Source organism: Jaculus jaculus, chromosome 10 (assembly GCF_020740685.1).
Source record: "Jaculus jaculus isolate mJacJac1 chromosome 10, mJacJac1.mat.Y.cur, whole genome shotgun sequence".
Taxonomy (NCBI): Eukaryota; Metazoa; Chordata; class Mammalia; order Rodentia; family Dipodidae; genus Jaculus; species Jaculus jaculus.
Window position 1 is genome coordinate 90,889,479 of NC_059111.1, and position 288,358 is coordinate 91,177,836.

At 43.7% G+C, this 288,358-nt stretch overlaps 4 protein-coding genes and 2 non-coding genes across 8 annotated transcripts; 3 read left to right on the top strand and 3 right to left on the bottom strand.

Moving 5' to 3' along the window:
- Positions 1 to 19,999: 19,999 nt before the first annotated feature.
- Zc3hc1 (zinc finger C3HC-type containing 1) lies at positions 20,000 to 47,256 on the bottom strand. Its single transcript, XM_045160361.1, has 10 exons — positions 47,078 to 47,256; positions 45,196 to 45,307; positions 40,751 to 40,901; positions 39,392 to 39,475; positions 31,383 to 31,510; positions 28,840 to 28,994; positions 27,212 to 27,452; positions 25,676 to 25,888; positions 24,935 to 25,141; positions 20,000 to 20,426 (listed from the first exon to the last, which is right to left on the bottom strand). The coding sequence occupies exons 1-10, from the start codon at positions 47,221 to 47,223 to the stop codon at positions 20,358 to 20,360; spliced, it is 1,506 nt and encodes a 501-aa protein (XP_045016296.1). The 5' UTR covers positions 47,224 to 47,256; the 3' UTR covers positions 20,000 to 20,357.
- LOC123464306 lies at positions 23,127 to 23,231 on the top strand. The gene has a single exon (XR_006639532.1). It is a non-coding gene; the product is annotated as a small nucleolar RNA U13 (small nucleolar RNA).
- Positions 47,257 to 54,826: 7,570 nt separating the features above from the next.
- On the top strand, positions 54,827 to 130,992 carry Klhdc10 (kelch domain containing 10). The gene is made up of 10 exons (XM_004661209.3): positions 54,827 to 55,081; positions 80,333 to 80,419; positions 100,692 to 100,913; positions 107,165 to 107,319; positions 111,130 to 111,278; positions 114,184 to 114,268; positions 117,038 to 117,104; positions 117,505 to 117,552; positions 124,054 to 124,193; positions 126,306 to 130,992. Exons 1-10 carry the CDS (start codon positions 54,916 to 54,918, stop codon positions 126,513 to 126,515), a joined length of 1,329 nt encoding a protein of 442 aa, XP_004661266.1. The 5' UTR covers positions 54,827 to 54,915; the 3' UTR covers positions 126,516 to 130,992.
- A 37,058-nt stretch (positions 130,993 to 168,050) lies between these two features.
- Positions 168,051 to 222,012, bottom strand: Tmem209 (transmembrane protein 209). Of its 3 annotated transcripts, none has more exons than XM_045160385.1 (15): positions 221,925 to 222,012; positions 220,942 to 221,078; positions 220,759 to 220,817; positions 217,647 to 217,778; positions 215,713 to 215,951; positions 206,552 to 206,753; positions 197,526 to 197,701; positions 195,278 to 195,349; positions 192,142 to 192,238; positions 187,376 to 187,501; positions 184,141 to 184,238; positions 176,788 to 176,902; positions 176,607 to 176,704; positions 170,876 to 170,949; positions 168,051 to 168,984 (listed from the first exon to the last, which is right to left on the bottom strand). In XM_045160385.1, exons 2-15 carry the CDS (start codon positions 221,076 to 221,078, stop codon positions 168,930 to 168,932), a joined length of 1,680 nt encoding a protein of 559 aa, XP_045016320.1. In that variant the 5' UTR covers positions 221,925 to 222,012; the 3' UTR covers positions 168,051 to 168,929. The 3 variants fall into 3 exon arrangements, with proteins under 3 accessions (XP_045016320.1, XP_045016319.1, XP_045016321.1); XM_045160384.1 differs by lacking the exon at positions 221,925 to 222,012 and adding an exon at positions 221,812 to 221,828; XM_045160386.1 differs by lacking the exon at positions 221,925 to 222,012 and adding an exon at positions 221,757 to 221,793.
- Positions 222,013 to 226,572: 4,560 nt separating this feature from the next.
- Positions 226,573 to 238,437, top strand: Ssmem1 (serine rich single-pass membrane protein 1). The gene is made up of 3 exons (XM_004661207.2): positions 226,573 to 226,755; positions 234,446 to 234,500; positions 237,849 to 238,437. The coding sequence occupies exons 1-3, from the start codon at positions 226,573 to 226,575 to the stop codon at positions 238,343 to 238,345; spliced, it is 735 nt and encodes a 244-aa protein (XP_004661264.2). The 3' UTR covers positions 238,346 to 238,437.
- A 1,753-nt stretch (positions 238,438 to 240,190) lies between these two features.
- Positions 240,191 to 240,289, bottom strand: LOC123464286. The gene has a single exon (XR_006639515.1). It is a non-coding gene; the product is annotated as a small nucleolar RNA SNORA38 (small nucleolar RNA).
- Between the last annotated feature and the right edge of the window lie 48,069 nt (positions 240,290 to 288,358).

Genomic DNA, 288,358 nt, shown 5'->3' on the forward strand with positions numbered 1-288,358 from the left:
GGCTCCCGCCTATAATCCCAATCCTAGGGAGGCTGAGGCTGGAGAAGCACTTTGAGTTCAAACTCAGCCTAGGATGCAGAATGGTACCTTATTTCAAAAACAAAAACAAGAGCTGGGAGTGGTGGCACATGCCTTTAATCCCAGCACTTGGGAGGCAGAGGTAGGAGGATCGCCATGAGTTCGAGGCCACCCTGACACTACAGAGTGAATTCCAGGTCAGCCTGGGCTACAGCGAGACCCTACCTAAAAAAAAAAAAAAATCATAATAATAATAATGAAACTAGCCCTTTCATGTTGTTTTCATGAACACAGTCCTACTTAGTCCTGTGATTCCCCTCCACCCCCACCTTTGGACTATGTCGTGATGAAAATCTTGAGTCACAGGCTCCAAGTTCTGTCCAGGAAGTGACATCGTGAGGCCCCACTTAGCTTAGTACTAAAGCTGGGGCCACCCCTGACTGACCTCTGCTACATGAAAGGTCAACTGCTACCTGCCAAGGAAGATTCAAATACCCCATGTGAGGCCATCCTGAAGGCCAGGATGGGGAGTCGGCACCCCAGGTTGGCAGGTTAAACAGAAAGCCAGTCATTATGACTGAGGTCATGTTTTAGTCAGCAAGGACAGAACTAGGTCTCTCTCCACCCTCCCCACAGGGGACAATCTGTGGTCTGGCTCACTTCATGACAAACTAGAAAGCGTGAGGGGCCAGCAGTGGCAACAGTGCTGAGACTTAGATGGCAGAGGGTGACACACTCTCAGATGATGTGAGAGCTGTAGGCAGAGAGAGGTAAGTGCTAAAGGAAGGCAGGCCTGAAGCAATTCCGCTCTCAGACCCTGGGATTTTGGGGTTCTTAGCGCTCCTCCTGGGAGGATCATAGAACTTCAGCCCCAGGTCTATGAGATTACTGGTTTCCAACGTTGCTTCTGCAGAGTACTGCCCCACACCTTTAATCCCAATATTTGGAAGGTAAAGGGAGGAGGACCAGAGGATCAAAGCCAGCCTGAGATACAGGAAACCCATCTTTAAAAAATAATAATAAAGCTGGGCGTGGTGGCGCACGCCTTTAATCCCAGCACTTGGGAGGCAGAGGTAGGAGGATCGCAGTGAGTTCAAGGCCGCCCTTAGGCTACAGAATGAATTCCAGGTCAGCCTGGGCTACAGTGAGACCCTATCTCAAAAAAAAAAAAAAAAATTAATAATAATAATTACAGTCAGGCATGGTGGTGCACTCCTTTAAGGCAAAGGTACGAGGATTGCTGTAAATTCAAGGACACCCTGAGACTACAGAGGGAATTCCCAGTCAGCCTGGGCTAGAGTGAGACCCTACCTCGAAAAACAAAACAAAAACAAGAAAGAAAAAAAAAAAAAAAACCTCACAATATTAGTTCTTCCTGTTTCCTGTCCAACCCACTGGTAGCTCTGGCTTTATTGTTTTGTTTTTGTTCTTGTTTTTTTTGAATCACTGTAGCCCAGACTGACTTGGAACTCACTACATAATCCAGGCTGGCCTCAAAGTCATGGTGATCCTCCTTCTCAGTCTGTCTCCCTGATGCTGGGATTATAGGTGTGAATCACCTCACTGGCTTTTTCTTTTTAATATATCTTTGCAAGTTTTAAAAAATATTTTTATTTATTTATTTACAAGCAGAGAGAGAAAGAGAGAAGAGACAGACAGACAGAATGGGCATGTCAGGGCCTCCAGCCATTGCAAACAAACTCCAGTTGCATGCTGCACTTTGTGCCTCTGGCTGTACATGGATACTGGAATTGAACCTGGGTCATTAGGTTTTTATTTTATTTATTTATTTTGTTTGTTTGTTTTTTTTTATTTTTTCAAGGTAGGGTCTCACTCTAACCCAGGCTGACCTGGAATTCACTCTGTATTCTCAGGGTGGCCTTGAACTCATGGCGATCCTCCTTCCTCTGCCTCCCGAGTGCTGAGATTAAAGAATCGCTGCCATGGCCGGCAGTCATTAGGTTTTGCAAGCAAGCATCTTAACCGCTAAGCCATGCCTCCAGCCCTGGAATTTTTGTTTGTTTGTTTGTTTTAATTTTTTTTTAAAAAGTGAGAGAGGTAGAAAGGGAGAGACAATTGGCATGCCAGGGCCTCAGCCACTGCAATCAAATTTCAGATGCTTGTGCCACCTAGTGGCATGTGCGACCTTGCGTTTGCCTCATCTTTGTGTGTCTGGCTTACATGGGATCTGGAGAGACAAACATGGGTCCTTAGGTTTCACAGACAAGTGCCTTAACTGCTAAGCCATCTCTCCAGCCCCTAACGAGGATTTAAAAGCTGTGACTGGAGAGATGGCTTAGCGGTTATTCTTGCCTGCAGGGTAAAAAGCAAGATTCAATTCCCTTGTACCCACATAAGCCAGATGCACAAAGTGACGTGCCCATTCTCTCCCTCTACGCAGACAAGCGATCTAACCACTAAGCAAGCAAGCCCTCTTTGCAAGCCTTTTGTTTTGTTTTGTTTTGGTTTGGTTTGGTTTAGTTTTTCTAGATAGGATTTTACTCTAGCTCAGGTTGACCTGAAATTCACTATGTAGTCTCAGGCTGACCTCAAACTCATCATGGTGATCCTCCTACCTTTACCTCCCAAGTACTGGGACTAAAGGCATGTGCCACCACACCTGGCTTCTTTGAAACTGTTTTTTTTTTTTAAGCTTTTAAAAAATATTTTTGAGTTTGAAAATGGCGTCCTCCTCGGTAAGAGCTCCTGTCCCAGCGGCTGGAAAAGGTGAATTTCCCAATGAGAAGTCTAAGCCGGAGAACCGAGGTTTGAAAAGTAGTCCTAGATACCATGAAGAATATTCATCCCATTTACAACATTAAACTTCTACTGAGAGTAAACTCGATGTGGCTGCCATCAAGGAGAAGGTCAAGAAAGCAAAGGGAAAGAAACTTATAGCTCTTACAACTGAAGAAGTGAAGCTGCAGATGGAAGCAGATGAGAAGAAAAAGAAGAGAAAAAAGTAACTCTGAGAAGCCTTCCTGAAGTGAAACTTATATTTCCTTTGGTAGAGGGCTGTGAGAAGGCTGGCCATGAGTTGCCTTATACGTGAGCAATGACAGTGGTCATCTCTTTTCCCGAGTGTCTTCGGTTCGTAGAGCAGCACTCATACTAGATGTATGTAGCTCACTCATTTTACAGACTTGGAAACTAAAGCATAGAGACAAGGTTACTTAGTGAAAGTCCAGCTATGGAAGCTTATGAACAATATTTGTTTGCAGAAATGTGGGAAATAAAGGGGGTCGGTGGTTAACTTACAGAGTTAGGAGGCCAAGCAGTTCTTTTGACTAAAGCTTTATTGCAACATGCTTTTTCTGAAATAAAATAGAAATTAAAAATATCCCCAGTTTCATTTATTAAAAAGCCACATATGTATAAGTTGTTCCTTTCCCTATTGTATTAGTCCAAAAGAACTAAATTAGGATATTTCTCCTTTACCAGCAGGGTAATAATAACAGACAGCAATAGAAGTACTGATTTAACAATGAGAATGAGTGATGTGTATCTGTGACGTGAATATATGGGCCATCCAGGATATACAACAGAGTAGTAACCTAGGGAATAAAAACATGGTGTCCTCTTAGACATTCTTTCTTAACATAAATGCAATAACAATTCATATAATGCTTAATGAAACGGATTAAGATTGTTGTACATACGTGTTACATTGTCTCGTCGTGGGTTAACTGTAAAGTCAGAATTTTAAAGAGTTATTTACAAGTAAAGCTCATTTTATAAAAATACATACATATTATAGCTATAAAAAATATTTTTATTTATTTGCAAGAAGAGAGAGAATAGGCATGCCAGGTCCTGTAGCTGCTGCAAACAAACTCCAGATGCAGATGCCCCTTTGTGCAGCTGGTTTTACTTGGGTACTGGGGAAGTTGGGCTCTGCAGGCAAGCACCTTAACCACTGGGCCATCTCTCCAGCCCTTTGCAAGTTTTTTCTTGTTTTGGTTTTGGCTTTTGGAGGTAGGGTCTCACTCCAGTCCAGGCTGACCTGGAATTCACTTTGTTATCTCAGGCTAGCCTAGAACTCACAGAGATCCTCTTGCCTCTGTCTCCCAAGAGTTGGGATTAAAGGCGTGCGCCACCACGCCTGGCCCTTTTGCATTTAGTTTCCCATGTGGGCCTTCTGTGGGTCTCTCCTGCCAACCATGTAACAGTTGAGCCCTCCCATGGAAAGTCCTTCAGAGTGCAAATGTTTTCCTCCCAGACAGATAGAGTGCTCACGTATTTCCTCCTCTGACACATCCTTTTTGCTTCCTTACTAGAGTAAGTCAGAAAGAAAGAGACTTTACGATTCTTAGTTTTTATATCTTTTGAAACAATATCTTCTAATTTTATTGTGATTTTAAAGTTGATTGTGGGGCTGGAGAGATGACTCAGTGGTTAAGGCACTTGCCTACAAAGCCTGATGGCCTGAGTTTGATTCCCCGGTACCCACATAAAGCCAGATACACAAAGTGCCACATGCATTTGGAATTCATTTGCAGTAACAAGAGGCCCCACTCATTCGCTCTCTCTCCCTCTCTTTACAAATGAATCAATAAGGATATTTTTAAAAATAAAAACAAGGGGCTGGAGAGATGGCTTAGCGGTTAAGCACTTGCCTGTGAAGCCTAAGGACCCCGGTTCAAGGCTCGGTTCCCCAGGTCCCACGTTAGCCAGATGCACAAGGGGGCGCACGTGTCTGGAGTTCGTTTGCAAAGGCTGGAAGCCCTGGCACGCCCATTCTCTCTCTCTCCCTCTATCTGTCTTTCTCTCTGTGTCTGTCGCTCTCAAATAAATAAATTTAAAAAAAAATAATAAATAAAAACAAGCCCAGCATGGTAGCAATCACCTTTAACCCCAGCACTCAGGAGGCAGAGGTAAAAGGCTCACTTGTGAATTCAAAGCCAGCCTGAGACTACATAGTGAATTCCAGGATGGCCTGGGCTAGTGTGAGACCCTACTCGAAAAACCAAAAGAAATAAGAAACAAAAATTTAAATTAAGAAAAATAAAGTTGATTGGGAATTAGAGCACATAGTTCTGACCTGCTTTTACTTTGGAAAGCCTCTGAGCTGAGCTTATGGGTGTTGAACCCAGGTCACAGCTGGCCAGCAGGGTGAACCTGGGTTAGAGTAAGGACTTGGCCAGAAAGTTCTGGCGCCCCTGAGGACCAGCTGGGGACAGGAGTTGACTGATGGTGTGGAAGCTGCTGTGAGGAGAGTACAAGGCTACCTCCATTGAGTCCTCGCTACCTTTTTCTTTCATCTGTGTTATGTGAGGGATTTTTCCAAAGACTCTCAGGTTTTCACTATGCTCATCTCAGAATGGGCCCTGGGCCTTTTGGCCTACGGTCAAGCCCCTGCGGTCTCTTTGCTCAGTTTGAGCTACATTTGTGCAGCTAATCTGCCTCAACTGTCATTCTGAGGGGAAAAGGGGGCAGAAGATGCTGGCACTGGTGAGGTTCAACCCACAGAAGGTCCTCTAGACTCCTGGAGGCCCGCCGGCCCAACTCCAGGCCCAGGTGGCCCCAGTCTCCAGGATGGATGACTCAGGTAAGCTATGCTGGACAAGCCAGCAGTACCCTCAACCAGCAGGATGCTTCTATAATTAGCCCTCCTGTTGACCTTGTACCACCATCTCCTAAGGGTAGCCTTGCCGGGCCCTGAGCCAGACTGGCAGGAATGTGGTTATCTTGGTTTGTGTTTTGTTGCCCAAGGTACTTCCCGATGCTTCTAAAGCTGAGGCTTTGTTCGAGCTGAAATGCCAGCCGCACCTGTGTGCCGTCTGATGTCGGGGGAGAAGCTCTGGGGCTAAAAAAGAAGCAGCAGCTCCAGCTAGAGCAGGGTGAGGAAGTTCTGGGGTGTCGTTGGTGACCTCAACATCCATGCATTCAGAAAGTGCAGACCAAAAAGCTGGGCGTGGTGGCGCATGCCTTTAATCCCAGCACTCGGGAGGCAGAGGTAGGAGGATTGCCATGAGTTCGAGGCCACCCTGAGAGTCCATAGTGAATTCCAGGTCAGTCTGGGCTAGAGTGAGACCTTACCTCGAAAAAACAAAACAAACAAACAAACAAAAAAAAACCCAGAAAGTCCAGACCGTAAACCAGCAGGGTTGCTAAGTGGTTAGGCGTGCTGCTAAGGAATGCTAAGCAAACAGCTAAGGCAGTTCCTTGAATTCTCAAACCCGCCTGTGATACAGCGACCAGCGTTGTTCTCATTTTGTTGTTGTTGTTGTTTATTTTTATTTATTTATTTGAGAGCAACAGGCAGAGAGAGAAAGAGGCAGATAGATAGAGAATGGGTGCACCAGGGCCTCCAGCCACTGCAAAGGAACTCCAAATTCATGCGCCCCTTGTGCATCTGGTTCACGTTCCTGGTTCCTTGGGAAATGAGCCTTGAACCAGGGTCCTTAGGCTTCACAGGCAAGCGCTTAACCACTGAGCCATCTCTCCAGCCCCTTAAAATTTTTTTTTGTTTATTTTTATTTATTTGTGTTTTCATTTAAAAAATATTTTATTTATTGGGCTGGAGAGATGGCTTCATAGCTAAGGCACTTGCCTGCAAAGCCAAAGGACCCAGGCTCAATTCCCCAGGACTCATGTAAGCCAGATGCACAAGGGGGTGCACGTGTCTGGCGTTTGTTTGCAGTGGCTGGAGGCCCTGAGACGCCCATTCTCTCTCTCTCTTTCTCTCTCTCTCTCTCCAATAAATAAATAAAATTTTATTTATTGGAGAGAGGGAGGCAAAAAGAGAGAGAGGGCACGCCACCAGGGCCTACAGCCACTGCAAAGGAACTCCAGATATATGTGCCACGTTGCGCAACTGGCTTACGTGGGTACTGGGGAATCGAACCTGGGTCCTTTGGCTTTGCAGGCAAGTGCCTTAACAGCTAAACCATCTCTCCAGCCCCATTGTCCTTTTTTTTTTTTTTTCGAGGTAGGGTCTCACTCTAGGTCAGGCTGACCTGGAATTCACTATGTAGTCTCAGGGTGGCCTGGAACTTACAGGAATCCTCCTACCTCTGCCTGCTGAGTGGTAGGATTAAAGGCGTGCGCCGCCACGCCCGGCTAATTGTCCTCATTTTATAGAGGAAGAAACCGAGGCTCGAGGAACTGCCCCAGAAGCACACACGGATGGTCTAGGAGTTATCTCGTTCTCCCTGGGAGGCTCTGCCTCGTCTCTTGGGCTGTCACTGTGGCTGTAGAGCAGGACCAGATCCAGCAGGCAGCCTCAGGACTCTAGGTTTGGCTTGGCCTATCTATGTGTGACACACCCACAGCGTGATTGTGGCTAGCATCTGTCACTCCCCACACTGGCCTTCACATTCCTCATTGTGGAATCCAGAAGAGTTAGGTCCCAGTCTTTGTGACTCTCTAGGCTTTATGTTGTTGTTATTGTTGATTTTTATTTTTTTTATTTATTTATTTTTTATTTTTTTTTTTTTGGTTTTACGAGGTAGGGTCTCACTCTGGTCCAGGCTGACCTGGAATTAACTCTGTCATCTCAGGGTGGCCTTGAACTCATGGCAATCCTCCTACCTCTGCCTCCCGAGTGCTGGGATTAAAGGCGTGCGCCACCATGCCCGACTAATTTTTTTTAAATATTTTTATTTATTTATTTGAAAGTGACAGACAGAGAGAAAGAGGCAGAGAGAGAGAGAATGGGCGCACCAGGGCCTCCAGCCACTGCAAACAAACTCCAGACGCGTGCACCCCCTTGTGCATCTGGCTAACGTGGGTCCTGGGGAACCGAGCCTTGAACTGGGGTCCTTAGGCTTCACAGGCAAGCGCTTAACCGCTAAGCCATCTTGTTTTTTATATTGTTTTTTACATTATTATTATTATTATCTGGGTTTTTTGAGGTAGGGGCTCACTTTAGCTCAGGCTGACCTATAATTCAATCTGTATTTTCAGGGTATCCTCAAACTCATGGCGATCCTCCTACCTCTGCCTCCTGAGGGCTGGGATTAAAGGCATGAGCCACTATGCCCTACTGTTTTTAAATATTTTTAGTTATTTATTAGGGAGAGAGAGAAAAAAAGGAGAGAATGAGCATGCAAAGACATCTTGCCACTGCAAATGAACTACAGATGAATGTGCCACTTTGTGTGTCTAGCTTTATGTGGATACGAAGCAATCAAACCTACGCCCACAGGATTTGCAAGCAAGTGCCTTAACCATTGAGCAATCTCCCCAGTCTCTTGATTTTTTAAAAATATTTTTTGGTTTATTTTTATTTACTTATTTATTTGAGAGTGATAGACAGACAGAGAGAGAAAGAGGCAGATAAAGAGAGAATGGGCACACCAGGGCCTCCAGCCACTGCAAACGAACTCCAGATGCACGCGCTACCTTGTGCATCTGGCTTACGTAGGTTCTGGCAAATGGAGCCTTGAACCAGGGTCCTTAGGCTTCACAGGCAAGCACCCTAACCACCAAGCTATTTCTCCAGCCTGTGTGGTGTGTGTGTGTGTGTGTGTGTGTGTGTGTGTGTGTGTGTGTGTTTAACTGGGTCTTATTCTAGTCCAGGCTGACCTAGAATTTACTCTGTAGGTCAGGTTGGCCTTGAACTCATGGCAATCTTCCTCCCTCTGCCTCCCAAATGCTGGGATTGAAGGTGTGTGCCACCATGCTTGGCCTCTCTCTCTCTCTCTCTCTCTCGTTCTATGGCTCTACTGGCTGGTTTGCATGGAGGCAAGGTCCCTTTTTTCTTCCCTGGACAGCTCTGTTTACTCTTGGTTGTCAAGGGCAGCTTTATGGGCTTTGGAACTGAGGTGGTGATGAGCTCATGACTTGTTGCCACTGGCTAATGGAGCAAAGCTGCTTCCCCACTCCATCCCTCAGTTTCCCCACTTGATCCAGTGGTGATAATAACCTCTTTATGTTCAGTGCTGCCAGTGAGTCACGGTTAATTGGCATGAGTCACAGCCCACAAGACGTTGGAATCGTCACAAGAGAAGGGTCACCTGCTGAGTGTCAGCAGCACTGTGCCATGATGACACACCGCCGTGGCTTGTGCCCCTGTGAGGATGTCCTCAGAGTTTCATTATTGGCTTGCTGAACTCTATGAGTTGGCCTTGGGGTGACCCAGCCCAAGTGTTGGTGACACCTTGGGAAGGGTGCCTCAGCATGTCCATATGTGTCAATATGGCTGCTGCCAATGGCTTGTTTTCCCCCTTGGGGTCTTTTTTCACCTGCTTTTTTAAAAAAATTTTTGTTTATTTATTTATGAGAGTGAAAGAAGCAGAGAGAGAGAAGAGAATGGGCGCGCCAGGGCTTCCAGCCGCTGCAAATGAACTCCAGACGCGTGCGCCCCCTTGTGCATCTGGCTAATGTGCGTCCTGGGAATTGAGCCTTGAACCGGGGTCCTTAGGCTTCATAGGCAAGCGCTTAACTGCTAAGCCATCTCTCCAGCCCTCACCTGCTTTTCTTTTTTCTTTTTCGAGGTAGGGTCTCACTCTAGCTTAGGCTGACCTGGAAATCATTCTGTAGTCTCAGGGTGGCCTCGAACTCATGGCGATCCTCCTACCTCTGCCTCCCAAGTGCTGGGATTAAAGGCATGTGCCACCATGCCCGGCTCCTCACCTGCTTTTCGAATAACCTGCCTCTTATCCTTTCTACTAGTGTCTTTACTACTGGATTCAGAGTCTTGACTCTAACCTTAAAGGAAGAAAGATCTTTCCTTCTTAGCTTTTATTTTTTTCCTTCCTTCCTTCCTTCCTTCCTTCCTTCCTTCCTTCCTTCCTCCCTCCCTCCCTCCCTCCCTCCCTCCCTCCCTCCCTCTCTCTCTCTCTCTCTCTCTTTCTTTCTTTCTTTTTTTGGTTGGTTTTTCCAGGTAGGGTCTCTCTCTAGCCCAAGCTGACCTGGAATTCACAATGTAGTCTCAGGCTGGCCTCAAACTCACAGTGATTTTCCTACCTCCTAAGTGCTGGAATTAAAGACATGCACCACCATGCCAGGCAATAAAGTGAGACTCTATCTTGGAAAAGAAATGAAAAAAACAAAACAAAACATAACAATAATGAAAGCTGGGTGTGGTGGTGCATGCCTTTAATTGCAGCACTCAGGAGGCAGAGGTAGGGAGGATCGCCAGGAGTTTGAAGCCATCCTGAGTCTACAGAATTCTAGGTTAGCCTGGGCTAGATTGAGACCCTACCTTAAAAAAAAAAAAAAAAAAAAGATGGAGGGGCTGGACAGATGGCTTAGCGGTCAAGGTGCTTGCCTTTGCAAAGCCAAAGGACTCAGGTTCAATTCCCCAAGTACCTATGTAAGCCAGATGCACAAGGTGGCACATGCATCTGGAGTTCGTTTGCAGTGGCTGGAGGCTCTGGTGCACCCATTCTCTCTCAAATAATAGTAAGTTTTTTGAAGTAGGGTCTTGCTCTAGCCCAGGCTGACCTGGAATTCACTATGTAGTCTCAGACTGGCCTTGAACTCACGGCGATCCTCCTACCTCTGCCTCTCTCAAATAAATAAAATATTTTTAAAAATAATGATGGAGCTGGGCATGGTGGCACATGATTTTAATCCCCGCACTCAGGATGCAGATGAGTTCGAGGCCACCCTGAGACTACATAGTGAATTCAGGTCAGCCTGGGTTAGAGTGAGACCCTACCTCGGAAAAAAAAAATTTTTTTTTAATTACAAAAATACAATATCTCGCTGGGGCCTGACATGGCACTTTGCCAGGTGTGGTGGTGCATGCCTTTAATCCCAGCACTCGGGAGGCAGAGGTAGGAGGATCGCCGTGAGTTCTAGGCCACCCTGAGACTCCATAGTGAATTCCAGGTCAGCCTGGGCTAGAGTGAGACCCTACCTCGAAAAATCAAAAAAAAAAAAACCAACAAACCAAAAAACAATAGTGATCTGTTCTTTCCATGTCTACCCCTCCCCTTTGACTGTCTCAATGATTGGTTTATTTTTCTGACTGCACTAGTCTGGTACAAACCACAAGCAGCTTCGATCTCTAGCAGTGTAAGCTGGGTTTGGACGGAAAGCCTGCAAGGACAAAGCAAGAATGATGTTGAAATAAGGGTAAGCGCTTTGAAAAAGGCCATGCTCGGCCATCCAGAGCTGTTGAGCTGGTGATTGGCAGAAAGTGGGGAGGCATGATTTGTTGTCTGCGATTCACGGTCTGGAAGTCAGGTGTGGGGCACTGGCGGCATCTAGTGGCTCTAGTGGGTACTGCTAGTATTACTGCTTAGAGCTGAAGCCACACACCTGACCTTGAATCAATCTCAAGTGTCTTACAGTACCATGTCCTGGCTCTTGGGAACTTGGAAGATGGCATGTCCCTCAAGGACAGGAGTTTTTCTAGTCACTTAAATCTGATAAGTAGCATTTCCCTTGACGCTTCATATCCTAGATCTACAGAAGAAAGATTTCACTCTGATTTTGCATCCATTTTCTTCCCATATTATTAAAAGGATAAATTTAAAAGGGAGTCCTTGCCGGGTGTGGTGGCACACGCCTTTAATCCCAGCACTTGGGAGGCAGAGGTAGGAGGATCACCATGAGTTCAAGGCCACCCTGAGACTACATAGTGAATTCCAGGTCAGCCTGGACTAGAGTGAAACCCTACCTTGAAAAAGTAAATAAATAAAAAATAAAAATGGAGCCAAGTGTGGCGGCACAAACTTTTAATCTCAGCACTCAGGAGGCAGAAGTAGGAGGATCACTGAGAGTTTGAGGCCAGCCTGAGACTACATAATGAATTCCAGGTCAGCCTGGGTCAGAGTGAGACCCTAGTTCGGAAAAAAATAAAATAAAAAAAAAATAAAAATAGGGCTGGAGAGATGGCTTAGCGGTTAAGCGCTGGCCTGTGAAGCCTAAGGACCCCGGTTCGAGGCTCGGTTCCCCAGGTCCCACGTTAGCCAGATGCACAAGGGGGCGCACGCTTCTGGAGTTCGTTTGCAGAGGCTGGAGGCCCTGGTGCGCCCATTCTCTCTCTCCCTCTATCTGTCTTTCTCTCTGAGTCTGTCGCTCTCAAATAAATAAATAAATAAATATTTAAAAAAATAAAAATAGAGACTTTAAGCTGGGCATGGTGGCACATGCCTTTAATCCCAGCACTTGGGAGGCAGAGATAGGAGTCACTGTGAGTTCAAGGCCAGCCTAGGACTACAGAGTGAGTTCCAGGTCAGCCTGAGTTAGTGTGAGACCTGCCTCAGAAAAGAAAAACAAAACACAAAAACAGAGACCTTGACACAGATCACAGAGCTATGATATATTCCAGACATGTCAATAAAAGGAAAGGGAGCATGATGAACAACTCTGCCCAACTTTCGACTAGAAGATTAAGGGGGCAGGATTCAAGTGGTGATATTGTATAGAAAAGGTTGGTGTTCGGATGGAGATATGGCTCAATGGTTAAGGCTCTTGCTTGCAACCCCTAATGAGCATGGTTCGATTCCCCAATGCCCACATAAAGCCAGATGCACAAAGTGGTGTATGCCTCTGGAGTTTATTTGCAGTGACTGGAGGTCTTAGCACACCCATCTCTCTGTCACTCTTCTCTGTTTGCAAATAAGTAAATATTTTTTGTTTCGTTTTTTTCAAGGTAGGGTCTCACTCTAGCCCAGGCTGACCTGGAATTCACTATGGAGTCTCAGGGTGGCCTCAAACTCATGGTGATCCTCCTACCTTTGCTTCCCAAGTGCTGGGATTAAAGGCATGAGCCACCACACCCAGCCAATAAAAATATCTTTTTATGACAGAGAGAGAATCGGCATGCCAGAGCCTCCAGCCACTGAAATCAAATTCCACACGTTTGTGCCATCTTGTGCATCCAGCTGATGTGGGTCCTGGGGAATCGAACGTGGGCCCTTTGGCTTTGCAGGCAAGCACTTTAACCACTAAGCCATCTCTACAGCCCTATTTTGCTTTTTTGAAATAGTGTCTCAGTCTAGCCCCAGCTGGCCTGGAATTCAGTATGTAGTGTCAGGCTACTCTCAAACTCAGAGCAATCCTCCTACCTCTGTCTCCTGAATGCTGGGATTAAAGGCATGTGCCATCACACTATGCCCAGCCTAATTTCTTTAGCTTATTTGTGTGTGTATCAGAGAGTGTCCATCCAGTTTTATGTGGGTGGCTGGGGGATTGCACCTGGCCCACAGACTTTGCAAGCAAGCACCTTTAACCAGTGAGCCATCTCTCCAGTGGTCTGGAGCTCACAGCAACCTTCACACCCCAGCCTCTGGAATGTTGGGAAGGAAGGTGTGTGCCACCACACAGAGCTGGCATATAGTTGAGTAGTAGATCTCTAGAACTTCTTCCTCTTCAAAACCAAAGCTTGGGCTGGAGGGATGGCTTAGCGGTTAAGGCACTTGCCTGCAAAGCCAAAGGACCTAGGTTTGATTCCCCAGGACCCACGTTAGCCAGATGCACAAGGTGGCATACGCATCTGGAGTTCATTTGCAGTGGCTGGAGGCCCTGGCAGGCCCATTCTCTCTCTCTTTCTCTGTCAAATAAATAAATAATAAAACAAAACCAAAGCTCCACACCCACAGGCCCTTTTCCCCAGTCCCTGAGAACCCCATTCTATTTGATGTGCCTATGACCCTGCATATATGTGGAATCATGCAGTACTTATGCTCTTATGACTGACTTATTTCACTTAACAGGATGTCCTCATCCACATGGTAATTATCACAGGATTTCCTTCTAAAACCAAATGATATTCCCTATGTGACTAGGCTACATGACAACGATCATTTCAGCTGGGCATGGTGGTACACCCTCTAAGCCCAGCACTCTGGAGGCAGAAGTAGGAGAATCACTGAGTTCAAGGCCAACCTGGAGCTGCAGAGTGAGTTCCAGGTCCGCCTGGACTACAGTGAGACTCTACCTTAAAACAAACAAAGCAAAAAACACTCAGGAGGCTAAGGTAGGCTGATCACTGTGAGTTTGAGGCCAGCCTGAGACTACATCATGAATTCCAGGTCAGTCTGCGCTAGAGCAAGACCCTATCTCAAAAAACAAAACAAAACAAAAAACCCTCAAAACAAAAGACAATGATTATTTCAATGTTTTCATTTATATTTCACTGTTATATTCTATATAGTCAATTGTTACATGTTTAGGCTATTTACTTTTTTAATATTTTATTTTACTTATTTAATTTATATGACAGAGAGAGAGGGAGGAAGAGACAGAGAATGGGCATGCTAGGGACTCCAGCCACTGCATACAAACTCCAGATGCATGTACCCCCTTGTGTATCTGGCTTACACAGGTCCTGGGAAATCAACCTGGGTCCTTTGGCTTTGCAGACAAATGCCTTAACTGCTAAGCCATCCCTCTAGCCCCATTTAGGCTATTTTCAACTTCTTCTAACAAGGAGTAGTATATTAAATATTATCATGAATGTCATGAATGTAGCTTTTCTTTTTTTATTTTTATTTATTTATTTGAGAGCGACAGATAGAAAGAGGCAGAGAGAGAATGGGTGCACCAGGGCCTCCAGCCACTGCAAATGAACTCCAGATGCATGCGCCCCCTTGTGCATCTGGCTAAAGTGGGTCCTGGAGAATCAAGCCTCGAACCATGGTCCTTAGGCTTCACAGGCAAGCGCTTAACCACTAAGCCATCTCTCCAGTCCGCAACTTTTCTTTTGAACCATATTCTTGGTTGGAAGCAAACAGAACAATGTTAGGGCCACAGGCTTTGGGAGCAGACGGCCTGAGTTTCAATCCTGGTCCTCACTTACTGGGTAGGTGACCTAGCAAAATAATTCATGGTTTCACGTCTTCATTTGTTAATCAGGGATGTAAATATACGCACCTCACAGGATTTCCATGAGGTAGCGTCTTGCTGTAGCCCAAGTGGACGTTGCCCTAGCAGACTCTAGCTGCAGTCTTTGCTTTACCACCTGTGATGGCTTCAATCAAATGTCCCCCATACGCTCATGTGTTCTGAATGCTTGGCCACAGCTAATGGCAATTTGGAAGGTGGGGCCTCGCCGGAAGAGGTGTGTTGTTGGGGCTAGGCTTGTGGGCAGTATAGCCAGGGCCCCCTTGCTAGCATCCAGCTTGCTCTGCTGTGGCTGGCTTCCACCTGGTGTCACAGGCGTCCTGCCCAGCCTGCACTCATGCCTGGTCTTCCCCTGCCTGCCATCATGAAGCCAAAATAAGAACCTTTCCTCGGGCTGGAGAGATGGCTTAGCGGTTAAGCGCTTGCCTGTGAAGCCTAAGGACCCCGGTTCGAGGCTCGGTTCCCCAGGTCCCACGTTAGCCAGATGCACGAGGGGGCGCACGCGTCTGGAGTTCGTTTGCAGAGGCTGGAAGCCCTGGTGCGCCCATTCTCAATCTCTCCCTCTACCTGTCTTTCTCTCTCTGTCTGTCGCTCTCAAATAAAAAAAAAAAAAAAAAGAACCTTTCCTCTCATCAGCTGCTTTTGGTCAGGTGCTTTGATTTCAACAAGGAGAAGGTAATTACAATTACAGCATAGCTTTGAAATGGTTTCACACCTGCCCCGCGCCCAGGGACTCTCATATTTCTTGCTCTGCATTAGCTCCAGGCTGGACAGGACTGGACTAAAAATAGACACAAAGGCTGAAAAGGATTGTCATATCTCTGCGGCTGTGGTTTGCTCTTGAGACAACGAGAGCCTTCCTTAGAGGTGAATCTTGGAGGCCCTTTCAGGCCTATTTTAGACTTCTGTTTCCATCCACTTGAGGGATGCTACCGATCTACTTTGGGCAACTATTTCTCTGAATATTCTCCCGCTGGAATATTGGTAGGTAGCTTCTAGAAATGAGCGCGGAATGGATCGCGATGTGCCAGAGTACTTTCTAGCATAGACAAAACCCTCGATTCTATTCCCAGTACACTATAACCTAGGTATGCTGGTGGACATGTGTAACCCCAGCAAGTAGGACAGGCAAACTAGAAGTCCAAGGTCAACCTCAGCTACATAGCAAGTTAGAGGCAAGCCTGGATTACACGAGAACATTAAAAAAAAAAAAAAAAGATAACACAGAAGCTGTACATGGTGGTGCACCCCTTTAATCCCAGCACTCAGGAGGCAAAGGTAGGAGGATCACTGAGTTCGAGGCCACTCTGAGACTACATAGTGAATTCCAAGTCAGCCTGGGCTAGAGACAGACCCTACCTCCAAAAAACAAACAAACAAACAAAAAGCCAGGCATGGTGGTACACACCTTTAATCCCAGCACTCAGGAGGCAGAAGTGGGAGGATCATATTGAGTTCAAGGCCACTCTGAGATTACATAGTGAATTCCAGGTTAGTCTGAGCTAGAGTGAGACTCTAACCTCGAAAAACCAAAAGAAAAAAAAATGAATATATCCTGAGCTAGAGCAAGACCCTACCTTGAGAAAAAAAAAAAGTGAATATAGAAAGCCAACAGGTATACTACTAGAACACTCTGCATCTTTGGACAAATGACCAATCCCCATGAATCACCCACCTGTCCCACCCAGAGGCCTGTGTATGTGGTTTTTCCCTCTGCTGGCTTCAGCACATGAACACACTCATTGGGAGAAGTGTGGAGCTGAGAAAAGAGAACACAGGTTAAGGACGGAAAGAACAGTGTCTCATTAAAGGGCTCAAGGACAGCATTCTCTTCTGAGGGCATGGGTCAGCCGACCCAGGTGGCAGTCATGTAAAAAGCCAAGAAAACCCAGAATAGGAAGAGAACTAAAAACAGGTAGGAAAAGTGAGGAGGAAGCAGTGCCTGCATGTTTGGTCTGGGTCAAGCTATATATGCAGCTGGTTTTTGTTCTTTTTTTTTTAAGGTTTTAATCTCACAGATTTTATTTGTACGTTAACATATTTCACAAAACAGTCTGGGCTGGTTGGACCTCAGTGGTAAAGAGTGCTTGTCTTCTGCCTGCATAAGACCATCATAAGAGGAGGAAAAGATCAAGACAGCAAAAGTAAAAGAGAGAGTGATTGAGATGGGGAGGGGGTATGATGGAGAGTGGAGTTTCAAAGGGTTAAGTGGGGGGAGGGAGGAGGGTATTACCATGTTTTTTTTTTTTTTTTTTTAATTTAAGCGACAGACACAGAGAGAAAGACAGATGGAGGGGGAGAGAGAGAATGGGCACCCCAGGGCTTCCAGCCTCTGCAAACGAACTCCAGACATGTGCGCCCCCTTGTGCATCTGGCTAACGTGGGACCTGGGGAACCGAGCCTCGAACCGGGGTCCTTAGGCTTCACAGGCAAGCGCTTAACCGCTAAGCCATCTCTCCACCCCTTTTTTTGTTTTTTTGAGGTAGGGTCTCTCTCTAGCCCAGGCTGACCTGGAATTCACTATGTAGTCTCAGGCTGGCCTTGAGCTCATGGCAAATCCTCCTACCTCTGCCTCCCCAGTGCTGGGATTAAAGGCGTGTGTCACCATGCCCAACTTCCATGGGTTATTTTTTGTAATCATGGAAGTTGTTAATAAAAAAAATTAAAAATTAAATTAAAAAAGAGTGTTTGTCTAGCATGCATGAGGCCCCTAGAGACATACCTCCCCAAACAGTAATAGCCCTTCATGATTCCTTTTCTTCCTTGGGATTCAAAGATAGTAAAGGACTTCTTTTATTAGGAATTATCAGAGGAACTCATTTGTGCCCACTTAGCTCTTTTTTTTTTTAATCAATTATTTACTTATTTGAGAGTGACAGACAGAGAGAGAAAGAGGCAGATAGAGGGAGAATGGATGCACCAGGGCCTCAAGCCACTGCAAACGAACTCCAGACGCGTGCGCCCCCTTGTTGATATCTGGCTAACGTGGGTCCTGGGGAATCCAGCCTCGAACTGGGGTCCTTAGGCTTCACAGGCAAGCGCTAAGCCATCTCTCCAGCCTCCACTTAGCTCTTAAATAAGGTGTTCCCTATGAAGACGACCTGAGAAGGTCAAAGTGAAGGGACAAGAGGAAGCCACCTTGTGCAGCTGGCTTATGTGGGTCCTGGGGAATCGAACATGGATTTTTAGGCTTCGCAGGCAAGCGCCTTAACCAACTAAGCCATCTCTCCAGCCCTATGCAGCTGTTTTCAATTGCTGGGACGAGGCAGACTGAGAGGCAATGAGTAAACATGAAAAGCCTCAACGAGAATGTTCCACTTGGTGAGTTGGCTAAAAATTAAAAAAAAAAAAAAAAAAAGCCAGGAAATTAGTATCCCACGAGCAATTGCAATAAGATCTTCCTTTCTACCGTGAGAGGCCAAACTCTGGCTTGTGCTTGGGAAAGGAAAATCACCCAAGTACAGGGTCTGAAAGACATTCCCAGCTGTACCACAGTGGAAAGAACAGAAGCTGGCAAAGATGGGGTCATGTGTCACTCGCCCTGTCTGTGACACAGCTAGTTAGAAAATGCCTTTGAGCTTTCGTCTTCCTTTCTATAAAAACAAACCCTACTTGGATGAGAAGTCCGAACTTTATTAAAACAAAACACAGAATTCTAGGGGCCCTGTTGGAGAAAAATAGTGAAAAGAGGGCTGGAGAGAGGGCTTAGCAGTTAAGCACTTGCCTGTGAAGCCTAAGGACCCTGGTTCGAGGTTCGATTCCCCAGGACCCATGATAGCCAGATGCACAAGGGGACACACGCGTCTGGAGTTTGTATGCAGTGGCTGGAAGCCCTGGCGTGCCCATTCTCTGTCTCTCTCTTCCTCCCTCCTTCTCTCTGTCCCTCTCAAATAAATAAATAAAAACAAACAAAAAATAGTGAAAAGAGAACCTAAAGCCTTGGAGGAATGTGCAAATAATAGGTCCTGAAAAAACTTTGAATATCAAGAGGTTTTCAAGATGCCATCTGTCCACATCACTAAAAATTATTTTATTTATTTGCAGAGAGAGAGAGAGAGCTCACCAGGGCCTCTAGCCACTGCAATGAACTCCAGACGTATGTGCCACCTCATGCATCTGGCTTTATGTGGGTACTGGGGAATCACGCCTGGGTCCTTTGGCTTTGCCAGCAAGCCCTTACCCGCTGAGCCATCTCTCCAGTCCCAGATCACTGAAATTTGTGAATTGGAAAAAGAAAGGTGTTGTCCTGGGGGACAAAAGGAAAGCAGCCTGGCTCAGTCCAAGAATTTTAAAATATTTTAGCCACTGAAAATGAATTCCAGATGCTTGTGCCACTTTGTGCATCTGGCTTTATATGAGTACTGGGGAATCGAACCCAGGTCATTGGGCTTTGTAGGTAAGCACCTTATAACCACTGGCCCATTTCTCCAGCCCCAAGAATTTTAGTAAAATAAACCATGAGCTGAAAGATTAAGAGCCTGGGATTGAAGGGATGCGTTATATGCAGCTGGTTTTTGTTCTTTTTTTTAAGGTTTTAATCTCACAGATTTTATTTGTACGTTAACATATTTCACAAAACAATCTGGGCTGGGGTTGGACCTCAGTGGTAAAGAGTGCTTGTCTCCTGCGTGCATAAGACCATCATAAGAGGAGCAAAAGATCAAGACATCAAAAGTAAAAGAGAGAGTGATTGAGAGGAGAGGGGTATGATGGAGAGTGGAGTTTAAAAGGGGAAAGTGTGGGGGGGAATTACCATGAGATACTGTTTACAATTATAGAAGTTGTCAATAAAAAGAAAAAACAGGCATGGTGGAATACTCCTTTAATCCCAGGCTGAGGTAGGAGGATCGCTGTGAGTCTGGGGCTTGCCTGAGACTACATAGTGAATTCCAGTTCGGCCTGGGCTGGAGAAAGACCCTATCTTGAAAAACTAAAGTAAGTAGACAGATGGTATTTATATGGGTCTGGTTCAAGGTCAATCTTCATACCACAGAGGCTGATGATCCCCACCAGCAGGGGAGAGGCTTGGGAATCCTTAGTCAGGGAAGCCTTAGAAGATAGGACAAAGCCAGTCACCATGTGACACCTGGTAATGTAGTGAAAGCCACCAGGCCCAAGGTTTAAGAAAGACTCCCCTCTTAGACCGAAATTACAAAGACATTTTCATTTTTGCAGCTACTCTGACAAGCCAGCTTGACCCTACTGACTATCCCATGAAAGCTTCGGCAGCAACAAGAACCTTGGCAAACATTTTATTAGCACTCGCTATCATATTCCCAGGCTGTACAAGTCCTCAGAACACTGTGCCCACACTAGAGCCACTGAATGGAGCACTCCAATCCTCGGTCTTCTATCTGGTTTCAAGACCCTGAGGCTCTGACAGACGCGGGCTTGCTGCAGCTCACCCTGCATGGACCTTGACGCTCGCTCCTCTTCGTCATGCAGGCAGCTGACACTCATTGTCACTTTGCACTTGACATTAAACCAGAACGGAGAAATACTTAACATCAGGTGACCAAAAGGGAAGTGAGACTTTTGTATTTCAAAGGTAGTCCATTCCAGTTCTCTCCAGACAGGGGCTAGACGGACTATCTTCAGGATGAGCATATAGACTCCCACTGTCGGAATATTCGAAACACTTTTCTTGATTTTTCTGAGAGACTCTATAGGGTAGAAAAGGTCATTATTAGGAACATATTCTTTTTTTTTAAAAAAAAAAGATTTTATTTATTTATTTACCAGAGACAGAGATAGGGAGAGAGAGAATGGGCACACCAAGGCCTCTAGCCATTGTAAACAAACTCTAGATGCAAGTGCCACCATGTGCATCTGGCTTATGTGGTACCTGGAGAATCAAACCTGGGTCCTTAGGTTTCACAGGTATGCACCTTAACCACTAAGCCATCTCTCCAGCCTGGAACATATTCTTTTTTAAAAACATTTTATTTGAGCTGGAGAGATGGCTTAGCAGTTAAGTGCTTGCCTGTGAAGCCTAAGGACCCCGGTTCGAGGCTTGATTCCCCAGGACCCATGTTAGCCAGATGCACAAGGGGGTGTACACGTCTGGAGTTCATCTGCAGTGGCTGGAGGCCCTGGCATGCCCATTCTCTCTCTCTCTCTCTCAAATAAATAAATAAAAATTAAAAAAGCCAAAAAACATTTTATTTATTTATTTGGGAAAGAGAATGGGTACACCAGGCCCACTAGCCACTGCAAACAAACTCCAGACACATTGCCCCCTTGTGCATCTGACTTATGTGGGTATAGGGGAGTTGAACCTGGGTCCTTAGGCTTTGCAGGCAAGTGTCTTAACCACTAAGCCATCTCTCCAGCCCAAGGAATATACTTTTATACAAACAAAAAAATCAAAGCCAGGTGTGGTACATGCCTTTAATCCCAGCACTTGGGATTAAAGGCACTTGAGGGGCAAAGTAGAAGGACCACCATGAGTTCGAGGCCACCCTGAGACTACATAGTGAATTCCAGGTCAGCCTGGGCTAGAGTGAGACCCTACCTCGAACCTCAACCCCCTCAAAAAAAAAAAAAAAAATTCAGTAATAGCTTTATGGCTGCCTTGGTCTATAACTTTCTCCCACAGTGATCTAGATGTGTCTGGGATTAACATCTCATTTTGTATTATGCTAGACCTAGTGATCAGTGAAAGCCAAAGTCAAGATGCGATGCCCGTGTTCTACTGTCAGCCTGCCGCTAACACACTGGGCTTCCAGAGCCTGCCTCGTGTCCTCCAAGTATTGTGTCTGCACTGATCCCTGTATGTGATGATGCAACTTCTGACATCGCTAGTGAAGCCTGGTTTGCACTGTTGTCATCCACGGTGCTTAAGTGGCCCTGGTTTATTGGTTCTTATGGACAAGGATTCATATTTACGTGGTATCTAGCCTAGGAAATAAAGTTGAATGACCCACAAGACCTTGGCTTCCTCAGCTTTGTGTTTTAGCCAGCACAACTAAAAATAGAAGGCTCTCAGTTCACTTGATCTCACCTACACAGTGCCTTGAGACTCTGAGACGGTATCACTGGGAGACAAAGCACCTCGTCAGACAGCAGAAGCCCTCACGAGAGGAACAGATACTCCACACAGCAAGGGTCTCAGAGGCTAGCTAGAAGATGACCCATGAAGTTGCTTTCAGTTTCTAATGTAAGACGGCATTTCCACTGCATTCTTAGGTTCTTTCTGGATTTGCAATAAAATAAAGTTCCAAGCTGGGCTTGGTGGTGCACGCCTTTAATCCCAGCACTCGGGAGGCAGAGGTAGGAGGATCAATGTGAGTTCAAGGCCAGCCTGAGACTACATAGTGAATTTCAGGTTAGCCTAGGCTACAGTGAGACCCTACCTCAAACAACCAAAATAAATAAAATTAAATTTCCAGGCTGAGCATGGTGGCACACGCCTTCAATCCCAATACTTAGTAGCCAAGGTAGGAGGATCTCTGTGAGTTTGAGGCCACTCTGAGACTACATAGTAAATTCCAGGTCAGCCTGGGCTAGAGTGAGACCCTACTTCAAAACACCTAAATGAAAGAATGCATAAAGTCCCAAGAAGGAAGTACTGTGCTTAGATGCAGAGAAGTGAGGGACATTTACTTGCTTTCCCAACAGAGCTGAAATTAAATTTAAACAAAAAGTATAAACTTAATGTCAAGCATGGTGGCAGAAGCCTTAATCCCAGGCAGAGTTAGGAGGATCACAATGAGTTCGAGACTACCCTGAGACTGCATAGGGAATTCCAGGTCAGCCTGGGCTACATTGAAACCCTACCTTGAAAAAGGATAAACTTTCAGCCAGGCGTGGTGGCACACATCTTTAATCTCAGAACTTGGGAGGCAGAGGTTGGAGGATCGCTGTGAGTTTGAAGCCACCCTGAGACTACATAGTGAGTTCCAGGTCAGGTTAGCCTGGACTGTAGTGAAACCCTACCTAAAAAAGAAGGAAAAAAAAGTATATAAACTGTTTTCTGAGCCAGGCATGGTGGCTCATGCCTATAAACCTACCATTTGGAAGGTTACAAAAGGATCACCATGAGTTCAAGGTCAGTAAGAGCTATGGACTGAATTGAATTCCAGCTTAGCCTGTGTCAGAGTGAGATCCTGCCTCAAACAAGGGCAAAAAATAAAAATAAAAACAGAAGAGGAACTAGTTGGAACGAAGAGGTTCAGTGGAATGGGAGAGAAGGGACAAAAGAAGGTAATGAGACTTGGGAGGCAGAGGTAAGAGGATCACTGTAAGTTCAAAGCCACCCTGAGACTACATAGTGAATTCCAGGTCAGCCTGGACTAGAGTGAGACCCTGCCTCAAAAAACAAAACAAACAAACAAAAGAAAAACTTAAGAAAATAAAAACTGATCCTTTTATTGGTTCATAAGCGTGATGATTGGGTGCTCACGCTCTTGCGTGACGTGTGCCTCCCACTGAACCTTGTTACGCTCTGGCACATAACCCGTCTGACGTGAAAAAAAAAAAAAAAAGAAAAGAACTGCTGACACATTATTTCTTGAGAAAATTTGTGTACGGCTTAATATTTTCAGTTTGAGTGATTGGTCAAATATTTTTCTTGATGCAGCTCTAGAGACTCCCAAATCTTTTTGTTTTGTGAGATAGCTTCCTTCATAGCCCAGGCTGGCCTCCAACTTGTCAACCTGCTTTAGCATTATGTGTTGGCATTAAGGGTATGCACCACCATGCCTAATGTAAATCTGATTTTTTTTTTCCAAGGTAGGATCTCATTGCCTCTGCTTCCTGAGTGCTGGGTATGTACCACCACACCCGGCTCTTTTTTTGAGACAGGGTCAAGCTGACCTGGAATCTACTTTACAGTCCAGACTGGCCTCAAGTTCATAGTGATCCTTCTACCTCACCTTCCTCAGTGCTGGGATTAAAGATGTGAGCCAATATGCCTAGCTTAAACATTTTTCAAAAGGAAAAAAAAAAAAAAAAAAAAGATTCTGCTTTGGAGGAGGAAGTGCCACACACCTTTGATCCCAGCACTTGGGAGGCTAGGGTAGGAGGATCACTGTGAGTTCAAGGCCAGCCTAAGACTAATTCCAGGTCACCCTGGGCTACAGCAAGACCTTACCCTGAAGAAAAAAAAAAGGGTGTGTGTGTACCTGGAGAGATGGCTTGGTGGTTAAGGAGCTTGCCAGAGAAGACTAAGGACCCAGATTTGATTCCCTAGGACCATATAAGCCAGATATGCAAGGTGGAGCATGTGTGGAGTTCGTTTGCAGTGGCTGGGGGCCCTGGTGTGCCCAATCTCTCTCTCTTTCAAATAAATAAATAAATGAATATATATATATACATATATATATGTAAAAAATGAATAAATAATAAATAATAAATATATATAAAATAGAACCTTTTCCTGCAATGTTGGAATTCCTTTACAGATTAAATATTTACTAAGGGCACTGATGTACACTGCTGTCTTCAGTATCGTATGGCGCCCTCTGGTGGAATTCTGTGACCTTAAACAGTATGGATGTGGAATGCTGGCTGGCGAGTACTATTTTTCTTTGGTCTTGGAGGGTGCAGAGGTCAGAAACTGTTATATTCATACCAGGCTAAAGGCAACTGCGGCATTGAGCCTGCTGAGGAGAGCACACTCCATTCTTGTGAGTCCTTTATGTTAAGCCCACCACGTTATCTTACTTTCTCAGTTGTTCCAGCTTTGTATTTATCCACATTTTCAAAACAGCAGTCATGACTGTGACGCTAATGGTGGTCCAGCACACATGCCTGGGTTGTGGAAAAGTAAAGTAACATGCCCAACATGGGAAATAAAATCGTTTGATATCAGTGTATGGAGCTCCAAACTGCTAAGTTAACTGGCCAGACTCCAGACACAAGGCCAGCAGCTGATGAAGGAAGTGACTGCTCTGCAACACAAAGCTCAGCAGCTGCCCATCTGTCTATTTCTGGATCTCTTTCCCACTTCGAGTCATTTTACTTGAGAGAACAAAGATCTATCAGAATATGATGGAGTGCCTATGTGAAACTCAACTGAACCACTCACATGCTTTTCTCTTGGAACCAGAAGAAGTCTAATGACTTAGGAAGCTAAAGGCAGGCAGGGTACAAACTACAGGACCAGCCCCTGCTGCTCACCCCAAAACCAGAGAGCGCTACACACATGCAGATGAAGGGTAAACCTCACCATGGAATCTGCCTCAGCGGGTGGGTTAGACTGCTTATGGGCCAACAGGATGGTCAGCACTGCCTTCCAGCCTGGCTCTGCTGGGGTGCTGGCATCGAGCTCAGTTCCTCCATTCTCCCTGATTTCTTTGCCGAGTGTGATATTCACCCAAGGGCACCAATCTCTATGCTGAGAAGTTGGATCAAAGAAGCTCCGGGAAGAGTTGTCCTAAAGGGAGGAGGAGGAGAGATTCTGTTAATGAGAGGTGTAGGTCTTTTTGGGGAGACAATGTACTTGGTCATCAAGCTTAGAGTCTCACAACTGCCTACACTTCCAGTTTTCATATTTTTATCTACATTTTTAGAGGCTTTAAAAAAATATTTTATTGGGCTGGAGAGATGGCTTAAGCAGCTAGGGCATTTGCCTGAGAAGCCTAAGGACCCAGGTTTGATTCTCCAGAACCCACATAAAGCAGATGCACATGGTGGACACACACATCTGGAGTTTTCTTGCAGTTGCTAGAGGCCCTGGCATGCCCATTCACCGCTCCCATCATAAATAAATAAGTGAAAAAAATTTAAATATTGTATTTAGCCAGGTGTGGTGGTGCACATCTTTACTCCTAGCACTCAGGAAGCAGAGGTAGGAAAGTCACCATGAGTTCAAGGTAACCCTGAGACTACATAGTGAATTCCTGATCACCTTGGGCTAGAGTGAGACCCTACCTCAAAAAAAAAAAAAAAAAAAAAAAAGTAGACTCACTGAGCTGCTGGAAGAGCAGAGGCGAGCTCGTTTGGCTTTCCGGAGAGGGCTCGAGGGTACATCTGGGCCAGCAGAATCTCCTGTTCCCATGCTGCGGGTTACTGGGCGGCTCCTGGTAGTGGGGCTGGCTGCTTCTGGGTCAGGCCGGTCAACAGGACTGGAAGAATCCCAGCTACGAGTTCGAGAGACAATGGGACCCGGGCTCTTTTCAGCCTGAAGGAAAGGGAAACAATGGATGTATATGAATAATATTAATGACTTTTAGTCTATGTGCTTCTGGAAGCATGTGAAGGCTAGTGTTTTAGTTTATTTTTATTTTTAAAAATATTTCAGCCAGGCATGGTGGCACACACCTTTAATCCCAGCACTTGGGAGGCAGAGATAGGAGAATTGTTGTGAGTTCAAGGTCACCGTGAGACTACATAGTGAATTCCAGGTCAGCCTGAACTAGAATGAGATACTACCTCAAAAAAAATTTAAAAAAAATATATATTTTTTTGTAAATCTATTTTTAGCTCTCTCAAGAACCTCCACGCTGATTTCCACAATGGCTGGACCAGATTGCATTCCCACCATCAGTGTAGAAGGGTTCCCCTTTTACCACATCCTCGCCAGCATTTATGGTCATTTGTTTCCATGATGGTAGCCAATCTGACAGGAGTGAGATGGAATATCAAAGTAGTTTTTTTTTAATTTTTATTAGCATTTTCCATGATTATAAAAAAAATCCCATGGTAATTCCCTCCCTCCCTCCCTCCTCCCACACTTTCCCCTTTGAAATTCCAAGTAAAGAGAGAAAGTGGGAATAGGCACCCAGGACCTCTTGTCATTGCAACAAATTCCAGATGCATGTACCATTTTACGCATCTGGCTTTATATGGGCACTGTGACTAGAACCTGGGCCTGTAGGTTTTGCAAGCAAGCACCTTTAACTGCTAAGCCAGCTCTCCAGCCCCATATTTTATAGTTTAAATTATATAGTTTTCTGAAGTGCTTATATAACTAAACTCTTCAAAAATATTGTATTTTAAGGCAAGTGTGGTGGTACAAGCCTTTAATTCCAGCATCAGGGAGGCCAACGTAGGATGATTGCTTTGAATTCAAGGCCAACCTAAGACCACATAGTGGATTCCAGGTCAGCCTGGGCTATAGTGAGAGGCTATTTTGAAAAAGTAAAAAAGGGCTGGAAAGATGGCTCAGTGGTTAAGACACTTGCCTGCAAATCTTAAGGACCTGAGTTCAATTCCTCAGTACCCACATAAAACCAGATGCACAAGTTGACACATGTGTCAGGAGTTTTTTGTAGTGGCTAGAGGCTTTGGACACCATTCTCTAGTTGTCTCTTTCTCTCACAAATAAATAATTTAAAAAACAAAACAAAAAAGGAATTGGGCCAATGAAGCAGGACACCTGAGGTTCTGCCAAAGGTTAAGCCCATGGGGTCCCTCAAGGACACATGCACACACACACAAGCACAAACCCACACACAAACACAGAGGGAAAAATGCTAACTTCAAACAAGTACTAATATAATACCTGCTCTGAGCCTGGGGAAAACGTGGCGTCCTGGCTCCTGGTCATCATCCTCCGCGGAGATTCAGGCACCAGAGGGAAGCGCTCAGGCCGGCCCTCAGCTCCTGGGATGGCGGAGCCAATCAGGCCAAAGGAAGTGTCCAAGTCAACCATGTTAGACTCCATCTGCTGGAAGCCCCACAGACCAACTTTCCTCATACACTGTGAACATGCTATCAGGGGAAGATGCATGGGTTCCAGAGAACTAGGAAGGAATGGAAAAGAGTGGGTGTTTCCAAAGGTGACTTTTCATGTGACTGAGTATAATGATTGATGTTTTATGTCTACAATGGTCCAGTGGATGGCTAACCACATCCTCTCAGAGCCTGACCCCACCATCGTAATCTCCCACATATTTCCTATGGAAAACTCTACAGACTTTGGTGTGCTCTTGATGGCAATAGTATCTGAAATATGTCTTACAAATTTCTTGTTTTTTTTCTTTTTCTTTGTCATAAACTTCTCTTATTGGTAAAACCCTTTCCTTAAACTACTAAAGACTATTCAGGCCGGGCGTGGTAGTGCACGCCTTTAGTCCCAGCACTTGGGAGGCAAAGGTAGGAGGATCACCATGACTACAGAGTGAATTCCAAGTCAGCCTGGGCTAGAGCGAGACCCTACCTCAGAAACACAAAAAACAAAATAGTAACAAAAAAAAGACTATTTATTCAGTTATTTAATTGGTTTGTTTTGAGATAGGATCTCACTCTGTAACCTTGAACTCATGGTAATCTTCCCAAATGCTCCCCCATACTCAACAATAAGAAAGCATTACTTTTTTAAAGATTTATTTTCATTCATTCATTTATTAGAGATGGAGAGAGGAAGAGAGAGAGAGATAGAGAGAGTGGGCATACCAGAGCCTCTAGTCAGTACAAACAAACTCCAGACATGTACCACCGTGTAGAGCTGGCTTACATGGGACCTGGAGAATCAAAACTAGGTCCTTAGGCTTTGCAGGCAAGCACCTTAACTAAGCATCTCTCCAGCCCAAAAAAGCATATTTAAAGTAAATCAGGGGGCTGGAAAGAAAGCTCAGGGACCCCACAAGTATTTTTTAAAATATCTTAGTTATTTATGAGAGAGAAAGAGACAGATATAGAGAGAATGGGCACACCAGGGCCTCTAGCCACTGCAAATGAACTCCAGACACATGTGCCACCTTGTGCATCTGGCTTGCGTGGGAATCAAACCTGGGTCCTTTGGCTTTGGAGGCAAGCACCTTAACTGCTAAGCCATCCCTCCAGCCCGAGACCTTCACTGTCTATGGAAACACAAGTTCCAGCTGGTAGTATAAAAAGCAAAGTTCAGGTACAGACTCCATGAACTGCCAAATACTTATTCTGGCTTTGGTACTAAATCTTATTGTTCTCTCCCCTAATTTTCTCTTTGTGTGTGGTTTTTTTTCTCTCTCTTTGAGGAAGGATCACCTCTGTAGCCCAGGCTGGCCTTGAACTCAGTGACCCTTCTACTTCAGCCTCCCAATTCTCTTTGTTTTCACACATGTGATTTCCAGATAGTATTAGCACCTGAAATATATGGGTATATGCTTTTGTCATAGCTGTGTCTCCAGGCAAAATGTGACAACTAACCTACATGCCCAGCCACACAGAGAAAGAACGCAGGCTGTGACGTGCACTTGGATGTCTGAGCCCAATTTGCTTGTAGTTTTTCTCTCATTACTTTGCTGATCAACTTCTTCTTCAAGCAGGTGTAGCAGAACACTGATCTTGTCTTCCGTCAAGCACTACAAAGGAACCAATGTAAAAACAAAACAAAACAAAAAAGCCTCAAGTATGAAAACTTATTCAAATGATAGACCTAGATGGTACAAGGTAAAAATCAGGAGAAACTGGCAAATATGAAGACGACATCTTCACAAAGAAGGCTTATTTTTACTCTAGGGCAGGGCTGGAGTGTCACCTATCAGCCTTCGGAATCGCCCTGACCAGCTGACTAAGAAAGGGAGCAGTTTTCCCAGTGAGGGAGAAATAAGAGAAAGACAGCCTTTTATCGGAAGGCAGCCAGGGACAAAGGATCAAGGTGCCACCTTGCCTGCCCACACAATTGGTATGAGCAAGAACCCTCAACGGGAGCTTCCTGCTTCTTCTTCAGCTCAGCATGCCTGGGAGAGCTGCTAGCCCTCCTGAGTGAGCCCTCGGAGTCCACAAATCAATCAGGTTTCGCCTTAAACAGCTGGGCCTGATAAAAAGGCTCACCCTAATTGGAGATCTGATCCATAAAGGAGCCTAACCACATGTGAAAACTCTCTTCTTCCTGTGGCTTCAGGTCAACACCAACGTGTGACTCCCACCCCCATTCCTGGCTTGGCTGGGAAAGGGGGAAAGTTCCTTCTGCCTGGGCATTCTACTTGCGTTCTCCACGTGTCTTATTTTGGGGTGCTTTCTCACATGTATGATATTTCTTTGATTTCACAGTCCTTCACTGTTTCTTTTCTTTCTCTTTTTAAATATTTATTTATTTGACAGAAAGAGCGAGGCTCCAGCCACTGCAAATGAACCCCAGACACGTGACCCCTTGTGCATCTAATGTGGGTTCTGGGAAATCGAACCTGGGTCCTTTGGATACATAGGCAAGTGCCTTAACCACTAAGCCATCCCTCCAGCCCTTCTTGTCTCCATACATGGGTGTATGTGCTTCCTCCAGAGCCCCAGAAATTTCTCTGTGATGGAGATTTTCTCTATCTCCTCTCTCCAGCCAAGTAAGGAGAATTCTCCTCTGGCTTGAGTCTGTTAGCTAGGCTCCATATTAGATCTTAATTCCCCCTACAATAACCTTATAATTTATAATTTACCCTGCTTGGAATCCACTTTTTTTTGTTGTTGTTTGGTTTGGTTTTTCGAGGTATGGTCACACTCTAGCCCAGGCTGACCTGGAATTCACTATGGAATCTCCTACCTCTGCCTCCCAAGTGCTGGGATTAAAGGCATGCACCACCATGCCCGATCATTTTTTTTTTTTAATTTCTCTTTCTTTTCTTTTCTTTTTTTTTTTTTAATTGACTTTTCAAGGTAGGGTCTCACTCTAGCCCAGGTTGACCTGGAATTCACTCTGCATTCTCAGGGTGGCCTCAAACTCACAGTGATTCTCCTACCTCTGCCTCCTGGGTAGTGGGATTAAAAGGCGTGTGCCACCACACCTGGCTTTTTTTTTTTTTTTTTCTTTTCTTAAGGTAGGATATCACTCTAGCCCAGGCTGGCCTGGAATTCATGGTGATTCTCCTACCTCTACCTCCTGAGTTCTGAGATTAAAGGTGCGTGCTACTACACTTGGCCACTTTCAACATTGCTGTTCAATAAGAGAAGAGATGGCTCAGCAGTTAAGGTGCTTGCCTGTAATGCCTAATGACTGGGGTTCAATTCCCCAGTACACAAGTAAAGCCAGATGCACTAAATGGTGTGTGCATCTGGAGTTTGCTTGCAGAGGCTAAAGGCCTGGCACATCCATTCTCTCTATCTTCTTGCAAGTAAATAAATATTTTTATAAGTTTCAAGTAATAAATCAAGATAAAAATTTGAAGATATCTACCTATCTAAAGATGAGATATAGCTTAATCTTCCAAAGAAAGCTTATTTATGTATGAAGACATTTCATTTATATGTTACTTATTTATTTTGTTTTTTTAAGGTAGAGTCTCACTCTAGCCCAGGCTGACCTGGAATTTACTGTGTAGTATCAGGGTGGCCTCGAACTTATTGGTGCTGCTCCTACCTCAGCCTCCCAAGTGCTGGGATTAAAGGCGTGTGCCACCACGCCCAGCCGGAAGATATTTCCTATCTAATCAGTTCAACAGAACTCATCAAAAGTTCCTTCCTGGTAGAAACTGCAAATGTTAGATGAGAGACAAGTAGTTCTCTTCATGTCTGCATCCACTGGTCATTCAAAGAAAAGCTTCTGGACATGAGGGCGATCTGGCTGCGACAACTGTCACCCCACTGATCGCCAGGGTTGATTCGGCTGATCTGGCTGGCTAGGCAAGGGTCCCCTTCCTCCCTCACCTCTCCATGTGTGTCCCTGCCAAAGCTGCGCTCCCCTGCTAGAACCTCCAGAAGAACTTCAGTACAAATTCTAGTGACAAATGGAGGCCACTATAACCAGGCCAAGAAAAACTCACCATAGTTTTCAAGTCTTCTGGCCTCAGGGAAGGAAGTTGCAGGTCCAAGTGACAAAGGCTTTGAAAGCGGTCTAGGAATTCACTAACAAGAACAGCAGGCTCATCCAATGGCAACATCCCAAATCGATCTGTGCAAAAGAGTAACTGGAAGATTATATTGGTATATTGCTGCTAATCCCAGCACTTAGGAGGTAGAGGTAGGAGGATCACCATGAACCAAGGCCAGCCTGAGACTACATAGTGAATTCCAGGCCAGCTTGGGTTAGAGTGAGACCCTCCCTCAAACAACCAAAAAATAAAATAGAGAAATGCGAAATGTATAATTGATGATATTGAGAAACTGCTGGTTTTGGTTTTTTTTTTTTCCCTCTCTTTTTTGGTTTTTAAGGGTAAGGTTTCACTCTACTCCAGGATGACCTGGAATTCACTACGTAGTCTCAGGGTGGCCTTGAATTCACAGTGATCCTCCTACCTCTGTCTCCTGAATGCTGGGATTAAAGGCATGTGCCACCACACCCAGCTGAGAAATTACTATTTTTAATAGGGCTATGATGATGCCATTGTGATCATGTGTTAAAAAAAACAAGGCAAGGGTTGGAGATATGGCTTAGCTATTAAGGTGTTTGCCTGCAAAGCCAAAGGACCCAGGTTTGGTTCCCCAGGACCCATGTAAGCCAGATACACAAGGTGGCACATGCATCTGGAGTTCGTTTGAAGTGGCTGGAGGCCCTGGCTCACCCATTCTCTCTATGCCCCTCTCTATCTCTCTCTCAAATAAATAAATAAATAAATAAATAAATAAATAAATAAATACAAAGCAAGCTCACCAAACTTTCCAGTAAGCACTTGTTTATTTATTTATTTATTTTTTGTTTTTTTTGAGGTAGGGTCTCAAGCCCAGGCTGACCTGGAATTCACTATGGAGTCTCAGGGTGGCCTCGAACTCACAGTGATTCTCCTACCTCTGCCTCCCAAGTGCTGGGATTAAAGGCGTGCGCCACCACGCCCAGCTCCAGTAAGCACTTGTAATGTTCACAACCATATATTAATGCTACCCTCTCTTTTGGTTAGAGAAGCTTCTCTTTGTTTGTAGTGGCAAGGGGCCCTAGTGTGTCCATACTCAATCTCAATATCTCTCTCCTCATCTTTCTCTAATAAATTTTAAAAAGGCTGAGATGGAGAGATGGCTTAGTGGTTAAGGCACTTCCTTGGGAAGTCAAAGGATCTAGGTTCGATTCTCTAGGACCCATGTAAGCCAGATGCACAAGGTGGCATATGCATCTGGAGTTTGTGTACAGTGGCTGAAGGTCCTGGCATGCCCATTCTCTCTGTCTCACTCACTATCTCCTATCTCTTTCTCTCAAATAAATGCCTTTTTTAAAAAAGACTTATTAAATAAATATTTTTTTAAAGTGCTGGAGAAATGGCTTAGTGGTTAAGGCCTTTGCCTGCAAAGTCAAAGGGCCCCAGTTCAATTCTTGAGGACCCACATAAGGCAGATGCACAAGGGGGGCGCCTGCATCTGTCATTTGCAGTGGCTAGAGGCCCTGGCGCGCCCGTTCTGTACCCACCCCGACTGCCTCTTTCTCTCTCTCTCTTTTTTTTTGGTCACTGCAAATTGTTTATTAAAACACAAAGCAATGGACAGTGAAAAACATCCTGATTTTTTACTTTTTGGTGGGAGTGGGGTGGGGCATGGGAGGGGTAGGGATAGATGGAGACCGCCTGGCAGTAAAGATGGCTCTATCCACCCCTACTGCTTCCCTGGCCAGCCAGGCACAAAGCCACTCAAGTCCATCTCACTGTGCTGCTGTAATGCATGTTGTGGCTACAGACAAGGTTGGTGTGGCCTCTACAGGGAGAGAATGAATGGGAGACCAGAGTAAGAGCTACAGGGCTACTAAGAACTTGACACTTTTCTCCAATACTTGATACCACACAAAGCAGCCAGGCTTAATTTGGAGGAGATCGGTTTCCTGACAAGCCCGATTGGACCAATAATGACTGAAGAGACTGCCCTGATCTCAGAATGGGCAGCTGGTTCTAGCCTAAGAATTTCATGGAAAGGTAATGGAACTAATCCAGGGTCAAATTTCTTTTCATTCCCTGGATCATGACACACCAGGGAATCTTTCTCTCTTAAATGAGCAAATGAAATATGTTTTTAAATTAAAAAGGCTTATAAAAATCTAGTAAGTGGGGCTAGAGAGATGGCTTAGCAGTTAAGCGCTTGCCTGTGAAGCCTAAGGACCCCGGTTCGAGGCTCGGTTCCCCAGGACCCACGTTAGCCAGATGCACAAGGAAGTGCACACGTCTGGAGTTCGTTTTCAGTGGCTGGAGGCCCTGGCGCCCCCATTCTCTCTGTCTCTCTATCTGCTCTCTCTCTCTCTCTCTCTCTGTGTCCGTAGCTTTCAAATAAATAAATAAAAATAAACAAAATTTTAAAAAAATCTAGCAAGTGTTTATATAAGATAAATGGGGATCTGGCTCAGCACTTAAAGACACTTGCTTGCAAAGCCTAATGGCCTGGGTTTGATTCCCCAGTACCCACATAAAAGCAGATACACAAAGTGGTGCATGCACATGGAGCTTATTTTAAAATTTTTTTTAAAATTTTTATTTGGGGGGGTTCTTTCTTTTCTTGGGGGATCTCGAAGTAGGGTCTCACTCTAGCCCAGGCTCACCAGGAATTCACTATGTAGCCTCAGGGTGGCCTCAAACTCACAGCTATCCTCCTACCTCTGCCTCCTGAGTACTGGGATTAAAGGCATATGCCACCACACCCAGCAAGAGTTTATTTATTCATTTATTTTTTTTTTGTTTTTGATTTTTCAAGGTAAGGTCTCCCTCTAGCTCAGACTGACCTGGAATTCACTATGTACTCTTAGGCTGGCCTCAACTCACAGCAATCCTCCTACCTCTGCCTCCCAGGTGCTAGGATTAAAGGTGTATGCCACCACACCTGGCAAGAGGTTTTGGTTTTTTTTTCATTTTTGGTTTTTTGAGGTAAGGTCTCACTCTAGCCCAGGCTGACCTGGAATTCACTCTGGATTCTCGGGGTGGCCTACAACTCACGGTGATCTTCCTACCTCTACCTCCTGAGTGTTGGGATTAAAGGTGTGTACCACCATGCCCAGCTTCATCTGGAGTTTATTTGCAGCAGCAAGAGGCCCTGGAGTGCCTGTTCTCCTTCCCTCACCCTCTCGAATAAATAAAAATATATTTATTTATTTATTTGAGAGTGACAGAGAAAGAGGCAGAGAGAGAGAGAAAATGGATGCACCAGGGCCTCCAACCACTGCAAATGAACTCCAGACATGTGCGCCCCCTTGTGCATCTGGCTAATGTGGGTCCTGGGGAATTGAGCCTTGAACCAGGATCCTTAGGCTTCACAGGCAAGCACTTAACTGCTAAGCCACCTCTCCAGTCCAATAAAAATATTTTTTTAAATTGGGGGCTGGAGAGGTTTAGCCAGTAAAGCACTTGCCCCACAAATGTGGGGACCACAGTTTGGATTCCTAGTTATACACAAAATGTGTGGCAGTGTGCCTGTAATCTCATCACTGACGAGGCAGAGACAGGTGGATTCCCCTGGACAGATAGACTAGCTGACTTGGTGAGCTCTGGATTCCATGAGAGGCCCTGTCTCAATAAATAAGGAAAAGGACAATTGAGGAAGACACCCAATGTCAACTTCTAGCTTCTATATGTATGTGCTTGTCATACTTACACACATGCAAAAAGAGCCGGGCATGGCGGCGCACGCCTTTAATCCCAGCACTTGGGAGGCAGAGGTAGGAGGATTGCCATGAATTCGAGGTCACCCTGAGACTACAGAGTGAATTCCAGGTCAGCCTGGGCTAGAGTGAGACCCATCTCGAAAACTGAACAAAAAAGGCACCACATGCTGGGCTGGAGAGATGGCTTAGTAGTTAAGCGCTTGCCTGTGAAGCCTAAGGGCCCCGGTTCGAGGCTCGACTCACCAGGATCCACGTTAGCCAGATGCACAAGGGGGCGCATGCATCTGGAGTTCGTTTGCAGTGGCTGGAGGCCCTGGCATGCCCATTCACTCTCCCTCTCTCTATCTGCCTCTTTCTGTCCCTCTCTGTCTCTCTCAGATAAATAAAACAAAAATAACAAAATAAAATTAAAAAAAAAAAGGCACCACATGCAAAAAAAAAAGAAGCAAAGAACAGAGTCTGCTACAATCTATGTTGGGCTTTAGGTATCTATAACATTAACTACAAATATTTGTATGGTTGTTGAAAATGAATCAAGCTCAAAAAGTCTGGATAGGAATGTATATAATATGCTTATCAAACTGCCCAGTAAGCACTTCTCTTAATATTCATACCCATATATTAATGCTAATCTCACTTTTGGTAGAGAATCTTCTCTTTTCAATGGCAGTGACCTTGGGATGACTCAGAAGGCATCATAGTGCTGGGAAGAAGTGACAGGAGTGCTCAGCACTGCAATATCTCTATCACACCTTCCAAGGCTCAGGGTCCATTGCAGAAGAGGTGGCAGAAAGAATGTAAGAGCCAAAGGAAGGGTAGGACTCCTTACAACGTGCTCCTCCAGACACAAAATGACCTGGATATCCATGACCTCACAGTGCCTGACACTACCTACACAAGACCATCACAATAGGAGGAAAAGATGATGACATCAAAATAAAAGACTGATTGAGAGGGGGAGGGGATATGATGGAAAATGGAGTTTCAAAGGGGAAAGTGGGGAGAGGGAGGGTATTACCATGGGATATTGTTTACAATCATGAAAGTTGTTAATAAAAATAAATACATTAATTTTTAAAGTCTGGATAGGAATTCAGGGTTCTCTGAGGAAGGTGAAGCAGTGAATGAGGTCTAGAAAGCAAAGCACGGAGTCGAACTGGAAGCAGACACCGACAGAACCTTGGGCAGACCTACAGTTGTGGACGGAATGCATTGACAGTGGTAGACTTAAATCCGCACAAGACTCAGATGTGTCATACCGAAAAGGGAAAAACTAGACCAAAGGTAGGACATTCCTGTTAAATGGTCACTTTCATTTTAATGATTTTTTTTTTCCCCAAGGTAGGATCTCACTCTAGCCCAGGCTGACCTGGAACTCTCTGTAGTCTCAGGGTGGCCTCAAACTCATAGTGATCCACCCAAATGCTGGGATTAAGGGCATGCATCACCACGCCCAGCCATTTTAATGGTTTTATCAGAGACAGACAGTGTTCCACGCTTGCTTCCAATTGTTTTGTTTGATCTAGTCATCAGTGACCCTGAAATCACCTTTAGTTTGCCTACCGAAATTACAAATTACTACACTGAGCCATAGTGGAGAAATAATATAAATGAACAGTGTTGCTATAAAACCAAGAGTCTCAAGAATTCTGTACCTGGACTTGGTGAGATTCCCCACCAGAGGGCTCTGCTGTTCAATCTATTTACTGAACAAAGTGCCTGTGTGACCAGTTGGCACTACATTTTGGGCTCTGTTATTTAGCAGGACCCTTATTTAGGGTTCTATGTAGACATCAGGAGTTCCGGATTAAGACTGTGTCCTGCCTCCCTCCCAGTCTCTTATAAAAATAAATAAAAGCATTTGTTCACAGGGCTAGAGACCCTGGTGTGCTCCTTTTCTAACTCTCATAAATAACAATTAAAAAAATTTGCCAGGCGTGGTGGCGCACGCCTTTAATCCCAGCACTCGGGAGGCAGAGGTAGGAGGATCACCGTGAGTTCAAGGCCACCCTGAGATGACAGAGTGAATTCCAGGTCAGCCTGGACCAGAGTGAGACCCTACCTCGAAAAACCAAAAAAAAAAAAAAAAAAAAAAAAAAATTTTAAGTGGTTTGGAGAAGCTGGGCATGGTGGCGCACTCAGGAGGCATAGGTAAGAGGATGAGGATCAATTGCTGTGAGCTCGAGGCCACCCCTCTGAGACTACAGAGTGAATTCCAGGTCAGTCTACTCTAGACTGAAACCCTATTAAAAAAATAAAAAAAATAAAAAAAAAAAACACGGCTGGAGAGATGGGTTAAGGCACTTGCCAGTGAAGCCTAATGACACAGGTTTGATTCCCCAGTACCCACATAAAGCAGGACGTACAAGGTGGTGTATGCGTCTGGAGTGTGTCTGCAGTGGTTAGAGCCCTGGCATGCTCTCTCTCTCCCTCCAACCCTTCCCGTCTCTCAAATAATTAATAAATATATATGTGTGTGTGTGTGTGCACACGCGTGCACACGTGCATGTGTGTTTTTGAGGTAGGGTTTTGCTCTAGCCCAGGCTGACCTGGAATTCACTATGTACTCTCAGGGTGGCCTCAAACTCACAGTGATTCTTCTACCTCTGCCTCACAAGTGCTGGGACTAAAGGTGTATGCCACCAAGCCCAGCACCCAAATTTTTTTTTTCTTTTCAAATTTTTTTATTAACAATTTCCATGATTGTAAACAATATCCCATGGTAATGCCCTTCCTCCCCCCACTTTCCCCTTTGAAACTCCATCCATTATATCTCCTCCCCATCTCAATCAGTCTCTCTTTTATTTTGATGTTATGATCTTTTCCTCCTATTATGATAGTCTTGTGTAGGTAGTGTCAGGCACTGTGAGGTCATGGATATCCAGGACATTTTGTGTCTAGGGGGAGCACGTTGTAAGGAGCCCTACCCTTCCTTTGGCTCTTACATTCTTTCCACCACCTCTTCCGCAATGGACCCTGAGCCTTGGAAGGTATGATGAGGATATTGCAGTGCTGAGCACTCCTCTGTCACTTCTTTCCAGCACCATTATCCTAAAAAAACATTTTTTTTTTCAAGGTAGGGTCTCACTCTAGCCCAGGCTGACCTGGAATTAACTCTATATTCTCAGAGTGGCCTCGAACTCACAGCAATCCTACTTCTGCCTCCCGAGTGCTGGGATTGAAGGCGTGTACCACCATGCCCAGCTTTTTCAAAATATGTATTTTTTAAATATTAAAGAAAAAAAGATTGTGTTTTACCATGGTCCATATTATAGAGTGGAAACAGGAGCTTGGAATTGGCCTCTCCTAACTCCTGGCTGAAGCAACATTAGGTTGTGAAGATGTGACAAAATTCTTACTTCAAGCTGGGCATGGTGGCACACACCTTTAATCACAGCACTCCCGGGGCAGAGGTAGGAGGACTACTGTGAGTTCAAGGCCACCCTTTCACCCTTTCACTGTGACCACACAGTGAAATCTAGGTCAGCCTGAGCTAGAGTGAGACCTTATCTCGAAAAACATAAATTAAAAAAAAAGAAATTTCAAAACCTATGCTTTCAGAAAGAAATGGCAATAGTATAGATGCAATGACCCTGGGCTAGAGGCAGCGCAAGCATGAAGCCCAGGCCTCAGGCTCCACCCCAGCTAAATGACAGGGGAGCTCAGCAGCCTAGTGGTGAGCCCAGCACTCAGGCGGTGGAGAAGGGGACCCCTGTGGCGAGCTGGCTAGCGAGATTAGTCGAATCTGCGGGTTCAAGTGAGAGACCCTGCCTCGGTAAATCAAGTGGAAAGCAACCAAGGAAGACACTTGATGTCACAGTCAGCTTTGCGCTGCTGCCAGAAATCACCTGACCAAGAGCAGCTTGTGGAGGAAAGGGTTTATTGTGGCTTACAGACTCCATGATGCCAGAGAAAACCGATGGCATGAGCAGAGTGTGGACATCACCTCCTGGTCCACATCAGGTAGACAACAGCAGCAACAGAGTGTGCCAAACACTGGCAGGAGGAGGCTGGCTGTAACACCTGCAGGCCCGCCCCAACAATACACTCCCTCCAGGAGGCTTTAATTCCCAAACTGCCACCAGCTAGGGACCTAGCATTCGGAACACATAAGTGTATGGGGAACACCTGAATCAACCCACCACATATGACATCAACATTTCACCTCTGTATTATGCATGCACACCCACACATAGGAGCACCTACACACGCACAAAAGAAACAGTGACCCAAGAGAAATAGTAAATGGTAACCCACAAAACCACATACCTGGAGACGGGCTGTCTGGCCAAAAGCAGAACTTCTCATGGGCAGTACACAAGGACTTCCTCAGCTCAGCACATCGTTCCTTATCTGCAATCCACAGAGGTGACAACGTCATATACACTACACAGATTTGAAATTCAAAAAGTTTGTAAGAAAACAAACACAACTGCATGTAAAAATAACTAAGACGGACTGCAGAGGTTGCTCAGTGGTTACAGGTGCTTGCTAACAAAGCCTGTGGCCAGGGTTCAATTCCCCAGCATCCACATAAAGACAAATGCATAAAGTGGTGCATTTGCAGTGGCAAGAAGCCCTGGTGGGCCCATTCGCTCTCTCCTTGCAAAAAATAAAATAAAATAATAAAAATTAAAAAGCACAATGAAAAATACCGAAAGCCAGGAATGGTGGTACACAACTTTAATCTGAGCACTTGGGAGGCCAAGGTAGGTGGATCGTGGTGAATATGAAGCCAGCCTGAGACTATATAGTGAACTTCAGTTCAGCCTGGGATATAGCAAGACCCTACTTTGGAAAAAAAAAAAAAAGATTAAAGATAACTTAAAAATATATAGCCAGGTATGGTGGTGCACGTCTTTAACCCCAGCATTTGGGAGCAGAGGTAGGAGGACCATAGTGATTTTGAGGCCAACTTGGGACTACAGAGTGCCAGGTTGGCCTGGGCTACAGTAAGACCTTACCTTTAAAAAACAACAGAGCCAGGCAAGGTGACACATTCCTTTAACCAGCACTCAGGAGGCAGAGGTGGGAGGATCACCGTGACTTCAAGGCCACCCTGAGACTACATAGTGAGTTCTAGGTCAGCCTGAACTACAGTAAGACCCTACCTCGAAAAAAACCAAAAATACATAAATAAAATGGTGTAGGAGATGGGGAGATGGCTCAGCAATTAAAGTCACTTGCTTGCAAAGCCTGCCCGCCAAGTTTCAATCCCTCAGTAACCACATAAAGCCATGCATCTGGAGTTCTTGCAGTGGTAAGAAGCCCTGGCATGTTCATACTCACTTTCTCTCTGCTCACAAATACATATATACATATATACATACATATATGTGTATGCATGTGTGTATAAAATTTTTTTTTCTTCAAAGTAGGGTCTTGGCTGAGTTTGAGGCCACCACTACATAGTGAATTCCAGGTCAGCCAGGGCTACAGTGAGACCCTACCTCAAAAAGAAAAGGAAAAGAATGACTGGAGCTAATAATGAGGGTGAAGACCTCCTTGCAGTTAACAATACAGCATGTTCTGCTTAAACAGAAGCACTGAATTCAGAGCCTTGTGCAGGCTAGGCGCGAGTGTGCCACCCTGAACGACATGCTCCAACACCACGTACTTCATACTTACACTTGTCGAAGTCGAAAGCTGGCTGCAGACTGGCACAGAGGAGAGCTTGGCAGCTGGAGCACTTGAGCATGTCACACTCAACCGTGACCCAGCCATACTGTGCACAGACAAGTGGAGACAGTTCAGGGGGCTTCCCTGCCCACTTCAAAGAGTATTCATGTTAAGAAAAACCATATTGTAAGGATATGAAAGAGGAACAAAATTAAAACTTGAATTTTAAAAAAAGTAAAAGTAGCCGGGCGTGGTGGCGCACGCCTTTAATCCCAGCATTCGGGAGGCAGAGGTAGGAGGATCCCCATGAGTTCGAGGCCACCCTGAGACTACATAGTTAATTCCAGGTCAGCCTGAGCAAGACTGAGACCCTACCTGGGGGGGGGGGGGGGACACACTTTAATTCATTCATTCTTATTTTTTTTTCTTTTTTTGGCTTTTCAAGGTAGGGGTGCGCCCTAGCCCATGCTGCCCTAGAATTCACTATGTAGCCTAAGGGTGGCCTGGAACTCTCCATCCTACTGTCTCCTTAGTGAGTGCTAGGACTAAAGGTGTGTACCACCATGCCGGCCTGCAGCTCATTCTGTCTATAACTTTTTGAATTTAAATTTACTCATTTATTTGCAAACAGAGACATAGAAAGGAAAGAGACAAGACAGAATGGGTGCACCAGGGCCTCTAGCTGCTGCAAAGCAACATCAGATTCATACGCCACCTTGTACATCTGACTTACGTGGGCACTGGGAAAGCAAAACTGGGTTCTGAGGCTTCACAGGCAGGTATCTTAACTGCAAAGCCATCAAAGCCATCTCTCCAGCCCAGTTTATCTTTCTTCCTTTTCTTTTCTTTTTTTTTTTTGGTTTTTCAAGGTAGGGTCTCACACCAGCTCAGGCTGACATGGAATTCACTATGGAGTCTCAGGGTGCCCTTGAACACATGGAACTCTACCTACCTACCTCCGCTTCCCAAGTGCTGGGATTAAAGGCATGCACCACCACGCCTGGCAAGCAAACACACACATACACACACACACACACACACACACACACACACACACACACACACACACACATTTTTAGAATGAGACAGGGAAAGAGAATTGTTTGGCCAGGGTCTCAGCCACTGCAATCAAACGGCAGACACTTGCGCCATCTAGTGGGCATGTGTGACCTTGTGCTTGCCTCGCCTTTGTGCTTCTGGTTTACATGGGATATGGAGAGTCAAACATGGGTCCATACACTTCACAGGCAAGTACCTTAACTGCTAAGCCATCTCTCCAGTTCTTAAATATATTACTTATTCTTTTATTTGAGAAAGTGGCAGGTAGAGAGAGAATGGGCAGGCCAGAGCCTCTAGCCACTGCAAATGAACTCCAGACTCATGGTCCACCTCATGTATCTGGCTTATATGGGTCCTGGGATCTGAACCTGGATCCTTTGGCTTTACAGACAAGCACCTTAACCACTAAGCCATCTCTCCAGCCCATCAAGACTATTTTTAAAGTGAGACATGTTTCCTAGGATGAAGATGCTCTCTGTATTTTAGGACTCAAACCTTTACAGGACTCCTGTTGTTCTAGCTCTTTAGGAAGCTGAGGCAGGAAGACTGCATGAACAGACACTACCCTTGATCTTAGCCACAAAGCCAAGAAATGACAGGAAGACTGAGCCAAGTGAGGACAGGACTACCCTGGACACCATAGCAAGAACCTATCTCCAAAAAACAGTATAGAAGCCACTCACTTGCATTTAATCTGAAAAATAGGAACTTGAAAGCACTAGAGAAAACTCTAGGATGTGCCTCAGCAATAAGAGACAAAGTTAAAAAGCTGCCGGGCGTGGTGGCACACAGCTTTAACCCCAGCACTTACAAGGCAGAGGTAGGAGGACTGCCTTGAGTTCAAGGCCACCCTGAGACTATGTAGTGAACTCCAGGTCAGCCTGGGCTACAGAGCAACACTGCCTCAAAAAGAAAAAATTAAAATTTTCTACCATTTACTTAGGCTTTTCATTACTTTTAAATATTTCATTTTTATTTATCTATGAGAGAAAGAATGGGTACACCAGGGCCTCCAGCCACTGCAAATGAACTCCAGATGCATGCATTGATTTGTGCATCTGGCTTATGTGGGTTCTAGGGAGTTGAACCTGGGTCCTTAGGTTTTGCAGGCAAGCATCTTAATCACTAAGCCATCTCTCCAGCACTGTCTAGGCTTTTCGGTTGTACTATATCTACCTTACTTTCCAAATAAAGGTGACAAAATTAATAATCCTTATTGTCAATTTTTTTTATAGGGACTGGAGTGATGGCTTAGTGGTTAAGGTGTTTGCCTGCAAAGCTTAAGGACCTAGGTTCAATTCTTCAGTACCCACATAAGCCAGATGCACAGGTAGTACATGAATCTGGACTTCATTTGCAATGCCTAGAAGTCTGGGTGCATCCTTTCTCTTTTCAAATAAATATTTTTTTTTAATTTTTTTTGTTTATTTTTATTTATTTATTTGACAGTGACAGACAGACAAAGAGGGAGAGAGAGAGAGAGAATGGGCGCACCAGGGCCTCCAGCCACTGCAAACGAACTCCAGATGTGTGCAGCCCCTTGTGCATCTGGCTAACGTGGGTCCTGGGGAATCAAGCTTCAAACCGGGGTCCTTAGACTTCACAGGCAAGCGCTTAACCTCTAAGCCATCTCTCCAGCCCATAAATAAGTATTTTAAAAAACCTTTTTTTAATATTTATTTATTTGAGAGGGGGTAAGGAGTGCTGCATAGCAAGTTCCAGGCCCTACCATAAAACAAAATAAGGAAAAGCTGGGCATGGTGGCACATGCCTTTAATCTCAGTACTCGAGAGGCTGGATTGCTGTGACTTCAAGGCCACCATGAAATTACATAGTGAATTCCAGGTCAGCCTGGGCTAAAGACAGACCCTACATTGAATAACCAGAAAAACAAAAAAGGTGGCTGGAGAGATGGCTTAACAGTTAAGGATTTGCCTGCAAAGCCAAAGGAAGCAAGTTCAATTCCCCAGAACCCATGTAAACCAGATGCACAAGGTGGTGCATGTGCCTGGAGTTCATGTGTAGTGGCTGGAGGTGCTGGTGTATCCATTCTCTCCCCCTCTTTCTATATGCCTTCCCCTCAAATAAATAAATAATAAATCAATTAAAAAATTTTAAAAGAAAATAAGGCCTGGAGAGATGTCTCAGTGGTTAAAGATGTTTGCTTATAAAGCCTGATTACCCAGATTAGATTCCCCAGTAGTCATGTGAAGCCATATGCACAAAGTGGCACATGTGTCCGGATTTTGTGTACAGCAACAAGAAGCCCTGCCATGCCCAACTCTGTCTCTTTCTCTCAAGGAAATTAATTGGAAACAAGATAAAACAAAGCCAAATGAATAAATAAATAAAATGACAGCCAGGTGTGGTGGCACATGCCTTAAATCCAGCATTCAGGAGGCAGGATCACCATGAGTGGAAGGCCACCCAGAGACCACAGAGTGAATTCCAAGTCAGCCTGGGCTAGAGTGAGACCCTACCTCAAAAAACCAAATAAATAAATGAAATGAAACAAATATAAATTAAAAACAAAAGAGAATAATTTCAAGTGACCTTTTGGAGGAAAGCATATTATGATCCTAGTTTTCATCTTAACATTCTTACCAGCCAGGCATGGTGACACAAGCCTTTAATCTCAGCACTCGGGAGGCAGAGGTAGGAGAATCGCCTTGAGTTCAAAGCCACCCTGAGACTCCATAGTGAATCCCAAGTCAGCTGGGATTAGAGTGAGACCCTATCTTGAAAAAGCAAAAAAAAATAAAATAAAAATTCTTACCATGGTTGAGGCTTTTTTTAAAAAGATCAGAGTGTCAGGCATGGTGGCACACAACTTTAATCCCAGCACTCAGGAGGCAGAGGTAGGAGTATCGCCATGAGCTGGGAGTCACCCTGAGACTACAGAGTGAGTTCCAGGTCAGCCTGGGCTACAGTGAGACCCTTCCTCAAAAACTCAAAAAACCATTTAAAAAAAAGATAGTGAGCCGGGTGTGGTGGCGCACACCTTTAATCCCAGCACCTGGGAGGCAGAAGTAGGAGGATTGCCATGAGAACAGAGTTAATTCCAGGTCAGCCTGAACAAGAGTGAGACCCTACTTCGAAAAAACAAAAAAAAAAGATAGTGAAGCGGGCATGGTGGCACGCCTTTAATCCCAGCACTAGGAAGGCAGAGGTAGGAGGATCACCATGAATTCGAAGCCACCCTGAGACTACATGGTGAATTCCAGGTCAGCTTGAGCTTGAGTGAGACCCTACCTCACTAAAAAAAGCAAAAAAAGAAAAGAAAGGAAGTGAAGAAAGAGAGTGAGAGAGAAATGATTAGAGTAAATGCATAATACCCCAAAGGAAGACAACCCTAGGAACAGGCAAAACTGCCGAAATGAATTGAAAAAGGATATGGAAAATGTTTCTACTCGGTTAAAAAAGGCTTCTTTGCTTGTAGACTCCAATGGAGGTTCTTCTGCTTGAGGTGACCCATTAGCTGACTGGAATGTGGAAGTTGTGTCCTTCCTGGAACACAGAGAACCTGTCAGTCACCTGTTCCTGACACCACTCTACTTCAACATCACATCATATCGCCAATTATACCACAACCGGATTTTTTAAGGTTCCTAAAGATTATTTCAGTCAAGTCATTCCTTTAATAGTTCCAATAGTTTTATAAATCTTACTAAGCCCCTAAATTCTTCACAATCTAGCAGTCACAATTATTTTACAGTTCAGCCAAACTAAGATTCAGGACTTCAAATATTCATTATACAGCCGGGCGTGGTAGTGCACGCCTTTAATCCCAGCACTCAGGAGGCAGAGGTAAGAGGACTGCTGTGAGTTTGAGGCCACCCTGAGACTACATGGTTAATTCCAGATCAGCCTGGACCAGACTGAGACCCTACCTCGAAAAACCAGAAGAAAAAATCATTATACAATTTAAACCACTTCAGAAATTTAATTTTTCTTTCTTCTTTTTCTTTTCTCCCTGCCCTACCCCCGCCCCCACCAAGATAGGGTCTTGCTCTGGCCCAGGCTGACCTGGAATTCACTCTGTAGTCTCAGCGTGGCCTCAAACTCATGAAGATCCTCCTACCTCTGCCTCCCCAATGCTAGGATTAAAGGTATGCACAACCACACCTGGTTTTCTTTTTCTTATCATTGTCTTCTATTTTGCCCCCACCCCACCCCAGGTAGGGTCTCACTCGGGCCCATGCTGATCTGACACTCACACTGTAGTCTCAGGAAGCCCTCAAACTCACAGGGATGCTCCTACCTGTGTCTCCTGAGTACAGGGATTAAAGGCACTATACGACCATGCCCAGCTAATTAATTTTTATTTGTATTTCTTAATTTTTTTTTTTTTGAGGCAAGCCCAACCGACTGGCCTTTTTGTTCGTTTGTTTGTTTATGAAAGTGAGAGAGAGAACTGGGGCGCCAGGGCCTCCAGCTGCTGCAACTGAACTCCATGCTTCACCTTGTGTGCATGTACAACCTGTGTGCTTGCATCACTTGTGTGTCTGGCTTATGTGGGACCTGGAGTGTGGAACATGGGTCCTTAGGCTTCACAGGCAAGCGCCTTATCAGCTAAGCCATCTCCACAGCCCTCAAGTTTTTTTTTTTTAATTTTTATTTATTTCTTTGAGAGAGAGAGAGAATGGGGCATCTGGCTTACATGGGTCCTGGAGAATCAAACCGGGATCCTTTGGCTTTTCAGGCAAATGCCTTAACCAGCCTGGAGCTAAAGAGTACCAGACCAGCCTGGGCTAGAGTGAGATCCTACCTCGAAAAAACAAACAAACAAACAAAAAATCAGTAACTTAGTCGAGCGTGGTGGCGCACGCCTTTAATCCCTGCACTCGGGAGGCAGAGGTAGGAGGACCACTATGAGTTCGAGGCCACCCTGAGACTACATAGTGAATTCCAGATCAGCATGAGCTAGAGTAAGACCTTATCTCGGGGGACAAAAAAAAAAAAAAAAAAAAAAAGCAAAGCAAAAACAACAAAAACCCCACAATTTAAAACCTATGACTTATGAACATTGCAAAAAAGATTGCTGTAAAGTAGGACAGTCAGAAGCCGAACATAGTAGCATGCCTTTAAGGGGAGCACCCTGCCAATCAGAGTAACTCCGTCCTTCAGGTCCCAGGAAGAATTCATCCCTACGGATCAAGTCGCTGACCACTGTGCACGCCCTGTGTCCCGCGCCGCCCGCCCTAGCTCCAGGCCAGTGTGGTCCAAAGCCCTCTCCAATCATCCACCGCCAGATCCAGAACTGACTGGAAAACTCACGCTTCTGCGCCTCCCTCCTCCGGGGCAATTCCCTCATCTATCAACTGCCGGACTTTCTGGGGGGTCCCCTCTGGGGAACGCATGACTGTACCCCAATTTTTTTCAACACCGGCGGAAAACGGTTGCTCTTCGCTGGGCGCCGCCATGTTGGTCCGTGGCGGAATTGCTTCCCCACAGGCTTGCAGGCTCCGGAACTTCCGTTCTGGCCGGCAGCCTCTTTCAGTACGCCTCAGGCCGGGGCGGGAAAAAAAATCGAACCGAAGGTTCCACCCATTCCTGACCATCTAATATTTTAGAACAAGGGTTTAAGAATGCCTATAGTAGCCCACTGAGTCCGCATCGCTATGGCCGCCCGTGATGGCCTGACCTCCTCCAGAGAGGGGCAACCCACGGCCAGACGCCGATGTCCATCTCGGACCGGCCGGAAGGTTGATAGCTGTAGGACTAGGTGTTGCAGCTTCAGCGTTTGCAGGTCGCTGTGCATTTCAGACCTGGAAACCTATAGAACAAGTAATACCAGAAGCAGCGAGAAAGATTTCATCTCCTAGCCTTTCATCCTACTATAAAGGAGGTTTCAAACAGAAAGTGAATAGGCGAGAAGCTAGTCTTACCTTAAGTGTAAGCCCACCTGCTGCCAAGGCCAAGATTCGAACAGCCCAAGGGAGAATTATGATTTTGAATCGTCCAGACAAAGGAGGCTTTCCTTACTTAGCAACCAAAATGAATGAAGCCAAAGACTTACTGGAGGCAACCACCAAGCATTAATGGATGCTCAAGGACCACATGGAAGGGGAAAACAAAAAGAAAGAAAGAAAGAAAAGATAAAAAGAAAAACCCACGATTTGAATCCTACAAATTAGTGTAACCCTTTTTTTTTCCCAATCATTAAGCAACAAAAGATGAATAGGGGCTGGAGAGATGGCTTAGCGGTTAAGGCATTTACCTGCAAAGCCAAAGGACCCAGGTTCTATTCCCCAGGACCCACGTAAGCCAGATGCACAAGGGGGCACATGCATCTGGAGTTCATTTGCAGTGGCTGGAGGCCCTGGCATGGCCATTCTCTCTCTCTCTCTTTCTCTCGTTGCCTCTTTCTCTCTCTGTCTGTCACTCTCAAATAAATAAATAAAAGTAAAATTAAAAAAAAAAGATGAATAGGCCAGGGATGGGGGCTCATATCTTTATAATTCCAGTATTTGTGGGTCAGAGGCAGGAGGATCGCCATGAGTTCAAGGTTACCCTGAAACTATATAGTGAATTTCAAGTCAGCCTGGGCTAGATGGAGACCTTACCTCGAAAGAAAATCAAGTAATAAATAAATGTTTGTTAAACAAAAGAAGGCTAGATAGTGTCAAAGATTCCCCCCTCCCCAGGTGAATCTCAGTTTAGTCCAGTCTGAAAGCTGGGCTGCAAGTCACTCCTGCAGTCCAGGCTATCCTTGAATTTTGTTTTGTTTTTGGGCTTTTGGAGGTGGGTCTCTAATTCTAGCCAAGGCTGACCTGGAACTCACTCCTTAGTCCCAGACTGGCCTCAAACTCACAGCAATTCTCCTACCTCTGCCTCCAGAGTTGCTGGGATTAAAGGCATGTGCCACCAAGCCCAGCCTTGAAGTCTCCTACTTTAGCCTCAGGAGTGCTGAGATTAAAGATGAGTAGATGGGCTAGAGAGATGGCTTAGCGGTTAAGCGCTTGCCTGTGAAGCCTAAGGACCCCAGTTCGAGGCTCGATTCCCCAGGACCCACGTTAGCCAGATGCACAAGGGGGCACAAGCATCTGGAGTTCGTTTGCAGTGGCTGGAAGCCCTGGCGCGCCCATTCCCTTTCTGTCTCTTTCTCTCCCTCTCTCTCTCTGTCACTCTCAAATAAAGAAACAAAAATGACAAAAAAAATTTTTTTAAAGATGAGTAGATGAGTGCTGTCCTTTTAGTGTTAGTTTTTGTTTTTGGAGGTAGGGGGTCTTGCTCTATCCCAGGCTGACCTGAAATTCACTATGTAGTCTCAGAGTGGCCTCAAACTCACAGCTGTCCTCCTACCTCAGCTTCCCATGTGCTGGGATTAAAGGCATGCCATTATGTCTGGCTTCTGGCTGTCCTATTTTACACCATTTTTTTAATTAAAAAAAATTGAAGATACAGCCTTGAACTATCTGGAGTTACACTAATTTTTTGCCCCAATTTCCAAAAGTCCTACTTGAAAATTTTTTGTTGTTTTGTTTTTTGAGGTAGGGTCTCACCCTAGCTCAGGCAGACCTAGATTTTACTTTGTACTCTCAGGGTGGCCTCAAACTCACAGTGATCCTCCTACCTCTGCCTTCCGAACACTACGATTAAAGACGTGTGCCATGACATCTGGCTCTACTTTTTAAACTGAATGACTATTTTTCTTTTTTTTAATTTTAGTGTTTTTTAAAGATTTTTATTTATTTATTTGAGAGTGACAGAGAGAGAAAGAGGCAGATAGAGAGCGAGAGAGAGAATGGGCATGCCAGGGCCTCCAGCCACTGCAAACAAACTCCAGACACATGCGCCCCCTTGTGCATCTGGCTAATGTGGGTCCTGGGGAATCAAGTCTGGAACCAGGGTCCTTAGGCTTCACAGGCAAGCGCTTAACCACTAAGCCATCTCTCCAGCCCAAGAATTGTTCTTTTAAGACTTATTTGTAAGCTGGCCATGGTGGCTCACGCCTTTAATCCCAGCACTGAGGAGGCAGAAGTAGGAGGATCACTGTGAGTGCCATGCTGCCCTGAGATTCCATACAGAATTCCAAGTCAGGCTGGGCTAGAGTGAAACCTTACCTTGAAAAACCAAAAGGAAGGGCACTGGAGGTTACGCCATTTGCCTGCAAGACCAAAAAACCCATGTTCAATTCCCCAGAACCCATGTAAGCCAGATGCACAAAGTGTTTGCAGCAGCTGGTCTCTCTCAAATAAATAAATATTTTTTTCTTTTAGATTTTTATTTGTTTATTTATTAGAGACAGAGAAAGGGAGAGAGAGAGAAAGAGAGAGAGATGGAGCTAGAGAGAATGGGCATGCCAGAGCCTCCAGCCACTGCCAACAAACACCAAATGCATGCATCACCATTTGCATCTGGCTTACATGGGACCTGGAGAATCAAACATGGGTCCTTAGGTTTTACAGGCATGTGCCTTAACTGCTAGTCCATCTCTCCAGCTCTAAATATTTTTTTTTTTTTTTTGAGCTAGGGTTTCATTCTAGCTCAGGCTGACCTGCAATTCACTATGTAGTCTCAGGGTGGCCTCACACTCATGGTGATCCTCCTACCTCTGCCTACTGAGTGCTGGGATTAAAGGCATACACCACCACACCCGGCCTTAAGTATTCTTTTAAAAAGAGCTATTTGTGGGCTGGAGAGATGGCTTAGTGGTTAAGTGCTTGCCTGTGAAGCCTAAGGACCCCGGTTTGAGGCTCAGTTCCCCAGGTCCCACATTAGCCAGATGCACAAGGGGGCGCACGCGTCTGGAGTTCGTTTGCAGAGGCTGGAAGCCCTGGCGCGCCCACTCTCTCTCTCTCTCCCTGTATCTGTCTTTCTCTCTGTGTCTGTCACTCTCAAATTAAAAAAAAAAAAAAAAGAGCTATTTGTAAAAATCCTTTCATTTATTTTGTTTATTTGCAAGCAGAGATAGAGATATATAGATACTCCAGATGCACGCACAACTCTGTGCATCTGGTTTATGAGGGTATGGCAGAATTGAACTCAGGCTGTTAGGTTTGGCAGACAAGCGCCTTAACCACTGAGACATCTCTCCAGCCTGTAAAAACATTTTGTTTTTTTGTTTTTCGAGGTAGGGTTTCACTCTAGCCCAGGCTGACCTGGAATTCACTCCGTAGTCTCAGGGTGGCCTCGAACTTATGGTGATTCTCCTACCTTGGCCTCCCAAGTGTTGAGATTAAAGGCGTGCGCCACCACACCTAACTGTAAAAACATTTTTATGAGAAAAATTCAAATATAGACAAAAGAAGATCCAGAGTACTAAATGAACTCAGAGTACCCAACACCCAGCTACATTAAACTCATGGCACTCCCCTTTACTCTGTTTTGTCACCAGTCTTTCCCCACCCTACTGCATTTTCACTCTCACCCTTATTTTGAAAGATACATTAGACATCATGCTATTGTAGGTATAAGTAGTTCAAAGTGGCTTTCTAAAAGATTATTCTAGGGCTGAATAAATGGCTTAGTGGTCAAGGCACTTGCCTGCAAAGCCAAAGGACCCAGTTTCAAATCTCTAGGACCCACATAAGCCAGATGCACAAGGTGGCGCATGCATCTGGAGTTTGTTTGTAGAGGCTGAAGGTCCTGGAGTGCCCATTCTCTCTCTCTCTCTCTGCCTCTTTTTCTCTCTCAAATAAGTAAATAAAATATGAAAAAATATTTAATTTTAGTTATTTAAGAAAGAGAGGAAGAGGGCTGGAGAGATGGTTTAGCGGTTAAGTGCTTGCCTGTGAAGCCTAAGGACCCTGGTTCAAGGCTCGATTCCCCAGGACCCACGTTAGCCAGATGCACAAGGGGGCGCACGCGTCTGGAGTTCGTTTGCAGTGTCTGGAGGCCCTGACGCGCCCATTCTCTCTCCCTCTCTCTATGTGCCTCTTTCTCTCTCTGTCGCTCTCAAATAAATAAAAGAAAAAAGAAAGAGAGCAAGAGCTGGGCGTGGTAGTACACGCCTTTAAAACCAGCACTCGGGAGGTAGAGTTAGGAGGATTGCTGTGAGTTCGAGGCCACCCTGAGACTCCATAGTGAATTCCAGGTCAGCCTGGGCTAGAGTGAAACCCTACCTTAAAAAAACTAAACTAAATTAAACAAAACAAACAAACAAACAAAATCCCAACAATGACAAAATGTAGTGGAGTGTGGTGGCACATGCCTTTAATCCTAGCACTCAGTAGGCAAAGGTAGGAGGATCGCTGTGAATGCCAAGTCAGCCTGGGTTAGAGTGAGAGACCCTATCTCAAAAACAAGAGGGGGCTGGAGAGATGGCTTAACAATTAAGGCATTTGCCTGAAAAGCTAAAGAACCCAGCTTCAATTCCCCTGGACCCATGTAAGCCAGAAGCACAAGGTGGCACATATGTCTGGAGTTCATTTGCAGCGGCTGAAGGCCCTGGCGTGTCCATTCTCTCTCTCTCTTTTTTTTTTTAATTAATTAATTTATTTATTTGCCTGAAAAGCTAAAGAACCCAGCTTCAATTCCCCTGGACCCATGTAAGCCAGAAGCACAAGGTGGCACATATGTCTGGAGTTCATTTGCAGCGGCTGAAGGCCCTGGCGTGTCCATTCTCTCTCTCTTTTTTTTTTTAATTAATTAATTTATTTATTTGAGAGTGACAGACACAGAGAGAAAGACAGATAGAGGGAGAGAGAGAGAAAGGGCGGTCCAGGGCTTCCAGCCTCTGCAAACGAACTCCAGATGCGTGCGCCCCCTTGTGCATCTGGCTAACGTGGGACCTGGGGAACCGAGCCTCGAACCGGGGTCCTTAGGCTTCACAAGCAAGCGCTTAACCGCTAAGCCATCTCTCCAGCCCCCATTCTCTCTCTCTCTCTCTTGCTGCCTCTTTCTCCCTCTCTCAAATACCAATAAATTAAAAACAAAACAAAAACTACAACAAGCTGGGCATGGTGGCACACACCTTTAATCCCAGCGCTCAGGAGGCAAGAGGTAGGAGGATCTCCGTGAGTTCAAGGCCACTCTGAGATTACAGAGTGAATTCCTGGTCAGCCTGAGCTAGAGTGAGAATGGGCATGCCAGGGCCTCCAGCCGCTGCAGAAGAACTCCAGATGCATGTGCCCCCTTGGGCATCTGGCTTACATGGTTCTTGGAGAGTCGAATCAGGATCCTTTGGCTTTGCAGGCAAATAAATGCCTTAACTGCTAAGCTATCTCTCCAGGCTCCTCCCCCGCGCCTTTTTATTTTTTTTTTTAAAGCAGGATTTCACTCTTACCCAAGCCGACCTGAAACTCACTATGTGGTTTGGCTTGGCCTTGAACGGTGTCAATCCTCCATCAGTGTTGTGGGATTATAGGCATGAGCCACTACGGGGACCCTCCCCACCCCCGTTTAATGGTTAAAATTCTTTTTTTTTTAATTAATTAATTAATTTATTTGAGAGCGACAGACACAGAGAGAAAGACAGATAGAGGGAGAGAGAGAGAATGGGCGCGCCAGGGCTTCCAGCCTCTGCAAACGAACTCCAGACGCGTGCGCCCCCTTGTGCATCTGGCTAACGTGGGACCTGGGGAACCGAGCCTCGAACCGGAGTCCTTAGGCTTCACAGGCCAGCGCTTAACCGCTACGCCAGCTCTCCAGCCCTTTTTTGGTTTTTGAGGTAGGGACTCACTCCGGCCCAGGCTGACCTGGAATTCACTATGGAGTCTCAGGGTGGCCTTGAACTCATGGCGATCCTCCTACCTCTGCCTCCCAAAGTGCTGGGATTAAAGGTGTGCACCACCACGCCCGGCTAAAATCCTTTTTCTACTGAAGTCGGATGTGAGACTACAGTGGGGTGAGGCAGTGGCAACCTAAAATTTGCACGCCAGGACCAAAGGATACTTGTCGTTTCAGCAGCTTCCGCAACATGTCAGGTTCTCTGGCGTGAAACAGCGCGGGGGCGGGGGGGGGTGTCTGTCAGATGTAAGACTCTTGAAAAGTTTTGCTTCCCTTGAGAACTGTTTAAGGTTTTTCCTTATTCAGAAACATTAGCTCCTAGTCTGCGGTTTCCCACTTTGCATTGCGCCCCCAAACTCAAAGCCAAATTTTTCTGTTTAATTTTGGAACAATAGGAATTTCTGATCTGGACACTGACATTTTCTCTCAATTTTACCGTCCGTCCTTGTTGTCATTTTTACACTTCCCTTTCATTGTCTACATTCTAAGATGATTTTAAAAAATTCAGCAAAAATATTTACCCAACCATGTATTCATTGTGGAGAATTTTTTTTTTCTAAGCACTGTACACATCGCCGGGTGTTATTAATAAATTTTTTTTTAGTGATGTATTGTAATAGGTCAGAAATGGTTTCTCTTCGAGATTTTTATGTTCATATTTCTATGATTACTGATAACATTTCCGGCATCTGCTAACCAGGTTTAAAACTGCTTGGGACGTGGCTTGTACCGGGATGACCGAGTTCCACAGAAAGACGAGACAAATGATGAAACCCAGGAATACCTCGTTCTCACACTTCAGCTTTGACTCCACCCCTGCCGCCTCCCACTTCCCCAGCGAGCCCTTTGTGTGTGTGTGTGTGTGCCAACAGACGGGAAATGGAATCTCACTCTGCAAAGCCGGCACAAAAAACTCTAGAGTCCCCAGATACATGCATAGACCCTGCTTCGGATGGCAGTGTCCACCGGGAAAGAGGCCGCCCCTGCGGCACCCGCCTGGGCAGCCGGAGCCTCTCGGGCAGGCGTGGCCTCTCTCACTCGGGCTTCGATTGATCCTCCTGAGTCCGCAAGTCGTCGCGGCGACGCAGTGTTGCTCAGCGTGCTCGATGCGATCGATGACTGGCTGCTTCTGCCTCCCTCTCCCTCCCCTCGCTTTCTTTTTTTTTTTAGCCATAGCTATGGTTACCACGTCTCTCCCCGCCTCCCTCAACCTACCAAGGAGACGGCTGCTCATTGGTTCTGTGTTACCAAAGCGTTTTGTGATTGGTCGTCGGTGAGCCCGGCGCTCCCTCTCTTTCTGCCCCCTCCCCCCCCCCCCCCCCCCCGCTCGCCTTCCCCTGTCTCCCCGGTCTCTTGAGGAGCCCAGGAAAGGAGGTTCGGCTCGTGCCTCCGGGTCAAGGGGAGGCTGCCGGCACCGGGCTGCGGCATTCGTTTAGCGGGTCATGTCGGCCGCGCAGGGCTGGGACCGGAACCGCCGGCGGGGAGGCGGCGCGGCCGCTGGTGGTGGTGCTGGCGGAGGAGGTAGTGGGGCCGGCGGGGGCAGCGGGGGTCGGGGCACTGGCCAGCTCAACCGCTTCGTGCAACTCTCCGGGCGGCCTCATCTGCCAGGTGAGTCGTGGGACAGGGTGGTGACAGGCGGCCGGAAGGCGACTGCCACCCTTGTCTTTTTCTTTCTTTCCTTTCTTTTTCTTCTTTTTTTTTTTTCTTTCCTCCCTGGCTTTCTTCTTTTCCTCGGGAGGAGGAAAAGGCAGGTCCCCTCGAGTTCCTCCCTCCTCCCCTCCCACAGCCAGGGACCCGGAATCAGAGCCAAGGGAAGGTGTCTTTGAGGTCAGGAAGGGAACCGGAGCACCCCGAAGAAAAGTGTGTGTGATCCTGCTGTGCACAGACGTGTGCGGGAGAGGACACTGGCTCTTTGACATTCCCAAATGTTTTGCTTACTCTGTTCCTAATTCCCCTTCCGCAGTTTGAGCTCGTGGAAGAAAAGACTTTGGTGCCTACTTGTGGGAAATGATCTGAAAAAAAAAAAAGTGTTAAGTTAAGGAGAGCTTTCCAAGGAATGATTGTATTAAATAATAATAAAAAAAAAGTCACCCAACTGTGTAAGTTAAGAAGCAGCCTGAAATGGAAGAAAGGTGTTCGTGTGTGTGGGTATTGTTTTTGGTGCTGGTGGAGGCGATGTTGGGTAGGAGTGTATGGGAAAGAGAAAATAGTTGAATTATTAATATATGGGGATATCCAGACACACAATGGGTGCCTACATTTTCATTGGGGATGGGAATGAATATCACGAATATACTTAGACAAAATTCTGTTGTGTCCTCGGTATAAAGACACTGAGTATGGGAAATATGTGTCAAGTGTAATCATTTCATGTCTGGCCTACAGTGCCCAATCTTTTGAGTTAGGATGCTTTAACAAACAAAACCAAATCAAATTGATTTGTGTGTAGACAGTATGAAAGGCATATAGTTTTAAGTGAATTTTCACGTTAGTAGAATAAAGGTAGAGAAACAGTGCACAGAATGTCAAATATTTTATTAGGCAAGCCTTTTTTTTTAATTACCATAAAGAGAACTGTCAGGAATGATGGGTTAGTCATTCATCATATTTTGTGTGTGTGTGTCTGAGTAGTATTGACGATTACATTATTGGTATATTTGTTTGGATAATGAGTTTTGAGAATATGTTGGGGTTTGAATTGTGTTTACTACTGTGTCCTGTACTTCTAAATATTTATTTGATTAATTTGAAGATAACCAAGGGGCTTTTGCACATTCAGTGAGGTAATGGCTAATGTTTGTGGTAAGGTCTTTGATATGTGCTATAAATTTACATTAACCCCATCAAATTAGAGTGAGGCATTTGTAAATAGTCTGATACACAATATATCATGAGTCGGATTTGAAGTGATAGATGAATGTATCAGACTCGGCGTCATAGAATTGCTAGATATGTAATCTTCATGTAAAAAGAAAAAAGATGGAGAAGTGTTTTATCCCAAATTAATAACAAAAACTTAGGAATTGTGTATTGATAGCCTAGAAGATAAATCTCATGGCAAGGACTATTAGCAGCTTGTTCTCTACCACTGCAGTCTTTAGTCTTTGGTCATGGATTAATTATTACACCCTGAACTTTATGTGGGCATGCTCAGGTTCCTATAACCTGCTTGGTGTACTTCCTCCCTGCTACCATCTGAGGGCAGTGAAGCCAAGATTTCAGATAAAGAAAGGCCTTATGTATGGAGCTATTTCTGCATTCTCTCAGCACACAAGGGCAAGAACAGCCATTTGTCCAGAGGTAAAGATAAAACGTGCCTGAACTATGAAAAGTCTAGCAGTGGAGTCATGAATCTTTTAGCTCTGCTTCCTTTTCCCCTGGCTGCCCTTTGATTCCTCCTCCCTCATGTAGGCATCCTCCATCTTTCCCTCATTCTCAACAATGTACTTTGAAATTCTTTCATACTAATTCTTTATTCTCCTAGGTGTTTCATTTATTTTTTCTTTTTCTTTTTCGAGGTAAGGTCTTGCTCTAGCCCAAGATGACCTGGAATTCACTATATAATCTCCGGGAGGCCTCAAACTCACGGCGATCCTCCTACCTCTGCCTCCCAAGTGCTGGGATTAAAGGCGTGCACCACCACGCCCAGCTAGGTGTTTCATCTTAATCATCACAAAAACCTTTATGTACCTATTATATTTTGAAATGTTTATTTACTTATTTATTTTGGTTTTTTGAGTTAGGGTCTTGCTTTAGTCAAGGCTGACCTGGAATTCACTATGTAGTTTCAGGGTGGCCTCGAAGTCATGGCAATCCTCCTACCTCTGCCTCCCCAGTGTGGGGATTAAAGGTGTGCACCACCATGCCTGGCTCTATTTTGAAAAAAATTAAAATTTTTTTTTCTATTTTTTTTTTTATTAGCAACTTCCATGATTGTAAACAATATCCCATGGTAATTCCCTCCCTCCCCCCACTTTCCCCTTTGAAACTCCATTCTCCATCATATCCCCTTCTCCTCTCAATCAGTCTCTCCTTTAAAAAATTTTAAAGTTTTTAAAATTTTATTTATTTATTTGCAAGCAGGAAGCGAGAAGAGAGGCAGAGAGAGAATGGGTATGCCAGGGCCTCCAGCCACTGCAAGTGAACTCCAGATACATATGCCTTGTTGCTGGCTTATGTGGGTCCTGAGGAATCGAACCTGGGTCCTTTGGCTTTGCAGGCAAACTACCTCTCCAGCCCTATTTTGTGGTATTTAAGGATTGTAGGTGTAGGGCAAAATAGGAATGTGTAGATCTGTTTATGGCTGACCCTGGAAGTATAAAACCCTTTTTATTTTTTGACTTTTCCAGGTAGGATCTCACTTTAGCCCAGGCTGACCTAGAATTCACTCTGTAGTCTCAGGGTGGCCCTTGAACTCACAGCAATCCTCCTCCCTCTGCCTCCCGAGTGCTGGGATTTAAAGCATGCACCACCATGCCCTTTTTTTTTTTTTTTTTTTTTGAGGTGGGGTCTCGCTCTAGCCCAGGCTGACCTGGAATTCCCTATGAAGTCTCAGGCTGGCCTGTAACTCATGACGATACTCCTACCTCTGCCTCTCGAGTACTGGGACTAAAGGTGTGCTCCACCACGCCCAGCTTTTTTTTTCTAAAGGTACCACCTTTATATCCCTTGGCCTCTAGTCATATTTCCATTTTAATCCTTGTATACCGAGGCTTCCATGTATTGAGAGAAGCTTCTCTTTGTTTTTGCACTACTACCTTGCATTCAGCTCCTTGTGGAACAAAACAAAAAAGCACTAGTTTTTTTGGAGTGTTATCGCTCGCTTACAGTGTTTATTTCTTTATTTGAAAAAGACAGAATGGGCATGAATGTGCCAGGGCTTTTTGCCACTGCAACCAAAAGAGTTACTTTGTGCATCTGGCTTTACATGGGTACAAGGGAATCAAACCCAGAGTGGCAGGCTTTGCAAACAAATGTCTTTAACCATGAGCCACCTCCCTAGCCCCAGGTGATAGGATCTCTTCTCATCCAATTATAGGAACCTGACACTTGCCATTATCCTCTAGATTTTGTTTTTGTTTTTGGTTGTTTTTAGTTTTGCGAGGAAGGCTCTCACTCTGGCCCAGGCTGACCTGGAATTCACTAGTAGTCTCAGGGTGGCCTTGAACTCATGGCTATCCTCCTACCTCAGCCTCCTGATTGCGGCATGTGCCACCACTCCCGGCTTATCCTCTAGATTTTCCTCTCCCTTACGCTTTACTTGGAATCAGTCACCAAGTCCTGTATTTTACGTCTGCTGTAACTTTGGTTCATGTTGCCATCATCCCTTACTTAGGCCTCCTACAGTAGCTTTCTAAGCAGTCTTCCTATTTCTACACTTGGCCTCCCATTCATAATAGCATTAATCTTTTATAGGCACAAATCTATCCTTATCCCTGCTTGCAGGTCCTTCCTGTTGTTTTTTTTTTCCTTTAAGACTGGGTCTCAATGTATCTCTCAGGTTGTCTTACACCTGTGGGATATAGGCATGCACCATCATGCCCAGCTGTGCCTGACCTTTCATTGCAATTTGCTTTTATTTCTTCCTTTCTTTCTCCCTCCCTCCCTCCCTCCCTTCCTCTCTTTCTTTCTTTTTTTTTTTTTTTTGCGGTAGGGTCTCACTCTAGTCCAGCCTGACCTGGGATTCACTATGGAGTCTAAGGGTGGCCTCAAACTCATGGTGATTTTCCTACCTCTGCTTCCCAGAGTGCTGGGATTAAAGGCGTGCATCACCACATCTGGTGGTGGCGGCTGCTGCTGCTGCTGCTTCTTCAATATTTTAAGCCAGCTCAATTTTTTTTTTTTTGAGGTAGATTTTCATTCTAGCCCAGGCTGACTTGGAATTTACTATGTAGTAACAGGTTGGCCTCAAAATTCACAGCAATCCTCCTACTTTGGCCTCCAGAGTGCTGGGATTAAAGGCACACGCCACCACGGCCAGCCATTTCATGACTCCTAAAAGCAAAAATCCTTATTCTATTCTAAAAGGCAAAACATAGTCTGTTTCTTCTTTCCTTTGAACTAATCCTCTATTGTATTCACTTGCTTTTTGCTTTTTTCTGTCTCTTTGGCTCCCACTGCGTATGTTCTTCCATCATCCGGGGCCCTCTTAACTCCTCATTCTCTTATTAACTTCTATTCCATTGAATCTCAATTGCAGGTTATCCCCCACCCCCATAGGAGCCTCCCTGACCTTTCTGATAATGGTCTCCTTTCCCTGTACACTCTCATAAGCATCCTGTGATTCTCCTTGGGCATACTTAGCATGTATGTATCAGTAGTCTTGATATATGTACATATACTTGTATATGTATATATTCCCCACATGTGTGTGTATGTATATATATAATTTAAAAGAATTAATGCATATTGGAGCTGGAGAGATGGCTTAGCAGTTAAGGCATTTGCCTGCAAAGCCAAAGGATCCCAGTTCGATTCTCCAGGACCCACGTAAGCCAGATGCACAAGGAGGCACATCTGGAGTTCATTTGCAGCAGTTGAAGTCCCTGGTGTGCCTATTCTGTCTCCCTCTTTCTCTTGCTCTCTACCTCTTTCTCTCTCAAATAAATAAAATAAATGTTTTTTAATTAATGTATAAATATGTGTAAGCAATTAATGTATGATGAATTTGATTAGTGTGTCTTATCCCTGTGTAGCTTCACTGGCTGTATTCAAATAGACAAGTGAGGTTATTATTTTATTTTATTTATTTGCAAGCAGATGGAGGGATGAGAAAGAAAAAGAGAGGGAGAGAAAGAAAGAGAATGAGAGAATGAGAATGGGCATACCAGGACTTATTGCCACTGCAAATGCACTCAAGATGCATGTATTACTTTGTGCATCTGGCTTTATGTGGGTACTGGGACATTGAACCCCAGGCTGTCAGACATTCAGGCTTGGCCAACAAGCAGGCACCTTTAACCACTGAGCTGTCTCTTCAGCGCCCCCCCCCCATTTTATTTTATTTTATTTTTAATTAATTTATTTTTAAAATATTTTATTTTTATTTGTTTATTTGAGAGAGAAAAAGTGTGTGAGAGAGAGAATTGGCACACCAGAGCCTTCAGCCACTGCAGACAATCTTCAGACACATATGTCCCGTTGCGCATCTGGCTAATGTGGGTCCTGGGGAATTGAACTTGGGTCCTTTCGCTTTGCAGGCAAACGCTTTAACTGCTAAGCCATCTCTCCAGCCCCTATTTTTTTTTTTTATTGACTTCCATAATTGTAGACAATAACCCATGGTATTTTTTCCCTCCTCCCACTTTCCCCTTTGAAACTCCACTCTATCTTATTCCCTTCCCCTCTTAGTATCTATTTTATTTTGATGTCATGATCTTTTCCTCCTATTATGATGATCTTGTGTAGGTAGTGTCAGGCACTGTGAGGTCATGGATAGCCAGGCTATTTTGTGTCTGGAGGAGGAGCTCATTGTAAGGAGTCCTACCCTTCCTTTGGTTCTTTCTGCTACCTCTTCTGCAATGGATCCTGAGCCTTGGAAGATGTGATAGAGATATTTCAGTACTGAGCACTCCTCTGTCACTTCTTTTCAGCACCATGTTGCCTTCTGAGTCATCCCAAGGGCACTGCCATCTGAAAAGAGAAGTTTCTCTAACCAGAAGTGAGAGTAGCATTAATATATAGGTATGAACATTAAGAGAAGTGCTTACTGGGCAGTTTGGTGAGCATAGAATATACATATACCCAGACACTAGCAGACATTACACCCCTAGGGCTCATGACTACCCCTGTTGTGGGTTTTCAGTATCAGGATATATCCCATGGAGCGGCCGCCCGTCCACTTAGAGAGCAGTTGGTTTTCCCCATAACAGACATGCCACTGTTACACCCATTGGCTCATTTGGCCTGGCTGCCCAAATTTAAGGCTTTCAGTGTCCATCCATTGTTGAGTATTTTCACTGGTGATTTCTCTCTCTCCCATGGAACTGCACGCAGCATTTTTCAAGTTTTCTGTTAGCTGGTCTACATGGAAGAGGTTTTCAGCTCAGCTCCAGCAGGATTTCTCAGTGACCTTGCAGCCTGAGTATGTGGAGTCTTCAGCAATAGGGTCTTACCATCTACTCCTGAGGGGAAACCAAGAGCATCAGCAATGACCTGTAATGTCTTAGGGGTATCAGTGACCTCCCTGGCCAACAACTCACTGGAAGACATCACATCCCTGGCACTGAAAATTTTCTAGTAACGATCTATGGCTTCTGAGTGTTCCATTGTCCAAAAAAGTAGATTTCCATATGATTTATTTATATCCTCTTAGATTAAAAAATATATATTTATTTAAAAGAGAGATGGGGGGGTTGAGAGAGAGGGAATGAATGGGCACACCAAAGCTTTTAGCTGCTGTAAACGAACTCTAGACACATTCACCACCTTGTGCCTCTGGCTTATGTGGGTACTGTGGAATTGAACCTGGGCCCTTTGGCTTTGCAGGCAAGCGCCTTAACTGCTAAGCAATCTCTCTAGCCCTCCTCTTAGATTGTGGGTTTTTTTTTTCGTTTGTTTGTTTTTCTAGGTAGGGTCTCTCTCTAGCCCAGGCTGACCTGGAATTCACTTTGTAGTCTCAAGGTGGCCTTGAACTCACAGTGATCCTCCTACCTCTGCCTCCCGAGTGCTGGGATTAAAGGTGTGCACCACCATGCCCAATTTTGATTAGCCCTCCCTCCACTTTTCCTTTACTCAGTCTCTTCCCCTGACCTCATTTAGGCCTTTTCACCCCCATTAATCTGTTTTTCTACTTACGTATATACAATACCATCCTATTAAGTTCCCCTCCCCTTTCTATTCCCTTTCTAGCTTACTGGTATCTGCTATTGAATTTATTCCTACTTGCATAAAAGTCTAATAATTTGTAGCTAGGATCCACATACGATAGAGAACATGTAACGTTTGCCTTTCTGGGCCTGAGTTACCTTACTAGATATAATCCCGTCCATTTTCCTGCAAACTTCATAATTTCATTTTTCTTTATTGCTGAGCAGAACTCCATTGTATAAATGTGCCACATCTTCATTATCCACTCATAAGTTGAGGGACATCTAGGCTGGTTCCATTTCCTAGCTATTGAGAGTAGAGTAACCCTAAACATGGTTTTGATATTTTGAGGCAGGGTCTCACTGTAGCTCAGGCTGACCTGAAATTCACTATGTGTTCTCAAAGTAGTCTTGAACTCACAGCCATTCTCTGACCTCTGCCTCCCAAGTGTTGGGATTAAAGGCATGTACCACCATGCCTGGCTGATTATTTTATTTTATTTTATTTTTTTGAGGTAGGGTCTCACTCTAGCTCAGGCTGACCTGTAATTCACTATGTAGTCTCAGAGTGGCCTCGAACTCATGGTGATCCTCCTACCTCTGCTTTCCGAGTGCTGGGATTAAAGGCGTGCGCCACCACACCTGGCCAGGCTGTTTATTTTTTGAGGCAACCCCAATAGTTTAGCCTTTTTTTTTTTTTAATGCCAGAGAGGATTGGGGCACCAGGGCCCCCAGCCACAGCAATTGAACTCCAGGCACCTGCGCCCCCTTGTGTGCGTGTGCGACCTTGCATACTTCTGTCACTGTATGTCTGGCTTATGTGGGACCTGGAGAGTCGAACATGAGTCCTTAGGCATTGCAGGCCAGCTCCTTAACTGCTAAGCCATTTCTGTAGGCTGCTCCCCCATTTTTTTTTCAATCATATCCCCTTTTAAAATTTTATTTTTCAGTTAATCTTCCTCATATATTTTTAAATCATTTTTTCAAAGCCTCCTCAAATGTCCTGGTATATATATTTTTAAATTTTTATTAACATTTTCCATGATTATAAAATATATCCCATGGTAATTCCCTCCTTCCCCACCCCCACACTTTCCCATTTGAAATTCCATTCTCCATCATATTACCTCCCCATTACAATCATTGTAATTACATATATACAATATCAACCTATTAAGTACCCTCCTCCCTTCCTTTCTCTACCCTTTATGTCTCCTTTTTAACTTACTGGCCTCTGCTACTAAGTATTTTCATTCTCACACAAAAGCCCAGTCATCTGTAGCTAGGATCCACATATGAGAGAGAACATGTGGCGCTTGGCTTTCTGGGCCTGGGTTACCTGACTTGCTCCCCCATTTTTTAAAATTCTTATTTATTTATTTATTTGCAAGAAAAGAGATGGCGAGAAGAGAGACAGAGAGAATGGATGTGCCAGGGCTTCCAGACACTACAAATAAGCATCAGATGCATGCACCACTTTGTGCATCTGGTTGTATATGGGTACTGGGAATCAAACCCAGGTTTTTATGATTTGCAGGCAAGCACCTTAAACACTGAGCCATCTCTCCAGCCCTCCCCCCCTTTTTTTTTACTTTTTATTGTCAGTTTCTGTAAGTATAGACAATAAAACCATATTAATTTCCTCCCTCCACTCGTATTTCCCCCTCTCAAATCCACCCTCTATTGAATCGCATCCCCTTTATAATTAGTCTCTCATTTATTTTCATGCCATCATCTTTTCCTCCTATTATGAAGGTCTTGTGTAGGTAGCTTCAGGCACTGTGAGGTCATGGATATCCAGACCATTTTGTGTATGGAAGATTGCATGGTAAGCAGTCCTACCCTTTCTTTGGCTCTTACATTCTTTCTGTCATCTCTTCTGCAATTGACCCTGAGCCTTTGAGGGTGTGATAGAGATATCTTAGTGCTGAACACTCCTATGGTGAATTTTTCGTCACTCCAGTGGTCACTGCCATCTGAAAACAGAAATGTCTCCAACCAAAAGTAAGAGTAGCAAGGTGTGATGTCACATGCTTTTAATCCCAGCACTTGGAATGTAGAGGTAGGAGTTCGAGGCTATCCTGAGACTACACAGTGAATTCCGGGTCATCCTGGGCAGGGGGAAAAATGTGCTTATAGTGTAGTTTGGTGAGCATAATGCATAATATATGCATTTAGCCAGACAACAGCAGGCGTTACTTCTCTAGGACTCATGACCTGACTTTTGACTAGGTTTTCAGTACCAAGCATGTATTCTCTGCCATGTAGCAGGCCTCCAGTCCATTTAGAGAACAAGTGGTTTCTCCCATAACAGACATGCCACTATTGCCCCAGTTGGTATATTTGGCCTGGCTGGTCAATCTTAGGGCTTGCAGGGTCTGCTGTTTATGACTTCTTTCTGCCAACAGGCTACATGCAAGATAGCTGTTTCCAGCTTTCTGACAGCTAATCAACACAGAGGAGGCTTCTAGCTCAGCCATAGCTTGATTTCTTGGTGACTTGCAGCCCAAGCATGTAGAATCGTCAGCAGTAGGGTCTTACCATCTAGTTCTTGGCAGTGGCCTGTAATGTTTAGGGGGCATCAGGGAACCTCCCTGGCCACCAACTCACAGGAGGGTATCTCATTCCTGGCACTGAAATTTTTCTAGTAACAATCTATGGTTCCTGGTTATACCATTATCCCAAGAAGTAGATTTCCATTTGGCCTATTCATACCATTTAAAATTTTGATTACCCCTATTTTACTCAATCCCTTCCCGTGACCTCACTTATGCGATTCCACCCCCAGTAATCTGTTCCTCTATTTCCATATCTATAATACGATTCCCTGAGTCCTCCACTTTCCTCCCTCCCTCATAGCCCCTTTCTAGCTTGCTGGCCTCTGCTACTGACTTTTACTCTGACTCATGCACAAATTTATAAACATTTGTTGCTAGGATCTACATATGAGAGAGAGCATGTGGTGTTTTGACTTTCTGGGCCTGGGTTACCTCACTTAATGTACAATCCTTTCCAGATCTATCCATTTACTTGCAAACTTTTATCATTTCATTTTTCCCCCCAGGGTTTTGCTCTAGCCCAGGCTAATCTGGAATTCACTATGTAGTCTCAGAGTGGCCTTGAACTCATGGCAATTCTACCCATGCCTCCCAAGTATTGGGATTAAAGGTGTGTACCACCACCCCAGCTCAGTTTCATTTTCCTTTTATTTTATTTTTTGTTTATTTTATTTATTTGAGAGTGACAGACAGAAAGAGAAAGAGGCAGATAGAGAGAGAGAGAGAATGGGCGCACCAAGGCCTTCAGCCACTGCAAATGAACTCCAGACATGTGCACTCCCTTGTGCATCTAGCTAACGAGGGTCCTGGGGAATTGAGCCTCAAACCGGGGTCCTTAGGCTTCACAGGCAAGCGCTTAACCGCTAAACCATCTCTCCAGCCCTTTTTTTTTTTTTTTTTTTTTTGAGGTAGGGTCTCACTCTAGCTCAGGCTGACCTGGAATTCACTATGTAATTTTAAGCTGACCTCAAACTCACAACAGTCCTCCTACTTTTGCCTCTCAAGTGCTGGGATTAAAGGTGTGAGCCTCCACACCTAGTTTCAAGTTAATTTTTCTTTACTGCTGACTAGAGCTCCATTGTATAAATGTACCACAATTTCATTATCTATTCATCAGTTGAAGGACATGTAGGCTGGTTCCATTTCCTAGCTATTGTGAAAAGAGCAGCAGTAAACATGGATGAGTGAGTAGAGTTCTTAGGATATATGCCAAGGTATGGAATAGCTGGGTCATATGGTAAATCTATTTTTAGCTGTCTTGGGAATTTCCATATTGATTTCCACAATGGCTGTTCCAATGGTTGATTAGTTTTATTTCTTAAGCAACTGGGGTTATATTCAGAAAGTCATTACCTACGTCAGTGTGTTGAAGTGTTTCTCCTACTTTTTCCTCTAGCAGTTTCAGGTCTAGTATTAACATCTTTGATCATTTAGACTTGATTCTCTTTTTTAAAAATTATTTATTTATTTATTTCATAGAGAAAGAGGGAGGGAGAGAGAATGAAGGGGCGAGCTAGGGCCTCCAGCCACTGCAAATGAACTCCAGACGCGTGTGTCCCCTTGTGCATCTGGCTAATGTGGGTCCTGGAGTCCTTTGGTTTTGCAGGCAAATGCCTTAATTGTTAAGCCATCCCTCCAGCCCTGGACTTGATTCTTATGTATAGTGAGATAAGGATCTACCTTCATCCTTCTTCATATAGATAATACAGTTTTCGTAGCACCATTTGTTCAAGAGGCTGTCTTTTCTCCAATGAATATTTTTGGCATTCTTGTTGAAAATCAGCCTCCACCTTTTTTATTTTATTTTTTTTTAACTTTTATTTATTTGCAAGCAAAGAGAGAGAAAGGGAGAGAGAATGAGAATGGACTTGCTAGGGCCTCTAACCAGTGCAAACAAACTCCAGTTGCATGTGCTACTTTGTGCATCTGGGTTTATGTGGGGAATTGAACTTTGACTTTGCAGGCAAGTGCCTTAACTTCTGAGTAATCTCTCCAGCCCCTTCTTTTTAAAATATATATTTCTATTTTACTTATTTGAAAGAACATGCATGTACATGGGTATGCCAGGGCCTCTTGCCACTGTAGACAAACTCCAGGTGCATATACCACTTTGTGCATCTGGCTCTATGTGGGCACTGGGGAATCAAACCAAGACCAGCAGGCTTTGCAAGCAGGCACCTTTAGCCACAGAGCCATCTCCCTATTCTACATGAGGTTCATAAGCATGTAAAGTAGTGCATTAAGCACTATGACAGCTCAAGTAATACTATGTCAAATTTTGGGCATAGTCTTACCTTTCTGCTACTGTGCAAGATAAAGCGCTGGTTCTGTTTGTTTCATAGGCCAAGAAATCCATAGCTTTTTAGTCCTCTTCACACCCAGTTTAAAAAGTAACAGGCCAGGCGTGGTGGCACATGCCTTTAATCCCAGCACTCGGGAGGCAGAGGTAGGAGGATCACCATGAGTTCGAGGCCACCCTGACACCACATAGTTAATTCCAGGTCAGCCTGGACCAGAGTGAGACCCTACCTTAAAAAAAAAAAAAACAAAAAAAAAAACAGGGAATATACTTTTTGGTAGAGTAAGCACTTAGAAATCGAGGATACATGATAAACCCTGTTTCCAAAAACCAAAAAAAGAAGAAAAAGAACATATGGAAAAAGGCAAGGTTCCTTACCTTTGACCACCCCAGCTAATTGACTTTTGTTGTAAAGGCAACAGTGACATTTGTTTTTTTCTAAAAGGCTTTCTTTTAGGTGGGCATTTAAAATGTTTTCAGTCTTGGGCTGGAGAGATGGCTTAGTGGTTAAGCTCTTGCCTGTGAAGCCTAAGGACCCCGGTTCGAGGCTCGGTTCCCCAGGTCCCACGTTAGCCAGATGCACAAGGGGGCGCACGCGTCTGGAGTTCCTTTGTAGAGGCTGGAAGCCCTGGCGCACCCATTCTCTCTCTCTCCCTCTGTCTTTTTCTCTGTGTCTGTTGCTCTCAAATAAATAAATTAAAAAAAAAATGTTTTCAGTCTTGCTATTCAGTGACGCAGTGAATGTCCTTGTAATTCAGAATTTTACTCATGAGAGTCAGTCTTTCAGATAAATCCCTAGAAATGCAGTTGCTGGGTCAAAGGAGATACTCTATTTAAACTTTGATAAACCATCAGTTTGCCCTCCAAAAAGGTTTGGCCAGTTCATGTTGTGCTGATTGTATTAGAATGCTGATGGTCTCTGTGTTCCTTGGTAATGGAATGTCCGTGTCCTTCAGTAATGGAGTGGAAGCCAGGCATGGTGGCGCACGCCTTTAATCCCAGCACTTGGGAGGCAGAGGTAGGAGGATCGCAGTGAGTTCGAGACCACGCTGAGACTACATAGTGAATTCCAGGTCAGCCTGAGCTAGAGTGAAACCCTACCTCAAAAAACCAAAAGAAAAAGAAAAAGTAATGGAGTGGTTTATTGCATTTTCTTCTTTTCTCTACCCCCCCCTTTTTTTTTTTTTTGAGGTAAGCCTGACAGATGGCTCCTTTGAAATTCTTTGTAAATCCTGAATTGTATAAATTAATAGGACCATACTATATGGCATAACTCTTCTCAACCAATAATTCTAATTATTAAAGTATTTATGTTTTAGATATATCATTATCAGTTTTAAAAATTCATTTTGGGTTTTATTTATATTTTATAATTTATACCTTGAGATAATACAAGCTCACTTGAAGTTTTAAGAAATAATATGGGACCCTGAGACTACATAGTGAATTGCAGGTCAGCCTGGGCTAGAGTAAGACCCTACCTCGGCCAAAAAAAAAAAAAAAGAAATAATATAGAAATTATTCAGGTAAAGTATATCCTTTACACATTTTACCAGAATAATAATGTCTTGTTAATGCTGTTTAGTAACACAGCCAGCAAATTGACACTGATACAATCCATTGCTGACCTTAGAGTTCATCAGTTTTATGTATTTGTGTGTGTGCACTAAAGTCTGCAAAATATTACATGTGTAACTTTTTTTTTTTTTGTTTTGTTTTGGTTTTTCAAGGTAGGATCTCACTGTAGCCCAGGTTGACCTGGAATTCACTATGTAGTCTCAAGGGTGGCCTTGAACTCACGTTGATCCTCCCACCTCTGCCTCCCAAATGCTGGGATTAAAGGCGTGTGCCACCATGCCCAGCTCATGTGTAACTTTTTAAAATTTAATTTTTTTGTTCTTTTTGAGGTAGGGTTTCACTGTAGCCGAGGCTGACCTGGAATTGACTATACAGTTTCATGGAGGCCTCCAGCTCACTGTGACTTCCTACCTCTGCCTCCCTAGTGCTGGGATTAAAGGCATATGCCATCATACCTAGCTTAAATATTTTTATTTATTTACTTATTTGCTAGCACGGGGGCGGGGGGGAGGGAGGGAGAGAGAATGCCCATCAGGGCCTCTAGTTGCTGTAAACAAACTTCAGATGCATGTTCCCTTTTGTGCATCTGGCTTTATGTGGGTACTGGGGAATTGAACCTGGATCATTTGGTTTTGTAGGCAAGTGCCTTAACCATTGAAGCCATCTCTCCAGCCCTTACGTGTATATCTTTTACCACTGTGGTCAAGACACAGAGCCACCTATTACAATACTTGTTCATGTTATGCTTTCAGAGCTACAGCCACCTTCCCTGGCTAGTAACTGTTCTCTCTATATATAATTTTGTTACAGCAAGAGCATTATATGAACAAAATCACACACCATATAACTATGTTCTATGTTAGTCATGCTTTCATCACTGTGACAAAATACCTGACCTAAGCGTTCATTTTTACTGATGGTTTCAATCCGAAATCCTTAGCTCCATTGCTTCTGGGCCTATGGTGGGGCAGAATGGCTGCAGGAGCATATGGCAGAGGCTGCTCACCTCATGTCAACCAGGAAGTGAGGAGAATGATTGTGTGGAGGCCTTTCTCCTTTATATCCTCTTATCTCATTAGGCTTCCAACCTATGAAATGGTGCTATCTACGTTCTGGGCAGGTCTGCCTCACGTAACTAATCCTTTCTGGTTATGCCCTCACAGATGTCTTCAGAGGTGTGCATTACTGGCCTCCTAGGTACTTCTCAATCCAGTCAAGTTGACAATCAAGATTAACCATCACGGAAGCCGGGTGTGGTGGTGCACGCCTTTAATCCCAGCACTCGGGAGGCAGAGGTAGGAGGATCTCTGTGAGTTCGAGGCCACCCCGAGACTAGTGAATTCCAGTTCAGCCTGGGATAGAGCAAGACCCAACCTCGAAAAACCAAAAAATAAAAAATAAAAATAAAAAATTAATAATAATAATAGTAAATAAATAAATAAAAGATTAACCATCACAAGCCAGGCATGGTGGTGCATGCCTTTAATCCTAGCACTTGGGAGGTAGAGGTAGGAGGATCGCTGTGAGTTTGAGGCCACTCTGAGACTACATATGAATTCCAGGTCAGCCTGAGCTGCAGTGAAACCCTACCTTGAAAAGCTAAAAATAAGTAAATAAATAAATAAATAAATAAATAAATAAACTAAAAAACAAAAACAAAAAAAAATTAGCCATCACAAACTCATCCTTTACCAACTTGATATCCAGACACTTCTTAAACTACAACATTCCACTCCTGGCCCCCAAGAGGTACTTGTCCGTTTCATAACTCAAAATGCATTTAGCCCATATCCAGGAACCCCCATAGTTGTAGTGGTTGCAGCATTGCTCATAAGTCTTAAGTCCATAAGTCCAAAGTCTCTTCTGAGACTCAAGGAAACTTTTAGCTGTGAGCCCCTATAGAATCAAAACCAGTTTACTTGTAAGATGTATGGCACAGAGAAAACACCCTCACTCCTAAAGGTAGTAATGGAGGCCTAGAAAGGCAGAATGGGATCAAAGCAAAACTGAGTCTCAGCAGAGTAAACCAGTGTCATGTGTATGGCCCCAAGTTCTGCCTCAGCTTGAGAAATCTGGTCCTTTTGTGCCTTTGCTGCAGTGGCCTCTGAGTGCCTGAGTAGCTAACCCCAGGAAATACTGTTCTCTTTTTTTCCCCCTTCTTTTTCAAGGTAGGGTCTTACTCTAGCCCAAGCTGACCTGGGACTCACTCTGTAGTCCCAGGATAGCCTCAAACAGCCATTTTCCTACCTTTCTCTCCCAAGTGCTGGTATTAAAGGTGGGTGCCACCATACCCGATCTTTAAAAAAAAAATTATTGCCAGGCATGGCAGCACACGCCTTTAATCTCAGCACTTCTGCCTGGGCTGGAATGAGACCCTATCTCAAAAACTAAAACAAGGGCAGGAGGGATAGCTTAACAGTTAAGACGCTTGCCTGCAAAGCCAAAGGACCCAGGTTTGATTCCCCAAGACCCACGTAAGCCAAATGCACAAGGTGGTGCATATGTCTGGAGTTCATTGGTAGTGGCTGGAGGCCCTGGTGTGCCCATTCTCTCCTCCCCCTTTCTCTCTGTCAAATAATAAATAAATAAGTAAAATAAATAATAATAATTTTTTAAAAAGCCAAGACAAGGGCTGGAGAGATGGCTTAGCAGCTAAGGTGCTTGCATTCCTTGTTGGAATTTCTAGGTCCCACCTAGCCAGATGCCTAGTGACGCAAGCATGCAATGTTGCACGTGCACACAATGGGGCACACACGGGTGGAGTTCCTTCACAGAGGCTGAAAAAAGGCCCTGGCATGCCTATTCTCTCACTTTGTCTCTCTCTCAAAAAATAAACAAATAGCTGGGCGTGGTGGCGTATGCCTTTAATCCCAGCACTCGGGAAGCAGAGGTAGGATTGCTGTGAGTTCGAGGCCACCCTGAGACTCCATAGTGAATTCCAGGTCAGCCTGGGCTACAGTGAGACCCTACCTCGAAAAACCAAAACCAAACAAACAAATAAATAAATAAGTCAGTTGAGCTGGCACACGCCTTTAATCCCAGCACTTTGGGAGGCAGAAGTAGGAGGATCCTGTGAGTTCAAGGCCTCCCTGAGACATAATGAATTTAAGCTAGAGTGGGATCCTACCTCGAAAAACCAAAAAATAAAATTAAACCAAGCTAAAACAAAATTTGTTTATTTCAGAGAGAGAGGGTACATCGGGGCCTCTTGCCCCTGAAAATGAACTCCAGATGTATGCCACTTTGTGCATCTGGCTTTACACGGGTACTGGGTAGTTAAACCTAGGCCATTAGCCTTTGAAGGCAAGTGCCTTACACTGCTGAGCCATCTCTCCAGCTCCCCACTATGCATACATACATACGTATGTATATTTGTGTGTACACGTACATGCCAGTGTGCTGCTGCGCATGTCAAAGTCAGAGGAGATCTTTGCCTGTCACTTTGAGGCAGGATCTCTGTTGTTCTGCTGTGTGTGCCAGGCTGGCTACTTGTGAGCTTCCAGGATTCACGGATCTCTGCCTTCCTTCTATCTCACCATAGCAGGCTAGGACTGCGGATGCTCACACTTCATGTCTGGCTTTAAGTGGGTTCTGGGGAGCTGAATTCAGGTGCTCATGTTTGTGCAGCAAGCCCTTCACTCATTGAGCTGTCTCCCTAGTCCTTCTAATCCTTAGTCCTTCCCTGCCCACTTTTCCTGCCTTCTATCTTGAATTTCCAGTATACTTTTGGAGCAAAGTGGAGATACTGAGTATCCTTCTCTAGTTTCTGATCTCCAGTGAAACATGCTTAATATTTTCCTTGAAGTATAATGTTAGTTATAGGTTTATTGGAGACATCCTGAAACACACTGAAGGAAGTTTTTTTTCTCTCTCTCTATTTCTTTCTTTCTTTTTTCTTTTTCTTCAAGGTAGGCTCTTGCTCTAGCCCAGGCTGATCTAGAATTCACTATGTATTCTCAGGGTGGACTTGAACTCATGGCAATCCTCCTATCTCTGCCTCCTGAGTGCTAGGATTAAAGGCATGTGCCACCATGCCCCTTTATTTGATTTTATATTTCATTTTGGATCTTTGTCTCTATGCTTATAAGGGACTTTAACATAATTAAAATTTTTCTTCATGGGCTGGAGAGGTAGCTTAGTGGTTAAGGCACTTGCCTGCAAAGCCAAAGGACCCCAGTTCAATTCCCCAGGACCCACGTAAGCTAGATGCTCCAGGTGGCACATGTGTCTGGAGTTGATCTGCAATGGCTGAAAGCCCTGGCATGCCCACTTTCTCTCTCTCTCTCTCTCTCTCTCTCTCTCTCTATTTCCCTATCACTCACTCAAATAAACAAAAATAAAATAGTTTTTAAAGCATTTTTTCATGTGTTGTTTATTTGTAAACAGAAAGAGAAAGAGAGAAGAGGAAAATAGGACATGTAGGGCCTCTAGCCACTGAAGATGAACTACAGATGCATGAGCCACTTTGTGCATCTAATTTTACATGAGTGCTGGGGAATTGAACTTGGGCCTACAGGTTTTGCAAGCACCTTCAACTGCTTTATAATTATTTTAAATATTCTTATCAAATATTGATACCAGGGCTTATACTACTCTCGATGGTGATTTTTTTTTTTTTTTTTTTTTACTCTCAGGAAGTATTTATATAGGACAGGTATTACATTTTTCTTTAAGTGCTTAGAAGAATTAACCATTGAAACCATCTAGTATTCATACTTTTTTTTTGTTCATTTTTTATTGATTTATTTGAGAGCGACCGACATAGAGAGAAAGACAGATAGAGGGAGAGAGAGAGAATGGGCGCGCCAGGGCTTCCAGCCTCTGCAAACGAACTCCAGACGCGTGCGCCCCCTTGTGCATCTGGCTAAAGTGGGACCTGGGGAACCGAGCCTCGAACCGGGGTCCTTAGGCTTCACAGGCAAGCGCTTAACCGCTAAGCCATCTCTCCAGCCCATACTTTTTTTTTTAAGGCAAGTGCAACAGACTGGCCTTTTTTCCCCCTAAAACATTTATTTATTTATTTTTAAATTTGTTGTTGTTGTTGTTTATTTATTTGAGAGCAACAGAGAGAGAAAGTGAGAGAGAGAGAGAGAGAGAGAACAGGCACACCAGGGCTTCCAGCCACTGCAAACGAACTCCAGACGCCTGTGCCCCCTTGTGCATCTGGCTAACATGGATTCTGGGGAATCAAGCCTTGAACCGGGGTCCTTAGGCTTCACAGGCAAGCGCTTAACCACTAAGCCATCTCTCCAGCCCTATTTATTTATTTGAGAGAGAAAGGGAGAGAGAGATTGAGAGAATGGGCATGCCAAGGCCTCTAGCCACTACAAACAAATACCAGATGCATGTGCCACATTGTGCATCTGACTTACGTGGGTCCTGGGGTATTGAACCTGGGTCCTTTGGCTTTGCAGGCAAGTTTCTTAACTGCTAATCCATCTATCCAGCCCCAGACTGGCCTTTCTTTAATTTTTTTGTAAATTTTTTTACTTTTATTTTTTAAAGCGAGACAGAGAGTGACACAGAGAGAGAGAGAAAATTGGTGCTCCAGGATCTCAGCAACTACAATCAGTCCAGATGCACCCCCTAGTGGGCATGTGTAACTTTGTGCTTGCCTTACAAAGGTGCATCTGGCTAACTTAGGATCTGTAGAGTCTAGCATGGGTCCTTCAGCTTTACAGGCAAGCACCTTAACCACTAAGCCGTCTCTCCAGCCCTGGCTTTTTTCAATGTGTGTGTGTGTGTGTGTGTGTGTGTGTGTGTGTGTGTGTGTGAGAGAGAGAGAGAGAGAGAGAGAGAGAGAGAGAGAGAACGAGAACAATAATGAATTGGTATGTTAGGGCCTCCAGCCACTGTAATTGAACTCCAGCTGTGTGCACCATCTTGTGCGCATATGTGATCTTGCAAATGCATCACCTTGTGTGTTGGCTTTCCTGGGTATCTGGGGAGTCAAACATAGGGCCTTAGGTTTCGCAGGCAAGCTTTTTAACTGCTAAGCCATCTCTCCAGCCCCATTATTATTTTTTAAATCAGTAAAGAATCACTCTGTACATCCTTTTTTTTTTTTATTTTTTTGAGTTAGGGTCTTGCTCTAGCCCAGGCTGACCTAGAATTCACTCTGTAGTCTCAGGCTGGCCATGAACTCACAGCAGTCCTCCTACCTCTGCCTCCCATGTGCTGGTACTAAAGGTATGCACCCCCATGCCTAGCCTCATTCATTTGTTTATTTATTTATTTTTTGGTTTTTCGAGGTAGGGTCTCACTCTGGTCCAGGCTGACCTGGAATTAACTCTGTAGTCTCAGGGTGGCCTCGAACTCATGGCGATCCTCCTACCTCTGCCTCCCAAGTGCTGGGATTAAAGGCGTGCGCCACCATGCCCGGCTTCATTTGTTTATTTATTTATTTATTTTGGTTTGTTGATACCTTCTTCTTACTATGTAGCCCTGGCTAGTCTGGAACTTTCCCTCTCTCTCTCTTTTTTATTTTTTTTTTTTGGCAGGGTCTTATTCTGCCTAGGCTGACTTGAAACTCATTCTATAGCCCTACAATGGCCTTGAACACTTGACACTCTTCTTACCTCAGCTTCCTTCATGCTGGGATTAAAGGCATACTCTAGCAAACTTTGTTGGCTTTGAACTTTTATGTAGATCATAGTGCCTTCAAACTCCTGGTGATCATCCTGCCTCTGCCTCCTGAATGCTGGGATTATAGGCATGTCTAACCCATATCCAGCCAGAATTTTCACTGTAATTCTGTTTACTTGTATGTTCTTCCTTATGCCAGTACCCCACTGCTTTGAATTCTGTATCTTTGCACTATGGTTTGGAGTTAGGAAGTATGAGTCTTCCACCAGGTTAGTTCCTTTTCAAGATAATTTTGGTGTCCTGGGTTCTTTCCATTTCCATATGAAGGTAAGATTTTGTTCATTTCTGTAAAGAAAAAAACAGCACTTTTGATTTTTGATTTTGGTTTCTTGAGGTAGGGTCTCACCCTGGCTCAGGCTGACCTGGAATTCACTCTGTAGTCTCAGGGTGCCCTCGACCTCATGGCGATCCTTCTACCTCTGCCTCTGAGTATTGGGATTAAAGGTGTGCACTGCCACACCTGGCTTTTTTTTTTTTTTTTTAATTTTTTAACTTTTTTGGTTTTTCAAGGTAGGGTTTCACTCTAGTCCAGGCTGACCTAGAATTCACTATGGAGCCTCAGGGTGGCCTCGAACTCATGGTATCCTCCTACCTGTGCCTCCCAAGTGCTGGGATTAAAGGCATGTGCCACCACGCTCGGCTTTTAAATACTCTTGACTTGTTTTCACAGTTGAGTCTTGTTTTTATGCTCCTTTATCCTGATTTGAGAGTCTTTGGTAGCATTCCTGTGAATGTTACATCTGTTTATTGTCAGGGATTCCCTTTGATTATGAGTAGGAATGAGATGAAGTGTTCTGTTGACCATTCTTTAGTATAGCTGTTTCTTATTTGGCCTGAGTAGTGAGTAGCCACACAGGCTCTGTTTTGTCTCTGACCCGAGTGCGTCTTTGTTTGATGCCACTGTTCCCATGTGGGAGCAAATTCAACACTTGACTCAGAGCAGGGCTGATTATAATGTAACTTCTGTGCTCTCCCCAGCCACCTAGGCTGCGTATTTTGTGAATTGCTTCATTTCTCCTGTTGTTAGTTTACCAACTAAATCACCACTTGCTGTAGTTACTCACTTTGTCCTCTAGTCTGATTATATCGACTCTTCTTTACATATTTCAGTGATTCCTTACAGTTTTAGTCTACTAGGATTTTTTTTGCCTGGTTTAGATTATGGATTTTTTTTTTCCCCCAAGGTGCGGTCCATTCTAGTTCAGGCTGACCTGGAATACACTATGTAATCTCAGGGTGGTCTCAAACTCATGGTGATCTTCCTATCTCCGCATCCCTAGTGCTGGGATTAAAGGCATGTGTGCTACCATACCTTTTGAGTTTTTTTTAAGTGACATATGTATGAGATTTGTGGGGAAGGTGAGCTTGCTTGCAATTGTGATCAACTGTTATTTTTATTTATTAGTGACTTTGTGATAAGGTAAATGTAAAAAAGAAAGAAACTTGAAACTGGACATGGTGGCACATGCCTTTAATCCCAGCGCTTGGGAGGCAGAGGTAAGAGGATATCTGCGAGTTCAAGGTCACCCTGAGACTACTGAGTGAATTCTACGTCAATCTGGGCTAGAGAGAGAGCCTACTTTGAAAAAACAAACAAAAATACTTAGTTTAGCAAAATAAATATGAGTGACTCATTGGAGAAATTACGTTTTTCATTCTGAAGATTACTTTGATCATTTCTCAGCCTTTTGGCTAAGATCAAGTGTGGTATCTGAAGATTACTTTGGAAGTGATCGCTAATGGAGACTGGCTTTTTATTTTACATATATACATAAATGATGAGCAGAAGTTTAGGTTAGGGATATATGTAGTGCAATTGGAAAGGCACATTTCTTTAAAAATACTCATTTGTTACACTACTTTGCTGCTGGCTCTCTTTCTTTTCCCCCTCTCCTTCCCCTTCCCCTCCCTCTCCCCTTATCTTCCTCCTCCCCCTCTCCTCCTATCTCCTCTTTTCTTTCTTTTTTTTCTGCTCTTTGGGTGAAGAGTACCACATGAGTCCTGAAGTCAGTGTCTGTCTTGTCTGAGAAACCTCAGTGGAATCAGCATTAGCTATTGCTTGTGATAGTTACATTAGTTGCTAAGGGAGAAACATGTCAAAGATGTTGACAGAAGGTCTGAGAAAATATAAAAGAGGATTTCTTGTTTGTTTATTTGAGTTTTTGCCTCAGGATGGACCGTGGGGCCTTGCACAGGCTGGTCAGGTGCTCTTCTGCTGAGTTGCACACCTAGCCCAAGGACCTTTGGTTACAGCAACTTCAGTTCACTGATTTTCATTGTTATCCTTCCAGTATTATTTTCAAGGTCATTTTAGATCAATGTGGCGTATAAAATAATACATGATAGTATATCAGTCAATGATATGTCAAGTTTTGGGTAACACAGAGGGAGTAATTATAACTACCTTCACCCCCAGTCATAGCCACTGTCAACAGTTTGGTATGTTTCTTTCTAGTATATTTTTGAAAATTGAAGTAATATGGTACTTTTTCTTCCAGTCCAAAAGTAATGCCTCTCAATGAGAAAGCTTAGAAAATAAAAGCAAGCACAAAGGGGGAAAAATCACTCAGAATAATCAACCAAAGATAACCACAATTAAAATTTGATGTATATCATTCCTGTATTTTTCATGAATATATTCATGTTTTCTTTACTAAACTTATATCATACTCTAATCCTACTTTGTAACGTGTTCATTTGTAGTATATCGTGGATGTTTTGTCATGTTAACCAATAGTCTTGTATATACCTATTTAAGTGGTGTGATGAACAGATTCAAGTATGCTTAGTTAGCATACTTAACCCTTCCCTATCTCTGGACAGTCAACGTGTTTCTAATTTTTTACCATTATAAATATTATCATAGTTAATATCTTTGTCCATACATCTTTCCATGCATCTATGATTGTTTCTTTAGGAATAGATTCCTAGAAGTGGATTAGCTGGGTGAAAGGGTATGTACATTTTAATGCTTTTGATACATAAAAATGTCAATTTTAAAGCTAATCACTTATTATATTCTGTCTTGTATTGCTATCCAGTTGTTTTATGTCTCTGTCTTGTCTTCCTAATTAGAGTGTAAGCTTGAGGGTAAGGGAAGTTTCTTAAATGTTACAAATTCTGTGACAGCATGGCTTCCCATGGTGGACTCAGGAGTCCTCAACATATATTTTATTGATTCAAGGCAATGGCTCTCCAGGGTCTTCGGATGTCATAAGCCTATACATTTAAAAAGTATATGTGTGTGTATGTTTTTTAGAGTAGACTTAGTCTTTAAAATTTGCAGATTTTCTATTCTCAAGAAGGTGTATTTAAAAACACCACCAAATGTTAATTTTCTGTCACTGTCATCTCATAATATAAAGAATATTTAACAATAAATAGGTTCTAATCTATGAAAAAAGGGCAGGCCTTTAAAGGGAATGTATTAGTTTTTTGAAAAATTTTCTGCCTTGTCCATAATTTTGTCATATTGTGTTGGGCTGAGAATACTCACCTTAATACAGTAGTGAACTATAGACCAACACTTTGAAGCTGCTAATTTAAAAGATTTAGAGTCACAGAACAAGTCCTGGGTCAGCCTGGGCTAGAGAGTCTGCCTCAAAAAAAAAAAAAAAGTAACTGAAGGATTTAGAACATTAAAAGATAAAGTCTTTTGAAAGATAAATAATTCTCCCCCTTACCCACAAGTCTTCTTTCTCCACAGTATTAAATGTGCATGTGCAGGTTGTATCATTTCATTAAACAGAATTTGTATATCTCCATGTAAAGGTTTTTTAGTAAGCAAACTAGACCTGCTGGCAAATATCTGAATATATATGCAGTTGTCCAAAACAGAACCCATTTTCTCAGGAGAATTTGAAATAGGAGGGTAAGTGTGATGTAGGAGAAAGAAGACAGTTTTAGACTCAGGAGGCCCAAGCTTGAATGTTGGCCCTGGCAGTCACCTTATTTTCCTTTAGGTTCCTTACATCTCAGTCCAGTGATGGTGGTGGTATCTTCTTTGAGCAGTTTTATAGCCCTTACTACAGTTGCTACTCCACTGTGATTTAATTATTTGTTTTGCAGCTTCCTTGCTCTCCAAAGCATGAGCTCTTAAGGATAGGAGTGAGTCATTTTCTTTTTTTGCAAATCTGGGTCCTAGCACAGGGATCCAGGCATAGCTGGTGCTTAATAAAATGTATGCTAAACCATTTGAGGACTGTTGAGAGAATTATATGAAGTGATACATGTGAAAGCTTTTTGTAAACTTCCAACGCTATGCAAACATTTTTTTTTAATCAAGAACTATTTTAGGGAGTATTAAAACTTTGTGAAGAGAATCACCTAGTTAATAATTATATAAATGCATTACATTTTTCTTCTATTTTGTAAGAAAATTTGAGGTTAATGTGGAGCTAATTTGCTTCCTGGGAAGGCTGATGAACTCTTCTCTTTTATACTCCATAAGGTGCCAAGATAGTAAGTTTTATTTGGTTACCATATAATTTTAATTATAATAGGATCATCTTATTTCATTTTTAAAAGCTGATGTCTGTTGCTTTATAACTAACACAAGAAGGGCATCAAGCCTTGAGAAGACTAGGAGCCTGTGTTATGCCTGATTATTTTTGGTAGAGATCCTTCTTTTATATTTGTTGGCTTAAAAATACCATAATTTCTAATTGTTTCTAAAACTCCTGGTGAAGTTTTGCCACAAGATGGCATTGGTGATTATTGAGTGCACATATTTTTGACCTAGAATCTTGAAAAGAGGTGCACATAACTGTATTGTTTTGAGCATAAGGGTTAAAAAGTCTTTATCGCTGCTTATATATTAATTTAATTTTAAATTCCAAAACAGTGAAATGCTACTTTCTTTCTGTATTCAAGTATTGTTTTGTTTCCTGTTTTTCTGTCTTTATAATACAATAATGTATTATTTGCCATGTGTTGTATGTGTCTGACTTACTGCTGATAATTGTGGTGACAGGTAAGAAGAAAATACGATGGGACCCAGTTAGGAGGCGCTTCATTCAGTCCTGTCCCATCATAAGGATCCCTAACAGGTTTTTGAGAGGTGGGTGATAACTAGCAAGAGATATGTGCTTCATAATGGGTTAAAGGAAATTTTGAATGAATTTTCTAAACTCAAAATTGTTTCTTTCTAAATTGTCTTAAGCATCAAAATTGAGAGTTAAAAAAAAAAAGTCTAGGGCCGGGCGTGGTGGTGCACGCCTTTAATCCCAGCACTTGGGAGGCAGAGGTAGGAGGATTGCTGTGAGTTCGAGGCCACCCTGAGACTCCATAGTGAATTCCAGGTCAGCCTGGGCTAGAGTGAGACCCTACCTCGAAAAAAAAAAAAAGTCTAGGATTTAGTTTTAAACTTAGAATTTATATTGATCACTATTAGAATTATAATGATAAGTTTTTGGGACATTATAATCTCTTAATGTAACTAGATGGTAGAAGTAAATCATCTCACTAATTACTACCAGTAGTATTCTAATTAGAAAGCACTTCAAATAATTTATAAAATATCAGTGTAGAAATTTTGTAGTATGGTTCTAAGAAAGAAATAATGGCTCATGCCTTTAATCCTGAGAGGCTGAGGTAAGAGGATCATCATGAGCTCAAGACCAGCCTGGACTTCATAGTGAGTTCCAGGTCAGCCTAAAACAAACAAAAACCCTGCTTTATACCAAATATTATAGGTAAAAAGACAAAAGGTAACACAATCTTTGTAACAAGTAGTTAATATGAACATATAATTTTTATAAATCAGTAGTTTAAAAGCAAATGCTTACTAGAGAAATAGGTAAAATAATATTAACCAATGTTTAAAGAACTACAAGTAAATATAAACACATTTATTTCACTATTGTATTAAACACAGCTATTAAAACAACAAATTATTTTCTCTTATTAGGTTGGGAAAAACGACCACATCCTCTCAAATATTGAAGTTTTAGGCAGACTTTCTGGATTTAACAAAATGTATCAAAACCCTTAAAACTGTTTATGTACCCTTTGACTTAGCAGTGTTTACTTTTAGAGATGTGACTTTTTTTTCCACTTCTCATTTTTTCCTATCAACATATATTTATTCTATGCTGAATAAAAAAACTGTCAGAAGAGGACTGAAAACTCTGGTTTATACTTTTTCTAGGTATAACAAGTGATCAAACAAGCATGTTTAATGTTGTAATGTAGGCTTTATTAAATTATTTATAAGTGGGCTGGAGAAATGGCTTAGCAGTTAAGGTGTTTGCCTGCGAAGCCTAAGGATTCTGGTTCGACTCTCCAGGACCCATGTAAGCCAGATGCACAAGGAGGCACATGCATCTGGAGTTCATTTGAAGTGGCTGGAGGCCCCAGAGCACCCATTCTCTCTCTCTCTGTCTGTACCTCTTTCTCTCAAATAAATAAATAAATTAAATTAAATATAAAAAATATGTATAAGCCATTGTGTCTAATTTTACCTGAAGAGATTCAAACAAAAACCTAGGGAAAAATTCTCCAGCTGCTGTATAACATCTTGTTAGCAGCCAAACTCTGGAAGCATGAAAACAATAAAACCAGGCCTGAATGTGTCAAGATAATAAACAGGGCAGTGTGTTGGTTTTTAGCATAAATAATGTTACTGTTAAAAATAAAAGGATGGGGGCTGGGAGTGGTGGCATACGCCCTTAATCCCAGTACTCCTGAGGCAGAGGTAGGAGGATTGCCTTGCGTTCAAGGCGAGTTTAAGGCCACTCTGAGAATACATAGTGAATTCTAGGTCAGCTTGGACTAGAGCAAGACACTACCTCAAAAACAAAATAAATTTAGCCGGGTGTGGTGGCGCACGCCTTTAATCCCAGCACTCGGGAGGCAGAGGTAGGAGGATCGCCATGAGTTCGAGGCCACCCTGAGACTACATAGTGAACTCTCTAGGTCAGCCTGAGCCAGAGTGAGACCCTGCCTCGAAAAACCAAAATAAATAAATAAATAAATAAGTTTTTAAAAACCAGAAATGTTAGTTTATTGATTTACTGTGAGAATTCTAACTTGGTCTGAAATGAACATAAATTAAGTTTTATCAATATTTGGGAGGCTGAGGTAGGAGGAGCAGAAGTTCAAGGCCATCCTCAGCTACATAGTGAGTTTAGGCTGGCCTGGGCTACAAGACCAACAAACAAACTAAAAGCAAAACAACAACAAAAATAAATAATTAGGATGTAGAAGGTAATATAAAAACAATGGTATAAAGATAACACAGAATGACAGGAACAGTGAAACAACTGGTTGTATGTGGATGATGGGATGTTTTCTTTTTCATAGTCTCCTTTTTAAAACTTTTTAGTCGTGGTGGAGAAAGGTCACACAGGTAAGTTTCATACCTTTGGATATGTGTAAGCTCAACATTAGCAAGGTGAAGCATACCACAGGCTGCCTCTAGTTCTGTGGTCGTGAGTTTCTTGGTTCTTTCTCACCTTTGAGGTATGTGCATGTGTGATGCTGTTGACTTTCCTAGATTTTCCTCTTCCTTTGGGTTGCAGCCTTGTGTGGTCCAAGCTCTTCCCCTGCTGCTTTGGTTGTTCATTCTGTTTCCTTCAGTAGCTGTTTTCTTGTACCATTCAGGACGGGCCTTCAGTGCTCTGTCTCTTTTCTCCATGACCTCCTTTGGCTGTCTCACCAACCTTCCCAGGGCTCCTGTCTGTGTTTGTTCATCATTCATTCTTTCAGCGTTTCCTTAGTGTTTCCTACATGCCGCTCACTGTGCTAGACTGATGATGCAGGCCACAGAGGGTCAGGTTAACAGCAAACCACAGAGTAACTTGAATGTAACACTTTGTGATGTGTCCTGACGAGGTAGTATGTCATGGGACACACAGAAGTTCCTCACTTAGTTTGTAGAGAGGAAGATGAGGGACTCGTGACGCTATGGGTAACTTCAGCAGGAGTGCTTAAAGGCTGAGTGGGTATTTACAAGAGTGGGGAAGAGCCCAAAACCACAGGTGCAGACAGCTTGAGTAAAGGTGTTTTTGCAGACTCGGAATGGAGCGTTCTGAAGTCTGTAGGAAGTTCAGCACAGGGGAAAGAGGCAGTTAGAAGTTGAAAAGGGCCCTGATCAAATGGTTACCACTAAAGTGGAGCTTTCAGAGTCAGATTTGGTTTTGTAGCTAGTGAAGACATTTAATCGAAAGAGTAGTTGCAATATTATTACAGTTATCGAGGTGAATAATAATGGAGCCTAAAATTTAGTTGTAGGAGAAATGATGAGTACGGAATTGATTTGAAATATGAAGATGTTGAATGAGACTTGGTCACTTACTGAAGAGGATGAGGGATGAGTACAAAATGATGTCTGACTTTCACTTTTTTCTTCTGTTTCATCTCCAGTCAAGAAATTATATAGGGAAAAAGTGGGGGGTGCGGGGCAGGCAGCTGGAGAGATGGCTGACAAGTTAAGACACTTGGCTACAAACCTAACAACACAGATTCAGTTCCCCAGAACCCACCTAAAGCTAGACGCACAATGTGGCACCTGCACCTGGAGATCATTCACAGTAGCTAGAGGCCCATGTATGCACTTTCTCTCTTTCTCTTCATCTCTCTCTGCTTCCAAATAAATAAAATATTTTTTTAAAAAAAGTGGGGGCTGGAGAGATGGCTTAGTAGTGAAGGTGCTTGCCTACAAAACCTAACCACCTGAGTTCAATTCCCCAGTACTCAAAAAAAGCAGATATACAAAAGGGCGCATGGATCTGGAATTCTTTTGCAATGGTGCACTCATTCCCTTTGTCTCTATTACCGCTCTCTCTCTGCTTGCAAATAAATAAATGAAATTTTTATTTTATTTTATTTTTAAAGTGGGAGCCAGGCGTGGTGGCACATGCCTTTAATCCCAGCACTCAGGAGGCAGAGGAAGGAGAATTACCATGAGTTTGAGGCCAGCCTGCGACTGCATAGTGAATTCCAGGTCAGCTTGGGCTAGAGCAAAACCCTACCTTGAAAAAAAAGGGGGGGCTGAAAGGATGGCCCAGTTAAGGCACTTGCCTTCCAAGCCTAATGACCTGGGTTTGATTCCCCAGTACCCTTGTAAAGCCAGATGTACATATTGGCTCATGCATCTGGAGTTGCGGTGGCTGGAGGCCCTGGTGCACCCATTCTCTCTGCTTGCATGCATATATGTATATGTGTGTGTGTATGTATGTATGTATATATATATATATATATATATACACACATATATATATGAATATTCATATATATATGAATGTATGTATGTATATGTATATATATACACACATACATATATATGCATACATATATGTATGTTGTATATGTATGTATATATGTACACATATATATATATATACGATATATATTTTACTCTATCCCAGGCTAACATGACTTCTGGCTTTCTATTTGGACCAGAGTGCTCTTTTCCATTTGTTTACATAGGTGGCCAGAGGAGTATGTTTTAGGGAATAGATGACAAACTCAATTTAATCTGCAAATCAGTAATAGCTTATCCCTTAGCAGTCTAACGATCATTGCCAGAAAAAACTCTTTGGTTCTTTAATTCTTAGTTTAACAATTATTTCTTGGAAAACTTGGTACAGCTGCCCCATCATATCTTTTTTTGTTTTGTCTTGTTTTTCGAGGTATGGTCTGGCTGCCCAAGCTGACCCAGAATTCACTATGTAGTCACAGGGTGGATCCAGACTCATGGCAATCCTCCTACTTCGGCCTCCCGAGTGCCGGGATTAAAGGCGTGCTTCACCATGCCTAGCCTCCATCCCGTCTTTGTTCTGATGGCATTCTCTGTGTACCTACTCGTATCAGCACTGCATGGAATTGTGTTTATTTCTTGTCCGTGCCTCCCATTAGACTGTAAGCTCTGCAAGGGCAGGGACAGTGAGATAGCCCCTCTGATTTCATTAGCTACAGTTGGTATCACAGTGCCTGTAGTACGTATATTATGTGTCTGACTTAAATAGAATCATTGAAAATCTATTGTAGAGGCTGGAGAGATGGCTTGCTTGGTAAAGTGCTTGCTTTGAAAACATGAGGGCTTACATTTGACCCCCAGTACACATGTAGAAGGCCTGGCATGGTGGCATGCACTTGTAATCTCAGCACTGGGAAACTGGAGATAAATGGATCCCTGGAGTTTACTGGTCAGCCAGTCTCGCCTAGTTGATGAACCAGGCCAATGAGAGACCGTGTCTCACAAAAAGGTGGATGGTGTACCATGAGGAATAACACTTGATGTTGTCCTGGACTCCATCTGCATGCACACATTTACACGAACATGCATGTGCACATGCACGCAGCACACACACACAGATACATGCACAGAAGCTGCTGTCAGGGATAGCATGGGCCTAAATTTCAGTGTGTTCTCAGCTTCTCTGTGGTGTTGATGGTGAACTAATGGATTGTTGAGAACATGAAAATGCTCTTAGACCTGCTGTGTTTGTGACCTTGGCTGGTTCACCCCTCCTTAGGCAGCCTGATAGTCCCCCATTCACATCAATGTGGACACCTGCTGGGCATAGCACACTACAGCCCAGGACTCCTGGACTCAAATGATCCTTCTCCCATGTAGCTGGGACTATGGGTGTGTGCTACTGCACCCTGTGAAAATGCTTTTTTAAAAATTTATTTGAAAGATCTCGGCAAGGTGGTGCACTCGGATCCCAGCACTTGGAAGGCAGAAGTAGGAGGATCGCTGTGAGTTCGAGGCCACCCTGAGACTCCATAGTGAATTCCAGGTCAGCCTGGGCTAGAGTGAGACCCTATCTCGAAGAAAAAAAAAATTATTTGAAAGAAACAGAATATGAGAGAGAGAGTATGGGTTCACCAGGGCCTGTTGTCACTGCAAAAAGCCCCCAAAAAACAACAACAAAAAGAAACCACCCAGATACATGAGCTATTTTGTGAGTCTGGCTATACATAGGTACTGGGAAATGAACCCAAATCAGCAGGCTTTATAAGCAAACACCCTTAACCACCAAGTGATCTCCTGAGCCAAAAATAGGGTTTTTTTTTTTTTTTTTTTCCAAGGTAGGTCTCTCTCTAGCCCAGGCTGACTTGGAATTAACTCAGTAGTCTCAGGGTGGCCTTGAAATAGTGATCCTCCTACCTCTGCCTCCCAAGTGCTGGGATTAAAGGTATGTGCTTTTTTCTCGGGAGGCAGAAGTGGGAGGATTGCCGTGAGTTCGAGGCCACCCTGAGACTCCATAGTGAATTCCAGGTCAGCCTGACCTACAGTGAGACCCTACCTCAGAAAAACAAAAAAAAAAAAGGTATGTGCTTTTTTTTTTTTTTTTTTTTTCTTTTTCCTTTTCCCTGAAGCAGGGTCTCACTGCAGCCTAAGTTTACTTGGAACTCACTCTGTATCCCCAGGCCGGCCTTGAACTCTTGGTGATCCTCCTACATCCTCAGTGCTGGGAGTAAAGTCATTTGCCACCACATCTGGCTGAAAATGCTGTTTTTAATGTTTCATTAGGGGTCTTGTTTTCTTACTTTTTTTTTTTTGTTTGTTTGTTTGTTTTTGTTTTGTGAGGTAGTCTCAGGCTGACCTGGAATTCACTATGTAATCTCAGGGTGGCCGCGAACACTTGGCGATCCTCCTACCTCTGTCTCCCAAGTGCTGGGATTAAAGGCATGCGCCACCATACCCAGCTCTTAATTTTTTTTTTTTAAACTCCTCTATACTTTTGAAATAGCCACTTTCAAGCTCTCACTTTGGGAATCCTTTACATTGATGACTACAGTTTCACAGGGCCTGTTTTCTGTTACCAAATCTTATATCTGCTGGGTGTGTGGTGTATGCTTTTGATCCCAGCACTTGGGAGGCAGAGGTAGGAAGATCACCAAGTGCTCGAGGCCAGCCTGAGACTACATGGTGAATTCCAGGTCAGCCTGGGTAAGAGTGAGACCCTACCTCAAAAAACAAAACAAAAAATTCTCCCGAGCTACAGTGAGACCTTACTTCGAAAAGGAAAAAAACAATTTTTTTTAAATGTCAGGTATAGTAGCTCATGCCTTTAAACCCAGCACTTGGGAGGTAGAGATAGGAGGATTGCCATGAGTTCAAGAGCACCCTGAAACTATAGTGAGTTCCAGGTCAGCCTGGGCTAGAGTGAGGCCCTACCTTGAAAAAAAAAATCTTTAAAAAAAATCCTACATCTTCTCAAAAGATACTTTTATCAATTAAATATGTGGTGTGGTAAATACAATTCTGGTGTAACAAAAACAGTGGGTTTCAGACCAGAGAGATGGTTCAGTGGTTAAGGTGCTTGCCTGCAAAGCTTACAGACTCTGATTTGATTCCCCACTACCCACACAAAGCAATATGCACAAGGTGGCATCTATGTCTGGAGTTTGTTTGCAGTGGCTCAAAGCCCTGGTGTACCCATTCTCTCTCTCATAAATAGATAATTTTTAAAAACTAGGTTTCCATCATGAAATCACAAGTATCTGTCTACCCTGTATGTCTCCAATATAATTAAAAATAACAAATCAGACATAAAACAATGAATCAATCATAATTACACTTAAACAACAGGAAAGGGCCAGGCATGGTGGTATATCCCCTTAATCCTAGCACTTGGAAGGCAGAGGTAGGAGGATCACTGTGAGTTTGAGGCTTCCCTGAGACTACATAGTAAATTCCAGGTCAGCCTGGGCTACAGTGAGACCCTACCTGGAAAAACCAAAAAAAAAAAAAAAAAAAAAAAAAAGGAGACTTGAAGCCAGATCACTTGCATCTGAATCTCAGCTCTGCCATTTGCTAATTGTATGACCTTAAGCAAGTTTCCTTCTTTTCTTCCCTCCCTCCTTCCTTTCTTCCCTTCCTTAGCAAGAGAGAGAATTGTCAGTGCCAGGGCCTCAGAAACTTCTGCCACCTAGTGGGCATGTGTGACCTTGCGCTTGCCTCACCTTTGTGCATCTGGCTTATGTGGGATCTGGAGACAGATGGAATATGGGTCCTTAGGCTTTGCAGGCAAGTGCCTTAACCTCTAAGTCATGTCTCCAGCCCACAAGTGGCTTTATTTTTGCCTCAGTTTCCATATGTGTAGTTAGGATGGTGAGAATCAGGCCTAGCTCATAGAGATACAGACCGAGAGACAATATTTACAAAGCTTTAAAGTCTCAGCACTTGGGAGACTTAGGTATGGGATTGCCTTCAGTTAGAGGCCAGCCTGGGGCTATAGAGTGAGTTCCAGGTCAGAATGGGCTAGAGTGAGACCTTGCCTTAAAAAATAACCCCCCAGAAAGTTGAATTAGTGTTAGCTGCTATCATTATTGTTTTTGTTATGCCAGGAATTTTGAAGAATTTCAGAGAAATGAAAAGCAATTGGAGATGTGTCCAAAATTTCTGAATAATAATAACTAGCAGCAATTGGAGGGTCCAGTGAGCCATGGAAAGTCAGTTGGAAGGCTCAGTGGTATAGAACACTTCAGTATGCATGAAGCCTAAAGTTCAATCCTCAGTATCACAAATGTGAGTGAAAGCCAGGTGTCTTGCATACCTGTGTTCCCAGTACTTAGATGGTGGAGGCAGGAGGAGCAAGGAGATCAAGGTCAGCCTAAGTTATACAGTGAATTCTGGACCAGTCTTCACTAAGCACAAAACAAAAGTCTTAAGCACAAAAACAAAAACAGCAATTGGAATTACATTGCTTGAGAAACCATCACTGAGTAAAATGTAGTCCAAAGCAGGTACTCCTGTTGATGCTCAAAGTCAGTGAATTTATTAGGGCTCTTTTTTCCTTGAAGGCAAATGTAATATTTTTTAAAAATTTTTGTGAGAGAGAATTAGCACACCAGGGCCTTATCCACTGCAAACGAACTCCAGACACATGTGCTACCTTGTGCACATATGCCACCTGTGTATATACATCACCTGTGCATCTAGCTTACATGGGTTTTGGAAACTCGAACCAGGGTCCTTAGGCTTTGCAAGCAAGTGCCTTAACCACTAAGTTATCTCTCTCCAGCCCTTATTAGGGCTTTCCTGACAGTCAGCAAGCATAGGAAACCATACCATCTTGGGTGAAGGAGGCCCATCAGAGGAACACTAAAGGACTGCCTATGTGCAGATGCCTCCCTTGCTCCTTCTCTCCCTCCTTGCCTGAAAAGGGCTCAGGCAGTGGTATTAGTTCCCAGGGTAAAGTCCTTGAAAACAGATATTCAAGCAAAGGAGGGATTTTATCTTGAAGGGTTGGGTTGAGCAAGCCTTGCTAGCATGGACTGGAATTAGAGAAAGGGTAAACAAATAAAAGGCTACGGATGATGGTACATGCCTACAGTTCAAGTACTGCAAGACTGAGGCAGGAGAATTGCTGAGTTTAAAACCAACCTGGGCTATATACTAACAAGATTCTGTATCAAAAACAAAACAAAGCCAGATGTGGTGGTGCACACCTTTAATCCCAGCATTCAGGAGGCAGAGGAAGGAGGATTGTTGTGAGTTCAAGGCCACCCTGAAACTACATAGTGAATTCCAAGTCAGCCTGGGCTAGAGTGAGACTGTCCCTCGAAGACTATAGAACAAACAAAAAAGGAAAACCCAATAGACAGGTGTAGAGGTGCACACCTTTAATCCCAGCACTTGGAAGGCAAAAGGTAGAAGGATCTTGTGAATTCGAGGCCACCTTGAGACAACATAGTGAATTCCAGATCAGCCTGAGCTATAGTGAGACACTACCATTAAAAACAACAACAACAAAACCTGTCAGGTGCTGGGTAAATGTCTTAGTGGTTAAGACACTTGCCTGCAAAGCCAAAGGTCCCAGGTTCAATTCTCCAGGACCCTCGTAAGCCAGATGCACAGGTGGTGCATGCATCTGGAGTTGTCTGCAGTAGCTGAAGGCCCTGGTGAGCCATTTTTTAAAAACCTGTCATATGGGCTGGAGGGATGGTTTAGCGGTTAAGGCGTTTGCCTGCAAAGCCGGAGGACCCAGGTTCAATTCCCCAGGACCCACGTGAGCCAGATACACAAGGTGGTGCACGTGTCTGAAGTTCGTTTGCAGTGGCTGGAGGCCCTGGTGTGCCTATTTTCTCTCTCTCACTCTCTTTTTCTACCTCTTTCTCTATCAAATAAATAAAAATATTTTTAAAAACTGTCATATAGCTGGGCGTGGTGGCGCACGCCTTTAATCCCAGCACTCGGGAGGCAGAGGTAGGAGGATCTCCGAGAGTTCGAGGCCACCCTGAGACTACATAGTGAATTCCAGGTCAGCCTGAGCCAGAGTGAGACCCTACCTCGAAAAACCAAAAAAAAAAAAAAAAAACAAAAAACAAACTGTCATATGATGTACAAAACTGTGTCATATAATACACAAAATATTGCTGTTTTTCTAATTTTTTTTGTTTGTTTTTTTCAAGGTAGGCTCTAACTCTAGCTCAGGCTGACCTGGAATTCACTACGTAGTCTCAGGGTGGCCTCGAACTCACAGCAATCCTCCTACCACTGCCTCCCAAGTGCTGGGATTAAAGGCGTGCACCACCACACCTGGCTTTTTTCTAAGTATTTTTATTTATATATTTGAGAGAGAGAGACAGAGACAGTGAGAAAGAGGCAGATAGAACACTTTACAACTGGCTTTACATAGGTACTAGGAATTTGAACCTGGGCCATTAGGCTTTGCAAGCAAATGCCTTTAACCACTGAGCCATCTCTCCAGCGCACAAAGTAAGTTCTTGATGTATTTAAGGTCCAATTATAGAAATTAAAACTAGCTGGGTGTGGTGGTAAAGGCTTTTACTTACAGCATTTGGGAGACTGAGGTAGGAGAACCACCTTAAGTTTGAGGCTAGCCTGGGCTATTGTGAGTACCAGTTGGGCTAGAATGAGATACTGCTTCAAAACAAATTAGGGGCTTGGAGAGATGGTCTAGCTGTTAAGGTGCTTGCCTGCAAAGCCAAAGGACCTAGGTTTGATTCCCCAGCACTCTCATAAGCCAGATACACAAGGTGGCACATGTGTCTAGAGTTCGTTTGCAGTGGCCTGGAGACCCTGGCATGCCCATTCTCTATCTGCCTGTCTCTATCTCAAATAAATAAAATTAGGTCTAGGGAGATGGCTCAGCTCGCCTGGTGTTCAATTCCCTAGTACCTCTGTAAATCCAGATGCACAAAGTGACACCTACATCTGGAGTTTGTTTGAAATGGCAAGGGTCCTTGGCATCCCCGTACTGACTGTCTCATCTCCTCTCTCTCCTTGTAAATAATGAAAAATAGTTAATATGGGGCTGTGGAGATGGCTTAGTGGTTAAGGTGCATGCCTGCAAAGCTCAAGGACGCAGATTCAATTCCCCAGTACCCATGTAAGCCAGATGTGCAAGGTGATGCATGCATCTGGAGTTTGTTTGCAGTGGCCAGAGGCCCTGGTGCACCCATTCTCTCTCTCAAATAAATAAATAAATGTTGTAAAATCAAAATTACCAGAAATAATGCACATATTTAATTGATAGTACAGAGATGAATAAAATGGAAAGGAACAGAGCTGGGCATGGTGGCACACACCTTTAATCCCAGGACTCTGGAGGCAGAGGTAGGAGAATCACCGCGAGTTCGAGGCCACCCTGAGACTGCATAGTGAATTCTGGATCAGCCTTTGCTAAAGTGAGACCCTACCTCGAAAAACACCAAAAAAAGAAAGAAACACAGGGCCTTGTGGTTAACGTACTTGCCTGCAAAGCCTAAGGACCCAAGTTCTATTCCCCAGTACCCATGTAAGCCAGATGTACAAGGTGGCGCCTGCATCTGGAGCTTTTTAGTGGCTAGAGTGTTCCCATCCTCCCTCTTTCTCTCTCAAAAATAAAAAAATAGAAATAAATAAATACTTTTTTAAAAGAGGACATGAAGAACTAGGTACCTTTGGTTGGCATGGTGATCTCGGTGAGGCCAGCCTGGGCTATAAAGAAGTTCTAGGCTAACAGAGTGAGTTCCAGGTCAGCCTGGACTAGAGTGAGACCTACGTTGGAAAAAAAAATAAAGGGAGAGACTGATTGGGCTGGAGAGATGGTTTAGTGGCTGAGGCGCTTGCCTGCAAAGCTTAATGACCCACGTTTGATTCCCCAGTACCAACAGAAAGCCAGATGCAGTGCTACACACATCTGGAGTTTGTTTGCAGCAGCTGGAGGCCCTGGAATGCCCATTCATTCTCCCTCTCTCTCTTTGCTTGCAAATGAATAAATGCTTTTTAAAAAGAACTTCTAAGGCTGGGGAAATGGCTTACTGGTTAAGGCATTTGCTTGCAAAGCCTAAGACCCAGAACTAGCTCCGTTCCCCAGGACCCACGTAAGTCAGATGCACAAGGTGGGGCATACATCTGGAGTTCAACTGCAGCAGCTGGAGGCCCTGATGTGCCCATTCTCTTTGTCTGCCTCCACTTCTCTTTTTCTCTCGAATAAATAATAATAATCATAAAAGTTCTAAACCAGTGTGGCTACACAGCAAGACCCAATGTCAGTAGCAACAACAAAAGATAATTAGGGGCTAGAGAGATGGCTTAGCAGTCAAGCCCTTGCCTGTGAAGCCTAATGACTCCGGATCGAGGCTCCATTCCCCAGGGCCCACGTTAGCCAGATGTACAAGGTGGCGCATGTGTCTGGAGTTCGTTTGCAGTGGCTGGAGGCCCTGGCGTGACAATTCTCTCTCTCTGTTGCTCTCAAATAAATAAAAATAACACAAAAGCCGGGTGTGGTGGCACACGCCTTTAATCCCATCACTCGGGAGGCAGAGGTAGGAGGATTGCCATGAGTTCGAGGCCCTCCTGTGACTCCACAGTGAATTCTGGGCTAGAGTGAGACCTTACCTTGAAAAACAAAACAAACAAAGAAAAAAACACAAAAAGAGATAATTGGGCTGGAGAGATGGCTTAGCGGTTAAGCGCTTGCCTTTGAAGCCTGAGGACCATTCAAGGCTTGATTCCCCAGGACCCATGTTAGCCAGATGCACAAGGGGGCGCATGCGTCTGGAGTTCGTTTGCAGTGGCTGGAGGCCCTGGTATTCCCATTCTTACTCTCCATCTGCCTCTTTCTCTGTCATTCTCAAATAAATAAAAATGAAAAATTTAAAAAGGAGAGGTAATTAATTAGCCAGGCGTGGTGGTGCATGCCTTGAATCCCAGCATTTGGGAAGCAGGGGTAGGAGGATTGCCGTGAGTTTGAGGCCACCCTGAGACTACAGAGTGAATTCCAGGTCAGTCTGAGCTAGAATGAGACCCTATCTCAGGGGGGAAAAAAGATAATTAATAAATTAAATAAATTTAGTCTGGGGATGTAGCTCTATTACAGAGCTTGTCTAGCATGCACAAAATCCTGGGTCTGTTCTTAGCGCCTCATAAGTGGGATGTGATGTTGCGTGCCTTCAGTCCCAGGCTGTAGCCCAGGCTGACCTGAAACTCACTGTATAGTCTCAGTGTGGTCTGGAACTCATTGCAGTCCTCCTACCTCTGTCTTCTGAGTGCTGGGATGACACCATGCCCAGCTGTGGCTCATGAATTTTTTTTTTTTTTTTTTTTTTTTTCCGAGATAGGGTTTCATTCTAGCCTAGGCTGACCTGGAATTCACCCTGTAGTCTCAGGGTGGCATCGAGCTCATGGTGATCTTCCTACCTCTGCCTCCCTAGTGCTGGGATTAAAGGTGTGCGCCACCATGCCCAGCATTGCTCATGAAATTATTAACAGAAACTGGCAATTGAGTTAAACCAACACTGTCTGATAGAAATATTAATTGTAAAGTTTTGTGGTATCCACATTAAAAAATATATATTATGCACACACAGGCATACAAATACTTTTCTTATTTTGTTTTGTTTTTTCAAGGTAGGGTCTCACTGTAGTTGAGGCTGACCTGGAATTCACTATATAGTCTCAGGAAGGCCTTGATTGAACTCATGGTGATATTCCTACCTCTGCCTCCCAAGTGCTGGGATTAAAAGCGTGCGCCACCACGCTCGCCCGGCACAAATACATATTTTAGCAGGCAAGCCAGTTTTGCCAGGAGCTGCTCTGTGCAATCTTACATAGGGTGTTAGGCATTTAGTTTTAGTTTTCTTTTGTCACCACAACCCCCAGCTAGTATGTATCTCTTTTTTTTTTTGTTCATTTTTATTTATTTATTTGAGAGTGACAGACAGGAAGAGGCAGAGAGAGAGAGAGAGAGAGAGAGAGAGAGAGAATGGGTGCGCCACGGTCTCCAGCCTCTGCAAATGAACGCCAAATGCATGTGGTCCCCTTGTGCACCTGGCTAACGTGGGTCCTGGGGAATCGAGCCTTGAACCGGGGTCTTTAGGCTTCACAGGCAAGCGCTTAACTGCTAAGCTATCTCTCCAGCCCAAGTATTTATCTTTTAATCCCAGCACTTGGATTGCTGTGAGTTCATAGCCAGCTGGAACTACAGAGTTAAAAAAAACAAAATTTCATGTTCATGCATGTGTGTTACAGAGCAGGCCAGGCTGTCTTGCTGCCATAAACAAACTCCACTTTATGTCTTTAAATAGGGCTTTAAATTAGTGATAGGGGAAATAAACCCAGGTAGCAGGCTTTACCAGCAAGCACCTTTAACCACTGAGCCATCTTCCCAGCCCTTGTTGACCGCAGTGCTACACAGCATTAACCATCTATTTCCTGCATCATGATGAGGGCCTAGGAAGATGGGGTGGTCAGAGATTACCTGTGATGACCTTTCAATGTTTTCATGACATGAGTATCTAGTTTCTCTGTCTCTCATCCTGTAACTCCCTTATTTGCATTCAAAAGAGTGGGATGATTGCCAGTGAGCCCAGATGTTTGTGGCTAGACATATCAAGTGTTTTAGGACCTTCTCGAAACTACCACAAACTGGGAATTTAGAAACAAAAACCCAAACCTCTATAATTAGCCCTTCTATTCTGTATGTGCACATGGTGTATCCTAAATTCATATTTTAATATGGAGTCATGCCCATAGCCTGATCTTATCCTCTTTAATACCTCATTTGACAGTTCATTAATTAAAGGAGGTTTATTCAGTTTCCATTTTATAATTGGGATTAAAGGAAGAGAGCAAAATGACAACAAAATAAAAATTAGGGCTGGGGAAATGGCTCAGTGGGAAAAGCCCCATGCAAGTCTGAGGACTCAAGTTCTAACCCCACACCTGTGTAGGAGTCAGTGGGGAGGAGGCTGCTGCCTGTCAGTAGTCTCAGCACTTGGGAGGCAGTACCAATGGGATCCCTGTGGCAGGTTGACTGAGAGCTCCAGTTTCAGCAGGAGAGACCCTACCTTAGGAAATAAAGGTAAAGCAATTGAGAAAGACGACCCAGTGTCAGCCTCTGGCCTCCACACCCACACATGCACACACATCTCACCTGCGTATGAATAGACATAGGAGTATGCATTCCCAAGCACACACCACAGGCATATATGTGGAAGAAGAAAGTAACCAAGCGGGTTGGGGAGAGAGATGGCTCAGTGGTTAAAAGTGTTTGTTCTACAAGCTTGCAGATCGGAGCTCAATCTCAGCACCCACATAAACTGAAGGCAAAGTGCCTCATGCTCTGTAATCCCAATGCCTCTGGCAGTGGGAGGTGGAGGCAGAAGAATCCCAAAGTTTGTAGGCAAGCTCCTATGACCTTCTCTGGGGCAAAAACAATAGGGGACTGGAGAGATGGCTTAATGGTTAAGGTGCTTGCCTGTGAAGCCTAAGACCCAGGTTCAATTCCCCAGGACCCACGTAAGCCAGATGCTCATAGTATCACATGTGTCTGGAATTTGCTTGCAGTGGCTACAGGTCCTGGCGCGCCCATTCTCTCCTCCCTCCACTCATAAATAAATAAAAGACAAGTGACGTGAATTTTTTTTTCTTTTGGGTTTTCGAGGTAGGGTCTCATTCTACCCCAGGCTAATCTGGAACTCACTTTATAGTCCCATGCTGGCCTCAAACTCACAGCAATCCTCCTACCTCTGCCTCCTGAGTGCTGGAATTAAAGGCTCTCTCACCACATCTGGCTCTCCAGTTTGGTATTGTATGTAACATACATCAATTTTTCAAAAATATTTTTCTTCATTTATTTGCAAGCAGAGAAGGAGAGGAGAGAGACACACGGAGAGAATGGGTACACCAGGGCCCCCAGCTACTGCAAACTCCACATGCATGTACCACTTTGTGTATTGGACTTTACATGGGTACTGAGGATTTGAACTCTAGTCATTAGGCTTTACAGGCAGGTGCCTTAACCGCTGAGCCATCTCTCTAGTCCATAACTCAGGCTTTTTTTTTTTTTTGAGGTAAGGCTTCACTCTAGTCCAGGCTGACCTGGAATTCACTATATAGTCTCAGGGTGGCCTCAAACTCACAGGGATCCTCCTACCTCTGCTTCCTGAGTGCTGGGATTAAAGGTGTGTGCCACTATACCTAACTCATTAATATTTTTCAGTTAGAGTGAGTGAGTGGACAAATTTTATATAAAAACATCTTTTTAGAAAGTATTTTTATTCATTTATTGACAAGCAGAGAGAGCGAAAGAAGACAAAGAGAAAGAATGGGTGTGCCAGGGCCTTCAGCCACTACAAATTCCAGATGCATGTGCCACTGTGCATCTGGCTTTACGTGGGTACTGGAGAATTGAACCCTGGTTGTTAGGTTTTTCAGGCTACCTCCTTGACCACAGAGCCATTTCTCCAAACTGAAAACATCTGTTCATTGCTTCCTCAACATTTAATGCATGTGTGTGTGTTTGTCACAAAAATAGTTGGCAGTAAACATGGAACACTTTCCCTGCTCTGCTTCCATTCAGAGAAAATCGTAGAATATGCTGTATTTTTTCTCATATTTGCTCAAAAGCAGCTTTAAAAATTATCTTTTAGGAAGCTGGGTGTGGTGGTGCACACCTTTAATCCCAGCATTTGGGAGGCAGAGGTAGGAGGACCAATATGAGTTCAAGGCCACCCAGAGATTACATAGTGAGTTCCAAGTCACCCTGGGCTAACGTGAGACCCTACCTCAAACACCTCCCCCAAAGCAAAAAAATTATCTTTTAAGGCTAGAGAGATGGTGGCTTATCAGTTAAAAGTGCTATTTGCAAGGCCCAACAGTCCAGGTTTGGTTCCCCAGTACCCATATAAAGCCAGTTCACAAAGTGGCACTTGTGTCTGGAGTTCATTCACAGTAGCAGGAGGTCTTGGTGTTCTCTTTCTCTCAAATAAATTTTTATTTTTGTATTTTTTCTATGAGAGAGACAACAAGAGAGAGAGAGAGGGAGAGAAAATTGGCGTGCCAGGGCCTCCGGCCGTTGCAGTTGAACCCCTTTGCTATCTTGTGTGCATATGCGAACTTGTGCGCTTGTGTCACCTTGTGTGTCTGCCTTACGTGGGATCTGGAGAGTTGGACATGAGTCCTTAGGCTTTGCAAGCAAGCACCTTAACCACTAAGCCATCTCTCCCAGCCCTCTAATAAATATTTTAAAAAATATATCAGGGGCAGGAGAGTTGGTTAAGCAGTTCAGACACTTGCCTGGAAAGCCTAATGACCCAGGTTCAATTCCCCAGTACCTCAGTACCTACATAAAGCCTTATGCACAAGTTGGCACATGTGTCTGGAGTTTGTCTATAGTGGATAGAGGCCATTCTCTCTTCTTTCTCTATCTTCCTCTCTCTCTCTCCCAAATATTTTTTTAAAATAAAGGTGTGGTGGTGCACACCTTTAATCCCAGCACTCAGGAGGCAGTGATAGGAGGATTGATGTGAGTTCGAGGCCACCCTGAGACTACATAGTTAATTCCAGGTCAGCCTGGACCAGAGTGAGACCCTACCTCAAAACAACAACAACAACAAAAAAATCATGTTAGCATCAGCTTATACAAAAAATAGCATTATGGAGTTTCTTAGAGTTATATCTGTTGAACTTAGCAACTTCTGTTTTCTTTCTTTCCCCCTCTTTTTCTTTCTTTCTTTCTTTCTTTCTCTCTCTCTCTCTCTCTTTCCTGTCTTAGCTACTTAAAAGCCTTTGTGCCTTGGAAAAGATTATTGTGCAGTATACCACCTGTCTCCTAGACCACTGTCTCCTTCCCTCTTCCTGCCTTTGGTGCTGGGGATTAAACCCAGAGCCTCAGACTCTGGGTGCACACTCTGCCATGGAGCTATGTCCCAGCTGTCTAGAGACATAGTAATACCAAAGTGCATAAAGACTGGACCCTGTTCTGATCATCACTCTGATCTAAAGTTCAACTCAGCAAAAACGTTTTTAGACTTGTTTTTCTAAATGTAGGATAATTGTTTTACATAATCTTTGCTTCTGAGGAATTTATAATTTATTTGGAAAAGAAGAACAAATTGATGAAATAAGTGGAGGCAAATGAAATATTGGTTTTCAACTTTGTTCAGTGTTCTGTGTGCCTGAGGCTTGATTATAGAAAGGTGAATATAAATATATTTCTCTTCCTTCACAGCCTCTGGGAAAGATCATACACAAGCCAACAAACATTTTAGCATAACAAATGTAATAATTTATTTATTTACTTTTTTTTTTTTGGTTTTTTGAGGTAGGCTTTCACTGCGGCTCACGCTGACCTGGAATTCACTATGTAGTCTCAGTGTAGCTTTGAACTCACAGCGATCCTCATACCTCTGCCTCCGAGTGCTGAGATTAAAGGCGTGCACCACCATGCCTGGCAAATGTAATAAATTAAGGTACAGTACCACTGTCCACATAGAGATGAGGAAATTGAGATTCAGTGAAGGCCACTGGCTTGCTCAAGTAGAACCTGGATTCTAGCCTAGACGTTATGAGTGCTCTTCCTACCTCTCCCACATCACACTCTCAGTGTTTACTGAGTGCTAGGAAGAGACAGCTGAGCTCTTCTTTTCAGGTTAAACATGGCACATTAGTAAACTACCAACTGATTATAGTTTGTCTAATGACACTCATTTATGTAGCAACTGTGTACTCACCTTGTTAATTGTACATATCTACCTTAATGTATGAGTGAGGTGCCACAGAACTGAAGGGGCCCTGCAAGAGCTGCAGGGGCCTAGCCAGGGTTGCTGTTTCTTCTTGCTGCTGGGGACCCTTGAAGCTGGTAGGATGGGCCAAGGAACAAAGGGAGGGTTCTGGGCCTGCCTAGCAGAGAGGCTAACTTAGCCATAGGGAGTGGGAGAGAGAAGGCTGTCTAGTGAAAAACGGGCTGTGAAATGCTTAGCCCAAGACTTGGTCCTTGAACAGAACAGTAAGGAACATAAAATACCCTCAAGCAAGGTCTGACTGATATGGGCAAGAGCGACTCATAGAGTCGTTGTTGTTTTGATTTTAGTTGCTCAGCAATATGAGTAAATTTTCAGTTCTTGTTTAAAAGTATACCCTAGAAAGTGGAATTTTGATTGAAAAGTCCATAAGGCCTTAATAGATAATTATTAATAGACATTACCAATGTCTATTGGTAGAGCATATTTATAAGGCATCTAGCATCATCTTAAATATTAATTAACATTATATTAGTAACTATTACTGACATGAACGTAGATCAGTCTTTAGGGTAACAGGCAACTATATAGCATTTTTAGTTTATGTATTTTGGCCTCTTTGGTTATGTAGCTACACAGGGGCTTGTGTAGACTAGTATAAGAAGTTGTAAAGATAATAGAAATACTATATAAAGTTTTGGATTTATTTTCCTCTAAAATAACCTGACCATTTTGAGATTTTAAAAAATATTTTCAGAAGCAATTTTTCTCCATTTTTTTAGAAGTAACTTTTCTTAGTAATGCTTTAAATAGAGTAAAAGATGTTCTTTGAGATAAATATAAGGATAGTCTTTGAAAATATTTAGAATAGTATTTAAATTCTCAATTTTGTTATGACACCTTGAGTCAGTTTTCCTTTTAACATAGTATAGAAAAATTCATAAGCTTTATATATGTGTGTTTTTTATTTATACATAACTCATTCACATTTGTTATTATATTTATGTAATTCTCTAATATTCACAGTTTAATTTAATTTGCTTGTGTTTTTTTCTTCTTTAAAGACAAAAAAATTTGCCCTGTTAGCTTCTGGATTATTCTTCCTCTTGTTCTTGAGAATTTTACATTGTCAGCTATTTTCTTGTTTATCATGCTGTGTCACTTCCTGAGAAAAATCTTCTTTAGTCTTTAAAAATCCATCATGTGAAATAAAAATGGACACTACCTCCCTAAAATTTTTAGTAGTATTGTGTGAATGTATAAAATAACCTAAGCAAATAAAACTTGCATCATTTTATGACTCCTTCCTGACTCCCTTCTAAACTTCAAATGGTTGTTGCCTAATTTTGTTGGTGCTTTTTACCTGTGGGCCACTTGTGGAAGACTGTCCTCTTCTTTCCTAGGCCACAGACCCCCCCCAGCACGCAGTGGACATCGTTGTGTGGCGGATAATACCAATCTCTATGTGTTTGGGGGTTATAACCCAGACTATGATGAATCAGGAGGGCCAGATAATGAAGATTATCCTCTCTTCAGAGAGCTTTGGAGGTATCATTTCGCAACAGGCGTATGGCATCAGATGGGCACAGATGGTTACATGCCCCGGGAATTAGCATCTATGTCACGTAAGTGCAAGAGGTTCTGAACTTTTGACTTTATGAACTGTCTGAAAGGTCAGGTTCAGTATCACAAGTTGCTTGTTAAAAATTTATAATATTGTAATGTGATTAAGCCTTGTTAATAGATAGGTGTTTTAGGCCAGGCATGGTGGCGCACGCCTTTAATCCCAGCACTCGGGAGGCAGAGGTAGGAGGATTGCCGTGAGTTCACCCTCAGACTCCATAGTGAATTCCAGGTCAGCCTGGGCTAGAGTGAGACCTTACCTCAAAAAAAAAAAAAAAAAAAAATAGGTTTTAGTGTAGAAATAACACAAACACTGGATGGTAACTTAGAATCTCTTATTCCTGAGTGTGAATTTAACTGAGTACCATTTCCATGGCAAAGCCAGGCATGGTGGCGCACACCTTTAATCCCAGCACTCTGGAGGCAGAGGTAGGAGAAATCGCTGTGAATTCAAGGCCACCCTGCAAATACAGAGTAAATTCCAGGTCAGCTTGGGCTAGAGTGAAACCCTATTTCGAAAAATAAAAAAAAGAAGGAAGGAAGGAAGAAAGAAGGAAAGATCGAGCCAACATTTCTATGCCAGATGAGTTTTTGTTGTTGTTTGTTTTTTGTTTTTTAAAATAGAGTTTCACTCTAGCCCAGGCAGACCTGGAATTCACTGTGTAGTCTCAGGGTGGTCTTCAGTTCTCAGAGATCCTCCTATTTCTGCCTCCTGAGTGCTGGGATTAAAGTCATGCACCACTATACCTGGTTCCAGATGAGTTTTTATTTATTTTTATTATTTATTTATTTATTTATTTGAGAGAGAGAGAATGAATATGAATGGGCAAGCCAAGGCCTCCAGCCACTGAAAACTCCAGACACATGTGCCACTTTGTTTATCTGGGTTACATGGGTACTGGGGATCGAACTTGAGTCCTTAGGCTTGCAGGCAGACACCTCAACCACTGAGCCAGCTCTCCAGCCCTATTATTATTTTTATTTTTATTTTTCGAGGTAGGGTCTCACTCTAGTCCAGGCTGACCTGGAACTCAGTATGCAGTCTCAGGGTGGCCTTGAACTCACAGAGTCCACCTACCTCTGCCTCCCGAGTGCTGGGATTAAAGGCGTGCGCCACCACAGCCAGCTCCCTATTATTTTTTTTCTAAATTTTTATTAACACCTTCCATGATTATAAAAAAGTACCCCGTAGTAATGCCCTCCCTCCCCCCATTATTATTTTTTATCTATTTATTTTTTAGTTTTTCGAGGTAGAGTTTTGCTCTAGCACAGGCTGACCTGGACTTTACTATGTAGTCTCAGGCTGATCTGGAACTCATAGCAATCTCCCTACCTCTGCCTCCTGAATGCTGGGATTAAAGGCATGTGCCACCACGCCTGGCTCTCCAGATGAGTTGTTTTAAAATATTTCTATTTATTAGAGGGGGTGGAGAGATGGCTCAGCAGTTAAGGTGCTTGCCTGCAAAACCTATCGACCTGAGTTTGATTCCCCAGTACCCATGTAAAGCCAGATACACAAAGTGGCACATGTATTTTGGGGTTCATTTGCAGTGGCAGGAGGCCCTAGAGCACCCACCTTCTCTCTCTGCTGGGCTTGGTGGTATACACCTTTAATCCTAGCACTAGGAGGAAGGGGTATGAGGATCGCTGTGAGTTCCAGGCCAGCCTGAGACTTCATAGTGAATTCCAGGTCAGGCTGGACTAGAGTGAAACCCTACCTCACAAAACCAAAAAAAAAAAAAAAAAAAATTATTAGGAGAAAAAGAGAATGGTCACACCAGGGCTTCTTGACGTTGCAAATGAATCCAAACATATGTGCTACTTTGTGCATCTGCCTTCATATTGATTATTGGGGAATTGAACCCTGGGTCATTAGGCCCTGCAAGCATGTGCCTTTATTTTTGAGGTAGGGTCTCTAGCCCAGGCTGACCTAGAATTCATAAAGTAGTCCCAAGATGGTCTTGACCTCATAATGATCCTTCTACCTCTGCTTCCTGAGTGCTGGGATAAAAGTCATGTGCCAAAATGCCTGGCTGTTGTTTTCTTTTTTTTAAATAGAATTTTTCTATTTGCATGTAGGTGTTATACATGTGTGTAGGCATGTATGTGTGCATGTATGTACAGGACAGGTCGTTGTTGGATGTCTTCTCCAAGCATTCTCCATCTTTTTTTTTTAATTATTTGCAAGCAGAGAGAGACAGAGAGATACATACAGTGGGAGAGAGAGTGAGAGAGAGTGAGTGAGAGAGTGAGAGAGGAAGAGACTGAGCATGCCAGGGCCTCTTGAATCTGCAAACGAACTCCAAATGCATGCACCACTTTGTGCATCTGGTTTTATGTGAGTGTTAGGATTTGCAGGCAAATGCCTTACCTGCTGAGCCATCTCTCCAGCCAAAAATATATTTTGTGGGGGAGGTTGGTTTTGTTTTTTGTTTTTTCAAGGTAGGGTCTTTCTAGCCCAGGCTGACCTGGAATTCATTATGTAGTCTCAGGCTGGCCTCGAACTCAGTAATCCTCCTTCCTCTTCCTCTGCCTTCTGAGTGCTAGGGTTAAAGGTATGTGTGCCACCATGCCCAGCTCTTATTTTGGAGATAGGGCCTCTCACTGAATCTGAAGCTCACCTATTCAGCTAGACTAGTGAGTCAACAAGTCTCAGGGATCCTCCTGTCTCCACCTCCCCAGTGTTGGGATTATAGGCACATTCAGCTTTTACACAGGAACTGGGCATCCAAACTCAGGTCCTCATGCAGCAAGCAGTTGACTCACTGAGTCCAGCTTCCATATGAGTTTTCTTTAGTTGTTTTATGTATGTGTGTGGTGTGTGTGTGTTTGTGTGTGTAACTTGCTGCTGCAAATGAATACAGCTGTTCAGTTTTACATGGGTGGATAGGGAATTGAACCTGGCCCAACGAGCTTTACAAACAAACACCTTTAACTGCTGAGCCCTCTCCCCAAGCCCCCAGATGAGTTTTAACTTTAATTTACTTCCTTGTAACATAGAATTAGTAATATCTCAGAAGGTTCAGTATAAAGGCAGAAATTAGTCAGAGATGGACAAATGGGGTTGTCCCTATTGTAACTAATTGCTCTTGAGGGATGCACCCTCCCTTGCTCACACCACCCCTGTGGTGCATGTAGTGCACCAATTGCCATTGTACCAATGAAGAGCCGAGACTTTCAGGAGGCCATGAGGCTAGTGGCTGAGTTCTGGCCGTGAAGCCAGATTTACTGGGATTGAATCATAGATTGACAAGGCTCTTTTGTTTGGAAACCCTCAGCAAGTTATTTTTAAACTGTCCTCATGGATGTGTTGGCACATGCTTGTATCCCAGCATTTGAGAGGTTGAGGCCTGAGGATTGCTATGAGTTCAAGGTCAGCCTGGGCTACGTAGTGAATTTGAGTCCAGGCTAGGCTACATAACAAGATCCTGTCTCATAAAATAAAGACAAGAAATAATGAAAGAAAAATCAAGCCGGGCGTGGTGGCACATGTCTTTAATCGAGCACTTGGGAGGCAGAGGTAGGAGGATTACTTTGAATAAAGGCCACTCTGAGACTGCATAGTGAATTCCAGGTCAGCCTAAGCTAGAATGAAACTACCTCAAAAAAACAACAAAAAAAGAAAAGAAAAAGAAAAATCTGGTGCTGGAGAGAGGACATACGTTAAGGCCATTACCTACTAAGCCTAAAGACCCAGGTTTGACTCCCCAGTGCCCCCGTAAGTGAGATGCACATTGTGGTACATGCTTCTGGAGTTTATTTGCAGTGGCTAGAGGATTTGGTGTGCCCATTCTCTCTCTCTCTTTCTCTTTCATAAGCAAATAAATAAAAATTAAAGTTTAAAAAATATATATTTAATTTCTTTATTTGAGAGAAAGAGGTAGAAAGAGAGAGAGAGAATGGGCATGCTAGGGCCTCCAGCCACTACAAATGAACTCCAGATGCATGCGCTCCCTTGTGCATCTGGCTTATGTGGGTCCTGGAGAGTCGAGCCAGGATCCTCTGGCTTTGCAGGCAAACGCCTTAACTGCTAAGCCATCTTTCCAGCCAAAAATATATTTTGTGGGGGAGGTTGGTTTTGTTTTTTGTTTTTTCAAGGTAGGGACTTTCTAGCCCGGGCTGACCTGGAATTCACTCTGTTGTCTCAGGGTGGTCCTGAACTCATGGTGATCCTCTTACCTCTGTCTCATGAGTGCTGGGAACCAGCTTAATAAAATATTTTTTAAAAAAATGGAAAAAAAAAAATCAAGGTAGCCAGGTGTGGTGGTGCATGCTTTTAATCGCAGCCTTGGGGAAGCTGAGGTAGAAGGATTGCTGTGAGTTAAAGGCTAGCAAGGAGACTACACAGTTTCAGGTCAACCTGTGCTACAGTGAGATCTTACCTTGAGAAAAGAAGGTTGGAGAGATGGCTCAGAGTTTCAGGTGCTTGCCTGCAAAGCCTGACAATCTGAGTTCGATTTCCTAGTACCTGTGTAGATCCAGTGCGTCTAGAGTCTGTTTGCAGCAAGTGGAGGTCTTGCAGTGCCCATTCTTTCTCTTTCCTGCCTCTATCTACTCACAAATAAATAAAAATAAAATTAAGAAAAAGAAATAAGAAAGGAAAAAGCAAGAGGCAGGGGATATGGTTCAGCAGTTAAAGGCACTTGCTTGCAAAGCTTGCCTGGGTTCAACTCCCAGAGTCAGATGCACAAAGTGACGCATGCATCTGGAGGTCATTTGCAGCAGCACAAGGCCCTAGCATGCTCATACTCTCTCTCTTTGCTTGCAGATACATAAATAAAATTGTACTTCAGATACTTTTATGTATTTGTAAGCAGAGAGAGCATGAGAGAGAGGGGAAAAAATGGGTGTATCGGGCCTCTTGTTTCTGTAAACAGATTTCAGATGCATGCACCATTTTGTGTGTCTGGTTTTATATGGGTACTGGGAAATTGAGCCCAGGCCTTCAAGCTTTGCAAGCAAGTGCCATTAACCACTGAACCATCTCTCCAGCCCCTGAAAAAAATGTTTTTCAAAAAGAAAAATCATTCTCTGTGTCTGTTTCATCACCTACAAAAATGGAGAAGGTTGGTTCTGTAGCTTAGTGTATAAGGGCTTGGCTGGCAACACCAAGCCCTGGATTTGCTCCTAGCATCAGAGACAGCTAGAGGGAGAGGTAGAAGGATAGCAAAAGCTCCTTCCTTGTAGAGTTGCTGTGAAAATTAAGTTAGGGAGGCTAACCAGCTTTCCTTAGGTCACATCGGAATTTAAATCCAACTCTTTAGCTCTAGAACTCAGACTAATACTGTATCAACTAAGGAATTGGGGGAGGGGCTACTGGAATGAGAGAGAAGAGAGGCAAGGGCGGAGAGGAGGGAGAAAGGTAAGAAGGATGTGTGTATTGTGGCAGGAACAGAAGAGATAAAGATAGAATACCAAAATTACCAGCAGGATATTGGTGTTTCTTTTTATCTGGTGGAGGAAATGTGGGAAACTGTAATTTAAAATGCAGAGATCACTGGGCATGGTGGCACACACCTTTAATCCCAGCACTCGGGAGGTAGAGTTTGAGGCCACCCTGAGATTACATAGTGAATTCCAGATCAGCCTGGACTAGAGTGAAATCCTACCTCGAAAACCCAAAAATAAATAAATAAATAAATTAATTAATTAAATTAAATGCAGAGAACATTCCCCTGACAAACACAAAATGATCTTTTGTTTTGTTTTTTTTTTTTTTGTTTTTCGAGGTAGGGTCTCACTCTAGCTCAGGCTGACCTGGAATTCACTATGTACTCTCAGGGTGGCCTCGAACTCACGTCAATCCGCCTGCCTTTGCCCCCCGGAGTGCTGGGATTAAAGGTGAGCACCACCACGCCCAGCTCAAAATGATCTCTTAATCCCCCACCCTTTGTCCTACAGTCTTGGCCAAGGTGAAGATGATTCATATTTTCCTCTGCTTTGCTGTGAAAGCAAACTGTCTTGAGCAGCAGTAGTATACTTTTGCTCATAGAACTTGGCATTGCTAAACACACTTTAGTGAGCTCTACAAATGCATTTTGACTAAGTGTGATGTATCTCACTGTGAACCATGTGATATAGTACATGTAGTGTAAATGACACCATTTTCTGCAGAATTTTGTACATAGGTGTGATTTGGCTGCGTAATGAGCTCATTCAGTAGCCGACTGAGCTTTCAGGTATTCCGTGTTCATGTGGGAGCCCCTTGCGGATAGCCGTTACCTAAGTGGAATTTGTGCTTCTTCCTCCCCAGTCGTGCTGCATGGAAACAACCTGCTAGTGTTTGGAGGTACAGGCATCCCATTTGGTGAGAGCAACGGCAATGATGTCCATGTCTGTAATGTGAAGTATAAGAGATGGGCTTTACTCAGCTGTCGGGGAAAGAAACCCAGTCGTATATATGGACAGGTACCAATCTGTGGCCAGTTATAGTGAATGTGTTTATATTTTTCTAGATTGTATGCAATATTATAATATACTGCTGCCCTTTTCTGTGGTTAGTATTTCATTTTTCAGTTTTCATGTGAAGTTATAAGTTGCAAGTCTTACCATTCTCCTTCCTATGTTTACCACTCAGTTATTTTATTCATTTATTTATATTTTTTTGAGGTAGGGTTTTACTTTAGCCCAGCCTAACTTGGCTTACCACTCACGTCTTAATTCAGTTTAGGGTCATGATCTAGACCTGCTTAGAAGTTTCTTTAAATGATAAACATCAGAAAAAGAAAATAAATGATAGACTGTACTTTTAGCCCCTCGTGAAAGACTGGGCTATAGTCTTGTTCAAATCTGGTCTGGTAATGGGGGTCTATGAAGAACTTTCTCTCCTAAGCAGGGCAGTTCATTAAGAAACACAAGTCAGGTGTGATGACTCACACCTTTAATTCCAGCACTGGGAGGCAGAGGTGGGAGGATCACCATGAGTTCAAGGCTATCCTGTGACTACATAGTGTGTTCCAGGTCAGCCTGGGCTAGAGTGAGACCCTACCTTGAAATAACAAAAACAAAGAGAGAGAGACACACACAAATCTGAATATAAATATTATGTATTGTATGTATTATGTGGAAATAGTTTAGGCTGCAGTGTTTCAACCTCAGGTTTGTAAAGTTATATCCAGAAAGATAAAAATCAGAGATACTTGCTAAGTATAGAACAGTCATACTTGGGCTTCTGTCTCAACTAGCTGGCATACATTTCTGAGCTTTAGGTTTCAAAGAGACACAGTCTAGACCACACCATATTTCACCACAGGAGCCTCTTAAGCTCTAAGACATGATGTGGCCATCCATGATAATAGTTGAACTTACCTTAAAGAAGAGTCTGATGGAAAATGTCATGGTATGGTCAGGTCTGGGCTTCCTGCAGGTTCTGGTGGCATAGTTTCCTATCTACTGCGGCTTCTGAGCTTAGAAAGAGAAGCAGCTTTCAATGGAAATGCTGCTATCCACAACCTCTAAGAACAGTGTAGCTACGGACTTTTCTCTCTCTCTTTTTTCTTTCATTTCTTTTGTTTTGTTTGTTTTGTATTGTTTTTGGTTTTTGAGTCTCTAGTCCAGGCTGACCTAGAATTCACTGTGTAGTTGCAGGGTGGCCTCAAAGTCACAAATTCACCACGATCTTCCTACCTCTGCCTCCCTAGTGCTAGGATTGAAGGTGGTGCCCTACTACCTTTCTCTCCCTCTTTCTTTCTTTCTTTCTTTCTTTCTTTCTTTCTTTCTTTCTTTCTTTCTTTCTTTCTTTCCTTTTCTTCCTTTTCTCTTCTTTTCTTTTTTCTTTTTAAATACAAGAGAGCAAGAGCAAGAAAGAATTGGCACACTAGGGCCTCAGCCACCATAATTGAACTCCAGACACATGCACCACCTTGTGCACATGTCCTTGTGTCTCCTTTGTGTGCTTCTGGCTTACATGGGACTTGGAGAGTCTAACATGGATCCTTAGGCTTTACAGGCAAGTACCTTAACCGCTAAGCCATCTCTGTACCCCTACCTACCTTTCTTGATAGAACATGCCAACCTTCCAAGCTTTCTTTTTCTAAGGGCAATCTGTAGGTCCTAAAAAATCAGCCTCTGGGTTCTCTGTGTTCCTTTAAGGGCTGATTTATCTGTTTTTCATTTCTTCATTTATTTATAGACAAGGTCTTACTAAGTTGCCCAGGCTGATCTCAGCCTTTTTGGGTAGTTGGGATTATGAGTTTGTGACAGCATACTCAATTTTAGAGGCTGATATTTTATTTATTTTTTTTATTCCTCAAGTCTTCAAGTGTTATTTTATTTTTTTCTTTTGTAGAATACACATTTTACTGGCAATCCAGATAACAAGTATATAAAGGAAATATTAAAACTTTCTTTTGGCCAAAGTCAAAATAACCTGTGCAGATTGGCCTCAGTTTGGCCCAAAGAAATGGTTTTGAATCATATAAATCTTTTAAGAAAAATAACTGTTCAAAGGGATTCTCCTAGCTTATAACCATTTTCAGAGTATATTTCAAAAAGTATCGAGTACATCACCTTAAAAATGTTCTTTTTTTAACTTTTTTTTTATTTTTAAATTTTTATTAAGATTTTCCATGATTATAAAATATATCCCATGGTAATTCCCTCCCTCCCCACCCCCACACTTTCCCATTTGAAATTCCATTCTCCATCATATTACCTCCCCATTATAAAAAATGTTAATACCATATGGCTTTATGAAATAACTTCTAAAATTTCTAATTTTTTATTTAAAAAGGATTGCAAGTTTTAAATAAACTGCTAGCAACATTTTTTTTTCACTTAAAAATGCTTATTTCTGGGAGGCTGATATTTAATTTTTTGGCCTTTTAGTAACTTTTTTTGTTTTTGTTTCTGAGGTAGGGTCTAGCTCTAGCCTAGGATGACCTGGCATTCACTATGTAGTTTCAGGTGACCTTGAACTCACAGTGATCCTCCTACCTCTGCCTCCCAAATACTGGGATTAAACTTGCACACCACCACACCTGGCAATTTTCTGGCTTTTTAAAAGATATATTTTTAAAATTATTTATTTGTTTGAGAGCGACAGAGAAAGAGGCAGAGAGAGAGAGAGAATGGGCGCGCGAGGGCCTCCAGCCACTGCATACGAACTCCAGACGTGTGCGCCCCCTTGTGCATCTGGCTAACGTGGGTCCTGGGGAATCGAGCCTCGAACCAGGGTCCTTAGGCTTCACAGGCAAGCGCTTAACCGCTAAGCCATCTCTCCAGCCCTTAAAAGATATTTTTATATATGAAAGATTATGACTATGGGCCTGCCAGGACCTCTTGCTACTGCAAACAAACTCCAGATGGATGTGCTACTTTATATTTGGCTTTATGTGGGTACTGGGGAGTTGAACTCAGGCCATCAGGCTTTTGCATTGCAAGCAAGTGCCTTTAACTGCTGAGTCATCTCTCAAGGCACCCCTGCCCCCTTTTTGAGACAGACTTTTTTAAAAAAATATATTTTTATTTATTTGAGAGAGAGGGAAAAAGAGACAAGAGACAGAATGGGCACACCAGGGCCTCTAGCCACTGCAGACAACCTCCAGATGCATGCACCCCCTTGTGCATCTTGCTTACATGGGTCCTGGGGAATCAAACCTGGGCCCTAAGTCATCCCTCCAGCCCAAGACAGTCTTTTTCTTTATTTTTATTTATTTATAGAGAGAGAGGGAGGATGGGCACAACAGGGCCTCCATCTGCTGCAAATGAAGTCCAGACGCATGTACCACCTTGTGCATCTATTAAGACAGTCTTATTATGTAGCCCAGGCTGACCTAGAACTTACTATGAGACCCTCAATCTGGTCTCAAACTGGTGATCTTCCTGCTTCACCCTCCTGAATGCTGGAATAACAGGCAAGCACCACTATGTACAGCTGAGTGTGATGTATATTTTTTAATATTTAAAAATTTTTTATTTATTTGGGAGAGAGAAAGAGAAAGAGAAAACGGGTGTGCCAGGGCCTTCAATCATTGCAAATGAACTTTAGACACATGTGTCACCTTGTGCATCTGGCCTACTTGGGTCCTGGGGAATTGAGCCTGGATCCTTTGGCTTTGCAGGCAAGCACTTTAACCACTAAGCCATCTCCCCAGCCCATCTGATATTTTAAAGAATGAAAAGAGCAAAAGAATTTGCTAAAAGCTGATTTGGGGCCATCTGCTAAGTTTTCATCTTACAATCAAGTACTAATGAGTCTGTCTTGTTCACCCTCTGCAGGCCATGGCCATCATCAATGGTTCTCTTTATGTCTTTGGGGGGACAACCGGCTACATTTACAGCACAGACCTGCACAAGTTAGATCTCAATACCAGAGAGTGGACGCAGCTGAAACCAAACAACCTGTCCTGTGACCTGCCGGAGGAGAGGTGAGGTGCTGGGATTAAAGCATGTTGAGTCTTTCTTGTTGACGTTTGACTTTTTTTTTTTTTTTGGGGGGGGAAACATCGGGAAAACCAAAGGACTTTTTAAAAAGAAAAAAAGCTAAGTAGGGGCTTGAGAGATTGCTTAGTAGTTAAGTCACTTGCGTGCAAAGCCTAACAATCCAGGTTCCATTCCCTAGGACCTATGTAAAGCCAGATGCACAAAATAGTACATGCATTTGGAGGTCTGTTGCAGTGGCTGGAGGCCCTAGCATACCCATTCTCTATACACACCTGCCTCTTTCTTTCTCTCTCAAATGCCAGGCATGGTGGCACACGCCTTTAATCCCAGCACTTGGGAGGCAGAGGTAGGAGGATTGCCATGCGTTCAAGGCCACCCTGAGATGACAGAGTTAATTCCAGGTCAGCCTGGCCCAGAGTGAGATCCTACCTCAAAAAACCAAAAAAAAAAAGATCTGGGCTCGGTGTGGTGACACATGCCTTTTTTGTTGTTGTTATTTTTATTTATTTATGTGAGAGTGACAGAGAAAGGGGCAGAAAGAGAGAGAGAGCAAGCGAGAATGGGTGTGCCAGGGCTTCCAGCCACTGCAAACGAACTCCAGACGCATGCGCCCCCTTGTGCATCTGGCTAACGTGGGTCCTAGGGAATCAAGCCTCAAACTGGGGTCCTTAGGCTTCACAGGCAATCGCTTAACCGCTAAGCCATCTCTCCAGCCAGACACATGCCTTTAATCCCAGTAGTTGGGAGGCAGAGGTAGGTGTATCACTGTGAGTTCAAGGCCACCCTGAGACTATCTAGTGAATTCCAGGTCAGCCTGGCCTAGAGAGCGAGACCCTACCTCAGAAAAAGAAAAAAAAAATTTAGAGCTGAGATTGCTGTGAGTTCGAGGCTACCTTAGACTACATAGTGAATTCCAGGTCAGCCTGAGCTAGAGTATGATCCTACCTTAAAATACAAAAAGTAAATTTAAAAAATTTTTATGTTTTATTCACATTTCTTTTTTTTTAAATTTATTTATTTATTTATTTGAGAGCTACAGACACAGAGAGAAAGACAGATAGAGGGAGAGAGAGAGAATGGGCGCACCAGGGCTTCCAGCCTCTGCAAACGAACTCCAGACGCGTGCGCCCCCTTGTGCATCTGGCTAATGTGGGACCTGGGGAACTGAGCCTCGAACCGGGGTCCTTAGGCTTCACAGGCAAGCGCTTAACCGCTAAGCCATCTCTCCAGCCCTTTATTCACATTTCTATGCATCATATTTTTTTGCAAAATAAGTATCTTAAATAATAAACTCCGGATGCATATGCCGCCATGTGCATCTGGCTTATGTGGGACCTGGAGAATTGAGCCTGGGTCCTTAGACTTCACAGGCAAGCACCTTGACTGCTCCAGTCCTTATTTGTATTTTCCACAGTTTTTGTGATAATTTTGTACAAGGGAGGAAATTATTACAGTCTTGTTTTGTTTTGTTTTGTTTTTGAGGTAGGGTCTCAGTCTAGCCCAGTCTGATCTGGAATTCACTATGTAGGCTCAGAGTGGCCTTGAACTCACAACAATCCTCCTACCTCTGCCCCCCAAATGCTGGGATTAAAGGTGTGCACCATCATATTTTACCCAGTAAAATAATTATCTTGATTTGAAAACTCATAGTGAAGAATCTCTGATTAAATACAGGTAGATCACTTATTAAGACTATAATAGCCAGGTGTGATGGCACACGTGTGATGGCTTAGCAGTCAAGGTGCTTGCCTGTGAAGTCTAAGGACCCAGGCTCAATTCTCCAGGTCCCACATAAGCCAGATGCACATGGTGGCATATGATTCTGGAGTTTATTTGTAGTGGCTAGAGGCCCTAGCATGCCCATTCTCTCTTTCTCTTTCCCTCTCCTTCTTTCTGTCTGTAATAAACAAATAATTAAAATGTACAAAAAAAGAAAAGAAAATACAAAAATAAAAATAATAAAATACCTAAACTCAGAAATAACCAAGGTTAACATTTTAGATTATATCCTTATAGCCCAGTTTCTGTGCATGTTTGTATTTGTAAGTTTTAAAGTTTTAAATGAGATTACAGCCCTCTGGTTAGTGCTTATGTAATTTATATCAGTTAATGACCTGAACAGAAGTTTGCAGTGTATTAACCATTCTCTATTATTATTATTACATTATTATTAATTGTATGCTGATCCATTTTGTGTATATTCTATAATCCATTTACTCCTTTTGTTTGTTTTTTTCCAAGGTAGGGTCTCACTCTAGTCCAGGCTAACCTGACTTTACTATGTAGTCTCAGGTTGGCCTGAAGCTCATAGCGAACCTCCTACCTCTGACTCTGAAGTGCTGGGATTAAAGGCATGCGCCACTACGCCCAGATTTTTTTTTTAATTTTTATTTATTTATTTATTTGAGAGCGACAGACACAGAGAGAAAAACAGAGGGAGAGAGAGAATGGGTGCGCCAGGGCTTCCAGCCTCTGCAAACAAACTCCAGATGCGTGCGCCCCCTTGTGCATCTGGCTAACATGGGACCTGGGGAACTGAGCCTCGAACCGGGGTCCTTAGGCTTCCCAGGCAAGCGCTTAACCGCTAAGCCATCTCTCCAGCCCTTTTTTTGTTTTTAAGAAATAAAAGCGGGGCATGGTGTCTCATGCCTTTTTAATCCCAGCATTTAGGAGGCTGAGGAGGAGGATGAGTGTGAGTTCAACGCCAGATTGAGCTATAGAGTGATTTCCAGGTGCACCACCACACCCAGCTCTCATTTACTTTTGACAAACACTTAGGTCATTTCTAATAATTTGTTTTGATAGACAATGATGCAATGAAAATCTCATAACTAAATAATATGTAGATTATTTTCACCTAATTATAAACATTTTATTATGTATTTTCAGATATAGACATGAAATTGCTCATGATGGGCAGAGAATTTACATCTTGGGAGGTGGTACTTCCTGGACAGCTTATTCCTTAAACAAGGTACTTTTTAATTTATTTTAATTTAATTTTAGAGCAAGAGAGACAGAGATAAAGGATAGGCACACCAGGGCCTCCAACTACTACAGACACACTCCAGATGCATGTGCCATTTTTTGCGCTTGGCATTGTATGCGTATTCGGGAATTGAACCCAGGCAGTCAGGCTTTGCAAGGAAGTGTATAAAGAGCAATTCCTTTAGCCCACCGTTTTGTTGTTGTTGTTTTTCGAGGTAGGGTCTTGCTCTAGCCCAGGCTGCCATGGAATTCACTATGTAGTCTCAGGCTGGCTTCAAACTCACTGCAGTCCTTCTACCTCTGCCTCTTGAGTGCTGGGATTAAAGGCGTGCACCACCACACCCAGCTTTTTTTTTTTTTAATAAAGAAATAAAAGCCTGGCCTGGTGTCTCATTCCTTTAATCCTAGCATTCTGGAGGCTGAAGAGGAGGATGAGTGTGAGTTCAAGGCCAGATTGGGCTACAGAGTGATTTCCGGGTCAGGCTGGCCTAGAATGAGACCTTGCCTCATATTAAAAAACAAATATGATGCAGGTGGCACACGCCTTTAATCCCAGCACTCAAGAGGCAGAGGTTGGAGGATCACCTTGAGTTCGAGGCCATTCTGAGACTCCATAGTGAATTCCAGGTCAGCCTGGGCTAGAGTGAAACCCTACCACAAAAAAAAAGGGGGGGATTGCTGGTGAAGATGGCTTAGTGGCTAAGGCATTTGCCTGCACAGCCTAAGGACCCAGGTTCACTCTCCAGGTCCCACATAAACCAGGTGGTGCAGGCCTCTAGAGTTCTTGCAGTGGCTGGAGGCCCTGGCATGCCCATTCTTTCTCTCTTGTCTATCTGTCTCTCTCTCTTAAATAAATAAATAAAAACAAAATATTTGCAAAAGAAAAACCCAATTTTAAAAAAAAATAAAGAAAGGAGAAGAGTAGAGGAGTTGTATAATATACTAAGCAAGCTAACTCTGTTACTTTTGCAGTCAGGTTCGCATTGTTGGCAGAAATCACCCAACCAAGAGCAGCTTGTGGGAAAAAAGGTTTATTTTGGCTTATAGTCTCAAGGGGAAGCTCCATGATGGCAGGGGGAAATGATGGCATGAGCAGAAGGTGTACATCATCCCTTGGCTAGCATAAAGTGGACGATAGCAGCAGGAGACTATGCCAAATACTGGCAAGGGGGAGCTGGCTATAATACCCATAAACCTACCCCCAACAATACACTGCCTCCAGTAGGCGTTAATTCCTAAATCTCCATCAGGTGGGAACCTAGCATTCAGAACACCCAAGTTTATGGGGGATACCTGAATCAAACCACCACAGTTATCTTAGGTATTCGAATTTTTTAATATTTTATTTTTTTAATTTAATTATGAGAGAAGGAGAGAGAATAAACATTGAACACGCCAGGGGCTCTAGCTATTGCAAATGAACTCCAGATGCATGCCTCACCACATACATCTGGCTTATGTGGGTTCTAGGGAATTGAACCTGGATCCTTATGCTTTGCAGGCAAGTGTTTTAACCATTAAGTCATCTCTCCAGCCCAGTATTTGAATTTTTTTATTAAATATTTTATTTTTATTTATTTGAGAGAGGCAGGTAGATAGATAGATGGGGAGATGGTTGTGCCAGGGCCTCCAGCCACTGCAAATAAACTCCAGACACATAAACCCCCTTGTGCATCTGGCTTACATAGGTCCAGGCGAATTGAACCTGGATCCTTTGGCTTCGTAAGCAAGTGCTTTAACTGCTAAGCCATCTCTCCAGTCCCAGTATTTGAATTTTTGAAAAATTTATTTTGGCTGCTCATGGTGGCATGTGCCTTTAATCCCAGGACTTGGGAGGCTGAGGTAGGAAGATTGCTATGAATGAGTTTGAGGCCAGCCTAGGCTAGAGTTAGATCCTACCTTGAAAAATTAAAAAACAAATTATTTTGGCTGGGTATGGTGGTTACATGCCTTTGATCCCAGCACTAGGGAGGCAGAGGTAGGAGGATCATTGTGAGTTCAAGGCCAGCCTGAGACTACATAGTGAATTCCAAGTCAGTCTGTGCTAGAGTGAGACCCTATCTCGAAAAACCAAAAAAAAAAAAAAAAAGATAGGTAAGTAGGTATATAGATATCTCATATATGTGCTTAATTTTCACCTGTCTCATGTGCCTTATCTTAGAGTTAGGAAAGGTCAGAGAAAAGCAAAGGAAAAGAAGGATTTTCAACTAAGAATATGTATTTACATGAGTGTTGTTAAAAGTCTTGTTTCCTGGGCTGGAGAGATGGCTTAGTGGTTAAGGCGCTTTCCTGCAAAGCCAAAGGACCCAGGTTCAACTCCCCAGGACCCACATAAGCCAGATGCACAAGGTGGTGCATGCATCTGGAGTTCGGTTGTAGTGGCTAGAGGTCCTGGAGTGCCCATGCATCCAATTCTCTCTCTTTCTACCTGCTTATTTCTGTATCTCTCTCTCTCTCTCTCAAAAAAAAAAAAAAAAAAAAAGGTCCTGTGTCCTAGGGGGAAATTACTATACTTTTTACTCAGTGTTTGTAACACTGCTGTAAAAAATGAAGTCTGAGCTGGGTGTGGTGGTGCACACTTCTAATCCCAGCACACAGTATACAGAAGTAGGAGGATCACTATGAGGTCTAGGCCACCTTGAGACTACATAATGAATTCCAAATCAGTCTGAAAAAAAAGTTTGTTTTTAAAAATCAGCTTTCTGGCTATCTAAACATAGTTATTTACTTGTGTATGTTCTCTTTTTCTTCTAAGATCCACGCGTACAATCTTGAAACAAATGCATGGGAGGAAATTGCAACAAAACCTCATGAAAAAATAGGTAAATTAAAAGTATTGAATCCTTTGTTTCTCTCAAATATATTTTTTGTTTGGGGGAAGGTGAGTGATTTTAAGTGATACAAGAAATAAAATATTTGCAAAATTTGTATTAAAACTTACTTGTTCTTGGACTGGAGAGATGGCTTAGTGGTTAAGGTGCTTGCCTGCAAAGCCAAAGGACCATGGTTCAAGCCAGGAGTGGTGGCACATACATTTAGTCCTAGCACTCAGGAGGCTGAGGTAGGAGGATTGCTGTGCGTTCAAGGCCAGCCTGGAGCTAGAGAGTGAGATCTTCCCACAAAGGAAGTAAGGGAGGGAGGGAGAGGGAAAGTAACAGGAATTTGAATCAACACCTACCTCTCTCCTGAATAATGGAATTTCTGTATTTATGTGTTTGGCAGGTTTTCCTGCAGCCCGAAGATGTCACAGCTGTGTTCAAATAAAAAATGGTATGGATTCTAAATAATGTTTTGATTCTTCTTAATGTTGTCTGCTAAGAATAACTGATTTTCTAATGGTTGCTCCTCAGAACTTTGGGAAGCATCTGTTTCTTGTAGCTTCCACTTAAAGGCAAACCTCCAGAGTTAGGCCCGTTGTCGCAGCTTTTACAGTGTAGACTGTTGGGTGTCTGGGTTCTCGCAGTTATGAGAGAATGCAAAGGTTGCTGACGAATAAGCTTCTATTGCACCACTTGCTCTTTCAGCACTAGCCTCCACAGATGTCCATGTTATGCTTTGTAATACCCGTCATGGTGAATGCTTATACAGTAGAGCTCTTGGGGACCACTGTATTAAAATTGTTGTAATTCTTGGACTGGAGAGATGGCTTAGCAGTTAACATGCTTGCTTGCCTGCAAAGCTTAAGGACCCATCCATGTTCCATTTCTCTCTAGACTCCACATAAGTCAGACTCACAAAGGTGAGGTAAATGCAAGGTCACACAAGTGTCTGGCATCTGATTGCAGTAGCTGAGGCTCTGGTGTGCTGGTTCTCTCTCTCTTTTTCAAAAAAAAAAAGAAAGAAAAATGTCATTGTCATATCATGAAGTTGATTCTGTTCTCTGATGTCAAGCAAAAGTTCAGGTTGGTACCGGGCATGGTGGCGCACGCCTTTAATCCCAGCACTCGGGAGGCAGAGGTAGGAGGATTGCCATGAGTTTGAGGCCACCCTGAGACTCCATAGTGAATTACAAGTTAAGTTAGCCTGGGCTAGAGTGAGACCCTACCTCAAAAAAAAAAAAAAAAGAAAAGAAAAAGGCAAATGGAGAATGAGCGTGCCAGGGCCTCTAGCCAGTGCAAACAAACTCCAGACACATGTGCATATGGTTTATGTGGGACCTAGAGGATCGAATCTGGTTCCTTAGGCTTTGCAGTCAAATGCCATAATTGCTAAGCCATCTTCTCCAGCCCTGCTTATTTGTTTTCAAGTAGAAATGAAGACAGCATATATCTTGCCTTTTGGGAAGGTTTTGTTCCTGACAAAGAGCTGTACAGATCAAATGTAGTCAGAATATTTTCTTTGGATTAAAGAAAGCCAGGAAGAACCTCTGTACCCAAATTGCACATTGCAGTGAGTGTTTCTCCTAGGGTTAAATGTCCATGTGGAAGACATTGGTCCCTGCAGTCACAAAAATGGGTGCTTTTTCCAAGATCTTATTATTTAAATTTATTTACTATTGACAATTTCTATAATTATAAACAATAAGCCATGATGATTCCATCCTCCCTCACTTTCTCCTTCACAGCCCCATTCTCCATCATATCCCCTCACCTTCTCAATCAATCTCACTTTTATCTTGATATCGTAATCTTTTCCTCCTATTATGATGTGTGTATGTAGTGCTAGGCACTGCAAGGCCATGGATATCCAGGCTGTTTGTGTCTGCTACCCTTCCTTTGGCTTTTACATTCTTCCCACCACCTCTTCTTTAATGGACCCTGAGCCTTGGAAAGTGTGATAGAGAGGTTGCAGTGCTGAGTAGTCCTCCCTCACTTCTCAGCACTGTGGTGACATTTGGGGTTATCCCAGAGGTCACTGTCATCTGAAAAGAGAAGCTTCTCTAACCAAAAGTAAGGGTAACATTAATATATGGGTATGAACATTAAGAGAGATTTTACCAGGCAGTTTGGTGAACATAATATATGCATTTAGTCAGACATTAGTAGGTGTTCCACCCTTAGGGCTCATGACTTCTCCCATCATAGGTTTTCAGTATCAGACATGTGTCCCTTCCTGTGGAGCAGGCCTCCAGTCTAATTAGAAAGTGGTTGGGCCGGGCGTGGTGGTGCACGCCTTTAATCCCAGCACTCGGGAGGCAGAGGTAGAAGGATCACTGTGAGTTCGAGGCCACCCTGAGACTTACATAGTGAATTCCAGGTCAGCCTGGGCTAGAGTGAGACCCTACTTCAAAAAGAAAGAAAGAAGGAAGGAAGGAAGGAAGGAAGGAAGGAAGGAGAGAGAGAAAGAGAGAGAGAGAGAAAGAGAGAGAGAGAGAGAAAGGAAGGAAGGAAGTGGTTGGAGGGCTGGAGAGATGGCTTAGCAGTTAAGCGCGTGCCTGTGAAGCCTAAGGACCCTGGTTCAAGGCTCAATTCCCCAGGACCCACGTTAGCCAGATGTACAAGGGGGCGCATGTGTCTGGAGTTCGTTTGCAGTGGCTGGAAGCCCTGGTGCACCCATTCTCTCTCTCTCCCTCTCCCTCTTTCTCTGTCTGTCGCTGTCAAATAAATAAATGAAAATAAAAAAAAAATTTTTTAAAGTGGTTAGAGCTGGGCGTGGTGGCGCATGCCTTTAATCCCAGCCTTGGGGGCAGAGGTAGGAGGATCACTGTGAGTTTGAGGCCACCCTGAGACTACGTAGTGAATTCCAGGTCAGCCTGAGCTAGAGTGAGACCCTACCTCGAAAAACCAAAAAAAAAAAAAAAGAGAGAGAGAGAGAGAGAAAGAAAGGGAAAAGGAAAAGAAAAAGAAAGTGGTTGGTTTCCCCATAACAGACATGCTACTATTGCACCCATTGTCTCATTTGGGCTGGCTGGCCAAACTTAAGGTTTGCCATGTCCACTGTTGTTTGTCTCTACTGATGACTCCTCTCTCTCTCATGGAGCTGCATGTAGCATAGCTTTTTCCAGCTTTCTGTTAGCTGGTCTGCATAGAAGAGCTTTTCAGCTCAGATCCAGTTTGATTTTGATTTCTCAGTGACCTTGCAGCCCAAGCATGTGAAATCTTCAGCAATAGGGTCTTAGTACTTATTCCTCGTGGGAAACCTAGAGCCTTGGCAATGGTCTGTAATTTTGGGGACATCAGGGCCAACAACTCCATGGAAGGTATCTCATCCCTAGCACTGAAAATTTTCTGGTAACAACTTATGGCTTATTGGTGTGCCATTGTCCAAAAAAGGAGGTTTCCATATGACTTGTGTTTTATTCATACCCTCCTAGATTTATTTTATTTTATTTTATTTTATTTTATTTTTTAAGTAGAGTCTTATTGTAGCCCAGGCTGACCTGGAATTCACTATATAGTCTGAGGGTGACCTTGAACTCAACAGTGATCCCACTACCTCTGCCTTCCAAGTGCTGGGATTAAATGCATGTGCCACCATGCCCAGCTCTATGAATTTTTAAATTTCCTTCTTGATTTCATCATCGACCCATTCATCATTTAGTAGTGTATTATTCAATTACCATGATTTTGTGTATGCTTTATAACTTTTCTTGCTGGTTTTTTTTTGTTTGTTTGTTTGTTTGTTTTTCGAGGTAGGGTCTCACTCTAGCCCAGGCTGACCTGGAATTCGCTATGGAGTCTCAGGGTGGCCTCAAACTCACAGCGATCCTCCTATCTCTGCCTCCCAAGTGCTCAGATTAAAGGCATGCACCACCATGCCTGGCTTTTCTTGCTGTTCATTCATAGTTTAATCCCATTGTGATCAGATAGAGTGGAAGGAATTATTTCAATTTTCCTGTATTTAAGGTTTGCTGTATGTCCTAATATATATGGTCTATTTTAGAGAATGTTCCATGTTCTGCTGAAAATAATGTATATTCTCCAGCATTTGGATGAAATGTTCTGTAGGTATCTGTTAGGTCCATCTGCTCTATGATCTCCTTCAATCCAGATGCTTCTCTGTTCATTTTTTTTGCCACTATGACCTGTCAATTGATAAGGAGAGTGGGGTGTTGAAGTCACCCAATACAACTGTTTGGTGTTAACTGTGACCTTAATTCTAAGTGTTTGATGCAATTGGGAGCCCCCATGTTAGGTGCATATATGTTTAGAATTGTAATGTCTTCCTGTTGTAGTGTTGCTTTGATCAATATAAAGTGACCTTCTTTATCTTTCCTAACTAATGTTCATTTGAAATCTATGCTATCAGATATTAGGATAGTGACCCCTGCTTGTTTTCTTGGCCCATTTGCTTGAAACACCATTTTCCATCCTTTCACCCTAAGATAGTGTCTGTCTTTTGTGGAAAGATGAGTTTCTTGGAGGCAACAAATGGAAGGATCCTGTTTTTTAACCTAGTCTGCAAACCTGTGTCTTTTGGTTGGGGCATTGAGGCTGTTGATATTAAGAGTTATTATTGAGCTGGGCATGGTGGTGCATGCCTTGGGAGGCAGAGGTAGGAGGATCACCATGAGTTCCAGGCCAGCCTGAGAATACAGAGTGAATTCCAAATCAGCCTGGGCTAGAGTGAGACCCTACCTCAAAAAAAAGGTGGGGGGGGGGTGGAGAGACAGCCTAGTGGTTAGATGCTTGCCTATGAAGTCTAAGGACCCTGGTTCGAGGCTTGATTCCCCAGAACCCATGTAAGCCAAATGCACAAAGGGGTGCATGCGTATGGAGTTCATTTGTAGTGGCTGGAGGCCCTGGCATGCCCATTCTTTCTTTCTTTCTCTCTCTCTTTCTCTCTGTCACTCTCAAATAAATAAATAAAAATAAAGAGTTATTATTGAAGGGTGTTTATTTATTCTTGCCATTCTTCTTGTTTTGTAGTTCCTCCAGTTTTTCCTTTACTTTTTTGTATTAAGTATCACTTGGGTATGGTTTATTTTTTCCTGTTTTCCTTAATGTGTGCTTTTCTTTCTCTTTAGCGTGGAGATACCTTAAAGTATTTTCTGTAGAGCTGATTTAGTCTTCATATATTCCTTTAGCCTGCTTTTGTTATGGAATGTTCTTATTTCTCTGTCTATTTGAATGGGTAGCTTTGCAGGATAAAGTAACCTTGGTTGATATTTGTTATCTTTCAGAACTTAGAATATATCATTCCAAGCCCTTCTGGCTTTTAAAGTTTGTGTTGAATAATCTGCTGTGATCCTGATGGGCTTGCCTTTGTATGTGACTTGATTTTTCTCTCTAACTGCTTTCAGTATATTTTATTTGGTTTGTGTGTTTTGTAGTTTAATTGTAATATGGTGAGGAGAGGTTCTTTACAGATTTTGTCTGTTTGGCATTCTATAGGTTTTTTGCATCTGTATTGGCATCACTTTTCCTGTTTGGGGGAAGTTTTCTTCTATGTTTTTGTTGAAAATATCTATTATGCCTTTAGAGTAGAATTCTTCTCCTTCTATTATGCCCTGAATTCTTGTTTGATCTCTTCATAGTGTCCTGAATGTCTTGAAATTCCCATTCATGCCTTTCTGTTAGTTTGTCTTTGTTTTTGTTGGACTGTATTAGATCTGCCACCTGGTCTTCTAGTTTAGATATTCTGTCCTCTCCTCGTTCCATTCTACTGGTGAGACTTTCTACAAAGGTTTTTGACTTACACTGTTTTTCATTTCTAGTATTTCTGATTGGTATTTTTTCAGTATTTCTATTTCCTTACTCATGTCTTATGTTGACCTCATTTAGTTAAGTTGGTTTCTCATGTTCTCCTTCAAGAGTTTTTCTTCTTTGATTCCTTTGAACATAGATGTAATCTTTTTTTGTTAAATCTTTGTCAGGCATTTCATCTAAAACAGTCTCACTGTAGATCACTTCTGATGGATTTATAATTTTTGCTGGGATTGTGTTGTCCTGATATTTTTGTGTTTCTTGTATTATAATGTAGTGATTTTTACATCTTGAGTCAATTTGATGTTTGGGTTTTCTAATTATCTGCAGTGTTCTTAGTCATGTAAATCCAACTGTACATATTGTCAGAGAAGGAGTTTAAGGTTCCCGTATAGCCCTTATACTCCAAGAGAAATAGAAGTGACCCTAGGAGTTGAATTTGCCTGCTATTCAAGTATTCTAGTGGACTGGTTGGAGCAATTTACTTGAAAATTCTAAAATTCAACTGAGCAATCTACACATTCAATCAAAACCAGTACAGAAGCCTGGAGAGATGACTTAGTGGTTGCAAAGGCAAAGGACCCAGGTTTGATTCCCCAGGACCCACATAAGCCAGATGCACAAGTGCACCCATGTATCTGGGGTTCGTTTGCAGTGACTAGAGGACTAGAGGCCCTGGCAGGCCCATTCTCTCTGTTTTCCTCTTTCTTTCTCTCTGTCTCTCAAAAGGCTTTGTGTTTTTTTTGTTTTGTTTTGTTTTGTTTTTTTACTTTCTTTTTTGGTTTTTCAAGGTAGGGTTCCACTCTAGTCCAGGCTGACCTGGACTTTACTACATAGTCTCCGGGTGGCCTCAGCTGCCTCCCAGAGTGCTGGGATTAAAGGCGTGCGCCACCATGCCCAGCCTTTTCTATTTTTTTCCAACACAGGCTCTCACTCTTGCCTAGGCTGGCCACAGACTTGTGGTGATCCTCCTACCTCAGCCTCTTGAGGGTTAGGAGTGTAGGTGTGAACTACCAGCCTAAGTGTTCCCAGTTCTATTGAGGGACAAGGCAGCAGCATGGGAGACCTCATAGCCTGAGTCCCTCTGATCCGGGGCGACGCTGCATCGCCAGCACATGACTTGTAGGACATGCTGTAGCTTTGCTTCCTGTCCTGGTGTGACCTCGGCTTTCTCCTTTCTTGACAGATGTATTTATTTGCGGTGGCTATAATGGAGAGGTGATCCTGGGAGATATCTGGAAGTTGAACCTGCAGACTTTTCAGTGGGTGAAACTCCCTGCGACTATGCCAGAACCAGTTTATTTTCACTGTGCAGCTGTCACACCAGTAAGTTTTTGTTATCATACCTTTTTTTTATGTAGTTGCAAAAGAGAAAAACGTCTTTATAGAGATGGTAGCAAGAAAAAAAAATGCTGACATTAGAAACTTTGGATTATGAATATTATTAAACCTCCTTTTGAAGCAAGCCTGTCCTCTAAGAAAAGGGGAGGAAAATACCATACTACCTAAATTTAAAGTAGCAACATAGGGCTGGAGAGATGGCTGAGTGGTTAAGGCACTTGCCTGCAGAGCCAAAGGACCCAGGTTCGACTCCCCAGTGCCCACATAAAGCCAGATGCATAAGGTGGCTAGAGGTCCTGACATGCCCATTCTCTCTCTTTCTGTCTCCCTCCTCCCCCTGCCTCTTTATCTCATAAATAAATAAATAGATAAAGTATTTTAAAAAGGAGAAATCATTCATATATATATATGCATATATATGTATGACAACATACCATATAGGAAATACTACATGTGGTGTATTCAAAGATGCTTACTGGGAGGATAGAACAGTGTTACTCTCAAATATCATATTATTGAAAACAATGGAGCCAGGCGCGGTGGTGCATGCCTTTAATCCCAGCACTCAGGAGGCAGAGGAAGGAGGATCGCCATGAGTTCGAGGATACCCTGAGACTACATAGTGAATTCCAGGTCAGCCTGAGCTCAAGCAAGACCCTGCCTTAAAAAACAAGAAACAAAAAACAAAAAACAAAAAAACACCTTTGCCGGGTGTGGTGGCGCACGCCTTTAATCCCAGCACTTGGGAGGCAGAGGTAGGAGGATCGCCGTGAGTTCAAGGACACCCTGAGACTACAGAGTTAATTCCAGGTCAGCCTGCACCAGAGTGAGACTGTACCTCGACCCCCCCCCCAAAAAAAAAAAAAAAAAAAACCTTTATTTTCATCTTTGTATTCCCAGCATTTGTTGCTTGGGATACCTCATGGTACTCTAAATTTAATGTTAGTTAATACAAAGCAAAGTTGTGTGAAGTTGAAGTGAAAAAAAAAAATAGGGCTAGAGAGGTGGCTTAGCAGTTAAAGGCACTTGCTTATAAAGCCTGAAAGCCTGGGTTTGATTCCTCAGTACCCAAGTAAAGCTAGGTACACAAAATAGCTCATGTATCTGGAATTCATTTGCAGGGCAGAAGGCTCTAGCATGCCCATACTCACTTTCTATCTGCCTCTTTCTCTCCCTCATGTTAATTAATAAATTAAAAATTAAAAATAATTCTAGAACCAAGGGTATTGTTGATACATGCCTGTAATGCTAGCCCTCAGGAGGAGGGCTAGAGAGAAGCAGTTAAGACCCTGAGTTTGATTCCCCAGTACCCATGTAAAGCCAGATACACAAGGTGGTGTATGTATCTAGAGTTCATTTGCAGTGGCTAGAGGTCCTGGTGCACCCATTCTGTCTCTGTCTTTCTCTCTGCTTCTTTGTCAAATAAATAAACACAATATTTTTTGTTTTATTTTTTGAGGTAGGGTTTCATTCTAATCTAGGCTGACCTAGAACTCACTATGTAGTCTCAGGATGGTTTTGAACTCTTGATGATCCTTGTACCTCTGCTTCCCAAGTGCTGGGATTAAAGGCATGTACCACTACACCTGGCACAAAAACAAAATTCTTTTTTAAGAGTTCAGTACTAGTCTGGGCAATGTGGTGAATCCCTGTCTCAAAAACAAACCCTTCAAAACTATGGTTAATATAAGCCTTCCCTTATTTTGGTTCTTCAAAGTAGGGTCTCACTCTAGTTCAGGCTGCCCTGGAATTCATTATGTAGTCTCAGGCTGGCCTCAAACTCACAGTGATCCTTCTATCTCTGCCTCCCAAGTTCTAGGATTAAAGGCGTGCACCACCATGCCCAGCAATAAACCCTTTTAATAACTACATATGTTAGAATCGGTGAGAAATTCTTTGTGTCTCTGGTGCTGGGGAATCAAACCTGGGTCCTTAAGCTTCCCAGGCTAGCACCTTAATGGCTAAGCCATCTCTCCAGCCCTGAAAAATGATTTTTGTTTTATCTCCTCTTGAGTCCATTACTGTCTACCCTGTCTTCTGTCTCAGTATCTATTATCTTCCATTTGAATTTGTCCTCTAACTGCTGTTTGTTCATAGGCTGGTTGCATGTACATTCATGGAGGAGTGGTAAACATCCACGAAAACAAACGGACTGGGTCACTGTTTAAGATCTGGCTGGTGGTACCTAGCCTGCTGGAACTGGCGTGGGAGAAGCTGCTCGCGGCCTTCCCCAATCTAGCCAACCTCTCCCGAACACAGCTTCTGCACCTTGGACTAACACAGGGACTCATCGAGCGCTTGAAATGAGGATTTCTGGACTGTTCATTGATACTGGAAATGTTAATTTAAAGAGACTCCTTTATTTATGGGCAGTGTAGAATGTGCTACAAAGAGGATTGGTTACCCTGATCAAGGCCTTATTCAGAAAATACATCAGATGCCTTTCTGTAAATTGGTTTTTAAGTTTATGGACATCTCACTTTCCATGTGCTTTCTTTGTTTCTCTCCCTCCTGCCCTTTCACAGCCCCACACTCATATATTCCCTCTTGATGGAGTTGAGGGAATGAATGCCTGAAAGTACCTTAATGTTAGAAATCAAGATAAGCTAAGGACATTTTTAAAAAAAGAATTTTGACCATTTTGACCATATAAACACTACAAACAAAAGCATCATAATTAACAAAAACCAACATAAAACTTAAAAATCCAGCAACGACAAGCAGTCTGGGGGATAGAATGAGAAGATAGCCTTGAGAATCTTGTGCATATGGAAGTTGGTGTTTCCAAGCTATGCTGAGTAGCCGGAGGAAATAGCAGCTGTGATTGAATCTCAGTACATCGTCCCTAGCCCTGTCCTCTGGCTTTGAAGGAAAGTTAGTCAGTTCAGCAACTCTTGATTAGTGATTTTTTTTCCCCCCTCAACCTTGTGGTGCCAGCCGTGGTTGAGTTGGTGTATCAAGATTTCATGTATGTCATGGTCGCCCTCTTTGTTATTGCTCTTTGAAATTATGGCACCAAGTGTTTCATAATGAGAAACTTAACGGTTGTCAAAGTTCTTGTTTCTGGGAAGATTCTCCTCTACTTACTAATGGTTTGTAATAACTCTCTGATTTGACTTTTGCTTGGAGTGAGGGGCTTTGACTGTCTAGCCAGCCATTTCCTTTTCTGAACTTGTTCTTTTTAAATCTCTGGACCATGTTCCTGCCATTTTCTTAGGCAATTGGATCTTGATTCCCTCCTTAACTTGTTGCTGCGTTTTCTATCTGCTTAAATGCACATGGTGCTGTAATTGTTTAGTAATTGGGTAAGAGGTCTTGAGGGAAGATCACAGGGCATCATCCTTCCTGAAGAACCCAGTGTATCGCTGGAAAACTAGTAGGAGGGAGGAGTGAAACTGAGGATCATTTGCTTTTTTTGTGGGAGATTTTTGTTCTCTTTGTTTTGTTTTGTTAATTCTAAGATGAAAAATTACCTGTTTTCACTTGCTTTGCCATCAGGCTGCTAGAGGAGTTGCGGGAGTCACTTGTGTGAGGCATCCAAGCGGGCACAGGGCTGACCCTCCTGTGGTCCTCACACAACAGGAGATGTATACAGATTTGGGACACATTTTTTCTTTAAGTGCCTCCTTTTCACCTAGCTTTTAAAGTTTTTCTTTTTGCCCTGAAGGGGTCTCTAACTTGCGTGGATTGAAAGTCACCCTTTCAGTTATGGCTAACAAGTTACCATCTGCTGTTCAGTTCCAGGGAGGAGCAGTCGTGGCCCCTCAGCTCGGACTCCTGGCTTTTCTAGGCCTTATTATACTATGTCTGCATTGGGTTAAGTTTCTGTCTGACGCGCTTACCTGCGAGTTTGAGCACTTCTGAGGCATGAAGAAAAGGAGCTGCTCTTCTAGCAGGTCCTGCCCCTCAAATCTTGCCATTCCCACCCTGAGTGCATTTAACCTCTTACCACCCCTTGCCAGGCTTGCTCCTCAAAGGAGCCCTCTCCAGAGAAGGTCAGTCTGAACAGCTCCCTGGGTGTCCGACAGCTTTGCTCTGAGACTCCAGCCCCAGCCAGGTCTCTGGACATGTGCTCGAAACTAAACAAGCCATGCTTTTAGGGTGGCAAAAGGATTTTTGTCGTTGACTTATATAGGGACCAAAGACTGAATGCTCAGTCTCTAAGCTTTAACTTCTGTGATCCTTGGAATATAAGCATGTCTCTGGTTCCATTACACCAGAAATCTGAAGAGAGGAGATTTGATTCAATCCACACTTGCTGGGCATCCCTTTTAAGCCTTCTGAGGGCAGTCTTCTTTGAGGTAGATGTCGGAGGCCTGATATCAAAGTCCTTATGTGTCTTAAAAGTACGTATCTTGGGTCTTGTGTCTTTTTTTTTTTTTTTTAATATGATTCTAGTAACAGTAATGTAGTAGGACGAGCTCTGAGTGCCGTAGAGCCATTCATATGCACATGTTCTGAATGCCAAATGAGACTGCGTGCATGAAGATGTACATGAGGGTGACTGGGTCGTGTTTAAAGGTCACCAGGCATTTCAGTTTATCTGTCACCAGCACTTTCACCTGATGTGGGAAAAGCAATGCCTGATGCTCCTCTGCCTCGATGAGGTACTCCCAGCCATCTTCTTACAGTCTTGGAAATTGAAGTGCAATATTTAGAAACATATGGATATATACAGATTATGTAGAGGGTATGACTATAAAGCAGTTACACTACTTTTGGTGTCTGTCTTGGAGAAGTCAGTCCATTGCTTTAGAGTAAAATTCTGCCAAGAATTTTCAATGTGATCATAAGCCAACTCTTGGTAAAGCTGGATTTTCAAGTCCATGTTTTTTTCCCAGTCCTGTTTGTACTAGCTCCTGTCTGCATGTCTTTCCCACAAACAAGGAGGTCCACCTGGAAACTATTTCCTTAGTGGAGAATTAAAACTTAATATTTAGTAATAACAGTTCTATGTATACACTAGTTTATCTGGGAATGTAATACCTTATTAAGTGATGAAAATGATGCTTTCCTCACTTAATAAGGTATTTCCCACATCCAGAAAAAACTGCAAACAAGTATAGAATAGAGTGGATTTTTATCTTTTTCAGGGGCCAAATGAAACCCTTTCCACTAGCAGAAATCTTCTGTCTTTAAGGCCCAGATAACTTGATGTAAAGATTTGCTCTATGTCATTCATGTCCATTACATAGCAAGGTTTAAAACAATACAATAATAAACCTATTAATATTTATAGGTAAAAGGTGTGTTGACAGTGACCTTTGGCCACTCACAGTAGCAAGAGTAAAGCACAGATAATTGAAATTCAGTGTTTCAACCTTTCTATCGTTCATTTACATTTCTTTTCTCTATCTGTCCTTTTCAAGGGCTGGGTAGTTAGACAAGGAAAAGAAGCATGCGGAGGTGCTAATGCCTGGCCACCACATCAGTGGCCTGGTCAGCTGCAGTGGTCATCTGACACATGTTGGACACTGAAATGAACAAGCACAGCTAGTAACCCTTGAGCATGGCCTCCTGGCCTGAGCTCTCTCTCGGCTGTCTCCTGAGCCCCCAGAAACGCCGCGCACGGTGCTGCCCCGAGACACGTAGACACACACAGGAAACCGCGTTCTCGGAGCGCAGTTCTTTGGCTCCTCACGGACCCTCTGCTTTCCATCTCTTCTTCTCCAGCCCCCTCACCTGGCATGTAGGACAGCTGGGCTATCCTCTCCAATTATGTTGGTCTTTTTCTCCCATAAAGTTAGTTTGTTTCTGTGTGGTCTCATAGGTTACTAAATTGTCTACCTGTCAGCATTCTGATGTAGCACAAAAGCCATTTTTCTTTCTTTTTTGGCATTGAGCTCCAGGGTAGATGAGGGTTTATGGTCTTATGACCATAAGTTCCAAGAATGGTCAACAGGGATGTAAATTGCTTTGGTTCCCCAAGTACCTTGGAATTCTGGAAGCATTGGCAGGGCCTGAGGGAGCATTCTGGAACCTCCACATGGCACCACCAGGTCTTGCCCAGCAATGAAGTTTGCTGTCTAAGGTCGTGATATTTGGCAAAAAGGAGAAAAAAAAGAAAAAAAGAAAAAAGAAAAAAAAAAAAAAAAGACCTCTTCCCTTGTCTGGTGTCATAAACAGAAGTTCCAAATTGTGCTTCAAAAGTGGCGCCGTCTTTTTGATGTAATTGTTATGTTGTTAATTTTTCAAAACTTTTGAGAAGTTTTTCAGAGGCCCTACATAGTCTGTACAGGGTGAGTCAGAGGCAGTTTTCAGAGAAAAGGCCAGTGTCACCAAGCATTAGTAGTTGCTATCTACCCAGCTACACATCAAGAATATGAAGAAACAGTCTCTGCGAAGCCACTTCCTTGTGGAGTCCGCACTGGGAGAGTGCAGGCATCTCCCTGTAGGGCTCCTACCAGGAAGGAGTCACCCAGAGAAGCAGCACTGGAGGGAGCCTCGCTCTGGAACACTGTTCTGCTCTGCGGGGTGGGCCTAGGCTTTGCTCTGCCTGCAGGGTATGCTGAGGCCACACACAATGCTTGCCTTACTTTAAAGCTATTTGCCACAGTCCTGTTAAATAGTGTGGAAGTCCTTTTGCAGTCTGGTGTGCATGCCATATGATCAGGACAGCTTTTCCACCCCCCACCCCCCACCCCCAGGTTTCCTACAAAGCAAGTAGGAAATAGTGAATTTACCCTGAAATGTCCAATCTGTATTTATGTACCTTGTCAGTGTTTTGCTGTTGGTTTTCTAAAATAATATGATCAATAAATCTTATCTACTTGGTTCAAGCTACCATAATTGCCTGACACTAATTTGTGTGTATGTGAGCTCACCTATTTGACATCAGTCTTATTTTCCTTCCCCACCCACTCTGTGGTCCCTGCAGGGTCAGCTTTACTCTGTAACATCTGTGAGCCACCTCTCACTCTGTCCCATGATGGGCTCTTGTGACTGCTTGCTATCCAGAGCTCCTGGATACATAGTAGCCCCCCCCCCCAAACCCTGTTCCCTCTGCAGGGACATTTGCAAGGGAGAAACTGTGGGATGGACTACACTCCCTCTTAATGTCCCAAACCACTGAAGACAGGTTTGTGTGAACAAGTCTAGACTTTTCTGAAGGATTGGAGGAAATACAGAGAAGTTGAAGGGAAAATATGATTTCACAATCCAAGGGACCGAGCTCCATGCACGATCCTTTGGGAATGAGCCACAGTTAATGCTAGCTTTGGTCTTCCAGATGCTTCCCTGTCTACAACCTCTGCTTCATCTGCTAGACTGTCTCAGCAGTATGCCTCCCCAACTCCATTAAGTCCAGAACAGGCAAGGACTTCTCCAAGTGGGGTCACTTTTAAGGTCTCCCTTCCAAAGTTGCAGTCTGCCTCTTACTGTTCTGTTTCCATTGGTGGTTTGTTCAGACACACTTTCCAAGGAGCAGTGCCTTCGACACTACAGTGTAAATCTGCAGAGAAGATCTGTCTCCTCTCCTCACCCCCCTCTAGTCAGTCCTTGAGGTGCTCTGTGCAGCGCAGTCTTCTGTCCTTTGGTTTATTTCTTCTTCTAAAGTCCGCTTCCTGACACCTACCTGGAATGAGAGTGGACCCCTGTAAATTTTAGGTTTCCAACCTGCCAGAGCTTTAAAATAGTCTTATTTTCTGGACTTGGTGGCACACGCCTTTAATCCCAGCGCTCAAGAGGCAGAGGTAGGAGGATCGCTGTTGAGTTTGAGGCCAGCCTGAGACTACATAGCGAATTTCAGGTCAACCTGGGCTAGACTGAGACCCTACCTTGAAAAACGGAAACATAAACAAAACAACAAAAACAATACTTGGGGCTGGAGAGAGCTTGGCAGTTAAGGTGCTTGCCCGCAAAGCCTAAGGACCCAAGTTCAATTGTCCAGGACCCTCGTAAGCCGGATGCACATGGTAGCACATACATCTGGAGTTCGTTTGCAGTGGCTAGAGGCCCTGGTGCACCCATCCTCACTCACTGTCTCTCTTTCCCTCTCTCTGACTTTAACAAATGAAGAAATAAATTTTTTAAAAGGGCTGGAGAGATGGCTTAGCAATTAAGACACTTGCCTGCAAAGCCTAAGGGCCTAGGCTCAACTCCCCAGATCCACATAAGCCAGGTAGATGCACAAGGTGGCACATGCATCTGGTGTTTGTTTGCATTGGCTAGAGGCCCTGCTGTGCACATTCAGACTCTCTCTGCCTCTTTCTCTCTGACTGTCTCTCTCTCTCTCTCAAATAAATAAATAAATAAATAAATAAATAAATATAAAATATTTTGTTAAAGTACTTACTTGCTTCTAGCTTCATCTTGGCCTAGGGGAAAGGGTTATAGCGGCTTAGTTGCTTTGGGTGGTCTTACATTGATGAGGTCCTTGTCAGAATGCTGTTTCAACTGAAGAGCATAGCCAAATTCACACTTGCAGTTAATCTGTACTCATGGCTTGAGGGGACAGGACACTGGTGAAACCATGCTGTTTACATGGCACCTTGGGCTGGCCACTACCAGACTGATTGACAGAGCTTTCAGCAACTATGGAAATGTTCTCTGCACTGTCCAGTAGAGTGGTAGCCAATAGTCACATGTGGCTACTGAGCATTTCAAAAGTGGCTAAAGGCCACAGAGGGACTGAGTTCTGTTTTATTTATTTAGTTATTTATTTTATTTCACAGAGAGAAAGAGGGAGACACAGAGAGAGAGAGAGAAAGGGCACACACACCAGGGCCTCCAGCCCACTGTAAACGAACTCCAGGCGCATGCGCCACCTTGTGCATCTGGCTAGCGTAGGTCCTGGGGAATCAAACCTGGGATCCTTTGGCATTGCAGGCAAACACCTTAATGGTTAAGCCATCCCTCCAGCCTGGAACTGAGTTTTAAAATTTTTATTTTGGGGGGTTGGAGAGACGGCTTGGCAGTTAAAGCACTTGCCTACAAAGCCAAAGGACCGAGGTTCGATTTCCCAGGACCCACATAAGCCAGATGCACAAGGGGCCACATGTATCTGGGGTTCATTTGCAGTGGCTGGAGGCCCTGGCGTGCCCATTCTCTCTCTCCTCTCTGTCCTCTCTAATAAATAAACATTAAAAAAGAATTTATTTTAGGGGCGGTAGAGATGGCTTAGTGGTTAAGGTGTTTGCATGCAAAGCCAAAGGATCCCAGTTCGATTCTCCAGGACCCATGTAAGCCAGATACACAAGGGGTCACATGTATCTGAAGCTTGCTTGCAGGGTCTGGAGGCCCTGGCATGCCTATTCTCTCTCTCTCCCCACCCCCTCAAATAATAAATAAAATATGTAACAATAACAACAAAAGCCAGGCATGGTGGCGCATGCCTTTAATCCCAGCACTCAGGAGGCAGAGGTAGGAGGATCACCATGAGTTCGAGGCCACCCTGAGAATACAGAGTGAATTCCAGGTCAGAATGAATTCCTGGACTAGAGTGAGACCCTACCTCGGAAAAACAAAACAAAACTTTTGTTTCGAAGCAGAATCTCACTTTAGTCCTGTAACTCACTCAAACCCATTTCCATCATCCTACCTCAGCCTCCTGAGTGCGCCACCAGTCACACATGACTAGTGCCTACCTAATGACAATTTTAGAAAAAAAACGGGGGAGTGGACAGGGTTCTCTTCTCCCAGCTGTGATACTAACAGTCCTTTTCTGTGTGCAACTCACATTTTCTTGGGCCATGGTTGACTCACCTGACAAAGGTGGGCCAGACAGTCACAACAAACCCTTTTTCTTCTCGTTTTTCAAGGTGATCCTTTTACCTCTGCCTCCTTTGTGCTGAGATTAAAGGCATGTGACACTACACCTGGCCACTGCAAACTAACTCCAGAGACATGCATCACCTTGTACATCTGGCTTACATGGGTCCTGGAGAATCAAACCTGGGTCCTTTGGCTCTGCAGGCCGGTGCACCCTTTTTATTTATTTATTTTATTTTTTGGTTTTTCGAGGTAGGGTTTCACTCTAGCTCAGGCTGACCTGGAATTCATTCTGTAGTCTCAGGGTAGCCTTGAACTCATGGGGATCCTCCTACCTCTGCCTCCCAAATGCTGGGATTAAAGGTGTGACCCACCATGCCCTTTTTAAATTTAGATTTCGTTTGTGTGAAATTCACTTCTCCCAAATGGAGGTCAGTAGAATTCTTTAGTTTGTTTTGTTTTTAGAAGTAGGGTCTCATACTAGCCCAGGCTGTCCTGGAATTCACTATATGATCTCAGGCTAGCCTCGAACTATATTTTTGGGAGAGGAGAGAGAGAATGGATGCAATAGGGTCTCATACTGCTGCAAAGGACCTCCAGATGCACCTGCCATCCTGTACATCTGGCTTAAATGGGTCCTGTGCAATCGAACCTGGGTCCTTTGGCTTTGCAGACAAGTGCCTTAACCTCTAAGCCTCTCTCCAGCCTGGAAATTCTTTTTTTTTTTTTTTTTTTTTTTTTTGGGTGGGGAGTGAGAGGGGTAGGGTAGGGTCTTACTCTGGTCCAGGCTGACCTGGAATTTACTCTGTAGTCTTAGGGTGGACTTGAACTTACAGCAATCCTCCTACCTCTGCCTCCCAAGTGCTGGGATTAAAGGTGTGCACCACCATGCCCAGCTGTTGGAAATTCTTTTTTAAAAATATATATATTTTTGGCCAGGTGTGGTGGTGCACGCCTTTAATCCCAGCACTTGGGAGACGTAGAAGGATTGCTGTGAGTTTGAGGCCACCCTGAGACTGCATAGTAAATTCCAGGTCAACTTGGACTAGAGCGACAACCTACATTATTCATTTCCAGTGGCTAGAGTCCCTGGCATGCCCATTCTCTCTCTCTCTCTCTCTCTCTCTATCTGCCTCTTTCTCTTTCAAATAAAAAATTTTAATAATATGCCAGGTGTGGTGGCTCACACCTTTAATCCCAGCACTCAGTAGGCAGAGGTACGAGTATCGCTATGAGTTTGAGGCCACCTTGAGACTACATACTAATTTCCAGGTCAGCCTGGGCTAGAGTGAGGCCCTACCTCAAAAGAAAAAAAAAAAATATATATATATATATAGATAGATAGATAGATAGATAGATAGATAGATATAGATATATATTTAAATTTAATAGAGGAAGCCAGGCATGGTGGCACATGCCTTTAATCCCAGCTCTCAGAAGGCAGAGGTAGGAGGATCACCGTGAGTTCGAGGCCACCTGAAACTACATAGTGTATTCCAGGTCAGCCTGGGCTAGAACAAGACCCTACCTTGAAAACTACCAAAAAAAAAAAAAAAAGGGGGGGGGAGAAAGGGAAAGATGGGCATGATGCCAGGACCTCTTGTCACTGCAGATAACTCCAGATACATGAACCACTTTCTGTATCTGGTTTGACTTGGGTACTGGGGAGTCACACCCAGGCTGGCAGACTGCCATCTCCTCAGCCCCCGAGGTCCCTTTTGGATCAGGCATTCTGTGAGCAGGATGCATAGCCCCAGGCCTAGAGTATACTACATCGACTACTGTAGGACTGGACTAAGGTGATCTCCGCATCTGCGTCTGTTGCTAAGACTGGGGATCCCAACTGATGGACAGCCAAATGCATAATCTGTGCAGTTCCTTACTTGCTGTAACAGGCTAGAAACTGACTCGCATGGGAGAGGCTTGGACAAGAAGGAGGTGCTGAATATGGAGTATAACACACCCACACGCCAGGCCCACCTGTGACCCACTGGTTCCAAACTATGGTGCATGCCTGTGAACAACACCAAACTGGAGCTGGTCGTGGTGGCACCTGCCTTTAACCCCCGCACTCGGAAGGCAGAGGTGGGAGGATCGCTGCGATTCCAAGGCCACCCTGAGACTCCATAGTGAATTCCAGGTCAGCCTGGGCTAGAGTAAGACCCTACCTTGAGGGGGGAAAAAAAAAAGGAATAAAACCCCCCACAAATCCTTGGGCCCAAATCTCAAAGATTCTTTTAGTATGTGTGTTATTTTAACAAAACTTCTCGGCTTTTTAAAAAATTATTTATTTATTTATTTGAGAGTGACAGACATAGAGAGAAAGACAGATAGAGGGAGAGAGAGAGAATGGGCGCGCCAGGGCTTCCAGCCTCTGCAAATGAACTCCAGACGCGTGCGCCCCCTTGTGCATCTGGCTAACGTGGGTCCTGGGGAACCGAGCCTCGAACCGGGGTCCTTAGGCTTCACAGGCAAGCGCTTAACCGCTAAGCCATCTCTCCAGCCCACTTCTCGGTTTTTGATGAGCTGGTTTAAGACAATTGGACAGGAGGGCCTGAGGCAGGCAGGAAGGGCCCAGGGCTTCTTAGTGGGTAGGGCCTTGGCCTAGTTTTAGCACTAGGAGAGAGGACAGAGGCAGCAGGGAGCTGTGGCTGTTTGCTATTTTGGGACCCCACACTGGGCCAGGAGTTTTAAAATGCTATTACAAATGGCATCTGTCAAGTAGAGAGAGCAGCTGTCATGCAGTCTCAGTCACCTATGTCATCTCAGAAGGGACAGACACTGATCAGTTCATCTTTTTTTTTTTTTTTTTTAGGTTTTTGGTTTTTCCTCACTCTGGCACAGGCTGACCTGGAACTCACTATGTAGTCTCTCAGGGTGGCCTTGAACTCACGATGATCCTCCTACCTCTGCTGGGATTAAAGTCGTGCACCATCAACCTGGCTTTTTTTTTTTTTTTTCCTTTGAGGTAGGGTCTCACTCTAGCCCAGGCTGACCTGAATTCACCATGTAGTCTTAGTGTGTCCTTGAACTCACGGCAGTCCTCCTACTGAGTGCTGGGACTAAAGGCATGTGCCAGCAAACCAGGTTTCTTTTTTTAAAAGAAATATTTTAGTGGGGGAGGGCTAATCAAAATTTAAGATATCATGAATAAGCTGAATAGAAACGTACTTTTTTAGACAATGGAACACCCAGAAGCCATAGATTGTTACTAGAAAAATTTCAGTGCCAGGGATGGGAGACTTCTAATAAGATCTTGGCCAGGGAGATCCCCAATACCCCCAAAACATTACAGGTTATTGCTAAGGCTCTTGGTTTCCCACCAGGAATAGATGGTAACACCATATGGCTGAAGGCTCAACATGCTTAGGCTACAAGGTCACTGAGAAATCAAAATCAACCTGGAGCTGAGCTGAAAACCTCCCCGTAGACCAGCTGACATCAAGCTGGAAAAAGCTATGCTGTATGCAGCTACATGGGAGACAGAGAAGTCACCAGTGGAGATAAACAACAATGAACACTGCAAGCCTTAAGTTTGGCCAGCCAAGCCAAATGTCCCAATGGGTGCAATTAGTGGCATGTCTGTTATGGGGGAAAACAACCGCTCTCTAATTGGACTGGAGGGAATACATGCCTGGTACTGAAAGCCATAGGAGTGTAATGCCTGCTCTTTTCTGACTAAATGCATACATTATGATCACCAACTTCCCTATAAGCACTTTTCTGTGTGTGTGTGGTTTTTTGAGGTGAGGTAGTCCCGGCTCACCAGGAACTCATTCTGTAGTCTCAGGATGGCCTTGAACTCATGGCAATCCTCCTACCTCTGCCTCCGAAAGTGCTGGGATTAAAGGTGTGGGCCACCACGCCCAGCCTGCTACTGTCACTTTTGGTTAGAGGAGCTTCTTTTTTCAGATGGCAGTGACCACTGGGTGACCCAAAAGACAACAGAGTGCTGAGAAGAAGTGGCAGAGGTCTGTTCAGCACTGACACATCTCTATCACACCTTCCAAGGCTCGAGCCCCATTGTGGAAGAGGTGGTGGAAAGGATGAAAGAGCCAAAGGAAGGGTAGGACTGCTTACAATGCAATCATTCAGTCACACATTGGCCTTGATATAAGACCCTCATAGTAGAAGGTAAAGATGATGACATCAACATAAAAGAGAGACAATTGAGAGAGGGAGGGGATATGATGCAGAGTGGATGTGTAAGGGGGAAGGGAGAGGTATGGTATATTGTCTACAATTATGGAAGCTGTCAAAGTTTAGAAAAATTTCTCCCTTCTTTAAAAAGTTTATTAGAGAGAAATGGGCAGAGAGAGAGAATGTACATGCCAGGGCCTTCATCCACTGCAGACGAACTCCAGACGCATGCGTCCCCTTGTGTGCATGTGTGACATTGTGTGCTTGCATCACTGTGTATCTGGCTTACGTTGGACCTAGAGATTCAAACATGCATTCTTAGTCTTCACAGGCAAGCCCCTTAACCACTGAGCCATCTCTCCATCCATATGTTTTTTTTTATTATTATTATTTATTTAGTTATTTGCAAGCAGAGAGAGAGAGAGAGGAGCCAGGCATGGTGGCTCACACCTTTAACCACAGCACTCAAGAGGCAGAGGTAGGAGAATTGGCATGAGTTTGAGACCATCCTGAGACTCCATAGTGAATTTCAGGTCAGCCTGGGCTAGAGCAAGACCCTAAAAAACAGAGAGAGAGAGAGAAAAAAAAAAAGTCATGCCAGGGCCTCTAGCCACTGCAGACAAACTCCAGGCACATGCTCCACCTTGTACAGCTGGCTTTACATGGGTACTGGGGAAATCAAAGTCCATGTCCTTAGATTTCACAGGAAAGTGCCTTCACCACTGAGCCATCTCTCCAGCCCTTGTTTATCTCTCTTAAACCTCCCATCTGAAACTGCCAAGCTTCTGACGTAGCTGTCACCATGAATACCAATTGTCAGCCCCAAATCTCCCCCACCCCCTAGGCAAGGAGCAAGCTTCCAACCCCAAAGAGGCAAACCATTGAATCCCTTATTCACTGCCTGACCCTGACCCTGAATGAAACAGTCGCTCTTGGATTGTGGATGAGGATTTCAACATCGGGTGCTCAGCTTTCACTGTCACACAGATAGCGAGTTCGGTAGACAGCAGTGAACAAGGAAGCTGGACAGAGCGGGTCAGGGTCCCACTCCTCCATAGCTGCCTGGCCAGCTCGCCATTCACACAGTGCACTTTGCCCCTGGGCAAACTTGCCCTGGAAAGTAAGCCTGGAGGTCTTAGCCCCTTTGCACAGGTGTGTAGGCCAAGGGAGTTCCCAGACCCTCCAAGCCTAGAGGCAGGGTGCCCAGCTTTCGATCCTGCTAGGTCCTGCTGATAAGAATTCTCACCCTCCCCAGGGTGGTGGCACACACCTTAAAATATATAGTTATTTATTTATTTTATTTATTTATTCGAGAGCGACAGACAGAAAGAGGCAGATAGAGAATGGGTGCGCTAGGGCCTCCAGCCATTGCAAATGAACTACAGATGCTTGCGCCCCCTTGTGCATCTGGCTTACCTGGGTCCTGGGGAGTCGAGCTTCGAATTGGGGTCCTTACGCTTCACAGGCAAGCACTTAACCGCTAAGCTATCTCTCCAGCCTTAATATTTTATTTTTATTTATTAGAGAAAGAGAGAGAGAGAGAATGGGCCCACCAGGGCCTCTAGCTACTGCAAACTAACTACAGATGCATGCACATGCATTTGGCTTACATGGGTTCTGGGGAATCAAACCTGAGTCCTTAGGCTTTGCAGGCAAGCAACTTAACCACTAAGCCTTTTCTCCAGCCCATGGCGCACACTTTTAATACCAGCTCCCAGAAAGCAGAGGTAGGACGGTCGCTGAGTTCAAGGCCAGCCTGAGACTACATAGTGAATTTCAGGTCAGCCCTGCCTCGAAAAACCAAAACGGAGAAAAATAAATAACAATTCTCACCCTCCCTGCGCTTTCCCCAGGCCCACCACGAGCAGATGAGCCCAGAGGTGAAAGTCACCTACAGGATCTTAAAAAATAAAAAGGTCCCTTTTTTTGGAGTGGGCGGGGTGGTACTGTGAAGCCTGAGGCTGGCCAGGGAGGCCGTGCCTGGAAGCGGGCTCCAGATCCCCACCGCGTCACCACCGTTAGCCCCTCGTCCCGGTGGGACCGCCCGCTGGGGACACACTGTTGCCACGCGGAGTTGGGATTTTTCTGGCCGCAGCAAGGTGGCCAGGTGCCCGCGGCGCGAAGAGCCACCCAGAAGCCGCCTGGGGTGGTTTCTCTGCCGCCCTCTGGTGGGCAGCGGGGCCCAAAACTCCGCATCGGGACCTGTCCGTCCTCTGCAGCTGGGAGGGAGTGGACAGCAGCTCTCGTGGGCTGGGCATCTCACATGTCCCCTTCCTGGGTTCGGGTACGGTTGGGGACCCGGCCCTGCCTCCAGAGAGATTCCCCAAGGAGCAGGCAGGAATCGTACCCAAAGAACCAGGCAAGAGGGAGGCTAACTAGGCACTGGGGATACAAACCTGGCCATGCCTCGGAGGACAAAAACTGGGGGTTTTTCAGGAGGCCTCCCTCTCCCACCTTGTGGAAGGGGAGCGAGCCAGCAGACAGGAGCCATGGGAAAAGGGTGGAGAGTGAGGGAGAACGGCCGAGGGAATGTTCGGGATGAATGGTTGGGTTTCTAGCTCAAGAGTAGGCTCTGGGCTGGAGAGATGGCTTAGCGGTTCAAGTTCAATTCCCCAGGACCCACATCAGCCAGATGCACAAGGTGGCCGTGGATGCATGTGAGGGGTCATTTGCAGCCGCTGGAGGCCCTGGCGCACCCATTCTCCCTCTATCATTCTATCTGCCTCTTTCTCTCTTCCTCTCTCAAAATTAAAATAAAAATAACTTAAAAATTTATTATTATTTTTTTAAAGAGTAGGCTCTAAAGCCGAGGTCACGCCAAAGGACTTTTGCAAGGAGGGTGACAGGTACGGCCACTACGCTGGACACCCGGGGCGCTCAGAGCAAGGAGGCCTGGCCACGGGCTCCACATCTGGAGTGAATGACCACCCGCGGAGGACAGCATCGCCACCCGCGGTCCCGACGCCTAACTGTGGCAGGGAAGGGACACCTGGGGGGGGGTGCGCAACTGGAGTTGGGGGGTCTCAAGGAAGTGTCTCTCAGACCCTTTCCGTGCCGCAGTGGGGTCCAGCGCAGGGCGCTGTGTCGGTGGGATGGGGAGGGAGAGGCCAGAGCCACTCGGAACCGGAATGATCTGGTTTTTTTTTTGGGGGGGGGCTGGCTCTCCTCCTCTGCGCTCTCTCCCGCCCACCTCTCCTCCTCCTGCGGCAGGCTGCTTTCTGCCGCAGTCCCTGACCAAGGTAAACAGGAAGGCGGAGGACAGGAAGCTCAGTTTCCATGGCAACCCCCAGGGCGGTCGATGCGGCTGTCTCCCAAGTGTGAGAGTGTGACCAAGGACTCGCTGAAACTGGCCACGGGTAGCGAGGACCGACGTCGGGCTCGCGCAGGTGGGGGTGTGTGTGGGGGGGGGGTAAGGGGGTCGTTTCTGGAACCCGATGCGGGCCCGGAGCAGGGGAGGCGAGGAGCTCGGCACCCTCCAAGGACCCCAGAGTCTGGAGTCACACCAAAAATGGAAAAGATGGCGTAGCGGTAAAGGCGTTTGCCTGCAAAGCCAAAGGATCTGGGTTCGACTCTCCAGGACCCGCGTCAGCCACATGCACAAGGGGGCGCACGCATATAAACATATAAATATATATATATACACATACACACATATGTTCCATATATTGGAAAGCAACGAGCCCAGCATGGTGGCTCAGGCCTTTAATCCCAGCACTAGGGAGGCAGAGGTAGGAGGATCACTGTGAGCTCCAGGCCACTCTGAGACTACACAATGATTTCCACGTCAGCCTGGACTACATTGAGACCCTACCTTGTAGAAAAAATAGTAATAAATAAATAAGTAAATAAATAAAGAAAACCATCAAGCCAGGCACGGTGGTGCAAGCCTTTAATCCCAGCACTAGGGAGGGGAGGCAGGGGTAGGAGAATCTCCTTGAGTTCGAGGCCACCCTAATAATACAGAGTGAATTCCAGGTCAGCCTGGACTAGAGTAAGAAATAAAATAAAAATTAAAAAAAAAAAAAGGAAACCATCGCAGGGCGCGGTGGCGCACGCCTTTAATTCCAGCACTCAGGAGGCAGAGGTAGGAGGATCGCCAAGAGTTCGAGGCCACCCTGAGACTACATAGTGAATTCCAGGTCAGCCTGAGCCAGAGTGAGACCAAAGAAAGGGAAACCATCAACCAACCCAGGCAGTGGAAAACAGATGCCTGCTCCAGTTCTCAGCCAGCCTAACACCCCCCCCCCCACCACCACCACACACACACACACACACACCTGGCTGCCTCCTCCTGGAAAAAAACTGACCGCAGCTCAGTCAAAGAGCAACCACAGAGGTGAGATTGAAAGCTCCAGAGACCCAGGAACAAAGGCAGGCTCTGTCTCCAACGGAGGAGGCCATTTCCCTGAGATTACCCGGCCCTATCTGCTCTCCTCACTGTGGGATCATGTGGGAACCACAGAGGAACTTCAGCTTGAGATTATGGCCACTGTTTTGCTCCTCACCTCTCCTGAAGGACAAGGGCTGTCACCTTATCACTCCAGAAACTGAGTCCTGGCTGACCCAAGTCCTACCATACATTGGGTCTTATCTGAAGAACAAGTACAGAAGGTTCAGGAAATCTCTCTCAGCTTCAAGGCTCCCATCAGATTCATCGCAAAATCATCCATGGGTGTGTGTGTGTGTGTGTGTGTGTGTGTGTGTGTAGGGGTGGAGCACGGTTTGCCTTGTCATTTAACTATCACCTGTGTAGCCATGGCTAGCAGAAAGTCAGGGACAGAGGTTGTGGTAGGTTAGCTTCCCTCCCTCCCCCCAGAGAGAGGCAGCAGCAGAGGGGAATCTCCTGTGGAAGCTGCATGGAGAGGCCTTACCTTGGGTTCTCCCATCCAAGTCCTAACCAGGCCCGACCCTGCTTAGCTTCCGAGATCAGACGAGATCGGGGCGTTCAGAGTGGTATGGCCTTAGACTAGCTTGGGTTCTCAAGGTCAGACAGCAAATCCTTCTGGTTGTAGAGTAGGCCCTGGAAACCCAGGCCCCAGGACTTTTCTCTTGACAGGGACCGTTGGGTGCATGCGGTGTGCCTGGGAGACACTTTCAGGGGTAGAACAAGGCAACAGGCATGCTTTCCTTGCAAAACACTCAGAAAGGTGTCTGAACAGAGGGTCCCATCCTTCCTTCCCTCCTTCCTCCTTTTCTTCTTTCCTTCCTTTCCTCCCTCCCTCCTTCCTTCCTTCCTCTTTCCTTCCTCTGTTTTAGCTCTTTCCTGGCCTTAAGGCCTCTTTCTGTGCCTTTGCTTACTCTGGTCCAGCCACAGTGTCCTCTCTGCAACTCCTTGGACAGTGAGACATGCTTCCTGTAGAAGTTTGTTTGCAGTGACTGGAGGCCCTGTTGTGCCCATTCTCATTCTCTCTCTCTCTGTCTCTTTCTCTCTCTCTCAAATAAATAAATAAAATTTAAAAAAAAAAAAAAGGCTGGAGAGATGGCTTAGCAGTTAAAGTACTTGCTTGCAAAGCCAAAGGACCCAGGTTCCATTCCCTAGGACCCACTTAAGCCAGATACACAAGGTGGCACATGTTTCTGGAGTTTGTTAGCAGTGGCTGAAGGCATGCCCAATCTTTCTCCCTCTATCTGCCTCTGCCCCAAATAAATAAAGTTCCTTAAAAATCTTTTTGTTTTGTTTTGTTTTTCAAGGTAGGGTCTCACTCTAGTCCAAGCTGACCTGGAATTCACTACGTAATCTCAGGGTGGCCTGGAACTCACAGCCATCCTCCTACCTCTGCCTCCCAAGTGCTGGGTTTAAAGGTGTGCACCACCACGCATGGCCAAAGTTCCTTATGTTTTTCTTTTTTAAGGTTAAAAACAAAAAGAGGGCTGGAGAGATGGCGTAGCGGTTAAGCGCTTGCCTGTGAAGCCTAAGAACCCTGGTTCGAGGCTCTGTTCCCCAGGTCCCATGTTAGCCAGATGCACAAGGGGGCGCACGCGTCTGGAGTTCGTTTGCAGAGGCTGGAAGCCCTGGCGCGCCCATTCTCTCTCTCTTCTTCTACCTGTCTTTCTCTCTGTGTCTGTCGCTCTCAAATAAATAAATAAATAAATAAATAAATAAAATTAAAAACAAAAGAATGGCTGGGTGTGGTGGCTCACGCATTTGGGAGGCAGAGGTAGGAGGATCACCATGAGTTCGAGGCCACCCTGAGAATACGTAGTGAATACTAGGTCAGCCTGAGCTAGAGTGAGACTCTACCTCAAAAAAAAAAAAAAAAAAAAAGAATGGAGTGATCACAAGGACAGTCAGGGTAGGAGGATCGCCTTGTTCTTGTGCTGTCTGTATCCTTTGGAGCCTGGCACATAGTAGGCGTTCAGTATACTCTCTTGAGTGAAACCATGGATGGATGATGAGGGATGGATAGAAAAGTGGTTCAGGGGCTGGAGAGATGGCTTAGCGGTTAAGCGCTTGCCTGTGGAGCCTAAGGGCCCTGGTTTGAGGCTCGATTCCCCAGGACCCAAGTTAGCCAGAGGCACAAGGGGGCGCACTCATCTGGAGTTCGTTTGTGGTGGCTGGAAGCCCTGGCACGCCCATTCTCCTCCCCCTTCTCTCTGCCTCTTTCTCTGTTGCTTTCAAATAAATAAATAAATACTGAAAAAAAAAAAAAAGAAGAAAAGTGGTTCAGTAGAGTAGGGTGTGTTCATTTATTTTCTTGTGAACAAGTGAGATCTGTGGTGCTGCCCTCAAACAGGCAGAAAGTGATATAACACACTCCTGGGAAACCACACAGAAGGATGCAATGTGTTTAAAAGATTTATTTATTTATTATAGACAGCGAGAAGAGGAGAGAGAGAGAGAATGAATGGGCACACCAGGGCCCCTAGCCACTGCAAACGAACTCCAGACACATACGCCACCATGTGCATCTGGCTTACTTGGGACCTGGAGAATCAAACCTGGGTCCTTAGGCTTTGCAGTCATGCACCTTAACCATTAAGCCATCTCTTTAGCCCTGCAGTGTGTTTAAAAGAACAGAGGGGCATGGTGGGCTCAGGTCTTTAATCCAAGCACTCGGGAGGCAGAGGTAGGAGGAGCGGATCGCCGTGAGTTTGAGGCCAGCTTGAGGCCGCATAGTGAACAGAGTGAATTCCAGGTCAGCCTGGGCTAGAGCGAAATCTTACCTCGAAAAACCAAAAACCAGAACAAAACCCAGGTACTATTGCTTCTCGATGGCTCTGTGGCTTGGTCACCCCAGGCAAGGCTGCAGGAACTGAACACCACTGATGGAAATGTGGTTGGACTGAGTAAAGTCACCTTGAGGTCCAGGGCCCTGCTCACCGGGCACAGCAGGGTGGCAGATGGGCTCCCCTGCCCATGTCCTATGCCTAAGAAGACTTCTGGGGATTGTTCCAGGTTGGAGAGATGTGCTACGCAAGACCTAGCCCAGTGCTCTGGGTGAGGATACAAGGTGGGGGAGGGTGGCAGGGAACGAGGACCACCAGCGTGAAGAAGTGTACAGGCTCTTCTCTGACATGGGGTGGGGGGGGTGCTTTGACGTCAGCAGCCAGGGGCTCCGCAAGCGCCGCTGCTAAATGAAGCTGTCTAACTGCCCGTACCAACAGTTCCATCAGCTGTGTGAGTCACCTTCAATTTCCTGCCTGCCTTCCCTCTTTCCTGATTGGCCTGATAAATTCAGGACAGCTTTTATTGCTTTTGGGGAGGAAAAAAAAAATAATAAAATGAAATGAAATAAATAAAAAATAAAAGTGACATGAAGATTTACAGAGCCCAAAGCTGGTCAGAGTACTTTCCACGGTGAGGTTCAAAAAGATGAAAACTTAGCGTCTCAGAGGTAATTTCATAAAAAGGATCATCAGATTAATCACGATGTCAATTTAATAGTGGTGTCTAAAATAATTAATTAGCTTTCTTGAAGTCAGCAATGCAAAAAAAAAAAAAAAAAAAAAAGGAACTCTAGAAAGAATACAAATGACCGTGTCAGATGTAAGCATGTTTTGGACAATAGACGTGGAGATATTTTTGCTGGCACTACCCCCAATGGAGTGTCTAGTGTGGGCACCTTAGCAAAGAGAAGATAAAATGGAGGCCAAGCAGGAAGTGGAGGCTACTGCCTATATTGGTGGGTGGAAGAAGTGGATCATGAACTTGAAGACAACCTGAACTTCATGGTGAAAGTAAGGAAAGTAAATAAATAAATAAGTAATAAATAAATAAAAGGAGGAGGAAGAACACTTTCCCCATGACTGCTGGAGCCTTGTCTGTGCCCACAGAGCCCAGGGCTGACCTGCCACGTGTTGAATTATCTTGTGACACCTGGAAAATGTGTCTAACCAAACTGCGCACTGGTGTTGACAGGTGGCTGTGATAGAAAGATCTAGGTGTGAATTGCAACCCGCTTGTGAAATTACCTGCGAGTGTTACAAGATAGCGCCAGCTGGGCTGGTCACTGAGTCAGCTACTACATGCCAGGGCAAGGCTGCAGATGCCATGGCTGTTATGGGCTGTATGGTGTCTACTCCCTGGCACCAAATAACGGGGGAAAAAAAGATGCTAAGTCCTAACTTACAGCACCTCATAATGTGACCAGGCACCTCGAGTCCTTGCTGACTTCAAGAGCATCTGTCCCCAGGCTGCTCCTCCACTAGCCTCCCCAGGCTATGTGGCCCTTGGAAGCATAAGGACAATTCCTTCAGAAAGGACGCTGAAGCGGGGCGTGGTGGCGCACGCCTTTGATCCCAGCACTTGGGAGGCAGAGGTAGGAGGATCGCCGTGAGTTCGAGGCCACCCTGACATTACATAGTGACATCCAGGTCAGCCCGGGTTACTTTGAGACCCTACCTTGAAAAACCAAAAAAAAAAAAAAAGAAGAAGAAGAAAGGACTCTGAGGGCTAAGGGCTTGCTTGTGGTACCCATCTAGCAGCATGGGTGGAAAGTCCATAGGCTCCCTTGGGCTGTGAAGAGGTTGAGGTGGCAGTGAGCTAAGACACTAGTCATCCAAGGGGGTAAGGCTGCCAGTGGACCCTTTCGTGGGAAGGTTGACCTCAGACTTTTTTTTTTTTTTTTTTTGGTTTTCCAAGGTAGGGTCTCACTCTGGCCCAGGCTGGCCTGGAATTCACTATGTCGTCTCAGGGTGGCCTCAAACTCACAGTGATCCTCCTACCTCTGCCTCCCGAGTACAGGGAGGGATTTAAAGCATGTGCCACCATGCCTGGCTTAAATATTTATTTATTTATTTTTATTGACAGCTTCCATAATTATAGACAATAAGCCATGGTAATTCCCTCCCTTCCCACTTTCCCTTTGCAACTCCATTCTCCATCATACCCTTCCTCCCTCAGTCTTTCATTTTGATGTCATGATCTTTTCATGCTATTATGATGGTCTTGTGTAGGTAGTGTCAGGCACTGCGAGGTCATGGATATCCAGGCCATTTTGTGTCTGGAAGAGTGTATTGTAAGTAGTCCTACCCTTCCTTTGGATCTTACATTCTTTCTGCCACCTGTTCTGCAACAGACTCAGCCTTGGAAGGTGTGATTGAGATATTTCAGTGCCAACCACTCCTCTGTCACTTCTCATGGTGCCTTCCTTCCTTCCTTCCTTCCTTCCTTCCTTCCTTTCTTCCTTCCTTCCTTCCTTCCTTCCTTCCCTCCCTCCCTCCCTCCCTCCCTCCCTCCCTCCCTCCCTCCTTCCTTCCTTCCTTCCTTCCTTCCTTTCTTTTTGTTTTGAGAGCGACAGAGAAAGAGGCAGAGAGAGAATGGGCGTGCCAGGACTTCCACCCACTGCAAACGAACTCCAGACGTATGCGCCCCCTTGTACATCTGGCTAATGTGGGTCCTTGGGAATCGAGCCTTGAACTGGGATCCTTACGCTTCACAGGCAAGCACTTAACCACTAAGCCATCTCTCCAGCCCCCCCCCCCTTGTATGTTTGTTTGTTTTATTTTTATTTATTCATGGTGCCTTTTGAATCATCTCAGAGGTCACCACCATCTGAAAAGAGAAGCTTCTCTAACCAAAAGTAGAGTAGCATTAATACATTGGTATGAACGTTAACAGAAGTACTTGCTGGGCAGTTTGGTGAGCATAGTATATACATTTAGCCAGACACAAGCAGATGTTACATCCCTAGAGCCCATGACTTCCCCCGTCATAGGTTTTCAGTATCAGGCATGTATTCCCTCCCATGAAGTGGGAGGGGGAGGAGGGGGAGGAGGAGAAGGAGGAGGAGAAGAAGAAGAAGAAGAAGAAGAAGAAGAAAGGCTAGAGAGATGGCTTAGTGGTTAAGGCGCTTGCCTGCAAAGTCTGAGGACTCATGTTCAACTCTCCAGGTCCCATGTAAGCCAGATGCATAACGTAATGCAAGCAAGCAAAGTTGCACATGCGTACAAGGTGGTGCATGTGTCTGGAGTTCAATTGCAATAGCTGGAGACCCTGGCATACCAATTCTCTCCCCCCCTCTTATAAAAAAAATGTGGGCTGGAGGGATGGCTTAGTAGTTAAGGCACTTACCTGCAAAGCCAAAGGATCCAAGTTTTATTCCCCAGGACCCACATAAGCCAGATGCCCAAAGTGGCGCATGCTTTTGGAGTTGGTTTGCAGCAGCTGAAGGTCCTGGTGCGCCCATTCTCAATCTCTCTGCCTCTTTCATTCTTTCTTTCTCTCAAATAAAATAAAATAAATTGCAAAACACACATACACACACAAAACAAAACAACACAACAATAATAACAACAGCAAAAAAGACAGCACCTGTGAGGTGGGTGGCCAGTCACTGTGAGTTCGAGGCCACCCTGTGACTACAGAGTGAATTCTAGGTCAGCCTGTATTAAAGTGAGACCCCACCTAAAAAAAAAAAAAAAAAAAAGTGTACTTTCTGCTTTTAGACGTCTTCATGTCTCTGTAGCACCCTTCTGAGGGGCCTTGAACTTCCTGGAAAGGTCATGTTGGACTTTTGGACCTGAACTAGGAAACAGAGGGGTTCTGGTATGGGATGGGGACAGTAAGATGCAGAAAGCCAAAGATTCCTTTGGTTTTTGTTTTTATTTATTTATTTGAGACTGGGTCTCCTATGTATTAAAGTGAGACCCCACCTCAAAAAAATACTTGAACACATAATCCTCCTGCCTCTACTTTTCTGAGTGCTGGGATGATAGGCATGTGCCACCATGCCTGGTATCCAGTGATATTTTATTTATTTCTTTTTTGAGGCAAGCCCAACAGACTGGCCTTTTATTTTTATTTTTTGGTATTTTATTTATTTATTATTTATTATTATTATTTTTGAGGTAGGGTCTCACCCTAGCCCAGGCTGTCCTGGAATTCACTATGGAGTCTCAGTGTGGCCTCACACTCACAGCAATCCTCCTACCTCTGTCTCCCGAGTGCTGGGATTAAAGGCGTGCGCCACCATGCCTGGCTCGGTATTTTATTTTTATTTATTTATATGAGACAAAGGGGGATGGAGAGAGAAAAAAAAATGGGCATACTAGGGCTTCCAGCTACTTCAGACAAAGTCAAAATGCATGTGCCACCTTATACATGTGGCTTATGTGAGTCCTGGGGAATCAAACCTGGGTCCTTTGGCTTTGCAGGCAAGTGCCTTAACTGCTAAGCCATCCCTCCAGCCCTGCCTTTTTTTAATGTAAGAGAAAGAGCAAGAGAGAGAGAGAGAGAGAGAGAGAATTGGTATGCCACGGCCTCCAGCCACTGCAATAGAACTCCAGATGCATGCACCACCTTGTGTGTATGTGTGACTTTTCATGCTTGTATCACCTTGTGTGTCTGGATAACATGGGACCTGGAAAGTCACACATGGGTCCTTAGGCTTTGCAGGCAAGTGCGCTTCCGTCTCTCCAGCCCTGCAGTGATATTTTATTTTATTTTTTTTTAATTTTTTTTATTTATTTGAGAGCAACAGACACAGAGAGAAAGACAGATAGAGGGAGAGAGAGAGAATGGGCGCGCCAGGGCTTCCAGCCTCTGCAAACGAACTCCAGATGCGTGCGCCCCCTTGTGCATCTGGCTAACGTGGGACCCGGGGAACCGAGCCTTGAACCGGGGTCCTTAGGCTTCACAGGCAAGCACTTAGCCACTAAGCCATCTCTCCAGCCCTGCAGTGATATTTTAGATATAAGCTATCTAAGGGCATATGTTTTACTTCCTTGGGAAGTATTTTTTAAATTATTTATTTGAGAGAGTGGTAGATAGATTGGGCATGCCAGGACCTCTAGACATGTGTGCCACCTTGTGCATCTGGCTTACATGGGCACTGGGGAGCTGAACCTGGGTTCTTAGGCTTTGCAGGCCTAACCACTAACCCGTCCCTCCAGGCCTGGAAGTAATATTTTGAAACTGTCCTAAAGTGGGATTGTGGCTCACTCTCCTCTGGGAGGGAAGGGTCTATCTGTTTCCACTCTGGCAAGGTCACAGTAAGGGCCAGCTCTTGGTTACCTTGTTATCATAAGGTTATTTAATTCATCAGAACTCTATGGACTAAAGTTATTTAAAAATATTTTAGTTTTATTTATTCATTAGAGAGAATAGGCACAGTAGGGCCTCCAGACACCACAGATAAACTTCAGACACATGTGCCAACATGTGCATCTGGCTTAGAAGGGCTCTGTGGAATTGAACCTGGGTCCTTAGGCTTTAAAGGCAAGTGCCTTACCTGCTAAAACATCTCTCCAGCCCTAAAGTCATCTTTTTTTTTCAGCAAGCACTTAGCATGACCTGTACACACAGAACGGTACACTGGGTGTGAAGGAAGGGGAAGTGTAGCTCGGTGTAGAGTGTGTGCTTAGCATATATGAGGCCCTGGGTTTGACCTTCGGCACTGAAAGGAGCAAACAAAAAAAGAACCACATCAGCCCAGCACGGTGGCACACACCTTTAATCCCAGCACTCAGAGGCAAAGGTAGCAGGATTGCTGTGAGTTCGAGGCCAGCCTGGACTAGTGAGACCCTACCTCAAAAAAAAAAAAAAAAAAAAAAAAGGTGGGGGCTGAAGAGATGGCTTAGCAGTTAAGGCGCTTGCCTATGAAGCTTAAGGACCCAGGTTTGATTCCTCAGTACCCACGTAAGCCAGATGCACAAGGTGGCACGTGCATCTGGAGTTTGTTTACAGTGGCTGGAGGCTCTAGCACACTCATTCTCTCTATCTGCCTCTCTCTCAAAATAAGTAAATAAATAAATACTCTAAGAAAAGTGCTGGAGAGATTGCTTAGTGGTTAAGGTGCTTGCATGCTATTCTGAGGACCCAGGTTCAATTACCCGGTACCCATATAGGCCAGATACACACGGTGCATGTGTCTGGAATTCATTTGCAGTGGCTACAGGCCCTGACATAAACGAAAATAAAATATTTTTTTTAAAAAAGAACCACATTAGACACCAGGGAAGATGGAAAAAGAAACAGGATATGCTGAGATGGTTGAGAAGCAGATCTACCCTCAAAATGGCCTGAAATAACACCAACCCAGTGGCAAACCAAAGCTTCAAAACGCCCAGAGCACTTGGCGTTAATCAGAGGCCACATAGGATCAAAAATATTAGCATACTGGAGCTGGAGTGATGGCTTAACGGTTAAAGCACTTGCCTGCAAAGCCTGAGAACTTAGGTTCAATTCCCCAGAACCCACGTAAGCCAGGTGCACATGGTGGCACATGTTTCTGGAGTCTATCTGCAGTGGCTACGGGCCCTAGTGATGCCTCTTTCTCTGTGTGAAATAAATAAAATATGCTTTTAAATTTTTTTTTTTTTGCTTTTAAATTTTTTAAAATTATTTTTATTTATTAGAGAGAGAGAGAGAATGGGCATGCCATGGCCTCCAGCCACTGCAAATGAATTCCAGATGCATGTGCCATCTTGTGTATCTGGCTTATGTGGGAGCTGGGGAATTGAACCTGGGTTCTTACGCTTTGCAGGCAAGTGCCTTAACTGCCTAGCCATATCTCTCCAGTCCCTAATAAATAAAATATTTTTAAAAATGTTAGCATGTGATGCATGCCTTTAACCCCAGCATTCAGAGGTAGAAGAATCCCTCTGAGTTCGAAGTAAACCTGGGCTAAGTGAAATCCTGCTTTAAAAGCAAACAGTGGGGCTGGAGAGATGGCTTTGTGGTTAAGCGCTTGTCTGTGAAGCCTGAGGATCCCAGTTCGAGGCTTGATTCCCCAGGACCCTCTCTCTCTGTCTGTCGCTCTCAAATAAATAAATAAATAAAAATAAAAATAAAAAAAGCAAACAGTGCTGGAGAGATGGCTTAGCAGGTAAGACACCTGCCTGTGAAGCCTAGGGACCCAAGTTCGATTCCTGCGTACCCATGTAAACCCAATGCACAAGGGGGCACGTGTGTCTGGAGTTCGTGTGCAGTGGGCCGGGGGTCCTGGCATGCCCATTCTCTCTCGCTCAAATAAAAAAAATATAAATACAAAAGATATTAATATTCATTTTTATTTGTTTATTTGAGAACGACAGACAAGAGACAGAAAGAGGCAGATAGATAGAGATTTCCCTGTCTAAGATGCTACAGGAGTAGCGCCCGCTACACCCAGTGTCACGCTAGTACGCACCTCATGTTACACACACCACAACCCCTCAAAACCACAGGTACCACACCGTTGCACACCACAAACCACACATGTCCCGAACCATAGTTCCACACCACGCTCACAAACTATACAAGCTCCACAAACCACAGCTCACATCACCTCCTCTAACCACACACTACACAGCTAGACTCCCCTTCCCCACATGTCACCTGTACCATACACCCCAACCAAACCAATTCTACTCTGTACAACATGTACACACACACACACACACACACACACACACACACACACAGTGGGTACCAGAGAAACACTCCTGCTACTTACTACACCCATATATGCCAATAAACTAGGAGCCCATTTTTCTTTGCCTAGGGCATGAATCTAACAGGCATTTAAAGACATTCGTTTTCTTTTTCTTTTCTTTCCTTTTTTAAAAAATTATATTAAGGGCTGGAGAGATGGCTTAGCGGTTAAGCGCTTGCCTGTGAAGCCTAAGGACCCCGGTTCGAGGCTCGGTTCCCCAGGTCCCACGTTAGCCAGATGCACAAGGGGGCGCACGCGTCTGGAGTTCGTTTGCAGAGGCTGGAAGCCCTGGCGCGCCCATTCTCTCTCTCTCCCTCTATCTGTCTTTCTCTCTGTGTCTGTCGCTCTCAAATAAATAAAAAAATAAAATAAAATTAAAAAAAACAAAAAAATTATATTTAGACAGAGCAAGAGAGAGAGAGAATTGGTGTGCTAACTCAACCACTGAAATCAAACTTCAGATGCTTGCACCACCTAGTGGGCATATGAGACCTTGTGCTTGTCTTGCCTTTGTGTGTCTGGCTTACATGGGATCTGGAGAGTCAAACATGGGTCCTTAGGCTTTGTAGGCAAGTGCCTTAGCCACTAAGCTATCTCTCCAGCCCCTAACAGAGATTTAAAATCTGTGACTTGGGGCTGGAGAGATGGCTTAGCAATTATACCTGCCTGCAAAGCCTAAGAACCCCGGTACCCACACAAGCCAGATGCACAAAGTGACGTACCCATTCTCTCCCTCTCTCTGCCTCTCTATCTCTCTCAAATAAATAAAATCTGTGACTTAAGGAAGGCCAAGTTTGCCACCCTCTTGGTGAGGCAGTGAGTAGGGGAGAGATCCTGATGGTAGCTTACCACATGACTTTTATTTTTTTAAGTTGGGAGATTTTGTTTTGTTTTTTTTCGAGGTAGGGTCTCAATCTAACCCAGGCCAACCTGGAATTCACTACATAGTCTCAGGGTGGTCTCAAACTCACGGTGATCGATGTTCCTACCTCTGCCTCCCGAGTGCTGGGATTAAAGGCATGGGTCACCACGCCCAGCTCCACTTTTGCTGTTAAGAGACATACTGCGTCATTGCCCCATGATGGCCATGGCTGTGCAGAACAGTTAATGGCCTCTGGCTGTTGTTCCGTCACCAGCCCTCCCATCTCAGTGCTGAGATTTACTGATCTCATTTTCAGATGGAGAAAATGGATACAGAGAAGGAAAATGACCAGCCAGAGGTGGAAGAGCCAGGACCCAGGGCAGATGAAAGTGTTCAATAAATCCGCTGACCGGGGGTGGAGAGATGGCTTAGTGGTTAAGCGCTTGCCTGTGAAGCCTAAGGACCCCGGTTCAAGGCTCAGTCCCCCAGGACCCTGGCGCGCCTATTCTCTCCCTCCGTCTGAAAAATTGGCTGACTGATGCGCAGGACGGGAAGGATGCAGAAGTGCTGGCGGCCACATTCCTCCTCATCTTCACCTCAGCGCTCTAACAGGAGAGATACAAACATAAGTGGGCGCTGCAGGGGCACAGTGAACTCTCGGACCCGTTGGAGCGATTGGAGAAGCTGGAAAGTTAGCGTGCGGGGCACCCAAAGGGCAACTCAGAAGAGCCAGAAGTGCGGGTGTCTGAAGGGCCCAGGTCCTGTGAAGACAGGCTGCCACTGCCTTCCTTCCTTCCTCTCTCGGCCTTCTCCAGCCTGTCTGCATAGCCTGTGTGGGGTGCAAGAGCTCCTTCTAAGACATCTGATTCCTGCACCCCTGGAGAAGGAGCAGGGGTACCCAGGATCCCCTCACCACCTGTCCCCATCCCACTCCACTTAGAGGCCTCGGGTGCTCAGTGGAATGCCTACCTAGATTCCTCATGACAGAGGAAGACAGAAAAGTCAGCTCTGAAAAACACAACAGAAAAAACAACCACCTGGGTGTGGTGGTGCACGCCTTTAATCCCAGCACTGGGGAGGCAGAGGTAGGAGGATCTTTGCTGCCTAGACTGCCCTGACATCTGACAGTCTCCAAGGGTTGGTAGTTGGCGTGGCTTTTTTTTTTTTTCCTCCAGTATTTTTATTTATTTGAGAGAGGGAAAGAATGGGTGCACCAGGGCCTCTAGCCACTGCAAACCAACTCCAGATGCATGCGCCCCCTTGTGCATCTGGCTTATGTGGGTCCTGGGGAATCGAACCTAGGTCCTTTGGCTTTACAGGCAGGTGCCTTAACCGCTAAGCCATTTCTCCAGCCCAGTAATTTTTTTTAAAATTATTATTATTATTATTATTTTGGTTTTTCGAGTTAGGGTCTCACTCTGGCTCAGGCTGACCTGGAATTCACTATGTAGTCTCAGGGTGGCCTCGAACTCTCAGCGATCCTCCTACCTCTGCCTCCCGAGTGCTGGGATTAAAGGCGTGCACCACCACGCCCGGCTTTTTTTTTTTTTTTTTTAGTATTTTATTTTTATTCATTTACTTCCCTCCCCCCACCAAGGTAAGGTTTTGCTCTTGTCCAGGCTGACCTGGAATTCACTATGTAGTATCAGGGTGGCCTTGAACTCATGGCGATCCTCCTACCTCTGCTTCCCCAGCCCTAGGATTAAAAACGTACACCATCATGCCTGGCTTTTTTTGTTTTGTTTTGCCCTGGGTTTTATCATTCTCCTGGGGTTACCCAGGCCAAGGCTACAGTATGAGGGAGGCCGCGAGTAAGGAGGCTACTTCTGCTTCCCTCGCTGCTTGAAGTTCTCTGGAAGCCAGAAGTCTCAGTGTGTTTGTGGGGTTTGGGGGCTGCGGGGCAGGAGGGTGCAAGGGCATTGAGACGGCTGTGTTGCGGCCTGCTCAGAAGCCACGGGAGGATAAACTATGCCTGGAGGCAGAGAGAACTGTCAGCTCTGGCTTCAAGCTGGGAGCAGGTGGCATTTAGAAGCCAGGATCCTGGCCCACCCTCAAGAAGCCCTGCAGGAGCCCTGGCCCCTTTCCAAGTGCCAGCTGTGCCACCTGGCATGGAGCCTACCCAGGAGGGCCCGCAGCGCATGTGACTGCCCAGGGGACTATATGCGTGACTCATTTTCCTGCTTGCTAATCACTCCCCTCTCCCCCGCCTGGCATCTCACACAACCTGCTTGCCCCCGGAGAAAAGCGTGCCCATCTGACGCCTCACCCGCCTGCTCTGGGCTCCCCTGGCACATTCATCTGCCCTTGCCATTGCATCTGCTCTGTACAACCTCCATGCCCAGTCTGCTGCTCCCATCTCTTCCAGAGCACAGCCTGTGCCACCCTGCTCCATCTAGTACCTCCAGGGAGTCCCGTACTGGGAAGGCAGGCTGTGTTGACCGGGGTGACTCTCCAGCCACCTCAGCCACCCAGGGCAGGATGCCAGGCGAGAGTCTGTGGGGAGCAAGTATGAGTGGAGTGGTCAAAATCTCTATTCTTGGGGCTGGAGAGATGGCTTAGCGGTTAAGGTGCTTACCTAAGAAGCTGGAGGACACAGGTTCCATTCCCCAGGACCCACATAAGCCAGATGCAGCACATGCGTCTGGTGTTTGTTTGCAGTGGCTGAAGGCTTTGGCATGACCATTATCTCTCTCTCTGCCTCTTTCTCTTTCAAATAGATAAAATACGCATATATATATATATTTCGAGGTAGCATCTCACTTTGGCTCAGGCTGACCTGGAATTCTCTATGTAGTCTCAGGTTGGCCTCGAACTCATGGTGATCCTCCTACCTCTACCTTCCAAGTGCTGGGATTAAAGGCGTGCACCACCACATCTGGCTTGATAAAATATTTTTAAAACTCTCCCGTCTCAGACCTTCAAGGGAGGTAAGGTCAGTTTGGCCTCTTGTCTCTGCTTTAAAGGTAGAAGACCAGTCTAAAGGCAAATTAAGCACTGGGAGGTCCCAGAAATGTCCGAAACGGTATGTAATGGAATATTTTGAAGCCAGCATGCCAGGGAAGGGAAGGTGAGCAAAAAGCCAGCTGGGCTGACCTCTTGCAGATAGATCTTAGATGCCAGCACCAAGCAGGGCTCAGGCACTCCAGGCCCTGTCTGGGTCTTCTGCAAAATGAGACAAACATCTGCTTAATCTCCACTTCTAAGTGTTTTAAAGTCATGACATGAAGGAAGAAAATTCTCACTTAAAAGCCAGCCCTCTGCACACTATTTCACAAATACTAACAGTGCCCTTCTTGTGTTAGGACAAAAACAGGATTCACTTCACAGGCTTGCAACTTGGGTGGGCTTACAGGACCCTGTTCTGGGAGGTGGGCACGGTTAGGATTGCTAATGCTCCACTGTGACTGGTTTGAAATTCTAGAACAAGGGACCCTGCGTTTTAATTTTGCTTTGGGTCCTATAAATTGTGTGGCTCAAGTGGCTAAATAAGACTTGGAATATTGGTTAGCAGGGAAGCACTGTGGATGTACCTGCAGTGATTTACTCTTAAATGTTTTGGTTTCAAGATGTCAGAAATTTTCACTGTTTCTTCATTTCCAGTGTGTGGAAGGAGAGGGTGAGCCAAGTAGCAAAGGGCTGGTGAGAGCGACATTTTTTTTTTTTTTTCACCAAGGTAGGATCTCACTCTAGTCCAGGCTGATCTGGACTTCATTATATAGTCTTGGGGTGGTCCTGAAGTCACAGTGATCCTCCTACCTCTGCTTCCCAAGTGCATAAAGGTGTGCACCACCACATCCGGCTCAAGATTGACTTTTTCTCCCCCACCCCCCCAAGGTAGGGTCTCACTCTAGCTCAGGCTGACTCCCAAGTGCTGGGATTAAAGGCATGAGCCACTACACCTGACTTTTTAAAATGTTTGTTTATTTGCAAGCAGAAAGAAAGAGGGAGAATATGGCACGCCAGGGCCTCTAGCTGCTGCAAACAAACTCCAGATGCATGCACCATTTTGTGCATCTGGCTTTATGTGAACACTAGCAATCAAACCCAGGTCATTAGGCTTTGCAGGCAAGTGCCTTAACTGCTGATTCAGCTTCTCAGTCTTTTTTTTTTTTTTTGGTCAGGCGTGGTGGCACATGCCTTTAACACCAGCACTCGGGAGGCAGAAGTAGGAGGATCGCCATGAGTTCAAGGCCACCCTGAGACTACATAGTGAATTCCAGGTCAGCCTAAGCTAGAGTGAGACCCTACCTCCAAAAACAAAAACAAAACCAAAACAACAACAACAACAACAAAAACCTCATGCTGAATCCTGACGTAGAAGCAGACACTATGCTGCATGGAAGTCATGGGCCACCCCAGACCACTATGTCTGGGGCTCAAGGCTTCGGTAAAGGCTTCCTTTTTGCCAAGTCTCTTTCTTCTGAGTGAGTGGGACTCCGAACAGCTGCAGGCTGCCCCTGAATGATACCCCTTCTGTAAGGAGCACAAAGGGCCTTTCTTTGGGGCTGGAATGCAATAAGCTCGTGTCTGTATTCCGGGCCAAAACCATCACGGAGCTGCCCAATTCCAATCTACACGCCATTTGTTTGAGGAAGAGTCGCGCCTGGCTGCTGCTCCTGGAAAAACAAGTTTTGCCCTCAGAAGAGCAGATTGCCACCTTCTGACTTTCCTCCTATGGGATGCAGTTCCCGAAAGCAGAGTGTGATCTCAGGGTTGTTGGTTTTTCCGTCAAGTTCAGGACTGGGAGAGGAGAAGGAAGGGAGCCAGGTTTCCCTTGGTATGCCAGAAAGCTTTCGGCACGCAAGGCCAGTGCTGGCCTTGATGGGACAGCCAGATGTGGCGGGGAAGGAAGGACGGGGCAGAAGGCAGTTGTGGTGGGGTGTGGACTGTCAAGGCATGGAGACCTACTAAGCATGATCCAAGAATGAGACCATTCTTTCCTATGCCAAAAGGGCATTTCCTAATTTTACACTGATTTGATATTTTGGAAGACTAAAGCTACTTTCTTTACCTAAAAGCACTGCCATTATTTTCACTTTTAGCTTCCCCATTATCTCTGAGGTATGAAGAATCTGTTTCTTCTTTTCTTTCTTTCTTTCTGTTTTTTTTTTTAAATGCAAGAGAGTGAGAGTGAGCGTAAGAGAAGAGAATTGGTGCACCAGGACTTCCAGCCACTGTAATCGAACTCCAGATGTGTGCACCATCTTGTGTGACCATGTACACGTGTGTCATCTTGTGTGCCTGGCTTATGTGGGATATGGAGAGTTGAACGTGGGTCCTTAGGCTTCACAGGCAAGCACCTTAACTTCTAAGCCATCTCTCTCTCTTTTTTTTTTTTTTTTCCTTTTTGCCCAAGGTAGGGTCTCACTCTAGCTCAGGCTGGAATTTCACTATGTAGTCTCAGGGTGGCTTGAACTCACAGTGATCCTCCTACCTCTGCCTCCCGAGTGCTGGGACTAAAGGCATATGCCACCACGCCTGGCTTCTTTTGTTTCCCTGTCTCTTTTTATTTTAAGATTTTATTTTTATTTATTTATTTATGAGAGAGAGAGAGAGAGAATAGGCATACCAGGGTCTCTAGGCATTGCAAACGAACTCCAAATGCATGTGCCACCATCTGGCTTATGTGGGACCTGGAGAATCAAACCTGGGTCCTTAGGCTTCACAGGCATGCGCCTTAACCGCTATCCTTCCAGCCCTCTTTTATTATTTATTTTATTTATTTATTTGAGAGACAGAAGAGACAATGGGTGCACCAGGGCCTCTGACACTGCAAACAAACTCCAGATGCATCTGCCCCTTTGTGTATATGGCTTATGTGGGTCCTAGAGTGTCAAACAGGGATCCTTTGGCTTTGTAGGCAAACACCTTAACCATTAAGCCATCTCTCCAGCCCCCTCTGACTCTATAAGGAAAAAAAAAAATTATTTTCAAGGACAGGGAGACCAAAAAAAAAAAAAATAGGGTGCTGCATCAGGGCTTTTTGCCACTAAAAATGAACTCCAGATACATGCATCACTTTGTGCATCTGGCTTTTTATATGGGTACTGGGGAATCAAATCCAGGCTATTAGTCTTTGCAAACAAGTGTCTTTAACTGCCAAGTCATCTCTCCAGCTCCTGTCTTTTTTATTAATATATATGTTTTTATTTAGAGAGAGAAAATGGGCATGCCAGGGCCTCCAGCCACTGCAAATGAATTCCGGATGCATGCATGTATATCTGGTTTATGTAAATCAAACCTGGGTCCTTAGGCTTCGCAGGCAAGTGCATCAACTGCTAAGCCATTTCTCCAGCCCAAATATCTGTCTCTTACCATCAGAAATCACATGAAGCCAGGTGTGGTGGTACACACCTGTAGTTCTAGCACTAAGGAAACTGAGACAGGAGGATCTCAAGAGTTCATGGCCCACTTGGGATGACACCCTGTTTCAAAAAGAGTGCAAGTACGTGCACGTGCGCACCCACAGAAAAATCCATTGCTTCATCCCTAGGGTCTGCCCATTTAGGAGTCTTCTAGCCAGAACGACTTTGGAATGCTTTCTTTCTTTCTTTCTTTCTTTCTTTTTTTTAAGGCAGGGTCTCGGTCTTCCTCAAGTGGACCTGGAATTCACTAAGTAGTCTCAGGGTGGCCTCAAACTCTCCGCAATCCTCCTGCCTCTGCCTCCCGAGTGCTGGGGTTAAAGGTTTGTGCCACCATGCCCGGCTTGGAATACTCACTTTCATTTGGGGGAACAGGAAAGGATTTCTGCTATGCTTAAATCTCATCTATAGATGTGCCTGGGGTTGCTCACATGTGAGCTGCTCAGAAGTTCTTTTCAGGGTCACTGCTGTCCTTGGAGGGGAGCTAAGCCATCCCTATCAAACTGCGTTGGGACTTTTCCTGACCTTGTTAGAGTTACCACCTTCCGTGGAGTCCCTAACCTGTCGCATCCTGTCAGCAATTAGCTCACCGAGGGCCGGAATGGAATCACTGATGACTGTCCAAGTTTTGAACGAAGCCGGGCGTGGTGGCAAATGCCTTCAATCCCAGCACTCGGGAGGCAGGGGTAGGAGGATTGCCATGAGTTCGAGGGCATCCTGAGCCTCCATAGTGAATTCCAGGTCAGCCTGGGCTAGAGTTAAGTCCCTACCTTGAAAAACCAAACCAAACCAAACCAAAACAAAAACAAGCTTTGAATGAGATGTGGCTCAGGGCCAGCACATCACCTGTGGACCTGGTGGCAAGCCAAGAGCATAGTCAGAGACTATGGTGGTGTCAGAGCTTGTGCAAAGATCACTTCATCCTAGGCAGTCAGACAGGGCTCCCAGCCCGTCCTTCCTGGAAGCTTTACTCCAGAGCACCTGCTCATGTCCAGACTATTACCCAATACCACATAGTCCAGAGGCTGCAGAGACTAAAGCCACCTCCGGGGAGGTCAGCCAGCCTCTCCAGGGTGTTCACAGTGATGGGTGCTGTGGTGCTAAGTGCAGAGTGCTCACTCCCAGGTCACTGAGGAAGGCCCCCAAGAGCATGTGGAGTCAGCTCTATCATTTTCCTACAGGTTTTCATTTTTCCTTCCTTCCTTTCTTCTTCTTTTTTTTTTTTTCGGTTTTTTGAGGTAGGGTTTCACTCTGGCCCAGGCTGATCTGGAATTCACTATGTAGTCTCAGGGTGGCCTCGAACACACTCCTACCTCTGCCTCCTGAGTGCTGGGATTAAAGGCGTGGGCCACCACGCCCAGCTTTCTTTCTTTCAAGGGACTTTGAGACGGGGTGGGGGAGGGTTCGATAGAGGGAGAGAGAATGGGTGCATCATCAGGGCCTTCAGCCACTGCAAACGAACTCCAAACACATGTGCTACCTTGTGTATCTGGCTTACGTGGGTCCTGGGGAATCAAACCTGAGTCCTTTGGCTTTGAAGGCAAGTGCCTTAAGCGTTAAGCCATCTCCCTAGCCCAGTTTCCTTTTTTGTCTAGCAGTGTGCCTGCAAGCAGCTAGGTAAGAACATGGGAGTGCTCCCCGCTCCCCAGGCCGGGCTGCGTCACAGAAGGAAAGCCAATGTATTTGGCCAGCTCCCAGGGTGAACCTCGGAGATGTCTTCTCCCAGAGGTAGGCCGGAGTCACTAACAATATTCCTGAACAGCTGCATTTCCAGCTCAGACTAGTAAAACATTCAGTTCTCTGCATGAAGATGAGAGGCTAGGAGTCATTTCCAAACCCAGCCTTCAGGCTGCTGAGTGCCAAAGGGCACAGGCCTCATTGCTCTGGGGGAGAATGGTGGCCAGCTGGCACGGTCAGGACCAGGCCCAAACAGCAGGTTTAATCAGAGTGTGTCTCATGGCAGCTGCACTGTGCGATAGAGAGGGGTGTCCCCAGAGAGTGCTGGGGATCCTGGAGTGGAGGCAGCTAGCAGAGATTTTTTTTTTTTCAGGGAACAGCCTATCCTGGCTGGAGCCAAGAATTTGGGTCCAAAAGGCCAGGTTGGGGCCAGATTGTGGAGGGCTTTAAATGCCAGGCTAAGGAATTTGTCAAGGGAATGAGATGATCAAACAGGTGTTTTAGGAAGATAAAAGTGAAGAGAATGTGTGGGATGAATTGGAAAACCTGGGAGCATGGCACCAGTTGGGAGGCTGGGAGGTGAATTAGGTTGCTGCAGTGGTGCCATGTGAGTGGGCAAGGGCGTGAGTGGAGGGGCGGCAGAACTGGGAAGGGACAGCAGCAAGAGACATTGTTAAGAAAGAATGGATGAGGTCTGCTGCCTGATTGGACTGGGGACCCAGGGAGCTGAAGGAATGAAAGTTGACGGCAGAGTTGTGGGCCTGGACAACTGGAAGTACAATGAACAGAGGAGGGGATGCAAGAAGAGGGAGCTGGGCTCGGGGAGATGGCTTAGTGGTTAAGGCACTTGCCTGTGAAGCCAAAGGACCCAGGTTCGATTCCTCAGGACCCATGTAAGCCAGATGCACAAGGGGCACATGCATCCGGAGTTCGTTTGCAGTGGCTAGAGGCCCTGGCGTGCCCATTCTCTGTCTGTCTCTTTTCTCTCTCTCTCTGCTTGCAAATAAATAAATAAAAAGAAAGAAAAAGAAAAAGAAAGAAAGGAAGGGAGGGAGGGAGGGAGGGAGGGAGGGAGGGAGGGAGGGAGGGAGGGAGGGAGCTGGTTTTAGCAGATGTGATGTTTTATCAGTTCCAGATGCAGCAAGTCTATAGGACACCCAGCTGCAAGGGTTTGACAGGTAGCTGGATATGTAATAACAGAGTGTAGGAGAGATGAATTTGGGAATCAGATTGAGAAATGCTTAATGAACTTGTGGGTTGAATGAGATCAGTAATGAGGAGACAGAGGACCAAAGGCTGCTCTCTGGAGAAGGTCCACACACACAGGATTTGCAACACAAAGCTCAGTTTAGAGAGCACTAGACATAGTACACCTTCACTTCAAGCCTGTATTAGTTGGAGAGAACCAAATGCACTTTTATGTCTCAGTGGGACCTAAATTACAAATGTTTTAAGTATGCTCTAAAACAAATTTGCTTTAAGTAAAGGCTCGTTTTGACAGAGAAAAAGATAAATCCCTGGGTTCAATCCCCACTGGGGGCAACAGGGCAAGGAAACTGCTGTATTTACAGTGTACTATCTTTCTAAACAGTGAGCTCAGACTAATTCACCAAACCAGGGTGCTTTCCCTCTTTTTTTTTTTTTTCTTTTTAGCTCAGTCTGGCCTTGAACTCTGGATTCTTCTGCCTTCAGTCTTATGAGTAACTGGGATCACAGATGTGTGCCACTATGCCTTGCTAAAGGATTTCTCTCTCTCTCCTTCCCTCCCTTCTTTCATTCACTCTGGTCCAGGCTGGCCTGGAATTCACTATGTAGTCTAAGGCTGGCCTCAAACTCAAAGCAATCCTTCTTCCTCTGCCTCACTGTCTCTTGCTACAAATGAACAACAGATGCCTGTGCTGCGTAAATGGCTAGGAAATTGAACCCGAACCTTCTTGGCTTTGTAAGCGAGTGCCTATAATCACTGAACCATCTCCTTAGCCCCTATATTGTATTATATATATACATATACACATAATTTTTAATATTTTTTTTTGAGGCAGGGTTTCACTCTAGCCTGGCTGACTTGGAATTCACTATGTAGTCTCAGGGTGGCCTTGAACTCACAACGAGAGGTAGGAGGCTACCTCTGCCTCCTGAGTGCTAGGATTAAAGGCAGGCACCACCACACATGGCTTTATTTATTTATTTTTATTTATTTGAGACAGAAAGAGCCAGAGCCAGAGAGAAAGAGAGAGAGAATGGATGTGCCAGGACCTTCAGCCATTGCAAACAAACTCCAGAAGCATGCGCCACCATATGCATCTGGCTTATGTGAGTCCTGGGGAATAGAACCTGAGTCCTTTGTCTTTGCAGGCTAGCGCCTTAACTGTTAAGCCATTCCTCCAGCCCTATACTGTATTTTTTGATGGTCACAAAAATTAGGGGCTGGAGAGATGACTTAGTGGTTAAGGCAATTTACTGTGAAGCCTAAGGACCCACGTTCAATTGCCCAATATCCAGATGCCCAAGGTAGCACATGCCTCTGGAGTTCATTTGCAGTGGCTGGAGGGCCTGGTGTGCCCATTCTCTCTACCAATTCCTCTCTCTTCCCTCTCTCAAATAGGGAACTGGGTGTAGTGGTGCACTACTCCTTTAATCCTAGCACTTGGGAGGCACAAGCAGAACTGCTGTGAGTTCAAGGCCCCCTTGAGACTACACAGTGAATTCCAGGTTAGCCTGGGCTACAGCGAGACCCTACCTGGCAAAAGCAAAAAAAATAAAAATAAAAATAAAAATAAAAAAATTGTATAGCGTCAGGGTGTGACTCAGCAGCAGAGCATATCATGTGTGAGGGGTTGATTCTGGCACTGTTAACAAGCAGTTACGTATACAGTTTTAAACTTCTGGACTAAAAGGTAGGGTCTGCCCAGGTGTGCAACACCACGCCCAGCCCTACCATGGGTTTTACAAAGAAGACATAAAGCCAAGTAAGGTGGCACATGCACATCTATAATCCCAGCACTTGGGAGGCTGGGGCAGGAGGATTGCTGAAAAGTTTGAGGAAGCCTGGATTCCATAAAGTATGAGCATATTAAAAACAACAACAACACTGCTGGGCATGGTGGTATACCCCTTTTAATCCCAGCACTTGGGAGGCAGAGGTAGGAGGGTCACTGTGAGTTCGAGGCCACCCTGAGACTACCTAGTGAATTCCAGGTCAGCCTGGGCTATAGTAAGACACTACCTCGAAAAACAAAACAAAACAAACACACACCCCAAGAAGTCAGGTGTGGTGGCACACGCCTTTAATCCCAGCACTCTGGAGGCAGAGGTAGGAGGATCACCATGTGGTCAAGGACACCCCGCGACTCCATAGTGAATTCCAGGTCAGCCTGGGCTACAGTGAGACCCCTCGAAAAACCAAACAAAAAAGCCAAAAATAAACAAACAACAACAAAAAACAAAGACACCTTTCTTATACACTGTTAAAATTTTTCTAGTGCTTTAAAAATTATTTATTGTACACTTGCATGTGTGTGCATACACATGTACCAGGGTCTCTGGCCACTGAAAACAACCACCAGACACATGCACCATCTCTTGTGCTGGGTTTTATGTGGATGCTGGGAAACTGCACCTAGGATGGTAGCCTTTAAAAAAAAATTTTTTTTTGCAGTTTTTTTTCTTTTAATTTTTTTGTATAATTCTTTTGTTTATTTATTTTTTTAATTTTTATTAGCATTTTCCATGATTATAAAAAAATATCCCATGGTAATTCCCTCCCCCCCCCCACTTTTCTCTTTGAAATTCCATTCTCCATGATATTACCTCCCCATCACAATCACTGTACTTATATATATACCATATCAACCTATTAAGTACCCTCCTCCCTTCCTTTCTCTTCCCTTTATGTCTCCTTTTTTAAAAAATTTTTTAAATTTTTATTAACATTTTCCATGATTATAAAAAAATATCCCATGATAATTCCCTCTCCCCCCACACTTTCCCCTTTGAAATTCCATTCTCCATCATATTACCTCCCCATCTCAATCACTGTACTTACAAATATACAATATCAACCTATTATTTGTCATTTTACAATATCAACCTATTGTCATTTTTACTTATTTGAGTGTGACAGAGAGAGAAAGAGACACAGAGAGAGAGAAAGAATGGGCATGCCAGGGCTTCCAGCCATTGCTAACGAACTCCAGACGTGTGCGGCCCCTTGTGCATCTGGCTAACGTGGGTCCTGGGGAATTGAGCCTCGAACCAGGGTCCTTAGGCTTCACAGGCATGTGCCTTAACCGCTAAGCCATCTCTCCAGCCCCACTCTAGTGCTTTTCTTTCCTCCCCCCCCCCCCCCCCCCGAGGTAGGGTCTCACTCTGACCTGGAATTCACTATGTAGTCTCAGGGTGGCCTCCAATTCACGGTGCTCCTCCTACTTCTGCCTGCCGGGTGCTGGGGTTAACTCATGTGCCACTATGCTTCTAGTGCCTTTGATAAAGTATATGCGACTGTACAGTTTAATAGTATACCAACTGATATTCCATCACATCTCCAGTACCTTCTGAAATCACAGATTTATATTTCAACATTTGTACATTTAATAGTTTAAGCCATCATTTTATTTTAAAATATAACAAATAGATTGAAAATTTATTGAAAACAATTAAATGATAGCACCTTTCTTTCAGAAATCAACTTTTAAATTCAGGAACAACTTAAAAAAATATTTTTTAGTTAATCTAAGGGGGGGGGGTAAGGAGGCAGGCATGCCAGGGCCTCCAACCACTGCAAACAAACTCCAGATACATGCATTACCACCTTGTGCATCTGGCTTATGTGGTCCTGGGGAATCAAACCTGGGTCCTTTGACTTTGTAGGCAAGCGCCTTAACCACTAAGCCATCCCTCCAGCCCAGGAACAACTCTTTTTTTGTTGTTTTTTGAGGTAGGGTCTTGCTCAAGTTCAGGCTGACCTAGAATTCACTATGTAGTCTCAGAGTGTCCCCGAACTCATGGCGATCCTCCTACCTCTGTGTGTTGGGATTAAAGGCATGCGCCACCACGCCTGGCTCCAGGAACAACTTTTTGAAAACTAATTAGCAAATTATACAAATGAGATGCATATACAATACTTCAGAAGATATGAGCTTTCATCAGTTCAAATTTACATACAAGCGAGAGAAATAGTCTTTAATAATAATATGTTCATCAAGAATATATTATTATACATAACTACTAACTATTGCATATACATAGAGGGAAATATACATAGCCATGCAAAACTTACAAACTTGGTATCTTCTCGTTTCTTAGATATTTTGAAAATATAATACCTAAAAAGGTGAAATGGGTAGGGTATAAACAGGATCTTAAAGAAGAAATCTCTGAGGGCTGAAGATGCAGCTCAGCAGTAGGGTGCCTGCCTAGCAGGAACGGCCCTGGGATTAACTCCCAGCACCATAAAAAACAAACAAACAAACAAAAAAAAAAAAAAAAACCTGTTGGGGGGAGTGGAAAAAAGTAATAGAAGATATGATTGAAATACATTATATACATGTATGAAAATTGTCAATAAAATTAAAAAAAAGAATGTACATATATACATATACGTATATATGTACATATAAAAAATAATGTGTATATATGTGTATGTATGTATGTATGAATGTGTGTGTGTGTGTATGTGTGTGTGTGTGTATATATATATATATGAATGAATGAATGAATAAATGAATGTAGCTGGGCATGGTGGTACAAGCCTTTAATCCTAGCATTCAGGAGGCTGAGGTAGGAGGATGGTTGTGAATTCAAGGCTGCCTGAGACTACATAGTGAATTCCAGGTCAGCTTGGGCTAGAATGTGACCTTACCTAGGAAAACATGATAAAGTAAAAAGAACAAAAAAAAAACACTGTCCATTTAAATACCTGGGCATGGTGGTCCATGCCTTTAGTTCCATCACTCCCTGGAGGCTGAGGTAGGACTATTGCAATGAGTTTGAGGCCAATGTGGGCATAGAGTGGGTTCCCAGTTAGCTTTGGTTACAGTGAGACCTTGCCTCAAAAACAAAAACAAAACCTAAAACAAAATAATTCATTTGGGGCTGGAGAGATGGCTTAGCGGTTAAGCGCTTGTCTGTGAAGCCTAAGGACCCCGGTTCGAGGCTTGGTTCCCCAGGTCCCATGTTAGCCAGATGCACAAGGGGGCGCACGCGTCTGGAGTTCATTTGCAGTGGCTGGAAGCCCTGGCGCGCCCATTCTCTCTCTCTCCCTCTATCTGTCTTTCTCTCTGTGTGTCTGTCTCTCTCAAATAAATAAAAAATTAAAAAAATATATTTAAAAATAATTCATTTGCATGCGTGTTCATATGTGAGGGTCTCAAGTCACTGCAAATAAAAGTCCATTCTGCTTTATATGGGTGACTTGGAAATTGAACCTAGGTAAAGCAGGTTTTGCAAGTAGGCATCTTTGACCACTGAGCCATCTCCCTAGCTGATGCCCCCTCTTACTTTTAACTAAAACTCAGTTTAATTTTATCAGCTAAATTTAATATAAGAGTTGACCTTTCAAGACACTGACAATATGAAATTTCTTTTAATAAGATTAAAAAAAATACATGGACAAATTACTACATCACTTAGAAATTAATTTCATTTGACTTTAGGCTGACTTGCAGAACACTGGGGAAGTATCTAGATAGAACAAAGAAAATTAGAAAACTTTCTTTTTCAGTACTTCCAGTACTAAATAATAATGAAAAACTTTTTTTTTTTTTTTTGGTGGTTGAAGAATTAGGTTGACAATTAGTTGGTGGTTACAATTAAAAGGGAACCTTAATTAAGTTTATTTAATTAAAGGGGAATCACACTGTTCTGTATCAAGCACAACTGAAGCGTTGCTGTTGGACAGTCCCCTTAAGTTCCTACACAGTCCAAGGTGATGTTTCTCAGCGCAGAAGGTTCTATTTCCAGAGGGAAGCTTCCTAACAGGGCAATGTCAGCTAGGTCTAACAAATGTGCAGCACACACGCGTCGTACTTCACAAGGGGGTGACTCACAGATGCTTAAGATCCAACTTCTTCTAGTTCCATAAGAAACAAAGTCCAAATGTTCGGAATTACATGATTGACTACTCACCAAAAATCCATAAAATATTCACACCAGATAGACCAAGATTGACTCTCCTATAAAAAGAGAAAAGAAGTAAAATGGCTTGTCTGAGTAGATAAGGTCTTTTTCTAATAACAAAAACAAGTGTATGACAAATACACATTTACTTGATATGAATTATGTTATACAGAAGTTATCAGTTAATCAAGTTAAAGTATTTTTTTTAAACCTTTTTATTTTTCCTTTTTTTTTTGTTTTTTCAAGGGGGGGTCTCAACACTCTAGTCCAGGCTGAAATCACTATATAGTCTCAGGTGGCCTCGAACTCAGGGTGATCCTCCTACCTCTGCATGTGCCACCACACCCACTGGTAATCACTTTTTAAATTGTGCTAACTCCCAAATTCTGAAAATTAATTTTTTCAGTAAACTTTGGGAATTATTACGCCAGATAACAGAGTGAACACAGTAATTTTTTTTCAAGCAGCTCTCCCCTATCCCGGACTAGCCTTAGCCTCACAGTGACACTGCTACCTCTGCCTCCATAGTGCTGGGATTGAAGGTGTGTGTCACCACACCTGGCCCCAAATTTCTTTGTCTTTTTTTTTTTTTTTTTTGGTTTTGCGGTAGGGTTTCCCTCTATCTCAGACTGACCTAGAATTCACTATGTAGTCTCAGGGTGGCCTTGAACTCACAGTGATCCTCCTACCTCTGCTTCCCAAATGTTGGGATTGAAGGTGTGCGCCACCATGCCTGGTGGCTCGAATTTTTTTACAGATAATTTTATTTATTTGAGACAGGAAGAGAGAGAGAGAGAGAATGAATTATGTGTGTGAGTATATGGGCATGCTAGGGCCTCCTGTAACTGCAAATGAACTCCAGAAACATGCCTCAGTTTGTCCATCTGGCTTTATGTGGGTGCTGGAGAATCAAACCTGGCCATCAGGTTTTACAAACAAGTGCTTTTAACTGCTGAGCCATCTCTCCAGCCTCAGAATCATTTTAGTAAGGTTAAAGTATTGACTACATACTTTAAGTCTTACTGATTATTAATTAGGGGTGCTTTGGTAAATTTGCATATGTGGATTATCCAAAGATCATAAACTAAACCCTATACCTGTGACAGAAAGATGAATTATTCCAGGGAGAAATACAACTGTATTTAAAGTGTAAGGGGAAGAGAGAGGGCTTCAAAAAATACAACAGCTCATCTAACAAAATAAGAAATCAACGATATCTAAAATTGAAGAACAGAGTAAGTCATGTCACTTCAGTTTTGGAACTATAGGAAACAGCACCAGGTGAGAAACCGAGCACATTGTCAAGCGGTTACCTTTGGGAGATGGCCTTGGGGATATAGGTAACTGCTCATTTATTTACTGATTTAGAGACAGAGAAAGACACAGATAGAAAATGGATGCACCAGGGCCATTTTCTCCATGAACTCCAGATGTATGTGCCACCTTGTACATCTGGCTTACATGGGTCCTGGAGAACTGAATCTGGGTCCTTAGGCTTTGCCAGCAAGTACCTTAACCACCAACCCATCTCTCCAGCCCTTAAGTACTTTTTTTCCTCCGCAAAAGGCAGGGTCTCCTTCTAACCCAGGCTGGCCTGAAATTCACTCTGTAGTTCCCCTGAAATGCACAGGGATCCTCCTACCTCTGCCTCCTGAGTCCTGGGATTAAAGGCTGCACCACCATGTTGGTTAAGAGTACGATTTTTATGTCAGAGATGTTCCTACAGGAAGGACAGCTACAAACCCAACTGTCTTTCACCAATACAGAAATGGAGGTTCTGAGGAGTTAACAGACTAGCCACAGCAGCAGAGCTGACTAGTACTAGAAACCAATTTAGAGTTTAATCCACACACCCGGTCACGTGATACTGTCCTCTACAGAATCTTAACACAGGAAGGACAACAGTAATGAAGTTAAAAATTTATGTTTTAAAAGTATAGCACATACCCAAGCATTCCTGACTCCTTGGTCTTTATGACGTACAGGAACATCAACAATGTATGGAACATATTATTACGGCCCTAGAACCAAGACAAAAGGATAAATACTTAAACCAAACTGAAAAGATTCAATCTGACAGAAGATGCAGATCTTGTCAATTCACATCCTTCCAACTCAGAATTTCACATAATTCAGACTGTCATTCAGTCATTCTGCAGTATGCCAACACTTTGCATCAGGAAAGTGGGAACAGTGGAGTGACTATGACAAAAGGATCCCTAAACACAGAGCTTACTATCAAGCTGGAAAGGTTTGACAGTAAACGAATTACAATTGAATGTGAGAAATGTTATGGGGGGGTGTGGGATGGCAGAGGTTCACATGAAAACATCTAACAGACTAGAGAGGCAGGGAATGCCTCTCTAAGGGAGACATGAAATATGAATAGAAAGTTGGTATTTGCTGGGCGTGGTGGCGCATGCTTTTAATCCCTACACTTGGGAGTCAGAGGTAGGAGGATTACTCTGAGTTTGAGGCCATCCTGAGACTACATATGAATTCCAGGTCAGCCTGGGGGAGAATCAGTGGGACCTGGAAGAGAGCTATTCTGAAATTGGTAGCCTCAGATACTACACATAAGAAGCTCTCTCCTCAAACACGCACATTAACAAGACTATTAAAATTTAGTGTACAACGTGCTACCATACCATGGAATTCCCTAAAATTGTTCAGATTCAAAGAACCTTTAGTTGTACTTTTATTTTTATTTATTTATTTTTTAATTTTTAAATTTTTATTAACATTTTCCATGATTATAAAAAAAATCCCATGGTAATTCCCTCCCTCCCCTACCCCCTGACACTTTCCCCTTTGAAATTCCATTCTCCATCATATTACCTCCCCATCTCAATCATTGTACTTACGTATATACAATATCAACCTATTTAGTTGTACTTTTAAAATACATTACAGAGCCAGGCGTGGTGGCATGTGCCTTTAATCCCAGCACTTGGGAGGCAGAAGTAGGATTCCTTTGAGTTCGAGCCAGCCTAGAGTGAGACCCTACCTCAAAAAACAAAACAAAACAAAACAAAAGCCAGGCAATCCCAGCACTTGGGAGGCAGAGGTAGGAGGATTTCTGTGAGTTCAAGGCCACCCTGAGAATATAGTGAATTCCAGGTCAGCCTGAGCTAGAGTGAGACCCCACCTCCAAACAACAACAACAAAAAAAAAAACAAACAACAAACAAAAAACAACCAATCAAACAAAAATAATCCTGTAATGTCAGGACTGGAATGATGGCTCAATATTTGGAGGTACTTGCTTGCAAAGCCTGCCTGTCTGGGTTCAATTCCCCAGCACCCATGGAGATGTAGACACAAAAACTTGTGCGTGTGTCTGGCACTTGTTTGCAATATACATACATACATGGTACATACACATGCAAATAAAAATATTTCAGCAAATACATTGCAGTATACTTTAGTATATAAGTAAACTGTTAAATGTAAAATTACTTTATTGGTAATTGTTAGTCTATAAAAATAGCTCAACAAACAGATTTTTTTGTTGTTGTTGTTATTGTTGTTTTTGAGAAAGGGTTTTACTGTACCCAGGCTGACCTGGAATTCACTCTGTAGTCTCAGGCTGACCTTGAACTCAAGGTGATCCTCCTTCTTCTGCCTCCTGACTGCTGGGATTAAAGGCATGTGCCACTACATCCTGCTCTTTCTTTTCTTTCTTTTTTCTTTATTGAGATAGGGTCTCCCTGTAGCCCTGCTGACCTAAAATTCACTCTGTAGTCTCAGGCTGGCCTCAAACCCACAGCAATCCTCCTATCACCGTCTCCCAAGTGCTGGGATTAAAGGGGTGTTCCATCATGCCTAGCTTTTTTTTTTTCTTTCCTTAAACAAAATTTATTTATTTGAGAGAAAGAGGCAGAGAGACAGAGAATGAGAGAATGAGAATGCACACATCTGGCTAACGTGGGTCCTGGGGAATTGAACCTGACTTTGCAGGCAGGTGCCTTAACTGCTAAGCAATCTCTCCAGCCCTGTAAGCTTAACTTTATCATTGAGTTTGTATATATATACACACTTGGTCACTTTACCCATAAAAGTAATGATACCTTCTCAAAAAACAACAACAACAAAAATCTTAAACAAAAACAGACTCGCATGGGTAGTCCACAGGAACTCCAACAGCTCAAAATAAAAATTTATACAATCATAAGAGTAAAATATTAATTTGAAACAAAATTACTATCTCTGTCTCTGATCTGATGGAGAACAGAATATGAAATTATTGGTCAATACGCTGTGCACAGAGGAACCTGTCTATAATCTCAGCACTTGGGAGAATGAAGTGGAAAGTTCTGAGTTTGAGGCCAGCCTGATTCACACAGGAAGACCGTCTCAAAAACAAAACAAAACACAAAATCCCAAACCCAGAAATTAACAAAAAGAAGTTATAGCCAGTATAAAAATTCTCAGCAAAAAGATCAACAAAACTGACTTTAAATTTTTTTTTTTTTTTAAGGAAATTCAGACATCTATATGCATGGAGAAGGACAGTCAGCAGGATTTGTAAGGAAGGGCCAACAGGAGAATGATTAAATAAACCTTTTTTTTTTTTTTTTTTTTTTTTTGAGGTAGGGTCTTGATCTAGCCCAGGCTGACCTGGAATTCACTATGTGGTCCCAGGCTGGCCTCAAACTCATGGCGATCCTCCTACCTCAGCCTCTTGAGTGCTGGGATTAAAGGCATGTGCCATAACACCTGGTTTAAAGTCAATTTTTAAGATTAATTTATTTATTTGAGACAGAATGGGCATACCAGGGCCTCTAACCACTGCAAATGAACTCCACATGCATGTGCTACCTTGCAGATCTGGCTTATGTGGGTCTTGGGGAATCAAACTTGTTTCCTTTGGCTTTGCAGGCAAGCACCTTAACTGCTGACCTGTCTCCCCAAACCTCAAAGTCAATTTTTATTAATTTATTTATTTTGGTTTTCTGAGGTAGGTTCTCACTCTAGCTCAGGCTGACCTGGAATTCACCATGTAGTCTCAGGTTGGCCTCGAACTCACATCAATCCTTCTACCTCTGCCTCCCAAGTGCTGGAATTAAAGGCGTGTGCCACCATACCCAGCCAACTTTTATTTATTTAGTTTTTGGTTTTCTAAGGCAGGGTCTCACTATAGCTCAGGCTGACCTGGACTTCACTATGTAGTCTCAGGGTGGCTTTGAACTCATGGCAATCCTCCTACCTCTGCCTCCCGAGTGCTGGGATTAAAGTCATGTGCCACTACATCCAGCTCAAAGTCAATATTTAAATGCAAAGTGTAAGAGTATTTAAAAAAAAAGGGTAAAGGGACTGGCTGAAGGGATGGCTTGGTGGTCAAGGCATTTGCTTGCAAAGCCAAAGCACCCATGTTCAATTCTCCAGTACCCATGTTAACCAGATGCACAAGGTGGCACATGTGTCAGGAGTTTGCTTGCACTGGCTGAAAGCCCTGGCACGCCCATTCTCTCTTTCTCTCACCCTCTTTCTCTGTTAAGTAAGTAAATAAATAAAAATATTTTAAAAATAATAAAGGTAGAGGGGTTGGAAAATGGCTTAGTGGTTAAGGTACTTGCCTGTGACGCCTAGGGACCTAGATTCACTTAATGCACAAGGTGGCACATGCCTCTGGAATTTTTAGTGGTGGTTACAGGTCCTGGAGTGCCCATTCTCTCTTTATGTGCCTTTTTCTTTCTATCTCTCTCAAATAAATATTTTTATAAAATCACAGATGAAGACAAAAATTTCTAAAAGGCGATTCACCAAACTGTTAATAGCTATTTTTTAACAAGTGATTTTTTTCTTACTTTCTCAGATTAAACATACATTACAATTGAAGTAAAAATTAAAGTAAAAAAGAAATGCATTTTCTTAAAACAAAATGAAAAAACAAAAAGAATTTTACTATGTGCTGGGGGTAGTGGCACATGCCTTTAATTCCAGCACTCAATAGGAGTATTGCTGTGAATTCAAGGCCAGCCTGAGACTATACAGTGAATTCCAGGTTATCCTGGCCTAGAGTGAGGCCTTAACTTAAAGAACAAAAGTAAACAAACAAATAAAAATTTTTGTCACACCCCACAAAAAGGTTATTTTCTTTCATTGCTTTTCCTCCCGAGGTAGGGTTTCACGTTAGCTCACGCTGACCAGGCAGGCACTCACTCTAGAGTCCCCCGCTGGCCTTCAAACTCTCATCTGTCCTCCTACCTCTGCCTCCCAAATGCTGGGATTAAAGGCGTGCGCTGTCACATCCAGCCTTATTTTACTTGTTTTGGTTTTTTGAGGCAGGGACTCACTCTAGCCCATGCTGACTTGGAACTCACTCTATAGCCAGGCTGGCCCTGAACTCATGGTGCTGGGATTAAAGGTGTGTGCACCAGGACACCTGGCTAAATTCTTGCTTTATTTTATTTATTTATTTATTTATTTATTTATTTATTTATTTTTTGTTTTTTTGAGGCAGAGTCTTGTTCTAGCCCAGGCTGACCTGGAATTCACTATGTAGTCTCAGGGTGGCCTCGAACTCACGGCGATCCTCCTACCTCTGCCTCCTAAATGCTGGGATTAAAGGCGTGCGCCACCACGCCCGGCTTTTGTTTCATTTTTAAAGAATCATTATTTTTTTGTGAAGAGAATGAGACAGACAGACAGACACACAATGTGTGAATGAGAGTACACCGCGGTCTAGTGCTTATGTAAATGAACTCCAGACACTAGCGCTACTGTGTGCGTCTGACTTTACATGGCTACTGGAGAAATGAACTAAAGTCAGCAGGCTTTGCAAGCAAGTACCTTTTAACGGCTTGAACTCAGCCCAAGATTTTAATTTGTTTTCCAAGGCAGACTCTCACTTTAGCCCAGGCTGACCTGGAACTCACTTTGTAGGCTAAGCCTAGCCTCAAATTCATAGTGCTCCTCCTACCTTACTTTCCTGAGTGCTAGTATTAAAGGCGTGCTCCACTACTCCTGATCCAAGATTCTTATTTTAAAACTGAAAGCACCATCAAGGGAAACCATCCACGACATTTTTATATAACTTTTGTTTTGTTTTATTTTTTGAGGTAGAGTCTCACTGTAGCCCAGGCTGACCTGGAATTCACTATGTACTCTCAGGGTGGCCTCTAGCTCATGGTGGTTCTCCTACCTCTGTCTCCTAATTGCTAGAATTAAAGGCGTATTCCACCATGCCTGGCAACAACTTTTAAATACAGAAATACTTTTGGGGAAGGTTGGCAAGATGACTTAGCGGTTAAGACGCTTGCCAGCTAAGCCAAAGGACCCAGGTTATATTCCCCAGTACCCAGATAAGCCAGATGCACAAGGAGGTGCATGTATTTGAAGTTTGTTTGCTATGGCTAGAGGCCCTTGTGTTCTCATTCTCTCTCTCTCAAGTAAATAAATAAAAAATCAAAAAAGCAAAGAAAGAAAGAACGAACACATGAATGAATGAACTTAATCCCAGCACTTGGGAGGCAGAGGTAGGAAGTTTGAAGCCAACCTGAGACTACAAAGTGAACTGCAGGTCAGCCTGGGCTAGAGGGAGATCCTACCTTTGGGTAAAAAAGAAGTACTTTTGGGGATGGAGATACAGCTCAGTGGTAGAGTGATTGCCTTGTATGTATGAGCCCCTGGGTTCAATCCCCAGCACCAGAGGGGGAAAAAAAAGTCAGCAATACCTTTGGAAGATTGTAGACGTGACGTTGGTAGATAAGTTCATAATGGGGAGGGTTGATAGCGCTCTGATAAACACAAAAAACATTTTCATTCGTAACATCTGTAAAGAAATTATGCCACATTAGAAAGTAAACCACTATTTCCTGTGAAATCTCAACACACTCTTTTAGGAGAGGTTTGTACCTGGTTTATTTGGTGTTTGGACAAAATGCTGTGAAGTAAATGTTTTTCCATCAGGGTACTTAGGATGAGGAGGTAATCTGGAATCAAGGTAGGTACAGAACACGTGCATGATGATCTGATGAAGAGGGGAAAACAAATGTTCAGAGTTAGCATGAAAATCCTGCTCAGGGCAGGAAAGATGTTTAGCTGGTAAAAGCATGAGGATCCGAGTTTGGACCCAAATGTCTGTATGTAACGCTAGCATCTGTGAGGTAGAGACAAGGGCAAGCTGGCTAGCTAGACTAACCTAATGGGTAAACTCTGGGTTCAAGTGAGAGACCCTGTCTCAACAAGTAAGTTGGACAAGGATTGAGAAAGACAGTTCAAACTCCTCACGTGTGCATACATATGTACCCATGCAAACATGCCACCATGCATGCACAGCAAGCATACATGTGTGCACGCACATACACTCACACACATATATTTAGCATGGCTATAGAGCTTTAAAAACATTTATATTTATGATTTGGACATTAAAATATTTCCCTGGGCTGGAGGGATACCTGAGCAGTTAAGGCGCTAGCCTGAGAAGCCTGAAGACCCAGGTTCGATTCCCCAGTACCCATGTAAGCCAGATGCACAAGGTGGCACATGCTTCTGGAGTTTGTTTGCAGTGGCTGGAGGCTCTGGTGCGCCCATTCTCTCTGTGTGTCTAGCTGCCCCCCCTTCCAAATAAAATAAAAGAATAAAATATTTTTAAAAATCCTTCCCTTGCCAGGGGTGGTGGCGCATGCCTTTAATCCCAGCACTTGGGAGGCAGAGGTAGAAGGATCATGGTGAGTTCAAGGCCACCCTGAGACTACATAGTGAATTCCAGGTCAGCCTGGGCTAGCATGAAACACTAACTTGGGGGAAAAAAAAAAAAAATCCTTCCCTAAAGAGAGAATTAGCAAGAGAAATTGACAGAAAGGAAAGGTGAAAAAAAAAATCACATAATCCTCATAACAAACATATTGTTCCAGTCAAAATTTCTATTTTCCATAAAGCAATTAACTTATAAAATCTTTCTCCTGCCGAGTGTGGTGGCTCAGTGTGAGTTCAAGGCCACCCTGAAACTACATAGTGAATTCCAGGTCAGCCTGGGTCAGAGTGAGACCCTACCTTGAAAAACCAAAAAGTAAAAAATCTTTCTCCTGCTTAAACAATAAAGGAATCCAGTGTGTTTAAGAGGTGAGCTTAGTTCAAATAAACTACTCAAGGGTTGAGGATGGAGCTTAGTGGATATACTTACCCTGTGTTCACAAAGCCCTGGCCTTCATCTCCCTCACCACCAAAAACCCTCAAAACCCCAAAATCAAAACAAAAAATCATTCAAAGTTGAGAAAAATATATTCCACTCAATCTTTTCATGATGTGTCCCTTTCAAATTTAAAAATTTAAGCTGGGTGTAGTGGCGCACACCTTTAATCCCAACACTCGGGAGGCAGAGGTAGGAGGATTGCCGTGAGTTCGAGGCCACCCTGAGACTACAGAGTAAATTCCAGGTCAGCCTGTGCTAAAGAGAGACTTCAGGGGAAAAAAAAATTATCTATGTGAGGGGTGGGTAGGGAAATATGAGATGGGATGATTTAAACTCCAAACACTTCTTAAATATTTCACTTTACTTTTTTGGTTTTTCATAGGAACCCTAGAAAGGCAGGCCATTATGTAGGTATGTGTGTGTGTGTTGGGGAGGGGGGACGAAGAATTAAGCCCAGGGTCTTACATAGCTAGGCAAGTGCTATCATTTTTTTTTCTTTGTTTTGTTTTCTTGAGGTAGGGTCTCACTCTAGCCCAGGCTGACCTGGAATTCACTATGGAGTCTCACTCAGGGTGGCCTTGAACTCACGGCAATCCTACCTCTACCTCCCGAGTGCTGGGATTACAGACGTGTACCACCTCACCCGGCAAGTGCTATCATTTTAAAATTAAAAAAATACATATATATTTTTTGGCATGTACACATGTGGGTATGTGTGCATGCACGTGGGAGCTAGAGGACAGTCTTGGGTGCTATCCTCAGGAATGCTGCCTACCTCTGTTGAGACACAATGTCATATTGGTTTGGAGCTCACTGATTAGGCTAGACAGGCTGACCAGAGAGCAATGGGAGACCATTGTGTCTACCTCTTCAAAGCTGAGCTTATAGGGTAAGCCAGCCATCATGGCTGGCTTTTAGAATTAAAAAAAAAAAAAAAAGTTTTTACTTATTTATGGGGGGGGGGGAGAGAGAGAGAGAGAGGGAGAGAATATGAATATGAATGCACCAGGACCTCTAGCCATTGCAAATAAACTCCAGATGCATGCATCACCATGTCTATCTGGCTTATATGGGTACTAGGGGAACAGAACTTGGGTCCTTAGACTTCACAGGCAAGTAACTTAACTGCTAAGCCATCTCTCCAGCACCCCACTTTTTTTGTAAACATGGGTATTGGGGATTGAATTCAGATCTTGACTGAGCTACATCCTAACCCTCGCTGCTTTTTAAAAAAAATATTTTTTATTTTATTTTTTATTTATTTGTCAGAGAAAGAGGGGGAGAGAGAGAGAGAGAGAGAATGGGTGTGCCAGGGCCTCCAGAGGCTGCAAATGAGCTCCAGAAGCATGCGCCCCCTTGTGCATCTGGCTAATGTAGGCCCTGGGGAATCGAACCTGGGTCCTTTGGCTTTGCAGGCAAATGCCTTAATCACTAAGCCACCTCTCCATGCCCTCCCTTCTTAATTTCAAGATAGGTTGGCCTAGAACTCACTGTATAGCCTATATTAGCCTCCTGAGTAGCTGAGATTACAGGCTATTGTCTGATCCAGCTCCTTGTTTTCTGTTATACACCGGAACTCATGGACCATTCCAATCCATACAGTTGACAGCAAAATCAAATGTACTGCACATGCATTCATTTTCAATTTGAATATCAATACTTAAAATTCAATTTTCAGGCTTCAGAGATGGCTCAGTGGCTAAGGCACTTGCCTGCAAAGCCTAAGGACCCAGAATCAATTCCCCAGTACCCACATAAGCCAGATGTACAAAGCAGCATATACATCTGAAGTTTGCAGTGGCTAGAGGCCCTGGCATGCCCATTTTCTCTCTTTCTCTCTCTCTCTCTCTCTCTCTCTCTCTCTCTCTCTCTCGCTGCCCCTCTCTGATAAATGAAAATTTCTTTAACAAATTTTAATTTCATATATAATAGGTACTCCAAAATGAAAGTAACTTGTTGGGTGGGGCCATAGTTTGGTGGCTACAGTCCTTGCAAGTGTGAAAACTTGGATGTGATTGCCCATAACCACATAAAAAGGCTGGAGTGGCAGTGCATGCCTGCAATCTTAGTGCTTGGCAGGCAGAAACAGGTGGATTCCTAGAGTTTTCTGGCCAGCCAGAATAGCCCAAATGATGTGCTCTAAGCCAATGAAAGATCCTGTTTCAAAAAGAGGTGACTAGCCAGGTGTGGTGGTGCACACCTTTAATCCCAGCACTCGGGAGGCAGAGGTAGGAGGGTCGCCATGAGTTCGAGGCCACCCTGAGACTACATAGTGAATTCCAGGTCAGCCTGAGTTACAGTGAAGCCCTACCTTGAAAAACAAAAACAAAAACAAACAAAAAAAAAAGAGGTGAATAGTATTTCTGATAACACCTGTGGCTATCCTCTGGCTTTCACATGCATGCACAAACACACATATACATACATACACACAAATACTTCTTTTGGATTCACCTGTAAAAATAAATTCATTTGTTTATTTTTTTGGTTTTATTTTTTATTCATTTTTTGGGTTTTTCGAGGTTGGGTCATGCTGTACCTCAGGCTGACCTGGAACTCACTATGTAGTTTAGGGTGGCCTTGAACTCATTATAACCTCCTACCTCTACCTCCCGAGTGCTGGAATTAGGGCATGTGCCACCACGCCCAGCTTATTTTTTTGGGTTTTTGAGGTAAGGTCTCGCTCTCTAGCCCAGGCTGACCTGGAATTTACTATGTAGTCTCACAGGGTGGCCTCAAACTCACAGTGATCCCACGTACTTCTGCCTCCTGAGTGCTGGTATTAAAGGTGTGCCATCATGCTTGGCTAAAAATAAATGTTAAAAAGAGAAAAAGCTGAAGGAGCAGATCAGTGATGCAGCACTTGTCTACCATGTGCAAGGTCCTCATCAAAAAAAAAACAAAAAACAAAAAAACATGAATTTGAAGAACAGTTAAGTACATGTAAATTTTATGCTCTCAGATCTGTTAGGTCTGATACCAAGACTCATCTTTAAACTGATAATCCCAAATAAATATGTATCATAATACTCTTTGTCACAAGAGAAAAACAAATAAAAACCCCTCACCACTTGGTTATTAATCTTTTAGTGTTTTTTTTTGTTTGTTTGTTTTTAGTATTTTGTGGGCTGGAGAGATGGCTTAGTGTTTAAGGCACTTCCCTGCAAAGCTAAAGGACCCAGGCTTGATTCCCCAGTACCCACATAAAACAGAAGCACAAGGTAGCACATGCATCTGGAGTTCATTTGCAGCAGCTGAAGGCTTTAGAGCACCCATTCTCTCTCTGGTTCTTTCTATCTTCCTCTTAAATAAATAAATAAATAAAACTTTAAAAATATTTTGATAGAGAAAGGCAAATATCAGATACAGAGGGCTATAGAGACAGCTTAAGGGTTAAGGCACCTGCCTGCAAAGTCAAAGGACCCAGGTTTAATTACCCAGGACCCACATAAAGCCAGATGCACAAGGTGGCACATGTGTCTAAAGTTTGTTTGCAGTGGCTTGAGGTCCTGGAGTTTCCATTCTCTCTCTCTATCTGCCTATCTGGCTTTATGTGGGTCTTGGGGAATTGAACCCGGATCGTTAGGCTTTACAGGCAAGCTCCTTAACTGTTGAGCCACCTCTCCAGCCCAATCTTTTAGTTTTAATAGAGGAAAATAGTTAAGTGCTGGTGTATAATAATGAAGAAACAATATTGTAATGCAAACAACAACAAAAACTGCAGAACACATAATTTTATACACAATATGATTACAACTATAATTAAAAACATTAGCTGGGCCCAGTGTGGTGGTACATACTGTTAATCCCAGCACTCAGGAGGCAGAGGTAGGAGGATCACCATGAGTTCGAGGCCAGCCTGAGACTCCATAGTGAATTCCAGGGCAGTGTAGGCTAGAGAGAGATCCTACCGTGAAAAACAAAACAAAAAAGGTGAAAAAATATTTAACAGTGGTTCGGCTAAGGGGTTAAAATGCAGGTATTATTGTCCTGTAATTTATTCTTCTTAGTGTCTAAATTCTAATACTTAAAAAAAAAATTTATTGACGTAAACCCAACAACTGGACTTTTTTTCTGTTTGGTTTTTTGAGGTAGGGTCTCACTCTAGCTTAGGCTGACCTGGAATTTACCATGTAGTCTCAGGCTAGCCTCGAACTCATGGCAATCCTCCTGCCTCTGCTTCCTGAGTGCTAGGATTAAAGGCATGTGCCACCATGCTTGGCTGCCCCTTTATTTTTTTTATTTATTTTTTTTTAAATTTTTATTTATTTATTTGAGAGCAACAGACACAGAGAGAAAGACAGAGAGAGGGAGAGAGAGAATGGGCGCGCCAGGGCTTCCAGCCTCTGCAAACGAACTCCAGATGCGTGCGCCCCCTTGTGCATCTGGCTAACGTGGGACCTGGGGAACCAAGCCTCGAACCGGGGTCCTTAGGCTTCACAGGCAAGCGCTTAACCGCTACGCCATCTCTCCAGACCCCCTTTATTTTTTTAATGGCAGAGAGAGGGAATTGGCATGCCAGGGCCTCCAGCCACTGCAACTGAGTGACAGACACATGCGCCCCTTATGTGCATGTACGACATTGTGTGCCTGCATCACTGTGTGTGTGGCCTACGTGGGACTTGGAGTATCCAAGGTGAGTCCTTAGGTTTCGCAGGTAAGTACCTTAACTACTATGCCATCTCTCCAGCCCTCTAATACTTTAATTTTTTTTTTTTTAGGTAGAGTTTCACTCTATTCCAGGCTGACCTAGAATTCACTATGTAGTCTCAGGGTGGCCTCGAATTCACAGCAATCTTCCTACTTTTGCCTCCCAAGTGCTGGGATTAAAGGCATGTGTGACCACACCTGGTTTAAAAAACATTTTTATTTATTTATTTCTAAGCAGAGAGAAATAGAGCAGACAGACAGAGAGAATGGGCATGCTAGGACCTCTAGCCATTGCAAACAAACTCTGGATGCATGTGCCACCTTGTGCATCTGGCTATACGTAGATCCTAGAGAATTGAAACCTGGCTCCTTAGGCTTTGCAGGCAAGTGCCTTATCTGCTGAACCATCTTTTCAGCCTTCTAATACATTTTTGTTTGTTTGTTTTTACAAGGTAGGGTCTCACTCTATTCTAGGCTGACCTGGAACTTACTATGTAGTCTCACGGTAACCTTGAACTCAGAGATCCTCTTACCTCTGCCTCCAAAGTGCTGGGAATAAAGGTATAAGCCAACATGCCCGGCTCTCTAATACTTTTTTTTGGTTTATATTTATTTATTTATTTATTTATTTATTTATTTATTTATTTTTGGTTTTTCAAGGTAGGGTTTCACTCTAGTCCAGGCTGACTTGAAATTCACTATGGAGTCTCAGGGTGGCCTCGAACTCATGGCGATCCTCCTACCTCTGCCTCCCAAGTGCTGGGATTAAAGGTGTGTGCCACCACGCCCGGCTATTTTTAATTTTTTGTTTACTTTTATTTATTTATTTGAGAGCAACAGACAGAGAGAGAAAGAGGGAGAGAGAGAGAGAGAGAGAGAGAGAGAGAAAGAGAGAGCGAGCGAGGGAGGGAGGGAGGGAGGGAGGGAGGGAGGGAGGGAGAGAGAATGGGAGCGCCAGGGCCTCCAGCAACTGCAAACGAACTCCAGACATGTTCGCCCCTTGTGCATCTGGCTAATGTGGGTCCTGGGAAATCGAGCCTTGAACCGGGGTCCTTAGGCTTCATAGGCAAGCGCTTTTAACTGCTAAGCCATCTCTCCAGCCCTATTTTTATTTATTTGAGAGCAAAAGAGAGAAAGAAAGAGAAAGAGGAGGGAGGGAAGGAGAGAGAGAAGGAGAGAATGGGTACGTCAGGGCCTCCAGCCACTGCAAATGAACTCCAGATGCGTGTGCCCCCTTGTGCATCTGGCTTACTTGGGTCCTGGGGAATCGAGCCTCAAACCCGGGTTCTTAGGCTTCACAGGGACCTGCTTAACCGCTAAGCCATCTCTCCAGGCCTCTAATACTTTTATACTTGAAAAACAAAACCATATAAACCTAATAGCAAATATATTAAACTAAAATAATTAAACTGGGTACTTACAGCAGAATCAGTAGGCAGGTCTGTATCCCACTTTCGTCCTTTGAAGTCTCCACCTCTGTTCCATCTAAATGAACTCATACATCCTCCCTGAGAAAGTTCTATACAACAAATGTAAAATTGAGGATAAACAAAAGAGGAAAATAAGGCTACATGATAATAATACAGCACACTGACATAAAAAACTGATCACTCATAGTAACAAAATATATACAATATAAAATACAAAGATATAAAAGTTAATATCACTATGAAAAGAATCAGATAAATCCCAAATATACACAAAAGTAGTATTATGGGTTCTTTAAAAAGTCACTGGTGGACTGGACAGATGGCTTAGTGGTCAAGGCGCTTGCCTGCCAAGCCTCAGGACTCACATTTTACTCTCCAGGTCCCATGTAAGCCAGATGCACAAGGTGACAGAGGCACATAAGGCCGCAGGTGGCGCACGTGTCTGTAGTTTGATTACCGTGGCTGGAGGCCCTGGTGCACCAATTATCTCTCTCTCTCATTTAAAAAAAAATAAGGCCAGTGTGTTAGGTTTACTTCAAAAAAAAAAAAAAAAAGTCACTGGACAATTGGAAGGTCTAATATATGGGCTCCTGATATAGATTGTTTAAGGTGTGACAGGTGTATTATGGTTATATAAGAAATGTTGTTACTTATAATGAAAATACATGCTGAAAAGTAACAATATGCAATGTAATTTTTAAAAATTAATTTTATTATTTATTTATTTATTTATGAGAGACAGCAAAGGGGGGGGGAGGGAGGGGGGAGAGAATGGGCATACCAGGGCCACTAGCCACTGCAAACAAACTCTAGATGCATGTGCTACCTTGTGCCTCCTAGGTCTTTAGGCTTCACAGGCAAGTGAACCACTAAGACATCTCTCTAGCCTGTGCAATGTAATTTTGAATGGCATAGCAAAATGTGTGTGTTTATCTGTGGAGATACATATGCAAAATGTTTTCAACTGTTCATTCTAAGTAGAATTATTCATGTATTCTTTATTTGCATAATGAATACATATTTATACACATTTTTTGGATATAAACATACTGTTATCTACTAAGCAATTTTGCCAAAATATGAGCCTAAATCTACAGGAAATACAGGGGACAGAAAGCTGTATATAAGTTATACGTGGTGGTGTACGCCTTTAATCCCAGCACTTGGGAGGCAGAAGTAGAAGGATTGCTGTGGATTCAAGGCCACCCTAAGACTACATTGTGAGTTCCAAGTCAGCCTGGGCTAGAGTGAGACCTTACATAATTCCCCCCCACCAAAAAAAGAAAGTTGCATATATACAGACCATAGGAAACTCTTAACGGGACAACAATCTCATTCTTTCAATACATATATTGCAAAAGAAAAGGAGAAAAAAATGGACAGGAAACCTGCAACTTAAAAGAAATGTAAATATATTAACCTATCATCACACATACTACTTTTCTGGGCGTTGAAGTTGAGGCAGGGAGTCATGGTTATCCTCCTACTTCAGCCTTCTGAGGTTAAATGCATAAGCCAGTAACCTGGCCCATAGTAATGTTTGAATATTGGATTCAAACAAATGATGTTTAAAAGGAATTATATATTTTATGAATAGTAGCATACTTGAACACAGATTAGCTACTTCATGAAAATAAGGTATCACAACTATTGTGATTAGGTACAGCTGCATGATTTTATATTTATATGGAGGCAGGGCTTAGGCTCACCTTAAACTCACAGCGATTCTCATACATCAGCTTTTCAAGTGCTGGGATTAATGGCATGAACCACCACATCCAGCTACTGAAATACTATTTTTTGTAAATATATTTAAAAATATTTTACTGATTTATTTGACAGGGAGAAAGGAGGGGGGAGGCTGATAGAGAGAGAATGGATACATCAGGGCTTACGTCTGTCCTGGGGAACTGAACCTGGTCCTTTGGTTTGGCCAGCAAATGCCTTAACTGCTAAGCCATCCCTCTAGCTCTGAAATACTATTTTTCTTATTGAATTTTTCATATTTTATTATTTATTTATTTGACAGGGAGAGAGAAAGAGAAAAGAGAGAGAAATTGGGCATGCAAGGGCTTCCAGCCACTGCAAATGAACTCCAGACACGTGCACACTCTTGTGCATCTGTGTATTGTGGGTCCTGGAGAATCAAACCTGGGTCCTTTGGCTTTGCAGGCAAAGGCCTTAACTGCTAAGCCATCCCTCCAGCTCTGATTTTTTTTTTTTTAAATAAAAAGGTACTTATATGCCCTCTCCCCTGCCCAAATTCTGCTGAGGGTCTTCCTCGGTAGGGTCACTGGTATTTGAAATACTATTAAAAATATTTTTATTTATTCATTTCAGAGACATGAGAGAGACAGGGAGGGAAAGAGCGAGAAAGGAGGAGAGAAAGAGAAAAAGTAAGGAGGATGGGCATGCCGGGACCGCTTACTGCTGCAAATGAGCTCTAGAAGCCTGCACCACTTTGTGCCCCTGGTTTTGATGGGCGCTGGGGAACTGAACCCAGACTGGTAGGCCTTGAGAAAGCAAGTACTTTTAACAACTAAGTGATCCCCTAGTCCCCAAAATACTTTTAATATTTAAAAAATTTATTTTAGGAAAAGAGCAGTTTACAAAGTGTATCCAAATTAAAAATATTCTAATTTATGAACTGTTTTCTAATGAGAGATGCATAATAAAGACAGTGTGTGGGAGTATTAGGGAGGCTGAACTTCCTGATTCCAAGTCAGACTCTTTAGGCCATCATGTCTCCCCCAGAACTAGAAAGAATATAATAGAAACTGGGTTTGGTGGTTGACGTCTTTAATCCCAGCACTTGGGAAACAGAGATAGGAGGACTGCAGCAAGTTTGAGGCTACCCTGGACAACATAATGAATTTCAAGACAGACTGGACTAGAGTGAGACCCTACCTCAAAAAAAAAAAAAAAAACAAAAAAACCAATATATATACACATATACATATATACATATATGTATATTTACATATAAATAAATATAATATAGGAAACAACATATTCAGTAAGAATTACAAAGATTAAAAGGAATCAGACCAGTATGTTGATATTATAAGTGATGTTACAAAGCCACCCAATTCCTGGGAGTCTAAGAGTGGAAAATGCATAATTACAATTTTAATTTTTTCAAAGTGCTTCTTCCTTGTTATCTTTCACTTATAAAATCCTAATGCCATGATAACAGTTGTTTCTCCCCTTCAAAATCAATATTTACCTTTGATCCTGTCAACCAAATATTCCTGGTTTGGCGTCAGGTCGAGATACTGCACAATTGTATTCAGCGTTGGGATGAGAGGGGCTTTGACCAGGGCAGCTTGTTTCAAGCTGGTAATACTAGCCTCTGGTGAAAGAAGACAGACAGCACGGATCACTCACCATGCAGGACTCTGAGAGAACCTCAGATGGTCTAACCCATTTTTCAAAGGCCTGCCTCCTCACACCCTTCAGGACTTTCATAAACCAGTGAAGTCTTCCCTTTCAATTTCTCCTGTAACATAACCAACATCCACTATGGTTTTGCTTTTTTTTTTTTCTTCTTTTGGTTTTCTGAGGTAAGGTCTCACTCTAACTCAGGCTGACCTGGATTTCACCAGTGTCAGGGTGGCCTCTTAACTCATGGCGATCCTGCTACCTCTGCCTTCCAAGTGCTGAGATTAAGGTGTGTGCCACCACACTGGGCTCCCCCTAAGGATTTCCCTTCTTTTTTCTTTTATTTTTTTTTTTTAATTTTTTGTTCATTCTTATTTATTTGAGAGACACTCACAGGGAGAAAGAGGCAGAGAGAGAGAGAGAGAGAGAGAGAGAGAGAGAGGGAGGGAGGGAGGGAGGGAGGGAGGGAGCGCACGTACGCCAGGGCCTCCAGCCACTGCAAACGAACTCCAGATGTGTGTGCCCCCTTGTGCATCTGGCTAGCGTGGGTCCTGGAGAACCAAGCTTCGAACCAGGGTCCTTAGGCTTCACAGGCAAGCACTTAACTGCTAAGCCATCTCTCCAGCCCAGGATTTTCCTTCTTAGCACTAATCACCTGTGGTGGTTTGAATAGATGACCCCCAATATATTCAGTTTTTTATTGTTTGTAGTCTGCATTTGCAGCCACCTGGCTGGAGGCAGTGTCACTGGGTGGATGTTAAGGTGTGGTGGTGGATTTCAGATTACAATCTAAAGATATGCAAAGTGTGCCTAGCTGGAGCCCCTGAAGTGTGCTGTATGCTTTTGGCTTTTTGGCTTGTGCCTCTCTCTCTATCTGCTTGGTTCTGTGAAGGCAGGCCAGTTTTTTCTGCCATTATGTAACTTCCCCTGGATCTGTAAGCTTCAATAAATATCCCTTCCTCCATAACTGTGCCTGGTCTGAAAGTTCATCTCAGTGAACCTGAAGCTGTCTGCTACGCCACCTTTAAAAAAAATTTTATTTTAGAGCTGAGTGTGGTGGTGCACGCCTTTAATCCCAGCACTCAGGAGGCAGAGGTAGGAGGATCGCCATAAGTTCGAGGCCACCTTGAGACTACATAGTGAATTCCAGGTCAGCCTGGGGTAGAGCAAGACCCTACTTCAAAAAAAAAAAAAAAGAAATTATTTATTTAAGAGAGCATGAGAGAAAGAGGCAGATATATAGAGAAAAAAATGGTGCATGCTTGAAGGTGCTTGCTTATAAAGCCTGATGGCTCAAGTTTAATTTCTCCAGGACCCATGTAAAATCAGATGCACAAAGTGGCGCATGCATCTGGAGTTCATCTGCTGTGGCCAAAAGCTCTGGCATCATTACTCACTCTCATTCTCCGTATTTCTCTCTCAAATAAATAAATAAAAATATCTACCTACCTACCTACCTACCTACCTACCTACCTAACTGGGCTGGAGAAATGGCTTAGCAGTTAAGGCACTTTCCTGCAAAGCCTAAGAACTCATGTTTGAATCTCCAGGTCCCACATAAGTCAGACACACAGTGATGCAAGTACACAATGTCACACATGTGCACAAGGGGGCACATGTGCCTGGAGTTCTTTGCAGTGGCTGAAAGCCTTGGTGCATCCATTCTCTCTCTGCCCCTTTTTCTCTCTTTCAAATAAAAAAGAAAAACAATTTAGTCATATAATAGTGCTAGAAAATAACAAAATTAAAAGAGCGTGTTTGGGAGAAATCTTTCACTTTACATTAAAGTATCTTAAGCAATCTCTCCAGCCTTTTCTTTCTCTCTCTCTCTCTCTCTCTCTTTTTTTTTTTTTTTTTTTTTTTTTTGGTTTTTGAAGGTAGGGCTTCACTCTAGCCCAGGCTGACCTGGAATTCACTATGTAGTTTCAGGATGGCCTCGAACTCACAGTTATCCTCCAACTTTTGCCTCCCAAGTGCTGGGATTAAAGGCGTGCACCACCACGCCCAGCCTTTTTTTTTTTTTTTCCTGTTTAGATTTATTTATTTATTTGCAGTAGGGTCTTGCTTTAGCCCAGGGTGACCTGAAATTCACTACGTAGTCTTAGGCTAGCTTCGAACTCATAGTGATCCTCTTACCTCAGCCTCCCCAGTGCTGGGATTAAAGGCAATGACTACCACATCCAGCTAAACCCACTGTTTTTCATAATAACTGATAAATATTAATTGAAAAAAGAAAAAAATAAACACATGATCACAGTTTACTGTAAACAAGCTATAAAATGTCTTCCACTTGGGTGCCTTCCTACCACTGAAAGAAGTGAGTATTCTTGCAGAAGTTGAAAAAAACTACCCACAGCCAACAGACCGTACTATGTCTTCAAAGAACTTACCTCAAGATTTATTTTCTACAAGGAGCTGGTTAACTAAAATATTTCAAATTTGATTACTTAACAGCAAATAAATTGTGGTATATTTTTTTAAGCAATTTACATTAAATAGCATCATTGTTTTATTTTAGCAGATGTGTTGAAAGAGGTGATTTGCCATTTTTACACATTTATATAATATTGTAATTAATTCCTGAATAAGGCCTTGTATACAGAATATAAGACCTACAACTTAGTAATAAAAAGACAACCCAAAGCTGGGCATGGTGGCACATGCTTTTAATCCTAGTATTTGGGAGGCAGAGGTAAAAGAACTGCCGTGAGTTAGAGGCCAGCCTGAGACTACACAGTGAATTCCAGGTCCTGGGCTAGTGCGAAACCCTATCTCAAAAAAACAAAATAAATAAATAAATAAAAAGACAACTCAGTTTAAAAATGAGTATGGGCTCTAAAATACACAATAAATACTTGATTAAAATTTCAGTATCATATGCTATCAAGGAAATACAAATCAAAACCACAGTGAGATACCATTTCACAGCTACTGAAATGACTTTAAGACACACAACAACAGCGGGAGTGGTGGCGCACGCCCTTGATCACAGCACTCGGGAGGCAGAGGTAGGAGGATCACTGTGGGTTTGAGGCTACCCTGAGACTACATAGTGAATTCCAGGTCAGCCTGGGTTAGAGCAAGACCGTACCTCAAAATTCAAAGAGGGGGAAAAGAAAAAAGACAACAATCACAAGTACTGAAAAGTCAACAGACACTTTGGGGATGCACACTTCTATTTTTAGTTCATTTTAGTTTAGAGTAAAGAAAAAAAAGAAAAAAAACCCAGGCATAGTGGCACATGCTTTTAATCCCAGCACTTGGGAGGCAGAGGTAGAAGGATCACTGTAAGTTTGAACCCAACCTCAAACTACAGAGTGAGTTCTAGGCCAGCCAGAGCTAGAGTGAAACCCTCCCTTGAAAACAAAGAAAGAAAAAAAACCAACCAAAAGTAAATTGGAAATGTTAATGAGAGCCAAAAAACATATCTCATTTTGAGGAAGTAGGACCTCTGGTGGTAATATAGAGTAGTTCAGCTCCTTCTCAGAAGCCTGGCAGTTCCTCCAAAGGTTAACACAGAGACACTAGAGGTCTCAATTCCACTCCTAGATAGATACCCAACAGAAATTAAGCCATGTATGCATGCTGGGCTTGGCAGTGCAACACCTATAATCCCAGCACTTGCAAGGCAAAGGCAGGAAGATTTCATGAGGTCAAGACCAGCTTTGTCTACACAGCAAGTTCCAGGTGGGCCAGAGCTACACAGTGAGGCTCTGTTTCAAAAAAACAACAAAACCCCCAACCCCCTGCCCAGTCCATATATGATTATGAACACTTGCTCATGACCGTTCACAGCAACATCATTCATAGTAGACAAAATACAGAAATAATTCAAATGCCAATAAACTGATGGTAAACACAATGTGGAAGTTGCATTTGAGTCTCATTTTGTCCAACAACGAAATAAAAGTATTGGGTTGCAGAGATGGCTCAGCAGTTCAAAGTGCTTTGCTTGCGAAGACTGAGGGCCAGGGTTCAATTTCTCGGTACCCGAGTAAAGCCAGATGCATACAGCAGCACACGTGTTCGGAGTTAATTTACAGCAGCAGTCGGCCTGGTGCACCCGTACTCAGGCCTCTCTTCTTAAGTAAGGAAATTAAAACAGCACTGATGAATGCTAGAGCACGGATGCGGCAGTGTCGTAGGCACCATTATTGTTAATTGCAGCCTAAAAACATTATGTTAAGTGAAAAAGGCCAGTCACAAGGACCCCATACTGAGTAACACCATTTCTATGAAATTGCCTCAACAAGCCTATCTATGCACAGAAAAGACGGCCACCTGCGCAAGGCTGGAGGGAAAATACGGAATGACGGTTGGGAGGGAATGCTGAAGGGTATGGAATTTCTTTGGGGGTGGTGAAATTTTCTAAAATTGATTGTGGCAATGGTTGCTCAAGCCAAACCTTTGGACTGCACACTTTAAGAGGGTAAATTGTATGGTAGGTAAATTAAATCTCAAGAGGTGTTACATTTAAAAAGCAACTGTGGACATTTTCTTCTTCACCTGAAGACAACAAAGGAAGATGTTAAATAGCCCATTACAAGAAGATGTTTTCCACTTGGCTGACTTATTGAATATAAATCAAAAGCTAGGCTCTATTTCACATACCTCCTATTTGTAGTTCTGGACAACCCATTCGTCTCATCTGGGTGCTGACAGACTCAATCTCTTGTACAAGTGGCACTAATATTGTCTCATTGATCCACTAGGAGAAAAAAAAAAATAAGGTATAGCTTTCGTATTCACCATTCCACAATATTTCTCAAATAATTATTTTCAATTTTCCAAGCAGCTCTAAGAACTTTTCTGTCTTACACTTAACTAGTAACAGGATCATAAAGTATAGTGAAAGAGAATGAAGTAGCAGTTATGTGATGTCTAGAAAGAGTTTAACATACTACTGGAGTACAAATTAGGTCATATTCTTTGGCCATATATGTTTGCATTGTTTTGTGAAGAAAATATTAAACTTCCAGTTCTACGTTAAATAATTTGCTTTTCCACATTTGGTGCTTGGTGATAGATACATGCTTAGAATCAAGACATTTGGGAGGCTAAGACAGGAGGAGTGTTGCAAATTCCAAGGTCAGCCTGGACTACATATCAAGTACCAGGTCAGTTGGAGCCTCAAACAAAAACAAAAAATGTTCTTTTATAATTATTATTTGTTCTTGACTAAATTTGTTTTTGTATTACATCATATTGTATTTGGCCAAGAATGTATTTTATATAATAAGATATGAGTTAAAATAGGTGATTTGTCATATATAATATTCCTTGCTAAAAAGAAACAATCTTCATTTTATGTCTAGAAGTAATTACTCATAAACTTATTAACATAGAGCTTACATTGGCTTATAGTCAATTTTCAAAGTAGCATAACCCATTAACCTTACAATAGGCTCACCTGATTCTCTATGTGAAAAAACAGCTTTATTATTTGATACCAGTGTGTGACTATTACAATAAAACTGTAAGACTGGAAATTTCAAATTCTATTATCTTCCTTTGGTTTAAGGTAGGGCCTCACTCTAGTCCAGGCTGTCCTGGAATTCACTATGTAGTCTCAGGGTGGCCTTGAATTTATGGTGATCCTCCTACCTCTGCCTCCTGAGTGCTGGGATTAAAGGCGTGCGCCACCACGCCCAGCTTTAAATTCTCTTTTCCATAGCTAGTATTGATCTCATTCTGTGATGTGAAAAGACTGTCTAAAGACACTCCCTGCCTGATGTGTGATGTGCTTGTTACTGTTGTATGTCTGACTGTAGCAACCTCAACACTTCTGTCTCTATAAAAAGGAGAAAAATATGTTATATGTTTCAGATGGAATGTAAGTCCACAATTCCTTATAAACAAGTTTGAGTTGAGGAAGGTGCTTGTCTGCAAAGCCTAAGGACACGGGTTTGATTCCCCAAGTAAAGCCTTAACAGTGGTTAGAGGCCCTAGTGTGCCCATTCTCTCTCTCTCTTAAAAAAAAAAAAAAAAGGACCAAACCTCTGAAAGGTCTGGGGAGATGGCTCAGAGCTTGCTTGCATAAGCCTTGCTGGTCTGCATTTTGGTTCCCCGGTACCCACATAAAGCCAGATGCACAAGGTGGCACATGCATCTGGAGTTTGCAGCTCCAAGAGGCCCTGGTGCATGCAATTTCTCCTTATAAAATTTTTTTTAAAAAATGTTTTAAATATCTGAAAGCTGAAAGCCCTTCTGCAATGAACTAGTATTCCTGAAAAGTCCTTATGTTTTAAATATTACCATTTTTAGGCCTGTAACTATAAATGTAGCAATATTCAGTTCCTCAAGTACATCAGTCTACTTACTCATTCATTCTTCTAACATCTGTTGCTAAGTGTTCTACCATCCTTTGGCTGCAACAAAATTATCTATGTCCAGGAGAGGAACATGGGCCTCATCCCCAGAAATTCTGACTGAGAGTTTTGGAATTAGACTCAGGAAAATTATTTTTTAATTTTTATTATTATTATCACTATTTGTTTTTTGGTTGTTTGGAAGTAGGATGTCACTCCAGCCCATGCTGACTTGGAACTTACCTGTAGTCTTAGGCTGGCCTTGAACTCATAGTAATCCTCCTACCTCTGCCTCCCGAGTGCTGGGATTAAAGGTGTGCGCCACCACACCTGGCTTAAAATTTTTATTTTTAAAATGCTAGTCAGATTTCTGGTTGTAAGTCATTCTTCCCACTGTTGGGAGGGGGGAAGGGGTCTTGTTATGTAGTCCAGGCTGGCCTTGAACTTGTATAAGCTTGACTCAAGCTTTAGAGTGCTGGGATTGTAAGCATATACTACCGTACTTCATACTTGGATAGTTGCCCCTCCCTCTTGATTCTCTATTTATAGTAAATGAAAACAAAACCAAGCACAAATGGTTTTGATAGATTTGTAGGAGATGCTAAGTGGTGATGGGTAAAGCAGTGGCAACCTCTACAGAAGGGGCAGAGCTACCCGCTCAGCTGTTCCAGAACTGGGCACACAGATGCTGCAGAGCGCAGACGGCAGAGGAGAAAGCACTGGAAGTCATCACTGCAGTGTGTGGAAGAGAGGACATCCAAGACACTGTAGGCATATTCTGAAGCAGCTTCAGGCATATGTTATTTTATCTCTGCTTTCTGAGGGCAAGGACCCCTGATTTTTTCCCCTCACAATGCTAGGTATATAACAAACTCATAGAAACACTCTGGAAAATAAAGCTGAAAAGCTGGGAAAGAGAAAAAAATTTCAATGACTAACCATATTGTTCCTTTATTTTCTCTAAATAAACTGATTTACTAAGCATGGAGGGAAAAACACAGTCTCATTAAAATGGATACCATAAGGTAAATGCCATGTTTATTCTCGCAGATACCATTAAAATTATGTATTTAATGATTCTACCATTTTTTGTTTGTTTGTTTGAGATAGGGTCTTACTCTAGCCAAGGCTAACCTTGGAATTAACTATATAGTCTCAGGGTAGCCTCGAACTTATGGGGATCTTCCTACTGCTGCCTCATGAGTGCTGGGATTAAAGGCATGTGCCACCATGGTCAGCTAATTCTAACATTTTTAATTAGTAACAACTCCAATCAATTATCAGTCCATTAACATAATTTGCATATTAAGACACACTAGGAGGGGGAGGGAGGGAATTACCATGGGTTTTTTTTTATAATCATGGACAATGCTAATAAAAATGTTAAAAAAAAGACATACTAACATTGTTCAATGTAATGACATAATGGCAAAACTTACATTTCTGAACTTAGCTGTCCATGAATCCATATGATCAAGAAGTTGTCTATTCATAGTCACTCTTGCCCAAACCTATTAAAAACATGTGTATACTTAACAAAGAGGAAAAATCTTGCCAGAAGTCATCACTCTTTCTTGCATCTTCAAAAGTAGTTAATAAAAACCAACCAAACAAAGAAAAAAACTTCAGGGCTGGGGAGATAGCTTAGCAGTTAAGGCACTTGCCTGCAAAGCCAAAGGACCCACTTCAATTCCCTAGGACCCATGTAAGCCAGATGCACAAGGTGGCGCATGAAGTGCATGAGTTTGTTCACAGTAGCTGGAGGTCCTGGCATTCCCATTCTCTCTCTCAAATTAATAAATAATTTAACAGGTTTTCAGAAACATCAATATTCATTTGATTAGTATGCAGAAAGTTTCTTTTAGTTTGTTTTTTTGAGGTAGGGTTTCACTCTAGCCCTGGTCTGACCTGGAATTCACTATGTAGACTCAGGGTGGCCTCAAACTCATGGCGATCCTCCTCCTACCTCTGCCTCCCAAGTGCTGGGATTAAAGGTATGCACCACCACGCCCAGCTATAGACAGTTTTCATTCTTGCCTTAAAGTATAAGATAAGGGCTGGAGAGATGGATCAGTGGTTAGGGTGCTTGCCTGTAAAGCCTAATGACCGGGTATTGCCCAGTACTCATGTAAAGCTGGATGCAGAAAGTGGTGCATGTATCTGCAGTTGATTTATAGTGGTTAGAGGTCCTGGCACACCCATTCTCATGATCTCCTCTGAAAAAAAGAGGACAAAATAAGGCCTGGGACATGCTCAGTGGCTAAAGGTGTTTGCTTGCAAAGCAATACAGGCCTGGGTTTAAGGTCCCAGTCACCCATGTAAAGCCAGACGGGTGTTCATTTGCAGCGGCAAGAGACTTCATACATACACTCAAATAAATAAAAATTTAATGTATATAAGTTGGGCGTGGTGGAGCACGCCATTAATGCCAGCACTCCCAAGGCAGAGGTAGGAGGATTGCCGTGAGTTTGAGGCCACCCTGAAACTACATAGTGAATTCCAGGTCAGTCTGGGCTTGAACGAGACCCTACCTCAAAAAAACAAAAAACAAACAAAAAAAATTAATGTACAAAATAAAAATCCTTTACTTGAAATTAAACTGATGAAGCACAGACTGCCATATGCTCTAAACCAAGTGTATTTTGGGGGAGAAATGATGGCTTAGCAGCTAAAGGCACTTGCTTGTAAAGCCTGCTGGCTCAGGTTTGATTCTCCAATACCCACATAAAGCCAGATGCACAAAGTGGCACATGTGTCTTGGGTTTGTTTATAGTGGCAAGACACCCTGGTGTGTCCATACTTTCTCTCCCTCATACATAAATAAAACTATTTTAGAAATGTAATTTTCATTATGTTTTTTGCATGTTTATGGCATGTGGTATGCACATATTTACATGCCTAAGGAAACCAGAGGACAACCTCAGGTCTCATTGTCAGGTGCCCTAGCTACACTGGCTGACTGGTGAGCTCTAGAGACCTGGTGTGTTTCCTTATCACTGAAATTACAGGAGTGTGCCACCATGCCTGGCATTTACATGGGTACTGGGGGACAAACTCAGGTCGTTGTGGCTGTGAGACAAGCACTATACTGATTGAGCTATCTCCCTAACCCCTCCAAACGCATTTTATTTTATTTTTGTTTTTTTCCGAGGTAGGGTTTCACTCTACCCCAGGCTGACCTGGAATTCACTATACAGTCTCATGGGGGCCTCAAACTCATGGCGGTTCTCCTACCTCTGCCTCCCGAGTGCTGGGATTAAAGGCGTGCGCCACCACACCTTGCTTCCAAATGCATTTTAAATGCAGGGGTTGGTACATGTTAAGGTGCAGTACAATCTTGAAAACTTTAAAATAATATTTTATTTTTATTTTTTGGTTTTTCGAGGTAGGTTCTCACTCTAGTCCAAGCGGACCTGGAATTCACTATGTAGCATCAGGCTGGCCTTGAACTCACAGTGATCCTCCTACCTCTGCCTCCTGAGCACTGGGATTAAAGATGTGTACTACCATGACAGCTATAATTTAGCTTTAGGTAGAAAAAGCAAAACAGAAGTTTTTCCACTGTCGAATTCATATCAGATTTAGATTTCTGACCAGTAAAAGTAGAAATAGGGAAAATATTTTAGAACTGTACTTCCTAATAAGGTGAAAACCATAAACGTTCGGTCAGTTGTCTTTGTCATTTACCTCTTCTGCAGCTTGTTTAGAGCTGAGGTCGGCTTCATCCTTGTTAGCGCACGGAGCCTGAGATCTGCAGGCCAGCTGGTACTGAAACTTCTTTAACGTCTGTGCGTAATCCCCCACAGAACGGCTGTAGTTCCAGAAAGTAGGGCTGCTGGAAGGAGAAGTAGAGTCTGGACTCCCTATGGTTAACGAAATAACACAGGTTAGGCTGCTATAGTAATCTCTGCATCTAGTACTCACAGATGCTACGTATCTAGGGACTAAGCAATAGTACTCAAGGAATCAAGTCAAACCTTAACTAGCACCTCTCTTCCCCAACCCAACATCATCTTCTCTTCAGACAGACCACTGATTCCTTGTGTTAAAAATTTAAGAGAACACTTTCTGGGAGTGCCAACTTAAATAACCTAGGAACTATAAGGGCTGAAAGTGCCTGTTTTGTGGAAAATTAAGCATTTTAAATTTTTTTTATTTATTTGAGAGTGAGCAAGAGAGAGAGGCAGCAGGAGAGATAGAAAGAATATGGGCACACTAGGACTTCTAACAACTGCAAACAAATTCCAGATGCATGTGCCACCCTGTGCACCTGGCTTTATGTGGGTACTGGGACCTGATCTGGGTCCTTTTGTTTTGCTGGCAAGTGCCTTAACTGCTAAATCATCTCTCCAGGCTTGCTTTTTTTTTTTTTTTTTTTTTAAAGGCAGGGTCTTACTTTAGTCCAGGTTGAAGGCTGACCTGGAACTCACTGTGTTTGTAGCCCCAGGCTGGCCTCAAACTCAGAGCAAACCTCCTAGATCAGCCTTTCCAGTAGTGGTAGTAAAGCCATGTACCACCATACCAGAGCTAAGCTCATTTCTTTTTTCTTCCTTCCTTCCTTTTTCCCAAGACACATCTCTCTCTAGCCCAGGCTGACCTGGAATTCTCTATGTAGTCTTAGGGTGGCCTTGAACTCTCAGTGGGATCCTCCTAGGGCTGCCTCCCAGAGTGCTAGGATTAAAGGTGTTTGCCATCATGTCCTACACTAAAGTTGTTCTATTCTCTAAGACTTATTTATTTATTTATTTGAGGTAGGGCCTTGTTCTAGCCCAGTCCTTTGGTTTTTCAGGCAAGTACCTTAACCACTAAGTCATCTCTCCAGCAGCCCCTTGTAATTCACTACGTAGTTTCAAGCTGGACTTGAACTCAGTGATCCTCCTACATGGGTCTCCCAGTTCTGGGATTACAAGTGTGCACCAACATGCCCAGCCAGCAGAGACATTCCTTCTGAATGAAACACTAACCTCCTGCTTTGCTGGTCACTGGGCCTGGTGGCGCACCTTTAATACCAGCAGTAGGGGGGCAGAGGTAGGAGGATAACCATGAGTTCAAAGCCACCCTGAGACTACACAGTGAATTCTAAGGGACTGGAGAGATGGCTTAGTGGTTAAGGCATTTGCCTGCAAAGACAAAGAAACTAGGTTTGGTTTCCCGGGACCCAGGTAAGGCCAGATGCACAAGGTGAATTCCAAGTCAGTCTGGGCTACAGTGAGACCCTACAAAAAAAGTTTCTGGGCTATGAGTATACTAAATGTGTTTTATTCTATACCCTGTATTAACTCCTGATTGATCAAAACTATCTGACACCCCAGTTGTGAATGTATAAATTTACTTTTCGGAAATGTAAAACTCGACATTTAGGAGTGACCTTTTTCTGCCAGAGCACATATCACAGTGAGGCTCGCAGTTTTTACTCCTGAGAAACTGAGGTCTTCTAGGGCCAGGATGGTTCTGTCTCTATGCAGCTAGCACAGTGCTTGAATAAATGAGCAAGTTCTCATTGACAAGTACGCTGATAAAGGGTTTAATTTTTTCCGTTTATAAATACCAAAAATATCAACTGATACTTTATACTCACAAAAATAACCAATAGAAACTAGTTCTTAAGTTCTAAAAGGAATGCTACAACATAGTAAAGTTTTCTTGTGATTCTTTTTTTTTTTCCCCTGGTTTTTTGAGGTAGGATCTCGCTCTAGTCCAGGCTGATCTGCAATTCACTATGTAGTCTCAGGGTAGCCTTGAACTCATGGCAATCCACCTATCTCTGCCTCCCAAGTGCTGGGATTAAAGGCGTGCGCCACCACGTCTGGCTTCTTGTGATGTTTATGCGAAGAAAGGATAAGGAAGCTTGAAAGGGATTATGTGGCAATATTTCTTTTTTGTAATTTTTTTGGTTTATTTTTATTTATTTACTTGAGAGTGACAGACAGGGAAAGAGGCAGACTGAGAGAGAGAGAGAGTGGGCACACCAGGACCTCCAGTCACTGCAAACAAACTCCAGACGCGTGCACCCCCTTGTGCATCTGGCTAATGTGGGTCCTGGGGAATTGAGCCTCAAACCAGAGTCCTTAGGCTTCACAGGCAAGGACTTAAGTGCTAAGTCATCTCTCCAGCCCTGTGGCAATATTTCAATTTATCAAAACATTAGCCAGTCTCTTACATTAATTTTTTTTCTGATTTATACTTGTTTACTTATTAGAGACAGAGAGAAGGGGAGAAAGAAATAGTGAGTGAGAATGGGCACTAGGGCCTCTAGCCACTGCAAACAAACTCCAGAGGCATGTGCCACCATGTACATCTGGCCTACATGGGACCTGGAGAATTGAACCTGGGTCCTTAGGCTTCACAGGCAAACACCTTAACCACTAAGCCACCTCTCTGGCCCTCTTACATTTTGATAAATGTATATTTCACGCTGGCATACAAATACAGGTATGTATAATAAAGAAATATTTTTAAGAATGACAAAGTTGTGCTGGAGGGATGGCTTAGCAGTGAAGGCTTTGCCTGCAAAGCCAAAGGACCCAGGTTCGATTCCCCAGTACCCATGTTAGCCAGATGCACAAGGAGAGGGCTTGTGTCTGGAGTTTGTTTGCAGGGGTTGGAGGCCCTGGTGCGCCCATTCTTTCTCTCTCCCTCTTTCTCTGTCAAATCAATAAAAATAAAATATTTTTTAAAAAGAATGATAAAGTTTATGTGAAAAAACTTGTACTACCACCAACACTGCACAAAATATAAGACTTGGAACTCTGGTGGCAGTGTGGTGGCTTTATTCAAGACTTTCCTATAACTCAAGTGCTCTGAATGTTAGAACCCCAGCTGGTGGCAATTTGGGAACTGGAGCCTCCTGGAGAAGGTGTGTTGTTGGGGAAGTCTTACGGGTGTTATAGCCAGCTTCCCCAGCCAGTGTTCCGCATACTCTACTGCTGTTGTTGTGCATCTCATGTTGGCTAGGACGTAATGCCCACCCTCTGCTCATGCCATCCTTTCCCCTGCCATCATGGAGTTTCCCCTTGAGTCTGTAAGCCAAAATAAACCCACTCCTCCCATTAGCTGCTTTTGGTTGGGTGTTTTCTGCCAGCAACATGAAGCTGACTGCAGCACAGAGCAAGTCAGATCACTGCAGTGTGTGCTGGAGACTTCTCACGCACAGTAGTTAAGTGAAGGTGGGAGCTTGCAAGAAGGAAGGGCGTGGCCAGCCAGTGGAGGAAAATGACGAGGAACAGAAAGTCCATGAGAGCACCCACTGGTGAGTGGGTGCTACTGCTGCTGCTCTAGAGGATGTGTGCCTTATGATGCTCACAGGGGAACTGCAGGTAAGCATCTGAGCCCAGGACAGGCGGAGTGCTGGACTGAGACCTTTTTTTAGTGCATTACTCCCTGTGCCCCACATAGGGCTAGCAATCTCAAAGGGCCACATTCTCAGTGCGTAAGAAAAAAGAAAAAAAGAAAAGAAGCTGTCCACTTGGCGCCAGGAGCTAAAGGACGCTTATTTGTCTTAGGTGGTTGAGAGATAGGGGAAAAAAAGCCTCTAAATTTTAATGTTAATTTTCTTTCTTTCTTTTTTCCCTTTCCTTTGGCTTGTAGAGGCAAAAAGTTCATCTTTACATGGGTTTAGAGTGCCCATTTACACCACCTGTGATATCCAAGAACATCAAATCTAGAAGTTATATAAGTTAGCGCAAGGTCAGAGATACTCCTGGGTATCTGACAAAGTCAATACAAAACAGGCTTTACTCCAGCCTTCCCACTACAAACCAAGCACTGACAAAATTACTAAAAACAGAACTTCTGTTTTCCCAGACTGAACAACAAAAACATGCAAGTCCCTAGGAAATGAGATTCCAAGCATAAAAAGTCAACAAGACAAAAGCATAGGTACTCAGCTGTCAAGAACACTCATGAACTATTAGACAAACTTATTAAAAGTGGGTTTAACATCACTGAGAGGGAGAAAGGGATGGAGGCTGGAGAGATGGCTCACTGGATAAAGCACTTGCAGCTCAAGATGGAGTACCTGAATTTGATCCCTAGGCCCCACATAAAAAGGCAGAAGTTGTGAGGGGCTTCTGTAATTCCAACATGCTGATGGGAGGCAAAGATGAGAAGTTCTTGGAAGCTGGAGTCAAGCCCAGCAAAAAGAAGAGTGAAAACGCAGAAAGAAACCCTGCCTCAAATGAGGTAGACAAGGCAAGGGTCAAAGTGGTCCTCTTATCCTCCACATACACAGGCCCATACTCACATGCGTACAAAAAAGAAAGAGAAGCCAGGCTTGATGGTGCACACCTTTAATCCCAGCACTTGGGAGGCAGCAGTAGGAGGATTTCTGTGAGCTTGAGGCCATCCTGAGACTCTGTAGTGAATTCCAGGTCAGCCTGGACTAGAGTGAAACTCTACTTTGAAAAAACCAAAAAAGAGAGACAGAAAAAAGAGACAGAATGGGTGTGCCAGGCCACTCTGCATTGGGCTTAACATAGGTACTGGGGTTTGGAAGGTGGTACACGTGTTTGGAATTCATTTGAGCGGCAAGATCACCATTCTGTCTCTCTCATAAGTAAGTAGTTTTTCTTTTAAAAGTAAATGTCGGGCTGGAGAGATGGCTTAGCAGTTAAGGCACATGCCTGCAAAGCCTAAGTAGCTGAGTCTGATTACTCATATAAAGCCAGATGCACAAGGTGGAGCATATGTCTGGAGTTTGTTTGCAGCGGCTAGAGGCCCTGGTGTGCCCATTCTCTCTTATTCTACCTACATCTTTCTCTTTCACTGTCTCTCAAATAAATACATTCCTCCCCACCAAAGTAGGGTCTCACTCTAGCCCAGGGTGACCTGGAATTCACTAGGTAGTCTCAGGGTGGCCTTGAACTCATGTGATCCTCCTACTTCTGCCTCCAAGTGCTGGGATTAAATGTGTGTGCCACCACACCTGGCTTGTAATTTTTTTTTTTTTTTTAAATGAGAGAGAGAAACAGATAGAGAAAGAATTGGTCCTCCAAGGCCTCCAGTCAGTGTAATCAAACTCCAGAAGCATGCACCGCCTTGCACATCTGGCTTATGTAGGACCTGGAGAGTCGGACATGAGTCTGTAGGCAAGCACCTTAACTGCTAAGCCAGTTCACTAGCCACCCCCCAAATATTTTTTTTTAATATATGTCAGGGGACTAGGGAAATGGCTTAGCTGTTATGGCGTTTGCCTGCAAAACCTAAGGACCTGGCCTGGATTCCCCAGGACCCACGTAAGCCAGATGCACAAGGGGGCACATGTGTCTGGAGTTCATACGCAGTGGCTGGAGGCCCTGGCATGCCCATTCTCTCTCTCTCTCTCTCGTTTGTTTTTTTTTTTTTTTTTTTTTTTTTGGTTTTTCGAGGTACAGTCTCACTCTGGCTCAGGCTGACCTGGAATTCACTATGGAGTCTCAGGGTGGCCTCGAACTCACGGCGATCCTCCTACCTCTGCCTCCCGAGTGCTGGGATTAAAGGCGTTCACCACCACGCCCAGCTCCCATTCTCTCTGTCTCTCTTTCTCATAAATAAGTCAATAAAACATTTAAAAAAATGTATGTCAAACATATACATAAACATTCTAAGGAAGACAAAAGAAGTACAACTAAATAGAATATGTGATAGTTGACTGGATCTAGTAAAAGAAAAAACCAAGGTCATTACTGGGCCAACTGGATTAATGTATCCAGAAGTAGCAGCAGTATCACATATGACAATCACATAGCAATCATACAGTAGTTCTAAAGAAAAATGCCCATATTCTTAGGAGACATGAAATATTGAGATATGAAATATCATGAGGCCTGCAACTTATTTTCAAATGATTTAGCAAGACAGTGTGTGTCTGACTGAAAGTGAAAGAATGAGCATGAAAATGAATGTCTACCATTCTCTATCTCTTTCAAATAAATCAATAAATAACTGTCTAAATTCAGGTGTGCTGGCACACACCTTTAATCTCAGCTAGGGATGCAGAGGTAGGAGGACTGCTGTGAGTTCAAGACCAGCCTGAGACTACAGAATGAATTCCAGGTCACTGAACTAGAGTGAGACCCTACCCTACCCTACCTCAAAAAAAAAAAAAAAAGAAAAGAAAATTCCAGCTAGCTTCTCACTACCAGAGAAACGAGTCACAGATGTTATCAGTATGAATTATTTCCCTGCTGGATGCTTAAGGAACTAAAGTATCATACTTCAGTACCAATGTTCAGATACTAACTTTAAACATCATTCTTCTCCAAAACAATCAGTTCTCTTAGAGAAACAACGGTTCCAGAGTCAGCCAGAAAAAGTACAAGATAAGCCTGAAATATTTGGAACTTCTAAAAAGGTAAAGGGGGGGGCAGACCCGCAGATGAATGAGACAGTGTTCAATGAATGATAGCATCAGACCAAAACATGCAAGAACTATTTAAAAGAGAACTCCAGGGTTGGGGAGATGGTTCAGTGGTTAAAGGTGTTGCTTGCCAGATACACAAAAATGGCACATTCTGAAGTTCATCTGCAGCAGCTGGAGGCCCTGGTGTGTGCCCCACTCTCTCTCTCCCCCTCCCTCTTCACAAATAAGTAAAAAAATAAAAATATAGGGAATTCCATTAGCAAATTTGGGAAAATATAACCATCCAAGTAAACATGTCAAAATAAATGACATGCAATAAAAAGCTTTATCTTATAAGGATAACAAATAAATATAAAAGATGGTTGCATAATGATGTGAATGTACTTACAATCAGTAAATATTTCATTTACAAATAGTTAAAGCCAGGCATGGTGGCGCACACCTTTAATCCCAGCACTCGGGAGGCAGAGGTAGGAAGATTGCCATGAGTTTGAGGTCATCCTGAGACTACATAGTGAATTCCACATCAGCCTGGGCTAGAGACCCTACTGGGCAATCACACCTGGGCTGCCCAGCTTTGCAAGTAAGCACCTTTAATTATGAAAAGAATATTAAAAGGTACTAAAAAGCGTCCTACAGTTTGATGAGGCACAGTGCATTTATATAGCCTGAGTACTCATATAGTCTGAACAGGTCTGCTCAAGGTTTTATTTATTAATTTGTGCAGAATATTTAGTTACCTAAAACCTAACAGCACAGAAGAGTTACAAGGATAAGAATGGGCATAACAGGAAAATACTAACCAAAAGAAATTAGTGTAGCTGTGTTGTTAGAAGGCAAGGCAAACAGATACAGGAACCGAAATTTAGACTACAGATTCTTTAACCACTGTGCCCTCTCTCCAGCCCCTGCATGCTTTTTAATACACAAAAACCATTTATAAAGGAGTGACCATGTAGTCAGAAGTGGTGGTGCATGCCTTTTAATAACAGCAGTTGGGAGAGTGAGGTAGGAGGACTGCAGTAGATTCTAGGCCAGCCTGAGACTACATAGTGAATCCTACATTACCCTGAAGTAGCACAAAATCCTGCCTTGAAAAATAAAACAAAAAAAGTGACCATGTAGCCTATAAGCAAGACCCAGATTAAAAACTAAAAACAAGGCTGGAGAGATGGCTCAGCAGTCAAGGCGTTTGTCTTCAAAATCTAGTGACACAGGTTCGATTCCTTAGTACACAGGTAAGCCAGATGTACAAGGTGGGCCATGCATCTGGAGTTTGTTTGCAGTAGCTCAAGCATACCCATTCCCTCTCTCTGTATCTGCCCCTTCCCCTCTCAAACCAAAACACTAACACAAAGCCCCCTCCAAAAACAAAACCTAAAAACCTCTTTCCACAGAAAAGGAAGTAAAAGAAGCTCTAAACAGTAGTAGATACAGATCAGAATCTCTAAGCAAGCTGCAATTAACTGTGGGAAATAAAGATAACCAGGTCTTGTCAGGCTTGAAAATGAAAAGCAACACCACTAACCCTTCTAAACACCAATAACAATACTTCTAAATGTCAAAGAAAAATAAAAATTAAGTTAGAAATATGTGAAAATTACAAAACACGTGTAGTGGTTGTTCTCTGTGCTCTATGTTATAATTGCCAGCATACCTGAAGTTTTTTTCAAAATTAAAAAAGAAAATAGCAGGTATCAAAAGTCACAGGATATTATTGATTTGATTCTTTGACTTTTGTGGCAATTTCAGGCAGAATTAAATTAAAAATCCCTAAGAGATTTCAAACAACGCAGAGAGCCATGCTCCAGTAACTGCTTCTTCGCCGTGCTGCTCTCGTGCACCTATGTGCCTCCGGTGCAGGTTCCTGAGGGGAAAATCATTACTGAGTTCAATAACCTAATTTGGTTTCAAATAATTGACTTTGTAATAACCAAATCCACCCCAAATAGATTAACACCACTTCCCAAGGTAAACTAAAAGCAACTGCACTTTCAGGGTAAATACATGCTTTCTTCACTGTGCTCTGCACATCAGTGCTCAAGGGGCCACCTGAAAAGAGACACTGATCACTTGAACAGCTTCACTATGCGCTGCTTCAAAAACATTTTGTAAACTGGGCGTGGTGGCACATGCTTTGAATCCCAGCACTCGGGAGGCAGAGGTAGGAGGATCACTGTGAGTTTGAGGCCATCCTGAGACTACATAGTGAATTCTAGGTCAGCAAAAAAGTCTTGTAGCCTCAACTTTTGGCTTCAAAGTCTCAGTTCAGCTATATTTTACTTCTTAAACTTGAAGGAATTAATTCTCGTCATAGTTTAAAATTAAGTAAAATGACAAAAGTGTGTACATTAGCTGTAAGTAACATGTGTACCCAGCTTAGCTCTGTGTTGCTTCTCCTCTTCGCTCCTCAGGAAAGTGTCTAAAGTCCGCAGGTCCGTCATGTAGTCCTCTTTGTCGGTGGGCGAGTTATAGACGCTGGGTGAAGATCGGTAGCGGGCTCTCAATCCACTGCTCTCTATTGGGCCAACGGTGGTCGGATACGGAGGAGAAGGAGAGGAACTAAAGCTCGCCAGCTATACAAAACATATGAACTGGATTTTATTTTCAATTAAGATTTCCTTTTAAAAAATACTTATTTATTTATTTATTTTCAAAGAGAATAGGTGCCCCAAGGACCCCTGCCACTGCAAACAAACTCCAGAAGCATGAGCCACTTGGCACATCTGGCTTTATATGGATACTGGGACATCACACCCAGGCCGTCAGGCTTTGCAAGCAAGTGCCTTTCACTGCTGAGCCATCTCTCCAGCTGCCCCCTTTCAACTTTGAAAATGTAGCTCCTGCACCTAACTGGGTGAATGGCACAAGTCTGTAATCTCAGCACTTGGAAGGTGAAGGCAAGAAGATTAGGAGTTCAAAGCCGCCCTCAACTATATGGTGAGTTGGGAGCCAGTCAGGGCTACATAAGATCCTATCTTAAAAGAAAAAAAAAAATGTTCACACACCTAGTACAATACAATAGCCAAAATCCAGAACACAGACAACATCAAATGCTAGTGAGGTTGTGGACCAGTAAAGACTCTTTCATTGCTGGTGGTAATGCAAAATAGTCAACTACTTGGCAACAGTTGAGTGACTTCTTACAAAACTAAACATTCTCATAGTATACCATTTAACAAATGTGCCATTTAGTATTTACCCAAAGATTGTTGGAACTTATGTCTACACAAAAGTCTGCACATGGATGTTTATGGAAGCTTCAATTCATAATTACCAAAGTATGGAAGTAGCCAAGGGTATTCTTCAGAAGGTGACTGAGTGACTAAACTGTAGCACCTTCAGGCAATGAGCTATTATTCAGTGCTGAAAAGAATCAAGCTACTGGATGATAAAAACACATGTAGGGGCTGGAGAGATGGTTTAGTGGTTAAGGGACTTGCCTGCGAAGCCTAAGGACCCAGGTTCAATTCCCCAGCACGCACATACGACAGATACTCAAGGTGCTGCATATGTCTGGAGTTTGTTTGCAGTGGCTGGAGGTCTTGGCACACCGATCCTCTCTCTCTCTCTCAAATAAAATAAGAAAATCTTTTCAAAAAGCACATGGAGGAAATTTAAATGTATAATGTTAAGAGAAAATAAAAGCCAATTTGAAAGACTAAATACGTATGATTCCAAGTAAATGACATTTTGGAAAAGGTAGAGCTACAAAGTAAAAAGATTAGTGGCTGCAAAGAATTTGAAGGGAAAGCAGAATGAGTGGAACCTTGGAGATTGCCTTCCTTGTAGAATACACAGGAATGTGGGGGATAACCATGTGTCAACTGCAGTGACTGTTCTGCTCTCATGGGGATACTGATCAGGAAGGGGCTGCATGTATGGGACAAGGAATCATGGGAAAGCACTGTACCTTCCTCGTAATTTTACTGTGAACTTAAAACTGCAAGACCTTGTCTCAAAACAAAAAACTGATAACCTTACTACCTAGAGATAATTTAATCCCTTTATATATCTTGTATAACTTTTCTTTTCTTTCTTTCTTTCTTTCTTTTTTTTTTTTTTTGTCAAGGCAATTTTTTATACGTGGATAGTTTTTAACAGACAAAATTTAGGTAGTGCCCATATTTACAAATGATTTCGGCACTGTTTGCAAATAACAGATTCCAATGCTTCAACTTGGGGTTTACTCACTCTAACCCAGAAACTGGGACTGGAGCCCCTCAACATGGCTTTAAATTAAGAAGCACAGAGGTTATCAGAACTTGGGGAATCTTCTTGCTTCCCTTGTGTAACTTTTCAATTTTTAAAATGTGCCTACAGCTGGGCATGAAGTCACATGCCCAGAACCCTAGCATTTGGGAGGTAGAGGTAGGAGAACAGTAAGTTCAAGGTTAAACTTGGCTATAGAGTAAGTTCGAGGCTAGTTTGAATTACATGAGACCATCTCAGAAACAAAACAAAAACCCAGAAAAACAAAATGTCCATGGCTATTTCAATGTTTATGCACTTTTGCACATATGTGGTATATATGTGTGCAGGTACACACACTTGAGTGCATGTGCATGTGGAGGCCAGAGGTGAACATTGGGTTATTTCCCTCAAATGCTCTCTACAATCATCATCTTTTGTTTTGTCTTGTTTTTGTTTTTAGAGGTAGAGTTTCACTGTAGACTGACCTGGAATTCACTATATAGTCTCAGGGTGGCCTTGAAGTCATGGAGATACTCCTACCTCTGCCTCCTGAGTGCTGGGATCAGAGAGGCGCGTGCACCACACCGGCCCCATTCTTCTTCTTTGGCATGTGCATGTGTATTTGTGTGCAAGCATGGTGTGTACACAGAGGGGAGAGAACTGCTGGGTGTCGGTTCTTGCCTTCCACATTGTTTGAGGCAGTCTCTCGCTACTCACTGCTCTGTTTACCAAGCTGGCTGGCCTGTTAGTTTCTGGCAGATTCTCTTGTCTCCATCCTTTCTTACAGTAGTCATAGTGGGAACACTCATACCTGCCACAGTGTTCGGCTTTTTACATGCGTTCTGGGAATCCACATCAGGAACTTAGTGTGACAAGTCCTTTATCCACGGAGCCAGCTCCCCAGCCCCCTTCCACCTTATTTTTAAGAGACAGGGTCTCACACTGAATCTGAACCTCACTGTTGCAGCTAGATGAACTAGCCAGCAAACCCCAGAGATTCCGTCTCTGCCTCTGCAGTGCTACAATCATGGAAATGGGCAGTTAAACCCAGCTTTTTTTTTTTTAATTTCTTTTTTAAATGTATTTATGGCGGCGGGGGGGGGGGGGAGGCAGATAGACAGAGAGAATGGACGTGCCAGGCCCTCCAGCCACTGCAAACGAACTCCAGACTCATGTGCCCCCTTGTGCATCTGTCTTAAATGGGTCCTGGGGAACTGAACCAGGGTCCTTAGGCTTTGCAGGCAAATGCCTTAACCACTAAGCCATTTCCCTAGCTCTAAACCCAGCTTTTATGTGGGTAATGGGGATCCAAACTCAGGACCTCATGCTTATGGAGCAAGGTCTTTACAGACTGAGCATGTCCCCCACCCCACCCAGTCCTACTTCAATAGTATTAAACAATACTTTTTTGCTTTATATCCTTTATGAGCTAGGCATGGTAATGCACACCTTTAATCCCAGCACTTGGGAGGCAGAGGTAGGAGGATTTCCATTGAGGCCACCCTGAGACTACATAGTGAATTCCAGGTTAGCCTGGGCTAGAGAAATCCTACCTTGAGAAACCAATAATAAATTTTTAAAAAATCAGCTTTATATCCTTTATGAAACCTAACCAAGGGGCTAGAGAGATTATTCAACGGTTAAGGCACTTGCCTGAAAAGCCTAATAGACTGGGTTCAGTTCCCTGGTACCCATTTAAAGCCAGATGCACAGTGATGCATGCATCTGGGATTTGTTTGCAGTGGTAGCCCTGGCGCATCCATATTATCTCCTTTTCTCTCTAAAATACATAAAAATATTTTTTAAAAATCTAGGGCTGGAGAAGCTGGCTTAATGGTTAAGGCAATTGCCTGCAAAGCCAAAGGGCCCTAGTCTGATTCCCCAGAACCCACACACTCCAGATGCACAAGGAGCACATGCATCTGGAGTTCATTTCCAGTGGCTAGAGGCCCTGACACGCCCATTCTCTCTCTACCTCTTTCTCTCTCTTAAATAAATATATTTAAAAGAATTAAAAAGCTAACCAAGCATTTCCTATAAGAATACTTTAAAACAGTATCCTAACTAGCTATATATTACAATATATTATATTTTTTATTTTTACTTTTTTTAGTTTTTCAAGATGGGTTCTCACTGTAGCTCAGGCTGATCTAGAATTCACTATGTAGTAACAGGGTGGCCTTGAACTCACAGTGATCCTCCTATTCTGCCTCCCAAGTGCTGGGATTAAAGGCGTGCACCACCATGCCCAGCATATCATAATTACATACTCTCATTCTGAACTTTTGGATTTTTTGCAGTTTTTGGCTGTTGTAAGTAACGTTAAGACACACTTTGTTGTACTTTTCTTGAATCTCAGATGATTTTCTTTAGGACAAATTCCCCAAACAGAAGTTATTTGGCCATGGCCTTAAAATATATATCTATATATCTACCAGGCTGGAGAGATGGGTAAGTGGTTAAGACACTTGCCTGCAAAGCCAAAAGACCCAGGTTTGATTCCCCAGTACCCACATAAAGCCACAAGCACAATATGAAACACATGCCTGGTGTTTGTTTACAGTAGCTAGAAGCTCTGATATGCCTATTCTCTCTGTCTACATCTGCCTTTCTCTCTCAAATAAATAAATAAAATGTTAAAAAATATATCTATCAAGTGAAAATGTTGCACTAAGTTACATTCCTATCAGAATAGATAGCAGACCTATTTTGGTATCCATTCACCCATATCACTACTTTAAAATGTCTACTTCATGTACAAAAATTTTTTAATGTGCATTTAATTAGTAATTCCATTTGTTAACGACAAACTGTTTATTCAAATATACTATTTTAAGCTGGGCGTGGTGGCACACGCCTTTAATCCCAGCACTTGGGAGACAGAGGTATGGACACACCAGGGCTTCCTGCCACCACAGACAAATGCCAGATACATACACCACTTTGTGCATCTGGGTACTGAAAAACTGAACCCTAGCTGTCAGGCTCTGCAATCAAGTGCTTGTAACCACTGAACCATCTCTTTTTTAAATGTATATATATTATTTATGTTTTACTTATGAGAGAAAGAGAGATAGACAATGGGTGCACCAAGGCCTCTAGTCACTGCAAACATGTAACTCCATACACATGTGCCACCTTGCATATCTGGCTTACGTGTATCCTGGGGTATTGAACCAAGGTCTTTTGGCTTTTCAGGCAAATACCTTAACTGCTAAGCTATCTCTCCAGCCCCCCATTAAGCCATCTCTTGAGCTCCCAAATACACGATTTTTCCCCCGTTGTGTTTCATGATCCATTCAATGCTAATTTAGAACAAACTGAATTATTAACAAGTCTTATACTTGTTTAATGCTGTTTGAAATTGAAAAAAAAAATCTAGGCTGGAGAGATGATTCAGCAGTTAAAGCACTTGCCTGCAAAGCCTAACAATCTGCAGGGGCTGGAGGCACTGGTGTGCCCATTCTCTCTGCCTCTCTTCTATCTTACCCTGCTAGCAAATAAGTAAGTAAATAAACATTATGCATACTGATTTCTCCTGTACTTCTTAAAGTGAAATATTAAATCCTCATGTTTATTATGATTCCATATAAGTTTCTAGTGCATTACCTGGTCTATTCTTGCTCAAGAGGCATAATATTTTAATTAATAAGCTTTAATGTTTATAGGGATGTACCCTGTTAATTCAAAATGTCCTTGGCTCATTCATTTTCCCATATTAACTTTAAAATCAACAAGTAACTTCTGTAAACAAAAAAAAAAAAAAGGCAGGCGTGGTGGTGCACACCTTTAATCCCAGCACTAGGGAGGCAGAGGTAAGAGGATCGCCTAGAGTTTGAGGCCACCCTGAGAATACATAGGGAATTCCAGGTCAGCCTGAGCTAGAGTGAGACCCTACCTCAAAACCAAAAAAAAAAAAAAAAAAAAAAAAAAAAACAAAAACCTGCAACTCACCGGGACATACATCTTATCTACTAAAGTAGGAAGAGAATATGACAAGTTCTTTTTTCAATTTTGCTTTCTAAAGAAAATATATTTATTTGATTTGTAAGGGGAGAGTGCATGAGACTGAGTGTAAATGGGTATACAAGGGCCTACTTTTTATTTTTATTTAAAGTTGAATATTTAAGGTGATAATTTTTTTTTCTTTTTTTGAGGTAGGGTCTCACTGTAGCCCAGGCTGACCTGGAATTCACTATGGAGTCTCGGGGTGGCCTCAAACTCATGGCGATCCTCCTACCTCTGCCTCCCTAATGCTGGGATTAAAGGCGTGTGCAAACATGCCCAGCTAACTTCTTTTTTTATATTAATTAATTATTATTATTTTTTTGTTTGTTTGTGTTTTGAGATAAGGTCTCACTTTAGCCCAGGCTGACCTGGAATTCACTCTGTAGTCTCAGGCTGGCCTCAAACTCGTAGCCATCCTCCTACCTCTGCCTCCTGAGTGCTAGGATTAAAAATGTGCACCACCATGCCCAGCTAATTATTTTATTTTGTTGTATTTTACTTATTTATTTGAGACAGAGAGAGAAAGAAGTAGATAGAGAAGAATGACAACTTCTTGATTTAGAGTTTTTTTTTTTTTTTGGTTTTTCGAGGTAGGGTCTCACTCTGGTCCAGGCTGACCTGGAATTAACTCTGTCATCTCAGGGTGGCCTTGAACTCATGGCAATCCTCCTACCTCTGCCTCCCGAGTGCTGGGATTAAAGGCGTGCACCACCACACCTGGCCGATTTAGAGTTTTAAAGAAATATCAATATGAAGTTATAAGATACCACTGTCATTTTTCTTATTGGAAGAGATTTATAAAAAACATTTTGATAGGCTGGGCATGGTGGGACACGCCTTTAATCCCAGCACTCAGGAGGCAGAGGTAGGAGGATCACTGTGAGTTTAGGCCAGCCTGAGACTACATAGTGAAATTCCAGGTCAGCCTGGGCTAGAGTGAGACCCTACCTCAAAAAACCAAAAACCAAAAGATAGGCCAGGCATAATGGCATACACTTCTTTAATCCCAGCACTAGGGAGGCAGAGGTAGAAGGATTTCTGTGAGTTTGAGGCCAGCCTGGGACAACAGAGTGAGTTCCAGGTCAGCCTGGGCAAGAGTGAGACCTTACCTTGAAAACAGACCCCCCAAAAAAAAAAAATTGGTGATCAACACTGTTAAAATGAATACATTTTTGGGATGTAATCATCAGTACAAATGTCTTGGATTGCCACCCACCTCTCTAAATCTATCAAGAATTTCATGTACAGAACTATTTGCTGAAAATTAGTAATTAAAGCCAGACATGGTGCTGCATGCCTTTAATCCCAGCACTCGGGAGGCAGTGGTGGGAGGATCGCTGTGAGCTCAAGGCCAGCCTGAGACTACACAGTGAATTCCAGGTCAACCTGGGCCAGACTGAGACACTACTTCGAAAAAAAAAGAAAATTAGTAATTAAAAAACAAATGAAAGTGGGCTGGAGGGATGGCTTAGTGGTTAAGCGCTTGCCTGTGAAGCCTAAGGACCCCAGTTCAAGGCTCAATTCCCCAGGACCCACGTTAGTCAGATGCACAAGGGAGTGCACGCGTCTGGAGTTCGTTTGCAGTGGCTGGAAGCCCTGGCGTGCCCATTCTCTCTCTCTCTCTCAAATAATTAAAAAAAAAGAAAAGAAAAGAAAGAAAGTGGGCCGGAGAGATGACTTAGTGGTTAAGGCATTTGCCTGTAGAGCCAAAGCATCCCGGTTTGATTCGCCAGGACCCATGTAAGCCAGATGCACAATGGGGGGGGTATGTGTATCTGGAGTTCGTCTGCAGTGGCTGGAGGCCATGGTACACCCATTCTCTCCCTCTCTCTCTGCCTCTTTCTCTCTCTGAAAAAAAATAAATAAAGATATGTAAAACAAAAACAAATGAAGGGCTGGAGAGATGGCTCAAAGCCTGACTGCCTGGGTTCAATTCCCCAGTACCCACATAAAGCCAGTTGCACAAAGTAGCATATGTATCTGGAGTTCATTTGCAGTGACAAGAAGCCCTGGCATGCCCATTCCTTCCCTATTTCTCTCTACTTACAAATAAATTTTTACAAAATTAAAATAACTTATACTACAGGTATATTAAGTAGCTCTTAAGCACAAATTATTTTTGGATAGTAGAACTTTAAGTAATGTTCTTTCTAGTTTATTATAATTTTTTTTTTGAGGTAGGGCCTCACTCTAGCCCCGACTGACCTGCAATTCACTACATAGTCTCAGAGTGGACTTGAACTCATGGTAACCCTTCTACCTCTGCCTTTCGAGTGCTGGGATTAAAGGTATGCGCCACCACACCTGGTTCTTATTATTCTAATTTTCTATAATGATTACACAGTGCTTTTCTTGTGAAAGCAACTGTATTTACCAGTGGATTATAAAGTATTACTATATACTTTCTTTCTTTTTATTTCCTTTTTGTTTTTTGAGGTAGGCTCTTACTCTAGCTCAGGCTGACCTGGAATTCACTATGTAGCCTCAGGTGGCCTTGAACTCATGGCGATCCTCCTACCTCTGTCTCCTGAGTGCTGGGATTAAAGGCATGCATCACCACGCTCAGCCAGAATTATTATTATTATTTTCGAGGTAGGGTCTCACTCTGGCCAAGACTGACCTGAAATTTACTATGGAGTCTCAGGGTGGCCTTGAACTCATGGCACTCCTCCTACCTCTGCCTCCCTAGTGCTGGGATTAAAGGTGTGCGCCACCATGACCAGCTCAAAATTAATTTAATATTGGATAACCAGTGCCATGGAATTTAATCTCAAGGAAATATTATGTACAAAGGCAGGGGCCAATTGTGTTGGTTTCTTTGTAGGCAATTCTTGGTAGCCTCCAAGATTTCAGTCAAACAATAGTGAGAACTTCCTACATGAGAGATTCCCTCCTAATGCCCTTCTAGGCCTCAAGAACCTCAAACACCAACCTATAAACTCTCCTTGTAATAACATAAAAATTAGGGCATAGGGTTACAATATTATGGGGTCTTAACCATGGAGCCATCTCCCCAGCCCTGTTCTTGGCTCTTAAATGAGTGATTCAGATAAGTGAATTACCCTCTCATCCTTAGTTTCCTCATTAATTAGATATGAAATTCTGACTCGCTGGATGCTTCCCACTCCCCTGCCGAGGCAGGGTCTCACTCTTGCTCAGGCTGACTTGGAATTCACTATGTAGTCTCAGGGTGGCCTCGAACTCATGGTGATCCTCCTTTAATCCCGAGTGCTGGGATGAAAGACATGTACCACCACGCCCGGCTCGTTGGATGATTATTAATGTACCTTCCAATTCTAAAATAGCATTAGTGGCCAAATGAAGAGTCATTACCTTATTATAGCTGACCGGCGAGTAGGTCACTCCAGGGCTGTAAGAAGTATTGCCACTAGAAGAAATGCCTTGCAGTTGAGGGCTGTATCCTGTCATACAACTGGTGGTAAACTTGGGACTGGCACTGGGTGAACGAGATGGGCTGTAACTCAACACACTCTGCCCCTGAATTGAAGGGGAAGGTGGAGAGGGAGGAATCTGGGAGGCTGCCAGATCACGTGGAGGGGTAGTCTGTACAACTAGAAGGAAAAGGAACAAATCACATCCACATAAAATATAGTTTATATTAAAAAAATTATCTTGAGAATAGGTTTTCGTTTACTTTGAAATATTTTTATTTATTTGTAAGGAGGTAGGAAGAGAGAATGGGTGTGCCAGAGCCTCCTGCCTCTGCAGATGAATTCCAGAAACATGCATTACATTGTCCTCTGGCTCTATGTGGGTACTGGGGAAATAAAGTCAGGCTGCAAGGCTTTGCATTGCCCTTAATGACTCAGCTACCTCCCCAGCCAAGAATAGGTTTTTGTTATGCAGGCTATGCTGGCCTTGACCAAGATCCTCCTACCTCAGCCTCAAGTATAAAAATATGATTTTTATAAAAACACATTTAAAGGGCTAGGGAGATGGTTCAGCTGGTAGAGTGCTCACCATGTACGCATGAGGACCTGAGTTTGGATGCCCAGAACCCAAATACAAGTTGGGTGTGCCTGTAATTCTGGCACAGGCAGGGAAAGCAGAGGATCCTTGGGGCTTGCTGGCTGTTCAGTCTAACTAAATTGATGAACTCCAGATTCAGTGAAAGACTTTGTTTCAAAACTAAGGTGGGGGTGGGGAAGGCTGGAGAGATGGCTTAGCGGCTAAGCACTTGCCTGTGATGCCTAAGGACCCCAGTTCGAGGTCCGATTACCCAGGACCCACATAAGCCAGATATACAAGGTGGCATATGCATCTGAGTTCTTTTGCAGTGGCTGGAAGCCCTGGAGCGCCCATTCTCTATCTGCCTCTTTTTCTCTGTCACTCTCAAATAAATAAAAAATATATTTTAGAATGTCTTTAAAAAAACAAAAGATAAGGGGGCTGGAGAGATGGCTTGGCTGTTAAGGCTCTTGCCTGCAAAGCTTAAGGACCCAGGTTCAATTCTCCAGGTCTCACACTAGCCAGATGCACATCTTGGCACATGTGTCTGGAGTTCGGGGCTAGAGGCCCTAGCATACCCATTCTCTCTCCCTCTGTCCTTCTGTATCTAATAAATAAATAAATAAATAAATAAATAAAATGGCATAAAAAAAAGATAAGGTTGTGGGCTGGAGAGATGGCTTAGTGGTTAAGGTGCTTGCTAAGACAAACGACCCAGGTTCAATTCCCCAGGACCCATGTAAGCCAGGTGCACAGGTGGTGCATGCATCTGGAGTTTTGTTTGCAACAGCCAAACTCCCTGGCACACCAATTTGCTCCCCCTCTCAAAGAGATTAATAATAAGGTGACAAGTAAGGAAGACACTCGACTTTAGCCTCTAACCTCCAGAGGTACACGCACACACATACATATGCATCCACAGAGAGAGTAAACAGAATCAAGTAAGTCTTTTTCTTCAAGAGAAAAGTAACAGAAGAACTGGTTATCAAATTACATTAAGTATTATTACTAAAAGACAAGTTAGGTATTTACCATTTCAAAATGATTCAAGGAAGCAGGAGTTAAAGGGTTAAATTTTAACTGAACAATATAGCACATTATCATGAGGTTGTTGGGTATCAGTTCCATTATTATTTTTATGCAAATAATAATGACAATCATCAGCTATAAAACAATTTCCTATAGATTTGCTTAATATAGGGTCAGATGGCCTCAGAAGTCCCTTTTAGTTCTCAGTTTATGAAAAGGGGAATTTAAGAGTAAATTTTATCACTAATCTTCCCATTTTTGCTACTTACCATTTGCTTTTAGCCCTAAAAGTGTTTGCTGTCCAGGGCTAACAATCAGACTTGTTGGTGCCACAGTATACTTGAAGTATCTCCAAAAGTCAAATAAGGCATTAAGACTGAAGAGAGATGCAAGGGCAAGCTCTGGAAGAGAACAATTTTTTTCTTCAAATTTTTATTTGGGGCTGGAGATGTTGCTTAGTGGTTAAGGTATTTGCCTGCAATGCCGAAGATCCAGTTTTGATTCCCCAATACCCACATAAGCCAGGTGCACAAAGTGACACATGCATCTGGAGGTAGTTTGTAACCAACTGGAGGCCCTGGCATACCCATTCTGTTTCTCTCTCTCTCAAATAATAAATAAGAACAAAACATTAAAAATTTTATTATTTGTAAGGAGAGGGAGAGAATGAGAATGGGCAAACCCGGGGCTCTAGCCATTGCAAATGAACTCTAGATGCATGTGCCACTTTGAGCATCTGGCTTTACACAGGTATTAAGGAATAGAACCTGGGTTGTTAGGCTTTGCAGGCAAGCACCTTAACTGCTGAGCCATCTCTCCAGCCCCAATTTATTTATTTATTTAAATTTTATTTATTGAGCTGGGTATGGTGGTGCACGCCTTTAATCCCAGCACTTGGGAGGCAGAGGTAGAAAGATCACCGTAAGTTCAAGGCCACTCTGAGACTACATAGTGAATTCCAGGTCAGCCTGAGCTAGAGTGAAACCCTGCCTTAAAAAAACAAAAACAAAACAAAACAAAATATATATATACACATATATATTTATTTGCAAGCAGAGAAAGACACAGAGAGAGCAGGCATGCCAGGGCGTCTAGCCACTGCAAACAAACTTCGGACGCATGTGCCCCTTATGCATCTTATGTGGGTCTTGGGGAATCAAACCTGGGTCCTTTGGCTTCACAGGCAAAATACTTTAACCATTAGGCTATCTCCCCAGCCCCCATTTTTTTTTTTTTAAGATTTTATTTATTTGTTAGAGACAGAGGAGAGAGAGAGAATGGCCATACCAGGGCTTCTAGGCTTTGCAAACGAACTCCAGATGTATGGTCCACCATGTCCATCTGGCTTATGTGGGACCTGGAGAATTGAGCCTGGGTCCTTAGGCTTCGCAGGCACGAGCCTTAAACGCTAAGCCATCTCTCCAGCTCAATTTTTTTTTAAAAAAAAGGAGGAAGGAGCTGGAGAGATGGCTTAGCAGTTAAGGTACAGTTAAAGGTACTTGCCTGCAAAGGCTAAGGACCTGAGTTTAATTCCCCAGTGTCCACATAAATCAGAAGCACAAAGTGGCACATGCATCTGGAGATCTTTTGCAGCAGCTAGAGGCCCTGGCATGCCCATTCTCTATCTTTCTCTGCTTGCAAATAAATAAAAATATACTAAAAAAAAAAAAAAAAGTCCTGGGTTCCATCCTCAGCAACTGTGTGTATGTGTTGGGGGGAGGGATGTATTGGCAGAGAAACAAAATCCCTCCACATGCTAGCAAATTAACATCAAAATTAAAACCAACTTTCTCATTGCTCATAACAGCTACCATTTAATGATTGTCTATTAGGTGGCATTTAGGTGTGGTGAGTTTTAAACTATTACTAATTTGTCTAACTTTGTTCAGTATTTTCATCTTCACTTTAATGATAAGCAGGCATGGAAGAGCCGAGTGGGTTTTAGAAGCGTACTTAGCTTGCTAGCAATGACTCTAACTTAGGCCTGAAGATTCCAAATCCTTTGTTCTTTCACTTGCCACACCCACTCCCATGACCGGCTTTTTAAATTAATGGACACACAATATTTACTTCAACATCGACAGGACTCTTCCTATCTGAGGAGTATAGAAAAGCAGACAGAAGGAAGAAAGGTATCCATGAAAGAGAAATCTGGCCTGGTCTTGAAAAGGTGAAAATGTGGAGAGGTTATTTCAGGACAGTAACAAATGAAAATCTCATCATTCCCAAGCCTTACTTTTCTTCATAGGATTCCTCATTACCTGACACTATACTTTTCTATTTGGTTTTTCTTTCCTGAGATGGGGTTTTGCTATATATTCCAGGCTGACCTTGAACTGTGTAGGCCAGGCTAACCTCAAGTTTACAGCAACCCTCCTGCTTCAGCCTCCTGAGTGCTAGGATTACAAGTGTCTCTCATTTATTAATTTGCTTGTCTTCTCTACTAGAATGGTCTTCCCATTAGATGGTTTTTACCTTGTTCCGTTCTTGCTGAATTCCCAGTTTGGGGAACATGGAAGGCATTATGTGTTTTTGTTTTCTTTTTCGGGGTAGCATCTCAATCTAGCCCAGGCTGACCTGGAATTACTCTCAGGGTAGCCTCCAACTCATGGCAATGCTCCTACCTCTGCCTCCCAAGTGCTGGGATTAAAGGCGTGCGCACATCGGACTATGTGTTGTTTTATTTTATTTGCAATTAGAGACAGAGAGAATGGGTACACCACAGCCTCTAGCCACTGCAAACTCCAGACACACATGCCACCTTGTGCATCTGGCTTTATGTGGGTTCTGGGGAACTGAACCTGGGTCATTAAGTTTCACAGGCAAGTGCCTCAACTGTTAAGCCATCTCTCCAGCGTCATTACGTGGTTTTTTGTTGTTGTTTGTTTCTTGTTTTTCTTTTTTTGTGTTCATTATTTATTTATTTATTTGAGAGCGACAGACATAGAGAGAAAGACAGATGGAGGGAGAGAGAGAGAATGGGCGCGCCAGGGCTTCCAGCCTCTGCAAACAAACTCCAGACGCGTGCGCCCCCTTGTGCATCTGGCTAACGTGGGACCTGGGGAACCGAGCCTCGAACCGGTCCTTCGGCTTCACAGGCAAGCGCTTAACCGCTAAGCCATCTCTCCAGCCCTGTTTTTCGAGGTAGAGTCTCACTCTAGACCCGGCTGACCTAGAATTCACTATGTAGTCTCAGGATGGCCTCGAACTCAAGGCAATCCTCCCACCTTTGCCTCCCGATTGCTGGGATTAAAGGCGTGTGCCACCACACCCAGCCCATTATTTTTTTTAATGAAGGGATGGATACTACATTTAAATAAACCCATAAACAATTTTTTCATTGGTAGTATCTCTAAATTGTAGTGAAAATTAGTTACTTACCAATATACCAGAGGGGCCAGTATGTCACATTATAATATGTACTTATCAACTTTCCAGTCCTGAAAAAAGTTTTGAAAAGCTACTCAGTTTACTTAAAAACAAAAATTGAAAATCAAAACAAAAACAAAAGCCACAGAACCAGCCAATGAGTACTTATTTTCACTATTTAGCTGATGAACTTACATTTCAGTATATATCATTCCAGCCATGGATACATTTAGGAGACCCCAGGCTAAAACCACTTTCCTAGCTTCTGTTTCTTTTCTCATCTTGATGGTTCTGTCAATAAGGGAAGGACTAGGGCTTGCCTCTCCTTGCATCTATTAAAAAACAAACAAACAAAAGAAAAAAAAAAACAGGAATTTAAGAAACTACTCGTAAGAAATCAAAACTTTAAAAAATCAAGTTTGTGTTCTAATGTATTACCAAACCTTTTCTTTTTCTTTCCCTCAGTTCAGTGTTAGTATATGGAAAGGGAATTTTAAATTATACCCTCCTTTGGCACCACGGAGAACTGGCTGGTTGGGAGAACAGTTAAATACTTCCAGTAACTTTCATCATGTAAGGTTTACTGCGTGTGCAAACAGTTCAGGCTTTGTCGTTTGGAGTATGTCGCATGAACTAGACTAAGACTTTAAGAAACAAAAAAAAAAAAATCAGGACACCAAGTTTTTGAAAGACGATGATTCCACATATCCCACGGCCACAAAGAAGCCATCAGTGTGTTGGAATCAACCGTCACGCAGCGTGATGACACGCCTGATTCCCTGTTTTGCAGACCAAGTGTAAGAACTTATGAGCGTGCACTCGAGGTGTGAAGCGGGCACGTGTGCATGGTTAGGGCACCCCGGGAATCACACTTCCCTGCTTTGCCGGTCGCGGCTGTGCCATCACCGCCTTGCGAGGGGGGAAAGCCTGCCCCGCCACAGGGAGTCCGGAGCCCACAGGAAGCGGCGGTGCCCTTCCCGCCATCCCGCCCCGCGCCGAACTTGAGTCACCCTTCTCGCTTCTCTCCTCCGCCCTACTCTCAGTGGCGGGACACCTAAATACCACCTCCCTCGGCTGAACCCGGGGGCAGAACGGCATGCGCGGAACTCTCGCGCTCCACGCGGACTCCGCGTCCGGGAAGCCAGTAGACGACCCCCCCCCCCTCCACAACCACGCACCGTGCTCTTCAGACCGGAAGCCGCGGGAACGCGCCGCCCCGCCCCCCTTACTGCACATGCGCGAAGCCCAAGCCCAAGGCAGCGGCGGGCCGGCCGGGGCCCTGCAGTCACCGGAAGAAGAACTGGGTCGTCTCTTCTCGCGAGAATGGGAACGGCCTCGGGGGCGGGGCGGGGCGGGGCGGGGGGGAGGAGGATGGTGGTGGTGGCTGCGGCTGCGGCGAGGTACCTTCGTTGCCAGGGAAACGCCTTCGGATGTGTGGCTCCAATTCAGCTGCAGGGAGAAAGCTAAGCAGCGAAATTCAGACCAGGTGCTGAGTCGTTAGCGAAAAGAAAGCGCTGGAACAAGCCGAATGTTGTATGGGGTTAATGTAATTCTGGCTTCTTTAGAACTTTTCACGGACTTATATTTGTAAGATTTTATTTAGCAAAGCATGCAGAGTGCTTGATGTGTCCGTACTGATGAGCAATGACAAGGCAGTTTTCCCTCTGTGTTTGAAAAAAAAAAAAAAATGTCCCCCCTCCCCCAATTATTTTGACCCTATGTATTCTCAAATATCCACGCAAGGAAAATGCAGCAGTAGGAAGAAAAGCCAAAACGTTTTATTGTTTTTTTTTTTAATTAATTGATTTAATTTTTGTATTTATCGTTAGTGGCTTGGAGTAAAAACAGCCGGGTTGTTGCCCTGAATTGTTGAAAGAACTGAGAAAAAAGTTCATCAGAGAGAGTCGAGCTTGGTTTTACTTAATGAATGTAAACACCTACAGGGTGTCTCTGAGCCAAGCATGGCATTTAGCAAATAAGAGTTCCCTGTTTTCTGTCCCAGGAGCGCAGCCTCCGTAGACCTGCGGGGGCCATAGAGGTGGGAGCAGGAAACCTCGGAAAGTCTCAGCTCTGAGAACGCTTCACTGGGGTTTGGGTCACCAGCCAGAGCCAGGACCAAAGACCAGGATGTCCAGGACCTGGAAACTCATTCTGTATAGAGAAATGGATCTCATAATAACGTTAAGCTATATCACGAGTCAGTGGGTTGTTACCTCATGTAAGCGAAATGACTATAAACATTTTATTTTTTTAATATTTTAATTAACTTATTTATATTTTTGACAGATGGAGAGAGCGAGAGAGGGAGAGTGAGTATTAGTGTGCCAGGGCCTCCTGCCACTGCAAGTGAATTCCAGATGCATGCACCACTTTGTGCTTCTGGCTTTATGTCAGTACTGGGGAATTGAACCCAGGCAGTCAGGCTTTGCAAGCAAGCACCTTTAACTGCTGAGCCATCCATCCAACCCGACTAAACATTTTCTAAAATGATTCCAAGGTTAAATGGAAGAAAATGAAGTTTTATTGTGGTATGGCAAATGAAGATTGGCTGGTTATATACACTCTTAAAGAGCTAACTTAAAAAAAAATAATTTATCTATTTTATTTATTTATTTGACACAGAGGGAGAGAGAATGGGCATGCCAGGGCCTCCAGCCACTGCAAACAAATTCCAGATGCATGGGCCACAATGTTCATCTGGCTTCTGTGGAACATGGAGAAGGAACCTGGGTTCTTAGGCTTCACAGGCCTATACCTTAACCGCTAAGCCATCTCTCCAGCCTAAGAACTAACGTTTGTTGTTTGTTTTTTTGAGGTAGGGTCTTTCCCAGGCTGACCTGGAATTCACTCTGTACCCTAAGGGTGACCTGGAACTCACAGTGATCCTCCTACCTCTGCCTCCCAAGTGCTGGGATTAAAGGCGTGCACCACCATATCCAGCCAAGAGCTAACGTTTGTAATAGTATGTGCAGTGTATGCGTGTGTGTGTGTGTGTGTGTGTGTGTGTGTGTGTGTGTGCAGATGCCACCCCGTGGGCACATGTGAGGAGTCCAGAGGAGAACATTAGGTGACTTTCTCGATTGCTCATCCCTAAGTGTTAACCTTGAGACAGTCTCTGTTTATCAGTCAGACGGGTTGGCCAGCCAGCCCCAGCATTTCTCTAGTCTCTGTTCCCCACAGGACTGGGGTTATAGCAGTGCATGGCCAAGCCCGCCGGTTGACAAGCGTGCTGGGGAATTAAACTCAGGACAAATCAGCCTCATAAGCCTTTACTCTTATATGGTATCTGCTGAGCCATCTTCCAAGACCCTAGGATTTTATTTTTTTCTTCAAGGTAGGGTCTTGCTCTAGCTCAGACTACTGACCTGGAATTCATTATATAATCTCAGGGTGGCCTTGAACTCATGGCGATCCTCCTACCTCTGCCTCCCAAGTGCTGGGATTAAAGGTGTACACCACCACACCCGGCCTAGATTTTTTTTTTTTAATTTTATTTATTTATTTGAGAGCGACAGACACAGAGAGAAAGACAGATAGAGGGAGAGAGAGAATGGGCGCGCCAGGGCTTCCAGCCTCTGCAAACGAACTCCAGACGCGTGCGCCCCCTTGTGCATCTGGCTAACGTGGGACCTGGGGAACCGAGTCTCGAACCGGGGTCCTTAGGCTTCACAGGCAAGCGCTTAACCGCTAAGCCATCTCTCCAGCCCAAGATTTTTGTTTTTAATATTTACTTATTTATTTAACAGAGAAAGAGGGAAAGGGAGAAAGAGAGAGAGAGAATGAGAATGAGCGTGCCAGGGACTCCAGCCCTCCAGAACTTCAGATGTGTGTGCCCCCTTGTGTATCTGGCTAACGTGGGAATCAAACCGGGTCCTTTGGCTTTGCAGGCAAACATCTTAACTGCTAAGCCATCCCTCCAGCCCCTAGATTTTTTTAAAGTGAGATTTGATAATGAATAGGTTGCCCGTCTTTGGCTTTAGCTGTAGATTTAATGATGAATTAACTTGAAAATTGTTCAAAGGATTCAATTTATTGTATAGTCAAAGCAAGAATTTTAGACCACTTCACCCCAGGTCAGACCTCACCTAAAAAGAACTTATATACATTTAATGTAGTTCTTTTTTAAATATACATTTTTTTAATTATTTATTTATTTATTTGAGAGTGACAGACACAGAGAGAAAGACAGATAGAGGGAGAGAGAATGGGCGCACCAGGGCTTCCAGCCTCTGCAAACGAACTCCAGACGCGTGCGCCCCCTTGTGCATCTGGCTAACGTGGGACCTGGGGAACCGAGCCTTGAACCGGGGTCCTTAGGCATCACAGGCAAGCGCTTAACCGCTACACCATCTCTCCAGCCCTAAATATACATTTTATATATATATATATATTTTGTTTGTTTGTTTGTTTTTTGTTTTTCGAGGTAGGGTTTCACTCTGGTCCAGGCTGACCTGGAATTCACTATGTAGTCTCAGGGTGGCCTCAAACTCACGGAGATCCTCCTACCTCTGCCTCCCAAGTGCTGGGATTAAAGGTGTGTGCCACCATGCCCAGCCATATTAAATATTTTATTTTTTATTTCTGAGAGAGAGAAAGAGGCAGATAGAGAGAAAATGGGCTCTCCAGGGCCTCTAGCCACTGCAAACAAACTCCAGATGCATGTGCCCCCTTGCTGTCTGGCTGCCAAGTTCCTAGAGAATCAAAGCTAGGTCCTTTGGCTTTGTAGGCAAGTACCTTCACCACTAAACCATCTTTCCAGCAATCTTGATGTAGTTCTTTTTTTTCTTTTAGAAATTTTTTTGGTTTTTTTATTTTTACTTATTTGAGAGCAACAGACAGAGAGAGAAAGAGGTAGAGAGACAGAGAGAGAGAATGGGTGCACCAGGGCCTCCAGCCACTGCAAACCAAACTCCAGATGCGTGCACCCCCTAGTGCATCTGGCTAACGTGGGTCCTGGGGTATTGAGCCTCGAACCAGGGTCCTCAGGCTTCACAGGCAAGCGCCTAACCACTAAGCCATCTCTCCAGCCCTTGATGTAGTTCTTAAGTGTCAGTTTCATCTTAATGCAATCTATAAATTATTGTGAATTTATTCAAATCAGAACACTGACAACCATGTGGTAGTACCTCCAAAACTAAATCGCAGACAGTAGTTTTAAACATGACGTTGTGGCTTGTGGCTGCCTTTTCTTCCCTTTCTTCCTCTTTAAAATATATGTGTTAGAAAAAAAAAAAAAGACATTGGTTTTATTTCCCGGCAGTTTGAGACAATAGAAGTTGAAGACCAAGATGTCAACAGTTGTTGCAGTCAGGTTCGCATTGCTGGTAGAAATCACCCAGCCAAGAGCAGCTTGTGAGGAAAAAAAAAAAAGGTTTATTTTGGCTTACAGGCTTGAGGGGGAAGCACCATGATGACAGGGGAAAACAGTGGCATGAACATCAGGTGGACAACAGGAATAGGCGAGTGTGCCAAACATTGACAAGGGGAAAACAGCTATAATACTCATAATACCCCCCCCCCACAACACACTGCTTCCGGGAGGCGTCAATTCCCAAATCTCCATCAGCTGGGAACCTAGCATTCAGAACACCTAAGTTTATGGGGGACACCTGAATCAAACCAGCAGTTACCTGAGGCCTATGTAGTTAGCTTACACATGGTCTTCCCCATCCCAATCCCAAGAAGCATTTGTCATTTCCTGCAACAGTTGCTCAAGTGTATGTCATAATAGGTTGCCGTGGAAGCTGCGATAGGTCATGGAGGGAAACAGTTCCCAATCACCTTCATCCCTTTGAGCATGTCTCATTTTCTAAGCAAAAAGCTATCATGGGAGACCTTTTTTCCTTGTTTTGGGAGGTAGAGTCTCCTCCCATACCTGTCAGTTTTACCATTCCAAGTCAGGATTATGAATGCCGGAAAGATGACTCTTGTGGGACAATAGGGAGTTTCCTGCTTTGGTATTTTGTCATCATATTGGTCTTGATGTTCTTCTCTCGGGCTTCTGTTTGGGTAGGATATCCTTTTTCATTTAAAATATATCTTTAATGTATACTATGGGAATTCTTGTAAAGTAAACTTGCTGTAGTTTGATGAAAGTATGCTTTAGTAGTTTAGTTTAAAAGCTTTTTCTTTTTAATTTTAAAAATGATGCTATCTCGAGAATTCCAGAGAATTTAAGGATATTAAAGAAGATCAAGAGCACACTCATAGTATCCTAAACTGGGCGTGGTGGTGCAAGAGTTTAATCTCAGCACTCAGAAGGCAGAGGTATGACGGTCACTGTGAGTTTGAGGCTGTGACTACATAGTGAATTCCAGAGCAGCCTGGGCTGGAGTGACAACTTGCCCCCCCCCCAAAAAAAAGAAAAAGTCCCTTAAACCCTACCACTGTTAAGATTTTGGTGAACATCCTTTTAGCTTTTTTTCTTTTCCTTTTTCTCAGTATGTGTATCTATCTCTTCCTTGAATGGTTAGCATTATGTTATATATATTTTCACATCTCACCTTGAAAATAATAACATATTGTAAACACTTCCCCACGTTGCATAAACTCAACAATACTTTTTCTGTATAATTTTTTGACTTGTGGTTACACACAAAAATTCTGCAATTTTGCCAGGCACACGCTTTTAATCCCAGCACTCTGGAGGCAGAGGTAGGAGGATCGCCGTGAGTTCAAGGCCACCCTGTGACTACAGAGTGAATTCAAGGTCAGCCTGAGCTAGAGCGAGACCCTACCTTGAAAAACAAAACAAAACAAAATTCTGCAATTCTGAGACATTTAGGTTGTTTGTGATTGTCTGTATGCTATGTAATGCTGAGATAAACTTCCCTACTGGTTAAGGACTTCCAAATCCCTCTGGTAGCCATGGAGTTTTCTAATCAAAGACCTAAATGTCATTGATAGAACGCATGTAGGATTTGAGAGTGTTTAGAAGGAGGCAGTATACTTTCCTGTTTTATTTTTATTTGAGACAGAGAGGAGGGAAGAGAGAGAGAGAGGGAGGAAGAGAGAGAATGGGTGCAGCAGGGCCTCTAGCCACTGGAAACGAATTCCAGATGCATGTGCCACCATGTGCATCTGGCTTATGTGGGTCTTGGAGCATCGAAACTGGATCCTTAGGCCTCGCAGGCAATCAGCTTCACCTCTAAGCCATCTCTCCACCCCAGAGGCAGTATAGTTTCTACACAGAATATGAGCTAAACAGAACTCAGGCCGTACTCTTAGTCACTGATCAGCAGGAGAAAATCCCATCCTCTTAGGAATAGCATAGACCCTTGATCAGAACCATGGTCCCAAACATATTATGAGAAACCAACTTTTTTGTTTTTTCAAGGTAGGGTCTCTCTCTAGCCCAGGATAACCTGGAATTCAGTATGTAGTCTCAAACTCACAGCAGTCCTTCTACCTCTACCTCCCGAGTGCTGGAATTACAGGCATGCGCCACTATGCCCTGCAAAACCAAGTTCTTATAAATTGCTGACATCAACTCCTTTCTGGCCATTAACACAAGGCTGATGATTAATCAAGCCACCATCATCTGATATTGCAGCCAGACCCTAGGCTGGCGATGATCAGCTAGACTGAGTGGTATATGGCACCGGGTGGAGAAAAGGCTTGTTATGTCTGTGCCAGCTGGGTTCCATTATAATAATCAAAAATTCTTCTCCCCCGTCCCACTCCTGGCCAAGAAGTTTCATCTGAAGTCTAAATACATCTTAAGGTAAATACTTTGCCAAAAGTAGAATTAGGATACTGATAGCTTATATAAGTGTCTTAGATTCTCTAGCTAAGTATATTGAATTTGGCCTGGCAAGAAATACTACTTTAGAAAATTAACAAAAAAATTGAGATTGATCAGTGGCAAGTTTCCTCATGAAGACCACTTAAGAGGTCTAAGCAGTTCTTCTTCCATGCTTACATCAGCTCTTTGCAGACACAGAGCTGAACTTCAGGCAGGAGAGCATGTGGCCCAGTCTCCTGTTGTAGGCAAGTAAAAAAAAAAAAAAAAGCCCACTTTTTTTGTGGGGGGTTGATAAGGCCTGCAAAACCTAAGCGACTTGTCCAATGTCACAGAAGTGATTAGTGACAGAGTGACACAGGGAGAATGGATCCAGATTTCCTGCCATATTATTTGTTTACTTCAAAGCATGGTCCGAAATGTTGAATTAGATCTCTTCCGTGCTGATTAAAACTTTAATCATCTCGGAGGTCTCCCCTTTCGCTTTGTACCCGCATGGCAGCTACAATTGGCTGGCCTGCTTCTGCTGAAGGGTTCCAGATTTGAAATCTGAGAACCATATGAGAGCTAGTCGAGAGGGATGGAATTTTTCCTTCACTTTGAACTTCTTCATTTTCCCTGCTAACCTATGAGCCTCTATTTGCAAACCTTGAAGTAATAGCAAAAGTGTGATGGAAATGTGGTGGTAATTATCCGACATGGAACACGCTGATTTCCTCTGGATTTGTCACTTTTTTAAAAGCCACAGCGTTTACCCTTTTTGCTCTCAGGGACTAAATGCTCTGCTTAGTGTGTCTTTGTTTAGTGTTTATTCAAATTGCTAGTTGCCGGTGTTTTGTTTTTCTGGACAACATTAGTCTGCAGCCCTTGTTTTACATATGTGGAAGCTGATCATAGGAGGCGTTAAGTGGCATGGCTGGATCACAGAGCTGGTGAGTGGCAGAAAGACAGAGTACAGCCCACATTTTCCACTCTGCCCTCAGGGCAGCCCCTGCCGCTGTTTTCACTCACTAATTCACACACCAAGACAGTTAATAAAGTGCAGTTCATATGATTCCACTTAGCCTCATGCAAAAAATCTTTCTTTTGATTTTGTGGTTATATTTTGAGTTGACAAAATTAAATGTGGAAATGATATAAACTAATAAGTGTTTTCACACACCTTGTCCTTTACATTACAAAAGTACACACCATAGAAAATGAGATATGGGAAAGTAGACAAAATGAAATCAAAATCCAGATTTTTGTAGACATGACCAACTACTATTAAATTCTAGATTTATAAATTTCCAGTCTTTTAAGATTTTTATTTTTGAGGTAGGGTCTCACTCTAGCTCAGGCTGACCTTGAATTCACTATGTAGTCTCAGGGTGGCCTCGAACTCACGGCGGTCCTCCTACCTGTGCCATCTGAGTGCTGGGATTAAAGAATTTTCTCTACACATGTTAAATTAAAATATTTTATGGAGTTCCAAAACATTTTTTGTTCTGTTTTTAAGCATTTAAAAAATATTTTGCGGGCTGAAGAGATGGCTTAGCGGTTTAGGCACATGCCTGCAAAGCCCAAGGACCCAGGTTCGATTCTCCAGGTTCTATATATGCCAGATGCACATGGTGGTAAATGCATCTGGAGTTTGTTTGCAGTGGCTAGAGGTTCTGGTGTGCCCATTCTCTCTTTCTCTCTCCCCCTCTCTCTGTTTCTAAGAAATAAATTAAAATAAAATCTTTAAAAAAAATTTTGCCAGGCATGTGGGGCACACACCTTTAATCCCAGCACTCAGGAGGCAGAGGTAGGAGGACTGCCATGAATTCAAGACCACCCTGAGACTACATAGTGAATTCCAGGTCAGCCTGGACTAGAGTGAAACCCTACACAAAATATAAAAAATATTTTATTTATTTGAGAGAGAGAGAGAGAGAGAGAGACAGATAGAGGTAGAGAGAGGGAGAGAATGGGCATGCCAGGGCCTCTAGCCATTGGTAATAGATTTCTTGAGAAAGAATTATATGTCAAAGGTATTGATAATAGGCTGGAGAGATTGCTTTGTGGTTAAGGCACTTGCCTGCAAAGCCCAAGGACCCAGATTTGATTCCCCAGTACCCACGTAAACCAGATGCACAAGGTGGCATGTGTGTCTGGAGTTCGTTTGCAGTAGCTAGAGGCCCTGCTGTGCCCATTCTCTCTATCAACCTCTGTCCTCAAATAAATATATTAATTAACTAATTTAGAAAAAAGTATTGATGAGTGCTGGCATAATGGCACAGCCTATAATCTTGGCCCCTAGAGAAGCTGAGGCAGGAAGATCATACATTTAAGGCCACTTGAGCTGCTTATTGAGACCCTGTTTAAGTAAATTCATAAATATATAATTAATGTATCTTGACACATTACAGCACAGTTGCTCTTTTTTTTTTTTTTTTACACAGTTGCTTTTTATTTATATCTTTTGGTAAAGTCATTATCAGCCTCCAAAAGTGGGATGTCAATGTGAAAAATGGGACAAATATATTTGTAGAGTTATGGGACAATATTTGGACTTGGAATTATTCAAAGAAATCCATTTATTCTAATTGCCTTGCTAACAAATAATATATTATGGTTGCATTTTGAAGGAAAAATTTTGAAAGATCAAGGACATGCCAAGTCCATGAATTCAGGTAAAGCTCTTTGTACATCTAAACTTCTTGTATCAGGTGCTGGACAGATGGCTCAGCCCTTAACGGTGCTTGCTTGCAAAGCCTGATGGGCTAGGTTTGATTCTTCAGTACCTATGGAAAGCCAGATGCACAAAGCGACACATGTATCTGGAGTTCATTTGCAGTGACAGAAGGCTCTGGTGTACCCATTTTCTCTCTCAAATAAATTAAGATGAATAATAAGTCGGAAGACATTTTATATTCATGAGTAAAAAGATTTCCTATCAACTTCTCATATCACACATTTTAAAAATATTTTATTTGGGCTGGAGAGATGGCTTAGCAGTTAAGTGCTTGCCTATGAAGCCTAAGAACCCCGGTTCGAGGCTCAGTTCCCCAGGTCCCACGTTAGCCAGATGCACAAGGGGGCGCACGCATCTGGAGTTCGTTTGCAGAGGCTGGAAGCCCTGGCGCACCCATTCTCTCTCTCCCTCTATCTGTCTTTCTCTCTGTGTCTGTTGCTCTCAAATAAATAAATAAATTTTAAAAATATATTTTATTTTGGGGCTGGAGAGATGGCTTAGCGGTTAGGTGCTTGCCTGTGAAGCCTAAGGATCCTAGTTCGAGGCTCGATTCCCCAGGTCCCACGTTAGCCAGATGCACAAGGGGGGCACACGCGTCTGGAGTTCATTTGCAGTGGCTGTAGGCCCTGGTGCGCCCATTCTCTCTCTCTCTCTGCCTCTTTGTCTGTCTGTCTGTTGCTCTCAAATAAATAAATAAATAAAAATAAAACAAAAATTTTTTTTTAATATTTTTTGTAGAGAGAGAGAATGGGTACGCTAGGGCTTCCAGCCATTGCACACAAACTCCAGATGCATGTACCACCTTGTGCATCTGGTTTATGTGGGTACTGGAGAATCAAACCTGGGTCCTTTGGCTTTGCAGGCAAGTGCCATAATGGCTTAGCCATCTCTCTACCCTGCATTGTTGATAGTTCTCTAAATAAAATGTGTGAAAGGGCTGTAGTAATGGCTGAACAGTTAAGGTGCTTGCCTGTGAAGTCAAAGGACCCATGTTTGATTACCCAGTACCCACATAAGCCAGATGCAGTGGCTAGAGGCCCTGGTACACTCACTCTCTTTCTCTCTCTCCCTCTCTATCTCAAATAAAAATAAAGAGCTGGGCATGGGGGCACACACCTTTAATCCCAGCACTCGGAGAGAGAAGTAGGAGGATTGCCATGAGTTGGAGGCCAACCTGAAACTACATAGTGAATTCCAGGTCAGCCTGAGCTAGAGTGAAACCCTACCTCAAAAAAAAAAAATAAATAAATAAATAAATAAATAAATAAATGAACAAAGAGAACTATCAATAATGCACCTATTCAAATTTTTAAAAAATATAATAAAATGTTAATTTGTTTGTTTTATAACAGGTCCACCTTATGTAGTCCAGACTGGTCTTGAACTCAGGATACGCCTGTTTTAGCATCCTGAGTGCTAGGGTTAAAGGTGTGCGCTGCTATGGTGAGCTCTTAAAAAAAAAAAAAGTGAGCCGGGCGTGGTGGCGCACGCCTTTAATCCCAGCACTCGGGAGGCAGAGGTAGGAGGATTGCTGTGAGTTCAAGGCCACCCTGAGACTCCATAGTGAATTCCAGGTCAGCCTGGGCTAGAGTGAGACCCTACCTTGAAAAACTAAAAAAAAAAAAAAGTGGCTGGGCGTGGTGGCGCACGCCTTTAATCCCAGCACTTGGGAGGCAGAGGCAGGAGGATCACTATGAGTTTGAGGCCACCCTGAGACTACATAGTTAATTCCAGGTCAGCCTGGACTAGAGTGAGACCTTCTCTCCAAAAAAAAAAAAAAATTAAGTGGGCTGGAGAGATGGCTTAGTGGTTCAGGCACTTGCCTGTGAAGCCTAAGAACTCATGTTCGAATCTCCAGAGTCCCACCTAAGCCAGACGCACAGCAGTGCACAATGTCGCACATGTGCACAGTGGGGTGATCACGTCTGGAGTTCTTTTGCATCGTCTGAAGGCCCTGAAGTATCCATTCTCTTTTCTTTCTGCCTCTCTCTTTCTCAAATTAAAAAAAAAAAAATTAGGGCTGGAGAGATGGCTTACAGGTTAAGGTGCTTCCCTGCAAAGCCAAAGGACCCAGGTTCAACTCCCCAGGACCCATGTAAACCAGATGCACAGAGGGTGCATATGTCTGGAGTTCATTTGCAGTGGCTACAGGCCCTGGCATGCCTATTCCCTCTCTTTGTCTCTCTTCTCTCTCTCTCTCTCTCTCTCTGCTTGCAAATAAATAAATAAAATATAAGATAAATAAATTGTTAAAAAAAATTAAGGACTGGAGAGATGGCTTAGTGGTCTGGGCATTTGCAGGCAAAGCCAAAGGATCCAGATTTGATTCCCTAGTATCCACATCAAGCCAGATGCACAAGGTGGTGCATGCATCTGGAGTTGGTTTGCAGTGGCTAGTGGTCCATTCTCTTTATATCTGCCTCTTTCTGTCTCTCAAATAAATAAAATTAAATATTTTTAAAAAGCATTTTTTATTTTTATTTATTTGAGAAAGAGGGAGGGAGGAAGGGAGACAGAAAGGCGGGGGGGGGGGGGGGCTCGCCAGGACCTCTAGCCACTGAAAATGAACTCGAGACATGTGTGTCCCCTTGTGCATCTGGCTAACGTGGGCCCTGGGGAATCGAACCTCAGTCCTTTGGCTTTGCAAGCAAATGCCTTAACCGCTAAGCCATCACTCCAGCCCTTTAAAAGCATTTTGCTAGGAGACCCTGCTTCAAAAAGAAAAGCATTTTGATAAGATTCTATCAAAGCATGGTCTTCTTAACAGGTGATGGAGTAGGATCACAATAACAGGAACTCAATAATTTATTTAGTAGAGCTAGGTGCTTTTTAAACTTAGACCTTTTTATTTTTGTCATCTTGCTGTAATCCAGGCTGACCTGGAACTCACTATGTAGTCTAAGGGTGGCCTCGAACGCATGGCTATCTTCCTACCTCTGCCTCCCAAGAGCATTAAAGGCATGAGCCACCATGACCAGCTTGCTTTCTTCTTTTTTTCCCCCAAGGTAGAGACTTACTGTATCCCAGGCTTATCTGGATCTCACTCTGAAGTGCCAGGTTGTCCTCAAACTCACAGCAATCCTCATAACCTCTGCCTCCTGAGTGCTGGTCTTGAAGGTGTGTACCACATGCCCAGCAAAATGAGACCTTTTCAAAGGTCCTTAAGTGAAAGCATGTAACATGTAAATATTAGTGCAAAACAGCTAACCGAGATTACTCTTACTATGTTTTGGAAACAGATGTCTGAGAACAGAAAGGATGAAGGCAGTGGGACAAGTGCTTCAGCCAGTAAAGGTGAGAGTTGGTGCACACTTGGTATTTGGACCATGATAAGGAAGATATGAGCTCAGTGTGGAAAGCAAGCACTAGAAGTGAATAGTTGAGAGCATTATAGACCCCTCCACACCAGCAAAAGGCTCACTGGGTGAGCATCTGGCTTTTTCCTCAAAGGCTTTAGCAGAGCCCTCAGCAGTTATAGATTACTGACTATGGATGTCTGGGCATTTCTCAGCTTTTTCCCTTCATGTGGCTTTGTGTGTATTCATAATTTGTGTGTGTACATGTTTTTTTATTTAAATTTACTGTTATAAAAGATGTAAGTCACACAATTTATAAGTAATAAAATGTACAGTACAGCTGGGCGTGGTGGCGCATGACTTTAATCCCAACACTCGGGAGGCAGAGGTAGGAGGATCACAGTGTGTTCGAGGCCACCCTGAGACTACATAGAGAATTCCAGGTCAGCCTGGGCTACAGTGAGACCCTACCTCGAAAAATCCCCCCAAAATACAAACACAACACACACACACACACACACACACACACACACACATGTACTCCTTATGTAATTTTAAAAAATTATTTGAGAGAGAGAATGGGTATGCCAGGGCCTCTAGCCACTGCTAACAAACTCAAGACACATGCGCCACCATGTGCATCTGGCTTATGTAGGTTCTGGGGAGTCAAACCTAGGTCTTTAGACTTCTCAAGAAAGTGCCTTAACTTTTAAGCCACCTCTCCAGCCCCTTATGTTAAATTTTATTCACACATAATGCTCTTGGTTTTTGCCATACCCTTGCCTCCTGAGCTATCCTACAGATTCAAATTAATGAGCAAATTGAGTTTCACTAAAGCTTTTATATTTATTTAATGTTATTTTCCTCAAAGTAGTAAGATGAAAGTGAGACAGAAAATATATGCTGGTGAGGCAGAGCAGCATAGAGAATAGTTTAGAAACGTAGGATGCGGTGTGGCTTGTTTGGTAAACACACCCCTTTCCCAACAGCACTCCTAACAACCTGCTCGCAACCTCTTACCCTCACTTGCATTGAGCTACATGTATACCATACTTCAAGCAATGGAAGTAAGTTATTTCCCATAGAAACTTCTTGTTCTATGTCCTGGTTCTTTTACTTTTTCCTGGTGTTTTTTTTTGTTGTTGTTGTTCTTTTTTTTTCTTTTTTTTTCCAGGTAGGGTCTTGTTCTAGCCCAGGCTGACCTGGAATTCACTATGGAAGTCACTATGTAGTCTTAGACTGGCCCAAATTCATGCTGATTTTTCTACCTCAGCCTTCTGAGTGCTGGGATTAAATGTGTGCACTACAACATCCAGCTATGTCCTGGTTCTATTCAAGCATGTTATAGTATGTATCTAGAATTAGAAGACAGGGGGCCGATCTAGGCTGGACTGGTTTTGGGCACATGTGCAGTAAACCAGACTGTGTCCTCTGATGATCTTTTAGGCAATGGCCCCTATTTACCATCTCAGGCCTATGCATAATTCAGCACACATATGATTAAAATCAGATGCATCATGGCAAGGGACATGCACAGTAGAGAGCAGTTTATATAACTCCAGCCTGTCAATCAAAACAGAAAACTACCCAAACGGTACCCTTAGAAACAGCTCCTCTTCCTAACCACCATAAAGAGAAGTCCAGGGCAACAACTGGGGGTTCTTGAGCACTCTCTCTCACTCAGTGACCCTCTCTCTCTCTTTTTAAAATATTTTATTTATTTATTTGAGAGAGGGAGATAGAGAAAGAGGCAGATAGAACGAGAGATAAAGCACGGGTATGCCAGGGCCTCCAGCCACCACGAACCAACTCCAGATGCATGTGCCACCTTGTGCATCTGTCTTACATGGGTCCTGAGGAATTGAGCTTGGATCCTTTGGCTTTGCAGGCAAGTGCCTTAACCACTATGCCATCCCTCCAGCCCTCACTATCTCTCTTAGCAAAGCATCTAAACTTGTACTTTCACTTTGCCCTCTCCTCAAGTTTCTTACTGCTTTACTTTTTGTGTGCATCTTTTCCAATTTTCTGAGCAAGACCCAAGAACTTGGAAACACCCAGACAATGACCACTGGTAACATTGGAATTCAGCTTGGTTGTCAGTGTGATTTCTTTGCTGAAATGGATGGTAGCTTTATAATATTTCTTCATTTTGGGGTCCTATTTACAATGTAGTAGCTGCAGAAACAACAATGACATCTGTATTAGTAACATGTTCTACATTCCTTTCTCTCTTCTCTTCTTTTTTCTTCTCCTTTTTTTTTTTTTTTTTTTTTTTTTTTGAGGCAAGGTCTTGCTCTAGCTCAGGCTGACCTGGAATTCACTATGTAGTCTCAGGCCGACCTCGACTTCACAGTGATCCTCCTACCTCTGCCTCCTGAATGCTGGGATTAAAGGCGTGTGCCACCACACCTGGCTTCATTGCTTTCTTAAGCCTGGATAATCAATAAAATCCTACCCCATGCCATGGTCTTTTTGCACATTTTTGGGTGAATGACAACGATGGTTTCAAGCTAGCAACATGATGGCACTGAACATGGAGTTGGAGAAAGATGTTCACCAGTAGCATATCTTTACACAGTATTTTCCACATCCAGATAAAGCAGATATAAATAGCCTCAAGAGCACACAGCAAAGTAAACTCTAGTAAAATCATTAGGAAGTGATGGGTATCAAGTAATTATCACCCTTTTTAGTAGATTGATTTAATTGTAAGCTTGTATAATTTTTTCAGTAATGACTGTTTAACCATCTCACAAAATTTCCAAACATCCATCAGCCAGCACATGCATACCACAACAAAAGAAATGAGGTCTCTTAATTCTTGTTACCCAAATCACATTCATATACATATTTAAATCTTTGAGACATCAAGAGAACTGGGGAAGGAAGTCCTTCTCTAGTTCATTTATTTGTTTGGAGGACGTGTCTCATTCTAGCTCAGGCTGACCTGGAATTCATTATGTAGTCTCAGGGTGACCTCAAACTCACAACGATCCTCCTATCTCTGCCTCCCCAGTGCTGGGATTACAGACGTGCGCCACCATGCCTGGCCCTTCTCTGGTTTAGAGACTTTTCCTTCTGCTCTTGTACTTAGGGTATGCAACTCTTTAAAAGTGAACTCAATAAATCTGTGACCCCTCTAAGTCTAGCAGTTGGGGCACAGTCCTAGAAAACACAGCCAGCTGCCAGCATTGCAGACGGTTGAGAAAAGCAGTGACTTGACCGCCGGACCCCTAGAAGTGAGCTCACACGTGCAGGGGCTTCCTTGGGTGATGTGAAGTTGATGGTGACCCCCCCCCCCCCGCCCCCAAGCATGCCTAACATGTCAATTTGTTTTGTTGGCTAGCAAGCAAAGAAATTTCCTATAAGCGGCAAAGTAGAGATGCTACCTGGGACGCCTCGCAAACAATGAAGAAACCAAAACAGAACCAACCTTCCCCTGCAACCGACTCCTCGGAGATGGCTTTGGTCAATGCCTACCTTGAACACAGACGAGCCAGGCGCCATTCTGCGTTCCACCAGGTGGGCCAGGTCCAGCAGGACAGCGACACCACGGAGTGCGACAGCGACGACTCGAACTCGGGCGCCTCGTCGTGGAAGGAGAGCGAAAGCGGGCACCTGCCCTCGCCAGCCAGCGCGCAGCGAGAGCCAGGTCAGAGGCCCAGGACCTCGGGCAGCTACCAGATCAGGGAGAGGCCCTGCCTCCACTGCAAAGCCGTGAGGACCAACGAGTGGCTGGCCCGCCATTTCCTGCAGCACTCTTCCGCAACAGCCTCCACGAAGGGAGACCTTTCAGAAGAAAATTCTAAACCTGACATCGACACAAGGTTCAATCAGTTCTGAATGCTGCAGTCCTCAACTTCGGCGAAGTCAAAAGAAAGATGAATAAAACATGAAAACCACCATAGCCTTAGGCGAGGAGACACCAAAAAGCCTTTCCACCACCAACAAAAACCAGTTGGAACCCAAGAGGTAAAATTTCGGACAATTCTTTGTTTAAAAAAAAAGGCCAATAAATTTGTTTATGGCACTAGTGGACCACTGAAGATCTGTATCTATTATGATCCTTTTTTTTTTTTTTAATTCAAAAGAGCATACATAGGACATGTTTCATACATTCAACATATGTGTTTTGTTTCTGTCTGTAATACAAATCCAGAGTTCATTGAAAATATTTTTCTGTTGAGAAACCATTTAAATTTTTTGTATGTTTTGATTGCCTGGCTGAATGAATGAAGCGTCGAGTTTGTATTTTCAGTTAACTACCAGAGCTGTATTGCTACTATGTCCACCAGGGGCTGTTAAGGAAGAAGTTCTCAACTGAACTCTATTGTAATAAGGTCAATTAGGGAGATTAATCAAAATGAATTAATACAAGACTGTAGGGGTCAGTGAATTACTAAAAGGAGATAATTAAGAATAGGAGGAGTTCTTGCTAAACTGACCTAACAGGATTCTTTCTAAAGGCAGACCAATGACGTACGTGCCTAGTTACATACATATGTATATACATACAATACATACACATGTACATACATACAACACATACACATAAAGAAATCGATAGGGCTGGAGGGATGGCTTAGAGGTTAAGTCACTTGCTTGCAAAGTCAAAGGACCCAGGTTAGATTCTCCAGGACCCACGTAAGCCAGATGCACAAGGTGGTGCATGTGTCTGGAGTTCGTTTGCAGTGGCCAGAGGCCCTGGCATGCCCATTCTCTCTATTTCTGTTTTATTTATTTAGTTAGTTTTGCAAGGTAGGGTCTCACTCTAGCCCAGGCTGACCTGGAACTCACTCTGTAGGTCCAGGCTGGCCTTGAACTCACAATGATCCTCCTACCTCTGCCTCCAGAGTTCTGGGATTAAAGGAGTGCATCATCATACCTGGCTTCATTCTCTCTCCACCTCTTTTTTTTTTTTTTTATTCTTTCAAATAAATAAATAAAAATAATTAAAAGAAAGAAATTAAGCCACGCATGGTGGCGCACTCCTTTAATCCTAGCACTCGGGAGGCAGAGGTAGGAGGATCACTGTGAGTTTGAGGCCACCCTGAGATTACATAGTGAATCCCAGGTCAGCCTGGGCTAGAGTGAGTCCCTACCTTGAAAAACCAAAAAAATAAAAATAAATAAATAATTAAATAAAATAAAAAAGAGAAAGAAATGAAAAATTAATCAGCTATGAAAGGTGACTAAATATATCACTTTTGAGGGACTCTTGTTGGATTTAGCAGTATTCTTTTTTTTTTTTTTTTTTTTTTGGTTTTTCGAGGTAGGGTCTCGCTCTAGCCCAGGCTGACCTGGAATTCACTATGTAGTCTCAGAGTGGCCTCGAACTCACAGTGACCCTCCTACCTCTGCCTCCTGAGTGCTGGGATTAAAGGCGTGCACCACCATGCCTGGCTCCTTAGCAGGATTCTTGATAAATTTGAGCTGAGTAAGCAACAGATAGAACAAGTCCCAAGGTGAAGTTTAGTCAAAAAGACAACTCAAAAGAGCCCGACTAAAATTTGGTCAAAGGGAGAGATTTCGTCACAAGTTAGCTGAATACAGAGGGCGAGGAACTGGGGGAACGGGCAGAGGAATCATTCCCTGGGCCAGGATCTCCAATTTAGTGAATGACAATGGGATTTCCAGCTTGATATGATCACGAAACTTCACTTTTCTTTTTTCTTTCTTTTTTTTCTGCTATGTGGGATGGTTGATCTTGAGCCTGCAAGGAGCATGCTGGCCCCAGATTTCTCCAAATCCACATTTCTTTGCCTCCCATTCTTACGTGTTCAAGGTCTTTTTTTTTTTTTTAAATGTGTTATGGTTCAATCTTTATTTGTAGTTTTTTGTTTATTTTTATTTATTTATTTGAGAGCCACAGAGAGAGAGAGAGAGAGAGAGAGGCAGAGAACAAGAGAGAGAATGGGCGTGCCAGAGCTTCTAGCCACTGCAAACGAACTCCAGACGCGTGCGCCCCCTTGTGCATCTGGCTAATGTGGGTCCTGGGGAATCGAGCCTTGAACCGGGGTCCTTAGGCTTCACAGGCAAGCGCTTAACCGCTAAGCCATCTCTCCAGCCCACTTCTTCTCATTTTCTTTTCTTTTTTTAAATTTCCTTTTTTATTTGAGAGCGACAGACACAGAGAGAAAGACAGATAGAGGGAGAGAGAGAATGGGCGCGCCAGGGCTTCCAGCCTCTGCAAACGAAATCCAGACGCGTGCACCCCCTTGTGCATCTGGCTAACGTGGGACCTGGGGAACCGAGCCTCGAACCGGGGTCCTTAGGCTTCACAGGCAAGCGCTTAACCGCTAAGCCATCTGTCCAGCCCCCACTCAAACAAAAAGACAAGTTCAAGCAGAGAGAGAGAAGAGAGATAGAATGGGTGTGCCAAGGCCTCCAGCTGCTGCAAAGGAACTCCAGATGTATGTGCCACTTTGGGCATCTGGCTTTACATGGGTACAGGAGAATCAAGCCTAGGTGATTAGGCTTTGCAGGCAAGTGCCTTAATTGCTGAGCCATCTTTCCAGCCCCATCCACTTATTTATATCAAGTGTGGCTCCTTTTTATTTATTTATTTATTTATTTATTTATTTATTTTTGAGGTAGGCTCTTGCCCATGCCAACCTGGAATTCACTATGTAGTCCCAGGCTTGCCTCAAACTCTCAACAATCCTACTGCTTCACCTCCCAAATGCTGGGACTCAAGGCATGCGCCACCATGCCCAGCCTAATTTGGTGTGGCTACTTTTCCTGGTCTCAGTCATGGGGTTAAAGGAGACCAGAGTCAGGCAGGAGAGACAGCTTAGTGGTTAAGGTGCTTGCCTGTGAAGCCTAAGGACCCAGGTTGGAGTCCCTTGTTCCCATATATGCACAAGGTGGTGCATGTGTCATTTGCAGTGGTTAGAGGCCCTGGCACACCATTCTGTCTCTCTCAAATAAGATACCAGAGTCATGGGGTAGGAGAGAACTATCTACAGGAAGAGTCAGGGTTGGTTGAGTATGGGTTGTATTACAAACTATAAATATGAAGGGCTTAAGTAGGATAAATAAATACAGGCTAGCTGGGTATGATGATACACACTTTTAATCCCAGCACTTAAGAGGCAGAAGTAAGAGGATCGCCGTGAGTTTGAGGCCAGTCTGAGACTACATAGTGAGTTCAAGGTCAGCCTGGGCTAGAGTGAGATCCTACCTCAAAAAAAAAAAAAGTAAATAATAAATAGAAAATAAAGGTTAAACAAAGGCGAGAGGATATCCAAATCCAAGGAGAATGTTGCCCCAATCCAAAAGGATATGACAAAGATGTGGTTGGATAAGGAACAAAAACGTGGGCAGATAGGCTGGTACCGGATTAGTGTCACTGCAGAACTGGCGGGGTGGGAAGTGGCTCATGACCCACAGCCGTGCACACACTGGTCATGGCCAGATGTTGCTTTTGTGCGGAGCCTGGTATGGGCTCTCAGGGTGGAGCCGGAGGGCTGCATGCTGGTCTCCTCATTCCCCCCTTGTTGGATGGGATCAATGAGCTCTTCTCAGTAGACATGGTCAAAGCCTGCCACACATTTGCGTGCTCACTTTGAGGGGAGGCATGGGATTCTTGCGCTTGTTTCCATCTAAGGCCCATTCATGCATATGTGTTAGAACTGACCTCGGCGCCGACTATATCAACCATCAAAATTCTTAGCCGAAACTGGAACACAGGGAAACTGGGAGTCAGGGAAAGTTCCAACTGCAATGGATGCAGTGAAGAAAGAGAGAATACACGCAGGGGAGGTATGTGTAGAAAGTTGAGGAGTTGGGGTGCTGGGAACATGGACCACAGTGCAGGCAGTATCAAATTCTGAACCAGCATATATATATCCTCCAGATAGGCTGGTGTGGTGTTAGTGGGAGAAGAGACGACAGTAGCAATAATGACCATTGGTATCAGGCCACATTTAGAGAAGGCTTGCCTTATGTTAGGCACAGGCAAGCATTTTATCAGGACTATTCTTTTTTTAAAAAATTTTATTTATTTATTTATTTATTTTTGGTTTTTCGAGGTAGGGTCTCACTCTGGCCCAGGCTGTTAAATTTTATTTTTATTTATTTATTAGAGTCACAGAGAAAAGGGAGAGAGAGAAAATGGCAATGGGCATGCCAGGGCTTCCAGCCACTGTAAATGAACACCAGACACACGCACCATCATGTGCATCTAGCTTACGTGGGACCTGGAGAATCAAACCTGGGTTCTTAAGCTTCGCAGGCCTGAGCCTTAATGGCTAAGCCATCTCTCCAGCCCCAAGAGATTATTCTCTTTTAAAAATATATTTTATTTTTATTTATTTATGGGGGGGGAGAGAGAGAGAGAGAATGGGCATGCCAGGGCATCCAGCCACTGCAAACAAACTCCAGACACATTCACCACCTTGTACATCTGGCTTATGTGAGCCCTGGGGAATTGAACCTGCGTCCTTTGGCTTTGCAGGTAAGCACCTTAACTGCTTAACCATATCTTATTTATTCTTCACAATCCTACAAGATAGGTCTTATCCCAGCTAGGCTAATGATGAAATTCACTGAAGCACAGAGCAATTAACCTACTCAAGGTTGGTAAATGTGAAAGAGCTAAGTTTGGGTCATAATAACATAAATATGGATCCCCACTCCATGACCAAACGTTATCCATGTTCTTTTTTTTTTTAATTTTTATTAACATTTTCCATGATTATAAAATATATCCCATGGTAATTCCCTCTATCCATGTTCTTAATATGAAGCAACTAGATAAAGACTTGGTACACCAAATACTAAATATTAATCCCAGTCCAGACAGATCAGAGGACGGCTGGTGGAAAAATACAGAGGAGTTAGAAACTAAGGAGAGGTGAGCTGAGGACACGTCTAAGGAAGCCAGAAGGGTTGGTGGAAAGGCCTTACAACTTTTCTTCTCCCTTCCTTCCTTCCTTCCCTCCTTCCTTCCTTCCTTCCTTCCTTCCTTCCTTCCTTCCTTCCTTCCTTCCTTTCTTTCTTTTTTGGTACTTTAAGGTAGGGTCTTGCTCTAGTACAAGCTAGCCTGGAATAATTTACTATGTAGTCTGAAGCTGGCTTCGAACTCAAAGTGATTCTCCTACCTCTGCCTCCTGAGTACTGGGATTAAAGGTGTGCACCACCATGCCTGGCTTCTTTCTTTCTGCCTTACAACTTCTGCTTGCCTCATCTGCAAAGGGGGAAATGGAGGCTGAGCTGGAAAAGTTGGTGCAATGGAACTGAACAGGACACTGAATGTTGAGAAAGGTCAGCAGGGACCAGTGAGGTGAATGACCAAGAATTTGAGGGACGGAGAATGAAAGAATGTGATTAGAACAGGCAGTGAGTGGGGCGCCTGGCGCCATCCCAGGTCAGGAACACTCCTGAAGGTACCATGTCAAGCTGCGTACCACTCAGAAAGCCAGACAGGTATCCTCACTGCCACCTTTCATGGAGGAATGCCACCTCCCAGCATATTTGGGAAAGAATTTTCAAAATATCCACCACACTGGCTTCATATAATTATTTTTAAATTTTTTATAATTAACAACTTCCATGATTGTAAACAATATCCCGTGGTAATTCCCTCCCTCCTCCCACTTTCCCCTTTGAAACTCCATTCTCCATCATATCCCCTCCTCCTCTCAATCAGTCTCTCTTTTATTTTGATGTCATCTTCTGATGGTCTTGTATAGGTAGTGTCAGGCGCTGTGATCATATAACTTTTATGACAGTATGTTATAATTCAATTTTATTATTAGCTATTATTGATTTCTTACAGTGTCTAACATAACAAACTTGTTTTCATTGCTTTTAAATTAATTATTTATTTGTAAGCAGAGATAGACAGATAGAGAGAGAGAGAGAAAGAGAGACAGAGATAGTGAAGAGAGTCAGGCAGAGAGAATGGGCACACCAGCGCCTCCAGCCACTGCAAACAAACTCCAGATGCATGAGCCACTTAGTGTATTTGGCTTTATGTGGGTCCTGGGGAATTGAACCCTGGTTGGCTCTGCAGGCAAGTGCATTAATGGCTGAGCCGTTTCTCTAGCCCAATAACAAATTTAAAAAAAAGAAACAACTTTATTGACAACTTCCATAAGCATGGACAATAAACCATGCTAATTCCCTCCCACCACCTCCATTGTTAACCCCCCAATCCAAATCCATTGAGTCCCTTCTTCTTTTCAATTAGTTTCTCTTCTAACAAACTTAATTATTATTATTATTATTATTTAAAAAATATTTACGTTATTTAGAATACTGCAAAGAACTCAGAATGCACAGCAGTGACACTTTCCAAGTAGACTTTTATCTTTCCAGTACCAGGGACTTTTGAATGCTGGGCTCTAGCACTGAGATATCTCTTACATTTTATTGTATATATAAACATCAGTATGTGTACAGCTGAAAAGTCCTGCGGATAGAGTTCTTTGCTCTCTGCGGTTTCTGGCACCCTCTTGGAACAACGCCCCAAAGATAAGGGCGAACCACTGTAATAGCAATATCCATTTAGCTCTGAGTAACATTTATCAAAAGATAAATAGAGGATCACAGCTTTCACTGTACATAGAGGAACTGCCGTTGTTTCACTGGGTGTCACAGTGCAAAATATTTCTTACTATGTTAAGCTAAAAAAATAACTAGTTACTGCTACAGTTTTCTTTGGAAGTTTCCCTTATTACACAGCTATTTATCATACCACTTAGTGAGGACGATTGTCTCTCCCTGCATTCCTGATTGTCACATGTAAGTAATTTGTAAATCCTCACTACACTATGGGATGCACCAACTGTCTGGGTTTAGTGAATAGCTTGAATTAAATCATATCGGATTTATTATTCGTAAATACAATAAGGAGAAACAAGCTAGCCAACTACGGCCAGTGCATAGGGGTGAGTTTCGCCTTGGTGAAAACACAGAGTAATTTGTAATTGACATTTCAAAGAAGCCCAAGAAACAGACCAGCCTTTGTTTAAATTGTAATTACCCTGTTTGTATGTAAAAGGAGACTTCTATAGCTTTTCAAAACAACTGGTTCTTTTAAGTAGATAATTATTTCCCTTCCAATCTTGTTTATACTGTTCAGAACTTCTGCGAACCCTTTTTTTTTTCATAGATAGCACAAAGGTTAACTTCAGCCAGCCCTTCCTCAAATTATCACAAATTCCTAATTAGTGAATTCTAAACAGGGTTTCCCTGCGACATTATGGTAAAGACTTGCATGCTGTGTTCTTTATTGCACTGAATAACATCTGACAGGTTTCTAAGAACAAGGCCACCTGGATATTCTCTATCTGTCAGGAACATGTGGTCACAGAGGTGGACGGCAGTTAGGGAGAAAACCCAAGTCAGTTACAAACATTCCGGGGTGGTGAAGAAAGTCAAAAGGGAGAAAATGCCTTTTTTAGAGGTCTCTTTTCCATGTGAACTAAAAATTAAATTACAGGCACTGTTTGGTATAAAGAAGAGTTGTATGTAATACCTACATTGAACAATGCTATGGTTGAAAATAGAAAACAGAAAATCTATATTCAAAATAGAAAGCCTATATTAAAAAAAAACAAACTAGAAGTTGTTAGAGACACCCAGGAAAGCTAATAAGAGAAAGATGCATTATAAATAAAATTACACTAGTCCTTTTTTTTCAAATATGAATTTATGAGATTTATTTTAAGGAGAGTTAAGAGGGAAAGCAAAGTAAGAAAGTACCCAAGCCAAAAGAAATTCACCTTTCCAAGGTGGTGTTGGGGGAGGCTGGAGTGAAGAAGAGCTACCTTAGTCCTTTTCTTAAAAATTCATTTATTTGGGCTGGAGAGATGGCTTAGCGGTTAAGCGCTTGCCCGTGAAGCCTAAGGACCCCGGTTCGAGGCTCGATTCCCCAGGACCCATGTTAGCCAGATGCACAAGGGGGCGCACGCGTCTGGAGTTTGTTTGTAGTGGCTGGAGGCCCTGGTGCGCCCATTCTCTTTCTCTCTGTCTCTCTCTCTGCCTCTTTCCCTCTGTCTGTCACTCTCAAACAAGTAAAAATAAACCAAAAAAATTCATTTATTTATTTGCAAGCAGAGAGATACAGAAAGAGAGAGAGAGAATGGATGAGCCCAGACCTCTAGCCACTGCAAACAAACTCCAGATGCATGCACCACACTTATTTCTTTACATTTTTTCCTGTTGGGCAGCAAATCCAGAGCCTTGTGCTAAGCATGTGCTCTACCATTAAGCAATATCCCCTCCCCCACCCTGAACAAGTCATTTCAAGTTGTCAATTTCTACTCAGGGCACAAAAGGCACACAAAATGCTTCTTTTTTTTTTTTTTTTTTAATTTTTTTTTTTAATTTATTTGAGAGTGACAGAGAGAGAAAGAGGCAGATAGGTAGAGAGAGAATGGGCGCGCCGGGGCCTCCAGCCGCTGAAAACGAACTCTAGACGCGTGCGCCCCCTTGTGCATCTGGCTAACGAGGGTCCTGAGGAATCAAGCCTCGAACCGGGGTCCCTAGGCTTCACAGGCAAGCGCTTAATGGCTAAGCCATTTCTCCAGCCCACAAAATGCTTCTTTAAAAACAAAAAACAAAAAAAAAACAGCCGGGCGTGGTGGCGCACGCCTTTAATCCCAGCACTCGGGAGGCAGAGGGTGGGTTGCTGTGAGTTCGAGGCCACCCTGAGATTACATAGTGAATTCCAGGTTAGCCTGGGCTAGAGTGAGACCCTACCTCGAAAAACCAAAACCGAAACCAAAACAAAAACAGGAGCTGGAGAGATGGCTTAGCAGTTAAAATGCTTGCCTGCAAAGCACAAGGACCCAGGTTCGATTCTCCCAGTCCCAGTAAACCAGATGCACTTGGTGGCGCACGTGTCTGGAGTTGGTTTGAAGTGGCTAGAGTTCCTGGTATGCCTATTCTCACTCATTCTCTCTCTCTCTCTCTCTCTCTCTCCCTTTCTCTGTCTCTAATAAATACATAAAATCCTTAAAAATTTTTTGTAACCTTGGGCAATGCTGTTTATTGTAGTTCTTATCTTTTAAATTCTAACCTTGGCTTCTTGGAAGGCAGTTCTTAACAGTACCTTATTACAGCGGCCTGCAGTCTATTAATGATCTTTGTTTATTAGGGTCTTCTGTCACCATAAAGTTTCATATGTTCAAAATCTTGATTTAGCAGCGAAAACGCCAGGCAGGGAGCCAACTCTGTTACTAATTAAAATAAATCAAAAGGAGGGAGAGGGGAGATAAAAACCAGGCTCCAGTGGAAGGAGGGGTGTGCAGGGTTAGGGAGACTGACTGGCAGCTCTGAGAGCTGGGGAAAAAGATGAAAAGTACTTGAAGAAAGGCCAGTCAGGGCGAGTACGTCTCTCGTCTTTGATTGAGTCCTTCAGATACAGAAAGGGTTTGATTGTTGCTCTGTTCCAGTAGATCCTCATTTTGTCCCATTGTTCCCTTTCTCTTACGTGACTCACAGCAAGGTCTTGATTACTGGGAGCCAATCGTGACCTTGCCGTTCCCCTCATCAATAAGTGGCTCAAGCAGGGGTTTGATCTGGGTCAGGAAGTTTGCTGGTGGGAGGCATTCCTTGCAAAGTTTCTTCACTCTAAAAACAGTCATGCAGAGAGAAGAAATGGCCCTTGTTTGGTCTTTGTTTGTTTTTTTCGAGGTAGGGTTTTGCTGTAGTCCAGGCTGACCTGGAATGCACTATGAAGTCTCAGGGTGGCCTCGAACTCACGGCAATCCTCCTCACTCTGCCTCCCGAGTGCTGGGATTAAAGGTGTGCGCCACCATGCTTGACCCCTTTTTTGCAACTGAAGCTGGACTCAAACTGGCGATCTGACTACCTCAGCTTCCTCAGTGCTGGGATTTTAGGTGTATACTTCCAGGCCTGGCACTTATTTTTGGATTTCTTTCAGGCAAGTTAATTCTTACTGTTCAATTATTGTCAGTGGCTTAATTCTTACTGTTCAATTATTGCAGCTGGCTCAAGATCTTACTATTCTTCTCTTTTCCAGAACTGTGTCTTTGTCCTGGGAAGCACTCTATAATGCTAAAGTTGTTAAGACTGGACGGTACATACAGCTGTCTTTTCATATCCAAAGTGGGTTGGTTCCAAGATACCCTTGGATACAAAACCCGTTGATGCTTAAGTCCTTTATTTATTTATTTAAGAGAGAGACAGAGGCAGAGATAGATAGATAGATAGATAGATAGAGAGAGAGAGAGAGAGACAGAGAGAGAATGGGAGCACCAGGGCTTCCAGCCACTGCAAACAACCTCCAGATGCATGCGACCCCCTTGTGCATCTGGCTTACGTGGGTCCTGGAGAATCAAACTGGGATCCTTTGGTTTTGCAGGCAAACACCTTAACCGCTAAGCCATCTCTCCAACCTTGCTTAAGTCCTTTATATGCAATGGCATAGTATCTGAATAGGACCTGAACCTATCCTCCTATATACTTGGAACCATCTCTAGATTGCTTTTAATACTCAGTAAAATGTAAAGGCCATGTGGATAGCTACTACACTGTATTATCTAGGGAAAAACAAAAAGAAAAAGGATTATGTTTGTAGATGCACAATTTTTCCCCCAGTATTTTCTGGGTTGTACCTGTAGATGTGGGTGGATTATATATCTTTGATGGGGCTCTAGAGCTTTAATTGTGCTGGTGAGGATGAGAAGGCTATTAGTATTTGTTTTTTGTTTTTTTTAGGTTCAATTCTTTTTTTAATTAATTAATTTATTTATTTGAGAGCGACAGACATAGAGAGAAAGACAGATAGAGGGAGAGAGAGAGAATGAGCGCACCAGGGCTTCCAGCCTCTGCAAACGAACTCCAGACGCGTGCGCCTCCTTGTGCATCTGGCTAACGTGGGACCTGGGGAACCGAGCCTCGAACCGGGGTCCTTAGGCTTCACAGGCAAGCGCTTAACCGCTAAGCCATCTCTCCAGCCCGGCTATTAGTATTTGGGAAAGGAAATGGGGAGATGGCTCAGGGGATAAAATGCTTGCCATGTGAGTATTTGAGTTCAGATCCCTAGAATCCATGTAAATCTAGACTCTGTAGCACATATCGGTAATCCCAGTTTGCCTACAGTGAGATGGAAGGTGGAGACAGGAGGATTACCCCTTTCCCCAGAAGTCTGGCAAACGCAGGAGTGAGCAATGGGAGCCCCTGCTTCAAAACAAGGTGGAGGGTGAGGACTGACACCCAAAGGTCTCCTCTGACCTCCACCCCTGCACTATGGCATGCACACATTATATTCCCCCCTCCAAAAAACAAGAACAACAACACCCAATAGGGCTGGAGAGATGGCTCAGTGGTTAAAGGCACTTGCTTGCAAAGCCTGACAGCCTGGGTCCTATTCTCCAGTGCCCACGTAAAGCCAGATGCACAAGGTGGAGCATACATCTGAAGTTCGTTTGCAGTGGCAAGGGGCCATGGCAAGTCCATTCTCTCTCTCCCAAATAAGTAAATAAATTAAAAAACTTAAAAACTCAGTAGTTGAGCCTGGTGTGGTGGTGGCGCACGCCTTTCATCCCAGCACTTGGGAGGCAGAGGTAGGAGGATGGCCGTGAGTTCGAGGCCACCCTGAGACTACATAGTGAATTCCAGGCCAGCCTGGGCTAGAGGGAGACCCTACCTTGACAAACCAAAACCAGGGCTGGAGAGATGGCTTAGCGGTTAAGCACTTGCCTGTGAAGCCTAAGGACCCCGGTTCGAGGCTCGGTTCCCCAGGTCCCACGTTAGCCAGATGCACAAGGGGGCGCACGCGTCTGGAGTTCGTTTGCAGAGGCTGGAAGCCCTGGCGCGCCCATTCTCTCTCTCTCCCTCTATCTGTCTTTCTGTGTCTGTCGCTCTCAAATAAATAAATAGTTTAAAAAATATATATATATAAAGAAAAACCAAAACCAAACAAACAAAACAACAAAAACAACTCAGTAGTTGAAAAAAAAAAAAAGAAGGCCTTTACTGTCTGGGAGCCCCTTCTTCAACTCATGGTTCAGAATGTTCACTCAACGTGACCCTACGCACTCCTAATTACCTCACCTTGCCCAGTTATTGATTGCAGTAGAACTTTCTTCCCACCCAAGCCCCTTCCTTACAATCTGGACTTGGGATCAAGAAAGACATCAGGGGCCGGAGAGATGGCTTGGCAGTTAAGGCATTTGCCTGCAAAGCCAAAGGATTAAGGTTTGATTCCCCAGAACCCACGTTAGCCAGATGCGCAAGGGGGCGCACGTGTCTGGAGTTTGTCTGCAGTGGCTGGAGGCCCTGGCGGGCCCATTCTCTCTCTCTCTCTTTCTTTCTTTCTCTCTCTCTCTCCCTCTTTCTCTGTCAAATGAATAAATAAATAAAAATAAAATATTAAAAAGAAAAAGAAAGTGGAGTTGGGAAGACCGTAAGGTTCTGGTTGTGGTGAGCTGGTCAGGGGTGGCTCCAACACACCACTGCCTACACAGTACAGCACAAAACACACTTCTGTGTCCCACAGGAGGTTCAGGGCCACATGCTGATGGCTGCTCTGCAAGGATTCCGGTGTACAAATCTTTTAATTAGTTTCAAATGTTCAGCATCTTAGGGCTCAAGGAGTAGAGGATGTAGGATTAAGCTCTTAAATCATGCCAAAAATACTTTTTTTTTTTTTTTTTTTTAAGCATAATAAGCTTGCTTGTGTGTGCACTGGGAATTGGAGGGAGGCAAAGGGTTTGGACGGGGGGTGGGAAAGACCTTGGGACTGTAGCTGGGGCTGGGTGTGGAAGGCAGTCTCTCCAAAGGCCTTGGGAGAGATGGCTCCGTTGTTAAAGGTGCTGGCTTGCAAATCCTGCAGGCCACTGATTCAATTCCCTGGCACCCACAGAAAGCCAGGTGCAAAGTGGCACATGCTCCTGTGATTCCATTGTGCTTACAAATAATGTGAGACAGAGTTAGGAGGATCCAAGCTCACGGGCCAGCTACGTGTAACAGAAAGGAGAGGGTCGCTTGCTATAGGCCAGAGGTGCCGCTTAGTACCTCATGTACCCCATTACGAAGAGCTAAGGTCATTTGGCCATAACATGTCAACTTTCCTGACCTGCGTTGTCTGTTTTTTACTTTCTTTTTTTATTGAAAGGTGTGTATTTATGTTTGCCATTTTTTTTGTGTGTGTGTGTTTCTGGTTCTACCTGTGCTCTCTTCTGTTAACTGGTATTTGAGTATAGCTTGTTTTTTCTAGGTTCCTTATATGTGTGCTTTTCCTTTTGTTCAGCATGGAGGATTCTATCAAGTATTTTCTGTAGAGCTGGTTTTGTCTTCAAATACTCCTTTAACCTGCTTTTGTCATGGAATGTCTTTATTTCTCCATCTATTTGAATGGATAACTTTGCAGGATAAAGTAACCTTGGTTGACAGTTGTTATCTTTCAGAACTTGGAATATATCACTCCAGGCCCTTCTGGCTTTAAAAGTTTGTGTTGAATAATCTGCTGTAATCCTGATGGGCTTGCTTTTGTAGGTAACTTGATTTTTCTCTCTAACTGCTTTCAATTACTTTCTTTTTTTAAAAATATTAAAAAATTTTTTGTTCATTTTTATTTATTTATTTGAGAGCGACAGACACAGAGAGAAAGAGGCAGAGAGAGAGAGAGAGAGAGAGAGAAAGAGAAAATGGATGCGCCAGGGGCCTCCAGCCACTGCAAATGAACTCCAGATGTGTGCGTCCCCTTGTGCATCTGGCTAACGTGGGCTCTGGGGAATTGAGCCTCGATCTGGGGTCCTTAGGCTTCACAGGCAAGTGCTTAACTGCTAAACCATCTGTCCAGCCCTACATTTATTTTTTTTAATTTTAGTTTTTCAAGGTAGGGTTTCACTCTGGTCCAGGCTGACCTGGAATTCACTATGTAGCCTCAGGATGGCCTCGAACTCGTGGCGATCCTCCTATCTTTGCCTCCCAAGTTCTGGGATTAAAGGCATACACCACCACGCCTGGCTCTTATTTGTCAGTTTTTATTTTATTTATTTTATATAAATTATCACAGGTTATTCTCTCATCCCCTTGGCCCTGCTCCCATTTGCCCCTGCTGCCCTGGGGGCTCTCCTCAGTGGAGTTATGATATTCACTGCGAGGTCATGAAGGCCTCAGTGGGGTTTGCTTTGTCGTTTGCTTTCTTTTGGTGTTTCCAGGTAGAGTCTCACTCTAGCCCAGGCTGACCTGGAACTCACTATGTAGTCTCAGGGCGGCCTTGAATTCACGGCAGTCCTCTTACCTCTGCCTCCTGAGTGCTGGGATTAAAGGCGTGCGCCACCGTGCCCGGCTTAAAAACGATCATACTCTTAGGAGTAACCAATTCATTATAAAGATTTTGTCTAAGGCTGGGTTTGGTGGCAGAGGTAGGAGGCACATGTTGTGCCTGTGCATCTGACTTACGTGAGTGGGTTGGGATTGATCCCAGGCTGTCAGGCCTTGCAAGTAAGTACCTTTGGTTTATTTTTATTTATTTATTTGAAAGCGACAGACAGAGAGAGAAAGAGGCAGGGAGAAAGAGAGAATGGGCGCGCCAGGGCCTCCAGCCACTGCAAACGAACTCCAGATGCGTGCGCCCCCTTGTGCATCTGGCTTACATGGGTCCTGGGGGATCGAGCCTTGAACTGGGGTCCTTAGGCTTCACAGGCAAACGTTTACCCACTAAGCCATCTCTCCAGCCCAAATAAGTACCTTTGGGCTAGAGAGATGGCTTAGTGGTTAAGACGCTTGCCTGTAAAGCCTAAGGACCCAGGTTCAATGCCCCAGTACCCACATAAGCCAGATGTACAAGGTGGAGTATGCGTCTGGAGTTTGTCTGCAATGGCTGGATGCGTTCAAGCACCCATTCTTTCTCTGCCTCTTCCTCTCTTTACCCTGCTTCTATTTCTCAAATAAATAAATAAAATATTTAAAAGAATAAATAAAGTACCTTTAACCACAGAGCTGTCTTCCCAGCCCCAGCTATATCACAATTTATTTAAAGTTTCATGTATTGAACACTTATTGGCAACTCACTGACATAAAAAAAAAAAAGTTAAATAGCAAGTTGGAAAGTATACCCTGTCTAAAATTTTGAAAAATGAAAAAAAAAAAAGACAAATTGGTTAATATATATGTAGAAGAAAATCCTGGGGTTCAAGGTATGGCTCAGCTGGTATAGAGTACTTGCTTAGCATGCACCAATCCTGGATTCAGTCCCTGGCACTGGATAAACTGGGTGCGGTGGTACATACCTATAATCCCAGCATTCAGGAGATAGAGGCAGGAAGATCCTCTACTAAATAGCAAGTTTGAGTAAAGCCTGAGTGACATGAGACCCTGCCCTCCAATGCTCTCTTGCAATGACCATATGTTTTTTAAATTCCAAACAACGTTGTTTAAATAGCTTAAGAATATGTTACCTTTCTCAGTTACTTTTTTTTTTTTTTTTTTTACTTTCAGAGTCCAGTTACCCTCCTCAGTTACTTTTGTAATATATTTGGTTTTTCAAGGTGCATCACCATGCCTGGCAAGGCTGTCTTTTCTCCAATGAGTATTTTTGGCATTTTTGTCGAAGATCCCGTGGCTGTAGCTACCCAGACTGGGTAAAAGATTTGGGTCCTCTATTCTGTTCCATTGATTTACATGTTGGTTTTTGTGCCAGTACCATGCTGTTTTTGTTCCTATGGCTCACCCAGGGTGACCTGAAATTCATTATGTAGTCTCAGGGTGGCCTCAAACTCACAGCAATCCTCCTACTTCTGCCTCCCGATTGCTGGGATTAAAGGTGTACGTCACCATGCTGGCTACAGTTCAGTAATTTTGGCTTAGCGGTTAAGCTCTTGCCTGTGAAGCCTAAGGACCCCAGTTCGGGGCTTGATTCCCCAGGACCCACGTTAGCCAGATGCACAAGGGGGCGCACGCATCTGGAGTTTGTTTGCAGAGGCTGGAGGCTCTGGCGTGCCTGTTCTCTCTCTCTCTCTCTCTCTATCTCTCTACCCCTTTCTCTCTCTGTCTGTCACTCTCAAATAAAAACATAAAAATTAAAAAAAAAATCTTTTTTAAGGGCTGGAGAGATGGCTTAGCTGTTAAGACACATGCCTGCGAAGCCTAAGGACTCTGGACATGGAACGACATCCCTTGTTCTTGGATTGGAAGCATCAATATTGTGAAGATGGCAATCTTACCAAAAGCAATCTACACAGTTAATGCAATCCCAGTCAAAATTCCAATGGCATTCTTCATGGAAATAGAAAAAATAATCCAAAAGTTCATTTGGAAGCACAAAAGTTCTTGAATATCTGAAATAATTTTCAGCAACAAAAATAAGGCCGGTGGTATCACCCACACCTCATTTTAACCTATATTACAGAGCCATAGTAACAAAAACGGCATGGTACTGGCACAAAAACAGACATGTAGCTCAGTGGAACAGAATAGAGGTCCCAAATTCTCTACTCAGTCAGGGTAGCTACAGCCACCTGATCTTCAACAGAAATGCCAAAAATACTCGTTGGAGAAAAGACAGCCTCTTCAGCAAATGGTGCTGGGAAAACTGGATATGTATCTGTAGAAGGATGAAAATAGATCCTTATCTCTCTCCATGCATAAGAATTAAGTCCATGGATCAAAGACCTTAATATCAGACCTGAAACTCTGAAACTGCTAGAGAAAAAAGTAGGGGAAACCCTTCAACATATTGATCTTGGCAAAGAATTTCTAAATATAACCCCAGTTGCTCAGGAAATAAAACCATGGATCAACCGCTGGGACCTCATGAAATTACAAAGCTTCTATACAGCAAAGGACACTGTGAATAGAGCAAAGAGGCAGCCTACAGAATAGGAGACAATCTTTGCCAGCTATACATCTGACAGAGGATTAAGATCCAAAATATAAAAAGAACTCAAAAAACTAAATAGTAAGAACTTAACCCAATTAAAAAATGGTCTATAAAACTAACTAGAGTTCTCGAAAGAAGAAATATAGATGGCATGTAAACATCTAAAAACATGTTCTACATCCCTAGCCATCAGGGAAATGCACATTAAAACTATGTTGACATTCCATCTCACTTCTGTCACAATGGCCACCATCATGAGGACAAATGACCATAAATCCTGGTGAGGATGCGGAAAAAGAGCAACACTTTTACAGTGTTGGTGGGAATGCAATCTGGTCCATCCATTGTGGAAATCAGTGTGGAGGTTCCTGAGACAGCTAAAAATAGATTTACCTTATGACCCAGCTATATCACTCCTAGGCATATATCCTAAGGACTTATCTCACTACCTTAGAGATGCTTGCTCAACCATGTTTATTGCCACTCAATTCACAATAGCTAGGAAATGGAACCAGCCTAGATGTTCCTCAACTGATGAGTGGATAATGAAGATGTGGCACATTTATACAATGGAGTTCTACTCAGCAGTAGAAAATGAAAATGAAATTATGAAATTTGTAGGAAAAATGGATGGCTCTGGAAAGGATTAGACTTAGTGAGGTAACCCAGGCCCAGAAAGCCAAATGTCACATGTTCTCTCTCATATGTGGATCCTAGCTACAAGTGATTGGACTTCTATGTGAGTAGGAATAAAACTCAGTAGCAGGGCTGGAGAGATGGCTTAGCATTTAAGGCACTTGCCTGCAAAGCCAAAGGACCTAGGTTCAACTCCCCAGGACCCATGTAAGCCAGATGCACTAGGGGGCACATGCATCTGGAGTTTATTTGCAGTGGCTGGAGGCCCTGGCACTCCCATTCTCTCTCTCTCTACCTGCCTATTTCTGTATCGTTCTCTCTCTCTCAAATAAATGAATAAAAAATAAAATATTTTAAAAAACCCAAAAAACTCAGTAGGAGAGGCCAGTAAGCTAGAGATGGGATATAAAGGGAATAGAAATGGGGGGGGGGACCTTAATAGGATGGTATTGTATATATGTAAGTATAACAGATTAATGGGGGTGAAAATGCCTAAGTGAGGTCAGGGGAAGAGATTGAGTAAAGGAAAGGTGGAGGGAGGCTAATCAAAATCTAAGAGAATATAAATAACTCATATGGAAACCTACTTTTTTTGGAAAATGGAACACCCAGAAGCCACAGATTGTTACTAGAAAAATTTCAGTGCCAGGGATGGGATACCTTCCAGTGAGTTGTTGGCCAGGGTGATCCCTGGTGCCCCCAAAACATTGCAGGCCATTGCTGAGGCCCTTGGTTTCCCACCAGGAATAGATGGCAAGACCCTGAAGACTCCACATACTTGGGCTGCAAGGCCACTGAGAAATCCTGCTGGAGCTGATCTGAAAACCTCCTCCATGTAGACCAGCTGACAGAAAGCTGTAAAAAGCTATGCTGCATACAGTTCAATGGGAGAAAGATAAATCACCAGTGAAGATACTCAACAGTGGACACTGCAAGCCTTATAATTGGCCAGCCAGGCCAAATGAGCCAATGGGTGCAATAGTAGTATGTTTGTTATGGGGGGAACCAACCACTCTCTAGAGGCCCACTCCATGGGAGGGAATACATCCCTGATACTGAAAACCTACAACAGGGGTAGTCATGAGCCATAGGGTTGTAATGTCTGCTGGTGTCTGGCTAAAAGTATATACTATGTTGACCAAACTGCTCAGAAATCACTTCTGTTAATGTTCATACCCATATATTAATGCTACTCTTACTTTTGGTAGAGAATCTCTTTTCAGATGGCAGTGACCTTGGGATGACTCAGAAGGCATTATGGTGCTGAGAAGAAGTGACAGAAAAGTGTTGATCACTAAAACATCTCTATCACACCTTCCAAAGCTCAGGGTCCATTGCAGAAGAGGTGGTGGAAAGAATGTAAGAGCCAAAGGAAGGGCAGGATTCCTTACAACATGCTCCTCCAGACACAAAATGGCCTGGATATCCATGACCTCGCAGAGCCTGACACTACCTACACAAGACCATCATAAAAGTAGGAAAAGATGATGACATCAAAATAAAAGAGAGGGCTGGAGAGTTGGCTTAGCGGTTAAGCGCTTGCCTGTGAAGCCTAAGGACCCCGGTTCGAGGCTCGGTTCCCCAGGTCCCACATTAGCCAGATACACAAGGGGGCACACGCGTCTGGAGTTCGTTTGCAGAGGCTGGAAGCCCTGGCACGCCCATTCTCTCTCTCTCCCTCTATCTGTCTTTCTCTCTGTGTCTGTCGCTCTCAAATAAATAAATAAAATAAAAAATTTTAAAAAAAGTACATTTAAAAATAAAAGAGAGACTGATTGAGAGGGGGAAGGGTTATGATGGAGAGTGGAGTTTCAAAGGGGAAAGTGGGAGGGGAGGGAATTATCAGGGTTATTGTCTCCAATTATGGAAGTTGTCAATAAAAATAAATAAAAAATTATTTTTATTTATTTATTAGAGAGAGAGAGGGAGAGAGCGAAAGACTGTGCATGCCAGGGCTTTCACACACTGCAAATGAATTCCAGACACATGTGCCACCTTGAGCATCTGGCTTTGTGTGGGTCCTGGGGAAGTGAACCAGGGTCTTTTGGCTTTGCAGATAAGCTCCTTAACTGCTAAGCCATCTCTCCATCTATACACACACACACACACACACACACACACACACACACACATTTATTATTTTACAAAGTCTCTAATGAGATGAGTCACATTTCAAGTCCTCCATAGCCACATGTGTCTTGTGACCACAGTACTGACCGGTGTGAATGTAGAATGCTTCCACTGGACACTGCTAGTCTAGACATTGCACTCTAGAGATCTAAAATGTCTGACTTGGGCTGGAGCTCTTGCTCAGTGGTCAAAGCGCTTGCCTGTGAAGCCTAAGGACCCAGGTTCAATTCCCCAGTATCCAGGTAAGCCAGATGCACAAGGGGACACATGTGTCTGAAGTTCATTTGCAGTGGATGGAGAGACCCTGGGGTGCCCGTTCTCAGTCTCTCTCTCTCTTTCTCTGTCTCTCTCTTTGTTTTTCGAGGTGGGGTCTTGTTCTAGCCCAGGCCTGATCTGCAATTCACTATGTAGTCTCACTGTGGCTTCAAACTCATGACAATCCTCCCACCTGTGCCTCCCAGGTGCTGGGATTAAAGGTGTGTGTTACCACGCCCGGCATATTCCCTCTCTCTATCTGCCTCTCTCTCTCCAGTAGATAAATAAATAAATAAATAAATAAATAAATAAATAAATAAATAAATAAATAAATAAATGTCTGACTTACCTTTGGAGTTCGACAGCCCTAACGTTGCACGGTAGGAATCCCATGAGCAAGGAGTCCATTCAGGGGTCCTCAACTGGCATCATCATGGTTGGGAAACGATGAAGAAAGGGAAGGGTGAACAACAGATCTTCACAAGATGGTGTGGGTGGTCTTGTTTACCCCCTCCTGTGGGTAGAACAAACGGTTATTGTACTTGGCGGTCGTTTGAGCTGGATGTTGCAAACAGGAAGTGATTTATGGAGGGATTGTGTTTCTTCTTCCCAAATGATTTAATATAAAAAAGATTTGACTAATGGACTTTTTTTTTTTTTTTTTTTTTGCCACACAATGGCTAGAAGTCTATCTTCTGAAGAGACTGGAGAGCCCCAGTGTAAACTGGGACCCTCTGGATTTGACAGTGGTTGTTGGTGGCAGAAGGGGGCAGCAGAGAGCTGCCGGGGTGATAGGCTCCGGGGCGCCCCAAGCGATGGGTAAGTGAAGAAAGAGCTTTAGGGTGAACCCAACTCAGGCAAAAGGGAGGTCAGGCTGCATAGAAGATGCCAAGACTGAAGCCATGTTCGGATGGGACCAAGGAATGGGGACAAGGACAGGTGATGGGAACCTGTGCCTTCTGGTATCACTTCAGCGGATTTGCTTTTTTTTTTTTTTTCCCTAAAACTCAAATTAGATCCAGAATGAAGACAATTAAAGTTCACCACAAAGTTTTCGCAGTTTGTATAGCCAAATCACTTAGTGTCTTTCTGATATCCTCATCATTTTGAATATGTTTTGCTTTATAAGCTACTTAAAATTTCTGTGAACATCTTTTTGTGTCTTTAAAAATCTTAGTGGGGCTGGAGAGATGGCTTAGCGGTTAAGCGCTTGCCTGTGAAGCCTAAGGACCCCGGTTCGAGGCTCGGTTCCCCAGGTCCCACGTTAGCCAGATGCACAAGGGGGCGCACGCGTCTGGAGTTCGTTTGCAGAGGCTGGAAGCCCTGGCGCGCCCATTCTCTCTCTCTCCCTCTATCTGTCTTTCTCTCTGTGTCTGTCGCTCTCAAATAAATTAAAAAAAAATCTTAGTAATTTTTATCTCTTTTGTGTGTGTGTGTGCACGCGCACATGCTAGGGATTGAACTAAGAACCTCATGCATGCTAAGCATGGTCTCAAAAATAGCATTTCTGGCTGGGTGTGGTGGTGCACTTTAATCCCAGCACTCAGGAGGCAGAGGCAGAAGGCTCGCCATGAATTCAAGACCAACCTGACTATATAGTGAATTTCAGGTCAGTCTGGGCTAGAGTGAGACCCTACCTCTAAAGACAAACAAACAAACACAAAAGGATTTCTGGGCTGGAGAGGTGGCTCAGCAGTTAAGGCACTTGCCTGCAAAGCCTAACTACCTGGGTTTGATTCCCCAGGACCCAGATCGTGCCAGATGCACAAAGTGGTGCATGCTTCTGGAGTTTATTTGCAATGGCTAGAGGCCCTGGCACATACATTCTCTCTCTCTCTCCTTGCAAATAAATAAATATAAAAATTTTAAACAGCATTTCTTTTAATCATTATAGATGATTATTTTGTTTCGTGAGTGGTATGGAAAAATCCTGTGCGTGCCTGACAAGTGCTTTACCACGCCTCAGCCTTCATTTTGGTTTTTCTTTTTCTAATGTTTGCTTCTCTTTCTCCTTGCTTTTTAGCTTTTGTCCATTTAAAAAACATTTACCTGTATGTGTGTGTATATGTGGGGGCAGTGCCAGGGTCTTTTGCTGTCTGACTTTACATGGGTGAGTGGGAATTGAGCCATTTAATCACTGACCCATCTCTGCAGTCTTTGTCTTTTTTTTTTAAATCTAGTTTTGTTTTGTTGGAGACAGGGCCTTATGTGGTTCAGGCTGGCCTTGAATTCCTCATCTTTTCCTGCCCCAGCTTCCTGACTGAATTCTGGGGTTACAGGCATGTGCCACAAACGTCTAGCAAAGTCTTACCTTTAATAATTAAATTTTGGAGCCAGGCGTGGTAGTGCATGCCTTCTTTAATCTCAGTAGTTGGGAGGCAGAGGTAGGAGGATCACCGTGAATTCGAGGCCACCCTGGGACGACACAGTGAGGTCCAGGTCAGCCTGAGCTGGAATGAGGCCTTACCTCGAAAAATCAAAAACAGGGCTAGAGAGATAGCTTCGTGGTTAAGCGCTTGCTTGTGAAGCCTAAGGATCCCGGTTCGAGGCTGGATTCCCCAGGACCCACGTTAGCCAGATGCACAAGGGGGCACATGCATCTGGAGTTCATTTGCAATGGCTGGAGGCCCTGGCATGCCCATTCTCTCTCTCTCTCTCTCTATTTGCCTCTTTCTCTGTCTGTCACTTTTCAAATAAATAAATAAAAATAAACAACAAAAAAAAATTTTTTTTAAAAAAGAAAAAACAACAAAACTAAATAAATAAATAAATTTTGGTGCTGGAGAGGTGGTTTAGCAGTTAAGGTTATTGCCTTCAAAGCCAAAGGACCCAGGTTTGATTTCCCAAGAACCATGCAAGCCATGCATAAGGTGATGCATGTGTCTGGAGTTTATTTGCAGTGGCTGGAGTCCCTGGCATGCCCATTCTCTCTCTTTCTAATAAATAAACACATCAAATTATAAAAAACAAATTTTCTATTTTGGACAATGTTTACCTTTATAGAAAGGTGTCATTGAGGGCTGGAGAGATGGCTTAGTGTTAAGGCACTTGTCTGGGAAGCCCAGGGACCCAGGTTTGTTTCCCAGGACTCACGTAAGCCAGGTGCACATGGTGGCGCATGCATCTGGAGTTCGTTTGCAGTGGCTGGAGACCCCGGTGCGCCCATTTTCTCTATCTGCCTCTTTCTTTCTCTCTCTCTTAAATAAATACATAAAAATAAAATATTTGTATAAAAAAGGCATCAGAGATTCCCCAGTGTACAAATCACCAACCTCTCCTAACGCTAATGCTTGTGTCAGAATGAAGAGCTCCCGTAAGAGCCTGCAGGTGCCTTGTTTTAAACGTTCTTCAGAGAGTCAAGCATCTTGCTATAACCTCCATCTTTATGAAGGACATTTTTGGTTAAAGCTTGTTGATTAAAATTCGGAGCACTTTTTCCTTCTTCTCGGAGGCTAGACTTTTGCATATTTCCCAGTCAAAGCAACAGTGTTTTTTTTTTTTTTTCTTGGTTTTGTGAGGTAGGGTCTCACTGTGGCCCAGGCTGACCTGGAATTCACTATGTACTCTCAGGGTGGCCTCGAACTCACGGCGATCCTCCTACCTCTGCCTCCCAAGTGCTGGGATTAAAGGTGTGCGCCATCACACCCAGCAACAATGTGTATGTGTATATATATATATATATATATTTATTTTTTTTTTTTGGTTTTTCAAGGTAGGGTCTCACTCTGATCCAGGCTGACCTGGAATTAACTCTGTAGTCTCAGGGTGGCCTCGAACTCACAGCGATCCTCCTACCTCTGCCTCCCGAGTGCTGGGATTAAAGGCGTGCGCCACCACGCCCAGCAACAATGTATATATATATATATATTTAATTTTTATTAGCATTTTCCATGATTATAAAAAAATATCCCATGGTAATTCCCTCCCCCACACATACAACAATGTATATTTTTATTTGAAGTATTCTGAGATTTCGCCCATAGTTCATTAATTGTGCTGTAGAACTCATTTGGCTCTGAGTAACCATGTGTCTACAGACAAAGATGACCAGAGTTTTGATGTGGACAAGCTTTGGCACCTGGAAGTTATGCTTAGGGATTTAATTTGTGGCTGGGTCTCTCTCTTCCGTTCCTCATAGTATCCCTCTCACCCAGAAGCCAGGCTGTCTCACCTCCTGGGGTTAAAGGGCAAACCCTGGAGAAGCGTCCCTTCCATCATCCTCACAGGGGGTAACATGCCATTAGGACACTTTTCTAATGACACCTATCATCTGTCTCTTTCTAAATTACAGCTTCCCCAGGGGTGGGTTGATAAGTAACATTTGGTCAAAAATGGTCTTTTTCTAGAGCTGAGTAGAATTACCTGGGTAAATTGGGCACCTTGGAGTGTCAAGAGCTGGGAACCAAGGCCTGGGGACAGAGCTCCTGGCACCTGCTCTACCTCAGACCAGCCCTGGGTGTGTGTGTGGGGGGGGGGTGTTGGGGTTTGAAGTTCTTTCCTCTCTAAGGGCCTCATTTGCTCATCCCAAGGCAAAGGGCCCTCAATGATCTTTTTATGGCTGGAGATTTTCTCAGTGACTCTTAAAAACAGATTTGATTGGCGGGGGTGTTATGGATATGGGACCTGTGACATTGAATGTGGTGGATGGCTTTGTCATGGATATATGTCAAAACTTATCGAATGGCATATTCAAAAATACCCGCAGTTTCATTTTTTTTAATTTATTTTATTTTATTTATTTATTTGAGAGCGACAGACACAGAGAGAAAGACAGATACAGAGAGAGAGAGAATGGGCGCGCCAGGGCTTCCAGCCACTGCAAACGAACTCCAGACGCGTGCACCCCCTTGTGCATCTGGCTAACGTGGGACCTGGGGAACCGAGCCTCGAACCAAGGTCCTTAGGCTTCACAGGCAAGCGCTTAAACGCTAAGCCATCTTTCCAGCCCCGCAGTTTCTTCTATGTCACTCCACTGCCAGAATGAAGCCCAGGCGAAGACAATGTCTTGCTGGGGATTGGGTTCTGTTGTCAGCAATGGAAACTATGAGGCTTTTTGGAGTTTTTCCCACAACCTCTTCCTAAGGCTGAGCTTCCTTCTTTTCCTTCTCTCTCTTCCTCTTCTCCTTCTTTTTAAAATATTTTATTTTTTTATTGGAGAGAGAGAGGGAGAGAGAGAGAGAGAAAGAGAGAGGGGAGAGAGAGCAACAACTGGCATTCCAGGGCCTCAGCCACTGCAATCGAACGCCAGACCCCTGCGCCACCTAGTGGGCATGCGCGACCTTGCGCTTGCCTCACCTTTGTGCATCTGGCTAACATGGGATCTGGAGAGTAGAACATGGGTCCTTAGGCTTCTGCCGCTAAGCCATCGTTCCAGCCCTAAGATCAATTCTTGTACAGGAGCTTCATACAGTGCACTAATGTCATTTGGGTGGAAACAGAGGGGATTATCTGTCCTTATTTAATACTCTCTGAACGTACCCTTTGCCCAAGTTCTATGCTCACTTTGCTGCACAAGGAGCCATGGTTGACCTGTGGTTATTTCACTGCATTACCATGAGCCCGTGGCCGGCATCCTGTCTGTCCCCACAGTCTCCACACCCCATCCTCAATCTGAATCACTGAAGGAGGTTCCTTCTTGGCCCCTTGCAGAGAAGTCTCTGCAATGCCATTCATGATACAGGATCTGTCATTCTCCAGGTTGTCCTACCCAGGCCCTGCCAAGGCCTCTTCCTCTCCTATTTCGTCAGGTATAAATTGTTCTACTAGGATGGGGAGGCTCTCCATCATCTAGCCCCATGTTCTGGTAATTCTTTGTTTTTTTTTTGTTTTGGTTTTTTGAGGTAGAGTCTCCATTTAGCCCAGGCTGACCTGGAATTCACTATGCAGTCTTAAACTGGCCTTGAACTCATAGCAATCCTCCTATCTCAGCCTCCCAAGTGCTGGGATTAAAGGTGTGTTCCACCACGCCCAGCTGTTCTGGTAATTAGAAATTAAAAAGTTATTGGGCTGGAGAGATGGCTTAGCGATTAAGTGCTTGCCTATGAAGCCTAAGGACCCTGGTTTGAGGCTCAATTCCCCAGGACCCACATTAGCCAGATGCACAAGGGGGCGCACTCCTTTGGAGTTCTTCTGCAGTGGCTGGAGGTCCTGGTGCACCCATTCTCTCTCTCTCTCTCTCTCTCTCTCTCTCTGTCTGTTGCTCTCAAATTAAAAAAGAATTTTTAAAAATTATTTATTTAAAAAGGAGAGAGAGAGAGAAACACAGAGAAAGAACAAGAGAGCATGGACATACCAGGGCCTCTTGGTTGCTGCAAACGAATTTCAGATGCGTGTGCCTCTTTGTGTATCTGGCTTTATGTGGGCACTGGGGAATCGAACCCAGGACATCAGGCTTTGATAATAAGTGCCTTTCACTGTTGTGTCCTCTTCCCAGCCCACGTCCTGGTACGTTATGTCCCTATCACTACCAGGGCCCAGTCTTTGCTCCAGAGCAATGTTTTCTTCTCCTTCTTCCTCCTCTTCTTATTTTTAAAATATTTTATTTTTATTTATTTGAGAAAGAGAGAGAGAGAGAAAGAGGCAGAGAGAGGGAGAGAAAAAAAAATGGGCACACCAGGGCATTTGGCCTCTGCAAGTGAACTTGAGACGCATGCATCACCTTGTGTATCTGGCTTAGGTGGGTCCTGGGGAATGGAACCTGGGTCCTTTGGCTTTTTTTAAACCGCTAAGTCATCTCTCCAGCTCGTGTTTTCGTCTTGATCAATTGTGTACATGTTCTTTCCCAGTTTTCCTCTTGTCTCCAGTCTCCACCTCGCACCTCCAGCAGTCCAGGCTTCCTGGTCTTTGTCTCACCAAGTCTTCCCTGTGCTGAGACTTAGCTCGAGGGCCATCTTTCCAGGAAGCTTTGATTGATGCTCCAAAAGTACTTTCATTGCAATCTATCGGGCTGCTGTTAATTTGATAGTCACTGGGGACATGAGGATGAATTACGGTTCTGTTGGCTTTTTGTCTCCTTTCCAATTCTTAGAGAAAATAAAACCAAATGAATTCAGTGATTTTTTTCAGCTAGAAACATGATTTTATATATATATATATATATATATATATATATATATATATATATATATATATATGTATATATACCTTTCCCATCCAAGTAGATACCTGGGAATTCAAACTCAGGGATTTAAACTGTGTGTAGATGAAAACTTTGACACACAAGGGAAAGATGAAAATTTTTCTGCAGTTGCTGGACTGTGCCTAATGCATGTGAATGTCTACAGTGTAATAAACTGTAATGATTGCAAAAAGAAAATAGATATGTTTTTAGATTATTGTAGATTTATGTCTATGAATAAGAAAAAATTATTTTTTTGAAAAAATCATTTTTGTTTAAAAAAATCGATGTTTGAGGGGCTGGAGAGATGGCTTAGTAGTTAAGGCGTTTGTCTGCAAAGCCAAAGGATCCCCGTTGGACTCTCCAGGACCCACGTAAGCCAGATGCACAAGGGGGGGGGTGCATGCATCTGGAGTTTATTTATAGTGGTTGGTGGCCCTGGCATGCCCATTCTCTCTCTCTCTCTCTGCCTTTTTCTCTCAAATAAATAAATAAAATATATTTTAAAAATCTTTGTAAAACAGCTCATGCAATATGGTCTAATCTTAGCTTAAGAAAACCCCTAAGGGGCTATGGAGATTGCTCAGTGGTTAGAGGCACTTGCTTGCAAAGCCTCTGGCTCTGTTTTACTTTCTTAGCCATGTATGTAAAGCTAGACAAGAATTCATTTGCAGCAGCCAGAGATCCTGGTGTGCTTTCTCCACACACAAATGAGTAAGTAAAACGACAAAACCAAAAACAAACCCTAAGCCATGGGTGGTGGCATACTTCTGTAATTTTAGCATTTGAGAGATGGACCAGGAGTCCAAGGTTAGCCACAGCTACATAGTGAGTTCAAGACTAGCTTGGGCTACATGGGACTTTGTCTCTCTCTCTCTCTTACACACACACACACACACACACACAAAATAAAATAAGATAAAAGGAAAAGGAAATAAATAAAATCCCTAAAGCATCAAAAGGAATTTGGAAATACAGACAACACATTATTTTCTTTGGGTGGAGGAATTATTGGTGATTGAGTAAATCCAAACTTTGTTTGTTTTTGGTTAGGCTGACCTGGAAATTTACTATGTAGTCTCGGGGTAGCCTCAAACTCATACCTCCTACCTCTGCCTCCTGAGTGCTGGGATTAAGGGTGTGTGCCACCACACCCAGCCCAAACTTTCTATACCAAGATGCTTATTGTTGTCAGGCTGGAGAGATGGTTTAGTGGTTAAGGCACTTACCTGTGAAACCTAAGGACTCAGGTTTGATTACCCAGAACGCACGTGAAGACCAAATGCCCATGGTGGTACATGCGTGTGGAATTTGTTTGCAGTGGCTAGAAGCCCTGGTGCACCCATTCTCTCTCCCTCTCTCTTCTTGCAAATAAATACAATGTACAAAATCTTTATTGTTCTGTTTACAAAGACATTTTTATTTTGGGAAAAAGCACAGAAATAGCGATATCAATTTGGTGTAGATATAGCTGGGTCACTTTCGAGATAGCACAAAATTACAGATTAAGAAGGCGTTCTGCTTAGTTTATTTAATACAGAACGAAGACTAAAATGGGCCACATCTATAGGGACCCTAACAGATGTGAGCTGAGGGACTGCAGTGTTCAGGGCAAACGCTATAAAAATAAACAAATGAGCAAACTAATAGAATGTGAAAGACAGGATGCCTGACTAATTACTATAAATGCTTTGACCTTTTTTTTTTTGTTCAGAGACCCAGAAAAGACCTTAACCTCCAGGTCTATCAATCTGGCTTCTATCACCCAGCAAAGTTAGTGGCACATTATGTACTAAATCATAAACGTATGATTTGCCCTTGGAAGGTTCTGGCGATTTTGTTTTCCTTCCATTGAAGTTCGTTATCTGGTCCCCGGGAGGGAAAACCAGTACAGATTGGAGATAGCACACGATGGGTGCCTAGGATCTTGAGAATTTCACGTACAGGCGGGAATTTTACCATGTGGGAATTCCGTTTGCATTCTCAGAGGACCAATGGATTGGCCTCAGCTGCACTCCCTATAAATAAAGTTCAGGAAGGACTCTGAATTCTGGACTCTAGGAGAAGCCTTGATCATGAGGTTGGTCCTGTTGTCTGAAGTCCTTTTGGGGCCCATCTACTGTTGAGAAACATTTGTGGGGTAAGTTCCTCCTGGTGCTTGCTTGAATTTGACTTACCTGACTCATGGAACTTCTTATTTGATCATAATTTGGTCAAAGAATAATGTGTGTATGTGTTCAGTGTTTTTAGACTTCTCTTGGATTGGGGGAGTAATGGAGAGAATAGGAGATGATCAAAAGAAAGTTGAATAACACTGAAAGGACAAAAAGAAAATAAATTAAAGCTGCCAACATCACAAACATAGACATGAATCTTCTTTTAACATTTATTTTATTTTAATTAATTAATTAACTGAGAGGGAGAGAGAGAGAGAATGGGTGTGCCAGGGCCTCTAGCTGCTGCAAATGAACTCCAGACACATGCATCCCATGTGCAGCTGGCTTATGAGGGTTCTGGGGAATCGAACCTGGGTCCTTAGGCTTTGCAGGCATATGACTTAACCACTAAGCCATCTCTCCAACCTGAGATGGATCTTTTACATGGAACTTCTATTTGGGAGTAAAGAATAGGGATATTATTTGGGGCACTCAAGCACAGACAAGGGTGGCCTCTGGTCTGTCCAGAGAACAAAGGCAAGGTTAGGGGAGAGAAATACATGCAGGTGATTTTGATTAGAACTTCCTGGGCACTGTGGGTACGTGTGAGAGCTGGTACGCTGGCAAGTGGGATCAGTTAATGGGTAAAGCTGCTCTTCAGGTCATGGTTCCCAGTTTCTTCGTTTTCTGAGCAATAATGATCTTACAGATAGCCGCTTTGTTGGGTTGTCAGGGAGTCATGTGGTGACCTTTCTTTCCATTGGCCCCGGACAACATTTTAGTGTAGTGTGACGGAAAAGACGCCATTCTGCATAGTGGCTTTTCAGCAAACTGTCCTTACGCCCCCCCCTTCCCCAGTGGTGTGAATGTGGGGATTATAGACATCAGAGAGGGGCATTTGTTTAGCTTCCGGTCTCAGGTGGCACAGTAGGTATCAAGGCCACTCTCACTCCCTTCCCACGTCTCTGGTGCTTTCTCCTCTCTGTCAGCTCTTGTTTTCCTGTGTTCAGATTTAGTGTCTGGGTAGTGACACTTTAGCCAACACCTCTTATGGCTTTAGGACTCATCCTGGGACCTGAAGTGCTTTGATCTTTCCCTCCTTTTCCCCTTCCTTCCTTTCTTTATTTCTTCTTTCCTTCCTTCTTTCTCTCCTCCCTCCCCTTCCTTTTTTCTTTCTCTCCCTCCTTCCCTCCCTTCTTTCCTCTCTTCCTCCTGCCCTTTCTTTTTTTCAATTTAATTTAATTTATTTTTTTGAGGTAGGGTCTCACTCTAGCCCAGGCTGATCTGGAATTCACTCTATATTCTCCGGCTGGCCTCGAACTCATAGCAATCCTCCTACCTATCTCTGCCTCCTGAGTACTGGGATTAAAGGTGTGCACCACCACACCCAGTTAATTTAACTTTTTTTTTTTTTTTTTTTTTCCTGAGGCAGGCAATCACTCTGGTTCTGGCTGGCCTGGAACCCATATGTAGACCAGGCTGGCCTCCAACTCATGTCAATCCTTCTGCTTTCAAATGCTGGGGTTTCAGGCAAGAGCCAACATGACCGGCTTAGTTCCACAATTCTATAAAGGGCCTTGGGAACAGTTTTTGGAGGGGAGGGTGCAGAGAACTCATGAAGTGGTCTAATAAATTTGGTCTATAAAAGTGGACGGTCAGTAAGTCTGGGAATCAGAGGGTTAAATGATTTCTAGAACTTTGACCAAGTCAGTTTGTGTTACAAATGTACGAGAGGATTTAGGTGGCAGCATAGACCTCAATTTTTTTTTTTTTTTTTTAATCAGCCACCCCTTTTTTGGCTGAACAATCCAGGGACTGCTGTTCCCTAGAACACACACCAGGAAATATCAGACTAATGTATTACTTTTCCTCAGCACCTCCTCATTTTGGAGGAGGACCCCTGGGAGGCGTGTGTGCATTAACAAGTGGAGGCATTTTTCAGGCCATTTGTGGCAGATGGATACTTGGAGGCAGAAAGGCCTTCAGAGCTTGCATTGGGTCGCCGGGTATTCCGCTAGAGCGCCCTGGAAAGTGTGGGGAGCTGAGGGTCAGGAGGCTTGGATTCTGGCCTCTGCCTGTATCCATCCCTTCCCCGCTGCATTAATGCACAGGGAATCAGCCTACCTGGAGAAGGCAAGAGGGCAGGGATGGCTCCACTATCAAGCAGAAGGCGGGAAAGAGTCCAGCTCTCTGCCCAAACTCCTCTCGAAAAAGCAAAGTTTGCTAGTTTTGGGATTTCACTTTTCTGTCAAGACATCTTTGATATTCTTTTTCCTCCATAAGCGCGCGCGTGTACTTTGGTACATATTTCCAGGCTCAAAAACAACCACAACCACAACAACAACAAAAAATCAAACCCAGAAAACTTTAGGTCTCTTCAGATGTGAACCTGATTCCTTTTACAACCGTTACAAGCACCAAATTAATTACTCTACTTTTTTTTTGTAAGGAAAAAAAAAAAACCTTCTTTCTGGAAAGCAAAACAGGAACAGACAAATTTAAAAAGCCAGTGCTTTATGAGCAGCTCGTGTTCTTTGACAAATCCTCATTAGCTAAAGGAAAAGTAACTTTAATGGCAAGCTTCCTGCTAGGAGCAGGTACATGCCTCTTAATTATTATTTAGATAACATTTCCTTGCAGGAAATAAAACAGTTCTATCATCTCCTCATTTGGGGGAGAAGGGGGTCAGTATTCTATTTATTAGTTTCTGAGCTGTGAGAGAAATTATTGGCTGTTGCGTTCATCTCTTATGTGCAGAGGTTGACAGGAGAAGAAACAACAGGAAACTGTGTCCAGGTTTTTGCTTTTAAGGGCCCGTTCATGATTAATATTCTGTAGAGGCTAAGTTATTGAGATCACCCAAAGAAATGAAGACTACATTAAAAAAATCTGGAGCAGGGGCTGGGGGAGATGGCTCCGAGGTTAAAGGTGCTTGCTTGTAAAGTCTGCCAGCCTGAGTTCAATTCCCTAGCCACCCGTGTAAAGCCAGATGGGCATTTGTTTGCAGTGGCAAGTGATCCTGGCACTGCGTTGCACATACATGCACAAATAAATACCAGAATAGAGTGTAATTGGAGCCTGAACATCTCCAGGTATTTTTAGTAGTGACAGCTTTTATTTTCTAGAGTGAAAACAGCCAGACAGGATGACATCTATTTTGGACTGTATTTTGACTCCTCTGAAATAGTGTAGGATGGTAACATAAGGAGATGGGATTACAAACACTGAGACTCTAGTCTCAACTACACTGGACAAGTCACCTACTGTCCTTGTGACTTGTTTTCCCAACCAGAAAACTGAGGATAAATATACAATTCTATATCTTAGGAATATTGAAAGAATGAAAAGAGATGTCAAATGCGAAAGTTACATTCAGACCCTGTTGAACACCTCTTATACATTATTTCTCTTTTAAAATAATTTGTAGAATTAATATTCTATAATAAGATGATTTGGAGCACTTGAATTCCAGGTTTAAAAATCAATCAGATAAGCAAACAAACAAACTGTTGGGGCTAGAGAGATGGCTTAGTAGTTGAGGCACTTGCCTACAAACCTTAACAACCTGGGCTTGGTTCCCTAGTACCCACGTAAAGCCAGATGCATAAAGCCAGGTGCGTGCATCTGGAGTTCGTTTGCAGTGTCTAGAGACCCTGGCATGCCCGGTCTCTCTCTTCTTTCTCTCTCTCTCTCTCTCTGCTTGCAAACAAATAATTAAAAACAAAAACAGCTCTCACTCAGTACTGCAGTATCTCTATCACACCTTCTAAGGCTCAGGGTCTATTGCAGGAGAGGTGGTGGAAAGAATGTAAGAGCCGGGCTGGAGAGATGGCTTAGCGGTTCAGCGCTTGCCTGTGAAGCCTAAGAACCCCGGTTCGAGGCTCAGTTCCCCAGGTCCCACGTTAGCCAGATGCACAAGGGGGCGCACGCGTCTGGAGTTCGTTTGCAGAGGCTGGAAGCCCTGGCGCGCCCATTCTCTCTCTCTTCTTCTACCTGTCTTTCTCTCTATGTCTGTCGCTCTCAAATAAATAAATAAATAAATAAATAAATAAATAAATAAATAAGAATGTAAGAGCCAAAAGAAGGGTAGGATTCCTTACAACGTGCTCCCCGCAGACACAAAATGGCCTGGATACCCATGACCTCACAGTGCCTGACACTACCTACACAAGACCAGCATAATAGGAGGAAAAGATGATGACATCAAAATAAAAGAGAGACTGATTGAGAGGGGGAGGGGATATGATGGAGAGTGAAGTTTCAAAGGGGAAAGTGAGGGGAGGGAAGGCATTATGTATTTTTTTATAATCATGGAAGGTGTTAATAAAAACTTTGAAAAAAAACTCTCATAGTTTTATTTTAATCATTTATTTAAAAGAGAGATAGAAAGAGGCAGATAGAGAAAATAGGTACACCCTGGCCTCCAGCCACTGCAAACAAACTGCAGATGTGTGTGCTATTTGTGCATCTGGCTTACATGGGTCCTGGGGAATTGAACCTGGGTCCTTTAATAGAACCTGGGTCCTTTGCCTTTACAGGCAAAGTGTCTTAACCAACTCTTAAGCCCATGTCTCCCATAGCTTTTTTTAAAGTAATTTTAAAAATTATTTTTATTTATTTATTTATTCGAAAGTGACAGAGACAGAAAGAGGCAGATAGAGACAGAAAGAGAATGGGCTTGCCAGAGCCTCCAGCTACTGCAAATGAACTCCAGACACGTGCGGCCCCTTGTGCATCTGGCTAACGTGGGTCCTGGGGAATCGAGCCTTGAACCAGGGTCCTTAGGCTTCACAGGCAAGCGCTTAACCGCTAAGCCATTTCTCCAGCCCCTCCCATAGTTTTAAGCAATCTGTTGTGCGCCAGTTTTAAGATCTAGCCACAGGGGAGAGGACAACGTAACACCTTCGCTGATGCTTGGATAGAATAAACTCTTGTTGCTGCGTCATAGCGATTCCACTATAATACTGATTTTTGTGGACTCAAAATAGCCATGTAACAGACTGACTTACTGCAACCCAGCAATGTAGAACTACCCATTCCCCTACTCATAGCCTTGGCTTAGACTTTCATTCCTTTCAGGTTGAGTTTTGAGATTACACACTGTCCCAGGGAAGACAGTTCACATCCCAGTTCCCTTTGTCGGGGTCCAGGCAGTCGAAGTTTTCTTGAAGTTCCAGGGGATTGCTTATTCCATTGTGATTGAAGATACCACAGGGCAGCCTGCCAGCCATCTGCTGGTCCTTGAGAGCTCTGTCAGCAAAGGGGCCTGTGGGCATCAGTAGGGTCTTACAGCAGTGTGGGCTACTCCTGAGGGGTGGTCAGGAGGCATTGTCCCTCTTCCCTTTTGCATTTGGCACAAATAGAATCTGGCAACAAAGAATTGAGGAGAGAGCTGGAGAGATGGCTTAGCGGTTAAGTGCTTGCCTGTGAAGCCTAAGGACTCCTGTTCCAGGCTCGATTCCCCAGGACCCACGTTAGCCAGATGCACAAGGGGGCGCACACATCTGGAGTTCGTTTGCAGTGGCTGGAGGCCCTGGGGCACCCATTCTCTCTCTCTCTCTCTCTCTGCCTTTTTCTCTCTCTGTCGCTGTCAAATAAATAAATAAAAATAAACAACAACAACAAAATAATACTTAGAAAAAAAAACAACAAAGAATTGAGGAGAAAGAGCAAGGGAGAGTATTGAAGGATATTTAGGTTAACATACGGACAGCAAGCTGCTGTTCAGTTAGTTTTAATTAGAGGCTAACTCGGAAAAAGCAGGCTGGGCCACAAGACTGCCTGCAAACTCTCTTAAGTACTGTCAGGTTTTATCTACAGTGACTGACTGGCTATGGCCCCATGAATGCCTCGTCCCCTTTCAGAGTGCCACCAGACAAATGGAAGGGTCTGACTCACAGTCTATAGACAGGACACAGGATGACAATAGCTTGATACTGGGGACTAACTGTCAGCATTCCCTTAACAGCTGCAGATTGAAATAGATTGCTATCAACCACTCGTAGAATTGATTTAACCTCGGAAACTGTTGGATCGAGGCAATGAAGACATGTTGTTTAATCTGAGAACAGAGTGGTAACTTCACCTCTGGGAAGATGTAGACATTTCAAAATGAACATCAGAATGCTGTGTGTGGGAGCAAACACAATCCTAGCCCTTGGGAGGTGGAGGCAGGAGGACCAAAGAAATCAAGGCTACATAGCAAGTTGGAGGCCAGCGTGGGCTACATAAGTCTCTGTTTCAAAATAAAAAACCAGCCGGGCGTGGTGGCGCACGCCTTTAATCCCAGTATTTGGGAGGCAGAGGTAGGAGGATCGCTGTGAGTTCAAGGCCACCCTGAGACACCATAGTGAATTCCAGGTCAGCCTGGGCTAGACTGAGACCCTACCTCGAAAAAGCAAAAATAAAAAATAAAAAACCAAACCAAAACAGACATCAAAGAAGTGGACCACTCTCTTCTTTGAGGACCTGGCCACTTCCTCCATCCAGCGAGTTCAGTGAGCTTGAAAGAATTCTCTTCTGCTGTTCTAGTTTCTCCCTGTTTCTCCAGGATTTCGTTGGAAATATCTGTGTCACTGACTTGATGCCGGACCTAAAACCCACTTGTCCCTCCCAGCAGCCACAGCTATTTTAGAAGCATCCAGAGTATTTGGGGGGAGCCCACAGATAGGCTTGCAACCCTACTTTAAATACAGGGCTCCACTTGGGGCCCACACATATGTGCACTGATTGACTTGAGTTTGGGGGTGACTACTGGAGGGTTAAGAGGTGAGGTAGGGAGTAGAAAATACCCGATAGGCAACAAGTCCCCTCATCAACAATTTTAAAATACAAAGGGCTCTGAAAGGTTTTTCCTACCATCTTAAATATCTATATCTATATATATGTATATGTGTATGTATATATATATGTATATGTGTGTATATATATATGTATGTATGTATGCGTGTATATATATATATATATATATATATATAAAATTTATTTAAGAGAGAGAGAGAGAGAGAGAATGGGCAAGCCAGGGCCTCCAGCCATTGCAAACAAACTCCAGATGCATGCCCCCCCCCCCCCCCGCCGTGTGCATCTGGCTTGGGTGGGTCCTGGAGAATCAAACCAGGATCCTTTGGCTTCATCTCTCCTGCTATCTTTTTCATTTGGTGGCAAAAAGTACTCCCAACTTAAACTTATCTGGGGGCAAAAACATGACTTAAACTGACTTGCCCATTTGTTTCACTGACAGAAATAGTAATATGGTCGAACAGCATCACGTGTAATATACAGCGGGTTTCCCATTATCTTTCTAAAATTCTGCCCACCTCCAAAAAAAAAAAAAAAAAAAGAAAATTAGTGGCCAGAGGAAGAATCAAGAATCAGTTAAACTTCTCTCCCCTAGTCTGCTGGCAACAGTTGGGTGCTGTTTTCAGTTGAGAAAACCCGGGCGCACAGGTGTCTCTATCCCAGCAATGGGCGCGGGCGGGGGTGCCCGGAGTTGGCACAGAGAATTCACAGCGGAGGGAGTCTGGGGGAGAGGGGGGGCGGTCCCCGGGGCCTGCGCGAGCCCAGGTGCGCTCTGCAGCGCCAGCTCCTCTCGGTGCATCGGTCGCCTTCGGTGCATCCCTCTGTAGCGAGGGCGAGGGGGCTACCTCGGCTGGGCAAGCTCTACCCCCCCCCCCCCCAAGAGCCGAGTTCCACCGAGAGCCACGAGGCAAACCAGACAAGGGCCATTTTGTTTTGCACGCCAAACTGCAAAGTTCCCGGGCTTCGCTGCGGCAAAATGGCTTCTGCTTTCCAGAATGACTCATCATCATCAGCCTCCCCGAGTGCCCGGTCCCGGGCGGACGCATCTGCCCGTTCGCTTGCAAATGCATAGCTATTCTTTTTCTTTTCTTTTCTTCTTTTAAATTATCATTCATTTAAAACATTTTACATTTCCCAAGACATGGGTACCCTCGTGGCTGAGCATCCCCTCGGTGTAGCGAGCAAAGCGTGTGTATATAGATGAGTTGTGCTTTTGAAAAAAAAAAATTAAAAAAACAAAAAAAACCGGCCCACGAACGTGCCCAAGTTACACGGAGGCTGCAGCAGCAGTGTATTTACTTATTATTTATTTATTTATTTACTCTCGATGCTTCTAGAATCGTGCCCCTCCCAGCTGAGCCTGCAAAGCAGGTTTTTTTTTTTTTTTTTTTTTTTTTTTTTTTTTTTCCTTTCCTTCTAACCGGTCCTTGCTGGTTTTGAGCATCCGCACCACCACCCACCCCTTTTCATTTTCTTTCTTCTTCTTCTCCCCCCCCCCCCACACCTCCCGCCCCCTGCTCCTGCGCTGACGCAGGTCTGCAGGAGAGAATTGATGTGCTCGCGGGGAACCGAGCCGGCGGAGGCGGCGGGCCGGGGGAGGGGAAGTGTCGGGAAATTAATCAAACTGAGAGTTCCTTGCCTGTTTCTCTTTTCCTTATCCCCCCCCACACACACCACCCCTTCTTAAATCCAGTTCAACAACAAAACGCACCTAGTCATTGTCCAAACCGCATTAAAAAACAGCACCCCCCCCCTTCCCACACACCCCAACATCGCCGCCACCAGAGTCTCTCTGAGTGCAGAGGAATGAATGACAGGTGACTTAACTGCAAGGGGCAATGCCCTGTAACGAAGGAGGCATTTTTTTTTTGGGGGGGTGACAGTTGAAAAATGGTTAAGTTTTTTACTGCAATGCGTTCCCCGTAACAGCCTTGGTGCCGATAGTTTTAGGCTTTTGCACTAGGTCCTGGAAAAAAAAAAAAAAGAGTGAAAATTATTTCCCCAGACTTCCTAGAAAGAGTTTGTTAAGGAGGAGGAGAAAAGGGGGGTGGTGGTGGTGGTGGTAAAATGTCACAACACCCTACTAAATTTGGAAACGTGATGGCTGGGAACCAACTGACTAACTGGGACAGATGGATTGCTCCAAAGCGGGTTTTCCCAAAGCCGGCTGGGAGTGGTATTTTGCCTATTTTCAGACGGGTTCCGGGTTCCATTGCTAATGTTTATCCTAAACTCTTTCCTTCACTCGCTCTGTCTCTTAGCCCTGGGTCAGAAAACCCCCTTATTCTCCTTGGCTCGGCCCTCTGATTGGTTGAGGTTTCTCTGTATTTTTGAAAGTTCCCTTAGGTTTGAGCCCTTTTGGAACACCACAAAACATTTTCAACTAACATTACCCAAACCTGTGAAATGCAATTTTTTAAAAAAGGATTTGCATTTCTCATTTACCTTATCTGCTATGTTTAGGTTGCCGCAGCACAGAGATAGAAGTTGGTGGTGCAAAAATAATCTTTTTTTTTTTTTCCTCCCCATTTACAGATCCAATTGGCGAAGCCACTGTTCCAAATAAAACTAAGTCACTTAGATCATAAAATTTCAACTGTGGATAGCACCTGTGGAACTTGCAGTCTTGATTTTCTGAAGCACTTAAAAAAGATGAACATGAGCATTCTCAGAACTCAAGTAATACAACCAACCCATGCGTAAAGTTTGGAAAATAGAGAAACAAAAAATAAAGAAGGAAGGAAGGAAGGAAAGACAGACAGAAAATCCTTGTAATTCTAATTTCACAACTGTGGGATATTTTTTATATGCTCTTTTCTTTTTCCTGTTCCTCCCCCTTTCTTCTGTTTCCCTATAGATTTGTACACACACACACACACACACACACACACACACAGTCTGTATTACCTTCAGTTTGCAGCATGTGAACATAGTTTCATGTCATTATCTGCAATGACATTTTTTCCTCCTTTACCTCTCTTGTTCGCTAGCACTTAAGCTTATGTTAAAAGAAGGGATTGAGCAAACTAAGAAGAATCAATCTAGTGCCACTGTTTACAATTTCTTCTTTTCTCAATCACAACAAGAACGGAAAAGGGGACAGAGGTGGAAGGGCTGGGAGGAGAGGAAAGGATTAGGAGTTCAAGCTCTTGCTTGTTTTACATTTCAGCCCTGGAGGAGACAAGCCCACCCGCCCGTTTGGATAGACCAGGGCTCCATGCTCAAGTGGACAAGAAGCTACGACCGGGGACAGCAAATAGGGTCATTCTGTTTTAAAGTTCCCAGATATTTCTCTCCTTGGGAACCAGTTTTACAAAGCAAACACACAAGCTTTCCCTCAAGCTCTTCTCTTTCCATACCGGCAGGAAACAGACAAGCCAAGCTTTTTTTTTTTTTTTCTCTTCCCTCTCTTATTTTCTATGTTTTGTTTTTGCCCATCTAAAATCCTGGCACTGTGTCCGGTGCCTTCTGTAAAAACAAAAACAAAAACAAAAACAAAACGAAAAACACAGCAAATTCGAAAGAGATGGAAAGGGTGGCAAGGAAGGTCCCCTGGAGGGGGGTGTCAAATTTCATTGTAAGAACAGATGAAGAGAGGAAAAAAACTGCTTCAATGCCTGGAACATTGAGGGTTGAGACAGTATGGGCTAGACATCTATAACATTGTAAAAGGGGGCTGAAGAGATAGCTTAGCGGTTAAAGCGCTTGCCTGCAAAGCCAAAGGACCTAGGTTCGATTCCCCAGGACCCAGGTAAGCCATATGCATCTGCCTCTCTCTTTCTCTCTAATAAATAAATAAGTTAAATATTTACAAAATTGTAAAAGGGGCTCAGATGGAAAATGGAAACAGGTGCATGAAGGGTTTACTTTGATGAGCAGATCCAAAGTGAAATTAGTTAAGGGTGTTGGGGTTGTCCTAAGTAGTTCTCCGAGTCGGGATGTAGCAATATTTCTCTTCCACATGTTCATTGGCACGAGAGTCAGGACATGGAGCTGGGTGTGACCTAGTCTGGTATTTCTTAAGTAATTCAAAAATGACATGCTATAAATCAGAATGTTAATTCATGAGCAAGGAAATCAATCCACATCAGACCATTCAAGCATGTGCAGCCACGTGCATACTGACTGATACATTTTTCCCTTCAATTAAAATGCGGTTACCTTTAGGGTATTATGAAATGGATATTTAACAGTTGAATAATAATGCCTTAGGATGGCTGAGCACAGGAAATGAATAAATTTTAATCCAGCAGAAACTTCAACTCTACTGCAATTGATTGCAAGTAAAAATATAATTCCCCAAATGGAATTTTAACCAGTTCTCCATATCTTTAACAAAGTCCCCGCATATTGAAGTAATCTGATGTTGGTCCTGGGTTCTTTTGGAAAGTTCTTCCTATGAGGATTAAGGAATATTAATTTTTTTTCCCCTTTGGTTCATAGATTCCTATAAGCCTCATGCCATCGCCCACCATTGCAAAATGCCTCACCGGAATGAACAGGGAGAATACTGCTGTATTTGAGGGGGAATGGATACACGGTCACTGATTTTTACTTAATATAAATAAATTATTGTGAGCAGGAATGAAAGTGTAGATATTGACATATTAAACACATTAATACTACAGGAGATTGTACTGCAGGGGACATGAAGAATCTCATTGATCCACAGTGGTCTCTAATTCACATGTGGGAAAAAAAAATATTGCTTTAATATTCTGTGCTGTGTACTCTGGCAAATAAGGGGGTGTGAGGTTGACACGTCTATATTTCTTCTTAGATGGCCTCTGGTTATGGAAATTATCCATCTGGAACTGCCCTTTGTGACACTGTGGACATCTTCCCACTGCCCATCACAAACACTGACAGATCTGTGTTCTCTCAAACCAAAGTAAGCTTTTTCTCTTCTTCCACAAAGACTTAAAGAGACGTGTTGGAACTTTGAAACCAAACAAAAGTAGTTTTTCTGTTCTTGATTTACTCTAAACAACAACAACAAAATGCATAATCTCTCAGTAGTGGCCCTCAACTGAGGCACGGAGAGGTGTTTATAATCGCTTCTTATTCCAATACATGCTGTCTTTACATGTCAACTCGGCCAGAGCCCATTTCAGCTGTTAGGCTAGGCTATTAGAGCACAGCGTTCGCCGTGAGTCACCTAGGAGATTTGTTCCAATTATCTCTGCGTTTGTATGTGTGTGTGTGTGGTGAGATTGATAGAAAAGAGGAGGCGGATGTTACCTGCTGACAATTAGATTGCAGCCAGATTCAGGTAGGCAATACAATGCATCCTGGCATTTTACTTACAATTTGTAGGGGGAAAAAAAATCCTCTGTAATATCACTAAAAGGAGTTCTATAGCCTTTTTTCCTCCCTCTTTAAAAATATCACAACAAAACACCATTGTGACAACCGTGACCCTACGCGCATGCACAATGAATCAGAGCTTCCAATTTTATTCTTGTATAGGGATGACGCTCATGAGGATGGCAGTAGCCCTTTCAAAGCAGCTCACATTAATGCTACTCAATCACACGAGATACGGCATGAATAAAGGATTCAAAAGTCTGAAATACTGCCTACTCTTTCCTCAGAGGTTCATAAAAACATTAAAGCTAATTAAACACCCTTAGCAGTTATGAAGTAATCAATTTAGTCTCATAGTTTTCCAGAATATCTTACCACAAATTCCATCTCTCCATTATTTATTTACTTACTTACTTTTGGTTTTTCGAGGTAGGGTCTCACTCTAGCCCAGGCTGACCTGGAACTCACTATGTCGTCTCAGGGTGGCCTCGAACTCACGACGATCCTCCTACCTCTGCCTCCCGAGTGCTGAGATTAAAGGCGTGCGCCACCACGTTAGTTATTTATCTTTTAAATTTTTCTCCATACTTTGTTAGAGAGACAGAGACACACACACACACAGAAGGAATGGGCACACCAGGGCCTCTAATCCACTGCAAGCAAACTCCAGATAGATGTGCATCTGGCTTACGTGGGTTCTGGGGAGTCAAACGTGGGTCCTTAGGCTTTATAGGCAAGCGCCTTAACTGCTAAGCCTTCATTTTTTTTTTTTTGGTAGTTCTTAGTGTTTTGGGGAACGTGGTTTGGCAGGTATTTATTTGAGGAGGTAGGGAAATAGCAATGGTGACCCCTGGGTGAGGACCTTTGACATGACTGGGGCACTGCTCCGAAGGGACCTTCCTGGGAAGGAGCAAGGAGAAGGGACAAGATGGGCATGACTGACCACCTCTTTCTGTTTTGGGTTGGATTTTTTTTTTTTTTTTTTAAAAGCATCGTTGGTGATGAAAGACCTGGTCCAAAGTACGGGGAACGCTTCGGGTCTGTGTGGCTCCTAACCGGATCTGAGATGCCGGTGGTTGGTGACTTGCCCCCGGGGAACGTGTCATCAATTAGCTCATTTACATGGCTCTGCGGTGCAGCAGCCTGCTTAAAGCCCATCTACGGCTCAAGCCATTTAAAGAAAAGAAACACCTCTTTTTTGAAAAACACTTCAGTGCATTCTCCTCGCAGGAGTGCAGCGCCGTCACAGAGCCCTGAGCAGCGTTTAAAGCATTTCACCTCCCAGCGTGGTTTTTCCCGCCAGCGGTCACCGGGAGCCCGGGAAGCCCGGCGGGCACAATGGCCCGAGCGCGGAGACGCGCAACCGGCCGCTAGAGGGGGCTAGCAGCTATTCGGAGGAGAAACATTACATCATCCGTGGAGGCTTCCAGAAGGAAAACTTATTTAAAAAAAAAAAAAAAAAAAGTACAAATAGGATTAAAACATTGATTTCCAAGATAGATTCCAAGGTAAACATGTTAGCTTGCTGCCCTGGATTTGTTAACTGGAAGCTTTTTATGTTTTGGGATCCAGTGGCTGGGGGGGGGGGGGAGGCTCCTTTATGCTTTTCTGTTTTGTTTTGCTTTTGTTTTTTGAGGAAGGGTCTCGCCCTAGCCCAGGCTGACCTGGAATAATCCATTATGTTGTCTCAGGCTGGCCTTGAACTCACAGCGATCCTCCTACCTCTGCCTCCTGAGTACTGGGATCAAAGGCGTGCAACACCATGCCTGGCTTGCTTATGCTTTTAGATATCAGTAAAACCTCTTACTTTTTCAGTAGTCACAGAATTGAAATGTTTTTTTTTTTTTTTTTCTCACTAGTCTACAACCACAGTGTATTAGTTATTTTTCCTCTTTAAAAATTTTTTTATTTATTTCCTTGAGAGCGAAAGACACAGAGAGAAAGAGGCAGATAGAGAATGGGCGTGCCAGGGTCTCCAGCCACTGCAAAAGAACTCCAGATACATGGGCCACCTTGTGTATTTGGCTTAAGTGGGTCCTGGGAAATGCGAGCCTGGAACCGGGGTCCTTAGGCTTCACAGGCAAATGCTTAACTGGCTAAGCCATCACTCCAGCCCTTTTTTTCCCCTTTGTTTTGAGGTTGAGTCTCACTGTAGCTCAGGCTGACCTGGAATTCACTATGTAGTCTCAGGGTGGCCTCCAACTCACAATGACCCTCCTACCTCTGTCTCCTGAGTGCTGGGATTAAAGGCGTGCGCCGCCACCACGCCAAGCTTCTCTCCACCCCTCTTTTTATACAGTCAGGGACCCGAGGCCGTGACATGGTGCCAACTACATTTAAAACTTCTTGGGGAAGGACCTCATGGTCACACCCAGGTGGTTCCAAACCTAGTCAAGTCCACAGTGACCATGAGCCAATGAGCCATCACCCACAGCGAAGCTGAGCCTTATGTCTTTTCCCCTGTGGTATTCTTAACACCGGGCCCAGAATCCACATCCGTGAAAACAATCAGTAGGTATTTGTAAACCAAATGAGTTAATGAGAGTTATGGAACGGAGGCAGGGCGCACTTGAGAATTGTGATAGGGTATGGGGGAGTGCCAATTTCATTCATTGCTTTTATAATTTATTTCTGATTTTTGCATAGGGGAAAATAAAGCACCTGGTCCAAAGCATTGGTCCAAAATAGTGACCAATGCTTTGTAATTCTATGCCTTATTATTATTATTATTATTATTATTGGTTGAAATGTTATTTCATGATTTTAACCTATTTACGTTTTACCCATTTCACTTAAATAGCCTGGGAAATCGTATCTCCCAGCTGTTCCCTGAGAGTTTTTCTAGCATTCATGGCCTCTGTCTGCCAGGGACTGCCATCTCAGTGATCTTGAGCAACTGTGGTTGCCCAGAGAATCAAGGCTAAAGGTGGCCTTGTCACATGTGGTGACTTCATCACTGCAGAAAGGGTGTCAGAGGTTCCTTCCATCTGTGGCTTTGTAACTTAGAAGTGCAGAAAACGTGAACTCTTGGACTCTATAAATTGGGAGAGATCCCGGAAAAAAGAACTTGCTAAATTCCCACCCCATGCAAGAATTCCATCCATAATATTAAATCTAGCTTTTCTTCCAACAACTCCCTCAAAGGGGATGATATAATTTGATAGCTTTTTCTACCATATAGAGGAACCATATATATGTTATTTTTTCTTTTTCATAATTTTTATTTATTTATTTGAGAGCGACAGACAGAGAGAGAAAGAGGCAAGAAGAAAGAGAGAATGGGCATGCCAGGGCCTCCAGCCTCTGCAAACAAACTCCAGATGCATGTGCCCCTTTGTGCATCTGGCTTATGTGGGTCCTGGAGAATCGAACCAGGACCCTTTGGCTTTGCAGGCAAACTCCTTAACTGCTTAGCCATCTCTCCAGCCCCATATATTTTTTTTAATTTTATTTTTTTCTTTTCCATTTTCATTCATGTATTTGATGTATTTTGATCTCACCTCCCCCAATTACCCTCTTATATCCTCCTCCCTTACCACTAATATCCTTCTTTTTTTTTTTTTGTTCATTTTTTTATTTATTTATCTGAGAGTGACAGACACAGAGAGAAAGACAGGTAGAGGGAGAGAGAGAGAATGGGCGCGCCAGGGCTTCCAGCCTCTGCAAACGAACTCCAGACGCGTGCGCCCCCTTGTGCATCTGGCTAACGTGGGACCTGGGGAACCGAGCCTCGAACCGGGGTCCTTAGGCTTCACAGGCAAGCGCTTAACCGCTAAGCCATCTCTCCAGCCCACTAATATCCTTCTTTCTCCCGAGTAATCCCCACTTTATTTTCACTTCCCTGCTTTTTAAAAAAAAATTACCTGTTTAGTTAACTTAAGGTTGCTTACGTGGGGGGTGTGGGGTGGCGCATGCCTTTAATTCCAGTACTGGGAAGGCAGAGGTAGGAGAATCGCTGTGATCCAGGTCATTCTGGGCTAGAGTGAGACCCTATCTTCAAAACAAAACAAAACAACAACAAAAACCCCAATAATAACAACAACAACAACAAAATAAGGTTGCTTGCATGATCATGGATGAAAGGTTATTTACTCATTTGAAATGGGCATCTTCCCAGTGGCTACACCATTGAGAACCTGACTCCCTTGCTCTCAAGTGACCATTAACTGCCATTAGCTACTTTGGGAGTTGTGGGCTTTCATGGACCCTTCCCCAGTTGATGGAAACCCTATTTTTTATTTAAAAAATATTTTTGGGCTGGAGGGATGGCTTAGCAGTTAAGGTGGTTACCTGCAAAGCCAAAGGACCCAGGTTTGACTCCTCAGAACCTACATTAGCCCAATGCACAAGGGGGCACACAGGTGTGCCCATTCTCTCTTTTCCTCTACCTGCCTATTCCTGTATCTCTCTCTCTCTCTCTCTCTCTCAAATAAATAAAAAAAAATCAAAATATTTTTATTTATTTATTTGAGAGAGGACAGAGAGATAGAAAGAGGCAGATAGAGAAAAAGAGAGAGAGAAAATGGGTGCCCCAGGGCCTCCAGCCACTGCCAATGAACTCCAAACACATGCGCCCCCTTGTGCATCTGGCTTGCGTGGGTCCTGGGGAATTGAACCTGGGTCCTTTCGCTTTGAAGGCAGGCGCCTTAACTGCTAAGACATCTCTCCAGCCCAATGAACCCCCAATCCCCCTTTTATTTTCAAAGAAGAGCTTTCTAGTGGAGAAACTCAGTGATGTGGGCGGAAACCTCTTCCCGATAGTGTTTACTTAGAGTGACTGTCCTCACTGGCCCTCTCCTTTATCCCATCAGGACGCGGAGCCAGTGGCAACCCTTGCTCTTCATACCATAGACCCAGGGCCAACTTTGAAGTTGGTCAAAGTTGGAAAAGTCAGGTTTTATTATTACTTATTTTTATTTCCTTCCACAGCTATTGCATTTGCTCATGTTCCCCCATGGGTATAAATGTACCAAGTCACATAACTTGGAGGAGCTGGTGAATTTCTGAATTGTTAGCTCAGCAACAGCATTCATTATGAAGTTCCATTCACAAAGATGGACACTGAGGTGGAAGTATGCTAGTGACAGGTTGGAGGATAATGAGACATTAGTCCAACCGGAACTAGGTGGCACACTCCTTTAATCCCAGCTCTCCTGGGGCCCAGGTAGGAGGATCGCTGTGAGTTCGAGGCCACCCTGAGACCACATAGTGAATTCCAGGTCAGCCTGAGCTAGAGTGAGACCCTACCTCGAATCACCCCAACCCACCAAAAAAGAAAGCTAAGTTTCTTTAAGAAATAGAATTCATGCAACTATTGTTACTTTAATCTGGGTGAGCAGAACCTGACTTTTTTGTGCATGTGACAGAGTCTTTACTATGTAGCTCAGGCTGGTCACAAGTACAGGATCCTGACGCTTTCGTCTCCTGAGTTCTGGGATTAAAGATGTGCACCATCAAATCTGGTCTCATAAAATTCCCAGAATGTACTTGCTGTTGCTTATGGGGGGAAAAAATCTATTTATTGGCTATGACTTTTGACCTCTCAGACCTGTGGAAAGATACACCACTCTGAGCAATGTAGCTCATCTGGGACTTTCTCGGGGTCTTTGGCTCCGTGACTTGCCACCGGTGCATGATGTGGGTTTGAAATTCTCTTCCCTATCAATTCTTTTTTGTCATCTTCCTCGTTGCAGGAATAAACAAACTGGCTGCAACCTTAGGTCAGATGGTGACATCTCGGGAGGCTGTTCGCAGTTGAGCAACAGCTCTCCCAGCTGAAGAGAATGTGAAGTTATTTCCAATTTGGCTTTCGGGCTTGGGTTTTGAAACCCATATGTTAGGGATAAGCTCAGGGTTGGGACCTTTTGGACAATTTACCTTCAAATAGATTATTGTCAGCAGTCCGGGGCGGAAATGGAGTAGACGATTTCTGTTCACATGTATCTTTCATCAGATGGTAGGACAGTTTCCAGGGGTTTGGAAGTGATTGCTATCAAAGTCACATCAGAGAAAAAGAATCTCAAGGCTGGAAGGAACCTAAAATGTAATTTTTTTTAAGGTGGAGTCTTTTCTTGTTTTAATTTCATTTATTTGCACACACACATGCATGCTCCAGGGTCTCTTGCCCGTATAAAATAATGCCAAGCGGGAGAGATGGCTTAGCAGTTAAGGCGCTTGCTTGCGAAGCCTAAGGACCCAGGTTCGATTTCCCAGTACCTATGTAAGCCAGATGCACAAGGGGGTGCATGCATCTGGAGTTCATTTGCAGGGGCTAGAAGCCCTGGTTGCCCATTCTCTCTCTCTCTCACTCTCACTCTCCTTCCCTCTTTTAAATAAATAAATAAAAATAAAATATTAAAAAAATAATGCTCATCTGGCTTTACATGAGTGGTTGGGGGAATTGAACCCAGGCTGGCAGGCTTTGCAAGCAAGCACCTTTATCTGCTGATCCCTTTCCCCCAGCCCCTGAAAGTTTTTTTTTTTAATTCCTTAATTTTTTTATGAGCCAGAGAGAGAGAGAGAGAGAGAGAGAGAGCACGAGAAAATTGGCAAGCCAGGGCCTCCAGCCACTACAATAAAATTCCAGATGCATAGGCCATCTTGTGCGCATGTGCGACCTCGCAAGCTGCTTGAGTTACCTTGTGCGTTTGGCTTATGTGGGATCCGGAGAGTTAAACATGGGTCCTTAGACTTCATAGGCAAGCACCTTAACAGCTAAGCCAGATCTCCAGCGCTCCCCCTTCTTTAAAGCAGGGTCTCTTTTTAGCCCAGGCTGGCCTTGAATTGCCAGTAATTCTACTTCACCCTTCAGAGTGCTGGGATTAAAGGCATGTGCCACCATGCTTGGCTCTAAAATGTCCCTTTTTTTTTTTTTGGCTTTTCAAGGTAGGGTCTCACTCTGGCTCAGGCTGATCTGGAATTCGCTATGTAGTCTCAGAGTAGCCTCAAATTCACAGTGATCCTCTTACCTCTGCATCCCAAGTGCTGGGATTAAAGGCGTGCGCCACCATGCCAGACTTTATTTATCTATTTTTTTGTTTCCCAGCCCTGCTTTATCATCTGGCTATGGTGAGCAAGTTCCTTTTGGGAGGTGAATCTATTCACTTAAACACTAGAAACCTGCTTCTTTTAGGTCTTTCCTTATCCCTCCTGAATCACCTCAATTCATTTAAGGACTCACAGTATGGGCCAAAGTTCTTTCCCCATCCTGGATGCTAGATGCCTCCCAAATGAATGTAAGACTTGTGTCATGGGTTAACCAGGGCAGCGCAGAGCAACTGCTAAAATACTGACCGTGCGCGTCTGCTAATGCAGTTGAGGGTCACATTAGCTTTTTGGCAGTCGCACCGTGCAGTTGACTCATGTTGGGCTCGTTGACAGCCGAAACCTCCAGGCTCTCTGAGGCTCCGGCTGAGCCAGGTTTCCCCCATCTGGTAATTGTACAGTTGTTTTCCTGGACCCAAGTTCAAGACCTTACATTTATCCTTAGCAAGGACAGTAAAGCCTCAATCAGTCAAAAATTGGAACTCTCAAGTAATGGAAAATATTTTGCTGAGCTCAACTTCTTGGAAAAAAGGAGACAATCACAGGGAAATAAGCCAGGGTAGGGAATCTAGTGAAAAAATCCCCAACTTCCTGGGTGCATCTTGGGGTCAGTACACATCCTCTCTGGCCCCCTTTAATTCACCCTATTTTCACCCACACTCCTGAATGGGGAGAGCCAGTGGAGAAATAATGAATGGTGGAGTATTGCAAGCATCTGGGTGATCAAACAGTGAGTGTCTCCTTGTATTTTTTTTTTAATTTATTTATTTGAGGGGGGGGGGCAGAGAGAGAGAGCATGGGCATGCCAGGGCCTTCGGCCACTGCAAACAAACTCCAGACACATGTGCCTCCTTGTGCATCTGGCTAATGTGAATCCTGGGGAATCGAACCTAGATCCTTTGGCCATACAGTGAGCTGGGCCTGCCTAGTCTGTTGTCCCCTATTGGGCATCCAGTTTCCCAAGACATGTTTTATCTCCCTTTCTTCTGTACACTCCCTCAAGGATAAAGTGGCCCAAAAGGCTGCCCAGTCTGTTATAAGACTACTTGTCACTAAGTCCAAAGTAGGACCCTTCTGTTCCATCACTTGTAAATATCTAAGTGATAAAGTTTGTACAAATAACCTGTGAGAATGGAAAGTACCTGGTGATTTTTGGGAGGGGGCAAACTTTTTAAAAATAATTTTTCAAATATTTATTTATTTATTTGACAGACAAAGAGGGGGAGAGAGAGAGAGAGAGAAAGAGAGAGAATGGGTGCGCCAGGGCCTTCAGCCACTGCAAACGAACTCTGGATGTGTGTGCCACCTTGTGCATCTGGCTAACATGGGTCCTGGGGAATCAAACATTGGTCCTTTGGCTTTGCAGGCAAGTGCCTTAACCACTAAGCCATCCCTTCAGCCCGGGGCCAAAATTAAAAAAAAATTTTTTTAATTGATAACTTCTATAACTATAGACAATAAACCATGATAATTCCCTCCCCTCCCCCACTTTTTTCTTCACAAATCCACTCTCTATCATATCCCCTCCCTCTGTCTGTTAGTCTTTTATTTTGATGTCATCATCTTTTCCTCCTATTATGAGGGTGGTCTTGTGAAGGTAGTGCTAG

What these genes read in the sequence shown, in the direction of transcription:
- Klhdc10 (XM_004661209.3), top strand. Translation starts at nt 54,916, where the DNA reads ATGTCGGCCGCGCAGGGCTGGGACCGGAACCGCCGGCGGGGAGGCGGC. An exon ending in CCAGTCGTATATATGGACAG is followed by an intron (nt 107,320 to 111,129) that starts GTACCAATCTGT and finishes CACCCTCTGCAG; the next exon opens with GCCATGGCCATCATCAATGG. An exon ending in TGTGACCTGCCGGAGGAGAG is followed by an intron (nt 111,279 to 114,183) that starts GTGAGGTGCTGG and finishes ATGTATTTTCAG; the next exon opens with ATATAGACATGAAATTGCTC.
- Ssmem1 (XM_004661207.2), top strand. Translation starts at nt 226,573, where the DNA reads ATGGGAGACCTTTTTTCCTTGTTTTGGGAGGTAGAGTCTCCTCCCATA. An exon ending in TCTCTCGGGCTTCTGTTTGG is followed by an intron (nt 226,756 to 234,445) that starts GTAGGATATCCT and finishes TTTTGGAAACAG; the next exon opens with ATGTCTGAGAACAGAAAGGA. An exon ending in AAGTGCTTCAGCCAGTAAAG is followed by an intron (nt 234,501 to 237,848) that starts GTGAGAGTTGGT and finishes TTTGTTGGCTAG; the next exon opens with CAAGCAAAGAAATTTCCTAT.
- Tmem209 (XM_045160385.1), bottom strand. Translation starts at nt 221,078, where the DNA reads ATGCAAGGAGAGGCAAGCCCTAGTCCTTCCCTTATTGACAGAACCATC. An exon ending in CTAAACAAGCTGCAGAAGAG is followed by an intron (nt 195,350 to 197,525) that starts GTAAATGACAAA and finishes TGTTTTTAATAG; the next exon opens with GTTTGGGCAAGAGTGACTAT. An exon ending in CCAAACACCAAATAAACCAG is followed by an intron (nt 176,705 to 176,787) that starts GTACAAACCTCT and finishes ATTTCTTTACAG; the next exon opens with ATGTTACGAATGAAAATGTT.
- Zc3hc1 (XM_045160361.1), bottom strand. Translation starts at nt 47,223, where the DNA reads ATGGCGGCGCCCAGCGAAGAGCAACCGTTTTCCGCCGGTGTTGAAAAA. An exon ending in AGCTTTCGACTTCGACAAGT is followed by an intron (nt 39,476 to 40,750) that starts GTAAGTATGAAG and finishes TGTGGATTGCAG; the next exon opens with ATAAGGAACGATGTGCTGAG. An exon ending in CAGAAGACTTGAAAACTATG is followed by an intron (nt 28,995 to 31,382) that starts GTGAGTTTTTCT and finishes GTTCCTTTGTAG; the next exon opens with TGCTTGACGGAAGACAAGAT.